Source organism: Cynocephalus volans, chromosome 15 (assembly GCF_027409185.1).
Source record: "Cynocephalus volans isolate mCynVol1 chromosome 15, mCynVol1.pri, whole genome shotgun sequence".
In the NCBI taxonomy this organism is placed as follows: domain Eukaryota; kingdom Metazoa; phylum Chordata; class Mammalia; order Dermoptera; family Cynocephalidae; genus Cynocephalus; species Cynocephalus volans.
The window spans coordinates 69,713,902-70,002,259 of record NC_084474.1 but is presented as its reverse complement, the minus strand read 5'-3'; the positions used below and the strand labels follow the sequence as shown (position 1 = coordinate 70,002,259).

General features: G+C 35.0%; 1 protein-coding gene across 1 annotated transcript; it reads left to right on the top strand.

Moving 5' to 3' along the window:
* The first annotated feature begins 88,843 nt into the window (after positions 1–88,843).
* On the top strand, positions 88,844–287,000 carry TRPS1 (transcriptional repressor GATA binding 1). Its single transcript, XM_063079748.1, has 5 exons — positions 88,844–89,776; positions 103,393–104,522; positions 119,240–119,843; positions 282,296–282,418; positions 285,507–287,000. Exons 1-5 carry the CDS (start codon positions 88,850–88,852, stop codon positions 286,566–286,568), a joined length of 3,846 nt encoding a protein of 1,281 aa, XP_062935818.1. The 5' UTR covers positions 88,844–88,849; the 3' UTR covers positions 286,569–287,000.
* Positions 287,001–288,358: the final 1,358 nt, after the last annotated feature.

Genomic DNA, 288,358 nt, shown 5'->3' with positions numbered 1-288,358 from the left:
GAGATATGTCTCCAAGAGCCAGTCAGGAGGTTGATAGTGCAGGGTCTAATGGCCATGCTGTGATGCTGGGGTTTTATACCAAGAGCAATGGTAAGACATAGAAGGGTGTTAAGCAGAAGTTTCTGAGAAAATCACTGTCAGGGTAAAATATGGAGAACAATTTGAAGGAAGGCAAGAATAGAAGTGAGATGTTATTGGGTTATAGCAGTCGTCCAAGAAATAACTTAGACTGGCTGGGAAGATTGAGAAATGTGGATAGATTCTAGATCATCAGAATGTAGACTCAGTAGGACCTGACTATTAGCTTGGATATCAGTATAGAGATATACTCATAGATTTCTGGCTTGGACAAGTGGGTGAATGATCTTTCTTTGAAGAAGTTAGAGGAAGGCAGATTTGGGGGAAGTCAGATGAGCTCATTTGAACATGTTGCTGTTAAGGTGCCCATGAGACACTCAATTGTTGATAAGTAAGCATTTGAAAACATGGTCTAGGGCTCAGAAAAAAGGTCCGAGCTGGAGATATAAATTCTAAATTTGCTTTTATGGATGATAATTGAAGCCATGTGAGTATATGAGATTGCTTAAGGAGAATGTAGGGAATGAGCAGGAAAGAAGTCACAGGACAGCTCTGAGAAATTCCAGGATCGAAGGATCAGCCAGAAGAAGAGAAGCAAGAAAAAGAGACTGAGAAAGAGTGGTCTGAGTCCTAAAAGGCAAGCCAGGAACAGAACTCACAGAAAAGAGAGTTTGGAGGAGAAAATTAATCAAAAGTGTTGAATTCTGCTGAGAGGTCAATTCAGGTATGTGCTTTGTAGAAGAAATTGCACCAAGTGCCGGGAGGACTACATAGAACTATCTTAGCCTCAAAGAGCTAATGAGTGGAGGATTGGGCATGTGATGAACCTCCAAACAGAGAAGAATGTATAAGTGCTTGTTAGGTTATCTGTAGGTGCTCAAAGAATAAGCAGGAGATTGATGTTTGTGTCTAAATGATTTTGCAAAATTGGCTTTCAGAATATTAGACAAAATTCATGTTTGAATGCATTTTCAAAGTATTCAGATTAACAATAACATTAAGAAAAATCTTATTTTCCTTTATGTATGTGTTGTTTCACTGGTACAGAGCAACTACGTATGACAAAGAAGAAAGGAATTATTTCCTGTTCAGGAATCCGAAAATTTCTGACCCTGGCCCAATAACGCAGCTACACACTAGCCTATTCAGGGAAGAGTTTAAGGATCTGTTTCTTCTGGAGTTGTCTTTGCCCCCATCTCGGCCACTTCATAGAGATCCAGAAATTTGGCCTTAAAGAAAATTGGACCTTAAGGCAAAGAGAGACATTGTTCTTTCCTCTTCAGGGTGACAAAGTGGCCCATCTGTTAAAATGTTCAGCAATAGCTGGGACAAATGTCATAGACACTTAGTAATTCAAAATTGGAGATAATTTGGAGACACTGTAATTCAGTTATTACTCCAATTGTAATTAATTTTTTTAAAGTTGTTTCCAAATATTTACATATTTTACATGTATATTCCTTACGTCAATAAAATCTTACAGTTTCTAATATACTTTCAAAAGAAATAAACCAAGAAGCTCTTTGTAGTAAAGTATTACATTACCAATTTTCTTTAAATAATCATTTCTCCTATGAATTTAACATTTGTTTTCATTGCCAAAATTTCTGATAGGAAGCATGTTTTGTTTATTTATTTGTTTTGCTGATGTTGTTATCATTTTTTAAGGAATACTTTTGCTGGATGAAAGAGGTATTTCTGTCATTTTCTTATTAATACCTTATAATATTGTAGAAAATGTCTCAGCTTAAAAGCAATGATTGCATTTCCTTAAAACTATTTAATTTAGAATATTTACTGACTAAAATTTCTTTTTGTTTTTATGATAAATTGATGAAGTTTTACAGACCGTAATTAAAATCCTCAAATTAATTTAAATACCTTGAGAGACTTTGCCTTGAACATACTTCGATTGTATACTTAATCTAGGAGGCGTAGGCAAAAGGCTTTGGATAACCCTGCTGGTGTTAAGATGCTCTCCTAGTTTATAATCTCTTTCTTAGCTTTCGTAAACTTGTTGCTAAAGAGCTACTATAATAATCTGAAAATATTCAAAGTTTTGAGAAAAACATTAAAAAAATTAGTTTTCTTGGACATAGTGTATTACTTCACATAGACTGTACAAATTTCAAACAAATGGGACAAGTCTTTATATTTATAGATGTGTGTATTGAGTCCAAAGCTGTAGTTCTATACATTTTGATGAGAGTTGACGTGTTAGGTGGCACTCAAGTGTCTTTTGACATGAACAAACCAGGAATTAAAATTTATTTTCTTCCTAATATATTCTGAGAGTATCCTTTTTGTTTCTCTGTGAAATATTTTATTGCCATTTTAGAGTATCTGTCATGAGAGTTTATACTTATCAACCTGCTTAGTGCTTTTAAATTTAATCCCCAGCAATTTTGTCACCAAAAAATATTCATAACAACCCACTTAGGGTTTAATTCACATGCCAGAGATGCAACACATGTGGTTTCCTTTCGGCTCCACTGTTTTTGACTTAATATATAAGGAGTTGAAGGAATGCAGGTGCCAGACATTAAGTTTCATTTACCAAAGAATGCAAGAGGGAGCCGGGAAGGGGGAAGCATCACCAAACAGCATGTATGAGATGACCCAATTTTTGTTTAAAAAAAAAAAAATCTTGTGTTGAAATACACATATGAGTAGGGCAGTGAGATTGGAGGTGATTTTTTTCAACCTTGTCTATATTTTCTACAGTGCTTAAATTATTTTTATAAAAGCGTAATCAGTAAAAAAAAAAAAAAAAAAAACTATTATTTTCATTTTATACTCACTTTTCTTTTTTCCAGAAAAAAGTTCCATTCTATACCAAGTATGAAGACTGAATTATAAAAGACAATTTTGAGCAAAAAACAAGATCTACTATTTTGTTTCTGTTTTTAACCACAGCAAACACAACAATTCCTTGAACTTGTTAAGACAAGTGAATTGCTATGATGTAGGGGACGGGAGGAGGGAGTGGGAGGGGGAAAGAGGAAAGGGTAAAGGGACACGAAAATCAACTATAATGTATATTGAGAAATTAAAATAAAAGAAATTTTGAAATTTTAAAATTTTAAAATTAAAAAAAGTGATTGCTGTAAACTTGCGTTCTGTTGTATGTCTGAGTCTTTAAATAAGAGATAATTCAAATTAAACCTGCATATTGATTTCACGGATTTTAATTTTCAGATTTGTGATTTGAGAATGCGTACTTTTCTCCACAAATTTGGATGAAATTTCTGCAATATTAATTGATGGGTGCAGAACACAGTCTTCCCAACTAAACTTTCCCTTTCGCACACAGACATCTTAGAATATTTCTAAATTAATGTAATTAATTTCTATCACTCTCATAATGCTTCTCCTGTCCTTCTTCCCATTCCTTGTTACCTTTCTCTTCTTCCTGTTGCTGTTGAGTATTCCTAAGGAAACACTTGGATAGAATGGAAAGAAACTCAGGTTAGACAACTTGGACTTGAGTCAGATCTCTGCCACTTGCCAATTGAATGACCTTGAATATCAATTAACCTCTCATGTAATTGTCTCAGCTTCCACATCTGCAAGACAGGAATAATAGCATCTGCCTTATATGTCTCATTGTGTGGTTGTGAGGATTAAATTATAGGATATATGTACACTATAAAGTAGTGTACAAGGAAAAAGTATGACTATGATTATTAATATTATTTTTAGTAGGTTCAGAAAGGCTGAGATCATGTGTCATTTTTGGCTGCCTTTATCTCAGACTAGAAGATAAATCAATGAGAATTTTTGAAATTAAAGTTTTAGGAAAACAGGTAGAAGATCACAACTGTCTGGACAATAAAGTAACAGGAGATTGGAAAGAAATATGAAATATGTAAATATGAATATATTGCATGTGTGTATAGGTAGGAGAAATTGAATTGCACAGTAAATGGATCCATATATATTTCCCCTTGGCTGTGGCAATTGCAGAGACAAGTGTTTTTTTTTTTAATTTAGCTCAAAAGTCCCATGTTACATAACAATTTATTTCTCTGTCTCTTAACTTGTAAAATAAAGTTAGTAATATCTAACTACAGGATAGCCTATGGGTACTACTCTGTGGTAGTAAGGAAGGATGTAATCTTACAACCACTTTAACAGATTCAACCCAACAAATATCAATTGATTGGTGATGATGTACAAGACATTTTATCTGGCTAATACAGAAGGCACTAAAATAAATAAGATGTAATCCCTGGAAAAACATACATTCTGAAAAGTAGATGGTATGAGCATACGAATAAATATGATACAAGGCAAAAAAAAAAAAAAAAGACAAGTACATAAGAGGGTGCAAATAAAATACCATAGAATTCGAAGGAGAGAGGAATCAAATTTGGTTTTGTCAAAGTCCAAAAACATTACACTGGGGCAGAGAGAATGTGAGATATTGATGTGAGTAATTTGTTTGGCTACAGGGTCGGGTTGTCACAGTGGCATTTGACATGAAACTTAAAAGAATTTTGATAAGCAAAAATAAAGGAAGAATTCACTCAAATATTGTGAGCATATTGTTGGCCAGGCATTACACAAGGAGCTGGGGATACAGCGGTGATCAAATCACACATGAGTCGTCTTTAGCGAGCAAGGCCAGAGGGAGGTGAGCAGGAGGCATCGTGTTCAGTTTGGTGGGAGCTGCAGGAGAGAAGATGTATTCAAATGTCCTAGGAGATAATAAAATGGGCACAGAATGACCAGTAGACAATTAAAAGACATTTTTGGACATAGAAGTGAAATATCCAGAATCAGTTTTTGAACGCTTAATCTGACAGCAGAGTTCAGGATGAGTTGAGATGGTTTTAAATGCCGAAGTGCATATTGAAGACTTTATATGAATGCAAAACATTTTATATATGTTCTTTCCTTTAATTCCCTCAACAATTTAGCGGTAGGTGTTATAATTCCAATTTTACAGATGAGGAAACTGAGGTTTAGGCAAGTAAAATGACTTATTTAAAGCTGTTATAGTCATTAACTGGCAGTGCTGGGATTTCAATCCTGGAGTTGATTCCAAAGTCTGTCAGCTTAAACTCTGCCCCATACCAAATCCCAAGGGAAATGGAAGAGAAGCAAGCAAAGAGAACCAAACCTTCATCTTTGACCCTCAGCACTGACCGTGCAGCATCATTTTATCTGTTCACTCATTTTCACAGTGGGAATGTGGCAAGAAACTATGCAATTTATTCATGCATTACTCATTTATTCACTCCTGCAACAAATCTCTATTATGACAAGCACTGTGCTAGGTAATTAGATATGAGATGAATAAGACAGAATCTTTGTCTTCAAGGAGCTTAGAAGTGAGAGAAGGAGAGAGATGGATAAATAGGCTGGTTCAGGGCACTGGGTAAATGCATGCATGGTAGGAGTGAAGGAGAGGATCTATGAGAAGAAGTGGGAGAAGCCCCAGATTCGGTCTTGGGGAGGATCAGGAAAGCATGCTGGAGGAGCAGCTGCAATGTGTAACGGGGAAGATCAGGAGGTACTAGCCAAGGGAAAAGTAGAGAAGGCAAAGGAGATAGACTGGAAGTGAGAGCACGCGGGGTGGTGCCAGGTTTGTGCTTAGTTTGGTGCAGTTGCCTGGAAGCTGGTAATTACCCTCGTGGAAGTGAGAGAGATGAGTTCTAGAGAGATCACCAGGACTGGACCAGGAAGAGCTGCTCGCTCTTTTGGAAAAATGACACCTACATGTTACTAGTGTGAGTGTAAATCTGGCCAGGTCTTTAAATCATATGTTACAAATGCTTTAAAGATGTTCATACCCCTTGGTTCAGATGTGACACTTCTGGAAAATTCCATGAAAGGAAACAATTTGACATGCGGACATAGACTTACACACAGTTATTGATCAAAGCTTTATTTATAATACGTAATTTTATAAACAACCTAAATGCTCAACAATTGTTGATCTAATTCTGATGCCTCAATATGGCTGTTATTATATTGTTAAAACTGTTTACATATTATATATATATTAATTATGTATGTATAAATTTGCTATATTATGTAGAGTTGATCCTCATTATTTATGGATTCTGTATTTACAAATTGGCTTACTTGAAAAAAATTTATTTGTAACACCCAAATCAATACTCATGGCACTCTCAGGATCATTTGCAGACATAGTAGAGCAACCAAAAACTTGAGTCACCTGATGCATACATTCTCAGCTTATGTCAAACAATGGGACATTCTGCCTTGTTTCAGCTCTCATACAGTAAACGTGTCATTTACACTGTATACTTAGTGCCATGTTTTTCACATTTTTGTGCTTTTTGTTGGTGATTTCACTGCTTAAAATGGCCTCAAACTTAGAGCTGAAGAACTAAGCGCAAGAAAGCAGTGATGTGCATAATGGAGAAAATACATGAGTTAGGTAGGATTTGTTCAGGCATGAACTGCAATGCTGTTGACCACGAGTTCAATGTTAATAATGCAACAATATGTATTACATAAGTGTCTTTAACAGAAACACACATAAACAGAAATACACAATGCATAAGGTTATGTACTATCAGTCACTGAAAATGTGACCAGAGGCATGCAGGAACCTAACCCTGTACTTCCCCCAGGAACAATGCTCAGTATTTGCTAATTCAGTGTTCACAACAGCTTTACAGAATATAATTATGATATAATAAGTAAATATATTTGGTCTTTGTCCCTGGGTCCTGGTACAAGAGCTTTCTGAGTAATAGGGTTGAGAGGACCATCTTTTGTTGTTCATAATAAATCCCTTTCATCCATACCTAAGTTTATGCTGATAACATGACCCTTGCTGGGCCCCTAGATAGCTTCAGGATGGGGGCAGTTGCCAGGGAAAACAAGCACGTGATTAGAGGTGGAGGGAAGTAGGGCTGGAGATTGAATTAATCACTGATGGCCAATGATTAAATCAATCATACCTACAATGAAGCTTTCATCAAAACCCTAAAAAATGGGGTTCAGAGAGCTTCCGGGTTGGTGAACACATCACATCATCGTGGCAGGAGGGAGGCATACCTCATCTCCAAGGGGACTGAAGATCCTGTGTTCAGAACTTTTCCAGACCTCACCCTATATACCTTTTTATCTGGCTGTTCATTGATATTTTTTGTAATATCCTTTATAGTAAGCCAGAATAGTAACTAAAGCACTTTCCTGAGTTTTGTGAGCTATTCTAGGAAATTATGGACCCCAAAAAGGAGGTCATGGGAACACTCAATTTATAGCTGGTCTGTGAGAAGTACGGGTGGCCTGGGAGTGTGATTGGGGTCTGAAGTGGGGCAGTCTTGTGGGATTAAACCTTAACCTGTGTGGTGTGATGCTAACTCTGGGTAGTGTCAAAATTGAACTAAACTGTTGGACTCCCAGTTGGTGTCCAGGGAGTTGGAAAATGGGTTGTTGGTGTGGGAAAAAAAGCACAGCTGGTGTCAGAAGTATTCAGTCGATAGAAACAGATCTTAGCAATAATTAGCACAAATAATAACTGTATATACTCACATGTTACCCAAATATTAACTAATTATGTATGCTTTTGTATTAGAGGATAATAATTTTCTAATTATATTTAATAATATTCTATATGCCCTATACTCCTAATTCAGAACAAAACAAAATTGGAAACATTTAAATATGGCATCTGCTTTGTTTTAAAGACATTAATTTCACAATGAAAGAATAATGCAATAGCAGTTAATTTATATTTTAATTCTGCTTTAGATGAAAGGGGTGAGTGTAGCTAAAAGGCTCTTGTTTGATTTTGTGTTTGGAGGAAGACTGGACTCAAGTCAATATTCTCTCACCCTCCTTCTTGTAAAGGCTGAAACACATGGTCCTCTTATGAGGTCTTATTCCTTTGTCCTCACACTCTTCTATAAATTATCCCAGCCTCTGCTGATATCACAAAGAATGAATGAATATCTACAAAGTTGTTTATGTCTCTTGGACAAAGCCAATGTGGGAAAGGTGATTTGTTGAAGAGATAATTTGGAATATTTTAAAGATAACCTAGAGAAAAATCATTTTGACCTTGGGTAATGCAAACCTGTGAGAGAGAGGGTGGAAAATAAAATCAGTTTAGTGGAATAAAGCTGAGAACACAGTTTACGATGGCTGAACATGAAGCCCAAGACTTACCCCATGGTGGTGGGATTAATCAAAGGATTCCTTCAAGGTCCTACCATATGGACAAAAGCAATAGAAATAGATTCAGTGAGTTCTTCTAACCATCTACCTATGACTCTTTATTCTTGCTTATCTAAGCAGCAACATTAGGTGACGGTTATACAGCTAGGATCGGGGTGGCCTGGTTTGGATTAACAAAGAGAATCCGAACAATGAAACCACACAGTTCAGGAGGACCCTGCAGAACATAGCTCATAGGAATAAAACAGACTTTCTTTTTATTCCCCCTGTTGTGGCAGTGTACCAGTTTGGAGTCTATCTTTGGGGAAGCCTGCTCCTGGGGGCAGATACATAAAGGGGATTCCCTCTGTCATTTCTATTAAAAGTATTAGCATAATTCCTCAAGCACAGACTCTCTAAGATACCTTGAATTATTTATTAATATTTAAAGAGGTTATTTGGCATGAAGCATGAAGTATAATTCTTAAAAGGAGCTGACAGCAGAATACATTTGTTAACTAGAAAGACATGTCTAAACTTTGCCAAAAGAAATACTGTGTGCAACAAGCACACTTGGTGGGGAGGGTTGGTTTTTCTGTGTGTGTGTGTGTGTGTGATTTTTAAAATTTGTTTCTCCTCAATTTCCACTTACACACCCTGCCCATTTTTGAATGAAATACTAATGATAAAAGAAGAAAGACTTGTAACGGCCATGAAGATACATCCTCTGTCTGCTCCCGGGACAGTCTCTTCTGCCAGCGTAGAATTACTAGAAGACCACCCCTACTGTCCTCCCATCTACCTTGTGTATACTTTGTTCATTTTCTTCAGTTTAATGAGGTGATGAATAAATGTACTTTACAAGGAAAAGGGGACTGTCGAGGATAGAGACTGGAGTTCTCTGTTCATTCATACCCCAGGTAAGATACAAACAGGTAAAATGCAAATCCATCTGTCAGTAATCAAAAATTTGGCCTGGGGGGGAGAACTGAGCTAAGTGAAGGTAGTTAATGTTTCCTCCTGTTGCTTCCTTCCCTAGCGTCTTCAAAAGAGGAGTTAAAGTGCTAGTTACTGATTTGTTTCTTCCTCCAGACCAGTCTAACACACTTTAACTTGTTTCTCCTGCAAGCTTCTTAACACCAAGGTCTTCAGCATGCTGTGTCAATGTTCAAGTTTGGCCATAGCACATAAATACAAATCAATATTCGATATACTTGTGTGAAAATGCTTGGGGAACTATCAAAGCTATCAAAATTAAATATAGCTTAAACTATAATGTCTAGGGTATCATGCAAGTGTGACAAAACCAGAAAAATAAAAGCAGGGAAGTGATTCCTCTGCAAGTCAGATGGCGGTTACATGTGAAGAGAGCAGCAGGTGTGGTAAGACGAAGCACATGGCAGGGGGTTTGAATGGCTGTTAAAGATCGATTTCTTGACCTGAGATGTGGGTATAAAGTGGGTGTTCACTTTGTAACAATTCACTGAGCTTCGTAAAAAAAAAGCTAAGTAAAATTCAAGGTAGTTGTCACCACTTGCTGGGAGAAGGAACCAGAAGGGAGTGAGAGAGGTACCTCTTGGACACTGGTACTGACCACAGCATTAGAAACACAAGTGTGTTCAGCTTGTAAAACTTCTCCCAGCTGACTATTTATGAGCACTAGTCTACATATGTAAATTACATTTCAGTCAAAGAGCAAAAATTCAGAACTAGATTTCTCAAAACAGAAATGTTTTAAAACACTCATTAAGTTAACGTTTCCCTCAAGTCTGTTTCCACCTCCTATAAATCTCTTAGTGACTAAACAAACAACAAAAAATCCCTCCAATTTTTCTGAGCTTTTCGACAGAAAAGTGTAATGAACTATCAATAATACAAACTTTCCCCATGTAGGAGGATAAGGGTTGGGGGAGGAATTTAGAAGGTGGATTGAGAGAAAAACAGTTTATCTAGGGAATGCCACAAGACTTCCCACGGCTACAACTTTCCATAAATAGAAAACAACATTGAAAACTCAAGGCAGTAGGTCAAAATAAATATATAATAGCCTCTCAATCTTTGACCTTGTATGTGTTAGGATAACCGAGCAGCACACAATGAAAGTGTTTTGATTTGTTTTTCAGTTTGCTGCTAGAATGTTTCTTTCTACTACACTGTAAGCTCCTGTGAGGACTGTAGCCAGCAGAGACATTTTGGTAGCAGAATTAAATTTTTTTTTCAACCATCGAGGATGCTCCACGGTGAAAGGCAGAGTCAATTTGGGATGTAATCTAATCTTTTTAATAGCTGATAAATGGAAACAAATAGCTTCTTGGATGCAATAGAGGTGGAGCCGGTTTGGATAGCTGGCATTACCCTTTCATTGCATGTCCATACAAAGATAAACAGAACTTCTAAAACATGATATTGCCGCAGAATCAAGCAAACAGATTGGAATCCATGTTCTGATTTTTTTCTCCAGTATTTTGCATGATGTTTTACAAAAATAGGTTTGTAAAAAGCATAGGAACTGTTCTGAAAATCCTAATTGAAAGGGAAAGAGTGTGAGAGAATTAGAATGTTCTGCTAAGGTGAAGTGAGCGGACACAAAGACTCTTGCAATAATAACAATAAAGACATAGGAAGACTTTTCCTGGAGTCATGAAAATTAACGTGGGCAGATTGCCTTGAATCATCACCTAAACTAACAAAAAGAAAGGGCAATGATTTCTGAGTGACAAGATGAAGGTGCTCTTTTTCTGAACCAGGATTATCATGTAGTTCTTCAAGAAAAGCCCGGGTGAAGGTAAAGGAAATACAGTTTAGTGTAACATCCCTTAATTATTTACAGATGTTTATGAAACTCTTAGTTGTCTCATCTGTTCAGCAGGGAAAAAAGCATAAATGAAAAAGCAGGGATTGTATCCCTCTGTCTGCTATCAATTAAATCATCAAAACAAAATTATCATTCAAATTACAATGTATCATTTCACTTTTAGAATGTATGGGGGGAAAACCATCTATGCAACAAATCTGTAAACCATCAAAGCAACAAAGCAACATTAAAGTTCAATGAGCAGTTTGTTCATGCATGTTTTAATCTAGTTAAAAAATGGAAACCATGTTCACGTGGTCGAAATAACACTTGCGTCAAAGGAGTCTTTGAGGTTCCATCCACTGAGACAGGCAAACGATTTTTGTGAAACCCCAAAATATTTTCAAGAGAGGAAAGGGCTCCCTAGAGATCTGAATACGGTGGCATTAGTGGAATTTTAACGTGGGAAAGTATCTAGCAAGAAGGCAAGCTTGTTAGAGGAAGAAAATATCAAATGTTCAATTTCTAAATGGGTTCTCTTCGATGATTGTGTAATTGAGAACTGTTTTTTATTTTCTATTAATACTTGCATTTTATTGTTTGCTATCATGCATATGCTAAGCTTGCTTTGTATTAAGTTCTATGTTATTGTGTCTTGCCATGTTAAAGTAATTATCTGTCTCTACAAAAGAGATTTATTACCTTCATGAATCTGACCATACACACATCTTAAATAAATTAATGAACTGACAAACAAAGAGTGCCCCATCATTCTAAGTAGCTGACAACATTTAAAAAGCAGTCACATTGCAGTGGCAAACATTTTAAAGAGATGGGCACTTTTGGAAGAGTAAAGCGAATTATTTTGTAAATAGTCATTTCAGTAAGTATTCCTAACTGGATCTCAAAGTTAATCAAAGATAGATGCTACTACTACATTTTTCTAGAATACTGTTTTGTTAGAGTCCCCTGAAATGCTTCTACCAAAAGACCATGCCACTCTGGTGTTTCTCGAGCAGCAGTTTTCTGGATTGGCTTAGTAACTTTATCCAAAACATACCGACCAGTTTGATTTAGTAATTTGAGACCAGGTATGCTGATTTTATTAGAGATGAAAAAAGAGTATTTATTTATGGAAGTGTGTAAAGTACTGGCAAAGAAAACAAACACTAGATAACCTTTAAGCAAAAAGGGTTTTTCTGATAAAAAGTAAGGAAACTATTGTATTTATTTTTTGAAAAGACTCTATTGTCATATATTTTAATCTGAAATTTAAATGGTGACTAATACTTAGGACTGTCAAATTATTTCTCACTTCCCTAAAGAATGGAATTGAGGTAATTTCTTTTTGTTTATACATATAGTTCTTTTGAGTTTTTAAAAATAATTGCAAGAAGAACATAAAACGGACAATTATTGACTAAAGAATTATTTTGATCTGATAAAAATTTTACCGTAATGGAAATATAGGCAGATATATACAGAAGTTTCTATGAGCCAGATCACTGCTAAGGTATGTTTCCTTCACAGAGCTAGGAAAGGACATTATTTTCTCATTTAATTTTAGGTCAATAAAATGGACACATCAAACATTTGGCAGATCACAGGATCACTATGTCTCTTTTCTGCATTTAAAAATCATCATAGGAAGCAGGAACAGTGCTCACTTCTGGGCCTCACGGATCACAAATTTTAAAAAAATAGTTGAGGCAAGTGTGTTCTGCTAAGTTTTATACCTGAGCAATTTCCAAGCTCTCATTTCTACGGTTTGACTTTTTTTTTTTTTTTTTTAACTCATGAACGTAGCTCTTTGGAAAGATTTAGAAACTGCATTTAAAAAGAATTTCTAAAGAATATGTCACTAAAAACAGTAATTTCTGCAGCACACAAATGCCTTCAATGTTTTATGATTTCCTGAGGATGGTAAAAGTGTTTTTAACATGCCAGATTATTTTTGAAGATTTTAAAACAGATTTTGTCTAACCATTTAATATGTCAGACACACATTTCAGACTTTCTAGTAAACAAAATGCTGATGTCCTCCTAGTGAATATACATAATACTTTTCCCTAAGCCACTTTACACAGTTTTAAAGTTTTTGCTCCAACAGATTGCCAAGGCACTTTTGACTTGTCACTAGTGAATTCAAGCTGTCTGTTGGGTTTCTTTTCTTAAAATTTAAAAGCTAAATACCTAACCATTAACTTAAAAAAAAAAAAAAAAGAAAGAAAGCCAAAGAAGAAAAGGAAAGAAAATTTCTGTAAATTTAATTTAAAAGTAAGATAATTTACCTAAAAACGTTGAAAATATTTATTGCTAGAATTTTTATCTTTTTATTTGTTATGTAAAAGATATAAATATATACAGTTTATTTATATAAAAATAAATACTGTTTGTTTATATAAAAAGATATAGATGTTATATCTTTTTATATGTTCATGACACTAGATCTTACAGACCAAATGTGTAATATTTTCTATGCACTGAAATATAAGTAAATATTGCTTGCAATTAGGATGCACTATAGTGGTTACACCCTGCCCCATGTATATTTGTATTTTATCGTTATTCATTACCACTATCATCATCATCATTACTAAAATTTTCCAAGCACTTGTTGTGTATGCTGCCCTGTCCTAAGAGCCTTGTGTGAATCATTTCATTTCTCTATCTGGCTCTTAATTCCAAGAAAACATCATAAGATCAGCATCTGATCAGCAACATCTTGATATGAAGGTTGCTCTTGATGGGGGAATTTCACCTAACAACATTAGTCAACATAGTTAATGTTGCTGTTTGAATCAATGGACAAAATATCTTAATTTTACTTCCTTGTTCTTTCTAATGCACAGCAAAGAAAGAAATACTTGTGGGATGAGGGGAGTGGGGAGAAGTAGAGCAGAGATAATTGCATTTGAAGAGAGTAGAAGGGTGGTATCTATTTGGAATGGAGGGAATAGGATTATTATTATTTCCACTGTAACTTTCTCCTTCCATGTAGAAGAATGCAATTTATTGTGAATGTTATTTTAAATAAATGTTCAACAATTGTACGACTCCCAATAATTTAAACATATGCAAAACTGGGTTGTCTAGAGCCTGTTCTACAATTACCACATATTTTTCTTCCCCCAAAAAAGTTGTTTCTTTAGAAAGAAAATACTCCAATTTCAATTTTGATTGTTGTGTAATTTTAAGAGAAAGACAGTGCCTGAAAAACATTTACCCTTCATTTTATCTTTCATGTCATTTGACACTATTTCATAATTCTAAGAATTCATCTTTGTCTTTTACGTTCTTCCACAGTTGGAATAATTTTGAGTTGAGTTGGGCTTAATTTTAACACTTCTGCAAAAAAAATTAGTGCCTTTTAAGGCCTCCAACTCCAATTTTTTAAAATGTTGATTTAATATTTCCTAATAAGGTAATTTAAGAGTGACAACTTACAGAAAATTTTATTACTGAGGATAGTTTTTCTGTTACTAAAATTTCCTGATATAAATCTCAGTACAAATAATTTTCTAAGAACCCCCTTTTTCCTTCTTCCCTATTTCATTTTTGTCAACCCTTTTGTCTCATAATGATATTTCATAAATATTCTTGGAAAAAAGGTGCCATGTGATGCAAATATGCACTAATTAAACTCTCCTTTTTCAAAGCGAAGTGGGTGAACATTAATTGGTTCACATGTCAGAGAAGGGGATCATTTCTAGAAGTTGTTTGTGCTGAGAGTGCATGAAAACACTGCACTCTCCCAACCATGTGCCATTTCAACCCTCCACTAAGAACGCTTTCCAATAAGTGCAGCTTTGCCAATGCCCCTTCAATAGATAACTTTATGTTAATGTCTTTCGGACAGAAAGCAGCATTGTTTTCAACTTTCAAAGAGCCCAGAGTAAATATAAATACTCTGTTCAGTGTCCTTCAACAATGTTATAATCCTGTCATGTATCAGATTCTAAACTTCACCTGAACAACTGATTTAAAGAGGCTGTCTTTAAGATGTTTTTCCTTTGTAAAAGTTTAAAGTGGGTCAACCATGCTTATTTGAATTCTAGAAAGCAGTAAGTATCATTCAAAGAAAACATGCCATCTACAGAAGAAAAGGAAAAGGAAAACAAAGCTGTTTCTTTAAGATAGAGAAGATCTTTGGGGGCAGAACTCACCCTTTCAAAAGGTGAGAGAATGAAGGTGTGGAGAATGAAAGACTGTTTCATCTGGGAAATTAGAGGAACTAAATCCTTAAATTGTAAGAGCAAATTATATAATGTATTTTTTCTATTGAAAAAAAAAGCATATGCAAGTCAGAAAGTAATATAAACTACCATTCAATAGCGACTGGCTTGGTTTGTGTTTGTGACACATTTAATAATTCTGTTAAGAGTATTACTTATTTGTTATAACAACTTAAATAAAAGCCCCAAAATGCATTAACTTAGAGAAAATATTGGATATCACAGTTATTTAATAAGGGTCATTTTGTAGAGGTTTTAGGCTATTCGATATATAGGATCATGTCATCTGCAAACAGGGACAGTTTGACTTCATCTTTTCCAATCTGGATGCCCTTTATTTCCTTCTCTAATAAGGGTCATTTTGTCCATAAACCAAATTATTTGGCTTTACATTTTCTCATGTAGAAAAGACTTTAAAATCAACTGAAGCTGTCTGCATGCAAACAGCTTTGAGAATAAAACAGTTTTTTGTTTGTTAGGAAGAAGGACATTCAGTCTGTCTGTAGAGAAGCAAGTGTAGCATATTTTTTCCTTCTTTTAATCTTTTCACAGGTCATCAATCATGAGTTTTCCCCTGTATGTTTCCGAAGTAAGGAGTGAAATGTGCAGCTGCCCACCTACCAACAGGAAGGTGGACAACATATTTGAATAAGTCACCTAAATACAGCCAGAAGGAAACCCTAACTTTGTCTTTTTACCTCATCTGTGATTGTGGCTGACATCAGAGTGTTTGGGCTGAATGCATTATGCATTTCAAATATGGTGTCTGCACATTAAAAATGAGAGAACATAGTTTAAGATTTATACCACTTTTGCAAGAAGCAGTACTATGGAGCACAGTCTCCAGTGTAGTCTGGAGTTTGTTGTATCTTTTTTTTTTTTTTTTTTTTTTGGTAGCTGGCTGGTACAGAGGTCTGAGCCCTTGACTCTCTCCCAGGTGAGCTAACCAGCCACCCTGTTGTATTTTTTATCTTTTTATATTTTTTCCCACATCTCAGTCCTATCAAATTAACTCTGTGGCTTTAATTAGTGTACTTTCCATGTGTCCTTATGTCTTCTCCTCTTTTCATAATATTTGACATTTATAATTATAAATTTGTTCATCAAAGCAGTATTACTGTCAGGTAATGTGATATACTTTTCTATATTTTCAGGTGATAAAAAATGGGGATATTTATCTAAGGTCTATGAGCAAAATGTGCAAAAAAGAGAGCAAGTTCCTAATTAATTTTTTTCTTGGATCATTCTCTGCCACTGTTTCTGAAAGTGGTCCAATGCTTCAAGCTTATTCTGTAATTTTCCACCAAAAATATGACGACATATTCACATTTTTGCCTTCAAGAGGCTGATGCACTTTTAAAAGTGGAAAGTGGAAAATAAACTCCAGTATGTTCAGTTTAACTCAGCAAGCAAATACTGAACATCAACATGGCCAAGACATGGTCCTTCACTTTAAGCAAATTGTGCTGTAGAAACAGAAAATTAACACGTAGAAACAAATATCCAGGAACATGTGAAGAATAAAGAGTGAAGATGCTGCAAATCTGAGAAGGCTTTCTGGAGGAAAGGGCAGCTCAGATGAATCTTGGATTATTGGTGCATTAAAATTGGTGAGATGTTGTATGATGAGTCAGGAGAGGTTGACAAGAGGTAAGTCCTCAGAGGACCCGGGAAGTCACATGAATAAGCATGAGTTTTCTGTGGTGCTTGAAAGAGAAAGACTTTCAGCGGAGAACATGGTCAATTTTGTAGCTCATTCTAGAATCAGTGTAAAGGGAGGCTGCCATAAGAGGGCAAACCTAGAGGCAACAAGGTGAGAGAAGAGATGATTGCAAAGCGTGGTCTGCAGACAGGAGCGTAAGCATAAGCTGGGAGCACAGTCTAAGTTCCTGTCCCCAACCGTACTCAATCAAAATCTGTTTTATCAAAATCCCCTAGTTATTGATGTGCTCGTAAAAGTTCAAGAAGCACTGATCTACACTGGATGGGACCAGGTGATGGGTTAGATTTTGAGAATTAATGAGAAGAAAGAGCCTAGGCCTGAAGGAGTGAGAGGCATTGTAAGGTCTTGCAGGTCTTCCATTAGAGGCTAACACACTAATGAACCATAGGCATAAATGTAAATGATCTAATTTGTATTCCAAGGCTGGAAAATCCTGAGCTGAAACACATTACAAAGCAAAACAGAGTAAGAAACAGATGTCAAGGAAGGAGATGGGGGAGATGATCATTTTAATTTTTGAACAAGCAAAATGTGAGATCATTCTGAGAAATTCAAGAGGAAATATCCATCAGATGTTTGTATTTTCACATCTGTAGGGCCAAGAAAAGGTTGGGATAGAGATAAAGATATGGGAGCCATCAGTCTATTTTTGGTTGTTAAAATAATGACAGGGGATATGATCATATGGAGAGAACATGTTGACTTAGAAAAGCAATGGGATGCAGAATTCCTGAGAACAATAGTGATTGAGACAAAGAAATCAAGAAAGAGCAGTCAAAGATAACAGAGGACATCCAGGACGTCCTGGGGGAAGAGAGTGTTTCAGGAGAGTGTGTTCAACAAATTCCAAGGCAGCAGGGTTCCAGGAAGATTTATGTCCAGTAGACTTGGCAATTGTTATAATTCAAAAGCAAAAATATTCACCGTCTCCTGCTAGATAGCTCATATTACTTTTATAAGTGAAATAGAAATCATTACTGAGTCTGAGTCAAGAATGCAGTATATATTGGTGGTTTTACCCAGCATTTAATTTTTTCTCTAGCATTGAAAATTGTATCAGATTTCAGTAGAATTCCCTGTGATGAGCACCTGAAGAATCCGGGTACAATGTAGCATGGTAGCTGTCAGGTCCCTTGGGGAGTAAGTCACACTCGAAAGGTTAATTTCCTGGCAGATTAGCTGGAAGTGAAGGATTAGTAGTAGGTAGTGTGATCACAGGTATGGGTTTTGGAGTCAGGCAGCTCTGAGATCAAAACACATCTGTATTAATGACTAGCTATGGAATTTTTTTCTCAGTCTCATTTGCTCACCTCTAAAATGGGACTAAGAATGCTTGTGGAGTTATTTAATTGCTTAAGTGAGATTATTCACACACACACATATATATACACACACATATATAATAGAATTAATATATAAAGAGAGAGGTTCTGCCATATGGCAGATTCAACCCATCCCTTGCCACTCCTGTGGGGGTCACACTTGTGACTAAGTTTATAGGAAGTAAGTATAATTTAAAAGTTACTATCTCACCTTAAAATTATTTAGAAAATTAGAGTTTGGGTAATTATCAAGGAGGCAGCATAGTACTTTATAAAAATTACAAATTTTAGGAGTTTAGAGACCTGGAAGGAAATTTCAGCTTCGGAATTAATTGGATGGGCAATGGTCATTTATCTATATAAGCAGCACACCCATTATAGACTAAGTTTTTTGGTAGGAGGGACAGAATATGAATTCTAGGAGGGGAGAAATTTTGTTGATTTAATTCATGGCTATGGCTTAGCATATAGTAAGAATACTCAAATCTGTATATTTACCTGGGTCTTGAAGAGTTTTTAATTCTACCTGTAGATCTGAATTACTGGAGACCTAAATGTTCTCATATATAAAATTGTATTGAGGGTCCTTTTCAGTTCTAGAACTCTGTAATTTTACCATAATGGACAGAACAAAAGAGATGGAAAACAGAATGTATACATCAAAACAGGAACAATGAAATTGCCCATATAATTAACATAATTTTTATTAGGTTGGTGAAACAAGAATGCCATTTGTCATTCATGTAATGATAGATTTTTGCTGACCAATTGACCCATTGAACATTCAGTATATATGTTTGTGCACCTACTACGTGCTAAGCACTGAGGAGGACATAGCAGTGAACAAAGGAGACATGGCTTTTCCTTCACAGGTATACAGTTCATCGTCTCTTCTATTTTCCTTGTGCCCAATGACATTAAATGTGAGATGGCCGAGAAGGAATTAGCCTGCAGTTTGCAACCACAGTACGGAATGAATCAAACTAATCTACACTAGGGTTAGTCCCCTTCCGTCAAATTGTTACCAAAAGACAGCAGTGCATAAAAGGTGAATTAATACCAGAATAATTTCTTCCTGACAACTACAGTTGTCAGAGATAAACAAAATAGATTAAAGTCTACCATTGTAGCATCTGCAACCTGACCAAGTAGGGAAAAAGTATGCAGGCAAGCAGACAAGGAAAAAGAGAAGTAAATAAAACTCTACAGAGGTAGAATCAGAAGGGCGGTGAAGGAGCAAGGGCAACATAAGTCACGTTGACAGCCTACTTGGACAGAGCCTGATCTAGAAGAATGCCTTTGCAAGCAACAGGTTTAAATCTCATGGGCTGTTGGTAACTGTTTCGTTGTATTTCCTGGTGTCTGGTGATAACCCCTTACATCCACTCCAGGAAGATGTTCATCACGATGTGTGTAAGCCTTTCCATAACTTACCAGTCCCCCCTTTATTTTGTAGAACATTTTTCATTGTATGTTTAGGAAACATATAATGCATCTCATAGCTACTCCCACTGGTTGTGCTACTATTTATTTAATTTTGTCTCACTGTGATGATTTTTAACGTGTTCCTGAAAACTTGTGTTTAATTTTGAAATGTGATTTCTTATTTCCATTTATATCCATTTTTAGAGTAATCATTATCAAGTAAATACCATCTCATGTGTATAGATTTTCCCCTTAAAAGATGTTAACAGAAATTCTTTAACATGAGAAACCAGTATTAATATTCCTCTTGTTTTTGATATACTAACATGTTGTGTGTATTTTTAATTTTTCTTTAATAAGTTCAAGTTTTTCAACTGTTTTGTCTGAAAATATACTATTTTGGCAGATGTTTGTATGTAAAAATAAAGTCACATTTCTCTGAAACATTAGCACTTTTATAGTGCAACTCAAAATGTTTTTATATATATGGTTAAGAAAGTGATGTAGTGAAAGTGCCTATTTGTATGCATAGCTGCTAATTAATGTTTCATTTAGATGGAGAGTCATACATAAATGTGTACATATTGACACGTATTTAGTATAGGCAAACCTGTGTAAATAAATCTATTTAACCATATGGTAAGCAATCAATGCATATTGTCTCCTAAATATTAAAAAAGAAAACCCAAAATGTCCTGTAACCTATTTACAAGGTATTTTAAGGACCTCAAAACACTGATTCTGCTTTATTCAGGAATCACTAAACTTGTGGGCCAGATCTCCACCTGTTTTTTCAAGAACGTGTATACATATTATCTTCATAGAACTTCCACTAAGCCATTATAAAATCTGCAAAAATTTAGGAATACAATTTTTCTTATCTTGGGGAATCTTTCTAAAAGGGGCACTTTTAAACATAGAAAGTTTAAATCACAAAAATGAGCATATTTGCTAATAAAGCTTGAAGACTTGATTTTGAATCAAGCATTATTCTTCCACTTGAAAACAAACCTGTCTTCTGATTTTACAGCAACTTACCCAACTTTAGAAGTTAAAGAAAAGAATCCTTAGATATCCTCATATCACTTCAATGGAACAATGTGGAATTTAGATTTCATCATGGATTTGTCTCATATTCTAGCTCTTTCAATGATTTCTACTTTAGGGAGTCTCCAGTTGCCACATATAAGACAGTCTAATTAACACACTAATCAGTATTATTAAGACTTTAATTATTAATGATCAAAATACTAATAATGAAAGTAGGTTTTTGTTGTTCATGTTAATGTTACTATTTGGTTTTAGAACATGAACAAAGAAGGGTTATATTCACTGCTTAGGAAAGAAGTCATAATGTTAACAGACCACAAAAAATGAGCATAAATATTCAACTTTTTTTTCTCAACTTTTCTGTCAAGAAGCATGATCTTCAAACTGGTAAGGTTAGAACAAACATCATTAAGAGGGAATTGAATTCCAGAATAGATGAAGAGATAGTAGAAAGTAGCTAGCACTTCAAATGCGTTCAACTCTCCTTACGAATAACATCCCGTGGTGCTGAAAGAACTTGCAGAAGAGATGATGAAACCACAGTCAGTCATCTTTAAGAAATCATAGACAACAGGAGAGGTGCCAAAAGACTGGAGATGTGAAAATGTCCCATTTCTCTAAAAGGGGAAAAAGCAAATCGCATCAACTGCATGCTAGCAAACTTGTTGTCAACCCCCAACCAAATTCAAGACTGCGTTATCAAGTAGGAGGTATACATATAAAAATGGGGGAAATGCAGTAATTACTGGAAATCTTCATGAGTAAACTAAAAACAGATATTGCCAAACTAACCTCATTTCTTATTATCATTACAAATAACTATTCACCAAAATGGTTCTCAAAGACCACAACATGAACACAAAGCAGTGGTATTTTAGGCAGTAAATCTATTTACTAGTTTAGAATAAGTGCAAATATATATATCAAGAGCCATGGGAAAAAGACTTGAGGTTTTTCATAGCTAATATGCTCAATATTAGCCAATTGTATAACAAGTATGGGAAAATGGTGACAATATTGTGGGATCTATTAATTTCAGGTGAAGGAAAACAATATTACCATTGCACCTACAACTGATCAGAGCTTATTTGAATGCTTGTTTCCAATTTTTGTGACACCGACATTTGGAGGATATTGTCAAATTGGAGCCTGTCCAAAGATGACTCAAGTTGATAAACGATACTTCAGCCCCATCGGCAAACCACTGAGGTACTTAGAGAAAAGAGATTGAAAGAATCGTCTTCAATGAGGCAAGGAGAAGTATATGGTAGGGAATAGATTGTTTTGAGCAGGTCAAGATCCCATAGCCAGAAACAATTGGTGGATGTTGCAGAAAACCAGGGAAGAGGTTTTTTTCAATTAGAAATACCAAAAATGAATCTGCCTATCTTAAGAAGCAATCATCTTCCTGTCACTGGGAGTGTTCAGGCAGAGGCTGAATAAAACAAAGGGATTTCTACATTGCTTGGGCTGTTGGTCAAGTTTTTAAGTTCCTTTCAATTCTATGGTTATTTGATTCTAAGTATTTCTAACAACCACTTAGTATTCTTTGAATACAAAAAAAAAAAAAAAGTAAAAGAAAGAAAAAAAGAACAAAATATCCTGGACAGTCTCTAAATATTTAGAAAAAGTTTATTGAGTATAATAGTTTTCACTGCCATGAAGAAATGCATTCAGATATCATCATACAACATGTCCCAGGAAAAGTTTTATTTTAGCTTTCTTCTTTGGCATAGGCACAATATTTATATAATCATAATGATGAATACATATATTTTGCTATTTTATCTGATGTGTTGTTAGAAAAGAAACAGGTTTAAATTGCATACTTACAGAAGCTCGGTATTGTTTTCTCTTCACGGATTTAGTTAAATATAGATTGGAAGACTCAGAAATGAGCAATTGGTTGATAATTCTCAGAGGTTTTGGTGCTAAAAATGTATTACCGAGATAGTAAGGACTCCCAACCGAAAAAGACTCTTGTACCCATGGCGTCTGACTATATCCATGACTCCTGGTAAACTTAAAATATAACCATGTTTACTCTCAGTTTCTATGAGCTACTCACATTTAGCCTATGAAGCCTATATGGCTTCACAAGTGTCATAGCTATAAAATTTTTGGATTCCAGATTCAGAAAATTTATGTTGGTTAGGATGAAAGCTTTGAAATGTATATTCAAATCAATGAACTATGTGCAAAAAAAGGAACAGTCTCTAAAATGGAGTACTCCCTTGAAAAATGCTAGTACCTCAGTGCATATTTCATAGGGAATGGTGAATTGTAAGATATGGAAAAAAAATTAATTTACCAGTTCAAAAGATGTGAAGGTTTTTCTTCAAAATGAAAGAGAAAGCAGTTCTATTGTGTTTCAAATCTTGCTCACTACACCATAAGTATTTAATAAACTTAACTATGAACTGATAGCATCAAGGAATATTTTGAACATATGCAAAATATAAGAGATTTAGCTAACATGACTTTACATATTCATTATATAAATTTCAATGCTTGCTAAAGTTGTGGGGAGGTAATTTAATCTCCATAATGGAGTGCTCATAGAAGAATTACACTATAGGCAAAACTTGCTATATGTAGTTGAATTTTTTAAAAATAATGAAGTACAGAAAACCTCATGTATAATACATCTCATTACAAGAAGAATTCAGACTTGCCAAAGGGTAAATTTTAGCCCACCCACTCATTCCAAACCCCCTGGCCTGTAAGAACTATGTAAAGAAGAAGAAGAAGAAAAATTAGGTACTCCTTTAGCCTTTATTTTAGATATTATTCTTACATCCCATATCCAACACTGTAAAGGATTTCATGGTATTTCAAAAATGAGAAGAGTTACTGCAGATATAATTCTGTAATTAAAGTAATCAGATGATATGAACAGAAAAATAATCTTGAGATCTAAAGGCTTAGAAAACGGCATAATAACATAAGAGCAAATTAGTTAAAGGAAAAATATAGCATTGCTCAAAAGAAATTCTAAATGATATCAAACACAGGTAATACATTTATTTTTCAGTAAAGCATTAATTTTCCTTTCTAAATAGCACTTGCTGAATTAGTTAACCAGCAAGAAAAATCACATGGAAGAAAAACAAGCTAAAATACAAAGAAAACACTAAGAGACAGTGAATTTTGTTATTTAAAGGTATTTAATGGGGATTATGAGTATATTTTCCTTTAGTTTCTTAAAGACTGGAGAAAGACATCTATATTAATATAGTTTGCAGATGGATGCCAGCATTATATTACATTGTCAACACTAAGAAACCTGTTAAAATGTGAATATGCCTAAAGAACTGGAAGTGGTTACAGAAATAGTGATATAAATCAAGCAAGTAGAAAGTAAGCTATCTGTAGAAAATGATTGAAAATACACTATTCTGTGGTGAACCTGAAAGTTACTTAACAATTGTCATAGATCATTGGTTCCCTTCCTTGGGTCATGACCCAGATTAAGGATGTTGAGGGTCTACAGAAGGGTCAGGAAAGATCCTCAGGGGGAAAATGGATTCCTGACCTCCTGATAAACACAGAATGGTGCAGGGAAGGAGGTGCATTTTGCTCCCCCAGCCCCCCTCCACAGTAAAAAGGAAATAATAGGGAGGAAAAGCAGGGTGTTGAGGACTGTTTCTCTGGGACACAGTAGCAGGGCTGATGGACAGTATTTACATGTCAACCTGTAGAGCTGGCTGGCATCTGGAATCCTCAGAATTTCTCTGGAATCCACTGGGCCACGGAATGTTTTATTGCAGTAATCTTTGTCTTATATTAATTTCAATGAAAGATAGGTGTAACTCTTTTAGTAAATCTTTTATTCTTGCCAGTAAAGACATAAGATAACCTATTTATAGCTTCCTTGAGAGAAAGTTGAGAAGCAGGGTAGCAGATGATAGAAACTGATGGTAAATAGTTGGTTCACAAAGAAAAATACCAAAGTCCAGAGAGAAAACCTGCAAAAATATTAGTGGGCAAGGGGGTCCGGTAACTGGTAAGAACAACACTGTAACTAAACTTAAAAATTTAGCTTGAATGTAGAGAACTATTTCCCAAAGATGAGCATATGCGATTGCTTGCAGGTTTTGTAAATGACTGACATAACATTCATTTCTTCATAAGATGAAGTCTAATGAGATACTTCGACAGTAACTTAGTACTACAATTTCAGAAAAGAATCACTTTATCAGTTTATACTTCTCTAATAGCTAAGGTTCTTATTCTACTTACACTAAAGGAAGAGATAGTTTCAATCTTACTGTTTTCAGCTCTGAAGTTTCATTCTGTGTGCATATTGCCAGCTTCTAGACCCTCTCAGGGGTTTGCACATTGTAATCAGCGTTGCACCACTCAACACCTTTTTCCTAGAACAATAAAAAACCCTCCATGCCTTTTCAACTTGTCACGTTTTCAGTGCATTATAGAATTTAAACAAGCTTTGAAGATGAAAAAGACTGTACACAATGCTTAAGTGTTACTATTATTATGATGATGATGATATGGTCTACAAGATGTACAAGGGCATTTTGGGATGAATGTATAATGAGTCACAAAGTTGCAACCGAAGACAGCTGTTTGATTGCTACTTGAGCGAGTAGGGTTGAACAAGCCTGAATATGGATGATCTCATTTGGCTTTATAAAACTAAACAGAGCACAGGCAGTTAGTTGGATAAAATATCTCCAAGGGAAAGACGAGTTAGTGTAATTCATTTCTCTGTTGTAATATATATCATGCTCTTGCTTATAAACTCCAGATCAGATTTCTGTTCCCAAAAGGTCAAATTATCTTTAGCATGGTGACCTCACTCTTTGGTCACAACATGTAAGCTTGAATTATTATTTTTTTAAACTTTATTTATATTAGTAACTTTCTTTTTTTCTTTGTATGTCTCTTTACTGTATGGTCATCTTGTGTTATTGGCATTTTTCTTTACCATTTTCTCCTCCTGTTGGAATGAACAAAAAATTACTTAGAATATTGTCTTGTATTTATGAGCTGCTATGCTACAGTAGAGCATGGAGAAAAAATGTGAGCTGGAACCCTACAACCCACTTAATGGTTCAAGACACAAAAAACCAAAAAATTAAATAATTATGTAAGATCAAACAGCAAGAAATATCAAGGGTACCATGTGTTTAATTACCAAATGAGTCTCATAGACCAAGGACCATGGATTCAGGCATGGGGTCTATTACAATGCATTGGCTGGACTATAAAGGTTGTAACAAGGAAACGGAACTTTTCCAAAGTTATATTGATAGAAAGCAGCAGGTATGACATTTTAGACTGGGGGAATGCTGTGAGAAAAGTCACAGGGATGGAAAGGACAAGGTATTTTTCTGAACTAGTCTGGTCGAAATAAAGAGCCCAGGAGGAGTTTCTGGAAAACGGGCTGCAAATGTTGCTGGGAAAAGATTTGGGCAGATTTTGAATCTAGGTGAATAATATGAAACTTCATTCTGAACGCCTAAGAGAACAAATATCATGCGTCACATCTGATTTTTTGATTGATTTATAGATTAACAAATAGATTGACTTATAGTGGATGTCCTAAAATTTGTGTTAAAAGTTATGAATTGGCTCTCAGAAAGATTTTCAAGGTAGAGTTGGAAAGAGGATTATGAATGCAGTGGCTGCATAGATGCAGAATTCACACCAGCTATTTGCCATTTTCGAGCTGTTTACCATCTCTGAGAATTACTGAAGATTTTGATACAGAAGAACAATTGGACTAAAGGATTTTAAAAATATTTCTTACGTAAATATATAAATGTGGATCAGAAAAAGAAGACAATGGAGCAAACCTATCAGGCATGAGCTAGGAGGTCTTCAGAAGCAGATTATGCAATAGGGAAGGAAAAATGATGGACATAAATGACATGACAAGGAAAAAAATCAATAAGACTGGATGACTGGTTGCACGTATGGATATGGGCAAGAATGCATTAAAGACTAGCACGTGGTTTTGAGCTTGGATGGCTGGGAGGCTTCATCTTTTACCTTAAAAAATTACTTTTTCATTGAATAGTCTTGTCAGCCTCACAGAATCTGGATTTGTGGAAGCTGAGTCAGTGAGCCAAATGGATAGTCCATCCTGGTAAATAATACCCCAAAATGGATTGGGAGGGAGTTTGAGGAAGGTTTGGCTGGCTGACTTGAAGAGGAGAAAACCATATCCAAGACAGTGTTAAATGATACATTGAAAGTACATGACTGGTGATTTTTTAAAAATCGGATACATGATTTTAAGTGACTTTGCATAAGTAAAGAGTAAGTGTGTGATGCTTTCTAGCCCAAAATGTATTAGAAAGTGTTGGTAATGAAAATCCCTAATAGACAGAGACCACTATGTTTTTGATAACAAACAATATTGAAGTGGAAGATCTGTGGAAATTTCTAAATTAAGGTCTCCACCAAAAGGAAAGTAATCATTTGATTTTTGTACAGAAGTGACCTAATACAGTATGTCAAAATGCAGTCTTGCATTTGTGATGATCGGATCACACAGCTCTTTAAAATGTAGCCTTTAAAGGTCAGTAAGGTTTTTACTAGAGTGTGACACTTTGGGTGGTACTTAAGCGAAGTTGGGCACCAAAATAAAGCATTAGGGGAGACTGTACCAATGTGGAATTTGTCAAAAAACATTCACCAAGCAGAGCACTTAAATTAATCTCTTTCCTCAGAATTTATCATTGGTTGTACCCTATATTCAATATTTGTCTCAAGTAAGAACATCCAGGGTCCAAAAGGCCAAATTTACTATTCATATAATGTTCCTTTCCTTATAGAAATACTTATCAAAGGATAGTCACATGTTCTCATGATATATCTAAATTCATTTGATTTGTAAGAATTTGTTTTAGGAGCAGTTTTCAGGGAAGTTATTTGTGTTAATCCATATTCTGGTTTTAATTTGCCAACTTTTAAAAGATAGCTGCTCAATATTGTGGGTAGAGATATGCTACATGATATATGACCTCAAATTCATATGCCAAAAGAAATAACTTACTTCTCCAAATGCTTAACATATCTGAGAGTGGTTTGAATTGATATGACATAATTTCACGTAGAAATTGGTGAGAAAAATATCATAGCATGGGAGCTGGGATTTGGTTCTGTTACCAATTTTTTTTAACTAACTAGCTGTGTGAACCTGAGAAAGTTACTGAATATTTCTGGATTTCTGTCTCCTGAGCTGAGAAATGAAGAGATTAGACTTGATGCGCTTCTCACATAACTAAATTCTATGAAGATTTATCACATGGAATTTATGTAGGTGACCAAGTAGGCTCAAGAGAAACCCATAAACTTTGGTTTTGAACCTTAACACCACAAGAAAGTCTGGAGCTACTGGCTGACTGCTTTCTTTGTGCTACCACATTCCTCCACCAACTGTGTACGTGGGGAAAAAAGTCTGAGAGGAATAGTAAATGTCAACTTGATTATAGATCCCTGGCAACCCTGGAAGATCAAGGTTAGCTGCCTCAGAAGGTAGGAAATTATATAGCCCTGCCCATTTCCTCCAAGTCTCTTCAAAATAGTTCTGGTTCCCATGGGCACTTTCATGCCATGTTGGTAAAGAGATAGTCAGTTTTTTTTTCTGGAGACAATTTGGGCAATACATATCAGAAGGTAAAATGTATATATCGTGTATCCCAGCAATCCCCCTTCTAAGAATTTGCCCTAAGGAAATAACCACACAGATATGAAAAGCTCTACATTCAAAAATATTCTCAATGTTGTGGTTTAAAGTTGTGAAAAATTGGAAACAATCAGAAATTTAAGAGATGGGCACTCTAAAGGGCCATTAAAAATAATAATGTGGATGGAATGGAAAAATGTCTACAACATGTAATCAATTATTAAAAGAAAATTAGAGATCAGCATGGCTAATACACCATTTATATAAAATTGTATACTTATATCTCTGAGCGTAAAAGCATTGGTAGGATTTCAGGTGGTTGTTAATTCTTTTTTTTAGAACTTTTCTATAGTGATTGGATTTTTTAGAATCAATACATTTCAATAATTTAAATAACTTAAATAAATTTATTATTCTTTAATAATTGTGACTCCTGATAAGCTGGAAGTGAACGTAGAACATCTTGGCAACAGCTATGCTAGTCGTAAACATTCTTTGAATCATGTTTAAATTTTGGAATTTTTGTTTTTTTAGAATATCGTTAGTATCAGGAATTACGATGTTTGTAACTGTGCTCAAGTATTTATTTGTTATGTCTATAACTGATTCTTGAAGCTAACTATCATGTTTTATATGAACTATATGGTAATGCTCTAGCTTTGAATAAATTTTGTTATTAGGGTTTTTTAAGCTAGTATGTTTTGTCCTTACTGGCACATCCATGTGGGATACTTTTTTTTTGCCTGTTCAATGTCTGAAACCAATCCTCACTTAATGAATCCTTACAGGGAATAAAGAAAAACCTCCCCTTACAGAAGCTAATCATTTGAGATATTTTCTTTTCCTGCATCCGTTGAGTTAAGGCACAACCTCCACCATCAGACACTCCGTGGCAGACTCTAATAAAGGGCTATTACTGCAAGAGAAAAGTGAGGAAGAACATTCTCTCTTTCTTGGTGGCAGGAACAGTGGTGATACCTGCATGGACAAATTTCTGGGGGGAAAAAAGGCTAGATGTGCAGATATTACATCTCAAGAACAACAGTGGCAGTGCTGATTTCTTTATTAGTCTAGTTCTGAAGATAGTTTGGGGCATTGTTCCCAGAAGCTAAGCTTTGAATTGGTTTTATGAGCTCTTCCACTCATAAATAGAAATGACAAGCACCTAGGAGTGAGACTAGAGAGGTCACTTACAGGCAAAGATTTCTTCTCAACTAGCAAGGGAGATTAAGAAGAAACAACCAGTGTGAAAAGAAGAAAGCTTTCTGGTTATCTGAGATACTGGCTACACTTTGCTTCCCACCACCAAATGGACACTATACCTGTATCTTCGCCTTTTCTCTGACACTGGGGAGGAAGTGCACCCTCCTCTGTCCAAGGAGGAGGCTGTTCTATGAATACCAATCTGTCACCTACTTAAGGACTTGGCTTCTCACAGTATGCTTTCTTCCATCTGCCTCATCAATCTCTCTCTCCCTTCCACAGGCTCTGTCCCTTCTGCATGCAGACATGCTCATGCATCTTTAAAAAGAATGGCATGCCCTCACCCACACTTTCAAGGAACTCTAAGCCTCTGACTTCTTAATTGCCAAACATCCTATTATCCGTGTACATTGCTCCTGTGTCCCCATCTCTCATTCTCCAATTCTCTCCATTATGTTCTCTGCCCTCATTATTCCACTGGAACATATTATGACTCTTCCAACCCTATGCCATGAAATCTAGCTTATGTAACTCAACCTCTTAGCTTTCCTTCTTTCTTGAAATATTTTTCCTTCCTCTTGGATTGTTTGACCACTTCCTGTTCTGAGTTTCTTCCTTTCACACTGGTTGTTCCTTCTTAATAACCCTTGCTAGTTGAGAAGGAAATTTTGCCTCTAAGTGACTTCTCTAGTCTCATCCCTAGGTGCTTTTCTTTTCTGTAGTCTTTCCATAAATAATGTGGTACATTTCCATGGCTTGAAATGCCATCTGTATACTAATGACATGTGTGTGTGTGTGTGTGTGTGTTTTCCCTTCCCAGATCTCTTCATTGTGTGCTCTAGATCTGTATTTCTAATTGACATCCCTTGAATGTCCCATTTGCCCCACTAGAACCTGTTTCTTTTCTCACCTCTTCCATCCCACTAAATGGCACCACCATCACCCTGTTTCCTCAAGTCAACAAACTGCACGGCATCCCCGAGTCTTCTTTTTATCTTATTTCTCACATCTGATCCATCAGGAATACCTATGAATTCTTCGTGCAAATTATCTCTCAAGTCTCCTCACTTCTCTCCACCTCCCTGGGCTCTATGGTAATCTCTTTCCTATATACTGTAATAGCCCTGTATAACTACTCATGCTTCAGTTCTTGCTTCCAGTGGCTTTTCAGTGTAAAGTTTTAAACTCTATGAGCAAAGGGTTCTCACTGGTCATGACTTTCTTGCTCTTATCCCAGTGTCTTACACATAGTAGGTGCTTAATAAATATTTGTTGAATGAAAAACTCAAATCAATTTATTAGATTCAGCTGGCAGCAAGTTGAGCACTAATTTGTTCTGGAAAGCTGAGGAAAACCCAGCAGATGGTGATATGAATTGGATCGAGATGCTTTATAAATAAAATTAAAATCCCTATTATCAAGGCTGCCAAGAAAAAACTAGAATGGTAAAATCAAATATTCAAAGTAGGTGGACTGAGAGGTATGTTTGTGTTAATGACATTGCAATTGATCTCATTTGCAATGTAAATCACTCTTGCTTAAAATAATTCAATATAAGGAACTACAATTAATTAAATGATTAATTTAACAAACATTTATTGAGGGCCTCTTATATGCCAGGTAGTGTTATGATGCAGGGACTACAGAAGCAAATCAAGCAGAAAAAAACCCTGCATTTGTCAAGCTTATAGTTTAGTTAGGAAGACAGGCAAATCAGATAAATAGGTTAAACTCATTATATATCATATAGTGATGAGCATGGAGGAAAAAGAATCAAGCAGGGAAGAAGGATATAAAATGTAGAGTGGGAGTTAGCATTTTAGGTTGAATGGCCGGAAAGGCCTCACTGAGAAATTGACTCTTAAGTACATACTTGGATGAAGTGAGAAAGAGAGTCATTGAGGATATTTATGGGCTGGGTATTCCAAGAAGAGGGAACAGCATGTGCAAAGGCTATGAGGAGGGGGTGTTTCTATGATGAAAGAATATCAAGGAGGCCAGTAACTGGGATGGAGTAAAAAAAGACTAGAGTAATAGGAATTTAATTGGGAGAAAAAGTGGGGTTGGGAGTGAGATGTTTTTCTTAGTTACAATGAGGGCTTTGGGTTTAATGCAGAATGATGTGGAAAACTACTGGAGATCTTCAAGCTGAGGTGTGTGACATGATCTGGCTCAAGTTTTAAGAGTATCACAAAATGTATTTCACAATTATTAGCTTATAAGGTTTACTTAGGGATTCCAATATAAACCAAGTTCAAAATTATAGAACTGGTACAAATACGTATTACGGTCATGTGCTTTGGACCATGTCAGTTTTATGGCCTCTGATTTTTTGGTCCAAAATACAAAAATTAAGGAAAACCAATAAAAGACAGTGAAATAATAAGATAATGCTCAAGGGCACTTGCAATAATTATATTTCTTTGTTTTAGAAAAGTTACTTTTAAAAATTAAAAAAAAATCACTTGATAAACACATCTTTATACAATTGGCTAATTTTTAGTGAGAGATAAGAAAATTATTTTTAACTTAGTGATAAGCATTACTATTACTAAATATAAAATAAAATAACTTCTGATTGCTTAGGGAAACTCTGGGGCCAGACTGCTTGAATTGAAATCCTAACTCTGCCACTCACAAGCCATGTAATCTTGGACAAGTAACATCTCTCTGTGAAGCATTTTCCTCGTCTCTAAAATGGGAATAATAATAGTGGCTCCCTCAAAGAGTTGTTTTAAGAGTAAAGGAGACAATAATAAACATAAAGCACTTAACATAGTGCTTGACACAGGATAAATGTTCTATAATCAAAATTATTTTTGCTATTATTACTATTTCAGTTGCTAATTTTGTAGTCATTACATTTAAGAGGCAATAGTTGGATGAAGGAATCTTTAAGGAATCTTCTTTAATATTCTATGATTTTTTGGGAATTTACTAAGGCAATGTTACTTTTTGCTTTAGTTTTTTTTATAAGCAACATTCCATGGATAAATTGGAAAATATTAATTAGAACGTTAGAATAACCGAAATATTTTACTAGTTTAATTGATTTTTTTTAGATTTGGCATTGTATCCAGAGTCTAGATCTCCTTTGCTTTAGTGTCTCACTCATTGTTATACAATATCATTTTAATATGTGCTATGTTTATAGGTAAATATAAAATAGATACCACCAGAGCCACATTACATAGAATGTAGTGAGTCATAATGAAGTACATTATTGGTTGGCATTTAATCACTATTAGAATTGATATCAGAAACATCATCTGAGTATATGTCTCCTTAGGTCTTCTTAGCCCAATAATCTTCTTTTAGACCTCAAAGCTCGTTACAAGCATGATACGTTATAATCATCATTTTTCCAGTTCAACAAACACTAAATGTCTTACATTTCTTTCACTGAACAGGTTTTAATCTGGCTTCTCATCATTCGTGAACCCTAATCGCTTCCTATGAAATTTTCATTTCCAATGTGTGGATTTGAATTCCTTGATCATGTTCATGTGGACCCTTTCAAATACCAGAGGTTTATCAATATGTTATGACACATGTTTTTCTCAGTTAGTCTCTTACATCCCTTAGTTCGGTTTGAAGGGTTTGTTAGTCCGTTTTCTGTTGCTTATAATAGAATACCTGAACCTGAGTAATTTAATTAATAAAGAAACAGAATTTATTTCTTACAGTTTTGGAGGCTGGGAAGTCTAAGGTTGAGGGGTGCATCTGGTGAGGGCCTTCTTGGTGGGAACTCTACAGAGTCCCCTGAAGACACAGGGTATCACATAGTGAGAGTGACAGCGCTTTTTGTGTGCGGTCCTTATAAAGCTACCATTCCACACACCCATGATAATCCACTAATCCATTAACCCATTATCAATGATGTGGGGCCAGATTAATGGGTTAATCCATTAATGAGGGCAAGGCCCTCAATATCCAATCATCTCCTAAATGTCCCACCTTCCAACACTGCCACATTGGGGATCAGCCTTCCACATGAGCTTTGGAGGCAGCATTCAACCCACATTAAAGGGTATAAAACACCAGCCTTCTATTAATATAATAATAATAATAATAATAATAATAATAATAATAATAATAATTTTGAAGTCAAGAATATAATGCAATTTAAGATTATTAAATAAAACTGATAATTTAAACAAAAAATATTCTAGGGCTTGAGAGCGCACAAGGTATTCTGAGGGTACTATGCTACTGTTCACGGTAGTTATTTGATTTTGTCTTTGGATATGCTCACTGAATTTCCAAATAGTTTCTAATATCTACATGTTTTTGCAACTTGAGGGTGAATTTGATGTTGAATATTGTCAAAAATTACACAGATCCAAGTCTGGAAAGTAGGATTCGTCATCAATCTGTTCAATGCCATTTGGGGTACAAAAACATGCAAATCTATTTGTTTGAATTGCTTATAATTGGCTTGAAAAGCAATTAAAAAATTTTTAATAATAGTATAGTTCTGCATATCAGTATATATCTAATATTTGATACTAAAGTGTGATATATCCATTTGAATTCTCTTTGATGCTAATTCACACAGGTTTAAGCCATTAGAACAATAAAAAAATGCTGGCTGGCTAGCTCAGTTTGTTTGAGTGTGGTGTCATAACACTAAGGTCAAGGGTTAGGATCCCCATACCAGCCAGCCACCAAAAAAAAAAAAATTAAAACAAAATAAGAATAATATAACCGGAGAATTCAGGGGTTGTGGTTGACTTGGGTTATGGCATTATGCAGGGGTCTGCACAACACTGTAGAAACCAGGTTCTGGCTCTCAATGTCTAAGCTCTGCTTTCTCTTACATTGACTCAAATTTTCTGTGGTGGCAAGATGGTTTCAAGAGCTCTAGCCTTACATTTTTATGGGTCCAAGTATGGTAAAAGAAAATATCTGGGTTTTCTCTCCACTTGGCCCCCAAGGTTTTCTTGCCTCCCACTGTGTCTTGATTCATGATATAATCTCTAATGGACAAGGCCAGAGTCAGATGCTTGCTTTTCTTGCAGTGGGTTATCTGTACAGATGAAGGATAAGAGCTATTCTTCCTCCAGACTGAAACCAGGGGCTATTGCTGAGGGAGAAAGAATGGATATTGGTGACTAAAAATAGCATGTCCACCACAAGCGGATACAAGCAATCACACATACTCATTCATAATTGTATGATTTAGGGTCACATCAAAAGCGTAGGTTCAAGTTCCAATTCTGTCACCCGAATGAAGTAAAGTATAATAAGACTTAGGCCCTTGACCCTGTTAGTTCTGCACCCAACTGGTAGACCTTGGCTATGTCATGGCATATGCCTCAGTTTTCTCATCTATAAAATGGGGATTCTTGTAATATCTATCTCATGGAGTCTTTATTAAGGTTAAATGAATTAATATATGTGAAATACTTAAAACAGAGCTGGGCACATGTAAATATTAGTCATTATTATTACTTAGGTGTGTCCTCGAGCATTGCAGTCATTTACTGTCTAGGCCTCAGTTTCTTTATTTGAAAAATTAGAGGACACATTACATATTACATTGCAGTATAAAGCCAATGTTCCATATTTCTATGCTTTCTTAAGCATGTGGATGATTCTCATCCTTTTAGATGGTCTTGCCTGTGGAGACTTTGAACAAGGAGCCCTGAAGCCCAGCATGAAAAAGCTAAATTTCACCATGACCTCTGTAGAAATTATATAACTTTCCTCTTATGATATTCTCAATGAGAAAAGAAACCACTGCCAAAAATGTGGTTAAGAAATATGTGCCTGTCAGAGTAGCTTGTAGTTGAGTCATAAAAAAATCTTAATAAAGCAGAATGATTCTCAGCTTTTACCTCTACTCTATCAATAGAGTATCATACTGGATATGCGATGAAACACTGAGCAAGCTTCTAATTAAGACATTACAAGTCACAGCATAGTATCCTATTGAACAGCACATACTCCATGGTTGGGCAGACCACAGAGTAGCAACAGGAGCCAACACTTTGATTATCTTTATGATGTATTCAGTATATCAATCTATACAAATCGTTCAGGTGCATCACACAGAATGGGTTGTTTCTAGATGGCCACTTCCTATTCATGTTTCACTCTTGCAGTATAAAGATAGAATTTCCTGCATTCACCTAACATAAGATCAAGATATAAAGTGTCATGTCTTTTTAAATAAAATAAGACTTGGTTTGAAGTACCTTAAATTTGTGCTGGGACTCTGTGAGAGCAATAGGTAACTCATGACATTATTGAAGCGGGAGTTGCATTCTTCATGTGTCCTTGTGATTGTAAGAGATAAGAGATATGTTTCAATTGTGTTTCCTTGTTTAAATGGCTTCAGTATACCTGTGACTATGAATATGGATATATATGCATTGCACAATGACATACTCCTTGTCTAGTTACATAATCGGATGTGAGTAGTCAAAATCTTGCTCAGGACTGCTTTAAAAAAAAAAAGAGTTCAACAACATTGAGAATAAATTAAGTAGTACTATCTAAAAACTAAGTCTAAGACTGTGAATAATAGAAAAAAGGTAATCAATACAATCATTTAATGAAAAGTAAAATTAACTTAAATGATCACATGATGGTCATCTGTGGTCGTTGGCATGCCCCTTATCTGAGAACCTCAGATAACCTTGGGTGGAGTGAATAATATAGTTAGGAGTCTCATATATTACCAGTGGTCTCCATTTCTAATTTGTAAATTTCTAGAGGTTCAAGAAATTCCCCATATTCTCAAGAGTCTTACCTTGTTTTATCTTGCTTACTTAATTAGCTTTGAACTATGAGTGTCCTTGCCTCTCTTTCCAGACAGAGCTATCTCCAAAGTCTAGACTAGAACAAATTGGAACAATTGCCCAGGGCTCTGCTCTGCTGGGGAAACCCAGCATCTGGGGCTGCTGCAGTTGATTTGTGGATGGGGGCTACAGAGGAAGGAGGTGGGGGATGGGAGGTAAATGCAATAGAGCACAATTATTGAAAACAGTTAGCACAGTTTGTAAAGCATCCTCTATCCCCAACTTTTGGTCACCCCATGGAAAGCTAGTAACCCCAGTGTCCTAAGCCTTGTAAACCACTGTTAATGAACTCAGCCTCTGTATCTCAACTACCTTATTCTCAACTTAATTCATGCATTAATTCAACTACACTTATCAAGGTCTTACTTTGTATCTTAACATTTGTAATTCATTATTCAATATCTGTCATGGTCAAAAGATCACTCTCTTTCATACTTTAGTGAACACAAGAATCACATGGTATGTTTACGAACATTGCATTCTCAGGCCCCAGCTCTAGAGATGCACATTCAGTAGGTGAGGCCCATACATTTATACTTTTAAAAGCACCCAAGATAGTTAATGAAGCACTTAATTAGGTCATAGAGTCCATAAGATAGGAGCCATGTCAGCGCATTTACCACTGGGGAACCCAATACCTAATGCAGTGTCTGGCACACAATATTTACTCAAAATATAATTGTTTTACTTTATTAAATTTTATTATAAGGACTACATTAGACTCTAGGTTACAAAGATGATTTTATTACCAGCCCTTCCATATCAGTTAGAGCCCAAGCAGATAACACAAGGTACATTCAAAAGAGTAATTGAAAATAACGGGGGCCGACCCCCGTGGCTCACTTGGGTGAGTGCGGCGCTGGGAGCACAGCAGCGCTCCCGCCGCTGGTTCGGATCCTACATAGGGATGGCCGGTGTGCTTAGCGCGGCGCGGGCGACGCCCAGCCAAGGGTTGCGATCCCCTTACCGGTCACAAAAAAGACCAAAAAAAAAAAAAAGAAAAAGAAAAGAAAGAAAGAAAGAAAGAAAATAATGGGGAGGGGTCTATTACAAAGGCATGCGCAGGGATAAGGGACCCAAAAAGAGATGATGAAACACCCAGGGCCTAGCAACAGTCAGAAAGAGCTGCAACCATAAATCATAAGGAGAGGGACTTACTAGAACCCTGTAAGAGTGTAACCATGGTAGGGGGCTCCCTGACATGACAGGGAGGGAGCCAGGGGGTAAGTAAACTGACAGTCTCTCTTCCCTTTCTCTGATCTAATGATGTATTGACCAAACCCAGCCAGAACTCAGATGGCAACGGAGCCCAGGTGATGTAGTGTTCCTCCTCTCACAGCACAGAGCAGAAAGAGAATGTGGAAAGTGGCTTCCTTCCAGAAGCTGACAATCTACTCTTTTCCAATTAGTGTACAGTTACTGATGACCAAAGTTTAGAGTGAAAATAATTAGTGAACCTTATCATTTGATCATTTAGCCATGTCTTTTTGGCATCAATACAGCAGTCCATTCAAGTTGTCTAGATACAACAAGTCAATTGTGCTAACACCAAGACTGAATATTAACTAAACGGAAGTTTTCACTTGTCAGATAAGCACACACTCCTAGACATGTGCATATGTGTACACACATGAACATGTGTTCACACACATTTCTGTTGGATTAACAAGACATTACGAAATGTGACCCCCGCTGGAACCTAGACACTTGTATACCATTAATTAAATATCAGAGTGGCTTTTGATAATTTAACATCTGCAAAACTTAATGGCTATCGATAGCTTGACTTATGCTAAAATGATTGAATACTTTAATGTTAAACAACATAGGAAAAAAACACTATTAAGGATTAAAGTTATTTTTAAATCTCTACCTCACTTTTATAACTTTCCCAACTCACACTTCTGGCTTCTAAAACTACAAATAATCCCTTCCCATCTAAAAGTTTTCAGCTTTTGGCCTTATTTTCTATACCCCCATATTTGAATGCCTTGGATTTACTTAAAAATCATTTAATTCACTATTTTTAGAGCAACACGGAATTATGAACCAAAACTTAATGATAATGAGGACAATATTTCAGAAGCAGACAAACGTCTCCTCTGACACAGTGCCAAAAAATATGCTGCCGAGATGAAGACCACCCAGAAGCTTCAACTGGCACATGATACATCAGCCCATATGAATTAAAGAAAAAAAAAGAACAGAAAGAAAGAAAGAAAAGGCCACATGTAGCATTTGAAACTTGGACTCAATAGTGTTTCTAAGTAAAATTTATTTATTTATTTATTTTTGTCTTTTTCGTGACGGGCACTCACTGACGGGTACTCAGCCAGTGAGTGCACTGGCCATTCCTATATAGGATCCAAACCCGCGGCGGGAGAGTCGCTGCGCTCCCAGCACTGCACTCTCCCGAGTGCGCCACGGGCTCGGCCCTCTAAGTAAAATTTAAAGAAGTTGGTCCAATCTCCAAATTCAGTTTAGCAGATGTTGTTGAGTATCTATGGTTTGACGGTCTTCTGCCCTCAAGAATCTTACAGTTTAGCAGGGGAGGCAGACAAGTCAGTGAACAGTATCATACAAGTCACTATGATGAATTGCTACCTAGAGATAGAAGCAAGTCCTATAGAAGCTCAGTACCTTCAGTGCTGATTATGCTTTGGAAATGAGGGAAGGCTTCATGCAAAAAGACAGAATTTGAGTTTGATCTCAGAAGAGAAAAGGGAATTTGTGTGAAGAGTTGGCAAGAAAGGCCCTTCAAAGCCTTCCAAGTGAGATGCCTGCATAAATATAAGACAGGACTTTCTGAAATGTCAGCTGTACCTGAGGAATGGCTCGTCAATCAGTGGTCAGGAGAGTGGCCTGCATGAAAGAATGGAGTAAAGAATGAGGCCAGAAAGCCATTTTGGACTAGGTTATGGGAGAACATGAATGCCCTAAGAACTTTAGGGTTATTCTTTTCACAGTGCAGAGTCATGGACTTTTTGTCACGAGGGAGTAGAAAATGCAGAAGGGAGATGATCTGATCATTAGTTCTGTGGGAGAGAGAGAGGGAGGAAAAGCTTAAAGGAAGGTCTTGGGAGAGAAAACTTTTGCATTTGGGAAGGGTCAGTGTGAATGGTAAGAAAGGTGGTTACAAGTACAAAAGCCTTTAAAAAAGGAACAATGGGAGGACTAGGCATGGATTGGATGTGGGGCCTATGGGAGAGGGGATTGCCATACACGTCAAAAGTCTGAGGATCCTGGTTTGGATGACTCTCACCTTCAACAGAGATAGGGTTTGTCTTTTTTCCTTCTTCCTTCCATGTTGTCTCTCTTTATAGCCTCCTCCTCCTCAAGTGTGATATTGGACATGTCAAATTTGAGTTTATAGTGGAATATTTCAGTCTGAAATTTAGGCAAAATCAGGTGTTGAGCTTGGTTACATACAACTGAAAGTTAATTGCATAAAGTTTGAAGTAGTGGATGGGGTAGCCGAAGATAACGCAGCAGAGGGTAGAAATAAGGAGAAAATTGGAAAACATCTACTTTACAGGGTCAGATGGAGAAGAGTTGGATCTGGGTTAATTCTGATGTAAATATCCTCTTTACTTGACAAAAAAAATGTGAGTTCAACTGTTTCACATAGTGGTTTGGTTTAAATATGTAGCACTGAGTGGTCTTTAATTCTACTTTCAATCCAGTGGGTACTGTATGGTTGGACATTCACAAAACTTAAGGAAAAAGCAAGAACTGTTGTTTGTATTCCGGGGCAATTTAGTCTGGATTTTAGTGTGTGTGTATGTGTGTGCATGTGTGTGCTCATGCGTACACGTCTACACCTCAGAATTTGTTTCCCCTTTTAATTAAATAAAGCCCACGTTTGTTGGCTTTTAGGGTGGGCTGCAAGGCCCATCTGTTTAACTAGGCATTTGCTGAATATTGCAAGGGGAGGACTGGCAAGTGTTAAGTGTAAATTTGAATACCAGATCCAGGCTATTTAAAGCTGAATTTATCTTTAATAAATTCACCCAGAGGTGCTCAGCAATAGGTAGTTTGGAAAATGATCATAATTTGTGTGGAAGAGTGTTTCTTTAAAGGTTGAGTGCCGTGTGATGGTGGGAAGAAATAGACTCAGGGAAGTTCATCTCTGATAACGCTTCTGTTCCTTTGGGTCTCACCATGAAGGAGGGCAGAGTGCTTCAATAATTGCTTTTGATATGCTGGCAGGCAAAATGGTCTTCCATTTCGTATGGTGTAGTACTAACTTGAGAGCAAATCATACATAAATATTTTCCTGATAGTACGTGTTGAAGCAGTCAGCATTTAGGACCAAGGGTTGTCAATCTTTGAGGTTTCTAAAAGGAATTGCAATTTATGATGTGTTAGAGTAAACAGTTGGATTACATTTCTGAAATACGTGTTCCATCAGGTAAAATCATTGTTATTTTACAGGTACTGGAACTGTAAGTTATGTGCTAAAAGGTTGAAAATGTAAAACAAGTATGCTTGTGCTTAACTACTAATCCCTCTTTGCATCTCCACTGAATAAACTACAAGAAAAGGGGGAAAAAGAATGTTTAAATAATAAAACAGAAAAAAAATATTTTGTCATTTTGATAAATAATAAGCATTAATAGAGTTCGAGGAAATATTTCATCAGTGGTCCAGTCGTGAGAGAATATTAAAGAATTCAAAGATTATGAAAGATTATAAAGAAGTTGTTTTAGTTGAAAATTTCTCCTTTTATTAGCCTTTTTATTTCTCCTAATTTTGTACTTATTTTCTGATGTGTCATATAAAAGCACAGGTTGTCATTTTAACGTCTCCATTGTTCATGAGTTGAAAATAAAAGCAGAAGAGAATGGTTTTAAGAGCTTTGCATACGTTTGACAGCAGAAGATAATAAATGTAAATAAATCTTTAATATTTCCCCTAATTCAGTTGGTGACATGCAAATGTCAGTACTAGAAAAACAAATCAACAAACATTTGAAGAAAAACAATATACATAACTTATTTTATATATTAAAAACAACTGTCAAACAATTATGACCTCATGTATTAGTTGGTTGTTTTGAAATATTCCTACTAGAATTAAAAAAATGCTATGAGGGCCTTTGAGCTTAAACATATTGTGTCAATCAAGAACATATGTCATATATCAAAAGCATGAGGTAAAAATTTTCTTCATAAATTATTTCATAAATAAATAAGTGATTTGCTTGAAAAAGTTTACAAAAATATTTGTGCTTTTATTAAGTTCTCTGCAGATCTTTTGTGGTTAATGGAAATAGATTGATACAGACAGCATTTTGATCTGTTCGACTCTAAATTGAAACACAAAGAGTAACATGAAGAGATTCTTCATTTCTCAGGAAAACTTCAGCAAAATTGAGTCCGTGAAACTTCATTCATTATACATTTAAGTGACCATGAATTTGTTGGCTTCAGTACCTGGAGTGTAACTTTATCCCTTCAATTAGAGGACATAACTCACCCTTAGACCTTTGGCTTTAGTTTTTCATATAAAACATAATTTTGGGTACACTTAATGGTCAAATTTTGTATTATTACAGGTGGAAAAACACCAGCCATCTCAAGGGTTTTGTGCTTGCAAAAGCATGTAATTTAATTTTTTTGAACCAATTTAATCAATGATTGTTTCATGTGAATAAATTTACACTCCTGACGATGGCCTTAGATTTGAGGGTAACAGGAAGATCACTTCCCCTCTTAAAATGTCATTTAAATCTTGGGGAGCAGAAGGAGATTAAGGGACTAATCCTTGTGATAAATTGTACTGTTAACTTTGCTAAGGTGCTGTATCCTCAGATTTTATCAGTTAAATACCAGCTTCAGCACTTTTGGGTGGTTTTAACCCTTTACATACAAACAGTAAAATACAAATTTATTTGATCTAATATTTTTAGTCAGTCATGACTAAAGAATGTTTCACTCAGATCCTTATTTTTTTTTTTCCTGACTAAAAATGCTTCTCACTGCGCTGTGCGTATTTCTATAAAAGTTGGCAAGTTAATTTATAGCTTGAAAAAGAAAATAAAAGGTCTATATTTAATATATGAATACTTTTTACAGTGGAAATTGGTGGTGGATAGTATTAAATGACTCCAGTGTGGAAATATGCAGGTGGTCATTAGCAGCTGACTATGAGATTTACTGAAGATTTTGATATTAATTTTCCCTGCTTGCAGGACTATATATAAATCAAACCCTGTTCCCAAATTAATTCAAATTGATGATAACATATGAATAACTCCCTGCATATGAGCTTCATTGTCTTCTCTGTCCTTTAGGGAACATATTATTTGCCTCATTGTGAAATTGTATTTTGACTATTCTTTCACCTGACTAATTTCTCTATTGCAAAAGAATTATTGCTTTTCTACTCATAAAGAGTGTATGGGACACACTACTTAATACTTCTGGAATAAAAGTGCTACAAAAAGGAATCACATACCTGCCTGATGAGGTATATTAAGTAGAAAGAAAGACTTTACAGGGTTTAAAAGCACATAGTTCGGCTTTAATATTTTTATATGATTGGTTTTTTCACTTCCGATAATGGTAATGTTTCAAAAATACACTCATCTTTTCTCTAAAAAGATCATTTAGCGAAAAATATTTTGGAGGAAACTATTTAATCTTCAGCTCACAGATTCATGATTGTACCTCTCTAAAATTCTATTTTTCATCATTTTGTAGTTCGAAGAAGGAAGGATGTTTCTCTTTTTAGAACAAAATTAGTTTAAACTGACTTTCAGCAGAGGAAAAACATGCCACTTCAAGTCACCCAAATGAAGAAAATGAAGTCCAAACGCCCAAGAAATGTGTACTTAGTTTTTAACACCTACTATAGTTTGAATCCTGTCATGGTGATGTTTTATACATTGTTGATCTTTAGAAGTTAAAAAACAGAAAACGCTCAATTCAGTGAACTTTATGTTGAGGCAATTTTTCCTAACCATGAGAGTATTTGGAGATGTGAACTAGGAAAAAAAAAAAAAATGCCATGCTTAAGTCAAAGTTCCTTATCTGCTACTAACCCCCCAAAGAGCAACACGGATTAATCTTGCATCCTCTGAACAACGTCTCCATTTTATTTATTTTGTGGTACCCCCTTAAAGCACCCATTGAGCTTCTGGCTTCTCCTTCGCTCAGAAAACCATAGCAACCTCGCTCCACACTCCTGCAGCTCAGGATAGAGTTCAAGTTGTTCTCCTCAACTTCTCTTGCCATCCAAAGCAAGAGAAGCCCTGCCCGCCGACTAGGTGTCCTCAGACCTCTTGCCACAGATAAAGGGCGGGGGAGGGGGCGCACACTCACACCCACAAATGCTGCGTCGTTTAATTGGGAGGGAACCGGGAAAGTAACGACCGAAAAGGTAAAAGCACTTGAGAGTTCTTCTGCCTGTTCAGGAGAGCATCTCCGAGTGTCTGGGGGACATCGGTCTGGCCGCCACGCACTGCCCCCCACGTGCCCCCCTCTCCCCCACCAGGTAGGTGCTCGTCTCTGTCACCTTCTTCCTAAAGCGTTCGCATTTTTCCTCCTTTGGCCGCCCGCACGTTCACACTGGGGGGGTGGGGGAGGAGGAGGGGGAGAGGCGGGGCGGGAAGGTAGCCGGGTCCCTGCACCGCGCCGTCTCATTTGCGGCGCTCCGACTCGGGCGAAGTTCTCGCGCAGCCGGCTCGCCGCGGCCGGGGCCGGTCCCGGCGGGCGGGCGGGCGGCGGTGGTGGCGGCGGCGGCGGCGGGTGCTCGGAGCCGGGCGGGGCGGCGGCGGCGGCGGCGCGGGGACGCGCGCTGTCTCTTTAAGGGAGCTCGGGCTGGGGTGGCGCTTTCCTCCGCGAAGGCTCCTTTGATATTAATAGTGTTGGTGTCTTGAAACTGACGTCATGCGCGGAGACTGAGGTCCTGACAAGCGATAACATTTCTGATAAAGACTCGATCTCACTGCAATCTCAAGCGTCCTCTTTTTTGCTGCTGCTCGTTTCTCCAGACCTCGCGTCCTCTCGATCGTTCTCTCGCCTTCCTATTTTTTTTTTTTTAAACAAAAAACAACACCCCCCTCCCCTCTCCCACCCGGCACCGGGCACATCCTTGCTCTATTTCCTTTCTCTTTCTCTCGCGCTCTCTCTCTCTCTTTTTTTCATAAGGGGGGGTGGGGAGGGAAGGGAAAGGGGGGGAGGCAGGAAAGACCTTTTCTCCCTCCCCCCCTCCCCAATAATCCAAGATCAACTCTGCAAACAACAGAAGACGGTTCATGGCTCTGGCCGCCGCGCCACCATCTTTCGGGCTGCCGAGGGTGTTCTTGACGATTAATCAACAGGTAAGGAGGGGAGGCCCGGGCGGGCCGCGGGGACGGGGGCCGGGGAGGCGCGGGGGGGCGCGGGGGTCCCTCGGCCGGGCCCGGGGACCCGCGACGCGAATGCTGCGCCCGCGCGTGTGTGCGCAAAATGTGGGCGATCGCGAGCGGGGAGCCCTGGGAATTAAAAGTGACTTTCTTTGCAAAAAAAAAAAAAAAAAAAAAAAAAAAAAAAAAGGCCGAGGGAGAGTGTGCAGAAGCCAAGCGCAGGCTTCTCGGGTTTCACATACATTTTCTTTCTTCCTTTTTGCGCGTGTGATTTCTTTCTTTCTTTCTTTCGTCTGCTCCGCTTTTCCCCCCTTCCTCTGCTCCTTTTGGTGGGTCTCAGGCATCTGAGCCTTGGAAACAAGCGACTTCAAACTGCAGTAGCCCCTGGAGTCAGGAGGGTCAAGTTCAGCCGCCGGGGAGGAGGAAAAACAAATCCCCATTTGCCAAAAAAAGAAGTTTCGGGCCGGTGCCCCCTCCCCCTCGCAGCCCCGCTCCCCCTCGCTGTCTCTTTCTGGCTGATTTTAATTCTCTCTTACCGGGCGCAGCGGAGGAGCTGGAGGTGGTTGGACCCGAGGGGCCGCCGCCGCCGCCGCCGCTGCTGCAAGTTTTCTGGGGGTTCCTGACAAGCGGGGAGCAGACTAGGCACCAGCATGCACAGTATAGTAAGTTGGGCGAACTTGGGAGGGTCGGGAGGGTCTCCCAGAGGGGCCTTCGTGTGGTCCCCGAAGTGAGAAAAGAGCACAGGACTGGCGTTGGCTCTGAAGAGTTTGCAAAGCCAGGCTTCAAACTTTTTTCCCTTAAAGGCCCAGCTGGGCTCGAGATGGAGGGTGTCGCATCCCCTGATGCACCCGCCTCTGAGCGGCTTAGGGCAGCTTCGCCAGGGGTCTGTGCCCTGTCCGTGCCATGTGGCAGGGCCTTGCAACCGAGGAGCTTCCGTAGAGGCTGAGGAAGGGACAGACTTCCTCTGCGGTGCGGTTGATGCGCCATGTGTCGCACGGGTCAGGGGACACTGGCCGGTGATTAAATGCCTGACAGCGGTGGGACATCCCGGCGGACAGGCGCTTTGCCTTCTGTCTAGTTCCTGTTTGGGTTCTAGAGAAACGTATCCTGGAAAGGCCAAGGCAAACACCGCTGTCCCTCCTAATAAGTCCAGGATTATAGGACCCTAGGAGTAATTTGGGGGTGAGGCGGAGGTGGGAGCTGTTTGAAGTGCAAAGCTGTTTTGGTGGCTGGGAAAGCTTTTTTGTTAGTACCTGTCTGAGATGCTGGTGTTTCCCCCTTTCCCAAGGGAAGTCAGTAACTGTTTTATGGCCCTAGGACTCTAAAGCAATTTAAGTTAGAGGGCGAGAAGGACTGGTGGGTTTCAGAGGGAATCTTGGACTTATTAAATTTTAGGACCTGCTTGACTTCCCCATATTTTTTTAGGCCTCAGAATTGGTACTTTGAAAATTTTTGAATAAGAGCGATGGATCTTAATGATGAATCAAAATTATGATAGAATGTGCATCCTTATCCTATTTTGGAAAATCACGGCTAGAGTTTAAGCGAGGTAAGTGAAGTGAGAAGCTTAGCGGAGAAGTTAAATCGGAGACAAGTTAGGCCGATTCATTTGAACTTTTGTAGATTCACTGAACTTTTATAAACGCACCAGGTGAACAGGAAAGGGTCTGAGAGAGATAATAAATACAAAGGGAAAATTCAGTAGGACCTGAGACAAAATTACAAAGAAATGATATCTCTAGGCCTGGTTGTTGGCTAAAATTTGATTGCTCAAAGCAAAAAATAAAATAGGAAGCTTCCAACAATTCTTCAAAGTCCTCCAGCTCTGGAGCTAAACCTATGGATCTTGCTGGCATCATGTTACTTTCCTGCTGGTTTTAGGAAAAGTTGATCATTTAGAAAAGGCTGCCAGAGTTAAAAATGTAGAGGACAGCATAGGAAAGTAATGCGGGCAGCCAGTTCTTGACGTGGACAAAATGAGAATAAAAGTTTCTGAGCTCACTCTTGTGAAGTTTCTTACATGCCGCTCATTTGCTTAGCTTTCTCGGATATTTCACCGGTTAATGTAAAAAAGCAAACAAGATATAAAATCGTGTGGGCTTTTTTTTTCTTTCCCCAAGTATGCTAGGGTTGTGAATAAATACAGGGTTTGTATGGGAAGATGAAGCGTTTCCTGTAAGTTGTGATGCTGACAGGACAGTCTGGAAATGATACCAACATTTTGAGGATTTTTTTTTTTTTTTACCTTTAAGTGAAAGTTTATTAAGGATGTGCTTAATCTTAACAAGGCAGACATATCATTCTTAGAGTTTTATCTCTCCTTAGATTTCATAACTTCCTTTTAAAGCTGTACCCTTGGATAAAAACATCTCTAGATTCAGTTAAATATAAAGGGCCACTAACTTGCTAAAGTGTGACGATTATTTCTGGATATTAATAATGTGAAAATAAAACTCCCGATGGGGAAATAGAGTTTAAATGTCAACATTGTGACTTGATTTCTCTAAATGTGAGGCTTCATTGGTACCCTGTTGGCAAAGTATTATTTACCATCGGCGAGCTTATGTTTATGACTTCCTGGGATATCTGTTATATGTTAGGTTATATATGTGTAGAGTACTTTTATACACATAATAACTAAGTCTGACACTCTCCAAATAAATGATGGAACATAGCAATTTCTTAAAAAGTTTGTCACGCCTTTAAATTCTAGATGCTATAAGGGTCTGTGCTGGTATTTAGGTTTTGTTCTTTGTCTCTTAAAGGTAACAAAAGGTAAGGGGAAAAGTGTTGTATAAGCTGTGAAGTCTGAGTAGATGTTAGATCTCAGCATTTTGATTACTAATATTTTAAATCATTTTATAAAATATTCTACATACTTAAAAGAGCTTAGGTTGCAAATTAGTGTGCTAATCATGAGTGAGTTACACATGCCCCTACCATATTTTTGTTATTATTTTTACTTTTCTTTTAAGTCGTTTACGACTCCTGAGTTTATTTTGATTTCTGTGTAGACATCTCTAATACACATAAGGAAATCCTCATTCATAAGGAAAAACTTCAAAACAGGGAAATGAATGCATCTGTGGAAATGCTGCTTTTAAGATGCCAGTATTTCAATGATGTTTCTATTATCATTATCATCATCATCATCATCATCATCATTATTATTAAATGTGTGTGTGTGCGTACAGAGATTGAAAGCACAATTTGCAGTTAATGATCTGCCCATTTTTATTAAGAAAGCAAGCCAAAGGGTGTTAGGTTTTAATAAATTCTTGTCCTACCTTCTTTGTTGAAGTAAATAAACATTACTGAAAGTTTTAAAGGGACTTACAAATTGTCGTTGAACTAGAACTTTATTTCAAATTTGAAATTGGGATAAATATTGATCACTGGCCTTTAAACATTTTTCATAATACATATACTTAAAAATTATTATTTTTTCACCTCAGTAACCCCTTTTCATAACAAACAATAATATAGCAACACTATGCTCTTATGTGTAAAACAAGATAGACTTTAAGAAAGTTATGGGCAGGTGTCTATAATTGATTTAAAGGGAAAACTATTATTTTTGTAACAAGTGATGTACTTAAAATGACTGGCTCACATTAAAACATATTCTTATTAAGATATTTTCTTGTGTGTAAAATGAAGCCATTCATTCAACAGACTGACAACTCTCCACTTGGTATTTGCCTTTGCTTAATTTAGTTTCAGCAGGACAGCTAGTGCGGTAGTCTGCCTCTGTTTTTGGCAGGCATAGAAAACTATAAACTCAGACAGTTCTTTCCCAAATATTTCACCTCACAAGTGAAATCAATTTGATAAAAGCAGGCAGGTTTTATGGGCTTGTTTTCTGTTGTTTATCCTTGGTCAAGCTTTCAGGTAACAGAGGTTTTCTTTTCTCCCTCTTTTGCTGATTATGGCTACTAATATCATCGATAAACTAATTCTGAGTCTTGGTTACTCATTTATCTTCCTTGTTTACTATTTATTGAAATTTGAGGGAAATTAATGCCAGCATATCTAAACTTAGTTTTACTTTGAATTGCTTATCTATGTGATAACCATGTATATCTTTTGATATCATATGGAAAGAAGTGAATTCTTTGTTACTACAATAGTTATGATTTATGAATTTCAGGGTCCCCCTTAGAAATAATATAAAGATGATCTTCTAGCCTTTGTCAAGTAGAAATTTAATCTAATTCTCTAAGGGTACTTGTAATTGTCATGTATAGAAAAGATTAACGCACTTTGCAATTATTTATATTTAAAAAATTGAGCAGAGTTTTTTTTACAATTACCAAAATCATTTGTCTTCTAAAAGCTTTAACCAGCGGATTAAAGTAAATATGCTAAAATACCAAGTGTTGTTTTATACCACTGTTCAGTAGCAAACAGTGCGGCAGAGGGAATAACCACTTTTAAAAATTTATCGTCAAATATAAGTGAGTCTGAAGCCACTTGTTTTTTGTATAGAATATTCTATTAATTATATACGACCTTGATAAATAGCTTCTTTAATGTTACCATTATGGTCACCTTTTGAGTTATCTTATCACTCAATGGTTCTCAAATCCCTGAGAACTGAATTTGTTGGTCTTTGATTTGGTTCTCTCATGGATATAATAATGTAGAACTTGATTTAGGTTAGAAAGAGATCTTTGGGCTTAAGGAAACTCCTTTACTGAATTTGCAGTAAGATCTATGGGCAAAAATTATTTAAATTATTAAGAGTTAGATGAAGAAACCTGACTGGTCGCTGCAGCTATAGTAGCTATTACAGTAGCAATGTCTACTTTTTGTTATTCCACTTTTTTCCCCAAGAGCTCAAATCCAAGTAGCAAAAACAAAGATGAAATTATCTATCTACTTCAAATTCGAAGCATCTTTGGAAATCATTTTCTGATTCAAAGCTATAATTGAAACACAAATAACATTAAAATACCCCGAAGAAGACACTATGTTTGTCGTTCTTAAGTATGTTTCATTAAAAATAATTTTAAAAACTTTTAATTTTTAAAATGTTTCTAGCTCTTTAAAAACCTGCAGTAAATACTTTACAAGTGGCTAGACACCTTCCCTGGTGGTTTAGTTTATACAAGCAGGAAACTTTCTCTCCTACTCTTTCTCTCTCTCTTTCTTGTTTTCTTTAAACCAACTGACGTAATGCCAAACTTTGCTTTAAAAGAACAGACAGAAGTAATTGGTAGCTTTTAACTTTTAATAATGTTCTGGATTGGTTTTAGTGGCCAAAATGCCATTTTTTAAAAAAAAAAAAAAGTTCAAGTAAGAACGGGCTTGTGGCCTGAGGAAGAAAGGCTCTGTTGATGCAGTTATTTTTATTCTTGTTTTTCAATCTGTTATTAAAAATCTTTCCTGCTGAGGACTGCTGGATTTTTCCAATTGCTCTTTGTGATGGCTGGTGCATTTCAGGTTACAGTTACTTAAACAGTTTTTGGGTTTGGGGGAGAGTGGGTATTTGCGTTGCCTTATTTCTTATTTGGAAAAAAATTTTGTTTTTGTTTCAATCAAGATTAATTAATTAAGGTTATCAATAGTGACAGGTCAATGAATATGTTTATATAAAGAATGCTACACCTGTTAGTGAGAGCCTAAAATGTGGAAGTTTAATTGTGACATTAATCATTTTTATGTGCGGAGGAAGGAAAGTAGATGAAACTTTACAAAAATGCATTTTTAGATTGAAAGGTTTAGTTTTAAGGGTCAGTGTGTTAACTACCGGTGGTTCTTTTTTCCCTTACATTTTTAGATGAAATTTTTTTAACCCTATTTATCACACAGTATTTTTAGTTTTTTTTTTTTTTTAAAGTCATTTTCTCTCTTTCTGACCTTGCACAGGCAAACAGAACTTTCTCTAGCTGGGACATTTTGGTGATGTTGATTGACATCAGGGCAACTTTAGAAGTTGGCAAGTAGGAAAATCTTTTCAGGGGGCAAAAAGACTTGTGCCAATATTTCCTTCCTCGAGGGAAGACATTCCACCCAGAAGTGGGGCTCTCTGCCCCACTGTTGGGTCAGAACCGAGTATCGACATTTCTGATGTGAATCGTTTAAATCTTATGGTTACTTTGCTTTTAACCCCAGATTCGTTCCTGATAGTTTTTTTTTTTTTCTTCTCTTCCCAGAGTGTATTTAAGGAATAATACATATTTAAAATTAAGTGTCGTACAGAGAGAGTAACGTCCTTTAAGGCATTTATAATTATCATAAAAAGCATTTCACATATTCGGGGCTGTTGAAGTGTTCTCTGCTTAGACATTTGACAGTTTTACTTTATGTGTTTTCTCAATTTTTCTTGTGAGAGCTATGGACTTTAGTTCAAATCAGAGGTATTTCTTCTTTGCTAACTGCTCCTTTATTTAAGGATTTGTCAGGCAAAACTTTAGAAACTTAAGCTATACGTTGTACACACCAGCATAATGGAAGTTTCTTGGAGTAAGTGTTGATTTTTTTTTTTTTAAACAAAGTTTTCAAACATAAATTTCAAGTTATGGGTATTTATATCAGATTTTTACTTAATGAATGTTGGTTTGTTACTTCAAAATTGAGGGAAAAGTGATGAAGTTTAGCAAGAAGAGAAAAAGGCAAAGGGAGGTGTTTAGAGGTGCAGTCCTTTAATATCAGCAGTTTGTTTACTGTTGAGTGGTGGGGAGGGGTTGGGAGAGGCTTTGTGGAAGATGATACAAAAAAAAAAAAATCCATCAATTGCGCATATGATCCCCTCCCCTTATAAGGTTTACTTAAACAATATGTTTCGGTTTTGCCTCAAACCATTCTGCACCACCTCTGCTCCAAGAGTCCACCACTATCTTGGTTCCTGAGAGATTAAGGATGACACTTTCTGTTGTATAATGAGCAGCAGTATTGTTTGAACAAAGGTAACACATTTTGATTTATATCATTTTGGGGTAGTTAGTAGTAGGATACTTATAAAATTAAAGGAATTCTGGCAGTATAAATGCCTGCAAATGCTTGAAGTATAACTATACTGTGTTTAAATTATTGCTGATATATGTGCATGCTAATGTATGTTTTATGTATGTAATACATGTGGACTGATAATACTTAGATACACCTTGGTGGTGGAATTTAATACGCTAAACCATTAACTATGCTTTAAACATGAATCTTTTCAGAAGCTACATGACCTTCTTTATAAAGTCTAGAAGTTTCAAATGAATATGGAGTTTACACATAATGAATCCATCGTTATCATAATACGTATATCTTCTCCGAATTTAATAAGAAATTTTAAAAAATGAAGAAAGCTATAAATCAAAATGCCACCTTTCATTGTATTTTAGGAACTGCTTCTGAGATCATTTTTAAAAAGTCTCATTTTTGTTGAGAAGAGCAGTTAAGTGATAGTGCTTCTTCTGAATATGTCATTTATGGGCTAGCACTTTATAGTTTAAAATTCTACCATCTCAAAACGTTATGTAGAAATAATATAGAACATGTAAAGACTCCGTACTGTGACCCAATATGTTTTTCCCTTGGGTGATGGATTCTGTGCGTCACCCAAATGTGATGCTATTTGCCAGGCTTGTAATACTGGTTTTGAGGGTTGCTGTATGTCCTATTTCATCAAGCCACACAATGCAACAACTTTGGTATCTAGGTAATTGACACAGTCAAAATAGGCTTTGGAAAATATTCCACACACTTTTGAGTAAGTCCAAAGTTAACTTATACATTCAATTTATTTAACACTTGAATAAACAAATGATTCATTGTCACCAATTTAAGCCTTCTATAGTAGATAATATTAAAAAGAAATGTACAAGTGTCCACAGTTTATTTTCTGTTTCTTTTTTTATTTGAAGGGCATGGTTCTTATTTGCATTAATAACTGCTTTATCTGTTAATTACTTTGTATTCATGATAGTGAGTAGTATAGTATTATAAAGAATAATAAACATTTCAGTTATCTAATGTACATATCCCAAGCTTTAAAAAACCATTAATATTATTATATTATTAGATTGGGTATTATTATAACGAGGAATGAACTCAATACAGGATGATAGATAACACCACGACTACTATTTAAGCACTAAAAATTTCTTAGCTACAGAAAAAGAAAAATGAAAAGGATTTCTCCTCAGAGCTGTTTTTACTTGTAGAATCTGTATAGAATGTATGAAGATTTCAAATCAGTAAACATTTGTAATACGTATAACATGTGTTTCTTGTTTCAATTCTACAATATGGCTTTCCATGAATTCTTGTGAGGCACTATTTCAATTTCTCCATGTGTTATATAGGAGATCAGATACATCTATAAATAGTGTAAATATATATGGCAGAAGTTAGTTTGTGGAATCTAATTTCTCTATTATATGATACTCTTCATGTGTAGAGGATCAAGCATTACTAATCTAGTTTTAGCTTTTTCCTCCTCTCTTAGCTATGCACAAGTGCAGCGTATGATTTTGTAACTTCATATTGACTGAGTGTGTACATGTACGTGCACATGCCTGTATTCTCACTAGTATCGAATGTTTTTGCATTACAGGCACTACATGGAATTTTAACATATTACATATTTCTTGAAATGACTTTAGTCTTTGTAAATGTCCATTTTAATTACTTAATGCATTCCAACACCTATTTGAGGGTTAATTTAATAATAATTTTGGTTCCTAAATGCAAGCAAGATTGGCAAAACCGATTAAAAACCAAATTCTACTTGTGCCTACTCTGTGATGTCATTATCCACACATCATGTTTAGCTTTGCATGTAGTAGAAATAAGTACTCATGCATCAGCCTGTTTTTCCTTCAATACCATTAAGTAGTTCTGAACATATAAAAGTTCCTAAAAGAGAGTTTGGCATTTGTTTTTGCTTTACTTTTTGATGCCACTAAACATTTTTGAAAGAAATTTAGCTCACTTTACTTTGAAGGATACCATTCAATGGACAGAAGTTAAGACTGGTCATATATGTATTAATTTTAATCAAAGCTCGTATTACCAAATTTTGTCAATACATATTAGTCTAAGAGTTGATGATTAATAATTCTTTATCAATTATTTGATATACCCTTGAGATCTTTTAAAATCATATGACTCTTCTATATGTGGCTGCTGAAATTTTATGTTAATAGATTTAAATTCATAAAATACTTATTCATGAATATTTATGTTTAAGACTGTCTTTAAGTTATTGAAAGTGTACCTTTTTTAAAGACTATTGCAAAATTTGCTCATCAGCTCTGCAAATTTAGGAAACTGTTTTAGAAAATAATTTAGGTATAAGTAGCCAGTGTAAACAGTTATACATTCAGGGACTAAAATGTAATATTTTCTGTCATTTATAAGTAAACAGTAAAAGATGTTTCTGCTTTGTATTCAGAATGAGTTTGCATTATATTCTCTGGATGTAAGATGTAGTAAATTATATAAGAAACTCACTGTCATCTAAACCTCAATTGCAATAAAATGTTTATTTTACTCTCTATCCCATCACTGTTTATTCTATATATAAATATCCCATTCTTAAGACAATTTATGCTGTTGAAAGAATGCCCCAATTCATTTACAACACATTTACTTTTTCTTTGTTCTTTGATAAGCTTTAAGTAAAATGACTCACTTAGAAGATTTTAGGCCAGTAGTAGAAAATCATAATGTACACATTTTAGGTGCAAATGGGTGTACATGATCTTGCCTATTCACTTTGTCAAATATTTAACTCTTTAGTGTTACATATATTTGTGTACATTTGTATACCCACCTCATGCACTTTTTTCTCCCAGAACAATTCAATATATCATTCTTAATGTTTCTTAATGAATACATATGAGCCTCACTCCCTGAGTAATTCAGTGTAAACAATGGCAATACTAAAATTTTCAAAATGAGACCATAATGATTAGAAGTGGAGAATCAGGAGTAGATATTGTTGTAAACAGGTTTTTCTCCTTTTGTTTTTCCCATTTTTAGTAGTTCCTTCTAAAAAGATATATATATATATATGTGTGTGTGTATATATATATATATATATATATATATAAAACAGAAGGGGACTATGATACTATGCAATCCATAATAACATAAGGAACTGCTGTATATGGCTTTATTTATTTATATATTTTTGACATAGAAAACTTTGACCTCTTTGCCTGTGGTACTTGGTAATTTTAGATAAACCCCATCGGGGTCACACTCATCAGTTCCAGCTTTGCGTGACAAAAAGCATTGTCCAGCTTCTGGTGTGCTACTGTGCTGTTTTCCTTCAGGAGTGGAAGGTTCTTTAAGTTAATTTGGCATTTTGAAAGTAGAATTCTTTTTTGAAAACCTCTGGATGGTTTTCAGAAGAGTAAGCAGAGATCATGGGCCGCATGATGTCGTAGATTTTAGGATGCTAAAGAAAATTATGCTGAGATCAAGCATGCTTCCTCTGAATTATTCTGCCAGGCTTTATTACCATTTCCAACTCCCACCCCGCCCCCACACTGTTGAGGATCTAATATTTCAGTTTCTGGAAGAGTAAGGATTTACCCTTTCAGTGGAAAAATGTGCCGGCTTTAGGATTTTTACCTGTACTTCTTTATAATATTTATATTTGGGGGCACAAGTGTAAGTAAAGGAAGAAACTCATATTCAGTAAAATAGTAATTTAAATTTATTGCTTGCTTTTGAGCAGTCCTTTGCTATTCATCTCCATGAAGAAATGCATTGAATGAAATGAAATAAAGTTGTGGTATAATTTTGAAACAATTATAAGCACCAACTATAGCATATTTCTGGCAAAAAGATTAAGACAATTTTACTCAGTACTTCCACCAAACTCTGTATGCCAAGTTTATAAATATGAATTTGACCATTTGATCATGGATGATGCTTGAAATGCATATTATCTTGATTTAGGTGAGAAGAGTACTTAAAAGATTCTCAGATTCTCACTCTCCGTATATTTTAGAAGTAAAATGCCAAACATCATGTTATCAACCCTCTGAGGTCCTTAGTAAAGAGTTTTACTTGTTTATGGTAGTTTTTATTCAGTAACAGCAAGCACAGGCTGCTTAATCTATTTGCACATGGAGCTAGTGTAGTTCAATAAATGATTGTGTTTTCATCAAGGTTCGGGAGTAAAGTAGAATATAGGAGCCATCTACTAAGGATAGTTCTCAGGTTTGGAATTTGTAACTGACTTTAAGGGTCCATGGCTTGAATATCATAGTAAGTAGACATGTTCAGAGTGATCACCTTTTATCAAAGTTAGTTCTATCTTTCATGTCTAGGAAAATATAGCAGTGAATGTTTGCTTTTTGTGTGTTTTGTCTCCAAGCAGAGGAAACTGACAGTTTTATGTTTTAAGTGCCGAAAGTTGTTCTTGGCTAAGGAGTCCCAGAGTTAATCACTGGGATGTTAACTTGCATTTGTGTCTTTAAAAAGTTTTGGATTTTTAAAACAAAATATGCTTCCATTATTCCCAGATCGATATCCTGCATTCTGAACTGGTTTTTAGAGAAATGTTTTCCGAATTCTCTTGGATTGCTTGAAGTCCACTGATTTTGAAATATTTAGTTTTGTTTCTTAAAGCTTTTCAGAAAGGAGTGGAAATGTTTCATGTTTTCAGGATTTTCTTATTACAGAACTTCTGTTATTTTCCGATACAAATTAATTTTGTGTTCATTTTTAATTAATTTTTTTCTTTTGTGTTGTCTTTTCAGAAACTCTTTGATGCAGCAGAAATTGAGAATCAGTAATTTCAGTTCTCCTGTCACACATTTCTGTGATGAGATATTTTGGTCATTTCTAAGGAGACACTAGAGAGAAATTCTTTTATGTGTCATTCTCACTTTTATTTTTACTTCACGAAAGAATGGTATTAGAAAAATCATATGCTTATTTATTCTTTATAGTTAACTTAAAATTATGAGTATGTAAACTAACATGACATTTAGTTTCTCATTCGGATCTTATGCATCTTTCCTTGAATGAAGGAAAAAGAAAAAAAACTTTAACCAGCTTTGAAATCAGTTTAATATAGTTCTGCAGAATTCTTCAAAAGTAATAAGAAAATATAAAATATTGTCAATGCATAGGGTTAAAATTAAATATATAGAGAGTGGAGACTTCAACCTGACATATTTTAGTGTAATGACATTTTCGTATAAAGAAAACGTTCTCTGATTTCACCTGCATTTTTTTCCCCCGACTGCTTTGCTTAAGATGGTTGGCATTCTTAAATTAAAATTATTCCTAAAACAAACAAGGCTGCTACAGCTCTGCACATACATCTTAAAGACTATTAAAATATGTTTTTATTTGGAATAAGTGCATTAGGCTCTAAAGAAATTTCAAACTTAGTATCCCTAACACACCCTCACTATCCCTGAAAAGTGGAATTGACTGTGAAAGAGCATGTTATTGCCACTCGTCTTGGAGTGTATTTAGCAGTATTTTGGTGTCCCACTGCTAGCAATGTGGACATTTCAACAAGCCACCTCCTTTTTTGGTTCCTGTGATGTCAGGCAAACATTTAGCCAAAACTTTTGGTCTGATGTAATCACAACAGTTGTGGAATTAGGATAATCTGATGATTTCAAATCACGCTTAATGTGTAATTTTCAAAATATAATTCAAAAATTTTACCAATATAATAGAAGAACCAGAACAGTCTTTTTAGATTTAATTCAAAGCCTCTAGATACAGAAAAAGAATGAAGATGAAAAATTCCGCACATCCTTTTATCTTTTTCTAACGTAGGAGAAAATGGGGGTTTATTTGCATAAACACTTGTAGAAATAATTGGTCAACTTTATTTTGACAAAAGATGATTATATAAAATATTAGTTAGCTAAGTTGAAGAGAATGCACATTTTATTTCGTTATTGTACACCAATAAAACCATGTACAAAAGGAAATAAACAGAAGAATAAATTAAATCACCTATCTGAAGTCAGGTGTCAGGCAAATGGTTTAGCCTCTGAGAGAATTCTCTTAGTTCTGTGATTTCGCTGTAAAATCTGGCCCCTTCCCTGTTATGCTGATGGGCACATTGTGTGTGCATAAGCATATAATGTTCTGCTTCCCACAAAAGGAAAAATATAGGTCTAGGCTTGACATTCTTTTAACAGTCTTTTGTTACAGAGAAGTAGATCCTGGCCAGTGAAACGATTTTTTTCTCCATGGCTGAACTTTCCTCTGCTGGTCAGTGTAAAATCTGCTGTTCAAGTTTGGTTTTATTTCTTTGTTTGTTTTTCTTTAATTCAGGTATATCCAGAGCAACCACAGGGCTATATTTATTTTTGGTCATAGAAGGGACTTGAGCTGCTATCCATTTTATCATTATCATCTTATTTTACAAGTGAGAACATTGAAGATAAAGTTAAGTTGTTTTCCCCTACTTGGATAAAGGACTGAACTAGAACTAGTGTGTGATCACTATCCTAACTTATACATAAAACCCTAGACAATTTAGGTGTTTGTTGAGGAAATCTGCCTAATATTCGAAATTCATTAATCTTTATTTTTTCTTTTGCAGATGCTTATGAGAATAGAGTTAAAAATATCATTTATTAGTATTCAGTGAGAAATCGATGATGAATGAATTAGTTGATATTCATATTATTTCTTTATCTATATCATATGAAGATAGGGGAATCACATGTTTAGTCTAGAAGTTATTACAGAAGTTTAAAGAGTTACTGCAGAAAATCTGGGCATAATGTTTCTTTCAAACACTTTAGCAATAGAAGCCTCTTTGGGTTCACTTATATAAAATCTAGTCGGTGCTGAGAAATTGTTTATAAAATGGTCATTAAAAAGAAGCTATTTGTATTACTCTTCTCCCTTTAGCTTAAAATACCTTCAACATTTATCTAGAGACCAGTTTTTAAAAAAATGATCTATTGGAATTAAAGATTTTTTTAATCTTCCAGGAAACTGGATTTTATTCATAACAGCCATAGGCCCGTTGGCAGGTTGAAAAACTGGAGGCAGCATCTGTGAGATTAGGCCCAAAATGAGCAATTAGTTATCAAAACGTGGTTGAGAAACCATTTATAGAATTTTACATAAACTCCTCAGCATTTATAAAAACAACAAAAGAATAATAAAAGAACCTCATTTATTTTAAATACTTGTCCTTTTAATCCTGTCTTTTGAATGATAAATAGCTTCAAATGTAGTGAAAATGAAGTATTTTAAAATATAAATTTGATGCATTTATTTTTCTTTTAGAATTTCTCAACTTTCCCTTTTTAGCCATGACCCCACTGTATAACCAGTATACAATTAATGTTTCTTTATTGACTATAGTTAATCTAATTTTAATCATTTACCTTGTCACACTGGAAAGATAGGAAGAATTCCTTATCTTCTTAGACTTCTGAGGTATTTTACTTAAAGTCCTTTTTTCATCTTATCTTTCAGTCCTAATAGTTATATTGTATCATCTAAAGGTAAATGCAAACCCCCACCCCATAAGTGAAATTTACAAAATTTACAATGTACAACCCCAGTGCCACTGCTATTTCCATTTCTGGGTTTTAAAGAAATGTGAATGCCATGCGGAAAGGAGTTGGTTGAACCCACTTCATCCTGTATTGCAGGTGAAGAAGATAACATGCTTTCATTTGCATGGGTTTTCCTCTCTGTGCCTTAGCTTCTCTCTCTGTTTTTTTTTTTTTTTTTTTTTTTTTGGTTTGGTTGTTTGGTTTCGTAAATGTTTCTTTCAGGTGAAAAGCCTTTATAAATAGCTTGTAAATAGTTATTCCTTTAAAATGAAGCAGTTTGCTTCTGAAAAATAATCATATCCATTTAATTACAAATAATCAATTAAATCAGAAACTAATGGAATGATCTTTAACATTAAAAAACAATTCCTCTAAAGTTTGACTGTTTCTCTGATTATCTCACATAAAATCTCCTTCCTGGTGTAGTGAGCATATGATATGAAGAAAGGCTGAAAACTCCCATTAATATTACATAACTATCTACTTTTTTCCCTTCTTTTCCTCTATTATGTTGATATAGTTGAATTTATTTTTTATCCTGACTATGAAGTATGATTAACCAACTGATATATACCTTATAGAATTAGAGGAAATGCTAGGAATGTCTACCTCTCCCCAATTTTTCTTAACAATTTTCTTAATGTTGTTTTGGAATTTATTTTTCTACTTGATTCTCCTGCTATGTACCAGGTATCTCTTTTTCTTCTCTGACTTTAGGGGATTGAAACCTTGCCATGTCCTCTTGGCATTGCAGATCAAAATAAGACTAAATGTTTCTGGCGAAAGTACTTTTTTGTTGGCTTTTAAAACAGGTCAGATAAGGTATAAATAAGATGAGTTGTATTTTATTTTTTTTCATTCCTTTTATTAAGTGATTTGCTTTTCTCATACATCAATATACACTTGAATCACAACTATGCTAATGTATTAATCTATTTTTGGTAAAATCCTTTTTAAATATTCTTTAAACTATTTTATACTTGTTCTCATGATACATATTTATGAGCAAAAACTATCCTGGATGTTTTGTAGAGGTAGCTAAATGGTAGTCTTATGCCCATTTGGATTATAATCCAATTGTACTTGTATATTGAACATTCTTGGAATTTAGGAGAAGTCCAAATGCAATTCTGTAGCTAATATATAGCTAATGAAGCTGAGAGATAAGTTAGGGTTTAAACACTAGATGGATTTTAGGTAACAATAATACTGAATATGGCTCCTTTGACAGTTTAGAAAAATAGAAGGTAAAACAAAACATTACTTTTTATTAATTTCCAGATGGATTTCTTCTTGTATATGGCATGGCACAAAGTCAAGATGCTGTACTTTGGGATTTATTAATTAGGATGTTTCTAAGCCAGGTAATGGAATCCATTCTCCTTTTTCAGATAAAAGAGAAAACTACTTGGATATAAAAATAACATCAGAGTGGAGAAAATATTGAATGCCTGAATCTGGGTTGCATTTCATATAAATATCCATTTCTCAACAAAGTGAAATCTGCCAAAGCTCCTCTCTTTGTTGACACTGTCGTACTGAAGTCACCAGTGGCCTCATGGCAGCCAAGCCCCAGTAGTCTTTCCATCTGACTGCATCTCTCAGATGAGTTGGATGATGCCAACCATTCTCTTGAGTATCTCTCCTGGCTTGGCTTCTGGGGCACTGCATCTCTGCCATGCTTATTCCAGTCTGGCCTTGACCTTGGCACTTTTCTTTGAGTATTTTATACTTTCAGCTTTTGATCCGAATGAAATTACTCCAGAGCTTTCTCCTCTGTACTTAACCTGGCCCTGAGTTCCAATGTCAGTGGCTTTTGACCTCCATAGGTACTTGCTTATAAACTTGTTTATTATTATCATTGGCTTGGCATTCAGGACCCTTCGATCTGCTCTCAATTTACCAGTTTTATCTGTACAATACCATGTATTCTATCCTCAGTATAGTGCTTACTAGTTCTAGAACATTCCCAAAGTGACCTTAGTTCATGTTCTTTCCTCTTTATGAAATGCCTTTCATCCAGCCTTAACTGTAGTGATTCTACTGGTTCCTCAAATATTGACTTCTATATTTCTTCCTGCAGCTTTCCACTTCCACGCATTTAGATTTAAACATTCCTGCCTTCTGATCCCTTTGCTTTGCGGCTTCAGTACAGCCCATGCCAGAATCCACGTGCCATTGCCAGCCTGAGGAGAGAGAGAGTATACCCAAATCATTTTTGTTCTCTTTATAAATGCCTTGGATACAGTAGTTTCTCAGAAGTGTTCCATTAAATTGGCACATGGGGGAAGAGAGCTTTGGTCAGCAAGGCATGGGACTTTAAGGTGTTTAGAAAATTGTGAAATTGGTTTGTCAGGTTTCAGGAGAAAAAAGATTAGCTAGTGTTTCAGTAATTAATAGACATTTCTTGAAGTTTGCCCTAATGTATTCTCCTAAAGTGATACTGCTGGTTGCAACTTAACACGTTGTGTTTTGCATTGTGCTTTCAAAGCCTCCTTTTTATTGATTAATGTCTTTTAACTAAGTGGGACAGAGTTGGTGAAACTGAAGCAAAGAGGAGCCAAAGTATATTTTAAAATTGTCTGTAGAAAAATGAAAACCTAGACTGCCTTGTTGTGCTTTACTTATACTATGAAGTTTTCAAAGATGCATGGTGATAAATAATGTGCCCTTTAAACATTAAGGATGACGATGTCAGACTCCAAGGACATGTGTCAGAAATGTGCAGTTTTAATTTCCACGTGTTGAATGTTCTTCAGCGTAAATGTTGTGTTGTGCTGTTTGGGGACAGTGGCTCATGTCCTGGTTTCAGGATGAAGGTTACTTGTAAATGGGTCCAGTACTTGCTGCTAAGGGAGCAAGGGTGATTTAGACCTTCAAAAGGCCTGACAAGGATATTGATGAATGGGGTTTGTCAGGAGCTGAGCAGAACCATGGATAATGCAGCTTTGGGATGCCCAGGTTTATGGCAGTGAAAGGATATTGATCTTCCCTTTGCTCTTTTCAGTATCCATGTTTCCCTGAGAGATGGCTAGTACAGTGACAACTGAATAAAAGCTGCCGAGACATTTTTTCATGTTGGCATGAGAATACCTGAGACTTCTTTGAATATTTGATTTTTTTACTAATCACTTTTAATTTCATCTTAAAAGCTGGGAAACAATTTTGAAGTTTTTTTTTTTTTTAATTTAAAAAATTTTAAGACCGTATCATTGGGCTTCTCTTAAATTTCTTCAGATAAATTTCTTTTATCTGAACATTGGAAAGTCCCTTTGCTTTAATGTATGATTCTGTTAAGCACTTAGATATTATTTTAAACGGCTCTAGAAAATTCTTAAGGCTTGCTGCCATCATGCATTCCCAAATCTGTATGGACATGGAACCATGAAGGAGAAAATCAAGATGAAGATCTATTTAATGAACTTCTGTGATTCTAGAGCAGTTCATTACTTGTAGGAATCACATTTATCTATTTTTTCCTTAAAAACAAAACATTCCAAAGCTTCCTAGAAACCTTAGCTAATTGCATTTTTCAAACATACTTTTCTGATGTCACCTTATGTCTATCAGCAACTTTACAAATCCTTTGAAGAATATAGTTGGATTTTTAAAAGTAATGTCTGCCTAAATTCTGCAGACTATTTAAGTGACAGTAGAGAGAGCTTTACTGAAGAGTACATTCTAGTTAATAAGTAAGGGTTTTAAAATCCTCTGTACTTTTCCACAACTGAAGGGATGCATACTTTTGGTTGAAAGTGAGTAAGCGAAATTTAGCCCTGCTGTTCTGGTAGCCGTAGTAGCTTAGAAATCTCTTTATTGCCATTTCATAATGCCTGACATGACTGTCCAGCTTTCATGTCTGCTAAATGCAGAAATCGAGGAAGGAAATGTATGTTTTGGCTCCATTAAAATGTTCCTTATCAGACTGCAGGTAGGAGTGGGTGCTGTTGAAGATGGCTGTATTTGCCAGCTGCACAGCTTGTGTGCTGCACTAGTTTCCTGTCTGCTTAAGCTGTGTGGTGCCCTTCGATGATGGGAAGGAGGACATTATTAAATGTGTCAGGCTTAGTGTTTTTCACTGGTGAAAATCAGGGAGCAGAGGGCATGCAAACTTTGCCCAACGACTGGACACAGTTTGCATAGCAATAAGCTACGTGTGGTAACAACTGATTTGCTAGATGCGTAGCTAGCACTGATTGCTAAATAAAAGTGAGAACCACCACAAACCGTAGGTGAGCTGGGTTTACAGGGGAAAGGCTGCTCACCAAGAGGTTAGTCATCCACCAGGGGCCACCTTAAAATGCTGTTCGTGGTTCCCACGTGTCCATGTGTTGAGCACTTTGCTAAGTACGTTGTCTCCACCTGAGATAGAATCTTGTCATCTGCATTTTATAGAAAGGAGAGAACTGGGTCTCAGGAAGTTTTATAAATTGCCTAGGCTACAACAGGTAGCAAGTAGCAGAGTTGGCATTTGAACCCAGCCAGTCTGCCCCAAGAGCTGAGGTTCTGTAAACAGTTCTATTTTGTTTCTCATCTGGTGGGTGAGTAAGGTTTGAGTTGCTATATTTTCCAGGGTAGTACAGATAATAGGATCTCAAGAAGTAAGCAACTTTCTCATATAAATACTGTTCTAATTTGCTTTCTTCTTAGGCCTTAATTCATTGTCAGGGAGATAAAACCGGCATCTTTATAAATGACATTAAAAAAAATGTTTTAGTGATAATTCTGGAAACATTCAACTTACGTTCTTTCTGTAGAGATAACTGCAATCTCCTGGAAAAAAAAAAATCTACATTAGTTTAAGTAACTGCCTCTTGTTGGCTCCATTACAGTAAAAAAACTGTGATCAGCAAACCCTTATAAGGGGAAGTTGTTGAATGACATGGGGATATGGTACTGTCCTGTTAATCCTCATGGCTTTGTGTTTCTCAATGTATTTGTACTCCTGGGTAACTACCTCCTCTCCAAATGGGGTCTTGACAGCATGGAATTCTGTGTGGTTTTTGTGTGTTACAAAGACATAAAAAGAAGAAAGCTCGATGTGGGTTAGCCTTAATAAAATAAACTACTTTTATCAGTGATTAGCCGGTTTGTCTCTGTTAGATTTTTTTTTTAAGTCATTTATATTTTATGAAAGAGTTTGAAAGACCCATTGTGCTTTCGTGAGTAGTCCAGTCAGAGAACTAACATCAAGAGTCAAATTTCTTTTTGTTTTGCTTTTTAAGGACAAGTGAAAAATCAGAACCGCAGATCAGTCACAGACATAGAATTGCATTTGCTTGTAACTGATTTGGAGCAGCTACGACCATCGGTCGGAGGGAGTTGGCTGCGACTCGGCAGCAGGCTGCTTGTCTGTGGCCCTGCCTTGGAGGCTGCGGCGGCAGGAGCTTTGTGTGTGTCGCTGGGGTTGGCTGGCACAGGAGCCCCCGGGCCTGCAGCAGCCACCACGCGTGCTCGGCACCGGCTGTGGGCGTGTTATCGCGGGCAGCGCTGCGGAAGCAGTTGTGTCGCTTGCCCCGCGCTCTGGTGGCTGCGGGGCGCTGTGCCTGTGGCTGTCGCTCCTCCTCCTCCTGTCCCCGCGCCTGCCGGCCTGGGTCAGCTGCAGGAGGCCTGGCTGCTGTGCCTTTCCCCTCGCCTCCGCCTCTGCCTGCACCCCCTGCCACCCTGCCCTTCTCCCCACTGCCCAACTTGCTTTCTTCTTCCTCTCTTCCAGCTGCCCCTGGTGGATTTCCTCTTGCCAGATCCCAGGATGGGTTTATCAGCAGTTACTTATCTTTACATCTTATTTTTCACCTGTGATTATTGTGCAGGCTGTAGAGACAGTTGCCAGTTGAGATAAGTAAAGGACTAGTTTTTCATTCATTAAAAAAAAGTAGTATTAGTCTTTACATCAGTCATGTACTTTCTCCTGTAGTTTTCAAGGAGCTGCTTAAAGTATTTCTGATATTTTGAAGGATGTTTACTTACACAAACATTCTTGAGTAGATGGAAGCCTTGTGTCTCATGCATTCTCGATCAAAGCTATGAATAAAATAAACTTAGGAAAGTCATATGTGCTAAATCACAATTTATCTTATGAAATAGTTTTATAAGCACTTAAAGCCTTTTTGGAGTGCTGTGTTTTTGGTGTTCTGGGAATGAAGACCTTTATGCTTTTCTTAAGTTTCCAGTTTTAAGACAATTGCTAGACATGAATCCCTATCAAGTTTTATTCTTCTCTACATTAGCAAGCTTATTTTTAAATCACTTCTTAAGGGCATTTTTTTTATACTGTCTGTATTAATTATTCTTTCTAGAAATCTGTATTAGTAAGGCCATTTCATGAAATATTTGTATTTTTGGTAGAGCTGCTCTGAAATTCTTACTACAAGAGGTATTTGGTAGTGACTGAACTTGATTGATTCATATAATTTATATTCATCAACTTCATTTTTGCTTTGAAGATTCCAGTGTGCCTAACTAACATTACGTAAAGAAAATAGTTGATATATACCTGGATGTGAGGTGGCCATTTTAACTTGTAGATGACAGGATATATATACTGATGCCCTTGTCAATTTTAAAATAAAAAAATAAATAAAGGACAGTAGGGAGAGTTTTTAAGTTGATGTGAATTGACTTCATAAGACATAGTATAAAACCAGTGACGTTTTATTAAAAAAAGTCCCTTGAGTATATGAAATGATTTAGTACAGCAAATCTTTTTAAAGTGATATGTTTAAAAGAAAATCATAACTTTATGATAAAAACATCAACAGTACTAAACCAATTATTAATAAGTACTGTTCCATCCTCAAACTTAACTAAATAATTACCTTATTACAACAAAGGCACTGAAGTCATAGCACAAGAAACCCTAGTTCTAATATGCAGGTAAAGACTTCAGTGTACCACACAATCTTTGCTCTTGGAGAAGCCAGCCATTTTCACAGTATGGGACATATTTATTACTTCAGTGGTCATAAATGTGCATCACAATATTTTTTTATCCTGTTTTGTTTTGTTTTGCTTTGCTTTTTTCTATAGTTTGAGCACTTTGGCCTCTTTCCAAGCTTATTTGTTCTCCAGATATGCACAGTACAAATTAAAACAAAGAAGATTCAGCCATCCCAGTGCCTTTTGGGACGTGAAATTGTCTGGAATAGGCTTATGTCCAGCTAGAAGTCTAATAGATTGTAGTTATGTATTCCTTCCTGAGGTGTGGCTCTGTTGGAATCAAATCAGATTTAAAGTAAGTCTCTAACTTCTCTAGTTTGCAGTCTCCCCACCTGTAGGCTGTGAGTAATACCAGGGTACAGGTTTTGGGGGAAGGACCAATTTAAATAACATACTTAAAACAGGTTTGGTGAATGCCAAAGGCCTGTGTGATTATTTATTATTGTAATAATAATTATAATCAATGTTCTGTTTCTAATCTTTTTAATTTCTATATGTTATTAACTATGGGAGTGCTCATTAGACTGTTTATAATGTTGTTTCTATAGCCTTATTTAGGGTACTTACAGAGTAGAACAAACTGAGAATTGTAGCTGTCAACTATTGTAAAAAGAAGTGGCATTTTATTATTCTAAAAGACTAACTTGGTGTCATTCCGTTGGTAGAATATATGACTTAAATCATTAGCTTATCTTATGTTTGAGTTTCTGTTATTTAAGCTTTGGTGTTCAACAGTGCTGAGTTCAAGGCCACATTGAAATGTAAATATTCTTGAAAGAAATATTTTTGGTTTTTTTTTTTTTTTTTTTTACATTTTTATCTGTGCCTTATTCTTTGGTTCAGTAATGACCTATGCCATCATTTTTATTATTTTTTTGTATTTGTATAAATACTTACTTTTAATACATGACTTAAAAAAATACATGACTTTTTGATAGCCAGAGACTTCCTCTAATAGCTTACTTTTTGTATTAGTTTCATGAAATTTCTTCTTCTTCTCCAAAATGAATCTTACAGAATTCCCCTTCAGAATTAATCACTGTCTTATTTGTCAATAGACTGTGGTAACTTTGCTAGAATACATCAACCTTTTTCCTGATGGGAAGTATCTCAGAGATAGTGTGGTGCTCTCTGGATAGTTTGGAATTTATCTTTTTTTTTTTTCCCCCATATGTGGGATATATGCTACATGATCATAAGCACTTTGTTAATAAAAATAATTGATTTATTATTACAAAGGTCACTCAGTTTTTATGCAGGAGATAATAAATACAAGTAATGTGATTCCATAGCCACTACAGGGTTTCTCTGTGGCAGAATGCTTTTGAGATATCATTTACAACCACGTATCCTAAATTTTTAAACTGTGTGTGTGTGGACATATATACATATATTTTTCTTTTTCCTTTTCAAGAGGTAATCTTGCTTTTAACATCAGAGGTAAACATTAACAAAATATGTCTATTTAAGAAATAGCAAAGTTATTAAACTTAAAGCTTTCTTAAGGTTTGATGGTCAAAGCTCAAAGCATTTTCTTAACAGTGACACAAGACATGTCATTCATATTTTCTAAGGGAAATTACAGTGAGTCATTGGAATTTTTTTATGATAGAAAAGATGTCTCTGAGAGCACTAATTCTAAGTTTTTGTTGGCAGGTACTGCTATTGAATTGTACTTGGATTAAAAAATTCTCAAGTTTTATAACTAGGGCATTGCAGAGTGTATGGATGAAATGACTGGAATTTCTTATTTGGTTATGTAAATTTTCAAATCATGGAGGAAGTTCTAGAAATCATTGATGAATTTTTAAAATGAGAGTTTCATAGGGTCTGAATGATGCTGATTCTCTGAAAACTTCTTTGTCATTTAGACACAATTCTCTGTTTATTTTTTGCTCAGCAGTAAATGAGGCAGTAGGCTCTTATGTATGTTTGTATTTGTATTTATATTTATGATTATTATATATGTATGTAGTGTTTGTTAATAAGTATATGAGGGGTATTCAAAAAGTTCAGGAAAGATATGTTTTAACTTTTAGTTGTATTTTTCCATGGACTTTTTGAAGTACCCTTGTTATGTATATTTTTTAAAAATACTCATATTCCTTAGCCTTTGGAAATTAAGGAAACTGAAGATGGAGCTTTTCATTTTTACATCTCAGTAATTTTTCAATATAGATCTTTAGTGACTAGAAACCATTTCTATATGCTGGTAATTTAATAATCCATTTTGAAATGCATTTGTTGAGCTCATTGTAGTTCCACGTGCCTCTAATGCAAGGCATGGGGTGGTATAGATTGAAAGAATGATCTGTGATTGGTCCCTGCAGAAACGCTGCTACTCCTTTGGGCAATCTTTAACCTGGCACCCACTTGTGTATTTGCTAAAATGGAGTTTTTCAAAATTTAAATGATGTCACATTTGAAAGCAATGCCAAGAAACAATGTAGCAGTTTCTAAATTTTGTGGAACTAAAATCCCTGGTTGCAAGAAAGAGTACATGTCACAGATGAGTAGTTAGTAATGACTTCAGTTTAGCAGCAAAAGAGCAATTCCCATATGCTGATTCTAGTCTCATAACAAAGAATGTTATAGAAAGATTGCACAGTATTTAACAAGCTGTGAGTTAATGTGACAGTGTCAGTGTATCTAGTTCCAGAAGGATAATCTTTTTACCATATTTCTTCAAAAATATTTTAAATTATATTACAAAACAGAAAACTCACTGCAGATGAATCCAGACTGTTCCCCACTGTACCTCTCCATTCCTGAGTTAGGCAGTAATATTGGGTTTAAACAATTCAATTGTTCCAGAATGCCTGCTTCTAAATACCTGGATAAATAAATGTGTTATTGTCAGACTCTGAGCCTCAGAGACTTACCTCCTGCATAAGGGAGAGTGGGTATAAACAAGAGCACTACCTCTCGAATCTTAAGTATCTAAGAATTAGTTTTCAGTATATGAGTTTACCTCTCACTGAGAGCCACTCCCAATTTGCACATAGACTATATCCTTTAATATTTATGGGCACCATAGGAATCAAGAAAATGAAGTGAACTTGTATTGCTTTCAATCCTTCGGAACACGTAGTGGAGACAGACTTTGATACTGTAGGTTTGTTATATATCAACAATTTTTCTCCAAGGCCTTTCCCTGAGACCAGGTCTCCTATTCATGTTCATATTAACACTATGATTTCCATGCTTTTATGAAGTCTAATAAAACTGGTGGATTTAATTTTGAATTGTAGACCTGCCTGTGTCTCTTGAAAATTCAGAACTTGATGCTCAGCATTTTGCTGTTGGAAAGATTCTGATTTCCTTCAGTGATTTACAAAAAAAATGCATATTCTCCATCATGGAAAAAAAGATAAACTTTTTCAAATTTAGAGAATATTGTTGTATCATTCTAGTAACAAGCCTGTCTCTCTTTTTACAATTAACATATATAGTTGTATATAAGGAGAGATTTGACTCAAGTAGAGGGAGGTACATAAAATTAATAATCCATCATGAAGAATTTCTACAAAATTTCCTTTTATAAAGAATATTTTTTTTATTTTAAAGCAGTTATAAAGTTGATAATTGAATTATTTTCCAATTTCCAGTCTTTCCATTGCTTAACACATTCCCTAGAAATAGACTATGGAATTAAGGAGTTCTGATATTGTAAAAGTTTGTGTTATTACTACTGCAACATATTGAATATTTACTGTACTGTAAATGTATACATTAGTACTACTGAGTATTGACTGCTTTAAGAAGTTAAGGGCTCCCAGTTTGTCAAAAAAGACGACGTTCTTATATTGCGTGTTTCCTCATGATGAGGCACAGGCAACAGACATTCCATGGCCACTTTTTGATTTTTTTCTGTATTTTGAGTGTACAAATTGTTTAAGAGCAACATTGACTTAAAGCATAAAAATTGGTGACTTTTTTAAAAGGGAAAATAGGAGAAATCTAATCAAATTTGCATTTCTCTTTCTGCCCCCAAAATGTTTGGCCTCCTTATTTTTTGAATCATATAATGACTGGATTTACCTGTGTGAGAAGTACCTCTTCCTATAGTGATGCTGATGTCATTCTTTTTTTCTTTTTTTTTTTCTTTTTGTCTTTTTCGTGACCGGCACTCAGCCAGTGAGTGCACCGGCCATTCCTATATAGGATCCGAACCTGCGGCAGGAGCGCAGTCTCTGCGCTCGGAGCGCCGCACTCTCCCGAGTGCGCCACGGGCTCGGCCCTGATGTCATTCTTCATTCAACATATATAGAATGGCCCCTCTATGCTGCCCATTAGGAGTTTATGATCTAGTGGGAGAAGGGTGAGAAATACCAAAAATTGTATCATATTGCCTTTTACAGTCTATTCCAGTGTATATTGTCTTATTTAATTTGTACTCTCTTTTCTTTTTATTCCCTGTAGAAATAACCTTATAAAATGGACAAGTATATTATTGTAGGAATTAAGACAATACAGATAAACTGAAAGAAGAGGATAAAAACCTGGCCAAAACCTCTGCTGATTTTGGTTAATATGCTTGCATAATCTTTTGAAACTGTGCACCTCCTGTGCATGCATGTAAGAGTGTATTTTTGTTTACCCTATCCAACCTTGGAAAGGAAGCAGTTTTGCCGGGGTTTGCTTTTGGAAGTACAAGACGATCCCTGCTCACACCTTTTTTGCAAGGCCTAGTACCTCAAACCTGAGAACAATGTCAGATTTTTTGGCCTAAAAGTCAGTGTTGGCTTGTGTCTAAAGGTACCTTCATGACCTTAACACAGATTCACAAGTCGGCATGTTTTGTTTATTGCTCTCATGTCTTCAGGATCTCCTACTACAGTCTTAGAGAAACTGTTTTGGGATGGACACAAAGAGAACTAACCACCTCTGCTTACGAGTAACTGACTTGGGAATGCTCCTGCTTCAGAAACAAATTCCATCTGAATGGGACATAACAGCCAGGAGACTTGAGTAGTTACCAAGCCGTGTTGGTGTAAAATGAAATTTCAGATGAACTTTTACTATCTAAATCTGAGGTCTTCCTAGTCTCCGCCTGTGTAGATCTGACTTGAAATAAAGAGATGTGGTGTTGAGGCCTTCCTGATCACTGTTTAAACTACTGATTTACATGTATCAGAATGTATTAGTGGGATCACCATTGAGCTTTTGATCAAGTTCTCAGTGAACTGACAATGGGACTAGGAAGATCTGGGTTCATTTTGGAAGGCCTTCTTTTATGCTTTTAAGTTATTTTGGAAATAAACTATAAAATGCTACAAGTCTAAGAACTTAAGTTAGAATGGACAGGATTAGGCTAAAACATTAAGTATGATCAGGTAGTCAAGGGGAGCAAATGGGTGGGTATCAAATAGCTAAGGCAGTCAGTTGATTAGCTCTATTTTGCCTTCTCAGTAAGTTTCACTAAGTTTATTCAGTAAACTTCAATAACCTCCATAAAGTTCACTGAACAAGTATTTATTAAGCAGTACCTTCCTGTTTACAGGTACTTGACTAGAGCATGAGAATATCATTATCAATAGCAACAGAAGAGCATGATCCAGGCAGGAATACAAATAGTGAAACAGATAAATAAAACATTGATAGCATAACTCCAATTTTACTACACAAAGATTATAATAACACTTAGATGCCCAAATAATCCAGTATCATTCATGTCTCACAAAGTATGTCATTAACCCCATCTTTTCATCTGAACCTATAAGATATCTGAGTTTTTTTATTCTTTATTTTATGATAGTTGAAAAAAACTTTTTGAAATGCATAACATTTCTTCATTTTTCATCTTTCTGTTTTTCAGTGTATATGTCACCACACCTCTAGTTTAATTTTCTTAATTTATCCTATTTAGAAACTTCATGTGGGTTCCTGTTTTCTACAAGTGGTCCAGCCTTATCAACTAGGATTCAAGATTTTATCTTACTAACCTTTGCAACCACATCTTCCATATGCGTCATTTGTTTTAAATCCAGATTCTTCCCTGTTCCTTTTGTTTTGTTTTTCTGCAGCTGGCCAGTACGGGGATCCAAACCCTTGACCTTGGTGTTATCAGCACCACGCTCTCCCAAGTGAGCTCACCAGCCAGCCTTTCTCTGTTCCTTGACTTATGTTTATATTGGATAGCAGCCTTTTGTTTCTTACTTCTGTTTGCTGGAATGTCCTTTTCTCATCCCTGTAGAATCATTTCCACTCTCATCTCTCTTAAGTGTTCCCATTGCTATTAACCGCATTGCATTATTTTACTATAAATGAAAGAAATAATGGGAATAATAATAATACTCATAAAAAGAATAGCAAACATTTAGTACTTACTGTTTGCCTTCCAGAGAATTCATTGTTTGCATTGCTCATTTTGGTACTAAATCATGTCTCATTCTGTATTGTAACTGAGATGTTTACCGTGAGCCTTGTTTCTTTGACAAAGATAGCCTCTGAGAAAGCAACAATTTTCTCTTAGAATTCAAATATATTATGTGCTTCATAAATACATAGTATGTGAATGAATTAATTGATTGGAAATTTTACAAGTATGAAATGCCCTTGCCCATAAGTAGAATGTATATATGACATTTGATGTTGCTTTGGTACTTTATTTTCCCACCTGATGGGCAAGAGTGGTTTTTTAAAACCATTAATACCTCTGCATCATGGCATAGTAAACAGAAACTTATTGGGAATTAAATGTGTTGTTTTATGCTTCATAGCCTGAATATTAAGCTTTTAGGAAGAGATCAAGTTAAAATAAATTGTGCGTATATATACATATGTACATTAATATATAAATACAGAGACTATAATGATTATATTTTCAGGGTTGTATTTAATTTCTTATAATAAGAAACTAAAGACTATTGGCACTATCTTATTAGACAGTAAAAATATTACATCAAAAGCAGAGACAATATTTTAAATTTAAGTTTTAAACTATTTTTTCATTTTAATAATGCTTTTTCCATGACACGATTATGTAGAAATTCTATCCATAAACCAATAGTAAACACTTCACATGAAGAGTTCATCTAAAGTTTTGTGAACATATATGACAAACAAATTGTCTAATGTTTTCGGGAAAATAGAAATTTTCTACAAAATTTATGTTTTTAATCTTTTATTTTATAGAATTGAAACCAATCACCACTGAAATTCTGATACCACTGAATCTCTCTCAGTTTCTCTAAAAAGCCACATCCTTGTTTGATCTGGATTTTTCCACCTGCTGTTTTTTCCTGCCTGAATCACTCTATCCTCTGCTCATTTGATCAGCTTCTGCTATCTCTGTTTGTAGTCATTAGCCATTTTTTCCCCAGAAGCCCTTCTTGCTCTACCAAATCTGGATCAGGTACCACTTTTTCCTGTTTTCCTTTTCTCTGGCTAGACTGAGAGGGCAAGTTTCATGTCTCCCTTGTTCACAGTTTTCCTCCTCACCCGACTCAATGTCTGACACATAGTTGGCCATCAGAAAAATGTCAAATGAATAAATGTGATGTTAACTTGATTTTGATTATGAGCATTGGTTATTATGGCCCCTGGTCAATTTTGTCATATTTGCACAAAACATAGGATTTAATGTTAAATGGACATTGATATGGCAGATATACTTGTCCTTGGTTTCTGGGAAAAATTCTTGATATTGTTGGGATTATCAAACATCAGCTTGTTTGGGTCGTTTGCAATTTTTTCATGAAAGTGAAATGAAGGATTCACAAAAAAGTATGGGGCATTTTGACATGATTACTTTATTCTAAGTTTAAGTTACTAAATCAAAGACTAAAGCAGTCTTCTCTCATACAGTCAGTATTCCTGGCCATCAGAAAATATTCTTAAATAGTGCTATCCTTTAAGTTGTTAACAATATCCAAAATATTTCAGGTGGTTTTTTCACTGTTCATACATTGAACTACAGGCATTATCTTCCAGGATCCACCTATTTCTTTAGCTCATTTGGATCCTATTGATGATACTGTGGAAAGGGAATTCCATTTTTATTTTAGTAAACCAGGGCAGCAGGATATTTTGAAACCTACAACCTTTTTTCTTTCTTTTTTTTTTTTTTTCTGTTTTTTTCTCAGAAGATCATAAACACTTAATAGGCTACAATTTTCTCTCTTCTGTAATGTCTCACTCTTAGTATAATTCATTCTTTTTCAGCATTTAAACAGGGCATTCTTAATTTTACAGCAAGATTAAAAGCAGTGTATGGTACCCTCATGGTATATTAACTCTTTCATGAAATCATTTCAATAATAGGATTTTATTTTCTGATAGCATCCTGGTTTGTAGGCTCAGTAAACAAGGCACCATTTGCAGGTATGAAGATGATAATATTATCATTATGCTGTGTTTAAATGAAGTGTGTCAGATTCTTCTTTTATCTAAAATGATTGCTGTAAATCTGTGTTATACCGCAGACCAAGGTATTCCATCTCACAAATTTAATACCAATATTGTTTAATATATTTAATACCGGTATTGTTTATTCAGGTTACCTCTATAGTAATCTGCCTTTGAAGTAATTAGGTAAAACTATTATTGTGAAATGTTGTTTTACAAAAAGTTGGAAAGAATCATGGAAGTGGAGAATCTTAAATAATTATAGAGTGCAGCTCTTTTTTAGGCATTGTGTTGCTCCTTTTACAAACGTCTTTTTCCATCCATGCGTAAGTTTGATTCCTGTAGTCAGAAGTAAAATGTATAGAGCATTAATGCTGTGGCTTTTTGAACACATAAAGCATAGTAGATGCAGGATCAGTCAACTAATTCTTAATCTGCTTGAACAAAAGGTTATCAAGCTTGTTTAAGCAACTGTATTCTTGGACTTGATGATTCTCTTTGAGGAACTCCATGGAGTAGTATCAAATTATCACCTACAAACCTGGAGCAAATTCTGTATGATAAAATGTGATTGTATTTTCTGTCTGCTTGTACCTACAAAACAAATACTAAATGCGATATGAAGTACTGTAGTTTTAAGGAATAATATTTTCAAGTTCTCCTGTTGACATTTGCATGCTGCCTATTTCTTTTCCTTACTTTTTTTTTTTTTTTTTTTTTTGTCAGTTACTAGCGCACATTAGAAGCCAAAGTCTTAGGAAACTATTAACCAGGTGGAAAGTTGAATACTGATAGAATTTTACTTATTAACTCATCTTTTTATGCAAAATGAACACATTATTATTAAACACACGTTATTAAATTTGTGAGATGGAATACCTTGACCTGCTGTATAATATAGATTTACAGCAACCATTTTAGATAAAAGAAGAATCTGACACACTTCATTTAAACACGGCATTTATTCAGCCTTGTACAAATATTCAGAATATGTGAGGATTCTCCTAAAAAGCCACAGTATTGTTTTATTGGCTGTTCTTCCTCTATTCCATGTAGTCTTCTAAGGTAAGCAGGTTACTTTTAACAGCTTTTCGGTTCCAGTTTTCTCATTTATAAAATGGACTAATGGATAATTAGCAGGGTTTTGGTGAGGACTAAATGGGAAAATTTTGTGAGTTAATAGGTAAGTGGCTGGGACATAACAGGTACCCAGCAAATAGTAGTTCTCTTCCGCCTTTACGTAGCTTGCCTCTGTGGTATAAGTAATGTAGGTATCCTAATGATTCATCTAATAACTGCAGCTGTGTGTGTGTACTTTGCTCCTTCTGATACCACCACTGCCTCCGACAGAATCAAAGGCAGAACTGACACCACCACCACCAACAGAATCGAAGATGGAGCCTGTGCTCCTGCTCCCTGGCTCTGTCGCTCGCTCGTGCTCTCCTATTTCCTTGTCTCTGATTATCTTCCCTCCTGTTAGGGTGTCATTGCTTTCTGCTCTTGTTTTTGCCTCTCCTCTCTTTTTCAAACTTTTCACCCTTTCAAATCCCTTTTGTCCAGAGCTCTTTATTTTCTTCTCTCTTAATTTCTCTTCTCTTCCTCTTTTACCACCTCATTGCCTGCTCTGGCATACCCTGGCTGGTACCCTGCAACTTGGCCTGCAGAGCAACTGCTGTTTCACTGAAAAATCACACACACACACACACACACACACACACACACACACACACACGCACGCACGCACACACTCTCTCTCTCTCTGTCTCTCTCTTTAGCTGAAAAGTGCACAAATCCTGAGGCTATAGCTCATTAAATTATTACAAAATAAATACATCTGTGTAACTCTTGCTCATGTCAAGAAATACAGTATTGTCAGTGCTCTAGAAGCCCCCCTACCCCCTCCTTTCTTCTCTGTCCTCCTCCCCAGGAATCAATCACTGTTCTGACTGCTAACCCTTTAGCTTTTAGTTTAGCTTGTTTCTGAACTTTATATGCATCAAAGCAGAGCACTTATATGCATTTAAAAATTTACATGTCCCTTGCTCCAATATGCTACTTTATTTCTCTCCAGTAATCACCATAATAATGTCCCACTGCTGATGATAGAAATGTGGTGAAGCTGGGCTTAGAAAAAGCATGAGAATCATTGATGACATTTAGGTATTTGCATACATGAATTATTATATATCAATATTTTGATTGATATGATTATATATATGAATGGATATATATATATATAAATGTTTTGAGTTAACAGTAATAATATTAATGATATTTTCTCATCTAGAGGAAAGCCTAAAACATAAACACGTAATTATAATGTGGTGTGGCACGTACTAAAAGGACGTATAAAGTGGCACATGATAGTGGAGAAGACTAACTTTTGCTTTACAAAACTTAAAACTTTTGCTTATGAAAATTGTAGAGGGCTTTGTAGAAGTGAATATATTTTAGAGACTTGTATTGTTTGGTAATCTTAGTGATGTGCTAGGAATTTTGAGGCAAATCGGATAACGTAATAGTCCTTGAAAATGTTGGGAAGATTTTGTATTCACTTGATATAGCTACAGAGCCAAACAAGTGTATTTGATAGCAATCTTTATAAAATGGTATCTAGTAGATTATATTCTCTTGTAAATGTCTTGAAATCTTACCACTTTTATACCTATGAATGCTTTGCTTAACTGTTGTTCATTAAAAACACTACAGAGTTTATGAGAAATATAATGGGAAACCAGGTGGTCTAGCATGACTTTAGATTCCTTCAGACCCAACTTGTCCATGTGCAGGTCTACGCCTACGCAAGTGATTTAACTTCTTCATGTCTCAGTTACATCATCTTATGTGGATGATAATAGTACTTTACTCAAAGGATTGTTAATCAAAATTAAAATCAAATGAGATAATGCACTCTTGGCATAGTGCCTGACATGGTACATTTTTCTTAATAACTAAAAATTCAGGTAGAATATACATCAACATTGAGGACTGTGGGCCTATAAAAAAAAGTCTAGTTTTGACTTTTGGTTTCTTTCAACATTCAATTAGATTTTGAAGGAACTATTTGTAAAACACCTGAATTTGGAATTATATATGTATTTTCCCCTTACTCTGTTGTGACAGGTGTCCACAACAGGATTGATGAAGGAAAGAAATGACTAATTAGGGTGCAGGTGGTGAAAATCTTTTCTAAACTTGTGTGTCTATGTCTCCGTGTGTGTTTACATAAAGTTTATATTGAACTTGAAAGTGAAGATTGACTACACTACCTGTACAAAATACTTAACAAGTGAGCTAATTTCTGCCCTAATTTCACAGCTTTCCACATATGTATCAAATCACTCTTCTTCCTCTCATATGTGAATGTGTAAGGCCCAGAAGAAACCTGGATGTGTGCTCATCTTCTCAGGCTTGGACCTCACTGTGACCTCACCATCATGTCTGGCTTTGTGTTTACAATTGATTTAACATTAATTTCCTCTTTCAGATTTGCTTCGGCATCTACCTAGCCTATTTTTCTTTTATTCTTATGTCTTCTTTTCTTTCCTTTTCTATTTCTTCCCTCCCTCCCTCCTTCCTTCCTTCTATTTCTTTCATTTTTATTTTAATCCTTGGGGCGTAAGGAGAATGCACTTAACAACTTGACAAAATCCAAAAGCCCATAAAGCTGTGGGATCTGCTTGGGATTTGCAAGGATGAGATAGGGAGTCCATTGTATGTTAACACCATTTCATCTCTCTGCATCACCCAGAAACATGAGGCAAACTAATAGTAAGCTATGCTACAAAGGGATGCAACCATAGGTGGGGTCTATACCAAACAGGTGTTTACTGGCTAGAATCCCAGGCTTTAGTTTTCTGTCTTCTTTATTGTTACAGATTAATCTGGGGTCAGAGACTGAATGAGATTGGGAGGAATGTGATTTATAATAACCAGGAAGGAGCATGTGGTCTAGATATGTTGTCTCAAGTCTATGCAAACATTTGAGAACTACTGATTGGAACTATATGAACCTAGATTCCTCAGTGCAATCCTGGGTCTTTCTCTAACACCATTCCACGTTCCATATTTCATTAAACTCTTTGCCATGTTTTGGTTCCTGGTTTAATTATAGTCAGATAAAATTTAAGTTAGTGTAAAATAATGAGACAAATTTAGTATAAAAGGGTTTTAAATTGATGACTGTAGTGGGACAGCATTAAAAATAATAACTAAAAAAAAGTTAGGGCCTTTTTATGCAGTGATATCTGTATAAACCATTTTGTTCAGAGATGCCATTGGGTATATACCCATATATTTTTATGAATGTATGATATGGACATCTGGGATGTCATTGTACATAGATGTTTTACCTCCTGTTGTTTTTTATTTAGTGTTCTATCTGTAATCTTCTGCCATTACACATTCTTTCAAAATGCTGATTGTAAGTCTTTCATGTTAATACATCCTGATCCTCTTTTAATGTTGATAATTATGCAGGAAAACAAAAACAAAACAAACCATTTAAAATAGTCCACTTCAGAGCAAAACAACTTAGTTTTTTTGCCAAATTAGTGAAGGAATACTATTTTCTTTTAAATATTATACATGCTTTAAAATCTTGGGTATATTTCTTCCTTGAACATTACTGTCTCAGAGTAGCATCTCCCACTGTGTTCAGTGAAACATTAGTTTCATTGTGTAAGTGGCATTATGTGACACAATGCCAAATGAGATTGAGAAATTCCAATCCAAATTGAACAGACTTCACCCTCTCCAATCTCAGGACTTCTTAGAGCTGTAATTGCTAGTGTAAATTGTGAAATGTGTACACCTCTGAAAGAGGTGTAAATTATACACTTTCCACTAAACTTTTTATTTTTATTTTTATTTTTACTTTCCACTAAACTTAATTTGACCAAGGAAGCCCCTTTCATTTCTTTTTTTGAAGCTAAGTCATGGGAAGAATGTAGAGAAAATTCTTAAATTTCTTGTCATCTATGCTTAAACAGTTAACGATATTAAAAGCCTGGACAGAGCTTAGCTAAACTTGGGGTAAACATAGGCAAAATGTTTTGAAATAATGGTTTCTCAAAAATAGTTCGTATAGCTGAAGCTTTCCAAACCTGTTACCCAAATTATGAACAGATTCTGTGTGTACTTTATTTTTTTGTCATACACAAACTCTTCTCATTCTAGAAGACAGGAAAAAGTGTTTTAACCAATTCTACTATCAGAAGTTGCTTTCAAGTATAAATTTTCTTTGGAAAATTTCATTGTGCTTGACAAAAGAAAAAAATTATTTCAGTATGTGTGTGTGTGTATATAATAAATTTTTATCAGAAGAAAAAATGATGCCGAGTAGGTTAAGTTAAGCATTCAGCACTAAATAGGGTGGTTTCTAAACCAAATTTAACATCATTCGTGTGCATTTATTACACAGTGTGAAAGATATCTATCCGTTCTATTTATTAATGTAAGTGGACTTTAAAAAATACATACAGAACAAAGATCTCTGGCCTCGTGGAACTTATGTATATTGACAATCTGAACTTCTTTCTAAATCCCTTTTGTGAATGCATTAGCTGATTCATTGTGATGTTTGTAATTGTTGGATACTCCTATGGTTCTGTCCTTAGATTGCTGGTCTTCACATGGGTGCAGGCCTTTTAAACTGCTTCCTGTGGTATGTTAGGGATGAGCACAGTGATTTCTAAGTTACTTCCTAGTTTCATGAGGAAGAAATGTTGCATATGATGGCGCAAACTTACTTCCCTTCAGTTTGGGTACACACACACACACATACCCAGTGAATTATCAGTGTAAGTTCTCAATATGCCTTCACAACATTTGTTTTAATCTTATATCCAGTTTGGAACTCTTAATGATAATAAAACAAAAAACAAAAAACTAAAAACAAACCCTGCCTCTATGAGGCATGTGCTTGGCTTCCTGTTGCTGTGAAGACAGTGAGTATTATTATTGAAGTATATAATCTTCAAGATATGCATCCATTAGATTCAATATACTGTAGGAGGGTACCTCAAAAAGTTCATGGAAAATAGAATTGGAAGATAATACAAATATTTCCATGAACTTTTTGAAGTACCCTCATATATGTGCATCAGTTTACCGAAATGGATTTGCAGTGTTTGACACAGATTTCTTTTGGGAGAACTGAGACAGCAGTTAGGCAGTTTTATTGGTGGACTGAGTTAATAATTGAGATTTTCTTTTCTATTGAATAACAGATTGGAAAATGGACAAAGCAACATGTGTACATAAAAATTAAACTACCTTTCACATACAAAGATGTTTTTCAGCAAGTGCTGGGAAGAAAGTCAGAAAGTCAAAGGCATTTCTACAAAGCACAACATTCACTATTTTTGCTATCAGTGGAAATCAAATTTATATACAATAAAATGTCAATTCACACCATAATCATCAAGACAAAAATATGCATTTATACTTTTTCTATGAGTTCCTCTTTTTTGAACTTAAGTGCTATGTTTGGTTTTTTTTGTCCAGGGGCCAATTTAAATATTCTCAGTTTAACAAAGAATTGTAGGGGATGAAGTGAAGCCCGACCCATGTGCAAATATAAAGTCAGATTGGCCTCTTTGAATCCACAGTTGCCATTGTAGGTATTTTAATTGTTCTTTTTTTTTTTTTCTTTGAGAGGAAAACAAAAGGAAAAACTACATATGTGCAGGGAAATGAATGATAACATTTCTTAATTTGTTTAGTGAAATCGTGATCTTATTCAAATCAGAGTTTTTAATACATTTGCCTCTTACTGGTTATGAAAGGAAAAATAACCAATTCCCCTTTCCTTCTGATACTCCATGGTATATACTTGCTCTATTTTAGTTACCCTATTTAGTGAAATAGGTGCATGCTTCATTTCTTTCAAATGTATTCTACAGTGTCATTTAAACTTCTAGCATAAAGTCTTTGAAGAAAAAAATGTCTGCAATTTTCTTATAAAAGTAAAATGGTAAATGACATTCACTAGTATGGATATAAGTATATGAAACTCATTTTGGCAGATATGACATTATTAATTGCTTACCACACTATCTCCTTTTACCTAGATTAGTACATTTGAAACAAGATAGTTAAAATATAGAGGACATAGCATGATGAAATAAAAGCCTAATAAAATGTGTTTAGGCCAGCATCAAAACTCTTTGAAATAGGATACCTAAATAGTGTGCATTTTATCTCTGAGAAGCTTGGGTTAGTTCTAGTGTCCAGATGACTATTAATAGGCTTTGTGTTCTGAAGCATATGTTAATAGAAGCGATCATTTTGGATTAATTTGATGTGAATTAATAAGAGATTTATTTGATGGGAGTTTTTGAAGGTGATGACATTTAAATCTCAACAGGATTTGAGATGCCCAAAAATACCTTTAAAGATTCAGGAACAGTCAATTCAGAGAGAGCAAATTAAATAGAAATGGATGGCAAAGAACAGGATCTGACATTGGGTTTGTGAAGTTTGGAGCAGTTTACAAAAAAAGCAATCTACCATTGAAGTTTTGCCCTGGAATCTGAAGAAATAGAAAACATTTAAACTCCTTCAGTAATTCTTGGGTTTGTGAATTGGATAAACAATGTTCTCTTGCATTTTATAGTTCACTTAAGCAATCTGATTTTGATCTGTATATATGGAGTAGACAGCATTCAAGTGTTTTTTTTTTTTCTTTCCCTAAACCAATGAGCAAACACATATGTTCTTTAAAAACTGAACTTTATATGTCGTTCATATGGAAGCTATCTAGTTTGCTATAGGCCCAAGACTTGACCTTCCTTTTATTTTGCTATCACTTGCTTAATTCTTTAAATTCTTTGTGGGAGACTTTGATCAAAAGAAACATTTTCCTCTTCTCTTTTTTTTCTTTTTAATTTTTTTTTTTTTTTATAAAAGCAACATGAAATGTGTAATTAATAACTCAGTACTCCTAAGCTGGTGATACAAGCAAGCATGGAGGAAAACATATGTTTATTAAGGGGAAGACCATCATGACTTTTCTTTTTGTGTTAAGCTTTGATTTTAAACACTTGAAAGTTTTATTATCTGGAAAAACAAAAAGAAAATGTCATCTGGTATTATATATTATGAAAATAAGAGCTGCTACTTATAATAAAAATCATACTCAGAGGATTTGAGACTGAGGTCAAATTACACAATCTTGCCCTCCTAATATTTTACAGTCTTGTTCAGGATACACACACACACATAAAACACACACACATGTGTATATATCTAATTGAAATGATATTTGGAAAGAAACTTAAAAGTTTTAATTTTCTTTGAGGAAGAGGGGTTCCTTAAAATCCTTTTCTTTGCTTTTTAAAAGTATCTTTCCTGTCTCTTAAATTAATGACAAATAATGAAATTAAAATTATTTTGTTTGATGTGTCTGGCACATAGCTGATGCTGGATATACATTTATTGAATGAATGAATGTTGAGGAAAATGAATAACTGAATGAAAGGTAGTCATCAGTGGTATTTAGGCCACCCTTAGTGATTGATGGTTTAATATTTTACAGTCTCTGAACAAAATTGGACAAAGTTTTCTAAGGTAAAACTGAAGTGCCATAACCAGAGCCATTATAGAATGGCTGAGGCAGGAGGAAGTTTAGAAATAATTTATTCTAATTCCCTCCTTATACCGATAAGAACAGAGGCCCAGAGAAGTGAAGGGACTTGCCCTTGATCATATCAGCAGGTGATTTGAATCAGATTCAGAAACTGGACACATCATTTCCATACCATTCTTCCTCCTCGAGCTTTGATTCTTACTTTGTTTAGGATCAAGATATTACAAAGAAAAGAAAATTTACATCTCTTACCTTCAAGAAATTTCTCCTCTATGTAAATAAAGCCTAGTAGTTCTTATATGCATTGGGTGGTTGTGTGATCTCAGCTCTCTTTTTAAATTACGGTGATATTTGATGAGTTCTTTGGTTGAATAATTTATTTGATTATCCATTGCAAGGTTATTTGGAGCAAGAATATTTCATAAATTTATGTGTGTGTATATGTATAAATATATAGTGTATATATTTATATATATGTATATGTATATACTCACACACACACACATATATGATACAGCTAAGTCACTAGTGGTTAATTCACAATATCTAGGATAATAATAGAAAACTCAGATCACTTTTGCTGTGAATGTACCATCCTGAAAACATGATTCAGTCTTCTACAGGAGAAAAATTTTTTCTTATATATTTAAGCATTTTAATCAGTAAGATAAAGTAATTACTAGAATTATAGTTTAAGCTCAAATGCTGATTATTTCCATTGCATAAATCTGTCTAAATGTTACTGTAACATAGAAATAGTGTACACTTCTGTTGCATTTTTTAAATAATAGTAAACTCTTTTGCTAAGAAAGTAAATAAAGCTTTTGGATTTAAGTTTTAATGTAGAAGAAAAGATGGTTAATTAAGAGTAGAAATTTATGATTTTTGAGATGGAATGTCTTATATCTCAGCAATGAAAATTAATATAAATAGAGCATTTTGGGGAAGCTAAATATATTTTTAACCTGTTTAAATATCTTGGCACATTCACGGGAACACCAAAAAGTTAGTGGAAAAATGGAATTAAAATATGGATCTTTATCCAGTCCATCAATGGACACTTAGGTATATATACACAATGGAATACTACTCAGCAATAAAAAAGAGTGAAATTCTGCCATTTGCAGCAACATGGGTGAATCTGGAGAAAATTATTCCAAGTGAAATAAACCAGACAAAGAAACAGAAATACCACATGCTCTCACTCATAACTGGCTGCTAAGAAGGAAGAAAGGGAGGGAGGGGAGAGGGGAAGAAGGAAGGAATAAAAGAAAGAAAGAAAAGACCAGAACACTATGTTGAACTTTCAGAAGGAGAGAACAAACCTAAGGATACTAGAGATGGTGGGGAAGGACGGAGGCGGTTTGGGAAGTGATAGGTTGGGCAAAGGGCCTAAAGAAATATCATGATTTGTAAGAATGAATATGCTAAAAATAAATAAAAGTTAAAAAAAATACGAATCTTTCCAAGAACTTTTTGAAGACCCCTCATAATATGCATTCACATTACATGGGCTGTTTAAGGATCATTTAAGTGTTTGTATAGGAGAAAATGATATAAATGTGGGCACGTCCGCTATTACACCCCAGAGGTCGATTTTTTATCTCACAATTAGAGGACTGAGATTAACAATTTTGAGCCTGTAGTTCTCCTTTAGAGCCTTCAACTCCTCTTTGTCCAATTCACTTTTAGCCCCATTATCTAAAATGTCAGTTTACAGTGGATCTACTTTATCTGGCATTTTGAACTTGTTTTTTGTAGCCTTTATGAAGGATATTGCTATGTAATAGAACAATAACATTTAAAATAGAGTTGCCAGAACTAATGACTCAGGTTCATTGATGTCATTATATATTTTAACTGCTTTAAAGTTTCCTCTATAAAAGCCATTGCTGGTGTTTACAAATTAAGATCTCCCCCCCCCCACACACACCCCAATGTAGGTAAGTATAATAGTCATTAGAGTTGAGGGGGTTTTAGAGGTTAAATACGAGGGTACTTCAAAAAGATCATGGAAAGATTTGTACTATCTTTTAATTCTGCTTTTCCATGGACTTTTTGAAGTATCCTCGTAATTTCACCAACATCATAGTCTGTTATGAAAATGATTTCTTGTCCTGTAATCATTTTTTTTATCATGTTCCTCCCTCTCCTGCCACTTTATTAAAACCCAGGGGAGGGAGAGGATCTTGGTCCTAGTCTGCTCATGCTTTTATCAGATATCTTTCAAGCAGCCCATGGTGCTGGCATATTAATGTATTTTAGGTGTGATATATTAAAGTATGTTTACATCATTTAGGAAGGAAATCTTTTTTTTTTTTGCTTTGTTTTGCAGATGTACAGATCAGCTCTCAAAATGTCTTCTGTGTCTTCTGAACGTCTTCTAAGACAATTGCATTAGCCTCCTGCTAGTTGACTAATAGAATTAATAATTGTAAAAAGCACTCTAAAGCCACATGCCTTATGAAGTCAATGCTGGGTATGATTTTACAAGGATGTGATCTATTTTTTCAAGAGAAAATGTTAACTGGAAAAGTTCTTGGCACACAGTAAAACATCGAGCAATCTGTTATTTGTCTTAGAGATAATAACTTGAGGGTGGCTATGGTCTCACAGTATCTAACTTATGACTTGCTAGGGGAGTTTCTTCCACTTAGAAGTATTGCAAATGTGCTTATATTTACATAATATGTCACTCTGAAAAATTATGATGATATAATGCCAGTAAAAATTTATTTTTTCCATAACTACTTCAAAGTATAGTCAACTAAATTAGCCACGATTTTTTTAAAAAACAGCAACTAAAAAGAACATGCCCCCTGCCCCCACAACAAAAAATAAAACCAGAATGACCTTTCTGATACTTCTTTGAAGTTTTAGTAGTTTAACATTCTTTGCAATGTATATTATTAAGGGCTCTATTCAGCATAAGGAGTCAGTGAGTCATACGCATTCTAAATGTCTATTCTTGGATGGAAGAAGGAACTGAAATTTGGAAAGATGATAATTTAATTAAATCGTTTTTCCTCTTAGGCACTAAAGATGCTGGTTGAATAATTTTTAAACTGTGACCCATTACATCTCTTCAAGATAAGAATAAATTAGCAAGATCTAAAACTTAGTTCTGAAAAATAAGTTAATTTTTTTCAATATTAATGTATTTAGTTCTATACATTTTTAAGTATTTTATCTTAGTTTCTTTGCTATTTAAAATGTTGCCATTTTCCGAATCACCTCCACATTAATACATGAGCACAAATCATTGTCTCTTCATTTTGGTAGAAAGATAACTTCAATGAATTAGATTATTTCTTCCTTGTTTCTTCATAAGTCCTGCCTTTTATATGGGATTTTTATCCTTTTTATGTGACTTCATTCATTTCATTTAGATGAGGCATTGATAAATTTTAGTCATGTTAAGGAGAAAATATTAAAATACAAATAATATAGTTATTCAGTATTTGTCCAATGGAAGATTATATTGTTATAGTTACTGAATATATTATGTGTAATTGAAAAAACAATCAGGAAATTTTAGAGAGAAAGACAAGAGATGCTGTACCAAGCCCTCACATTTTTATGTGTGGGAATGTCTGATACTCTGTAACCTAGAATGTCCTTTTCTGGAGACAAAGTTAAAACAGTGTATATTTTGCTTAACCATATTTTAAATGAAAACTAATTTTTTAAGCTTCTCCTTTCTTTTTTTTTTTTTTTCCTTTTTATTTTTCTTTTTGCTGGCTATCAGTAAAATTGCCCTTCAGCGTTTCATATCTTGTTACAAGTTCCCAAGGCTACTTTAGCCACTTCTGACAGAGGAGTAGAGGTGTCCTAAAACATTGATATCAACAAATAAGACATTGAAATGCAAACATTAAAAAAATTGGTTAATCAGTGTTTCCTTTTTTAATGAAGGTCACCTAAAGCTTGGTTAATTTTAGGGCCTAATGGAATGGCACCTTTGTGAGAAGCACCTTCCCACAGGTGGCCAAGCAGGTTTATATTGCTTCATGATCACTTTCCTTGAAATTTCAATCTTCCTTCCTATAATTTTTCTCTTGTTCCAAGAGGAAGATTCTATAGATATTTGATATATAATATTATTGGTGTATAAAAGAGCAGTATACTTTCTTAAGTACAATTGTACTATTTTTTACATTATTCACTAAAGCTACTTTTTACCTTGTAAACAATTCCTTATACTGTAACTACTGCATTATCCTTGTTCAGTGATTCATATTATAAAAATTTTGCTTGACCAGCTTTTCAGAAGCGAAGGTACACCCATATATCCAAAGCCAAAGTGGTTCCTCAGTAGTTGTGAGAAATTATAGACAAAAACGACTAAACCGTGTTATTAATTTAGATTTTCTCAGCACATTTTGGATAATCGTGGTGTAACTAACTCTGTTAAATCTGTCCTTATGGCAGAGTCGGCTAATAAAGAAGGCTTGTTTTATTAGAAAGTCACAGGTGGAATTTTCCAAGAGACATTTGGGGTGATGACTTATCCAGCACTAGACAGTTTTTCAGCTGAATGATTGAGAAACACAAGCCGTAGAACCCAGTCATTGGCCAGCCTTTGTCAATGCATTCTTTAATTGACGTGACACAAATTGTTTATTTCTTTATATCGTTAGAGTTCTGACTCATTAGACTTCAGGTAGAGGCATTTGTCACAGCATTCTTATTTTAACCTTAGTCACTGATGCCACTAACTTAAAAGGCACACTTGAGCTAGCAGGTAAAGGTGAACCATAGGCAATTACTAGTATTTTGTCATTTTGAGCACAAAATGACAATGTCATATGGTTCAACTTAATGTTTTACTTTAGTTAACTTCAGTGTGCTACTGATGGTGGCACTGGTATTATTTCCCCAGGCTGTGCGTTGAAACCTGGGCTTCAGTTAGGTTCTCCTTCATGTTGGATAGTGCCCTGGTAAAACCTGACCTGACCACTATGATGCTCATACCTTCTGACTTTCAGGCAAGCCCCTAATGGCTTAAAGAAATTTGTTGGTAGTTCGGAGATGAAACATTTGTTATCTTCCATTTCCTGAAGTAATAGGGCAGTTTTGACTCTGTGTATAACATGGCTGTTTCTGTCTTTTTGACTCTGAAGATATTTTAATTGAAACTATATTTATATCCTGGTTGCACAGTGTAACAGTATTGAGTTACAATTTATGTTTATGTATACATATACATATCATATAAATAAACATGTAATATATATTCTATAAACATAAACATGTATATATATCCTATAAACATAACGTGTACATATTATATACAACACGTATAAATATATACACGTGTATATATCATCAATTATATCTAAAGAAAGAAACTAGGCAAAAATATAATTGGCAGGAAAGAATAAGTAATAGGAAGGATAGACTAAGCAATAAAAATGAGTCCTTAATATTCAAAAAACTATTTAAAAATAATAAATGAGCCAAAAATAATAAATGAGCTACTCTTGTGACAAAAATAATTCTAAATGTAAATTGTTTGCTTTGGTCTCAATGTTTTTGTTATTTTTAAAACTGAATTTTTCCTCGAGGAAGTATTTTATTATGTACCTAAAAAAAACTTGAATAAGTAAAATATTCCAGATTCTTTTACATGTCTGTAACTTTCAAATAACCCTGTATCTGCCTTTTCCCTGTATTTTTACAGATATGGTCCGGAAAAAGAACCCCCCTCTGAGAAACGTTGCTAGTGAAGGCGAGGGTCAGACCCTAGAGCCTACAGGCACAGAAAGCAAGGTATCTGCAAAGAACAAAGAATTTTCTGCAGATCAGATGTCAGAAAATACAGATCAGAGTGATGTTGCAGAACTAAATAATAAGGACGAACACAGCTTGCATGTTCAAGATCCATCTTCTAGCAGTAAGAAGGACTTAAAAAGCTCTGTCCTGAGTGAGAAGGCTGGCTTCAATTATGAAAGCCCCAGTAAGGGAGGAAACCTTCCCTCCTTTCCGCATGATGAGGTGACAGACAGAAATATGTTGGCTTTCTCATCTCCAGCTGCTGGGGGAGTCTGTGAGCCCTTGAAGTCTCCTCAAAGAGCAGAGTCAGATGACCCTCAAGATATGGCTTGCACCCTATCAGGGGACTCATTGGAGACAAAGGAAGATCATAAGATGTCACCAAAGGCTACCGAGGAAACAGGGCAAGTGCAGAGTGGTCAAGCCAATTGTCAAGGTTTGAGCCCAGTTTCAGTGGCCTCAAAAAACCCACAAGTGCCTTCAGATGGGGGTGTAAGACTGAATAAATCCAAAACCGACTTACTGGTGAATGACAACCCAGACCCGGCACCTCTGTCTCCAGAGCTTCAGGACTTTAAATGCAATATCTGTGGATATGGTTATTATGGCAACGACCCCACAGATCTGATTAAGCACTTCCGAAAGTATCACTTAGGACTGCATAACCGCACCAGGCAAGATGCTGAACTGGACAGCAAAATCTTGGCCCTTCACAACATGGTGCAGTTCAGCCATTCCAAAGACTTCCAGAAGGTCAACCGTTCTGTGCTTTCTGGTGTGCTGCAGGACATCAATTCTTCAAGGCCTGTTTTACTAAATGGGACCTATGATGTACAGGTTTGTGCTTTGTATTGTGATCTTTTTGTACAGAAAAGGTCAGTAGGAATGAAACGTAAATTCTTATGTGTGTTAAAACCAAGGTCCCGGTTCTGGACAAGTAGCCTGCTAGATCGAGCAAAAGAGGGGATCGCACTCCATAGCTACTTCATCCCAATGTATCTTCAGAGTTGTCTTTAGCCTCTCATTATGGAAAACAGCCCCAACATTTCTATTATGTTGGGAAAAGTCTTTTCACAGAATTAGCTATGCTTCATATTTCTGGACATATTTCATGGCAATTTTATGTTTTCAAAGCCTTCCAAAAATGACACTAATCTTCATGGTTGTACATGATAATAATTCATGCCTTGTTCTAGTATTAGATTATAAGAGTTTTGCTATAATCTTTCCTTCAGTGAAGATCTTTTCTGTGTCTTGGATTAGGATTAGATTTTATAGGCAGCCTGACTAGATTTGAGTCATGTTGATGGTTGCAGAGATATACTCCAGAAAAGGCAAAATAATTACAAACGAAAATTTGGAAATAACATTTTACATCGATTAAAAAGAATTCAATGTTGATTGTAAGTGCTAGGGACACCAAAATGACCTTGGTGCAGGCCGATAAAGCATTCCTTTCTGCATTTAAGGAAAATGGTAGTAATTTACAGAAGCATGTAGTCATGATGATTTATCCTTCTATTAAAACCAGCATACCTTTCTGGTCTACCTTTCTGTCTTTAGTTTATGGCATATGGTAAATGAAAAAAAAACAACAAACCTGTTACTTTTTCAACTAGATTGAAACATGGAACTGAGTCTAAAGAAATGCATTCATTTAATTTTAGTAATTTTAGCCTAGTTGAAACTCTTGGTCAGCTTGAGGAAGTGTATTAGTTTTTCTTATATTCTGTAGATTTTTATTGTATTATTATGCCAGGGGGATTTCAAAACATATTAGATTTATTATTAACCTTCTTTAGGAATGATTAGAAGATGTACCAGAGAACTAATGAAATCACATCACACTATTTGACCTACTAAATCCCTTAAAATATCAGTCATTTTTATCAACTCAGTAGGTCTAGTACATTGCCCTAGATCTCTCTATTGACCTACTGCCAATTAAGAAAGACAGGCAAAGGAGTTATAAATAATAGGTAGTGAACATATTTTGCAATGCTTGTAAGAATCAGAAGAGAAATTTCCAAGTCCTTTAAAGTGTCAGAATGGCAATCTTATCACTTTAAGGGAGGTATAAAGAAGAACTCTTAAGAAGCCAGTTTCGTCTTGGTAATGCTCTTTAAAAATTCCATCTTACTTTGTGAATTTCCACAAATAGAATTATTTCTGTGGAGCAGCAAATGAAGCCGACATAGTTATTATGCATGAAAGCTACATGCTTTGAACTGCTGCCTTATTAAAGATCATTTCACTGTCTTATGTCAGATACACTCTGCTGTCAAACTGTGATTGGAAAGCAAATACGTGTTTTAGATAAAAGAGTTGGAAGTGAATAATGTCAATATGTGAAATGGTGTTTTATAATTAGCAAGTAACATGAAGTTAATACCTGGATTTCCGGCAGGAGTTTCAGTTATTCACTCTGGGGACAGCTTCTGGGGGAAGCTGATCTAGGCTGTCAGGAAAGCTCTAAAACAAAGATTACTAAGGCCTATAGTTTGGAAGAATTTAGATTTTTAAACATACTTCCATTTCCCCCAAACAGTTATTTGTTCAGTTCTTAGTTATTTATAGTAAAGTTTATGTTTGGGTAGAATGAGCTGGACACTTTTCCTGGGCAGTGATTTTAGAAATAAAGCAGATGTGTGTGCTATCTGAGTTTGAACTAATAGAACTAGAAATAAAACAGCTGATCATAGACTATGCTGTCTACTAAATCCTTGCAGCACACAGTAAAGAAGACAAAAAATGGTAGGAAATAGCATGCAGGAAGATAATCTTGTTTAGATCAATTTTTCTCCAAAGAGAAATAATATGGCTAAAAATAGAAAAAAAGCAATCCATGGAAAAAGTGGGTGATTATTTCAAAAAAATGATTGGATTTTGATACAGATCTAAAAAGTTAACTTCCATTTATGAAGAAAACACCAAATATACTTGTAGGCCAAATGGTAATCTCAAATGCTTTGCACATATGGCAGATATTAATGCAGAAACATGTCTGAATATAAGTAACTTATTAATATTTTTATGCTGAAATAAATATTGAACAGCCTCTCTGTGTGCATAAACTGAAGAAAAGCACATCTGAAATTCCCCTTTTTACCCACATGTGTTTGTGTTGCTGAAATGCTGTTTGAGAGGTTCTTTCTTTGGCACTTGAACTGTGTGAAGACTAAAAAGCTGTGGGAGATAAAATGCTGACTAGGGATTTCTCTAATGCAGTTTTGTCAGAAATATATAGTAAGTTAATGACTGGTGTATATTCTGATAAAAAGATGTTGGTAAATATGAGTATTACAGACAAATAATCATTCCATTTCAGGAATTATTTATATGAATCCATAATTTCAGCTAATTGAAGTAATAGATGAACAATTCGTTAATCTTTTTCAATTAAACTGTTTTTTTAAACATTCAGAACAGTTGGTGGTTAATAATATATTTATGACATTTTAGGCCAAAAAAAAAAAGAAAAAAAGGAACAGAAGCCAGAAGTAAAGGACTTAAAAAACGCTGTGGCTTTGATCTGTATTTTGGTTTGACATGGATGGTTTTAAATAATTTGAACTGACTTGAGTGCAAATATGAGATACACAGTTAAGAAAAAGAAGTAATTTAAACAAATTCTAAGATTTCCAGTTCCAAGGGCAGATTATTCTACAAATATTTGTAGGAATAATTGAGATTTAGACATACTTGTACTGATAATATCCGCTTCTGTATAAGTTATATCACAAATAACTGAGTCAAAGAGTTACAGATTTGTAAAAATAATGTCAGACGACAAGGTTTCTTTTTGCTGCATAATAGATAGAACCCCAGCGGGATAATTGAGGTCATTTTAAATAGCCATCATAAAACCAGGACTGTATTTTCTAAGTCTGTTGAATTCCTGAAATTCTCACCAATACATCTTGAGGTAGTATGCCCAGCCCTGAAATCAGTAAAGATTTTGATTCTTTACCAAGAATAACAAGAAGAGATATGGCTAGGTCAGAGCTAATTGATTTGATTAGGATGTTAGTTTCCCAATTTTTCATTTTCCCTGCATACTTTATCAATTGTTATGCTTTAATTTTTAAAAATAATGGATGTGGCATGATTGGTAAGCCCTTCATGTAATTTTTACTATCTGTATTCAACCTTTGAGGCTCACATATAGACCAATAATAAGACAAGAAATTGAGTTCTTAAAAAAGTAATTACAGCTTCTTTCTTTTTAATCTGCTTTATTATGCTTATATTTAAACCATTGCTGAATGGAGGCCTGCATTAACCACGCGGACTTTGCTGTTTCATTAGGGCTTAATGTGCTGTGCATTAGGGCGTTTGCATCATTTTTATGGGGGAGCTTTTAGACCTCAGATCAGGTTATAAAAGTAGGAGTGCTGTCAAGTTGTGCTTCCCACGGGAAAGTGTTCATGCTAGTCCAGGTTTAAAATGTTCGTGATGTATATGTTGTCTTTTCATATAAGTAAACCTTTTTGATTATTCAGGACTCCAAGAAGGTAGCTACTGGATTCCATCTATTAAATTCATTTTAGCCCTTAATGTAGTTCTAAGTTAACAGAAGAATCTCATTATTAACTTACCAGGGACTATCTTGTGTTTGAGCTAAGAGTGCTACATTTCTGTTTTATAAATATTTTTATCAGAGTTGCCCAATATGTCATGTTAGAAGCAGGAAGAACAGATTTTAGAGAAAGAAAGTCATCCTTTGGATTTGTATTTTCAACATATTTAAGTGTATGAGCTTTATGGATCCTTAACATATACCAGTACATTCATTTCAACGGGGGATTACAGTTTGGTCTGAAAAAAAAAAAGTTCAGGGAACATTAATCTCGTTGTGGTTTATTTTGACTTGTCTTGAATTTTACTTCCAAACATTTATTTTTTGCCTTGGAGTTTTCTTTGATCTGGAGTAGGAGGGAAGTTGTAGATCTTAGCAGGTTCTGTTTCTTTGTTTTTCTGAGTTGAGGACAATTACACTTTAGAAAAGCTGGTGAATGAGACTTTAATCAATTCAGACTGTCTATAGAGTTCAGAATGCTTGGCATATGAACGCATACTTATTTTCAGGACTGTGTCTCTTTAACAAATAATAAAGTGTGCAAAATAAAACGTACGCTCACCCCAAGGCCATAAAGCAAAGCATAGTTCTGGCATTTACCAGGTTATTTTCATCAGTGGAGATGGCCGAGCTGGATAACATAGCCACCCGGGTAGAGTAGTTTGACCATCTTAACTAATCCCTTTACCTGGAAGACAGTTAAATCTCCACTTGGCTTTGTTACAAGAGAGTCGGTAGGGTAAATGTCAGTCCCTCTTTGATTTTCGGTTTATTTGTTATCATTTAAAGAACATGTATCATTTTCTTGAATATCAGTATTTCTCTCCAGGCAGAATGTTTAGAAGAAGAAATCATGGTTATCAGTGCACCCAATCAAATTTAGAATTATTCAGCTCTTAATAAAAGTTTTATCTCTGTAATGGCCTGCTCTTCTAGCTGTAGCAAGTCAGCAGATTATTCAGCACTTTTTATTTCTTGGGTCATTGTAATTACAGCATACGTGCAGCTGTTGGAAACACAGATATACAAATAGTGTGCCAGCCCCAGGAAAGTTTGGAGAGAGTAGTTCCCTTTCATTTTCTGATTTCTCTCTTGGAGTCTAGTTCCAAGAATCATCAGACCATAGACCTCTTGAATTCTTTATCATATGATTCCATATTTGAAGAAAGTATTATGCATTTTTAGAGTATCAGACAAATCCTTGTTTAATTTTAATTGAGAGTCAAATGTAAATGTTATTTTTCTGTATTACTTTTAATTTGATACATACTTGTTTCATCTTTTAGTTTACATAATCAAAAATTGCACAGATCCTCTATTATTTTTTTCCAATTTTGTATTCAGGTCTACTGATGGCCAACATTTATTAATCTTATGTGCATATGTGGCTTTAAGTTCTTTATGTGTGTTAATCAACTCATTTTCATAAAAAAAAAAAACCCTTGAAGTAGACACTACTACCCTTATGTCCATTTTAAAAAATGAGGAAGCAGGCATAGAGGGATAAAGTAATCTGGCCAAGATCACAGAGTTACATAAATAGAGAGAATGGGATATAAACCAGGGTAGATGGGCTACAGAAACCTGTCCTCACAACTGCTGTATTTGGCCTTCCCAAATAAGAGTCTGAGTTTACTGCAAAGAGAAAAGCAATGGAAGGCAGGCCAATTGCTTGTAAAGGAGGAAATAGAAGACTGGTAAATCTGGGCTGTTTGATGCGTACTCTGAATCACACTGAATTTGGGGACCTTTGTGATGTCTTTGAGATTATCCCTATTATCTGATCCATGTAGTGTATCTTATTTGAAATTACTAAGTTTATAGTTGAAAGCATTGAAAAGAAAATTAAGTTTGCTAACGTCTTAATTTTTGAATTATGGTGATTCATTTTCACTGGAATAGAATCTACAGAAACTAGTTCTGGTAGAAGGAGTAAAGGGCAAATTCTAATTTAATCAATCAAGGATGCCATGTTTTATCCCTACCTTAAGGGGCATTTCATTCACGTGTCTGATATATTTGCTATTTCCCTCATTTAGAGGACTTTTTTTTAAAGGAATTTATGATTTAATAGATGATCTGAGGGCTGTCTTCCACTCTTCTAGTTACTAGACACAATCTAGGTTGGTTTTTCTATGAAGATCAAATGTTAAGGAGATGCACCCAGCTCCCATTATGTTCTGCAAGGCTGCGTAATTAAGGTTTTACTCCTCTGCCTGCATTAAGTGCGAGGATGGCTGTGGAGGCAGAGAACAAGTCAGAATGCCTTTCCAGCATCTAAACTGAGTGTGCTTCATACCCGAAGCATGCTTGGAGCTGTGTGATTTCACTAGATTCTGAAAGCGTGGGGTACAGTGAGGAGCCTGAAAATTCAAATAGTCTACTTGTCTAGCATTTCTCCTTTCATATTTAGATGGCCTGTTGATGTAAGATTAAAGAACGCGTGAATTCTTTCATGTGTCCAGGAACATATTTGGGAATCTTATAAATGATGGATTGTTCTAAGACCTGTTTTTCCAGCTGATGGGCAGCTCTACCTGGATATTCTCCTGGCACCTCAAAGTCAACATACATAAAAGGAAATTTCCCCCAAACGACTCTTTCTTTTGGCCTCCTTTCTTCCGTGCTTTTATTTTCAAGTCAGGCTGGAAATCTTGGAGTTACCCTGGATATCTTTCTGATATTATCTCCACCCAAACGGTGGAGTAGTTTGTTCCATTTCTTCCCTTCTTTATTCTTTTACTGTCATGACCTTTAAAGTTTATTTAGTAAATTCTTATTGGTTTCTTCTCTTTTTTCCTTCTTTCAATTCCCTTCTCTTCTCACCTATCCCTTCCTCCCTCCTCCTCTTCTACTCCTTTCCTTTTGTTTCTTTTCCTTTCTGTTCTTTTTTCTTCTCCCTTCCTCCTCTATCCTTTCTTTTCTCCTTCCTTCTTTTTCTCCATCCTTCTCCTTCCTGTTTACTTTCCTCCTTTTCTCTTTCTTCTTTCTTTAATATTTAAAAATTCTACATATAAATTAATCTTTCTGCATTTTGTAGGAAGTATAGGTCTACTGCTATCAAAATATATCATCTAATTACACTTGTATAATTAAATGCAGGCTCTTGCATAAGACATTCCTTGCAAACTCTCTCTCAGTATTCTTATTAGAATAGTAAGAGTAAGGTGAGTGCATTTATATTACTCATTACACAGCAGGTGCCATTATGTAGCAGATTCCACTTAAAGACTGGATAATAGCTCGATCCCCTCAATATTTCTGAGAGCAGCTTGCCTTGTTGCATTCTCCTTTATGCTTTCACTCATTTTGTTTCCTCCACCTGAAATGCCTTTCCATGACCTCTGCCTTTGAGGCTTATCTTCAAGTGTCATCTCATCTGTCACAGCTTGGCTGCTACCTCCAGAAGCCTTTGCTGACCTGTCAGTCTGGGTTAGGTGCTCTTGCTCTGTGTTGTCATGGAACGTGTGACATCTCTCAGCAGAAGCATGTATTATTCCACTGGTGTTGTCATCTGTTTACTTGTGAGCTTTTTGTGCTAAACCACAGATGTGGGGGTTTTGGATTATGTCACTTCTTTGTGCGTGGCACTTAGTAGGTGTACAAGAAAGTACCCTTCCCTGGGGGAAGAAAGCCCCACATTTTCAGAGATTAGACTTTATGTGTTCCCACTGGATACATGGAATTCTTATTTATCTCCATTATGAGCTGGCGACCATGGCCACGGTGTGTTGGGTGCAGGAGAGGAGTGCTATGGAGAATGCACTCAGTTACAGAATCCACTTGTGCTGCATTTTCTTTTTTGTAGTTTATTGCATAAAAGGTTGTCTTCCAAATTATTGAGACAGACATTAAGATTTATTATTATTCTGTCATCCCAGATACCAGATAACCATAGGGAAATTAGTTCAGAATTATACTGAGTAAAACAGGAAAACCAGTTTAGGGTAAACTTTATTGCTGTAATCCAAAAAGCCAATTATAATAATGTGCATAATGAAGAATATGCAGTATTTTTTCTTTAAATGTACCCCTTATACCAATTTAAGTTTCGCCTCCCCTCACCCCGCTCCATTGATTGGCTTTTATAAATCCAAATGAGAAGGGTGTTTTCTGGAGTTATTACAGTGAGACCAATAGGAACAGACTGCAGGAATAAGCTATGCACGGCATGAGAGTCAGATGATTGCCGTATAATTAGATTTGTGTTTGAAATTTTTAAGCATTTAGTCTCCACCAAAAGTATATCATTGAAGTACACTCTATATTCTAGAATGTTTCTTTGAAGCACTGTACATGCAGAAACATTCTCTATGTATATTAACAGATTAATTCTGAATATACTGTAGTTATTTTAAGCCAAGATCAGCCCTTACAGATTCAAGTTACTTGAAACTTCAGTATTTGAACAGTGATTTTTTTTAAGCAACTTAGCTTTCTATTTTTAAGATTTTACTTTTTTGACTATCAGCCCGTAACCTCAAGTCCTCTTAAATTAGTACCCTCATAATTGTCTCTGTTGCTATCAATTATAGTACTTGAAAATGAACCACATCTAAGGAAAGGTTTGTGTTTAGTTCAAACATCTCTTTTTTTTTGCTACATTGAAAGTAAGTACATGTGCTAGAGTGTCATTTTAAGAGTTCTGAGGCTTTAAAAATATTTTCCTTTGACATATTCTTTTAGATATTATTATTAGTTTTTGCCTCATAGTATGAGGAAAGAAATAAATTGAGGTTAAAGACCTTGAAAAAAGCCAGTGTTTTTATGTTTGTCACTTTTAAAGAGAAATGTTTTTGTGAAAAGACATATGTAAATAAATTATAAATGACAGCCACTACATGGAAGGAATAGTTTTAAAAATTAGGGTTAAAATAGAATAAAAAGCCATTGTAGTCCTCAGTCAGTGCAAACCAATTTAAAGTCTGTTCTTTTTCATGCCTTACTAGTTGTGTTGTGTTGTGTTGGGTGATTCTATATAATTTTAATGATATAGAATGGCTCCATAGTTATTTGCTTTTGGGTGAAATGCATTTTGCATTTTTTTAAAGAAGCCCGTATATGTCAGCTCAAGTCAGTGATAGTGGTGCTATGACATGCTGTAGCTTCCTTATCCCAGGTAACTGAGGGGCCTCAGGAATTTCTGTCTGTGCTCACCTCTCCCTTAAGGAGTTCATTTATCCATTTAACAAAACTGCATTGAACTCCTGCTTACTTCCAAATATTAATAAGATACTATTCCTGTGCTCTAAGAAAGAATATAAACAGAAGCATTAGTTTAGTGACAGTATGAGAATACTTCAAAAAGTTTGTGGATAAATAGAATTAAAAGATAATAGGAATTTTTCCATGACCTTTTTGAAGACCTCTCATAGAACTGAATCTTTTCATTTACAGCTAAGAAGACTGTTAGTGACAAGTGTGTGAGTTTGTCACTAAATGACTTTGCCACTTTCCATCTATTTAGTCTGTTCATCCCATTGGCAGGAGAAATTTACTTGGATCATTTGTTTCATTAAATCATAATCTCATCCGTTTGGATGTTACTCTAGAGTGCACTAATGTGGTATTCCCTAGCCACATGTGGCTATTTACATTTTTTAATTAAAATTAAATTAATAAAAAATTAAGAAAATACTTTAATTAAAAAATCAGTTCTTCATTGCACTAGCCCTGCTTCAAGTGCTCAATACCCACATGTGGCTAGTGGCTACCATGTTGGATAGGGAAGACTATAGCTCATTCTGTCAGCTCGGGAAGTTCTGTTGGACAGCACAGCTCTAGAGTTTTCATTTGATTCTCCAAATACTCCTATAAATGGCAAGATGTGCAATATTACTTATATCCATAAAGGTGAGGAAACTGAGGTGCCAGGAAGTTAAAAAATGTTTCTTTTCACAGAATTTAAGTTAGAGAACGTCCTCTGAGAGCAAACAAATGCAAGCAAAGGTAAATACAGATGAATAAAAGGTTTTATCTGTAATTTTTGATCTTAAATTGCAAGTATCTGGAAGGCAGAGGTGTGGTCTAGCTTGTTCACTGCTGTTCCTAGTATCTGTCAGAGAATCTGACACAAACTCAACACTCAGTAACTATTAATTGGATGAATGAATACATGTAAATTTTGATCTAAGCAGAACTTACAGTTTAATATAATTTTTAAAACATGGGTATCTATACCAAAAGAACTGCTGGGTGAATGGGTTATAATTAATGTTCTGTTTAGCAAAGAAGAAAGATTGAAAGCTATACTTCTTATTCTGCTTGTATAGTGCTAGCTAGGGAACAAAATTTTTTTTAATCCTTATTCAATTCAACTATTTGAGAAGTTTGCAATAATTCTATGAATGTATAGGCACTCTTTCCTGGCAATAAGTTTCAATAAACTGTTGCTGTGAACACTTATTTTGCATAACTGTTCTTGCTATGTATTTGTTTTTAACCTAGAAAAGAATAGTTTTAAAATAATGCGTGGATCATGAAAATAAAATATATAGTCAGTAGGCATGGATACTTTCTTCTAAAATAATAAATTATGTTTGATTTCAGGATGGTGTTTAAATGATGTACACCAGTTGTATTTCAGTCTGACTTAAGTGTGCATTACTGTAGAAAGTATAAAAATTGCTAAGTGTAGCTTTTAGGTTTTCTTTTTGAAAGAGAAAAGAAATAGAACATTAAGTAATTATGTTTTCCAAAAGTGGCTTTTATAATATGTGATTCTAATATTATATTAGCTTCTAATAATATATAATATTAATTTGATTTATTGATATTAAACAGGAAGGCAAATAGGTAACCTGTATAAGTGTCAGTATAGTTGTTGTTGCCATTAAATGAGACCCATGAGTTTTTGTTTGCTTGCCTGGTGGTTTTTGAAAAAGCGGTGAGTAGTATCAAACTAAAACTTCCTCATAACTAAAATATATAGCCATTAAAGCATTCTACATAATGGCATTGACAGATCTTCCCTGGGTAAAAAACAAAACCAGACAAACAAAAAACCCCAGCTTTTAGATGCAGACACCACCAGCTTAAAAAAACCTAACACACTTTCCATAGCTTATTTAATGCTTAACCAAAACGCTTTACTGCTAATTTTTCACTAAATTGCCTTTTTTTTAGTGGTCTTTTCACCTGATCATAGTCATTCTTAGCCTGGATTTTCTGACTCTTAGGGTTGTTGTCAAATAACAACCATCTGGAAGGGATATTATGATGCTTAGTAATAATTTACTTAGTAAAAATTTTAATTTGCTTCAAAATCATACGTTTAGAGATTTCTTAAGAATACGTGTGCTCTTTGTTCAGCCCTTTCCTTGTGGTCATGGCACATGAGACTTGAAGATTGCAAAATCAGAAATAGTGATGATGTGTGTGGTAGTTATCGGGAATCTCGGTTCTACAAGCAGAAGTTCAAAGCATTTTATATTAGGGAAGTTCAGCAACTCTGAAGCGATGTGTTAGCTGAAAGAAGAAAATTTTCATCTCTAGATTATGTACTCTTTCTTTGCCTGCATTAAAGAAGAATGGGATACTTCTGAATTTGCCTCTTTTGATTCAAATTTAAGTTCCAGATAAAGTGCCTGATTGATGGCATCCCATTTAAATCTTTTCCTTTTTGAAGATAAGGTTTCTCCTCATATCTGGTGAATTGAGAAATATATGTAGATATTTTGCAATATTATGTATTACTTTTTAGTGCAAATTTTAATTGCTTTAGTCACTTAAATGCTAGGGTAGAATGTTCTAGACTGTATTTTCAGGTGTCTGGCTTTGACATCTCTCTCGCAACATAGAATGATTGTCAGGTGGCTTCCTGGAAGGGTGCCCTGCTCTTAGCTTTCTGGTTTGGTGATGTTCTGTTATTGACAGATTAAAATCTGTGTGCTTGGTATGGTGGATTTAGATAATGTCTAAAGTGAAACATTATCCTTTTATTAAAGGCTGTGGGAGACCTTCATAAATTATCTTACTGTTCAGTAAATGTTGAGTAGTCTGTGTTTTAATGCATATTTCCTAGAATTGTAATACTGGACATAAATTTAGAGGTTGCCTCAATTGATGAAGCTGTTGGCCAGAGAGGTTAAGTAACTTAATCAAGGTTATACCTCTCTTTAAACAGCAGAATGAAGACTTCATTTCTTGTTTGGTACAATAGAGGTGCAAACACAAGGAATATTATTTACATTTTAAATAGAGCCTTTAAATGATTTTGAGATGCCTGGGACTTTTCTCATGGAGTGATTTGGATATGAGCAGCGATCACACATGTCATTTTTGAGCAGCTGTTGAAGAAGGCAGAGCATGATTATGCCACTTGCTTAATATATTACATCTGGTGGCTGGAAAAATTCAAAAATTCACTGTTAGTTGGAAGGGAAAATTTCTCCCTGTTTGGAGCATTTCAGCCAAAAACTCTTTTTTAAACTATGAATTTTGGCTACTTAGTGGTGGAGCCTAATTTTTTAAAAAATTTCTTTTATTTACTAAAATATATTTTCAAAACATTTATTTTTAATTGAAACCTAATCGATTGTACATATCTGTGGGATACAGTGTTAAATATCAATACCTGTGTACAATATGTGATCCTCGAATCAGGATAATTACTATATTTATCATTACACAATGTAATCATTTTATGTGGTCCTTTACCAATTTCTTGCCCAACCTCCCTCTCCCTCCCTGTTCCCCTTTTCCACTTCTGGTTACCTCAGTTCCATTCTCTCCTTTTGAAAGTTCACCAAATTATTGTGATTGTCATATCTTTTTTCTTGTTGTTTACTTGTTTCTTTCTTTTCTTTTTTTTTTCAGCTCCCACTTATAAGTGAGGATATGCGGTATTTCTCTTTCTGTGCCAGGCTGATTTCACTTAACATAAGTCTCTCTAAGTTCATCCAAGTTGCTGTGAATGGCAGAATTTCATTCCTTTTAATGGCAGAGTAGTATTCCATTGTGTATGTCCTTATTCAGTTGTCCTGTAGAGGTGCACATTGAGAAGGGAGAAAGGGTTTTATATAAAGTACCCTTTAAAGGCCTTCATAGCCCAGATGCTATGTAACCTCATAATTTGGGAACGAAAGCAGAGCTGTAGTGATTTTTATGGTGGAATTATTTTATTTTGGCATATGAATATCCTCGTGACCCTCTCATAGGAGGAACGTTTGCTGTGATACAGAACCTTAATCAAATAAAGCCCTTGAAGGTTTTCTTTTGTCCTAGACTAGGAAGCATTTGAAACTCTTTACATTGGTCCTCCTTCACTAAGATTTCCTGCCCACTTCATTCATTTTATTTTTAGTTTCATTGTGCATGCCTGGGCTTCAGTTATAAGTGATTTTTTATGTTCATTTTAGCACCATTGTTGTACCCAGAAGATAGACCTCCTCTTGCCTGCAGCGTCATTGCTGTAGGAACTGAACAGTAGATTTCCTTGGAGAACGTCTGCATTGAGTAATCTCTGAGCAACTGCCTCTGGTTTTGACAGTAACCCTTAGCTTTGTGAAAAGAAATCCCATGTGATCTGGATGCTTGCTTCTGCAAGGATATGATTTGAAGGAGACAGTAGCAAAACCTACTCAATTGAAAATTGTTTTCTTAGTTTTTTTAAAAAATCTACACTATTAATTTTTATGAATTACTTATAGTGCTTTTATTACTTACTTTCATCTTTTACTTTGGTCTAAAGTGTTTAGCATAATGAGCCTCTCAAAGAGTAGCTGTTGAGAAATGAGGAGTGAATTTATTTGGCTCTGATTATTCAAGTGATTTCATAATAAGCAGGAGTACTATTGTATTTTTTGATGTGGAATACTGCCAAGTATTGAATTAATGACACGTTAAAGTAACATTTGTCTCTTCTACACTCCAGGTCACTTCAGGTGGAACATTCATTGGCATTGGACGGAAAACACCAGATTGCCAAGGAAACACCAAGTATTTCCGCTGTAAATTCTGCAATTTCACTTATATGGGCAACTCATCAACTGAACTAGAACAACATTTTCTTCAGACTCACCCGAACAAAATTAAAGCTTCTCTCCCCTCCTCTGAGGGTGCAAAACCTTCAGAGAAAAACTCTAACAAATCCATCCCTGCACTTCGACCCAGTGACTCTGGGGACTTGGGGAAGTGGCAGGACAAGATAACAGTCAAGGCGGGAGATGACACTCCTGTTGGCTACTCAGTACCCATCAAGCCCCTCGATTCTTCGAGACAAAATGGTACAGAGGCCACCAGTTACTACTGGTGTAAATTTTGTAGTTTCAGCTGTGAGTCATCGAGCTCACTTAAACTGCTAGAGCATTATGGCAAGCAGCATGGAGCAGTGCAGTCAGGCGGCCTTAATCCGGAATTGAATGATAAGCTTTCCAGGGGCTCTGTCATTAATCAGAATGAGCTAGCCAAAAGCGCAGACGGAGAGCCAGTGACCAAGGCAGAGAAGGGCTTGAGTGGGGCTAAAAAGAAGGACTTCTCCAGCAAGGGAGCAGAGGATAATATGGTAACAAGCTATAACTGTCAGTTCTGTGACTTTAGATATTCCAAAAGCCATGGCCCCGATGTAATTGTAGTGGGGCCACTTCTTCGTCACTATCAGCAGCTGCATCACATTCATAAGTGTACCATTAAACACTGTCCATTCTGTCCCAGAGGCCTTTGCAGCCCAGAAAAGCACCTTGGAGAAATTACTTATCCGTTTGCTTGTAGAAAAAGTAATTGTTCCCACTGTGCACTCTTGCTTTTGCATTTGTCTCCTGGGGCGGCCGGAAGCTCGAGAGTCAAACATCAGTGCCACCAGTGTTCCTTCACCACCCCTGATGTAGATGTGCTCCTTTTTCACTATGAGACTGTGCATGAGTCCCAAGTGTCCGATGTCAAGCAGGAAGCAAACCATCTGCAAGGATCGGATGGACAGCAGGCTGTCAAGGAGAGCAAAGAACACTCATGTACCAAATGTGATTTTATTACCCAGGTGGAAGAAGAGATTTCCCGACACTACAGGTAAGCCATAGAGGGTGGGGGATCCCAAGAAGAAGAGAGAAAGAATCCAGAGGGCTGATCCAGGAATTGTCGGGAGTGATTCTCATGACTTTAGGAAGTTACAGGGCAAGATCACATAAAAGATCATTCATAGCATTGCAGATAGTATACTCATATTTACAGATGTGATAACCACAGATTTTAATTTGGTCACTTGTTTCAGAACACGTACTCATGTTTCATACCTGTCTTATATCATTTACTGCATATAATTTTAAATTTGCTGTGATGCTGATAATGCTTATGAGTTTACTACTTTACCATAATCAATTTATTTGTCCTTGCTAATTGTGACCTTATATCCGATAATTTTTGACAGCAGTTCCCAAATTAAAGGTGCTATTATAATATATTCTGTTCTCTTTTCCAACTGGGAAACAATCAACTTGAGAGCATGTTGCTTATTTTCTTTTAAAATGAGATTGGACATTCTTCTAGCTTTGAAAAATTGGGCAACATCGTTTTTTTGTCATACAAACAGTAATCTTGAAGGTGAGAATTCTATATAATATGTGTGACTTTGGATGTACACCTGCTCCTCCAAGCAGGTAAAGGTTAAGTTCAGACTCATAACTAGGGGCAGGGTATGTTAGTATTTTCCTTCTACTTCCACTCTATTCTCTTTATAAACATTCTTTTTTGCCAGCTAATCTTTAACACTTTCTAGAGATGAATTTGGAATGCGTATCTTTGTTTTATTTACATATTCATTCCTAAATGAATTAATTCCAAAAATACACATTGTGCCAGGCATTGAATATACAGGAGAAAACAAGACAAACATAATCAGTGCCCTCATGGAGCTTATAGTTTAGTGGGGAAGACAAGGCACTTAACAGATCATTATGAGAGTGATGGATGACATAACAGATCAAGTACCAAGCATTGTGTTTGAATATAGTGACAATACATTCTAATGTGGTAGATTAGGACCTGCCTTCCAGAGGAAGGAGCATTTAGACTGAGACTTGGTTATAATTAGGAATTAGTTCGTTAAAGCCCTAGTGGTACAGAGTGTTCAGATACTACTTAGGGCTTACTGAGTGCATTGTTGTTATGCCTCTAGGCATCAAAGGGAAAAGCTTTATTTACTATTGTTAAGTGCTTTTCCATATGTAGATTCAATTTCCTAGCTTACAAATCTAGTTATTTCAGTTTTTTCATCCCAAGATTTTAAAGAGTTCCTTCCATTCCTTTTCAAAGTTCAGTGTTAGTGTCAGTATGTGTATGTTTTTTTAGTCAGCAGTAATGAAGCAGTTCATGTCCAACAATAGGCTTATAATGTTAGATGTTAATTTGAAGGGCATTTTAATGTTCACAGTGAATCAAAATGTTCAGAAAACACTTACTTGAGATTTACACTGTTTAATTTATAAGGTCAGCCCTAGGAAAGACACAGTCCTGCAATCAAATATGTGTTCACACTTACAATGAGGGTTTTTTGGCTCCTCTGATGTTAGCTGCATGTTAATTGATTTCTGGGGCTAGCAGACATCAGCTTCTTTCTAAACTTGACTAGTATGGATATGTGAGTACGTGTGAGTATTTGCATATTGTGTATGTCATTTGTTAAGTGATGTAAAAATTAGATAATCCATTCTTTTTTTGAAGGGGCAGCTATTTTCAAGAAATCCTCATGATTTACTTTTATCATGAGGAAATCAGCCAAAATACACATTCTTATTCACACACACACACACACACACACACACACACACACACACTTCTGATCCATTTACCTACTAGGTCATTTGTACAAGTGGCTTTTCTTGAGGAAGCTGAGGCTATTGCTGGAAACCTATATGGGATAACGGTGTTTCTGCATGCTTCAGGTAAACAAAATAATCTGCCAAGAAATAAAAGTATGAATAAAAATATTACTGAATAATGTCAGGATTTAGTTAATATTCAGTAATGAAAGTAAGCTCCAGAGAGAAGAGACTGTTCTTTTCTGGTTCACCACTGTATCTGAACAATTTAATATAATGCTAGGATGCATTATAGGTTTTCAGTGAATATCTTTATATAAATGAATCCCTGTGTGTTTTTAACTGCACAGTAGTTATGAATAAGTTGAGTCCTCCAAGGTGAGTTACATTTTCATCTTTTACTATTATATGGCCTTGGAACCCTTCTACGGATCTAGAGGTCCACACCAAGTGACAGTTGTCTGTTTATTTGGAATTAAAGTCAACCTCTCAGCATTTTATTAGCTGAAAACTTAAACAGCACTTGTCTCTAGGCACTAAAATATTCTTGCACTTACTTATTTTTAAATCCTGGTGTGGTTTGGCTGATCCAAGATTCTTTAAGGTTCTGAGTAGTTTATCTCTCATCTGTTTATGAGTTCTTGTAGAAATATTTGAAATTTGGAGCCTTAAACAATTTCAGGAGTTACAGCTTGGTAGGAAATATAAAGCATCTCTACTAAAAGTTGAACAACAATGAAGGCCCCAGGAATGTGAAAGAAAATAGTCACATGGATGTTTAAATCTAGATCTGCTGTCAAAGCGTCTTCCCCAAATCTCACATTTTGAGGATAGAATAAGAGGACGCATTTACCTTATCACAGTAGTATCTTTCTAGTTAAAGTTATGTTTATTCCTGTTTCATGTTGGGAAACTTCCACCATAATCCTGTGTTATGGTTGTAGACTATTTAGGCTTTTCAGAGAATTATATGTAAGACTTATAGTGTAGTAAAAATAAGCATAAGCTGCTAACTGTGCAATATGTGAAATCCTTTAGCTATAAAATAACTATAACTGAGAAGCAAGAGAGTTAGTTGGTCTAGAGCTCTGAGTGGAAAAAGTCTCAATATAGATGCCATTGCACGTGCATTTTCCTTTTAAGAACTAGGTTTAATCTGGGTTGAACAGCAAACATTATCTGTTCAGCAACTGGGATTCTCTGGAGGTTTAATATTTACCTATAATACTCCTAACCCACATCATGACTGAATTATTATGTTCCACTCATGAATTTGTTTTTCTGATTTCTTTTGTTATCTATTATTTAAATTTCAGCTGTGTACCCATTCTCTATTGACTGCATTCTCCTTATCAAAGTTTTGGTGTTATAACTTATGCTTCTGGCATAAGGAGGAGGACTATCTCCTTACAAAACAACTGTACTGGATAGAACCTACTTTGTAATGTGTTGCCAGACAAATTAAGGGAAATTTCTGAAGCTTTTGTTCTCCTCTTCACCAAGAGTGAAATAAACCCAGAATAGGGTGAAGCAAACAGTAAGCATAGATTATGAGGTTTCATTGAGGGAAAATGCCAATATTGATGCTGAATTTGATCAGGAAACTAAGCCTGGAGTCACTCATGGAGAGAGGCTGCCGAATATGTGATTTTCACTTTAAGCTGGGACCTTGAAGGTGGGTAAAGTTTTTCCAAATTGGTGCCTCCTTCTGGCTTCTCAGAAGTAAACAAATTTGTCTACAGAAAATGTTCTCCAATCTTCACCTCCAAGATATCCATGGATGAAGATAAACCTTATGTGAGCTCACTATTATAAAAATTCATCGTGTGTACAAATGGAAATAAGACACCATATGTGAAATCAGGAAACACAAATGATAGATTTATATACCCAGAAACTTCAGATACAGGAGTATTCAGTTATAAAATAATGATTATTAGATGGTTAAGCAAATTAAAATTACAATTACAAAATTGATCAAGCATCATGAGACTATAAATTACCAGGAAGATCCAAAAAAGAAACAAATAGCATTGCATTTTTTAAATTAAAAAATATAACTGTTGAAACTTAAAACATATGGATAGGTTAAATGACAAATTAGAAAATGATAGCAAGCAAATGAGTTAATCAGAATGAGACATTAGACAGAATGTGTGAAAGAGGATAGGAGATGGAAATACCAATGGCAGATAGTAAGATATGGAAATACAATGAGCTGTTCTAACACATATCTAACCAGAGTCCCAGAAGAAAAGAATATAGAGAATGGAGAACAGACAATCAGTATTTGAGGAGAAAATTGAAAAAAGATTTTCTAGAATTGATGTAAGACATAAATACCCAAATACAAGGAAGCATAGTATACACTAAGCAGGATAAATGCAAATAAATCTAATCATAGACACCTTGTAGCAAATTTAAAATGCCAAAGCAGAGAGATCCTTAAGAGCAGTTAGAGAAAAACAATAAATCAACTTTTCAGAAAAGATAATTCAGTTGACAGACTTTTTATTAGGAACAATGGAAACCAGAAGAAGGAAGAATGCTATTAAAAGTTTTGAAAGAAAAAAATCGAACCTGGTATTGTCTGCCTGTCAAAACTACTTTCTAAGTTTAAAAGTAAAAGCAGAGACATTTTGAGATAAGTAAAGATCACAGAAGCATCTTGGTCTAAGAAAACATAGCCTGCTTCATTTATGCAGTTTAAAAAGGGACACACTAAGGTATTGGGCAATGCTACTCCATTTTTGAAGGGGAAATGACCAGAATTAAGGTGTTCCAAGGTGTTTCAATTGTTTGGAGTTAGTGAGTTAGGGCTTGCTGCGCATACTTGGAAAAATTTAAAGATAACCAGCGAAAGAATAAGAAATGAGTATGTAACTGCCAGAGCCATGGAGGAAAAAAACAGAATAACAAAATAAAGAACACCCATAAAGTTCAATACAGTTTTTGAAAAATGGCAACAGAGGATAAATGGGAAAAGATGGACAAATAGAATTTCGAAAGTAACATGGTTTAAAAAAACTTCAGGTATCAAAAATCTTAATAAACATATGGGGATTAAACTTTCCACCTAAAAGATATTGTCAGAATATATTTAAAAATAAAATTCATCTCAATGCTGTTTACAGGATACACACTCCAAACATAAGTCTCTGGAAACTTCAAAACACAAGAATAAAAATGAGTTATACCAGTGAATATAAATGAAAAAAAAAATGAGGTACCTTGATTAATCTCATGCAACTTAGACTTTAAGACAAAGAACATATGAAGGAGAGAAAGAATCATTACATAATGATAAGAGCTTTAATTCGTTAGGGAGATACAACAGTTCTAAATACATAAAATATAAATAAATATAAATAGATAAGGCAAAAATTGATAGAGAAACTATAGGGAAAATATGACAGACCACAAACACAGTGGACATTTTTAAGAAGCATCTCTTACTCATTAAAGGTTAAGCAGAAAAAAAAAAAAAATTCAAAACTTAAAAGATATGAACAATGAATTAACAAACTTAATTTAATAAAAATATGTAAATCCCTCATCCAGCAATTACAAGTACATGCTTATCAACCAGATATAGACTAGTTATGAAAATTGACTCATATTAAGCCAAAAAGAAATCAGATTTCAGAAAGAGCATGACATAAAACATATCCTTTGACTCAGTGCAATTTAGTTAAATCTGAATAATAAAAAGATAAGGATAGATGAAGTTATACAAAGCAAATAGTAACCAAACCAAAAATGAGATCATTTTATTAGTTTCAGAAAACATAGACTTTGGGATTTAAAAAAAGGGATTATAAGCGGCAGAAACAGTCAGTGCATGAGTTTGGAAAGTGAATTAGGCAAATTCTGGCAGTATCAGATGTTTATTCTCAATGACTACATAATTTTACTCCTCAGAAGAAAACCTTTTGCGTAGGTGTACTGGGAAACTTGTGTAAAAATGTTCATAATTGTATTTTTTTGAAAGAACAAAACAGTGAAAAGAAAAATTAATCAAAAACAAAACCACAAAAAACCAAACTGTCTATTGTAAGAGAGAAATTAAATAATTTATAGAATTTTCATGCAGCAGAATATTATACAGTAATGAATTTGAATAAATGACAGTTGACTACAACATGGATAAATCTTAAAAGCATAATTTTGGCTGAATAAAAACATGAAGAAGATTGTTTGCAGCTGGATGGCATTTTATGTAAGTCCCAAAAGGAGTAAAACAAAACTATATACATATATAGAATCATATACATGTGTGCTTACATATTCAAATAAATATATTCAACTGTACCATAAATATTATTTTTAATATATAATCTCTATCTATTTCTATCCATTTATAGATCTATCTCTATATAAAGATCTTTAGCTATCTATATAAAATGATATTCTATGATTCTCTCATTAGGTTCTAGTTTTTAATTTGTGAACCTAGATATAAATATGTGTGTGTGTGTGTGTGTGTGTGTGTGTGTGTGTGTGTGTTTGTGTGTTTGTATGGGTATACACATATATATATCTGTGTCATTAATATTACATGGAAAATTTTTTAAATAAAAAATGAGGCATCAGTTTCATCAGTGTACATGTTTAGTAAATACATGAATAAATGCTCAATCTCCCTTATTAAACTACTTAAAAATCAGTAATAAAATTGTCTACCTACAAATATTAAGATGTTCATTCTTGACTGGAATCTGGAAAAACACACTTTTTTGGGTAGCGGATATGACGATAAGCATCTGCTCAGTAGGAGATTTATGAATGCATTATAACATTTTAAAACATTGTACCTTTTAGACATAAAATATGTATAAACTCAGGCTGAAAAAATTAACATTGGGTACAGCAGGTATTCGAGTTAGTGTAGCTACTGCTCAGTCTCTACCTTAAAAGAGCTCTGTGAAAGAACATGGGGTGTGTGCTCTGTTAATACTGAAGAATTAGATTAGATTTTTATGGTAAACATTTAAATATCAACACATCTGAAAATGCCAAGTACAAGGTGCATTAGTAAAGACTTTTAAAAAGGGTAAGGGCCATGATGGGTATATTTAGATTTGTGTATGTCATAGATTGTGTTTTTTAAACAATACCTAATAAATCAGTTGACTGTAATACCTTGAAAAATAGACCTAATAGTTCAATTTGAAAACTCCCATTGTGAGGCAAAAAGTTACGCAGCATACTATAGTCCATTAAGAAAATAACCCAAAAATGGCATTACCTTATTTGTATACATTATTTATTAGAAATTTCAGATTTAATAGTTCCTGAAACTTTGTGCAAGAACAGTTATCAAGTCTTGGAACTAGGCGAACTTTAGCCGTGATTTTTATTTCATATTAGTTTGTATAAATTACTTTGCATTCCTTGTTTACTATCTATTTTATGGAAACGCTTATCTTTCTGTTTTGAACATTTGGTAGGGAATGTTTTCCTTTTGGATAAGCTGGAATTTTTCAGATATGACATGAGTTGTATTTTCTTCTACCACTTAAAGATGAAAGCTTCCCTCCCCTCTTCCCCCAGAAGCCAGTTACTCCAAATGAGTAAATACTAATCAGATTATTTCAGTTTATTAATGCAAGATGAGTGGACTAAATGGACTTTTACTCATTCAGAATTAAAATTTTTTCTTAGATTATTTTCTGTAGTTTCCTTCTCCCCACTTAACTAAGGCTGAATATTATATTTCCAACTTCTAAAGGATTGATCTGATTATCCACCTGTAATTCCATTTTTGTCTATTTCCCTCAAATGCTCTCCTCCTGTTTTCATCTCATCATTCAACAGTAGCAACTATGTCAAGTGCCACTTGGTAGACTTTTATACCAACAAATTATGGGTTACAAACATGATGGACTTTATTAGACGTCAGATCTACTGAACTGTATTTAAATATTTAAATCACCTTTATTTACCCTTGTTCTGTGATAATTTATCTGTAGTTGTTTGATTCTATAAAGATCAAAAAATTCCTTTCATTAGCTAATTAGTATTTATGGATTCTTCATTTACTTTGATGCTACATTTAGTGATTGAAGAAGAAAAACTATTCCAAGTGGTATATAGTTATTCAGTAAAGAACTTTTCACATGATGGCATAAATTTCTGGAATTTCACATTTAACTGAGAAAACCAAAGCATCACTCAGAACTGTTTATTATGAAACTACGAGCGTATGTCAAAAAGTTCATGGAAAGATTCATATTATTTTTCAATTCCATTTTTTCCACGAACTTTTGAAGTACCCTTGTAGGAATATTATTAGAATACAATAAAATGAGTAGCATTCTTTTAGGTGATTTTTTTTCCTAGAAGCATTCCTCTGTCCTTTACAAATTATGGAAACAATTTATAATAATTTCTATTCATGAATAAGATACTACTATTAGGATAAAAAGCCACTTTGCAATGAAATATGGGTGGATCTGAAATAAGTGGGTTTTTTAGTACATGAAAATTCTATAAAATAGGATAAGGAATAAAACATGTCTTCTCACAGAAATTCTAAGTCACTAGAATTAAGAACAATTTGGTCTTTTTATGCAGCTTGGTGTTGTTTTTCCTGGAAACAAGGCATGATTTAGCTCTTTCATCAGAGTTTCTTTGATTCATCTCCTCATTGTCCAATATTGTATGGGACATACTGAGATTTTATATAAGTATGTCTTAAATAGTGCATGGCATATACTTACTATAAACATTATTTGTTTATTGTCTGAAATTCTAATTTCACTGGGTTTCCTGTGTTTTATCTGGCAATCCTAGACTGAGAAGAACTACAGAATGGCATATTTTTTCCTCAGGTAGCATGAGAAAAGAGTTTGCTATCCAGTTGAGTATAGAATTTAAATTAATGCAAAGCATATTATTTGTAGTATCCTTTAAATTAGTTTGGTTTAATGTATCCAGAAGTTCTAAGAGTGTTTAAATAATGAAGAGTTTATTCAGAGGAACACTCAAAATATACCATCTGCAAAATATGTGTGCCTTTTAATATTTCTCTGCCGTTTTATGACTCTATGTATTAAATCGAGAGCCCTGAACACTTCCGGAGCTATAGTTCATCCTTTGGTCATTTAGCAGGTATTTACAGACTATCTAGATGTTCTGAAGCGGGGAGGACACAAAGATGTGTGAACTTTGGCCTTGATCTTAAGGCAATTACAGCATATCTGTAAAGGAAGATATACATAACAGTTTAGTAAAGCCAGTGTGTAAAAAATCCTGAGAGGAAGACAAAGTTTTAGAGCAATTCAGAGGACACTAGATTTATTCTTGGATTGAGTCGTTTGAGAAGTCTTTATGAATGAGGGGTGATTAAGGCAGGTCTTGAGACCTGGTGGAAAAACTACCTGAACCTCTCTGAAGTTTTCATATTAATGCTGATAAAACAAAATGCATTTAGTAGGTTAGAGGGGAGTCCAAACTAAAGTAGTTTCACAGTGACTAAACTTTTTTTATTGAGTAATGTTTCTTATACCAGAGCAATAATCTGTTGTTATTCTTTAGAGATATGTTTAAAGTCTTTCTAGTTATTTTTGAGAGAGTGATACATGCTTTAGAATATGCCCAAATCTTTTAGGAATTAATTCCTGAACAAGCTGGTAACATTGCATTGACTATCAAACAGCATACATCAAATAGTAAACATGAACAAGAGCAAAAATACTGTATCTTTTTATAATAGAAAAAATACATTGGTTTGGTTTGGGATTATTTTTGACGATTTCGTGTTTATTGTCTTAATTTATAAACCTGTTAATATTTCCTCTTAACATTAACTGGTGGGTGATATTGTATGTTCTTTAAGAGGGAAAACAATGTCCATCATTAAAAGGTGATTTGAGAATGTTCTAGAAGTGCTGAGTATATATACTGAGAGGTCATATCAAGCTAACCCATACCTGTCTTGAAGTTATTTCTAACCATGCCTACTCAAGGTACGGTCTAGGGGCCAACTTTGTCAGCAACATCTGGGAGCATGTAAGAAATGCAGAATATTCCAGACTTCCAGAATCAGAATCTGAATTTTAGGAAGATTCCCAGGTGATTCCTGTGCATGTTAGAATTTGAAAAGCACTGCTCTAGATATTATTGGAAAGCTTATATTGCTCCAAACTTTTGAAAGTAATGTCTTCTTAATATGTTTTCTATTACTTATTTAGGACTGATTTTGTAAGGAGAAAGGAGTTGTTCAGAACTCGAGTACTTTGCAGCAAATTGCCTTTTCTGCTTCACCTGGTGGTGTTCAATGGCCTGAAAGACTGAGCAGATTAGCAGTTTACTCCTTAATTGTCAAGCTTTACTCTCTTTTCAGTAATAGTAGCCAGAACCAGAATCTTGAGGCCTTGACTATGTTTGGGTAATTGGGAATGTCTTGTGAGTTTCTTCATGAAGTTGTTTAGAATCATGATATACCTAATAATGTGGTTTATAGACACTGGTCCCTGTTATTGCTGTCACCTAGAGACCTCATTAAAAATTCAGCTTCTCAGGTCGTGCCCAGGACCTTCTGAATCGGAAGATTGAGGCGGCCTTGGAATCTGTATTGCTGAGAAACCCGTCAATTTGCATGGCATTGTTGTAATCAGCCTCTTTTCTATCAGTTAGAAGACCTTGCCCGTCCGCCATGTTTTCATTCCATGTTATCAGTAATTTCATTTGTTTTTGTATAATGTGAAAAACTTAAGTGGCAGAGAATAGGAAAACAGAACATTGATGTGGGAGTTAGAAGCCCTGTATTCTTGACTTGATACAGACTAAATGGGCAAGGCATTATTTCTTCATTTTACTCTCTGTAAAATGAGCCCTGTATTTCCGTGGAATGTGAGATCACATAGGTGTGAGTGCTTTGAACTCTCCAAAGAAAGGATGTGTGAATTGAGCTTGCTATTGCAACCTTATTTTAATATCCTTCCTGTAAAAATGTGCATTCCTTTCCAACGTAGAACGGGGTTCTCCCTGAAAACGTAACCTCTGCAATTTCTGTCTCCTTTTGGCTTTACACCCGTTACCCCCGCTCCTCTCTGCATTCTCACAGTTGTCCAGCCTCTGTATCATGCCTAGCTGTGTCGGATCAAGATCTCCTCTGTGGGGCAGATGAGGCAGTTCTTGCTGAGACCTGTCAGGAGTCAGGGAGTTGTCCCCTGGGACAGGTATTTGAAAAACTAGAAAACCTAGAAGACCCAGACAGCTTGTCCCAGAGTATGATGCTTTGTGATGGACTCATTTTCTGAACAGAGGCTGAGAACCTTGTGTATTTGGGAGGAAATACAAGTCAAATAAGGGGTAAAGGTTGGATGCATTCGTCTTTATTTTGTGAAGGGATGGGGTGGCTCAAGAACATTCTAGATTTCTGAATAAGTAGATATCGAAGCTTTGTAATCTTAACTTTATCTATATTACTAGATATATTGTACTCTAAGCCACTTTAATGAATACACTCACAAGACATCCCCTCCCTCCCAAGACTTTAATAAAACACAGGTTATGTCCTTCCTATCTTTGTTATTCAAAGTCTTACGACTCTGGGTCTGACTACTATCGATGAAAAGAGAGTAAAGCTTGTCAGTTAAGCCATAAACTGCTGAACTGCTCACTCTTTTAGGCCATTGAACACCACTAGGTGAAGCAAAAAAGACGGAATATGTTGTACCTGACAAAGTCCTAAAGCAAAGAATCTTGTAGGAAATAAGCTTGGTTTTAAGAATAATGTTTGTCATGATTGAGGTTCACAGGGGCATGGAAAAGAATGATACCAAAGTAAAAATTTCTAAGTTTAAATGCAGATTGACATCCCACAGAGGGGCTTTATTTAATTTTGGGATTTGTACTGGTTAACCCTTATTTATTTACTTGCAAGTGTTATTTACTTAGTAGTCACAATAACCCTATCAAGAGACACTATTATTCACAATAACCCTATCAAGAGACACTATTATTCACAATAAGCCTATCAAGAGGCACTATTATTTTCATTTTGCAGATGAGAAAACTGAGGTGGGTTCAGTAAATTATTCAAATACAGAGCCAAGATGGAAACTCAGGCATTCTGATCCAAGAGTCTGCACTCTTAAGTGTGCTAAACTGCTTCTCCAGTAAGAACTGAGAGTCTGCTGTTTTTAAAATAATTTTACTGTGTGGTGCTGTAGAATTTTGTATTTCTTCTCTTGTATGTTGATACTTTCTCATTCTTGTTGCCCTACAATTTACAGTCTTTGTTCCTGGAAATTCTTTCAGTATAATCCTTTGGAATTTTTGCACTAGAGCTACCAGTTTTGGTAGGAGTGTCAATGATAATTTACAGTCTTAATTTATAGGTAGGGATCCCATTAGAGATTTGAAGCAGAGATTTCACCTTGTCAGGGAACCACAAACTAGCTTCGAAGGTGGGAAGTGAGTTCATTAGAACTGTCTGGGAGTGGTGTATCGGAGCTTGCTGGTGTGCTTTGGAAGTTGGTTCGCTTCTTTTTAATTTTCATAGCTCAATAGATTATGAAGACTATCTTCAGTAGGGTATTTCCTGGGTATGTTTTGACTTTAACCATTCTGATAAATCTATTTTTGTCTTCACCTCCTGGCTTCATAAACATACAATTTTTTTTTTGTACAATTTTGCATTTATGAGATTATCTCCCATTGGATTATACTAGAATTTGGTTTTGGTGAGAAAGTTCGTTGGATGAGGTTCCCAGAGGTTCTAGGTCCTAAGTTTAAGTCTTGTCTATTGTCCTTTGTGACCTTAATCCTGTCTTTGGATTTTCTGGCCTTGACATTGGTGACAAGATTCTTACTTTTGGGCATAAATATCCTAGACTTTAGGGTTAGGCCATTTCCACTTGAGAAAATTATTTAAATATTGTATTTTTATGGTCAATTTATCATCAAATTATTTGTTATTTGTTGTATTTATATTTACTGCTTAAACAATGAAGAAAAATAAGAGAAAATATAGAAAACAATCTTCTATAATAAGTAAAGTTAAATATCCGTATTTATACATCAAAATGTAAGCTCTTAATTGTGTGCTACATTAAGTACTCTCAACAAATACTTGCTGACATTTTGTTGCATGTCTTATACCTTTGAAATTTGCTTCCTTAAAATAGGAACAAACATTCTATTGTGATTTCAACCATCAGACATGTCTTGTGAGGGAATGGAAGTTATTAATATAGAAACTAATACAGTCCCAAAGTAATTAAAACATGCATTTGACCATGCTACTCCCTGTTGCTTTCTTTTACTTTTGAAGATGTCCTCCGTCCTTACCACAGCCTACAAAGCTCTAGATGACAGTTCCAGCTTGCTGACTGACATTCGTTCTCTCCTTTATTCTTCTAAAGCCACGATGGCCTCTTTTAGTATCTCAGACTTGCTAGAACATGTTCCCTTTCCCCTTGTTCTCCTCCAACAAAAATAGCTCCTTTTTATCCTTTGATTTTATTTATCTCTCTCAGAAAGTCCTTCCTGACAACCCTAAGCAGCCCTCCCACTCCCGTTACCATTCTATCCATTTCAGTCTTAGGCATATCACTCTTTGTACTTATTTATTTATAGTCTTATGTGAAGTTTGCCATTCTTGACTAGACTATAAGCATCAGGTGGGCAAGGACTATGGATCTTTTATTCACCTATGTTTACCCAGGCCTGGCAAAGTAATATTTTGATGATTATCCAAAACTACACATATGAGTACCTGTATTACATTATATAGCTTTAGGTAATCACTCACAGAACTAATCTTATTACTTTAAGTTGGTAACTCATAGCACATTATATCAGGGAAGTAGGAAGTGTTTCTTTCCCATGGTATTTATTTAGAGAGCCATACAAGGCTTTTCTGATTAAAGAAAGTATGCCTTATTCCAAATATTTGTGTATTTTTCTGGTATGCCTTTTACAATGTAGTACCTGTTCTTCTTGGTTAGTCAAACATTTGCCCTAATATAGCAGTTCCTGTTCTTTCTTTAACAACAGAAGATCCTATGGAATTTGACAGTAAGATCTCCTTGTTTTATGCCATTTAAAAACAGAACACACACACACACACACACACACACATGCATACACGAATATACACATGCAAACACCTTTTTAATGAATATATCCTTAGAGCAACTGTCCTGCTGTTTGACACCCAGCAGACAATTTGTTGAATGTCTATATGGCCATGTAGATAGAATTTGTTTAGAAATATCTTGGGTTTTAAATACATTTCATTTTCTGGATTATGTATATAAGTGAACCACATTTCATTGACTAAATGGATTTAAATCCGATGATAGGAAAGAACATTTTCTTCTATTTTAATATAAAAATATTTCTTTTATTTTAATTATTTAATAATTATTTAATTATTTAGATTTTATTTCTTTTACTTAGTTTATTTTAATATATGGAAAAGCTGTACAAAGCACTTCAGCATTAGAAATATAAGTGTATTTACAGTGAAAAAAAAAACAACAAAAAACCCTAAACAAACCCTTCAATTTAGTTTAAGTAAATAGAAAGTGAAAAGTCCATTGATGAAATCAGGTGTAAAAACATATGAATATTGACTTAAATAAACTAGAATTGATGACTATCCACCAAGGTAAAATGAACATAGCAGGTCATTAGATAATAAAGCAAACCAACCTAGTTTTAGTGCTAATCAGCTGGAGTGTGTGCACACAGCCTGTGAGTGTGTGTGTGTGTGTGTGTGTGTGTGTGTGTGTTTGTGCCCGTTACAGCTAATATAATAAAAGGGAACTTAAAATTCTTTATGTAGAATTGAAAATGCTAGGTAATTGCATTCCAGTTTCTGGGTGTTGAGAATACTGTATTTTGTTCTACACACAACATTGCATGAGATAAAATTCAGGTGCTCAAAGACTATTAAAAAGCCAAAACCTTTCAGAATGCTGGATTTGCAGTGACTGTTCTCTTCTTCTGCAGGAGAGCACACAGCTGCTACAAATGCCGTCAGTGCAGTTTTACAGCTGCAGATACTCAGTCACTACTGGAGCACTTCAATACTGTTCACTGCCAGGAACAGGACATCACTACAGCCAACGGCGAAGAGGACGGTCATGCCATATCCACCATCAAGGAGGAGCCCAAAATTGACCTCAAGGTCTACAGTCTGCTAAATCCAGACTCTAAAATGGGAGAGCCAGTTTCTGAGAGTGTGGTGAAGAGAGAGAAGCTAGAAGATAAGGACGGGCTCAAAGAGAAAGTTTGGACTGAGAGTTCCAGTGATGACCTTCGCAGCGTGACTTGGAGAGGGGCAGACATCCTACGGGGCAGTCCGTCCTATACCCAAGCAAGCCTGGGGCTTCTGACGCCTGTGTCTGGCACCCAAGAGCAGACAAAGACTCTAAGGGATAGCCCCAGTGTGGAAGCTGCCCATCTGGCGCGACCTATTTACAGCTTGGCTGTCGAGACCAAGGGATTCCTGCAGGGGGCGCCAGCTGGCGGAGAGAAGCCCGGGGTCCTCACCCAGCAGTATCCTGCATCTGGAGAAAGCAAGTCCAAGGATGAATCCCAGTCCCTGTTACGGGTAGGAAGGTTTAATTTTTAAATAATTCATATATTTTGAAGGGAAAATGGGGAACACACGTGCTCTGTATTCAGTATTATGTTTTATGAAGTGAAACTAAAGGATCTGTACCAATCTGGGGATTTATTCTTATAAGGCCAGAGTGGCAGAAAAATAGCTGGCATGTGCTTGCGTGTGCTGGGCCCACACTTGATACGGTGGTAGGCAGCCACTTGCCTGTCTTTGCTCTTAGCTCACACTGGATGTTAGTTAATCATTCCTGGTGATTGTGCAAAACAAGGCCGCACTTGGAGAAGAGAGGTTTAGAATCCCAGAAGGAAGCACATCAGTTATATTAAAATAACTAAAGGGCTTTTAAATTTTAAGGTGTGCATATAACACAGTATATGATTAATAAGGAAGGTAGCAGAGATTTGAATCACTAGGAATATGAAGCCTTTGTCAGATGTTAATACAGAAATATAGTGGTTTAAAAACCCCACAGTATAGGGCTAGCCGGTTAGCTCAGTTAGAGCACAGCCTGATAACACCGAGGTCATGGGTTCAGATCCCCATACCAGCCAGCTGCAGAAAAAAAAAAAAAAGAAAAGAAAAGAAAAAAAAAAACCCCACGGTATAAATGTGTACGAATGACAATGCTTGTTGCTTAGTTGCCAAGAAGAGCAGAAAAAATGAGGAAAAAACCGAAATGCAAATGGTGCGAAGAGCGTCCATAGAAGACTACTGTGCGTTTTATATTCTCGGGATCTTTTAGGGAAACAGACATAATTTCACGTAGAAATACAAAACAAAACCTCTGAGTAAGAACCTCCATTACTCTCTTCCTGCTATGTAACCTCAGCATTGTCAAGAAATATTTCAGGAAATATTTCTCTCCTTTAGAAAATTCAGGAGCTGTCAATAAGTGTTACTTGGTCTTTGCCTAAGGCACCACCACTTCAACATTTCACCTTAACTCTGAGAAAGTTTTGCGTTTGCTGGATGGTTTGAAAGTTTTGTTCGTGCATAGAAGGTAGGATCAGAAACTAGCTAACCTTTACAAAAGATCTGGCTAGGAAATAGAGTTGTCAGCCCAGTACTTTGACCTGCAGGCCAGAAACCACTGAGGTCTCTCTAGGTGTATCCTGAGAAGAAAAATTGCTCTTCCCAGTGTCTGCTGGGCTGCTCTGTTCTCATTTCCTGCACATTCTCTTAAGCCTAACTGCTTCTCAGGCATTCTCTCGTGGAGTTGAGAAAGGCCCCTGAGAGGTGTACAGTTAATTACAAAAGCTATTACTTTTCCATCTGCAGGCATGCCCTGGAGCTAAGAGAAGGGTGTGAATGCAGAAGAAGGGATGCCCCCTGCACACTGAGAAACAAAAGACTCCTTCCTGCAGGGAAGGAGCCAGTTCATTACACGTAACTTTGGACAGGAAAGAAATAGTTCCTGTGCGCTTGGAGATGAGGTTCAATTCAGGGAGCTTCCTTCAAATAAATATATGTGGAGCTGCATTTTTATAATTGTGGATACTCATTGTTTTCTTAGCATGTCATACTCTTCTGGTCTCAAGTGACTTAAGGATTCTAGTCATAGGCAGGAATGAAATGTCCTACATTTTATTAATTACATGCTGTGTCTTTAGAGTGTGGTGTACTTGGGTTCTTTCATCTGTGACACTAGAGCCCCCCTCCCTTCTTTTTTCCACTTAATTGTTTTCATCTGTGAAATCTTCATTTGATACCAAATTGTTTGACTCTTTTAGATTATTTCCGGAATATTAGCTTTTCTGCCAGGTATATATTTCTGGAATATACCTTTGTATACTTTAAGAATTTGGAATGATAAATAATTGATTAAGCAGTGGAGTCAAAAACCTGAGCATGGTAGTTACGTTTTTTTCCAGCAGGTTGGGGATGATAATACTTTTCTAAAAAATTGTTTTTCTCAATTCCTCCATTTCTTTAATTGCCTGACTTCAAGTTTCTATTGCATCATTTCAATGGTCTGTTTCCTCCATGTTAGCTGCTGAAAGTAGGAAATCTTCAGCAAAAGACTTCTCAGCCATGTTCTATCCTATTTCTAATTATTTCTAATTATAGCCCAATTTCTAACCCTATGATTTATGATCTTTAAAGGCTATCACCTATTAAATTTCAGAGAGCTGATAACATTAAATATATATGTGTGTGTGTACATATATATTTAAAGAGCCTCAAATCATTCTTCTCTGATTTTAGTAAAATTTGACTCTTTAAAATTCACATTTTGTATTTGAGTAGTGCTTTTGGAAATCACCAATTTTATTGGATATTTGAAATTGGAAGGGTAGCCAATTTAGTTTATTGTGCAATATTTAGTTTATTAACTGAATTTAAATTTTTTGAGTGTACGTATCTTAGTTGATGAGCTTTTTAAGACACCTAACAAAGTTAAAAAGCAGAGCCCATTCTGATTGTGAATTTTTGTATGAATATTTGTATAAATATATTTATACATGTAGTTTCTGATACTAAGTATAAAAACTTGGCAATCTTAAAATACTATACAGAGTGATATCACAAATTAAGTATGGAAAATTTTTCCAACAGAAAATGTTGATTTAAAATATTTCAACACCACGCTGGTAGATAGTGAAAACATTTTTAAATAATAGGCCGAATTGTAGTTAGGGTTATTACTTTCAGAATATTAGTCTTTCTGATACATGTTTTTTTTACTGGTTTTAGTAATGACAGTTTGCTTTTCGAAGTGAGGAAGGAAATATAAGAATCACAAGAAGAGCTAAAATTTCCAAATATTCTTTTTGAAATTAGTAGTAGTTTTCTCCTTTTTTTAGTTTTGTGTTTAATATCAAATTATTTATGTGTATTTTTATTTTGTGAATGTCTTTTATATTTTTTCTTGTTATTAGTATGAAATTGATCTTGTTATAAAAGTATTTAAGTTGTGTATGTCACCTGTGATGGCCTTTGAGCTTTGAGTATGACAAAAGGTATGTTAACATAAGCTTTATCTTATTAATTGCTTTATGAAAATTAGGCTTTTTATTGCATCTTAATTACACAATATTTCTATAAAATAATTGGGTATTTTCTGAGTAGGAAGAAATATTAAAGTCTTTAGAATCTTTGCTAGCAATAGTCCAATCTTATATGAGAACTTTATACTCTTCTAAAACTTCTAGAATAGACCTTATAAAACATGAGTAAACTCCTGAAAATGGCCATCAGATTTAATGTTTTGAGAACCCAGTGTTTTCATTTAGATTTAAAATTTGACTCTATGAAAAGGTTTAGATATTTGACATTTGCCTGTGCTAAAAGTAAGCTTTAATTCATTTCATATATTCCAATAAGTATTTCTTTTCTCATTTTAAACTAAATAGTGTAGTCAGGACTCACCTACAGTTGTGTGTCCTTTTCTGTCCTTTTCTAACCAGTTTCTTCCATGATGTATATTTACATAGAGGTATGTGTGCATATTTTTATTTATTTATTTGTTTAAACTCCTGTGCAGATGCAACTGTGTTAGTCTTATTATTTCCTGGATAGGAAGTTCTGGATTATGTTCTTGAAATGGAAGTTTTAGATTGGATTTGATTATGCAGAAAGTTTTGTCTTTTATCTGATAACCACATTAGTAGGGACAAAAAAAAAATCAATCATTAAATTTCACGAAGATTTCTTATTTTTCACTTGTTCATAAATGCATTTAATAAAATAGATTGGCTATTAGACCACTTTTTTCATGCACCTAGGGGAAAAATAAATCTCTTTGAGATAGATTTTAGTTGCCAGTGTAAATTTATGTAGGAAAGTTTGTCAGTTTTAACATCTGCATTTTATGCCGCTTGGTTTCAGCAGAGATGTTCAGCCTGGGCCTGTGGGAGTTGAGTTCCACATTGAGCCCCTGAGTGTCAGAGGAAGGGCCTCCCAGGATCTGCATCTATGTCTGAGAGAGGATCCTACAGCCTGCCTCCTCACAGGAGTGTTGTGCCGCTGGTTAATTAATGTGTGTCAGGCCATTTGAGATCCTCAGGTGCAGAGTGCTAGATAAGTAAAAGTAGTCTGATTATTTGCTCCTTTTGTGAATGTGACACCACGACAGGACAATGCAGGTGTTATTTCCCCTTTTCTTTAGTGGCATTAAATTTATAGTTTAAAGATTGTTGATACCGGACAGTCTTTTGAGATGCAAAAATGTTCTTTTGGGGACAGTCCATTGGCAGCCAAACAGACGTTCAAACAAACGACAGTGCTGAATGCCTTTACAGCCACTGACAGAAGCCTGCAGGGGCTTCTTTAAACTAAAGAGGATCTCAGTGAAAAGCGATATTTATTGTTTTGCTTCATATTTAATTAAAACAAAAGCAGAATTTCAGTTATCGTATAGATAATATTGACTTTACAAAATGTTTACGTACATTACCATTTTTCTGACCCCATTTGAACTTTTTATGTGTGCGTATGTCAAATACCAAAGAGAACAGACTGTATAAGGAAAAATGGGAAGTATTTACCTTTCTAATCGCTAGCTATGAAACAGTGATTTTAGGCCATGTCGATTGGATTTCTCTTTAGGTAGCAGTTGATATTTTATCTGCCTAAGGGAAAAATGAACTATTAAAAATTATTTACTATATCTAGAGATGAACAATCCTTGTACAACTCTGTGCTTTTGTCCTATCTGGATGCATTTCTATTGTCATCTATTAGGAAACTCAAATATATTTGAGTTTTTATTTTAAAAATATAGTTCATGAATTGAATTAGTTATGTGTAATAGTGAATATGACCATTTTTTACTGTTTTTACTAAATAAAATTTAGGAAGCTTTTTTTTCTGTATTGATATTTATCTTTTACATTGATGTACCATTTCTGACAGTAGAAAACAAAGCCAATTTGATACATATGTAAGTATGGTTTTATTGGTTTGACTAATCGGATTTTCTAGTAGTCTAATTTCTTTTTTTTTCTTTTCTTTTCTTTTTCTTTTTTTAGTCAGCTTCATTGGCCCAAGTATTTTGTAAAAGCACTTTAAAAAAAAAAAACAAAAAAAACCTTTTTTGTAATCTACACTGTTTGTGAAGTCTGGCTTAGTTAGTTCTGCTGGCCCAGGTTTCTAAGGCAGGGGAAGCAGACGTATCTTAGTGAATTGGGCTTGTAGTCACTGGGAAATGGTATCCTTTAGTGCAGTATCTGTTAATTATTTCCTGTATAACTATCTTTTGCTCAGTTCCTTTTTTTCACAGAGTGCATGAGTCAGGAGATAACAGGGTCCCCAAAGGAACCCATTGTTGAGTGTTCTTAGATGTTGGAAGTAAAGAGTACACAGAAGATGGCCCACGTTTCAGGAGCACAGGTGCAGAATGATTCAAAAATGTGTCAGCTGTGAGATACATAGTCGTGATGAGAATCTAGTATTTTTCAAGCAGAGCCCAGTCTGGTGGATGGATTTGACAGGTGTGTTTATTACCTAAGATGCCACAAAATTTTTTGTCTTAGATTTTTGTGGGTTTTGTTATTTCTTCCTACCCAAAGAGTAAATATTGTCTCCATTGTCATATTCTTTTATTCTCCCTTCCCTTAGATTCTGAGAACTTTCATTAAATGTTTATAGGCAAGGACATTGATTACTAGACTGGTCTACCAGTTAACTCAAGGAAGCTTAGCAAGCTGGGTACTGCTGCATCTAGTTGTATTAGTTCAAGGAGATGCAGATTGCTTCAGTAAAGTTTGAAGAATCTATTTAAGAGAAGCAACATCATTTATAGATACTTATAATTGACTGTAATTTACAAATAAATGGAACCTGGAATATAACTTTATGTTGGAAAAAAATTCACAATACTTTATCTTTGCTATATTTTGTTTACGTTGTTGTAAGTGGTTTGGAGTGAGGCAGAGGAATCTTAGTTTTGTTTTGTTTTTGTAAGGACCGAACACTTGTGATAAATTGAACGTGTTTGGCATCATAATTCATGTCAGGATGATCAAACATCTGTCAGATGTAATTTTACATGTCACCTTGCCTCTTTAATAACGTAGTTTCTCAATTTTGAAGTTTTAATTTGGAAAAAGATAAGCCATTTCATACTGTGGAAACTTACCTATCTATAACATCATGGTTAAACAGAAAATGCTAAGGACATGAAGATACAAGGGTACTTCAAAAAGTTTATGGAAGGGTAGAATTAAAAGAAAATATGAATCTTTCCATGAACTTTTTGAAGTGTCTGAATATATTTCTGAAAGGCAAAATCCACTTGATAATTTTGCTAACACTTTAAAAAAAAGATGCGTAGTAATTGTGAATTAAACTTTTATGGGAATTTTGGATAAAATGGAAAGACTTAAAATAGATTTTTTAGTAAAAACTGTATTTTGTGTGAAGAAGGTGATAAAATCAATGACAACATGATTTATTGAATTGTATTTGCCTGTTGTGTTATATTTAGTTTAAAATTTTGTATTCAAAACTCAGTCTAGATCATAAAAAAAGTCTTGGTAGACAAAAGGCCCATAAAATAATCTGTTCTCAAGGAATTAGCTTTCTGAGCTTAGCTGGTCGTACATAGGGTAGCACAAGAGTAGCTTGTAGCTATCTAATGTGAGTTCTTGATGAGGGAGACAAAACCTGCTGAAACTACTTTAGAACAATTGCACGGGAGAACATTCAAAAATAGAGTATTTGGTTAAAATAGATGGATACTTATAATTTATTGCCAAATAATTTAACATTTTAATTCTAGGATTAAAAGTTTACTGCCTTTCTTCCTGTTTATTACTGGATTAACTCCTTTCATCCTCACCAAAACTCTTTGTGATTGAAACTATTATTATCCCTTTTATTTAGATGAGGAAACTGAGGCAGAGAGATTAAGGGACTTTCTCAAGATCACAGTGCTTGAATTAGCAGAGATAAAATTGCAGCCTGGGCAGTCTGGCTCCAGAGTCTCTGATAACCATTGCAAGACCTCTTGGGCTCACCATGATTTTCTAATAAATGCTTGGATGACTTTCTACAATTACAAAATTAATTTGTTTCATGTATACATACATGTCTTTATGTGTGTATGTAGCTTTTGAAATGATTCCAGTGATATATCCTTATTGCAAAAGAGGTATATAATACAAAAATCTGTAAAGAAAATGAAAAATGTTCAGAAATTCCAACTCACAAATACTTTTCTGTTCATATTTTAGCATTTAATTTATCCTGTATATATATTCAAATATCTATTTTATTCAAGTATAGGATTATGCACCTCACTGTTTTATAATTTTCTTTTTTTATTTAACAATATTTTGTGGACATCTTTTCCCATTAACAAATACTCATTTTAGTTCCTCGTTATGCCATGGAATAGTTATATAATAATAATAATAATAATAATAATAATAATAATAATAATAATAATAATAATAATAATAATAAGTTTAACACGTCCCCTACTGATGAACATTTAGGTTACTTCTGATTTTTAGTTACAAAGAACACTTTGATGAACCCACTTGTACATATTATCCCATTGCTTTATCATTTGAGAGGATAATTTCTCATAGTACAATTGCAGTTAAGTAAATGAGAAAATACATGACTGAAAGCAAATGGTATTTGATGTCTATGTCACTGTCATCTAAATGGGCAATTTTTAAGATGCAAAATAAATTGGCTTATAAAAAATGCATGGCAAGTAATATCCTAGAAATATTTAAGGATTAACTGCTACAACGTAAATTGACTTATTTAATGATGAATGTGAAGAATTAAGAGAAAAGCAAATGGTAATCTTTAAAAGCTGTTTCTTATCACTTATGTGGAATATTATTCATGCCAGTAGCCAGGTATATGGTGTAATATGAGTACTTTATATTGCATGTGCAGCATAATTTCATTTTTAGAGAAATTGATTTTAAAGCAAACCCATTTTCTTAAGCAGAGTTGAGTCAAGTGTTTTAAGTGAAATGGTTTACTCAGACATGCTTGCCTTTTTGGAGGAGGAATTTCTTTGTCTTTTTCCTTGTTGTCACTTTGCCTCTCTGGATGACTCTTTTGCTACCCTTCACCATTTTTCAACCCGTTTTCAAAGGTTTTACCTTCCTTGGATGTGTGGGTAATGGGGTAGGCTTTGAGGGAGTATAAGAGAGAACAACTTGACTTTTTTTAAAAAACGACATTTACTGATCTTTATTTTTATTTGTTAATATATGTATAGATAGATAGATAGATAGATTCCATTAGACAATAATTTTCTTTCCTAAGATTTCTAGAATGAAATTAGTTGACCTTAAAAAAAATATTCCAGAATGTCAGAATATTGTTTATTATTTCCTAATGAAGTATTGAAAGGACAGAGGTAAGAATATTTTGTTAATTAACATTGTATTTATGCTTGTTATATATATGCTAAAAATAGAGTCTCAGGCCATTCTTAAACATACATTTGTGAAAACATGTATGATGTCATTTATGTATGTTTGAGCCAGGCAAATTAAGCTACACTTATATATGGGAATCCAAAAATGTACAAATATTACATTTGGGAGAACTATTCACTTTACTTAAAAATAATTATTTGCTGTTTTTTTAAAGACTCAGTGTAGGACTTTTGAAATGCACATATTTGGCTTATTTAGTTATTCTTAATGTCAGAAATTTATAACCCAAAAGTTTGATAATTCAGGAAGATCTATCTACTTTGCTCGATTTATATAACTAATTCAAAGAAAGTTGTAGGTTATAAAAATATGAATTGTCTAGACGGATGCTTTGTAGTCTACAAATTAATTATCTAGTTAATATGCCTCTCCAAATTTTTCTATGTGACTGTAGGATAGTTTTTTAAAAATCAGAGCTTGCTTCAAATTCATATGTAATTTAAATATTTCGGAAGACTCCAAATAGTGTCCTAATTATTCTTCAGTAGTATGTACAGCCCTTTGGGGTTACAGTTGGGTTTGGAAGTGGGTGTGCTCTACCTTTAACTGTGGCTGTGGTTCAGCCTTGACTGGATTTTATTTCCTGGTAAATTAGATTTCATGTTTTCTTTTTGCTCTTCCCTTGTGATGTAGTGGAAAGTGCACTGGATTGGAGGGAATGAGACTTTATTAGACTCACTTTGTGACTAACTAGTTGTGTGACCCTGGGTGAGTCACCCAATCCTTATGTACTGTTTCCTGCTTTGGAAAATTATAGAGACTGAAGTACGCAATTGCTCAAATCTCTTTAAAGTCTTAAACTCTAGGGCCAAGTAAATTTTCTGTAAAACCTTAAACATTTAAGGTTAGTGAACTGATACCTAAGGCTACTCTAAGATAAACATCTTATATTTTACACTTAGTGATGCTGGTATCCAAAGAGAGATGATATATTTGAACTACAAGTTCTTAAATATGATTTTCGTCTAATGGCTGAGAATCCAAAAGTTATAAACAACTGTCACATATATGGTCTGAAGTCTTCAAAAATTATATTCTTTGAGCTGATCTTATACAAGAAATCTCATTCTTTGAAAATAACTTTGTTGCAAAGAATGTTATAAAGGGGCTGTTTATGAATGAAGATAAAGGGAAGTATGAACAATGAGAAATAAAATAAATGTGACGTGAATGTGACATGCTTCAAGTCTGTTTCCTCAGTTTCTTGGCATTGAGCGATGATGCCTATTTTGTTCACAGTCAGATGTTCAAATCAGAATTTTGGATGCAGAAACTAATTTTAGTAGGTGGGGTGCAAATTTCTTATGAGTACATGAATAGACTCTAATCCCAGCTGTTTCATTACAATTATAAAAATAAAATTGGCTGTGAATCATTCAAGCTCTGTTTAATGGATGTGAATAATTCAGTTTCATCCCACTGAAATCTTAAAACTATAAACCTACTTAGTTCTTTATGTTCTTTCAGAGTTAATATCTCATTATTCATATGTGAGTTATTTGAAATATGGGTGGTCATAATGCAAGTGACCATATTTCTGCTTAGCTCTTGAGGGTTTTAGGAGAGGAGGTGGCCTCGAGTGAGGCTGGGGATGCAGTGGAGAGTGAGATTGGGAAGAGTAAAGGAAAATAGAAAAGGATATTCAATTAGTATTCTTAGCATTTTATTTCCCATTAAAAATATATGTTTATTATATACCTTTTGGAGAATATAAATAAGCAAACAAAGAAAATGAGTACTCGACACTTTTAATGTATTCTTTTTTGAACACTTACATATACACATACATACACACAAAATCACTCGCACACATAAACATACATATACAAATAAGGATTTATATGTTTATTATTAAATAACCTTCAATTGCACTTTTTAATAAATTATAAACATTTTTCCATATCAATGTATATTCTGTTACATCATATTTATTGATTTCATTGTATTTCATTATATACTGTACTAGTTATCCTAAAAAAAGATGTTTATTGATTCCTTGTTGAACATTAAGTTATTTTCAATTTTTGCTATTATCAGTAGTGCTTCATTCACTATTTTTATAGAAAAATAATTGCATCTTGCTTGCAATTTTAAATTGTTAGAATCAGAGTCACTATAATCAGGTTCCTTTATGGGATGACATAGAAGCAGAGTTTATTGGCAAGTATAGGTCACTTTACCAGGCCATGTATATATACTACTGAAAAATAGGAAAACAATATCATTTTTTTTACCTTCATTAGTTACAATTGCCTCAGGTGATAGCTGAGCAATAAACCCCAACATTTTTTTAAACATCGTAGTGCACAGAGTAATTATCATGGTTTGAATAAGGTTGCTTTTCTGAAGCACCAACAAAGAATCAGTCAGGTATCTATTTCACTGTTTTTTTTTTTTTTTTTGTCTTTTTGTGACCGGCCGCACCGCGCTCAGCCAGTGAGCGCACCGGCCATCCTTATATAGGATCCGAACCCGCGGCCTCAGTGCTCCCAGCGCAGCTACGCTCCCGAGTGAGCCACGGGGTGGCCCCTCCCCTCTATTTCACTTTTATAGTTGAAAGATAGATTCCTTAGTCACCTTGACATTCAAAGAGTAATAGTATAATGTACTGAAGTGAGTCTTATAAGTTTATATATATATACAGGGATTTAGCTGTCCTCAAAGAGTTTCTTAAAGTCAATGTGTAAAGTTTCTTAAACTTAATGTGTTTTAGTGATCACATGAAGTTTGATGCCAACAGTTACTCAGTGAAGTGTTTGGCACACAAACTCTATTTTGAAATATTTGAATTTGTTTAATTTGCTCAAGGTCATTTATGCAGTTTATTGCAAGGTACAAATGAAAATCCTGTGTTCAAGGGAAGTTTAGAAAACCATCTCATCTCTTTTCACTTGCTTTTCCAAGCATCATACTGCTATATGCAAAGTCCTTTCATAAGACTACTGATTACTTATATTTTGTAGTAAATGACATTTCAACAAAATACACTTCTATTTGTGTGATTTGAATGCATATTTGGGTGTGTCTACATTTAAATGTATCAGTATTCACCTGGGTTCAGATTTATTTTCAAAGAACCAACGTGGACTAGACCAAACTAATCTAGACACAGACGTGAAAGAATAAGAAATCCAAAAAAAAGGGTAACTTTGTAGAATTATTTCCTGATATACTGGTCTGTATCTTTTCTTGCTGTCCAATAAATAGTAATTTAGGTTTTAAACCCACCTACTAGGTTTCAGAAACCATGGAAGACTCTATAAAGGGTGTGAGGGTGAGCAAATCAAGGTTCCTGCCCTCAAGTAATATGCAGTCAGGTATAGGTATAGGTATACTGACAGCTACAATACACATACGGCTTCCATAAAAAGGGTGAAGGAAGAGCAGAGCGACTTTGGCTGTTTAAAGAGGAACAGATCACATTCAGTTGAGATGATAAAGTTAGTTGTCATACAGGGTTTTCTGGCCTGGTTTTTTGAAAAACATGACTAGGCTTTTAGCAGGTGAATATGACAGTGTGCAGGGTAAGCCCTACAGAGAAAACAATGTGAGGTCAGTGTGGGGCATTTTCAGGGTACAGATCGTAGAAAAGCTTGATGGAAAGGTACACGTAGTTTAGTTTGGGGATCTAAGACTGATGTTAACTTCTTTAAATGCTTAGGAGAATTTCCTTAAGTGCTTATTTGAAATTTTATGTCAGAAGGAAATAGGGAACCATCTCAGGTTTGGGTGCCAAGGATAACTTGTTCAAACCTTTAATAAGGTTAATGTAGCATTTAAAATAGAATGGTTTGGAAGGGGTGTAGGTGGGCATGGTGGGAATGAGAAAGATTACTTAGTTGGCTAATTCTTTACTCTATGAGTGATAACAAGGAGTCTACACTGGGACAGTGACAGTGGGAAATCATTTCTGTGGATATGCTAGATACAGAATCTTCAAGAGTTAGCAAAGTTTATATATGTGAGTGACCAAAAGGCTTTGAGTTTGGATGCCTGGGAGAGGAGATGAATAACAGCTAATGTTTGATAAATACTGACTATGAGCCAGGCTCTGCTCTTTATTTGTAGTAACTTATTTAATCCTGACAATAACCCTTTGACATAGAAGCTATCTTTAACTCCGTTTTACAGAGAGGAAGTAGAACCTCAGAGATGTGAAGTGACTTGCACAAAATCACCCAGCTAGTAAATAACTGGGCCAAAGTAGATTATGTCCAAGTAGTCTATCTGCAAAATCCATACCCTTTCCTATATTTCTTTTCAACGAATGGTAGCATCGTTAGCAGAACTCTAGAGTCAACTGTTTTGTGAATCTGGTTTTATACGTACCAAGTTTGCAGGGCATTGAGATGAAAATATCTAGTAGGTAGCTGGCAGTGGCATCTGTCATAGAGAATAGTGTTGGAATGACTTCTAAGTTAATTGACATTCATTTAATAATTGAATATAAATTGAAAACCTAGTTTGTTCAAAATATTCTAGGGACAATATCAACAAGGGCAGGCTATGGACACCAGTTCTTTAAATCTTTTGCAAATCAGTAGTGGAGACAATGTTCACTAAAATGATTATAGCACGAGAAAAGGGGTGTCAGGTGCCATGGATTGAAGCAAAGAAAATATTGTAGTATTTTAGTGGAGGAAATGACCCTTCTTAATTCAGCCATCAAGGAAGGTTTTCCAACAGGGGTTGTCAGTTGGTTTTTAAAAAGCGGTGTTTTAAAAGCTTAAGGAACAAAGTGTACAGATCTAAAGAAAATCTAAGTAGAAGATGAGCTTTGTTACTCCTGCTAAAAAAAAAAAAATAATATAGTGGGTAGCCACCTCCTCCCCGACCCAGCAGTGAAAGTGACTATTTTGACGTTTGTCAAATCAAATTTTAAGATCCTCTGTGTATGTCAGAATCTTTACCTAATTGGTAGGCTTCAGAAACACAACAGAAACACGCACGCTTCCAGTGTTTTATCATTGCACACTAAACCAAAAGGAAAGAGTAAATTTTAGAGCAGAAGGTGGGTTTTTCAACCAAAGTTTGAAATAAAAATGTAATAATCTCTTTAAGGTGAATAAGTTTCAGAAAGTTTATTTTCTTTTGACATATATGAAGGTACTTGAAAAGTTCGTGGAAAAATGGAATTAAAAGATAATATGAAAGATTCTTATCTTTTAATTCCATTTTTCCATGAACTTTTTGAAGTACCCTCATATACATATGTATAGGGTGTATATATGTAAATAGCTTTTATTCAAATATTAATTAAAAATAACTCTGTTACTTAGGATCATTACATACTTATGATCAAAGAAAAATACACATGAAAACTTCTTGAATTCCCATTTAGAAATATATACCATATGAACTGTGCCTGTCTGATTGATTCATTATATATATATATAAGAACTATTATATTTTATGTTCTGTTTATGTATTGGTGTTTTGATTTATTCACTATTTGTTTCTCTTAGATTTAATCCGGTTGCTCATTTTCATGTTTTATTTAATATCTTATTTTATCATTGAGAAGAAAGAGAAATGCTTGCCTGTGATATGTCACCTGTTGTTTAATGGCTAAAACTGTTACATATCTTAATACTGTATTACATTAAGTCATTTTAAAAGCATTCTGCTTTCCCTTTTGTTTAAAATTCCTGCAATCCCTGGGATATTGGTAGGGGGTTAATGGAAGTCTTGATTAAAATCTCTCAAGCTTTAAGGCTTTCAGTTCTTGTAAACAATTTGGATCTGAGAGATAGACCTATTTATGTCTTTTTACTAGTCTATTTACCCATTTAATGGTAAGAAAAATTATAAATTTATTTTAGTTTTGTTTTAGTAAGTACAAATTAAAATGCCTTTTAAAAAATTAACCACACACTGTTGTATGATGATCACAGAATTTATTGTAATTCTCCTGAAAATTCTCTGAAGACATGGTATAATCATTTTAAAAGTAAAGGAGCTGCCCTGAGTATACCAATTTTCCATTATTTAAAGTCAGCCTTTTAAGTTTTATATCTAGACTGCTTTTAAGTGGTTCTTTTAAAACTTGCAGGACTATGAAGTCCAATCATAATGTAATCAATCTGCACTTGCTTCATAATAACTAACCAAACTATAGGTAGATAAAAGTCTCTGAAATAGGTAACAACCATAATCCAGTAGGGGCTTACACTTGGACTCACAAACTTAGACACATATGACCCCAAATAGTTCGACCTTTCTATGGCTGGACACGTTGACTGCACAGTATTCAGGTTCAGTCCAAAGTTTTGGTTGTTCTGTGTTTAATGAACCAACATGATGGGTTTCGAACATGGTGGTTTTGGTTTGCATGGGATTGGGTTGGCACCCTTGTAATTTTCAGTCCTTAATGATTTTAGTGTATGAATTTCATTGCAATGCTTGGGTTTGTGTGATGTTCCTTGGGCTTGAAATTGAGGTCTATTGATGTATTTTTTGTGTGTGTTTGTGTATTTGACCTTTTTCCACTGAAAGCAAGGGGTGTTTGGACAAGTTGGGGACACAACAGAGCAAAGATATGAGAAAAAGATCAAACATTAGATCTTATAATTTACCTATTTGTGATTTTTTTCACCTTTAATAGCTTGTGAGCTACTGAGAGGTAAGGGCTGTGCCATTTTTATATTTCTGTTTCTTGTTGGCCCTGCCATAGTGTTCATCTCTTAGGAGGTCTAGAATCAATATATTTTTAATTGTGTATAATTGTATAAGGATATATGTATTTTTTACAAATTTGGAATATCAACATTTTAATTTCTGTATGAGACTGCTCCTGTATAATTTTTCTGCCATTACATTTATAATTATAAATTCATTAATATTTGAATATTCTTTTTAGGACTGAAGGGTTAGTAAATTATTATTTATGTGCCTTTTTTTTTAGTAACATTTAGAGTATAATATTATTTAATGAGTTGCTTACTCTTGAAGAAAAAAATCAATTGTAGCAATTTTGGGTTTATATAAGAATACAACATCATTTGAGCTTTACTGAAACATTTTTAAACTTGAAATTTTTCTAAGTTATCTGAGGAAGCAGAGATTTCTCAGGGTTCACAGAATTTTTTGATACCGGAATCTAGAGACGCAAACTGCCAATGCATTTCTAGGCTCTAAAAAGTTCCAATAAAACCTAAAAGGTTTATTAGTATTTTTTTTTAAATCATGAATTCAAAATCTATTTTTTAATAACTTCTTTTTTTAAAAAAATATTAACTCTACATGCCATTTTGGTTGAACTTAATGAATTTTCTGCACGGCTATGTTATTAGTTTAGAGAGCATAGTGCTGACCACTGTTGAATCTAAAATGTGACGAAAGATTCATCATACTTCTGTACTGCTCCGTTTTAAAGAAGGGAAACATTTTAGAATGTTAGGTTCTGGGCTTAAGATAAGAGGAAATATGCAGTGGGACTGTTTATCCTGATCATTTTGTGACCATATCAGAGAATCAGAGGGTGATAGCTCAGAAAGTGGGATACAAAGAGAAAAATATTGGTAGATATTATTCCTTGAGCTTGTAGCATCTGACTTGCTAGAGACAAACCTGGCAAGCAGATTTTGAAAGCTTTTGTGAACACAGGAATGCATATGATGTTTGTACTATAAACCCAGCCTCATCTTAATCTCTTTGTGTAGAAGAGATGAATAAAAGTACAATTTGTATCTGTGCAATTGAAATCTATAAAGGCAGGGAGCTTGTTCTTCAAGTGGAGTTCTTGTTTCTTTTCTTAACCCTTAAGGAAAATAGTGGAGGGAAAGGAGAGAAAAAGGGTAGAGCTGGGTGGAAGTAAAGCTGGTGAATTATTCTGCTCTTCTTAGCTTTGATGTTGAACGGTGCCTGTGCTACAGTATCCCTCTGGTTCATTGCCGGCCAGGATTGGAATCCTGCAAAGAGGAAGGATCCATGAAGAAATAATCAAAGTTAGGAAAGTCTTTTGCTGTAATCTTGCCTTATACAGTCAGTTATTTTTGTCTAGGTGGTTTACAGGGACATAACTCCTATAATCATTTAAACGTGATGTAGTAAAAGTCATTTGCAGGAAATGAAACCCCATTTTGTTACTTTTTTTCACGTAAAGCCTAATCTGATTAACTTTAAAACATTCATTTATCTTTTTATTCAGTATTTGAACTATGCGTGTGGAAGACATATGGATTTAAATAGTACTTGGCTTGCCATCTGCTGATAAGGGAAAGTGAGACACTAAATCAGAGTGGTAGAAAAGTCTATTTCAGTAGAAGCTGTTTCGATCTGAAATACTGTAGGCAATTTTACAGAGTATTTTAATTGGGATTATATTGATGTGTGTTAGTAAGAGGACTGTATTTGCTGATATGGTTGAAGTTGTATAATCAGTATATTTTTATATCAGTTTAGAGATGTGGGGCTAAGTGAAATTTCAATCTTGTTATAATTACAGTTGTTTTTTTTTTTTTTCTAAAGTAGTCATTTTTGAAAAAAACCTTTCTGGTGCATTTTTTAAGGGCAGTGGTACATTTTATTTCTCATGAAAAAAATAGAACATAAAACGTTGACTTTTCAGATAAATTTACTAGAAATAACCATTTATTCTTTCAGTACAGTAATCATTTGTTGAATATTTCTATGGCAAACTACATTTTGAAAATCTAATTTAATCTTAGGAAGATTAGAAAGAAGAAAAAGAACATCCATTATTATAATGGCAAAATGTGGGCATACAATACTGAGAAATCTAAATTTATGCTAAATTTATGTTTCAACTTAAATTTTTGAGAGTTGAGAGTCATCCAGAATGATACAAACGTACATGTGGTATTGCAGTGAATATTACATTTCCCTCAGCAGGTGTTGAAGCAATGGAATTGTCTTTGTTTCTGGAATCAGTTTTTCTCTTTATTTTCCATCTTATTTCTTTTCATAGAATGATTTGGTGAAATTATAGATACTAATCCATTTTTAGTTACTTATGTGTTGAAAACAATTGATCTCTAACTGAACTTATGCGCAAACTAAACATAGATGATTGTCCCAGACTTATCATAACTTTTGTAGCTGTCTGAAATTTTGACAGTCAGAGGATTGACTTGCCATTACTTAGTGTGGAGTCTTTGTCCATGTTTTGAGGGATGAGTGGCAAAAGTGATGACATTCTGGGTTATTTTTTTGTTGTGTTCTGATTTCTGGAATATTGCCAGTCTTCACATTTCCTCTGGCCTTAAGAATGCCAGCTGGCTATTTTAAAAAAAAGAAAAATGCAAAACCAAAACCCAAACCCCAGAAGTCATGGCTTAGAGAACCTTGGCACTGCCCTTCCCCTAGTGCACATTGGCCAGGTTCTTTGTGCTGTGTAGAAGCTCTGAAGACCCTGTTCACCTGCATTATTTTCTGTTCTCAACTAGCCTTGAGCAATAGGTCAACATGTCTCCTCTGCTCCAGGCTTGGAGGAGCAGATTGCAGCTTCTTTCTACAGTTCTGACCACCTTGCTTTTGGGCAATCTGGTTGGTGAATTTACAGCGTTGTTCTAACCAGACCATCCTCTCTGTGTAATGGTGGTTGTCAGAATTCTCTGTTATATGCAACTTTTCTAATTGTCCACTAAAATCTTAAACAAATGAGCTGTAGGTAGACAGATTCTCCCTCACTTTCTCTCTTTTTCTCTATCTTTGATATACATATTAGTACCAAAGATGATATGGGTAGGTCCATATGTCCATGATTCAATACATATAGTTTGCTTTAAAATAGCATTTGGCCGTGGACTTACCAAAATTTATGCCATGATATGTGTATGACTTATATGAAAATAACACTACAAGATTAGTTAAATAGGGTTGTTCATATGAGAACTTAAATATTTCTTCCCCTTTTAGTTTCAGGTAAATTTGTTGTGATAAGAAATTTTGCCTTTTGGTGAAACCTGAATTATGAAGTACGATGCTTCTCATTTCTTGGTGCTGTTATTTTAACTGCACCAAATATGTACTTTAGTTGGTTGGCATCGTTGCTGAATTACTTCAATTGTGAGTGCAGTTAGTAAAGCTATGATTAAATTATATTGCTTGTGCTAGTTGGTATGATCACTTTCTTAGCTAGTGTACCTTGGAAAGATGACTTCTACATTTTTCCGCCAAATTACAGAAGCTGAGAAAATTGGATGGAATTTTTTCTTTTCATTTCTATTTAAAACGTGGTTACTTTGTAGTACTTTGGTGAGCTCACTAATATATGTATGAAAGCACAGGCTCATCAAATGGAAAATAAAATCAAAACAGGAAACTCTAGTATGTTTAGTAATAAAGAAAACAAAAAAGCATTGTCATTTTTTCCAAAGCAATTAAATAAAAAGAGACTGCTAATATTACATTTATCTAATTAGTGTCTCTGCAACATGATCCATCCTGACGTTCACCCACTTCTTTTGAGAGGTGTGTATGCTGTCAGACTTTACCAACAGAATACATAGTTGGGATTTTGGAAATAATTTTGAATCTTCTTGCAGGCTGGCCTGTAAAAATGGTAGTGGAGAACCACTTGTGAGAACTATCTGAACTTAAAAGAGAAAAAAACACCTGTGGCTGTCAGCGCTGCTTCCAGCAAAAAGAGTTCACGTTGTTATGCATCATTTAACTACTGTCTCTTTGTCAGCAGGAGGCTTTGTTTCACACCTGAGGGTTGTCATGTCAGAAGTCACAATAAAGGCCCAGAGTCTCTAACCTGAATTTCAAGAGTGAATGAAGATGAGGCTCTTTTTAAAATACCATTTCCATGTGTGCCCAGTGGCCTCTTATCCCCATTGAGCAGTAATAACATGTTAAACATTATTTTTCCCCAAGTATTCTCCACCTACTCAACTCTCTCTTAGAAACCCGCATGTTTATTAGAAACCCCTATTTAAGTAGTTTAGAGTATGAAGAAATGTTTGACTATTTTATAACCCTCTTTTCAACATTCAAGTGTATGTGCAATTATTTAGAAACCTATAAAAGCAACATCCAGTGGAGTTAACTTTCTCAAGTGCACCATGGGTATGGACACTGGTCAGAAATATCCTTCCTCAAAAGAAGAACAAAGTTATCTATTGCATATTTTGACCCTTGCTGTAGATAAACATGTTCCCCTCATCCAAGTCTGCTACAGCAATGGACAGAAATCTTGGGGTACCAACATTGTGAGGGAGTTGGTTAAATTCAGCACTTTGGCACCAAAAACTGGAAAGAAATAATTGGTAGTCCATGCAGTATGTGTATTGGACACTGTCAGCTGTTTAAACATACACCAATTATTTTGAAGCTTTCCAAACCCATCTGTCACCATATTGTCCAGTCACATGAAATAGAATTGTCATTTCTCTTTGTATAAACTGATATAGTCCTAACTGATTTTTTCTTCAAACTTTTGTGTAAATGGATCTGTGTCATCAGGCTCTATTGTTTTTTGTTTGTTTGTTTGTTTTTGCTCTTGTTTCCCCTACCAGTAATTTATTGTATAATTTCTTATTTGGAAAACAAAAACAAAAACAGGTACAGCCAGATGGCCACATCCTAAAAACATAAAATTAAGTGTTACAAGCATGTAACGTAGGATTTAAAAAAATACCTTGCAAAAGCTATTGCTCATCTTTTCTTTTCCAATGTGTATAGTTGAGTCAAGCAAAGCATAGTGTTTATTGTAAATCCAAGTAATATACCTCATAAGATCCTATTTAATCACTGATATTTTTCTCTCCTGTTCTTCACTGTGTAATGTGTAATTTGACATAAATTCCTGGCCACTGAATCTTTCCACAATGTTGGCAGACTCAGTTCATAAATGGTGACTGGAACGAGGTTTGAGCACAGCTCTTTGCAAGAACTGAACAATGTTTAGGACACTTACAGTTCTCTTGAGAATTTTGTGGGGCATAAGGTGGAATGTAACTGAATAGGAAAGTACGCATCTTCTTTTTCCATTGGTGGCAAAATCAGGAGATTTCTTGGTAACTGATTCACTGGTTCCTGAGTGTGTTTTACCTCTGGCGATATTAAATAAAGCCCAGATTGCATCGGTTTCCCCTAGGAGGTATATGCTTCAGCAATACCCATTATCATTGCCTGAGTTATCGTAACACCTAATTCCTCAGCTGGAGTTTAAGCATTATGACAGGTAGGGGACTTAAAGTGAGTACAGTAAAGACTTCAGAGGGCCTGTGAATACAAGCTAAAAATCATGTGGTTGGCTCCCATGGAAATTTAAATTGTTAAAGTAAACTTGTACGGTCACTTTGTAGTTTTAGATTTTCCATGTAAATTAATGAACAAAAAGTATATCACTCTCCTTAAATTTCTCTGAGTTTTTCTTTTTTTTTCATATTTGCATAAGAGGAAATGAAACAGTACAGTTTTAATTTCCCTACCAGTTTAGTGATTAGCAGGGCAGATTTTTACATTATGTTTTGAGCTCAGTTCCCTGGCTGCAATTCACTCAGCCTTGACGTAAATCTGAAATAAGTACTTTGTAAGGGGTTAGGCTTTTGTGCAGGGTGTGTGAGAAATCCTGCCGGACCAGGTTGGTTACAGAAACTAGTGTCAAATTGCCTTTGCCCTGAGTGGTGAATAAGAAAATGCAGACAACAGAAAAGTAGGGGGAAGAAATCTGCTGAAGCACACCCTCTCCAACCACTTCCGAAAAGCTCATTGTCTACCTTAAAAGGACACGCAGTTCTTTTTTGGTGATGAGTATTTGTTGGGTGGATTATTTTTCCTTTTTTTTTTCCTTTTTAGAAATTATCCAGTCATTGCTAGAGGGTACAGTATGTCAGTCTAGTAGACAAGTGTTTCATGCACAGAATCCACATTTTGTATGGTGCTTGTTGAGGCTAGTTGCTTCTCATAAGATCTATTTGATCATGCCGTTTGCCTTAGGTGATCAGCAGTCTTTAATGTAAATCATAGCCAATCTAATAAAACTAATGGAAAGAGAGAGAACACACACACACACACACACACACACAAACTCACACACACACACACATGCAGGAACTATAGGCATTCTTTCACTGTTTATGTCCAAATTATCCTAGAGGATAGAAAAATTATATGTTCCCTACCCTTTGATATATCAACTCTTTTTTCCACTTTTTGTTTATGCATGTGCATGATATTATTTGGGAATAGACCAAGTGTGTTTTCTTATTTGTGCAGTGCCCTGTACTTGAAAACTTGAAAAAAATATTCAAAATTGTCTTCAGTCCTGAATACAGTCTATTTCCAGTTAGCCTGAAAGTTGCTTTAGATAAATCATGTTGCTAACATCCAACAAAACAAATTTATTCCCTTTATGTGTACTGCAGTTTAGCATTGTTTAATATATATATATATATATTTTTGGCAGTCACACTGACCAACTAATTTGAATTTTGGTTCTTTTTGGAGAAAGAGAAAAGGAAATAGTTCTTGATAATTCTAATTACAGAAATGTATTAAGTACCAAAACTACAAAGTGGTTTTTTTAAAACAAGAAACTTTTAAAAAACAGTATTCAAAAAAATCCCGGAAAATTGACAAAAGTAAATAATCATTTTGTTAACCATTGGAGCAGTCAGAATAAAGAGAATATTGAGAGCTTGAAAATACAGAATGTGATCTCCCTTTTTCAGATAAATACTTTTAAATGGCTCTACTGAATTAAGATTTTTATTTTTAATATCACTGGGCTATTTAAAAAAATCATAAAGTCTGTTAAGAGCATGAATTATACCTGTCTACAAAATATATATATATATATATTTATATATATATATATATATATATATATATATATATATATATATATATATATAAAACTTTCATACCTAATGTCTTAGGGCCTTTTATTATTGTATCATTTTCTTTCTTTTTTTTTTTTTTTTTGGTCGATATTGCTACAGTCTTGATGTATTATCATTGCTATTACTTATGGGACAGTTACACAAGCACCAGGAATATTCAAATCTCGCTTTGTGATTAGGTTTTGAAAGGTATTTTTAGATTTTTTTGATCACGATCTGCTCATGATTAAGGTACTGTCTTCTCTTTTCCTGGCAAACTCAGTTTAGGTTGGTAACATCCAGGTATTTACTTTTACTAGCAATCAAGGATTTTCTTTTTTTAGATGGGTGTGTATATTTTTTAATACTTCAGATTATGCTTGGAAGTATCATTAAGGGTGGGTAGTTTTCATCTCGTTTTTCTTGCTTGCTTTAGTAGCTGTGCGTGATTTGAGCCAGTAATTTGAAGATGCGCTCTTGAGTGTAGATGGATCTTTAGATTTTATTCAGATTATCCTTCTCCTTGCAGCAGGTTTCCTTTAATCCACTCTTTTCTAAAGGTTGCCAAGGGTAAAATTCTATTTCCATTATTTAATAGTGTTGGGTGTTTTTTGTTGTTTTTACCTGCCTCAAAACTGCGCCCCTTGTTGCTACTGGAGTTCTGAAACAACTGAGAAAAATAAACAAAAAGCAAGATTAAGATGTTGAGAACAAAATCTCACTTTTCTTCTGATACAGTGGATACTGAAGAATGTGGCTGGTCCTGTATTCCAATAGGCTTCCAAAAATTGAACTTCACAGCCTTGTAGAAGTAGCTAGTGCCTGCCCTGTGTGTGCCAGCGGCCATAGATTGTACTACAAACGTGTTTTGAGCCTGTTAGGGAAGATACACCATGCACACAGAGGACCAGAATATAGGTTAATATTTGGTAATATTTGGTAAGTGACAGAAGCAAGAAATAAGCATCTCAAAAATAGTTGTAACATTCACACTTTGTATTATAAAGGTTTTGTTTATAAAATATTTTGAAACATTCAGATCGAAAGGGTTGTGTTGGTACAAAGTGATCGTAGTGCTAATCCATGATTAATGTTGTTACTTTCGTTTTTATGAAAATAAATCTGTGGCTTTTGTACTTTGAGTTTTCGTAAATGTGTTAGAGGTAATGAGGTAGGCGAATGTTAATGTAAAAATGTTAATAAGTAGGGTTAGACCCTTATTCTTTACCTCTTAAAACAAGCTTTCTACATTTAAGCTGAGGTTTTACGTGGTGTTACCAACTCAGCAGGGACTTTTTATGCTAAACTGATGGTGCATAATACTTCAGCAGTCAAAAGGAGAGTGAAAATAGTTATTTGTTTCCTTGCCATGCTGTCTGCCAGGTAGCATTGTAAAAACATAAATGTGCACTGGGTATTACTTCAGACCATTCATCCAGTCTTGTTTCTGAAAGGCCCCTAAGTTTTGCCCAGAGTTGATAAAAGTAAACTTTATAACCTAAGGCGCAGTTTATATCAGTGGACAAATTATTTTACCCACTCACATTTCCTTAAGTTAAAGGTTTCTTTTAACTTTTCTTACAGTATGTTCAATTTTGTATTTGGGTTCCTTAAAATGGATTCAGCAGCCATTCCCTGGAATGTTCAAAATAGTTCAAGGCACAAAGTAACCTAGATATTTAAATGGCCCCTTTACACCTTAGCAACATGGTTGTTATGATTTTATGAAAACAGTCTTTGTTTCTTTTCTCTGCTAACTTCTGGCTTTAGTCAGCAAAGATTTCTCTGCCTCATTAATGTTGTAAGGACTCTAAATAAAATTTTTCCTCGTGGGTTGCTTTTGGGGCTGGCCTGATATTGATCGCTGATTTTTAATGCTGGTATTTCTTGACTCATTTCATAATTTATGGAAATAGCCTTTTTAGATTTTGAATGCCCACAGTAATCCTTTTTCTGTCTTTGGGAAGTGATTTGAACCTTAATGTTAACTTTACTTTTATCCTAGTTTAAAAACAAAACAAAACAAAAACACACAACCAAACAGGTTAGTAGATAGCAACATGAAAGTGAATGGAGCTGAGCAGTGAGTCATCTTTACATTCTCTTAAAGTATAAGTAATTCATTCTTATGCTTTGGGTACCTCAGTTTCCTAGAGTCTTCCAAGACAGTCAGGATGAAGACTCAACATTTACACAATTACTACTCAAGGCACTGTACATGAGTATAAAATGGTACGAAAGGAATCGTATAAAATGACTTATGCCAGTTTATCCATCCACTGGCTGTTATTAAAATCAACAATTTGATGATTCGGTTTCATATTAAGTTTACACACATGAGGAAAATAGTGTATTTCAAATGCAAGTGTAAGATTTTTACAGGAGTTTGAATTTTTTTTAAAGAAAGTGCTTGGAAATTTGATGTCAAATTTTATTTAATTTATAAGCTCGGTATTGCCCTAAAAAATAATGTCCTCATATGGCAACAAATGTGTTGAACCTGGATTTATTCACGCGTGCAATAAATGCTTATCCATGTCTACTAAGAGTAGGACCTTATGCTGGGCACTGGATATTCAGTAGTGAACCAAACAGAAATATCCCTTATGGTAGGTACTTCTTTTTTGTATTTCTGAACATTGTAAGGTAATAAACATAAAATATTTGTGGTGCATGAGACCTAGGAGTAAATCAGAATGAACTCACAACTACTTAGTTCTTATGATGGCCCTAAGATTGACACTTTATGAATTTCATGTTATTCAAATAATGATGCATATCAAAGATGAATATCTATATTTAAAATGCTAAAAGCTTGTTTTACAAGGCCAGTGAATAACATATTCTCATTTTTGTATCAATATTTCAAATGCTGCTGGGTAACATATTGATATGCTGACACCAACCAAGGATGATAATAAATATGACCTTTTTTCATGTTAATAAACTTGATAGAATAAATGGAGAAGACATCTTCATAGGATTTTATAAAGAATTTTGTCATTTATAAATATTAATATACTTTGTAATGTTGATAAATTAGCATTATGGAGTAAGAGATAGCAGGCTTTATCTTGAGATTTGATAGTGTTTAGTAGGTTTTGAAACATGGATACATTTAAAATAAAGCCCAAGCTCTTTTGAGGACAACTGAAGACCAGGGATATTCTGATAGCAACGTTATCCTTGCAAATAACATTTTTTTAGGTAGAATGTCTTTATAAAAACAGTTGGTGTAAATTTCATCTCCCTGTCCTTTTTTAAAAAAAAAAATATAGCACATTAGCATTCCAAGATTCTTTATCATTGCTAGTTACAGCAGTCGTTTTATCATTAGCATAGTGCTTTCAATATATCTAGCAGGTTTGATTCTAGATAATTTGATAACTCTAAAAGCATATACAATCCGTCATAAAACTGTGTTACAGAAATATAATTATAATTATGGATTTGAAAACTCTTAATTGTACAGAACCCCACTGAATAGATGATGAAAAAAAGCAATGATTAAATACAGGCCAATAATGGGAGAATATAAATCCACAAAGTGAATCTTATGCTACTAGGAGTGTTTTTTCATACTTAATTGCTAAAATGCCTTGCAGTCCTGAGAAATATTGAGAAACAAGATTCCTTATGCTACACTTAACCTTGAATTCTGTGTAAGACTAGTGCCAGGACGCCTGAGTGACTCAGGCTCTGATCTGGGCTCTAGTTTTCTCTTTGTGTAGGATAGGTGGGTACCCAGGCTTAAGCATTGATTTGCTATTGTTTCCCCACTTACTCATTTTCTGATTTCCATTTATAATCATCTGAAAATTTAAGAGCTTTCATTGAAGGCCAGTGGGAAATTTTACCTTTATTTCATCGACCTTTCCCGATGTTAACAGTAAGTGACAACTATCTTTATTAATACTATATCAGATTAAATTACTCTAATGTTGTTTAGCATCATGTGTCCATTTATCTCTGGTCATTGATAGTTTACAGAGTATCTCAGAAATTTTAAGAATAAAACTCTTATTTATGTCAGTGTTTGTGAATCGAGTTTAGGATTGCCCACATAATTAGAAATCTGGTTACTTGGGTTCTAAGTTTAGATTTTCTTGGTTTTAAGAAAACATCACCTCTTAATTGTACCACAATTACTAATTTTACATTAGGGTTTAGAAACAGTATTGCTTTTGTGTATCTTAGTGTTAGTGACAAACAAAGACATCCCTAGAAATGTATTTTTCTTCCCCAACTCTGGCATGGAAAACAGACAATAGCTAGGGTGCTTGAAATGTACTGTGATATTGGGATGGGAAGTAGTAAAGCATTTGTTGTTCAAGAGTAATGTTTGCTCATCTTGGATCCAATGCCGGTTTTTACATTTTTTAGGGGGAAAAAAAAAAGAAAGTTTCGCTGTGGTCATGGCTCATCAACTTTTGAATTGGGGACACATGGAGATGAGAAACAGGGCTGTAAGCGACCAGAAAACTCCAGCACTGAATCTGTCCTTTGCATGGGTTGACTTATGAATTACTAGGGTCAAAGATGCCAGGGTTAAGATAACGGGCAATTGGAGATATAGCATATAGGCAGATTTAGCGTCATCAAAAATAGGAAATGCCACTAGACATGATTGAATTTCTGGAGATCTTAGGAGATGTCCCAACTTAATTAGGTTACCAGATTTGCTGAATGGATATTTGTGAGTAAAGAACTGAAAAGTATTAGGAATATATAACAATAGGATGTACTTCGGCTTAAGAAGCATGCAGTCTGTTTGGGAAAGCAGAACACAGGCACATGAACTGGCACAGGAATGTCAGTTGCCATTCCTTTGGACAGATATGGTAGCAGTACAACATATGAATATCAAAAAGACACAGAACAAAGGACATTATTTTTCAAGACCTGTACAGTTGACTCTGAGGGATTTAGAGTTAAGGTCAGTTTCCACTAACTGGATATGGAGGCATTGTAGGTGTGCTAATACACAATTTAAATACACTTTTTGTGTGTCAATAACAAAAAAAAGGTAGGAATTTAGGATATTGTGGTTTTTCAAAACAACCATTTAGAAAAATAGATCCTGCCATCAGTTTCTCTGTTATAAAAAATATTTTGTCATCCTATAGATTTTTTAAAAGGCTTCATTATTTAAAATACAAATCAAAACTTTTGGGGAGAAGCAATCCTTGCCAGTATGAGCCTTGACACCTATAAGTTGCCAACATGCACGGTGTTTTGCCTTTTGAATTTATCTTTTACCGTCTCTATTTGAGATCAACACATAGAGTAGTTAGAATATATTGAAATCACACCTATTCTTTAAAGTTTTATGATAGGTTTAGCATCATCTTAACAGACGGTGCTATTCGTGTACTGCCTACTGGTTTGCACAGTGGAAATACACTGTGCTCCACCCATCTGACAATATGCCGGTGTCCTGTCCTGTCCCCAGCTGAATAGATCAGCAGTAGGAAAAAAGAAGTACTTGCCAAACAAATCTGATTTACAAAATCCACAGAAAAGGTCACCAGGGCTTGACAACATATTGGAAACGTTATGAGTAACTGTTAGTTTTCCTTTCTCATTTTTAATAATTGTAAAGGAACTCTTGATGTTGAAGTGAGAAATGCAAATGTTGAAATAATCTGTTTCATTTACCCTGTATACTCCTACGTTTGGAACATGTAACCTTGTAATAAAGAGTCTGCTTGAAATTCTGCTTGGTATTTTACTGAAAGTAGTAACAGCAACATTAGCAGAGAAAGGGGAAAAAACCCAGGTGCATATTGAACTATATGGGAGTTCAGGAATCATCCATTCAGAAGAGCCTTACCTGTGGAAACTCAGCGATTGTGAAGTGGCTGTTATACTGTGTTTGCCTTTGACAGTTAATAGCTCCTAGGGTTTGGGTGTTTGGGGAATGAGACTCGCACAGATAACTTTGGGAAGAGATAGGAAGGTATCAGTAACTAGGACGAGGAAGGAAAGTCCCTCAGTGTTTGAGGTAGAGCCACTTACTCTCAGCCCCTCGCCCTGTTTCATTCACACTCATTATCACACTGGTCTGTCTCCCTTTCCTCCCCTTTGTCCTTCTCCTCACCTCCCCAGGGCCTCCTGTCTCTCTCCTCGCCTCTCAAAGGACCTCCTCCCCTGCAGAGCTCCACTGACATGCCTCCTTTTCTAATCTCTTTGGAAGACTTATTACTTCTGTTTTGGCCTTAGCTCTGTAATTTATTTCTGCTTCTATCATTACATTGTTAAATCTTACATTTAACCAGACTTTGAGGGATGTGCTGTATTGAACTGATGTGAATCTCGCATCAAAGACTGTGTTGCAATCCTCATTGGTCATAATGTGGGGCTTATTTTGCACATAATAATCTCAACAGGATCTCAGTTTAAAGTTTGATAATGAAGCACATTATCCAGTTTTGTCACCCTGAATCAATCAGTTGATCTTGTGCATCATTTTTTCATATGTTTTTGGAGTAAGATTTATTCTAGGAAAAGGTTGTACCATCGATTTGGGGCTACATGCCCTTCTATTTTTCAGGTGTTTTGGGTTTGGGGTGTGACTCTGGGTGGGGCAGGGAGGTCCTACTGTCCTGTCATTTTGAAAAGCTCCCTTGTAAGACAGGTGGAACTCTACCTTTAGGTCATCTCTGAGGGCTTGAAAGGAAGAAAATATCCTCTCCTATTATTCACTAATGCCTAGGAATGCTGAGGCAGTTTTACAGATTTTTTTTCATTTATTTGCTTTTACATTAACTTTAAGAATGCTTTTGAGGAACTGGTTTAGTGAATGAGTAATAATGCATAAACACTCTCATAGAAATGTTTATTAATATTCCATATGATCAAACATTCCTCACTAGTAAAATTGTTTCTTTAAAATTAAAATGGTTTTTCTAAATGTACTATACAAATGCATTTTGAGGATTTTAGGGGAAAAGAGAAGTGTTTAATAAAGTAAATTTTGAAATCAAGTTTAGCAAATACTTAGCTGTTAAAGCCTGATAATAAGTTCATTAAAGTATTAATTACGTGGGGAGTATCATGAACCCCACATATCCTCCATTTGTAATCAGATTAGAAATTTGGTTTCCACATTTCAGCAATTACTTGGTAAAGGATTCAGTAATTCTAATATGAATTTATTTACTTCTGTGCTGCTGTGAAAATGAGGAAAAGCAATAAAAGTTTCTAAATATCTATCATCATAATATTTTAGCCTAGAAAGCTGTGGAATTGAAAATTATGCTGCTTACTGTAAGTAGTGACATTTACACTCTCCCAACTGTATAGTATATTGTCTGTTTCCTTACTACTATTTACTTAGTGATAAAGTTACCTTTCCTTTGAAGAGAAAAATAGAATATTCCAAAATAACGTATATTAGCACAACCAATAAGCAGCAATAATTAGAGTGAGTTAAACATTAAGGATATGGATAATTCATTTGTTTATTCATTTATTCATTATTTTAAGAAACGTTTTAGAGTATTTAAACGAGTCAGGCACTGATCTGGGCATTGCAATAATAATAAAAATATAATATGATATATAATTATATATAATATATACCTTTGGTATTATTTTAAAACTAAGTTTTTATGTCAAGTTTTTATGTAAAGTTACCACTACCGTAAGGACACATGTCTGCGTTCCCTTAGCAGCAGATGCAGTACATTTGTGAAGATCCATCTTACTCTCTAGGACACCTTATCTCCCTATTAGGTAGAGATGCATTTTTACATTTCAGCATTCTGGGAATGTGTAGTCTGTGACCATTGCACTAGGTCAAATTTAATGAGTCATTTCTTGGATGGCCTTTCCGCTCTGGATATTGCTAGGATTAAAGTTTGAAGGTAAGAGTGCTTTGGGGGAAAAAAATGCTGACAAATAGCGTCTATTCAAGTTGTTGTATAAAAGGGAGATTTAAGTTTTATAAGAGCTGATCGGAATACTCATGACAACCAAATTGTTACAAAAATTTAAAGAGTTATGTTAATGTTAATGGTCAAATTTGGTGCAGTGTGCTGGTGATATTTAGTTAACTTACTAAGGTAGTCCCTGTGCTACAGTTTTGAATTAAAAATACAAATTTATTTCCATACTGTAACAAAGGAATATATTACTGTAAACCGTTGTCATTTGCTGTGTAGTATACTTAGAAATTTCTCTTGAGAAATTATGCTTAAAATTCTTAGTTTAAAATGCATTTAATTTTACATTCATGACAATTAATATTTGTATGAAAGTAGCAGGATTATTGTTTTCTTCTGATGTGAGCTAATGAAGTGGTAGGAACAGACCACGATCAGAATATCCTTCTTTTTTTTTTTAAAGGAAGCTGAGGTGACTCCCTCAACAAATTCCAGCATTTTTAGATTGTAAAGCACATTGTGTAACTTCATTCATGGTGTGGACCTCAGACAGATTAGCACACTTAATCTGCAGATACTCTGTGGCGGGAGGGAAAAAAAAGCATATCCTGTTAGATTTGGTGACATAAAGGTCAAAAGATAAACTGTAAGTGATACCTATGTTTATTTTTTTGACAGTGTTAAATTAGCAACCTCTCAGACCTCTCCTGGAGAAGTACAACCTGAGTAATTGAACATGTCTCTGGGGAGTATGCTTGGTTAAGCTGATTCCTATTATGTTGACTTGTCAGGGGCCAATAATTAAAGCTGAAGAGCGATGCTCATTAGTGTCTGCAAGATGATTCAAAGAATAAGAGGGAGAAGTCCTTGAGGCACACCTGCAAAAGGCAGGCGATGCGTGGAGGTGAGAGCAGACGGACTGGCTTGCTTTTCTGCTGTGTTAGCAATTCACCTCTAAAGGGGATGCACTAAATTAAGTGTTGCAAGTGTATTCTCCCCAACTTAGATTATAAAATGCATTTTACTTCTGCCTTTGAACATCTTTTTTTTTCCATGTAAACATATTCTGCTCAATTATGTTTTTTAATGGTATATAAGATGTTTTAGAAAATAGATACAAGTCTATTCAAAATCACTTTGAAAAATTTTATACTAGTAATCATTTCATTCATTTTCCTGGAAGCATCATAATAATCATGCTCTGCTTCTTTGGACTCTCAATACTCTGCTTGTGAAACATGAGTTACCTAGCTTTGTCTATAAAGACTTTCGTAGCATATGTTTGCCACATTTACTTTGTAGAAATTGAATTTTTAAATGTATTTTTAAGGTGAACTAAACCACGTACAGTACACAACCACTGGCTCTAGAGAAGCCTAGAAGACAAGACTACATAGTAAGTGTAGTATTAATATTTAATCATGACTTGAGCAAAACTGTGGCCTTTTGGGAACAACGCATACTTTTTAGGAATGATACGGGAACTTGATCATAAAGCCCTGAAAAGTTTTTGTTTTTCTTTTGAAACTTGCCTTAGGTAGGTTCAGTTTTTACAAATCCCTCTAGAACCATAGAATATCCAAATATCCTAATATTTTTGGAAAATTAAGACAATTTATTAGATATATATATATTTTTCTATAATCTGGTTTTGAATAAGTGTTTTATAGCAGTGAAGTGACCTTTCTGCTTCCAGTGTTGTGCCTGTTAAATCCATCCTTCACACTTCAGCTGTAGGATGTATGTGCCTTTTATAAGGTTTCGGAGTTAAGGCTGGAGTCTTTAGTTTGGCGTCAAAGGTCCACCATGTACACGTCTTTAGGATTCAGTTTGAGATTATCTCTTTGAGGATTCTCTTCTTGACCCTGAAGTTTGTAGAGCTTGTATCACTGATATTCCCTGTTTGCGTGAAACTGTCTGTTTTCCCGTCTTCCCCAACTGAACGAAGTCCCTTAAGGGCAGGGACTGGTTCTCGTTAATGTTTGCATTCACAGTGTTGGAGCTCAATAAAGGTTGGTTAAACTTAACTTAGTCAAGGTGCAGAAGAGACCTTGAGGGATAGTTACAGATTTCCAAGAATACCAAGGGCTTTTGATGTCAAATAGAGCAACCTCCTACTCAGTGCCAAGAATTCCTTACAAGATGTTCTTTAACAGGTAGTTCCTTTCTTGGCTTTGTAGAAGATTTCCAGTATCAGCAGCTGTTTCTATATTGGGCAACTCCAATTTATAGTAATACCAAATAGTTAGCAGTTAAAATAATCTGTATTTTACATGAATTATCATTTCTTCCTTACAATATGCTTATGATTTAGGCACTAATTATTATTATCTCCATTTCATAGATAAGCGTGCTGAACTTCAGAGAGATTGAGTGACTTACCCAAAGTCCCACAGCTAATTAGTGGCCGAGCTGGCATGAGTCCCCCTGTATGTGCTTGAAGAGCTGCAGTGCTTGGGCTTCTAAGCCCACAGATGCCCGTTCTTTTTTGTTACAGAGCTATTTTTAATCACTTTACTTCAAGACTCCCCTTAATCATTTACCACTAGAACTCATTCTTTTGTTTTTTTGTTTTGTTTTCTGGGTTTTTTTTTTTTTTAGTTTTTGTTTTTTTCGCAAGGACTCTTGCAACATTTGTTATCCATCTAAGAGGCTTAGGAGGACATTGCCCGTCATATATATTGTTGCTTCTTAGCAGTAACATGAAAAGCACTGCCCAAAACAAATGGATTCCTTGAGTCTATCCATTACAACTTTAACTTACATTTAATACTTCCTGTATCTTAAATCTTAACTTTGAAAGGCTATTTTTAACAAGGTATTATAGTCAAGGCTACTTGACCAAGATTCCTAAGTCTTTCTGACTAGCTGTAAAAACTTGGGTGACCATGGAACTCCAGGCCCTTTAAGCTCTCAAAAGGGGTGTGGGAGAAGAATCCCCTTTCCACTAATTTCTAAGGTTGATATTGTAGTAAAATGGGCCATTTATGAGGACGCTCTTACCAGTTTATGTATTGAAACTTTTTACTCTTCCTTAGAAGAGTTCGTGATATCGATGTTATCATCTCATAAAATATGATGCTTTGCTAAGATCTGTCATATCGGAAACATTATCAATATTGACTCTTCTGACAATGATATAATGCTGAGTACATACTCATTTGCATGAAAAGGTTAACAGTGCTTGAATTTAACAGGACCTGTCCTAAGCTATTTTCTTAAAGTTTCCTAGGGGTGTAGGGGGAAGGGAGGAAGGTGTTTAATTAGACATTTTCATTTTGAAATGAATCTATTGATTAAAACTAGAAACAGCTCAGCTTCCACCTTAATTCATACATCTCAAAGATTTTTCTTTGTGATAGAATGAGATAAACCAATTATATATTCTGCCCATAAAGTCTCTCATCTGTTCCTTTAAAAAATGTTAAAGCGCTATTGAACCAATTTTTACGGTACTATTAATCAGTGTAATCAGTATTAATACACTACTTTACCAGCTCAGTGCCACTTGTCAGTAATATGACAGGGTGAATTTTACATCTTCTTCACAAAGGCTTTCATCTATTAGGGGGAAAAAAGGAGATCAGGATTTTAATTGTTAGCAATCAGAAGCCTATGTGATTAAGACTGGCATTCTGAATAAGACACATCAGAGATTATGCTGGGAATATTTTTTATTCCTTACTAATTCTTTTATGAATTTGAATGTAGTCTTATTTACCAATACCTAAACTTTAATTATAGACCCACAGGAGAGTAATATGCCCTTTGGAAATATAAGAGTTTAATGTTATGGTTAAGGGTTTTCAGTGAGGTTCTGGCTGGCTTCCTTCTCTCTTTGCATCTTGGCCTGTAGGTTTCTGAAATCCTCAGGTTTGCTCAGTCCTCCAAATAAATCTTATCAATTTGGTTTCCAAAATGCCATCATTAAGACTTGATTTCCTTAGGGTTAGTATTTTTAAGCATAAAAGTGTTCTGTTAAGATAAAAGTGATTCTTAGAGTTGCCACAGATTTATTTATTTCTAGTGTTTCCACTTCAGCATAGTTTAATTCTCAGGTAGTTAATTAGCTGTTCAAAACAGAGGATGCAAAAGGAAAGCTCAGGTAAGTGCGGTCTAGAAGGAGTGGTGGCGAGATGGCTAATATAAAGGTGACTGCTCTTCTGAAGTAAAGCCTCTCCTGGGATCACAGTAGCTCAAGAGCCTGGGAACTGCAGCAAGATGCTAGAGATTCTCTCCAGCAGGAGCAGGGTGGGAGAAAACAGAGCCCAAAAAGGCGTTCTCATTGTCCTGAAGCTCATTATAGTGATCGCTTCCTATTCAAGGCACTTAACTCTGTGTGATGCTTTTAACAACCAGGGTACCAAATATAACTGGTTTAAGATCTCAGAGCTGGGGACAGGGATTGACACTCAAGGCCCTCTACAGCACAGCCCAGGAGGCTAAACTCCGTGCTTCAGTGGCCCAGCTAAAGTTAAAGACACCTTGGATCTACTCACTGAGAATAGAGAGAGAGAGAATGAAAGGAAGAGAGAAGGGAATCATCCGTTGTCTTCTTCCCTGATTAAAAGAAAAGAAAAAGTTATTCTTAGAATGTCAGTTTAATGAAGTATGGGTAATAAAAACATCTTTTAAGTGTTTGTTATTTGATATGGCATTTTTATGATTTTATCAGGCTTGAATCATACCATTTGATATATTTCTTAATATAATTAAAAAGTAAAATTAAGTAAACTTCCCATAATTTGGATGCTAGATGAAAAACCTTATTTCTAGGAAGATACAAAGTCAGTGATAAACTTCAAATGTAGTTGATATCTATAATGACAGTTTTATTATTTAAACATTTGAACTGGGCTTTGTGGGGAAAGTTAACATAAGATTTGGAAGTTTTTCTCAGTTATGTAATAACTGTCTCTTGTCTGTTCTTGTGAATATCTGCCCTTCTTTTTACCAGCCTTGATCTAGAATGAACCTCTGCTTTGTGTTAAAAAGTAAACGAATTTGAATCGGGGTTGCTTTTTCAGTTCACAGTAATGAGTATTTAGGCAAACTATTTTGCCCAAGTGTACCGGTGTCTGCTTATATTAGATATTTATAATTGTAGATAATTTGAAAGATATTTAAAAAGTAATTTATGGAAATGTTAGCTAAAACACCAAAATCTGGGTGTGTGTGTGACATTTGTATATGCCAGAGTGTTACATTTCTGTGTTTTCCCTACTTTATCTATTGGGCAAATATTGTTTCCTTTTCTTGAAACACCAAGGACTAAAAACATACCATATCAGAGTTATTTATAGAAGCAAATACTATTATGTAATAACTATTATATCTTTGAAATTAAAAACAAATAGCATCCTACCACTTAAATATATTGGAATACTGATTTGAATATTAGAGAAAGTCACCTATTGGTGCAAGGTTTTTGTATTTTTGTTTTGCATTTTTGTAGCTAGCATTAGGATTCTTGTTAGAAACATAATATTAGAAATATTTTTAACATATATATGTATGCATTTGTGTGTATATAGTATATATATACACATTGTATTTCATTCAAATGAAATGATTTAATTTTATATATATTACATAAATATATATTCATAATATATTTACATATTTTTTCATTTGTGGCAGTTTAGTTTTTTGAAAGCTGCTTATTGCCCAATCTTGGTATTTCAAACCTATGTTCTGGTATATAAAGAATACCAGGTCAAGTTCACAATTTGGACAATTTGGAAAGATGCTCTTGTTTTTTCTGAAGGGAAGGGTGATGATAAATTAAAGGCACTCTGATTGCATTGTTGTATACATATTCCTTCAGATTATAAACTGTCTTATGTTGTCTACAAGTTTTATTGTACTCTGTGATATTTTAGATAAAAGAATCAAAATTGGAGAAATGAGTTTCATTATGTGCATTTCACTCAGATAACTTTATAATCATTTTCACTTCTTTGAATCTATTCTTAAAACAGTGGAATCATTTGTTTTAAAACTAACGTTGAATAATTGATTTATAAAGGATAACTAAAAGATAGTACAAAGTTGACTGTTGATATGTGTGTTGGATAGTCAAATCTAAAATATGGATAATGAAATGTCTACCTAGTTTTAATATTATCTTTTTGTAGTAAATACAGTAACTTGTATAGGTCTGTTTAGTTGTTTTTATTTTAGCTTTAGTTTCAAATGGTTTTAAGAGTAGAATAATTGACATCACTGAATGTTTTGTGGTCTTTTAATGACTTTCTGCTCTTTAAGATAGTTAAATAGCAGCAACCAGTAATGTCTAAGGCTCTTAGGTAGAGTGAAGAAAAGATATGAATTGTCTAGATAGGAATTAGAGAGACATACTTAAGAAAACACAGTGACCATCCAGCCAAAAGTGCTACTGAATAGAGGAAGAAAAAGTACGTGTAATTAATTCATGTGGTTTAATTTTGCAGGTTCCACATTGACATCAATAAAAGAAACTTTAATATGGATCCATAAGCAGCAGCATCTTTCTTTATTTCTTTTTTATTTCTTCATTTCTTTATTTCAGCATATTTGGTCACCAGCTTGTTCTTTCTTCTTGTGCTTGGCTGCATTTGATGGTAATTTCTGACAGAGTGAAAGAGTATAAAAGGATTGCTTTCAAACCATGAGCACGCATCCACATTGGAAACTACAATAAGAGCTGCAAATGATAATGAGATTGATAAAGAGGATTTTGTTTGTAAGATATTAAAAATATAGTTGTTAACACACTTCTCTGATTTATGTGTAGGGACAGTCCATTACAGTTTGGATATCATGTATTGTTATCTGCAGTTTTAAATGACTGTATTTGATAGTAGGAACTTTAAACAATATGTGAAAAGAAGGAAACAAGAAAGAGTTACTATCTATTGTTTTCCTCCTAATTCCTCTCCATCTTCTTCCTCTTGTTGTTCTTCTCCAATTAGGATCAATTACTTGTAAAAGCCCATTCACTACAGTATTTCAAAAAAGCAGAACCCAGGAATCCTACAGAAGTTACATCGGAGAATGAAGTAATTAATAAACCGGTACATCTTAACGAATGCAAATATTAAAACATTGGTAGACTTTAGTACCTCTGCACTGGGCAAAAATGGTTGTGCTTCAGTTCATGTTGGTATAAATAAAAACATTAGTATAAATATTACCCATGAAATGGATTTTCTTAGGCTGCTGGATGCCTATTAATTTTATTGAATGAATCAGTGCAATGTAACTTTCTAGTTAAATATTTTCAGGTATAATTAGGAGAATTTCTTACCACACTGGGGTGTTAGCTATAGCCCTAGCTAACATCTCTACAGGTGTCACGGAGGCCTAGTGGAGTTCTGTGGCTTCCTGATGTTTCCACTGCATCCAGTCTGGTATATTATAGGTTATGTTCACAGTGTTCCTCAGGGCCAGGTAGGAAAATATTTTTATATATTAATTTGTTAAATTCTCACGGTAATCCCTCAAGGTACATGCTATGACTTCCATTTCACAGATGAAGAAAACGAGGACTAAGGAAGGATCAAATAGGGCTCCTTTGGTATGGGCTGGAATTTGAATTTGAGATTTGATACTCGTTCCTTTCTCTTAACCACTAGTTTCTTCTCCCTCCTTCCCATTGTCGTATTCACCAAAATGCCACTTCACGTATTTGTGATTATTCTCCTTTGGGCCTGAAATTTCCTTTAAATTCCTTGATATCTTATAATGACTTTATTTCATGTTTAGGTTTATTTTTTGTTCATCTTATCTTGATGAATTATAAGTAGCAATTTGGAAAATCTATCTTAATGTTTCAGATACTTGTGTTTTTATGTTTTCTTACTAAGGGCACTGTCAGAACTATGTTAAACAGACGTGAGCATCTAGAACGTGTTATTAGAGCAGTTTCAGAGAAATCGTTTCTTAAATTACTTTTGTCAGAGAAAAACCTAAGGATTGTATAGATAAAGAAATGATCTGCAAACTGATAAGAGGGAAATTTTACAATCCAGACTAAATTAAGTTAGACTCTTACTTGTCTTGCCGTATCATTTGATTTTGGTTCATTTTAATTGACCTTCTCATGGGGAATAAAAAAAGTAAAGACTTTTGACTTTTGGCTTAAACAAGTTACTAAAACAAATCTTGGATGAAAAAAAAAAAAGGGACATCCGTTTTCAATTTGCTAAAGAGCCTCGATTTTTTTAAACCTTTTGTCTTGGTAAAATAATTTTTTATGTTCACTTGCATAAACTAAAATGAAAGACCCAGTAGTTTACACAAAATAAACATTTGGTTCTTTCAGAAGAAAAAGGAAAAACATCACAGATGGCTAAAAAGTAAAGAAAAAAAAATTAAGAGTCTTTTGAAAGTTAATGACTTAGCAATTCTAATGTCATTTGTAATCTTGAAAGAAACAAAGTAGACAGAAACTTGATATTAGAGGTGGATGTATATAACCCAACAAAAATAGCAACAGAACTCACTTAACCCAAATTCAATTTAATCCTTATCACCTCCGAGTGGTACACTGAGATACTTGAAGCTGTATTTTTTCTATAAGTTCATACCCACTTCCATACAGCAGTGATCATGAAGATAACAGCAGCGATCCAACTTGCTGATTTTCCCCACGTGCATCGAGTGGTGTTGAAAATAATACTGAGCCTTGTATTTTTTCTCTTTCTCCTTTGGGCTTCCACATCCCTTAGGAACACCAGCCTGCTTCAAAACTACCATAATGACTTGATGAAACTGTTTATGTCAAGCTTAAGGGCAGTGTGGATTCTCTGCTTGTGGCAAGTATAAAATAAAAGGCGTTGGTTTTCTTCCTGTTTTTGTTCAGTAGGTGAAAAGGAGAAAGCTAGAGCTTGTGCTTTTCCTCATGGAACTATGATCATTTTGGAGTAGGTTGTATTGTAGGACTTAAAATTGTTTAATTATAGTATTTGACAGTTCTCTCATAATAATAATAGTTAGCATTTATATAGCCTGTTTCATCTTCAAAGCATTTCACAAGCACTAATTAATTCTCACAACATGCCTGTGAGGTGGGTATCATCATCCCCATTTTACAGATGTGGAAATTGATGCAAGTAAGTTAAGAGTCTTGCCATAGGCCATAGTGGGAAGTCAAAAAGCAGGAAGCAGACTCAGGAGTGGCTGGCGCCTACATCCTTTTCCCTAGCCCTAAATTAGGCCACCTCCCTTTTCCTCCCATCTCCCCATTTTTTTTTTTTTTTTTTAAGTCCTGGAAAGGACTCTGTGTGGTGTTTTCCCTTTCTGTCTTTCTCTTTGAGAGTAGTTTTTTTTAACACTGCCTCCAGAAATAAATAAATCATCTTCGTATAACAGCTTTAAAGACCTAATATGTCTAAACAGGACATAAATATTGTGGAAAGTCAGGAAATGAATTAGGTTTGGGTGCAAGAAAAGATTCTAAATTACATTTTGACTAATAAATATTGCATCCGTAAACATTAAAGTAATGATAGTGATTAGTTAACAGTACCAAGTAAAACGTGCATTTAAGATGAACCTGACTAGGCATTTTTGTGTAATACTGACTGATGTGTACACAGTCCATTCTTTGAAAAAATCAAGGAGCTCATCTGAATTGCAAATTGCCAGCATTGTAAATTGTAAATTGCAGTAGTCTTATTGCGCTGTGATGTGATGAATTACAAATGGAATATTGGCTGGGCTTCCATATCTTGCATTTCTCCTCTACTTGCTGCCACTATCACTATGAATCTCTTTTGCAGAAGCTGTATGGTGAACTGTACTGGACATGGAAAGGATGTTAAGTTGAGTTGTTGGCTATTGCAGGGCTCTGTGTGGCTTCTCTGACCTCTGACTTTTCTTATGGATGTAATTCAGTACAGTGCTACTCATTTTGGGTCCTGCTATATGTGGATATATGGGTTCTGGCACAGTTTATGCCTGATAGCTCACTCAATAAATATTGTATTGCTGTATAGAATTGTGGCAAGAATGTGTCAAGTGTATTTTAAAATGGAATGCGGTCCTTTTAAAAACAATTTTATCAGAATCATAAAATGTATCAAGTATGAGTGGGTGCTTAGTCCAGCCTTCCATTTTACAAATGAGGAAACTGGGATTGAATGCTGTTAAGAAAGATTGGTCTGGGGGTATGAGGCAGCCAATGTAACTGTCAGAGCTAAAGAGTTGTAGTGTTTTCAAGTGGAATGCTTGACCTCTGTACCTATTTAATTTTTCCGATTGTTGAGTATTCATCTTAAAACACGAATAAATTATGCATACAACTTTGGCAGTGTATCTACAGATAGAGGTTGCTTTTTTTTTTTTTAAGTGGATAATTTGATAGTGTTCTATTGCCTTGGTATAACCAATGAAAATTGGTTACACTAAAATAAAGATTAGTTATAGTTTTGTGTTCTTAATAGTTCATGGTGAAAGCATTAATGTGTATTGAGTGGAGGGGAGTGTTTAAAATTTTACACTGTGATGATAAAGAAAATGGATATTAAGAAAGTGTGGTAGAAACTCTCTTAACCCATCTCCATTTAACCAGTGCTCTCTGGACCCTCTGTAAAATGCACCATCTGATATCCACAGCCTTCAGATAGAAGGCTCTATTCTGTAAGGTATCCTGCGTACCCTTCTGCTACTATTAGTTGACTTGTGTGTTTACCAAGAGTTGGTGGAGATTGTTCCAAACCTGTTATGGCACTTGAACTGATTATTATATTTACATAAATGAATTATTATTTAAACTTATAAAATCTGGGAATGAAAAGAAAGTTCTTCAATGACTACGAAAGTGAATGCTTCAGAAAAATTTGATAAAAATGCATCACTTGAAGTATCAAATTAAGTGTGGGTGAGAGAATTGTAAAAGATTAGGGTAAAGGTAATAAGCATTTGGAAATTTTAGGGGATCCATTCCATGCATGGGTTTATGTAACAAAGACAACTTGGTACATGATTCAAAGATTGGCCAAAAAATATTTTTATGTGTTTTAACATATAATCAAGATTAAATTAAATTATTAAATAACATAATTAAAGTTAAAACACTAATACTGTTCGTGGCATTTTTTATGATGCCCCACCTCAAATGACTTTTTTTTTTTAGTGACTACTGATCAGTCACTTGGTGAGGTGGGTTCTATGGTGGTAGAAGATCAAGAAATGCTACTCATGGGTCTTTTATACTCTTTCAAGAATCCTTTTTTTTTTTTTTTTTTCTTTCTTTCTTGAGAATAGAAGATTCTAACTAAGTTCTTTGTTGCCAGATTTGTTCATTTTTATTGTGGTTTATTTATATGAGGCACATAGAGCCGCCAGTCATCAATTGGTTGTTTTGAGTTTACTGTCCATTACAATATTATTGATCTTTAATATATTCCTTAATATTTACCAACAGCTTACTACATTTTCTTACTGATTATATTTTCCCACTGGTTTTCTGATTTGACTATAACATTTGTGTATTCTAAAGTACTGATGGTGTTTAGAGTGTTCGTTGTGGTATTTTGCACAAAAACACGTTAGGATTTCTTCCATGATGGAGCTTATAACTGAAGAGAAATAAAACCAGAATATTAATTGTAAATTCTGAGGGATGAGGGAAGATTGGCAGTCTGTGGAATAGAAGAGACACGTTCTGGTCAGGAGGTGGTATGTGGAGTTTGAAGGTTTCTTTTGCCAAACTGTACTCAACTCTCATTCAACAGCAAAATAATCTGCACAGACTTTGAAGGAGAGAAACATGCTTCCTAGGAGTAGGCATTCAGATGCTAGATGATGGATCATTGAGATGACAGGAATTATCCAGCAAGATTAGGAACTGGGGAAAGGGTGAGTCTGGACATAAGGATTTGGATGTGGTGGCAAAAACCGGGTAGTTAAGGTAAAGAGATTGAATTAGAGATCAAAGATTTATTTTAGATTGGAAATTAGAATAAAATTGATCCTGAATTTCTTTTCTTTGTAAACCTTGTTGATACCTTCACCAATGAACCTGTCATGCTGCATTAGTCATCTCTTTGCTGGTAGATCTCCTGCACTGGACCAGGGGAGGGTTCTTTGTTTGTTGTTGCTTATATTTCTAGTATCTGAGACATTATAGGTCTTCAATAAATATTAGCTTAATGCAGTCACAAATTGGGAACTAGAGAATTGTTTTTACAGCCTTACTTTTAGGTTGACTTAGTTTTAACATGATGTGATATTTTTAGATATCTCAAACTTACTGCATGTACATCTGTATTTTTTTTTTTCCCCTTGTGGTTTCCTTCAATGCAGATCTGCATGGTAAGTGAATAATTTACTTTTTTTGATGTTGTGTTGGCAAGGTTATTCAAAAGAGCAAAAGTTTAGATTTAGAAGAACTGAGTTCAAACTGTAGATCTGCTACCTCTTACTAATTCAATGGCCATGAACAGGTTACTTATATTTTCTGAACATCAGATTAATCGTCTATTAAACATGAGGTATTAGTCTTGCCTCTCAGTATTTTTGTTTGAATATTACAAATAGAAAATATCACATTAGATTATTAGAAAGCATATGGTATCCAGCATATAGTATGTAGTCAGTAAATGTTTTCCAATTCTAAATATTGCTCACAGAGAAATGACTGCATCACAGAAGATATATTTAGAAGCTCACTTTTTTTATTTTCTGAAATTGAGAATTTGACACTCACTCTCCACACTCAGGAACTGCTTTCTCATAGACATTTAGGTAATTGCATTTTGTCTTCCTTGTGGCTTTCATATACACATGGCAGAGAATGTCCTAAAATACTGAGAAGTACAAAACAGTGCGAGTAATGCAATGCATGAACATTTTCCAAATTTGCTGGCAAGACAGTAGGTAAAATGTGTCATTTGCACATCTTGTTCATAGAGCAAACAAAATAATACTTAACAATGTAATAATATACAGTATTAAATCCCCCTGGGAAAAGAGTTGGTTTTAAATACTTTGAAAAGAAACTTTCAAGTTAGTGATTTACACAGTTAATTATAAACAACAAGACTTGTAATTAAGTGTTGCCATTTTGGGTGGAATTGGTTTCACCCATCACTAATCCGTCTATCCTTGTCTTTGGCCTTTGAGAGATTACCGGAAAATGCACACGATGAAAAGTTTAACTTGTCAAGTATAAATTTAGATGCAAAGTCCGGAATATCAAACACTGCAAGTGATAATTATCACCACCTGGAAATAATTTGTACCACTGAGTTAAGTAAAGAATTCTCCCTTTCTGCTGATGGGGAGTTTCTAACCTTCTGATCACTGAAGCACTCCCTGCAGTTTACAGTGATGTATCTTGCGGTTCATTCCCAGTAGTCAGCATAGCACCAAGCAATTAGTAGAACAGTAGAGGATAAGTGGTAGCTTTGTACAATGTGGCTAAGATTAAACCAGGAGCAAATCAGAAGCAAGGAGGATTGTCCACTTTTTAAGTTACTCCAAGTCCAGCTCAGTTACCTATTACTTCATGTTTCAACAAAGCCCAGGCCTTTTGTTTAAGAAAATAATGAAGAAATAAAAATTTTTAATGGTTGAATTTTCTGGGTTATATTTTAATATCTTACATATTTTTCCTATGTTAAACATTTGTTTTTTGGACTCTTAGGACCTATTAAATAGGAGACTAATTTGGAGCCCCAAAACATGATCAAAAGATAAGTTTTTATAATAAATAAACATGGAATTTAAATACATTTTGCATAGTTGACCTACATAGACTCAATTAAGGGTTTTGTGGCAGAAGTTGTTTGTATTCTCTGATGGTATTTTATATATGATTGAGTTTCTTAGCTTTATTAAGTTTTTGTGATTGTTAATGAGATTTCTGTACAGCCCTCTGTAGGCAAGAGTTGATTTTGAAATTTTGACTGCTTGTGTTTAACAAGATTTGATTCTCATTTTCAAACATTTACATGTATAATTCTGAGAACACATTTTATTTAACACAATATAGTAAACAGAATGAATCATAACTATGAACGTTTTCCAAAAGCGTTTCTTAGATAAGTTTTATAAAAAGAAAAAACTAAACTACAAGTAAAATACCTAGAGTGTAAGAACATAAATACTTGAAGTGAACTCCATGTTGATTTAAAATTACATCTAGATTTTTTTTTTTGTCGGTGGGGGTGTCATTTAATAGAAAATTTAAAACAACCTTCATTTATTTAATGGGAGGGAGGATAGAGGGAGAAAATCAAATTTGATTGAGTTCCCTCTGTTGCTCAGTAATAACGTTTTATTCATGATATATGATGTGATGTGGAAACTTTTGCTAATGTGTCAAAACAAATTGACTTTTCTCTGAAGGCAATTTATAACTTTGTTTAAATAGAGTATAGAGGAAGAGCTCTCTACATGTGTAATTCCGACCTTCAAATTTGTGTTAATGTTTTTTAAGTGATTAAAATATTAAAAATGCATCTATTTCTCATCAGTAAGTGGGAAAGAAACTTCAGCTATAGGAGTACTTAGGAAGCACTCACCTAAGTCCCAAGCGTTGTAATAGAATGCAAGGTCTAACTGAGGAAAGTATCCATTGAGATGATATTAGTGAGTAGATTGTCAAATTAGCCAATTGAATTTATGCTAACTTTTATATTAATTTAAAATAAGAAAATGAAATATGAACACACAAAAAAGTATTGGTGACGAATAAAGAGTTATTTTGAAATTATGTAAATAGCATTTTACAATGTTTTGAAATGCTATTTTTATGGTAGCTTAGGAGAATTTTTTAAATATTTCGTATAAGTTTAGGATTAAATGAATTGCACTTTGTAAAAATATGTCTTTTCCTGTATCATGTACCTTTATGCATTTGAGTGATTTTGGTAACAGATACCTTAGTGTTCATATTGATTGGTTCAGTAATTTCATATTTAGAAATTAATAAATTTTAATTTTAACAAATTATGTTACATGAACTCATAGAGCTCTTGAGTATATTTTTTTGTGTAGTGGTAGGCAAGGTAATTATCACTAATAAAATGAAATGTGAGACTTTTGAGCCTGAAATGTTACTCAGATTGTAATGTTCTGCAATTTTTTTAATAACAATATTTAAGGAGAGCTGAAGCACTAACTTTAACTAGTATCTATAGCAGGTGGATCCAAAGTCTTGACTCTGATATATCGGGAGTACTTCAGAAAGTTCATGGAAAATAGAATTAGAAGATAATATGAATCTTTCCATGACCTTTTTGAAGTACCCTCATTTGTGAATAATTTGTACTTTAGATGTTTTTTTCACCTTCTAAAACCTAAAACATTCATTTTATGGATGGCAGTAGGGGAAGTTCCTAATGTATTTCTAACTTTAAAAAGAGTATTTATATTTTACCCAAATAATTATTAAACTGGTAGTTGAAAAAAAAAGGAATGAATAATGCAGTTTATTTTACCAGATTTCTCTGTTGCTTGAGACTCATTCAAAATCAGTGTAGCTTTATGTATCATTAACATTTTCTGAAAGATTACTGTTGTTGATTTGATTGATTAACATACTTTGGTCTTCAAAAAGGAAAAAAGGCAAGGAAGAGATTCAGTTCTGGGAAGTAGTCTTTTTTGCTATATATGATACAAAGCATATGTGGAAAATGTTTTCATTTTCAGAAGTCCTTTACCATGTGTTCTGGACTGAATGTTGTTCACATGTTGAAGCCCTTATCTCCAGTGTGGTGGTATTTGGAGATGGGGCTTTAGGGAGGTAGTTCAGGTTAGATGAGTTCGTGAAGGTGGGGCCCTGGTCTGATGGGATTAGTGGCCTTGTAAGAAGAGACATCAGAGAGTTTGCTCTCTCTCTCTCTCCTACACATAGTGGAGGTCATGTGAGCACACAGCGAGAAGGCAGCGGTCTGCAAACCAGGAGAGAACCCTCACTAGAAACCATCCAAAACTGGGATCTTGGTCTTTCAGCCTCCAGAACTGTGAGAAAATGATACCCAGTCTATGATATTTTGCTCTGGCAGCCTGAGCAGAATAAGATACTATATTCAGAGGGAATTTAAAGTGAAAATTGCTTTTAAATTGACAAGAAAATGAACTATTTATGATATTTAAGAAAAAAAAGTTAGATGCATAGTTTGTAGGAAAGTTATTTTTTTTAATATAATTGTGTATGCATCATATTCTCTTGAGAATTTGAACACAAAGTATTTAATTTTAACTCACTGTCTTTTGGACATGTGTTCTCAAGGAAAAAAGACAGGTTAGATGTAGAAAGCAGCACCCTTAAAATTTGGTCCTGTTCAGAATTAAATTGAGAGTTCATATAAATACCACTCCATGTATGATACTGTAGATATATTTCACCATAACTGGCAACATTCCAAATATTGGGGCTAATGCATTTTACTGACCTCTATTCACAAGAGGGTGGGCGGGTATGTGGGAGGACTACTCATATAGACGGTGGACAGCCTCGCAGATAGCCTCATAGCTAAGACTATGAACCTTCTATTTTTGAGCCATTAACAAGCTGCTAACAGTTTGCTCGAGCTAGAATTTACTCGCATAATCCAACACTCGCCAGTGTTACTCCAATATAAAATTTTGGATCATCCAGAAACTAAAGTGCAGAACACTTGGGACTTATCTTTGCTCTTTGTCCTTACTCATGTCACATATCCTGTGAGTCAGTAATTTATCTTCTGTAATTTAACTTCTTTGGTTAGATCCTGTGCTCTTTTCTCAACTGACACAGTAGCCACTGAACTTCTCTTCTTGCCTTTGGGTTTGCTGTCTCCAGTCCATCCTTCCCTCTGCCAACAGTCTAACCTTTACAGAATCTGATAATGGTCCTGTTTGGCTCTTGCTTAAAACCCTTCACTGCCTTTCTTATCTTTAATATGGTGGTATTCAAATCCCTCCCTTTGCTGGCTACTCTAATATCACGCAGCCTCATCTCCTGACATTCTCCTCTCATGTTTTGCAGCCCAGTGATCTGAATTCCCTTACTACTTATTTATGACTTTGAGCACTTTTCACGTGGCCAGGAATACGAAGAAGTTAACACACTGTGCCTGTGTTATGAACGGTCTCAGTATGGATCACATTCGTGCTTCAGAACTCAGCCCGACCCTTCACAACCAAAGGGAAGCCTTCTCTGATTGGTCCTACTATTAAGTAATATCTTAGTGTTATATCTCTTACTGATAGTTCTAAAATTGCATCATATCATAGTTAGTTGTTTACAGCTCAATCTCCCTTCTTGACTCTAAGCTTCTAAGACAGGGACTATGTTTGGTCCAGGTATTCCAAATACCATGGTTAATGCCTGATAGAATTAATCATACCTCAATCAATATTTGTAGAATTTAATTACACTGAAATATGCCTGAAAAGCCTGTCTTCAGGCTGTACATTCTTTGTCTATTCTCATAGTTTTCATCAGTCAAATATTTAGTATATTGTTTCCATGTATTACAAAAATTGCTCTTCGATTTAATCCCTTCTTCTGCCTAGACCAGGTAAACTTGTTTTAGAAATGTTGGGCCAACGGTAGTTATTTTCCAAAGAGAGTCATGCTGCAAACCTGTGTTATCCAGGGTCTGATTATCTAATCTGTGGATTATTTTTGTGTACTTGGTGACTCTTCCAATATCTTTCCCTCAGGATTTCTCAACCTCTTTGGTGTCAATAACCTTTATACTCCTTTCTCTTCAGATAATCAGAGGCATGCAGTACCAACAACTCAGAAACCCCCATCTTTTACCACATCCTCTCATTTTTGGCCTTATCTTTTTCCTCAGTTTTTCCGAAACAACTCCCAGTGTTCACAGCACCAGATGTCTTCATGCTGTTGACCCCCTGCTGGGGCTCTATGCTGGGGAGCAGTCCTTTCACTGGTCTTTATTGGACTGCCGGTGGTAGTCTTCATAAGCAAGGGTCTTTGCTTTTTTCTAGCCTTCTCAGTTATTTCTTCTAAATTCTCTTACTCTTTGTAAATAATCTCTTCTAAATTATTTTACTAAATGGGCTTCTTCTGCTTTATGCCATTCCTAGGAGGGAAAAGGCACTCTGCTTCCTTTCCTAACCTAGCTTCTTTAATCCCCTTCCTCTGTCCTCTTCTGACTTATCAGTCTTCATTTAATTCTGCATAAAATATATTTAATTGTTCCCTACCTTATTAACATTTTCTTCTGAGGCTTCCCCCCCCCCCCCTTCACCTCACAGCCTTTCTCACTTTAAGAGAGCCGTCGAGCTGAAAGGTTCCTGCCAGGTTAGTGTCATAGCTAGTGGGCTGAGCAAAAATCAACACGATATTTGAACTGGCCCGTCAGTCAAGTGGCCCTACTTACAGACCTCTCTGGTTATAAGAACACTTTGTTTAATATTGATAGTAAGTTGAAAAAGAGGCAGTTTAATATCTTCAGGAACCCTTCCCTAATTGTTTCAGTCTACATGATCTTTCCTTCTCGAAATTTCTTAGGCACCTGTATCTTTCACTTTAGCACGTATCTTTTGTTAATTCATAAAATTAAGAAACCAAAAGTTCCTTAGAAACTGTTTTTTAAAACATGAAAATCACTTTACATATTCGTTAGCACAATTGGCATGCCTGACAAAGGGGCTATGTTTCTCCTGTAGTTACTACATTTACCTTGATATTACTCCATGTTTTCGCTTAGGTGTGCACTTAGATCCAAATTCAATAAGCATGGATCTCTCCAGTTCTCTTCCTGAGATACCCACGACTATGCACCTAGCTTGTTTCCTCATATTTGTTAAATGCTCTTTCTATACCAACTCCCTGGGTTATTTGCCTAATTTTCCCCAAGCAGACTGCACATTCCACCATGGCTGGACCTTGTCTTTAACTCCTCTTATGTCCTCTAAAAGACCCTGCTCAGTGCTGAACGTGGGGTCAACACTTTCTGATTCATGATATTTATAAAATATCTAAAATCAGGTAAAATAAATGTTGGTATATTTGTCATGATAGGATATGCTGATGATATTAAAAGCCAGTTTTTCAAAGAATAATGTATGACAGAAAATGGTCAATTTATGAAATTTACTGAGAAGGCCTAAAGAACTAATAATATGAGAGAATTTTTTTTTTTTTTTTTTAAATCATTAAGGTCTCCAGATTGGAAGAAAAATGTAGGAACTAGGTAAGCAGTCTCAGCTTTTGGTTCTTTTGTTTTCACGCCTTTCTCTGATGGATTTGAGTGCTCATTTAATGCATTTCTGCTGCATTAATTGTTTTAAGATCTCCTATACACAGAGCATTTTTGTATTTTCCTGTAAGTTGTTGTTAGATGTCTGTTTTTGTGTGATTGGCATCCTCTGAACGTTGAGGAACTATACTTTCTACACGCTGGTTTACTAGATGCTGTAAACTAGTGTTATCAAGTAAGTACGTGGTGTTGACCTCTTATTTCCTATTGCTATGGTCAACATAATGGATATTGTTTGCACAAGAATAAATACACCAGAGACTTTCTACAGTATAATACCAGTTTTATGTCGTGGGAACACCTTGTAGATGATTCTACTCTCACTCACATGAATGGGGTGCAAAATGGGTATGGAATTTTTCTGCAAAGTAAACTTTCTCTTCTTTTTCAGGAGAGGTAGTCAGAGATGTTTACTGCTTGAAGATGTTAAAATAACCTGTCCAGTAAGATATCCCTTCTTCACCAATTTCCAGATCATGACATTTAATTAGTATAAAAATATGGGGGCAATATTAATAATGCAAGTATATATGCATAATTTTCAGTCTACATCTTGCATATAAAATTGTTTTAAAATTTTACTCAGATCAGTTTATTTCAAGCCATCGTAAAACTTTGCTTAGGATTTTGAAAGTCTACACTTAGTTTTTGCACGTTTGCTCACCTGGCCTCTATAGCAGCGTTCTCTCGTATGTACACATTTCTATACTTTCCCTGCTAGAAACTCCAGTTTTCTTTTTTTCCTTGCTTATTCTTTCCTTATAGCCATTCGGCCACCATGCCTTCTTTCTGCCCGTTTTTCTTCTCCATTTCCTTTTTTAAATTCTCTTTATCACTGCCCCAGCCTAGTTTTTAATCTTCTCCTCTCTGACTCATAGCATAGTTTTCTTAGTGGTTTAACTGGATGTTGCCACTAACACTGTTCTTAATGTCAGTTCTTAACTGTAACCATTCTATATCTTGATTTGTATTCACAATATTTAACTTATCTGTGATATGTGTTTCTATTCTAATTTGCCCACATTCTATTTTGAAATAGTTTCTACAAGGATCAAAAATAGAGGACTCAATATTTCACCTTTATAACTGCATGTTATACCATCTCTACAATTGAGTGACATTATATATAAAGCCATTAGGTAAAATTGTATAAGTTATATAGAAACTATGCATGAGGGTACTTCCGAAAGTTCATGGGAAAATAGAATTAAAAGATAGTACAATTCTTTTAATTCTATTTTTCCATGAACTTTCTGAAGTACCCTCATATAATAAAGTGATTCATAGTTAAAAAAGCCTATCCATTAAGCTAGAACTCAGTTTATCCACTGGGTTAGTTTTGAATTTTGGTATTTTTTTGTTTGTTGGTTTGGTTTGGGTGGTGGAGCTGGCCCATACAGGGATGGAACCCTGGAACTTAGTGTTATCAGTTTTTAAATTATTGTTTGTGCTATACCCACTCCCCACCAAGGATTTCTAGCACCATTCTGAGGATATTGGCTGGACTGATAATGATTATTGAAGCTGAAAATGTTATATGAATGTATCACAGAAATATTGAAGTAAAGGTCAAGAGTGTTTGAATCCTTTATTATCATTTTAAAATGAAAGTCAGTTTTGCCCTCATCTTGTGTAGTTACACTTTCTTGGTTGTAATCCTGACACCCTTGTGAGAGGATTGAGGGCAGTATTGTATACAAAATTCACTTTACTGCTGTGTCTGGTGACACTACGTGCTTCATATGGATTAGTTATTATTGTAACTAATTTCCTATTATAAAGAGATACACATTCGTCTCACAGTTATGTAAAAAAAAAGATAAGTATAACAATTTTTGTCACCTCAGTTGCCCAGCTTACTAATTATTATAAAGTTTAGTAAATAGTTAGCCTCGAGTTTTTCTTTTCCAGAAAAGGCTTGTCTTGTTTGTTGTCTATTTAAGTTACTTATTTACTTTTTTCTGCAATGATTGCTTCCTAATGCTAAAAGCAGAGAGAAAATGAGCAAGGAGGAGAAAAAGACAATTTAAAACTCTCCATTTGGGATTTATCAACAAGTAATTGATTGTGCTTTGATCTTTTCCGGTTTCACCTATCCATTGAAATCTAAGATAGCTGGAAACAAAATCGTCCTTACTTCCTGCTAAAGGAATAGGAAGGTTCTAATTTGGGGTGCCTTACTCAGATTCTGACACTTTGAGAATGGATTACACCAACCATTTGATTTTTATGTGGGGGAACAGTTTATCTTAGCCCTGTTAGCTCAAAGACGGCAATGTCAGCTGAAATAAAATACCAGAATGGCTTCTTTTTATTAATGCTCAACTATCTTGAGCATTCGGGGAGGTAAATATCTCCTCATCTATTAACTACATTTTTTTGAGTTGACTTTTCTCCTCAGGACCATTTTCAAGTGAAGGTATAATTGGCTGGTGAAAGGGATCTTTACCTCACGTACTTTCAGTTTTATTATAAGTCGCCCATTAGTGCATTAGAAACTAAGTAAGGGAATGAATGGAATTATAGCTGCTCTTTTATTCTCTTTGTTCCAATCCTGCTACTGAGTTTTTCTTTCTCTTTTACTTTTTATAAAGGAACTCAGCATGAAAGATGTTGGAGAAATTGAATGTGTTATTGGTTAAATCATCAGAAAGACTATGATCTTTAAATATTCAATTCTCTGATTTCAGTAGTGAACAAAGCCTCACACACATTTGTAGTTAAATTATTTCACCTTGTACATTAAATATAATTTTACATATCTGAAAAATAGGTGGTTTATACATAAATGATGTCATTTATACATAAATGATGTCATTCTTTTAAGGAGAACACATTTCCTTGGGAGATTAGAGCTTAGAGAATAGATTGAATGACTGCTAAAAATTAACAGGAAAGCTGAGTCAGAATGAAAAATCATGGCTGAGGGTTGAAATATTTGTTTATATCACATTTATTCAACACCTTCTTTCCATCATATTCTTGAACCCAGGAGTAATAAAATCTTTATTTTAGTATGAAACCTGATATCCCCTGGAAAACTCGAGTATAGACTGCACAGTCTTCTTATGTTTCCAAAGGGTGCTGGACCCTTGGGGGAAGCACAGTATATGCACGTATTGGAGGGTAGGTAGGTAGCTGGAAAATGTGTAAAAGGAAGCCTCTCACCAGTATATCTCTGCTAGGAATTAAACCGTTTGGATTCTCTTTACTAAAAATTCCTTGGTAGAAGACCAAGTTTGAGTTATTGTTCAAAATTGGGCTACTGGGCAGTGTTTCAAGGGTCAGTTTTGCAATTAATCCTCATGTGACTATCTAATTTACTGCTAGTAGAAACAAATAGTCTGATTCTTTGCCCCATAATTTAAGGCAGGACAATCTGGGGATTCTTTTTCTAATGTACTAGAACTAATGTTTTGTCTTTAGCACATTGTTTATTGCCTTCTACATAAGGTATGAATTTATGAGTTTTAATTGTGATTTCATTATTTTTTAATTTCTGATTTTTAAGTATATTCGTTCTCTCTCTCTCTCTCTCACACACACACACGTTAATTCCCTTTCTAACATTTTTGTCTTTGTCCAAATTATACTAGGAGTAATGTATGTTGGAAAATAGAAGAAAGAGAAAATGGATTTATTAAGGATGTTGAAAGATAGCAATACTGGTGCTTCTTTTTTTGTGTATTACCTACTAGTTCACACATCTTCAGGTTATAGAAAACTAGACTGAAATTTGGTCCATTAAACATTACTAGCATAAACTAAATCACCCAGAACGTTCTTGAGTATTTTGCGCGTTTCTATTTTAGCCTGATTTATCCTGATACTGTGTTCTGCCCTGAGTGCACAGTGTAAAGTCTTTGCAAATAGTTTCTTGCCCTACATTATTTCTCGGTGTGTATCTGCCAGTAATATCATTACCATTTTAGGTTAAAGATTTGCTTAAAGGAACATCTGTTAGTCATACCAAACAAATGAAGTCCTGTTTAGATTTCCACTACTTTAAACACCTCTAAATTTTATTACATTTCAGTTCTATCTGTACTCTTCATTAGAAATTTCTATGATGTTGGAAATTTTCTATAATAGGTGCTGTTTATATATGGTAGACGCAAGTCACGTGTAGTGATTGAGCACTTGAAATGTGGCTAGGGCTGTTGAGGAACTGAATTTTTAATTTTCAATAAATTTAATTTTAAATAGCCACATATGGCTGGTGGCTACCATATTGGAGAGTGCAGCTCTAGATAATTAATCTTTGTTACCACTGTTTCTATTATGTCAGTGCTGTTGAATTGATCAAGTACACTGATCACAAATTAAAACAATATAGTAAGTTTAGAGTCTCAGACTAATGCCTGTTCAATCTTTTAATCATCTTGAGAAACAGAGCCCTTCTGTTGCCCATTAATCTGTGTTAGCTACGTGGGTGATATTTGTATTATAATATAGTTCAAAAATTCAGTTCTTTCCCATTAGGACATTTGTTCTTTCTTTTACTTCCTCCTCAGAGATCTTGCTTCCTTAATTATTTCCTTCTATTACATCTTCATTTTCTCCTTTCTCACTTGATTTACCACTCACCTATAAGCCTAGAACCTCTTCTAATAATCCCTCAGTAGACCATGTTATTCAAAAGAGACTATACACTCCGTGAGTGCAGGGACTGTGTTGGTGTATTATGGCCCCAGGGCTTAGAGTAGTGCCTGGCTCATTGCAGAGGTTAATCCATTTGTGAATGAACTAACAAATGTTAACCCCTCACAATGCTCTTTAACCCAGTGCAGTAAGAAAGACATGGCTTTGAAGAAAACCTCAAAATCAGCTTAAATTTTCTGAATTTTATTCCTCATACATAGAAAGAAAGAAAAATTTCTCTTCATAATGCTGAACTATAGATAACAGATGAAATAAAGAAAAAGTGAGCTAATATATTGTGTTGAACAGTAATAGGCTAAAGAACAAATTGTAAAACATGCAGCAAATAGTGGTTGTCCGATATTTATTAAATGAATGACTTTCACAAATGTTACTCTTTGAATTAATTTGTGAAACTCAAATGAAGTAAAAGACTATTTATAGTGGTCAACTCCTACAATCTCTCTTTTATATATTTATGGAAATAAATTATCATTGGATTTTAAAAATCATTGTCATATTTATTTAATTAAATCATTTTAATCTTGGGCAAGGTGAAGTGATATTGGACATAATAGACCAAAATGCATAAAACATGTGTTTTGCATCAGAATTTTGGAAATAACTGTGAAGACAACGTAAAAGGAGTAATTGTTGCTGTTGCATCATTTTGTGCATTCAAGAAGCTTTGATTCTAACCACTCTCCCACACTTCTGAGGTGTTAACAAAAATGAAAGCTATAATTTTCGGGAATCAATCACATAATCAGACCAAATAGTTATTACCATTATATCTATTAACCTATAAAATATGTTCCTGTGGCTTTTTTTCTGCGACCAGTTTGACCAACACCATTTTTTTTTAGGAAGAAATATCTTCTTTGCTGGCTTAAATGGTCAGCATTTATGAATCTAATCTTCATGCCAATATGTAGAACACTAAAGGAACCTGTTGGAGGTAGACTGTAGATTCTGCTTTTCTGATTTCTTAGTAATATAGACAAATCCTTACTGTATCTTAGTTTAGAAGTCACTTAAAATTGTACTCAAATTCAGTTTCTAGGGCATCTTGTTAATGGCATTTTCTCTCATAGGCCTTTTGTGTTTTACGAGAAAGTTTTACTATACAGCCCCCATGTGTACGTATGGAGAAGAACTGATCTGGTTTCACTAAATCCAGAGTATGCCAAAACATCTAACCAGAAGATTGCTCTTAATACTCAAATTTCTGGTAAAATTGAAAGATTTATTGTTCAGATAAAATGCATCAGATGCTTTCAAAAGAATTTTGAATACATTTTTATTTTTAATAGATCAGATTGTATTTGTTGGGAAAAACAACTTTTAAGGATAGGGTTGTTTGAATGTATGATTTCTTCATTAGCAGCCATTAAAATCTTTATCAAAGTTAGAGAAATTCTAAATTTTGGAATGAGATTATAACTATTATTGTAGGGTTACTTATAGCTATAAGCCACTTTGATCCCTGGCGTTAGCCATTTAAAATTTTATTGACCAGTATAAAGGTAGATATTGGGTGCTAGATAATTTAATTTCATTTATATATCATTTTTTTTATATAAGCATCATTTTAATGCCATTTTTGTATTATTTTAGAACTTTTTATTCATTATTTTACTACACATTTGTATTTGAGAGGGGAAGAGTTGCTATTAATATAAATGGCATGCTCCTTTTCTGATATTAGTCTTAGAAATAGGAAGAAAATGAAATCAAAACAAATGTTAGAATTATGAGAACTTTATGATATGAAGCAATTCTGTAGTCTATCAGCATGTTCCAGTTACTGCTGAAGAATAGTTAATAAAATGATCTGGTTCAGGGCGGCCTCGTGGCTCACTCGGTAGAGTGCGGCGCTGGGAGCGCAGCGGTGCTCCCGCCGTGGGTTCGGATCCTATATAGGGATGGCCGGTGCGCTCACTGGCTGAGCGCGGTGTGGGCGCCACGAAGCCAAGGGTTACGATCCCCTTACCGGTCACAAAAAAAAAAAAAAAAAAAAAAAAAAAAAGACTTGGTTCAAGCTAAAATCCTCTCTCTTAGTGTACGTGTTTGTCATCTATAGGGGCAGGTAAAATGAAATTCTCATCTACTTATCTGATTATTTTGTTAACCTAATCATCGAAATGATTCAATAAATCCAATTATGGATAGTTTTTTAAGAAGAATGAATAAAAAGGAAATTTCTGGACCCTGGAGGGTTTTGTTTGTTTGTTTGTTTGTTTGTTCTGGCAGCTGGCAGGTAGGGGGATCTAAACCCTTGACCCTGGTATTATCAGCACCAGACCCTGGAGTTTTTTGTTTGTAAAAATATCATGAAATAAAGCATCCTGACAGATGCATTATTTTTTATTTATTTATTTTTCATGAAAGGTAAACTATTCTTAAAACTGTTTTAGAAAGAGAATAGTAGATTTTTTTTTTTTATGTATCTTGAGTTTGACAATAACCTTCTTAGCCTTCTGATGGGTCAGCAATTCATTACAATTCACAGTTGATTTGAATAATGATCCTGAGAGTTAATTGATGGGTTGGAAATGAAGCTTCCTTATTTATCACCAAACCTTAACTGGAGAGGTCTACGTATCTTTACATATTATTATTATGATTCTCTTTTAGGTAGCCTTTTTTGTTTTTTTTAGATTGGATTTGCCACATATTAAAGCCCTGACCTCCGGAGAAACATCTGAATATTCAGAACGGAATTGTAGGGATTGTTCAGTGGTCTTTTCACACTTGAGTTTGCATAGAGATTCGAACAGCTTTCTAAGTGGTTTGCACAGACAGTATTAAGGGAATTTCTTTCTGGATACTAAACTTTGACATACATGCTTTCATAACCACTTTAGAAAACAAAGGCATAGCTATGACATATCCCAGATCTTACGTTGGTGCATTTTTTAAGGCTATGACAGTCTCCCGGACCGCAAACAGAAAGGTGAGCCAAACATTGGTTTTCTTGGATGCCTCCTTCCTGTCTTGTCGAAGTACCTTAGACCTTGTAAGCTTCCTGCCTTTCCCTGCCCTTTATATTTCTTAAGTGTTTTTGTTAAGAGTGAAGCCTGCCATTAGCAGTGTATTTTAGGCTATGTTGGGATGCTCTGAGTACAATCTTCCCCCACCCCCCAAACTTAGGATCTGATTTTGGAAAAGCAAAATCAAAAGGGCTTTAACAGGAGATTTGGATGATTAAAATAAGATCAAAGTGCCTAAGAAACAATAGCTTGGCTACGTGTTATTCAAAAGGACAATGCAAATTTCTAAATAAACATAGGAGAAGTAACATAATTGTAAGGAACTGTAGATCTTTCAAACTCAAGGACAAATCAAAGAACACTCAAAGCATAGAAACTTATTGTGGTAAACGAAATTCCTGCTATCTGAATTTATTACAAAGAAAATAAAAAATAACCTTTTATTGACCGTTGCTCAGAAAAGACTAAATGCCCTAAGAACAATTTATCATTTTAACAGAGATTTAAATTATATTTAATTTTGCATTAATATATAGTGGCAAAGGATTTACAAGGTCCTTTTTAAAAAATATTATTTTGTGAATATGTCTATCAGTTTGCCAAAATTTAACGCATTATATTACTTCTTTTCAAGCTCATTATTTGCCGTTATTATTAAACCAAGTCAAATAAAGTTGACTTCCCTCAACCCTTAACATAACCCTTTATCTTTCACGATACTTCTGCATAATATGAGGCAGCCGGACACTTTCCTTTGAAAACTTTCTTTTTTAAAAAAAATTACCCTTGATAAACAAAGAACATATTCCATAACTTGCTTGCACAGTTGAATTTTCCTGCCTCTATTGTTTATGTAAAGTCTTAATCACCCATATTAACTGTAACAGAGAAAGCTAAGAGGTAAATATTTGAGATATGTCTATCATCCACAATAATTTTAGCAGACATGCAATATTCCCAGACATGGAATTCTGGGAATATTAGAATGAAGTGGTTATTAATCTCTCTAAAGCAATCATAACAGAATTCATTTAATGTGAGGCATTATCATATAATTTATGAATGCACTGTGGATATAGTAAAACATTTTAAACGTACAACAGAGATGAAGTGCTTTCTAAATTATATGAATACAGAAACACAGAGAGCTTTAAGCTTTAATTCTTCCACCTCAACCATGGGTCAAGAGTAAACAAACATAAAAACACACTGGTCCTGATCTGAAATTTTTGTTCTATTTTTCATGGGTATGTAATGTGTTCTTGCACAAGCACATCAATACAAGAGACTAACAAAATATAATTTGTGTTGTCTCTCACCCAGCAGAGCATAGAGAATAGCAGAGATCACCAAATAGTCAATGATAGGATTCCCTATCAATGCTGCCATCAATGGAGAATAACTTATTTGCTGTTATAAGAACAAGAACAAACAAGTAGCCCAAGAACCTGAAACAAAAATAAAAACACAATGTTAGGATAACAAAGCGAAACTGAGAACCATTGTAGGTGAAAGTTCTATTGTTTGGGGTTCACTCCTGGGGCCAAACAAGAGAGTACATTGGCTTAAATATTTCTGGCAGGTGAGTTCACTTGAGCATCACAGTGGAACCTCCAAAACTGTCAAAAAATAAAACTTTTTTAATTTTGAGAAGTTTTATATATACATCATGCTTGTACAAATATAGAGTAAACATGTTAAAACATTAACTCGTTAATAAGGGAACCAGTAAGATGGCAAAACTGCTTTAAAGGAAAATTAGAAGATCGTGAGTCACGAAGTCCACCAGGGATGTCATTCTGATTGAAGACAAAACCAATTAATACTGTCCAATAAGGCAACGGAACCTTTGGGGTTACCATTTCTTTTGGACAGAAAATTAACATGTAACTTCACAGAGTCTGAGACTTTAATTAATGGTAAGTAGCAAAGTCAAACACAGGTATATTCCCCCAGACAATTAAATAATCCTTGTGTGAACCTGTTAAAGAATCCCCCAATATATTGAAAGAACATGATGCCTACTTTTTGTCTCATTTACAAGTTTTTGATAATTTTTCACAACGATGCTAATGGAGGAAAATTTTAGATGTTAACTTAAAAAAATTTCATGTTAAAATAAGTTTTTCAAAGTTTTTTTTAAAGGCCTACATAAACAATAAGTTTGATGACTGAATAGATTATACTTATCTAGTTCATTCTCCCTACATGTTAAATTGCTTTACCAAGAATCTATAGTTATGGAAAGAAGATAGAAGAGCTGTGATAATACCCAGTCCTATGTTTTTTCTTCTTCCTCTACTTTTCCTGCTCATTACTCTATTTCTTCCAATCTCATAGAACACAAAATGTATGTGCATGTATATGTACAGAGCATTTCTGGAACTTAGGCCTAAGGATAATTGTCTTGAAACTGCTGACAGGATAAAAACCTCATATAATTAACACTGCCAATCACAATCAGGATATATATTAATGCTGCTTTTTAAAAAATGTTTCTATTTCTTCTGTTGATGAATTAGCAAAATAGTCATGATTACATTGACAGTGAAGGCATATATCAGTGTACAGAATCTAGATGTGTCTTTCCCCTTTGCTGAATTAAGTATTTTAGATGGAATCAAATGGAAACGTGAAATGACATGAGTTACTGCCAAAATACAGTTATGAATTTTATAAAAGTTATTTCTTAAAAAGCACATTCCATGTTATTTTGCTTCATAATATTTTAGAGTTTTGGAAAATATTTTATCCACTAAAATTGACCCCTCTTTTCTTTTAAACCTTCATAGAACCTCACTCCTTAATCTATGTTTTCAATATAGAATTTACATAAAACCCTTTATTTATTTTATTTAGTTTTTAATTCTCTTAGATTGTTTTAAATGTTGTCTGCTCAATGTGGTGGAAAATCTTTTTAAGTTATTATATAGAAAACATGTTTACGTATGCTAGATTTCATGACCAAATAATTTAGTATTTTTTGTTGGCTTTGCATCTATTGTGTATTAAATACATTGAAAAGAACAAAATATGCATATTTTAAAATTGCAACTCTTAAGGTTTTTTTTCCTTAAACTAATGATCTTCTATTGAAATGGACTAAATTAAAGTCACTAAATTGGTTATCTTGAAAGAGAATCTTTTTACTAGATTTTAGTTTATTCCAACCTCTTACATGGAACATGATTTCTAAAGGAAACATATTTCAAATTTACAATGTGGATTTCAAAGTTAATTAAAAATTTAAGTTCAAAGGATTACTGTAATAAGCACTTATGAGGGTAAATCCTCCCTAGTAATATTGTTAAGAAGTTATATTCATCTGAATGATGTGTTTCTACTTATTTTGTACAATGTGTGCCTTTATGACTTATATTTCATTTATTTTTCATGACACAAATTTTTTTTTGTTTTTTTTTTCCTGTCAAATGCACTGCCCATGGAAATACTACTTATAAATTAACAACAACAACAACAACAACAACAAAAAAACAGCAAGCAAAAGAAAGTTCTAAAATACTACCATAAAAATACACCAAAGAAATCTTAATGGAATTTTCATCACAGGATTTTTTTTGTTAGACATATAGTATCATGCGCAGACCCCTATTGGTAGGCAAGGACCACTCGAGACCAAGATGTTGGATGCTCAAATCACACTTTTTATTAGACACACAATCTTAAACACACACACAATATCTATCCTTAACCTACTTTCACTTTAAACTATATGATCCTTTAAGGGTATGCTGCACACAACTCCTATTCTTTATACTGTTAGGAACAGGTCAGGGATCTTACATTTCCAGGGTGAGGTCCTTTCCTGACTCACATCCACCAGGAGCTGGGTGTATCTGATGGAGCACGATTGATGATCCTTGAGAACGTGGCTTGAGAGTGGCGTACACTTGGGTCCCTCCTCAGTGTAGCAGAAGCAGCACTCAAAGGTCCTTACCCTCAGGGGCTAACAGTACCCTGGGCTTCAACAAGACTGGCTTCCACCTCTGTGTGAGAGTAGCCCACACCAAGAAGTGTCAGTTCCAGTCTGTTTCCATCCACTGGACCAAGGATCTGAGTGACTGGCCATCATACCTTCCATAGCTGACAGATCCAGCGAAGATGGTCTGTCATGTACTCCAGTTATACCCTGCTTGGGTGTCTGGCAGGGTTGATAAGGTGATGTCACATGGGTGACCATCTGGAGCTCCTTTGTCCAGACAGTAATATCTTAAAAGGGTGTGATCGGTTAAGGCCCAGGGCGTTCATGTCATATGAGCATGTCCTGCTTAGGCCTGCCAAGTCCATGATGTGACTTCCGTTGACCAAAGTTCCACCATCTTAAATTAGCACAAGGCACTTATTTGGCACTCCCAACATAGAGGTACACACATTGAAGTGGTCCCTGCCCTTTAGGGAAATGCCTAGGAAAGTATAGGCACATAAAGAAGATAACCTTGACAGTTAAAAAAGGCCAGTGGTGTTGATGACCAACATATCTTTCCGTTTTATATGCCTGCATATGAGCTTTTATTTGATTTGTGTCTGTCGATGCTATGTGAAAATAAGTTTAAATTTCTATCTGACTATTTAGTTTGAAGTTGGCAAAAACTACTACAGGGGAAATATCACCATCATCCTTTTAACCTCTTAGTTTTGTTATTTTTTTAAGGTGGTCACAGCTATGCCATATTGTGTTTCTTTAACTTTAATAAGTATATCAACTGTCTCTAATAATTTTCTCCATTTAGATTAGGATATACCAGGATGGATCCAGGTTTTGTGGGGCCTAAAACTTATAAAATTTGGAGATGTCTCTTCAAGAGAAATAACTTAAAAGTATGGATACACCATAGGCTAAAAATTAATATTTGTTTAGAATGAGAAAAGAAATAGTAGCAAATTACAGAACTTAAAAGTTTGGCAAATACCATAACTATCATGAAAATCCAGAAAAATCACATAATATTTATTTGTTAATTATCTTACCACCCTTGTAATGTTTTTCTCTCACATTTTTGTGTGTGCTGTTTGATGACCTCATTCATATAACAAGAATTTTGTAATATTTTTCTGGTGAGAGAATAGTTTTTGCCTTAGCCTGTAATAATCAAAATTTGTATTGTATTATTGATAGCATAGGATGATTTCCTTCAGCTTTACAACTCAGTATTGGTATGTGATGCACATTTTTAGGATTGTCATTTAATTTGGGAATAACTCCGTCAAGTTTCCTTCATAAATGAACGGTAAGTTTTTGATAAACTTTGCACAGGCTAACTTCTAGCTCCGTACATTTCATACTTTGTTTCTCCTCCACTACTAAGTGCTGGGCACTGTTGGAAAGTTTCTTACTGGGACATGACCCTTCATTTTTCTGTCCTCACATCTGCTGGATCAGCACAATGGGTAGTAAAAACACATCTGGAAGCCTTTCCTACACCGTAGTGGCTCAATAAATAATTCTATTGGATGTAGTTTTATTATGGTATCTTATGAGTTATACTAAATAGAGCATAATCAAAATGAATACAAATGCAGTTCTGGATCAAACTCAGTCAAGCAGAAGTGAAAGTGCCATACAGTTTACCAACCAGGAAGGCCATTCTTTGTCATAGTCAAGAGCACAGGGTCTGGAGTCAAACTGACAAAGGTTTGAAACTGATGAAAGATTGTCAGGTGTTGGACTTTCTGTTCACTTCAGAGAAGTCTAGAAATCAGAATTTGGAGTTTAAACTTTAATGAATGGGTAAAGGAGCGTGAAATTCAACTACAATGTATATTGAGAAGTAAAATAAAATTTAAAAAATGAATAAATAAAATAATCTTTAATGTAGTTGGGATACCAGCCATGCTTTAAAGTTTTCTTTCACAGAGAAAGATATACTGTTTAGTATAACCTAATATTAGTTTATACCATTTGTGTAAACTTTTTTTTCACCTGGCTATTTAATCATGGAAGCTTCTTCTCACACCTATTTTTATTGTTTTAATGTTGTCCTGCTCATTAACTCTTAAGATCCCTTGTGACATTCTCGGACATCTTTTATTCTCTCTCTCTTTTTCATACCAACGGCTGTCTGAAAATTCCATGAGAAAAAAGTTCCCAAGCTGAGTACCTTGATCCTTCTTCATATGGTCATAAGAGGAAAGTCTTGTTAAAAGTATCTTCCATGGAAGGTGTGTATTTATGCAAAGCATTTCAGGGGCTCTTTTTTTTTTTTTTTTTGCATGATTTGAATAGAAAAGTAATTAGGATGAATAAGCTATCTATACCGATCTAACCACCATACATTGTACACAATCATTGAAAATCAATGTTGTACCCTACATCTATGTATAATAATTTAAAAATAAATAGATAAATAAATAGGTAAAAATTTTTTTAAAAAAGAAAAGTAACTAGGATATCTGTCTAAATGATAATAAGAACAATGAGTACAGAATACAGCCTGGCAATTCCATTTTGAAGCTTACGGGAAGGTAGAGATTTTATGTTTTAAAACAATTTGTTAGGATTATCAAAGCAGAAGATGTTCCTTGCTTTTGATGACCGAGGTGATTGTTCTAGATTTGGATGAGCAATCGTATATTTTGGTTAAAAAGCACAGAATAGCCCCAGGTTACTTCTTGTATTAGCAGTGTATATACAGGGGTACTTCAAAAAGTTCCTGTAAAAATAGAATTAAAAGATAATACAAATCTTTCCATGAATTTTTTGAAGTACTCTCATGTTAAAGACAATGTTAAAAGAATTTTTTACTACTTCCTTCTACCTGCAAAAATATGAATGAAATAGAACTTTCCACTTCACTTTTTACTTTTTTTATGTTGAATTCTATTAATTTTTCACACATTCTATAAAATATTTTTGAGGTTGTTTCAATTCGGTGATGTAGTGTTATATAGTAAAAAAACAGAACACTGTTTTGGGATTAAGATTAACTTGTGTCTGAGCCTCAAGTAACCTTGTTCATACTATAACTTTTATGAACCTCTATGCCCTGAACTCTAAAATGGGACTAATTATACATACCTTGCTTACTTCTAAGTTTGTTGTGAGGATCAAATGATAAAATGTGTGTGAAAATGACAAGCAACTATGTCAACCATGCAACTACTATTGTTAGTTACAAAGACATTCAGCCATGATTAAGTTTTATATCCTATTTTACGTGTTTTTATCATTGATAGAGTTCTTTCTTCTTAGATTATAACGAAGTTCTCAACAGCAACGTTATTGACATCTTGGGCCAGATAATTCTTTGTTGTGGGGTTATCTTATGTGTTGTAGTTTATTTAGCAGCATCCCTGACCTATACCCACTAGAGGCCTACAGCGCTCCACGCCTCTGTTAGTACAACCAAAAATTTCTCCGGACATTGTCAAATATCCCTTGGGGGGCAAAATTGAGCTCAGCTGAGAGCCACTGGATTACTATACAGTTGAAGGTTTTAATCAGTTGATTATTGAACAGGCAATCAAAAAAAAGAAAACGGGTTAAAGCAGGCAACCATTTGAAAAGTGAATACCCTAAGCATTTTATTGCAACTAAAACATACAGAATATGTGAACATTCATTTCCTGAAGTGGGACCCTTTTTTTTCAGTCAAGTCCCCTGATTTGGAGTCTTTCCATCTCTTTTTCCCTAAAACAATCTTTTAATGTTTCTTCTATAATTTCAGATTCTAGTGTTTGAGTGAAAACAAACAAACAAAAAAACTTATGAAGTAATATCAGGATAGAAGTAATCTAGATTTTATAATGTTTCTCAATCTATTATACATATCATCTGTATCCAAACCAATATTGATTGTGTGGCAACTCATCTTTTTTTAGTGTTTCCAAAGATTTCAACTTGGTTTTTATAAAAATACCATTTTTTTTCCAGTCATATTGTGACATCAGGTTGAAAGGTTACTGACTTAAGTTTCTCAGGAGTATTGACTAGAAGAATATATAAAAGTATACAACTTAGAGACAAGCATAAAAATTTATTTAAGATTTATTAATGAGTATTTTAGATTCAGTTGCTTATTTGAACAAGGGAAGCTCAAATAATTTTAATACCTGTGGCAAGACTCATTTAGTCTATAATCAGATGTTTTTAAAATGCCTACTGCAATAGTTTCCTTCAAGATTGGTCTTGACATAACATTGTTATCACATTGATAATAAAAGGTACTCATTGTGTTTATTTTCTTTTTCCCCCATTTTATATACAATTTTATTAATGACTTCATGAATGTCACCATAAATTCAGAGAGCAGTGGTATATGTGGTAACCTAACAATGGGCTCTAGTATGCTTGGGTTAATTATTACTTTTTTTAGAGGATTATTGTCAAAATGTTCTGCACAGTATCATTGGGAAGACTTTGAAAAGTTTTCAGGAAATCAGAGAAAACTGAGCTAAAGAAGAAAATAGTCTGAGAACCCAAATTGATTTTTATTCTGACATGGATTTTACTGACAAATAATGATCGGTAACTGACAGGGAACCTTTAATGTCTATCTAGTTGAAGTTAGCATTCAATATTTTACATAATAACTAGAATCATTGTGGGTGCAGGTATGTCCAAGTATATATTCTTTTCTTACTTTATAAAGATATTATTAAAACATAATCAAATATGAGGCAGCTGCTCTGTTTTTACCTTTTGTGTCCACAATTATTACAGAACAGACATTTTCTCATATTAATGTTCATGTGAAAGAACAATTCTCTCTTGGCACATGTGACCTTTGACATCTGTTTATTATTCGAAACTAGTTCTTCATTCAAGGAAGAAAATATAAGAGCATTTAGAGCATAGCTTCTGAAAATTACAAAAGACTTTTTTATGCATTATCATTATGAAATGATTATCTATTTAGGAAATTTAAGCTTATTAAGGGATTTACTATATCCTGATTTAGGTCATTTACCTAAAAAAGATCTGTCTGTTTTTAATACAGTATGCCAAACTAATTACATTTAAAGTCATAAGAAAAAAAGATATTTGGCATTTTATTCAACTTCATGGCAAAATGCATAGATTCAACTTCATGGCAAAATGCAGGTTCTTAAATTCTTTCCATGTAAAATAATGAGCTCATTTTAACTTTTTCACTATACTTGTTAAGGTCGCTGCATTAAGTTTCTGAGTCTGTTTGTGTAATGGCTCCCAACGAGGAGTTTAGTCTTTGAGAAAATCAGTTCTTCTTTGCTTCCATAAAAATCTTTGTAACATTAGGCAACATAAGAGTAAGGAAAAGAGTTTGGACAATGAAGATGTGTGTTTATCTTCTAGCTGTGACGCTTTCCCGCTTACTGTCTGACCTTGGAAAAGTCATTTCTCTTGAGTCCCTAACACATTTTCTTTATATACCATCTTAATTATCTGAAGTATGTACTTGGTCATCTCTAAGGGTTCCCTTTTAGTCTTAGGCTGTAATAGTCTTTGTCATACAGGAAACACATAAAAAAACAACCATCAAAATGTATCCTGTTTTTCTTACATTGGAACTGACACATGGACTATAAAGATCTGATGGTAGAGGGCGTGCATTTGAACATGAGAATATTAATGACAGCTTGGAACCACAGTCATTTCCTATCCTACCCTAAGAAGTAATTTTAGTTATTGAACTGTTTTTTTATATGCCTTGTATTTCTTTGAAGGGTTGAAGTGGAATGGATTTGAGATTGTGTTATGTATTAGTTCACTGCAAAATTTAATTTGTTAACGAGAAATCGCATCAGTATGGTAAACTGAAATCATTATACAAAATATCTTTTGCCATGTAAGGTTTAGTTATTCTATTAATAGTTTAAGGGAATTTAAAATAGAAAATAATTTATGATACATTAAAAACTATTAAAAGTCCTAACATTTTGGGAGTAGACCGTGGAATAAGAGCTAAGGAAAGGGGAACTTCACTTTAAATATATGCTCTTATTTAATAAAAACAAATTTTAAACACTCTTATTATACCAACTCTTATTTTCCGTGAAGATCCTTAAAGTGGTAAAGATAACATTTCACTCTGATTTTGTGTTTCATTTTTCCTTCAAAATAATATTTTGGCTTTTGATTTCTATTTAGCATATTTACCTCCTTTCTTTGCCTTGAAGTTTTCCAGACATTGCTCTGACCAGCCAGTTTAATTCTTTACAGCATTTATTTTTTGCCAGTTTCTAGTATAAGTAGGAGATAAGTGGCAGTTACAAACTAATCAGGATTGCAATTCTAAAGTCAAATTATTAAGGTTTGAGTCGTGCATTTCTGTGGACACTCTAGGGCTTGGATAACTGGAGCAAGATCAAGCCATCTAGCCAGGCCAGGGGTCTGGAGCTGAAGACAAGCCTGCTGTAGTCCAGACTATGAAGTGTGGTTTCCAAACTGTGGAGTGGCACATGCTAAGTCCATTAAAGAGAGAAGTGATTAGAGAAGTCAAATGTGGCACATTAGACTACAGGCTTTGCAAAAGTCCCAAAGGCAGAAATGACATCTCCTAAAAGGAAGGAGGATGCATTCTGGAAAGAGCAAGGGAGAGCCCTGCAAGTTGACGTGGTTCAGAAGGAAGAGCACAATGGACATGAAGGCAAGTTTTGGGGGTGATGAAAGTGTTGTAAACCAGATTGGGATGATAAGCTTGTATAACTATGTAAATGTTCTAAACTTGAGAATTATATGCTTAAAGTAAGTAAATTTTATGTATCCAAATCACATCTCAGTAAAGTATTAAGAAAAAAGATGAGCACAGGCTTTGTGGAAAAGAACAGGATACCAAAGAAATATGAATATATAGCACTTAAAATTGCCATGCACTGCTCTGATTATTTACTGATTTAATTCTCAAACAACACTCTGAGATAGGTATAGTATATTACTCCCATTTTCCAGATTAAGAAATGGAGACGTAAGTGATTACGAAACTTACCTAACATTACACAGCTGGTAATAACAGAGCCAGGATTCAACTCAGTCTAGCTCAGGAACCCCTTCACTACTGTGCTACAATGACACTCAAATAAAACTGGGTTTGGGGAAGAAGCATAGAGAGGTGTTGTAGGCTGATATGATAATCAGTTTCCAGACATACAGTTGTGTCCGTTAATTCTTTCTGTCCATAGTGAATATTGTTCTTAGAAATGAAGGAAGATTGTGTGATAGAGAAGTGAGTCAATAATCTCAGTTTTGGGGAGAAGAATGGACTCAAATGTCCAACAAGAATTGTTGGATAAAATGTCCCAGGATGTCTATTACGCTTGATCTAAAATGATGCAATGACATTCTTCAACTTACACACTATGTGAATATTTCTTACATTCACCAAGAGAACCACTAGGCTTTTGTTACCTAGGTCATTACACAGAGGCTTCTATGAGGCATAATCTGACTTCTCCAGCTACAGTTACCTGTTCACTTTTATTTCTATCACACAGCTCTTTATATATGCAAATATATGTGTCTATCATAGGGCACTGTCATCATAAGGCATCTATAATATAGGAATGTGCCCAAAAAGAGGAGCAGGAGACTCAGAGTTCTGATTTAGAAGGGAAACTCAGAAAAACCAGTAGTTCTCTAGCCCAGGGGTCCACAAACATTCTGTAGTAAATATTTTAATCATTGAGGATTACATGGTTTCTCTCAACTCAGCTCTGCCATTGTAGTGTGAAAGCAGCCATAGACAGTTAGTAAATAAATGGGCATTGCTGCTTTCCTATAAACCTTTATTTACAAAGCTAGACATTGGCTGGATTTGACCGTAATTTACCAAAGCCTCCTCTAATTGTTAAAGAAAAACCTTTAAATGGATAGAAATAAGACAGACCTAGTGCGCACAAAGAAGTACTTCTTTTCATCTACTTCTTTTCTTCACAAGAAGCCTAAGATATGTGCCCCTGATTTCAAAATACACCAGGTGCATAGATGAGATCATGATGTAAACAAAGATGGTGTCTGAAATAAAGATGGTACCCAAAACGATAGATTTTGGAGAAGATGGCCCACAAAGAAACACCAGTCGTTCTCCTGTGTAATTTATGTAAATAGCCACAGTTGGGGATTTTGTTGACAGTGGTATTTCATGTTTATTACATGAGTCTAAAGCAACTGAGTTCATGTTAGTTACATGGTCTTTCCAAAAGTTTAGTTCAATTTTTATTCAGACACTTACGGTATAAATACCTGCTTACATTTCAAATACTCCCAAAAGTATGGAAGAAAGAGAATAGGCCAACTGAAACCATCCTTTCTGAAAATATTTTCATAGTGGGGTTTCTATAAGAAGGTGTGGATACAAGTGTTTACGTCTTGAGTGTCTAGATCCACCACTAGATCATGGGCATTTTAAGAACAGGAATCATGCCTCATTTGTTTTTTTGTGTCGTTTCTATTCCCCATAATAATATTTGGGACAGAGTAATTAAATACTTTTGGAGATGAATTAGTAATTAAAGTTCTCATGTATATTGAGATGTGTTTGCTGCTGTAGTATACCAATCTTATTAGGATATATATTTAAGACATATATTTTTGTAAGCAAGGGTACAGTAACCTTGCTTTACAGTGTATTTATGGAATTTAGCATATGCACACATAAACTTTAAGGGAACTAAGTTTCGACCAAAATCTGAGGCTATGATAGATAATTCCAAATCACTAAAAATGTTCATATATATAGAAGTTTTAAATAGAATATATCGTATACTGTGATAGAAAATATTATAGTGGTTCATTGGAAAGTTTTTCACTCATGAATATGGCTTTTTTAGCTCAGAAAAAAAAGTGGTACATAATTTTCTATCTTTCATATCTATATTGGGGGGAAGGATGAAGTAGTTATTTCTGAAAACAGTCTTCTGAGAACAATGAATGTCTTCCCTTCATGATAGCGTCCATTTTAGAGTATGTTAATTTATATCTAATTCATGAAAAAATGGGCCAAATTTTGAATTTATAGTCTGCAAATTTTCATTTTTAAAACAAACTAGTTCCTGAGGAATGCACATTTTTTAAAAAGGCAACTAAAACCTCAAAAATTCTCTCCTTTTTTGTCCTCTTATTGCTTAAAAAAGTACATGAACATACTGTTTTTAAATTTAGGCTTTTAAAAAAATGTCCTCATGCTGAGTTCTTGTTTGCCAAGTTTCAGCTTGGAGAGAATTTTTATAGCTTTTGTAAACCCCTGAAAATAGAAAATTTTAAATGGAAATCCTTACACACCCTTAGTGAGGGCCACAAGTCTTGCCACTTTTTGAGAGTGAGGGTAAACTTTTCATTAGTTGGGGTTAGCGGCAACGACTTGATATGGTAGTTTTCTGAAGGACAGAATTCTGTTAGTTGTATGTTAGATATGTTACATTGGTTTAGCATGTTAAGATTTAGCTGTATGTTGACATATTTTGTTTGTGATGTAGCATTTTTGAATTTTGAAGTGCATTTGTCCTCAACCAAGTGTATTATATATGTTGAAGCCTTTGTTTTATTCATCTTCATGATGTGTCATATATCATTTAACTTGACTTGTGATTTAACTGCTAAGTATGGTTTTAGATTCACTCTGGAAGTTAGATTTATTGTAATCAGATTGATCTTAGCTGAATATCTTTCAAAGTACTGTATAAATGATCAAAAGCTGTTGTCCTCTCACTTTTATCATGTAAACCAAAGGGTCAGTTGTCCTTTGGGAAAACCCAGAATATATCAGATCTTTGTCAGGTCTCAATGGATCTATGTCAGATCCCAACTCTGTTGTAAGGGATTCACTTCCAAAATTGATAACTTGTGGTACTTACTGTAACCAGGGGTCAATTTTACATTGGAGAACAGAAGGAAAGAGGAGATAATTGAAGGTTTGGGCACAGAATAAAGCACAACACTGGGAAGAGAATGAATGAGGTAGACTCCCTTCAGGGAGAGTTGGTCATTTTTGCATGGACCAAAACAAAATTTTGCTGAACAAAGGCCAAAAAATGCATGCAACCATTTTGGTTTGGTTGTCTTCTGAGAAGAAAAGATTTTCAAGCAGCAATATTGTGGCGCTGCTGCTAAGGCTGATGCTAATGTCTGGAATCCTGTCGACATCGCCAGTTGTAGCGCTCTTATCCTGTTTGTGATGCCAGTTGTCTAGCTACATGACCACGCTAGTTGTTGGGCTCTTTTGCCTGCTGGTCATCCTGCCGACTGGGCCAATTGTTGCACTAGGGCTGGGTCTGGAGCTCACAGACCCCTCAAGCCCATTCACAGACTGGGTCACAAACCCTTCACATGCCAGGTTGGGTCCCCAGACCCCACACATGCCAGGGTGGGTCATCAGACCCATTACATGCAGGTCTATGAGCTAAGTAACTGGCCAAAAGGTCCTTGGAGCCATAGGTTGGAAAGCATGGCTGCGCTGGGCAGATGCCTGAGGCCAACGCCCACCCACTTCACCAAATCTCTCTCTCTCTCTCTCTCTCTCTCTCTCTCTCTCTCTCTCTCGCTTGCCTGCCCTCTCCCCCTCTCCCCCTCAGAAGAACACAAGAATAGCAAAACTAAAAAGATACACTGGCGCGCATGTGCACTAACTACACACACACAGTTTGCTTGCAATGGATGTTGTACCACACCGAATGGGACCTAAGGTGAGGGCCCTGACCAAACTATTCTATTTTCCCAACAAATATGTATTTATTTGTAACAAAATCTGATAGAACAGCATTTTATTAATGTAGAAAATGTATAGACATATACCAAATTTTATTCTAACATTAAAAGAGACAAATGTCCTTTTATTTCCTGGATCCTGTCTCTGGCTCCTTTTCTCCACCAGAAAGACAATAATTTCAGATTTGGCAGAAGATATGCTTTTTTTTTTTACATGTATACACTATAGCATAAGTGCCCTAAAAGGAAGACCAAACAGTTTGATGAAAGGCAAATGTAAAGGAAAAAAAAAAGTAAAACAAACTACTATAAGACTAATAGTCCTTGAGCTAGGTGCATGAATTAGTGATGAAATATGCTTGACTACATCCTAAAAATCCTTTGTATTTATTTCTTCAATTGAATGAGGCTTTCTAACATCTGTGTCTGGAACTAATTCTGATAACCTTGACATTCAACACAGAGATAAAGGATAGATAGCTTTCCTCAAAATGCTTCAATATGGCAAAAGGAATTATCTAATATTGATAAATAAAGCAATGTGACATCTGTGTTGAATTCCAAATTGACTTGTTGAGCTGTGTAAGAAGGTAAAAGAAGGGGCTTGTTTTCATGATGTGAAATGCACTGGGAAAAGCCAAGGTCAAAGTCAAAGCATGACTTGATGCAAATGATTTTCAATCTTAATGAAAATCTCTTTCAATAAGAAATTGACAGTTGAAAAACAGGGTCCTTGTTAGAAGTTTAACGTTCTTTTGGGGTCCTAAGAGACAAAGTTCCAGAGAACTGAGTTGTACTAATAGCTAGCTTAAAATTTATAGCTTAGGAAGAACAAATTAATAGTTTTTAGAGTAAAGCCTGAATTATAGAGGGATGACCTGAGCTCTGCCATGAGTGATCAATGAGTTCATATCTGTGACTGCACAGTTTTCAGGACTCTTAAAAGGTTCCTCTTTGGCCACTGAAAATGCATCACAGAGGATAAGTCCATGACAAGCCAAGAGTGGTGTATGTGTTTATATGGCTATGTAGGTCCACTGTTTGTTTAAAGAAGAGAAGCAGAAGGTGATGCACAGTAAGGCTGGTGTATTGTTACTTAGGATATGTATGAGGACTAAGCAACGTAGATGCACTGGCTGCAGTGTGGATGCTAGAGGAGGGTGCACGGTGTCTAGCTTGGATCTAGATCTTTCTCTTGAGGAAACAGAGTGGAAGACAGAGTGGTAGAAACCTTGCATATCAGGCTAAGAAACTGAATTTTACTAGTTAGTCAGAGTGCAGCCATTGATGTTTCCAAATGAGAGAAATGTCTCCTACACAGTATCAGCAGGGGAGGTGGTTGGGCCAAGATCCCTGGAAACCTGTTGAACAGCAAGTACGACTAGGATAAAGCAGCAGCAGGCAGGGCAGCAGAATGGTGGCCACGGCATTGGAGAGGCAGAGATGCGACATGGATGGAAGAGTTCACAAGGCTCCACGAGGCACTGGATATTGAGTAAGAGGAATGCAAAGAATGAAGAATCCCTCATGTTGAGACCGATGTGCTAGGACATCAACAGGTTCCTTATTTGTTTTGTGTAACTCATTTCTTCTCAAAATGGATCAACTTTCAAACTTCCCTAGTGAAAATTCTCTTTTGGTTAGTTTTTCTTCTTCTCTGTAAAATAACAAGAAATTTATTTAGCCTTGGAGGAACTATTTACTGTATTGTAGATGACAGAAAATTGACAATACTAACAAAAATTGAATTGAGTTTTTTAGGTTTAATATTTGGCCTAAATGAATATGCTTCATCTGTGATATGCCATGTACACGGTATTTATTGATCCCTTCTTCATGCTAGACAACAAGGTCCTTGATAACAGTATTTATGTCTTATCTGTCTCTATATCCTCAGCCCTTATTTTCATGCCTGGCACCTAACAGGTGCTCCCTAAATGGTGATGAAATGAATAAATGGAAGCCTGTTATGATTTTCAGCATTGACTGGTTTTTCATAAGCTTCCTTACTGGAACAGGTCCCAATGTTAGAAACTCTTCCACCTCTTTAGAGGTGAAAAAATGAGTTTAGCTTTAGGGAAAACATCCCATAGATTGATTTATCATTACTTTTCTAGGTTGTTGTCATACAGAGAAAAAAATGACTGAAACATTTATTAGTAGTCCTTACACACTAACTTAGTGTAAGAAGTCACTGAGAGGGATTTTAGGTTATAAGGTAGAGTATCTGATAGGCCAATATTTTTAATTCAGGAGAAGGAAAGTCCCAAATGCTGTACAAACATGAACTTACAATTCAAAACTTTTTAGAAATTATCTGTGAACTTTATATAGTGTGCAATCTTTCCAGGGTATGCTGAAAGAGGCATCAGTCTTAAGTACCCCCAGGAAAGTAGATCAAGGGTTGAAGAGCTTTTAGACTCACTTCCAAATGGATTTGGCTTCAGAGTTTTGCAGTAGGGAGCAAAAATTGTAGAAAGATCTAGGTTCAGAAACCATAGCAGAGTTACAAGAAAAGGTTTTCTAGCTTCTGTTTCTTATGTCGTTCAACAAGATTTAGAAGGAAATGCAGCCAAATTTAATGGTCATTACCTGATGAAAAACAGACATCCTTTGCATTATGCTCACGCAGGTCTGATGAGCCCTAAATGCAATTAGAAGACTCCACTAAGAACATGATGGTTGAGGAAAACAAATGGATACAAAATATGAGCTCGCCATGTTAAATAACCCAGGTATTTTCTAAGTGGCATTATGGCAAAAGCATTAGAGAAATTTACCATATCACGAAGTGAACGTTAGATTCATCAGCTGAGGATAGTACTAAGACAGTATTTGACAGGAGTTGTGGAGAATTTTTATTTCAGTCAGTTCTAATGGAGCTGTTCTCTATAATTAAGAAGATCTTTAAGCTGTGTATTATGAGTCTCTATTAATATTCTACCATGTTTAATCTCTATAATGACATTTTTTTCTATAAAGGAAGTTCATGTCATCTACATTGATTCCATTATATTTGTTCTATATGATACTTCTTACTTTGGAATCAAAATGAAACATTCTTTGTATATCTTTATAGTGAACTCAGGTCTAGTTCTCATTTTGGACCATGTTCTAATTTCTGCATAAAATGAAATACTGAGCATATTGGGTTTTTTAAAAAAATAAATTTGTTGGGCCGGCCCGTGGCTCACTTGGGAGAGTGACGTGCTGATAACACCAAGGCCACGGGTTCGGATCCCATATAGGGATGGCCGGTTAGCTCACTGGGTGAGCGTGGTGCTGACCACACCAAGACAAGGGTTAAGATCCCCTTACCAGTCATCTTTTTAAAAAGCTAATAAATAAATAAATAAATTTGTTAAGGAGGTCATTATTACTATTCAAGAGAAACTAATGTTTTGCTTTTTTATTTCAAAAGGCAAATTATTAGTTTTTTTTCAAGGAACAAAGTACACAATGATTGTGATAAGAATTTGTTTCTGAAAAGCTATATAAGTTCTTCAGTGCACACCAATAGTGGAATGATTACAATTTAGTGGCTTAAATCGTACATTAGGATTCCCAGCCTAGGCAGAAGCTTCACCCTCAGGCCAGACCTATAATAGTTGTAAGAAAATGATTTATGTGTTGTAATAAATGTTACTTCTCAATCTGTTTGCTTGTTCAGTGGTTGAGGTCCCAAAAGAAAAGGTCTATCTCAAATTAGGACTGGCATGTATTATCTGTCAACTTTATATAGTACTGTAAAAGCCATTCAGCTGACAGTAATATTAGCAGAATGTTTTATAGATTTTGTGCTGTGTGAAGTTTTGTATGGGTGAGGAGAGACTATGGGTCTGTGGTGCTCTGTGGGCCGGGATAAAGTTGCGTGTAGATGAGTCGTTTCTGTGCTTCTCTGTAAATGAACATCTGGCTCACATATTGATTCCATGTGTGAAAATGAGATCAGCTCATATAATGACCAGAATCAATCAGGCTTCAGCCAAGGAGTAACATACACTGGTCTTGATTTGTTAGACAACCAGAATTGGCAGCACCTTGCATAATTTGGCACCAATTGACAAAGATTAGGCTGTTTGGGGGCCCTGGATAGTTATTAATTTGAAACCCCCCTTAAATATTTTGCAGAGTAAAATCAGCTGTAACTTATTTGCCCCAGCCTCCTTCTTTTCATACTAGCCCTAATTGTTTTAGACAAACGAGTGAGCTTGTGGCCTGTTCACTTTACACAGGAAGACATGAATTCTTTGATCCATACAATATTCTTTAGCTCAACCTTGGAGCTATTTACTGAGGAGATTTATTTGCAGACAGACAGTAGAACAGTTCTTTGTGAATAAAAATGAGTACAGCTTCTATGGGTTTTCAGCTCAAGTTTCTGCTACTTATTGCAAGGGAGATAAAACTAAGCTACCTTTATGTTTAACCCAAATAATTCTTTTTTTACTATATTTTTGAACACTGAAAATGAATTAGACTCTACTTTTCTGCTTTCTCCTCATACTTTGCATTTATTAGATCAGAGGCCGAACTCAGAGAATGACCCAAATACCTTTTATTTTTGTGCTTTGCATAATCATGAAAAAAACTTGGGAGATTTTAAAACAGGACAGATGTCAATATGTAAACATTTTACAAATGCGTCTTACTCCTTAATTTCTAGGTACAAATAAAACTACCTGTGCTGTATGAACAGTGGGTATTTGAAGAAAAACAATATCTATCGTTATCAAAATGTATTTTAAAAATGGATTATTGCTGCCAAAGAGTTTTAAATATACAGAATCATTTACTTTGAATTTAGGTAATTGTATTTAAGTAAGTATCTAAACCAATATTTAATTTTTCCTCCAATTAAATAAGAGTTATTTGAGCAGTCTCTCCAAATGCTTTTATATGTAATGGACCAGACAATGTAATAGTAGCACTAACAAGACAATTCCATAAATACGTCTTTATATAATGCTGTAAGATATGAATTTCATTAAGACTATTTGATTTTTACATACCACCAAAGAGAAAAAAAATGAGGTTAATTCACAAAACCAGTTCTAGAAATCATTCTCAATTCTAAATTATGTCTGACAATGAATTACTCAACTATATTCATCTTAGAGCTTAATTTGTTGGGCCTCTTGATAACCAGTATATGAAATGTCATCCCCGTCCTGTTTTTTTAATACTTGTTTTTTTTTTTTCCTCTACATGTTTTTTTGCCCCATATTTGTTCTCCTACAAATTTGTAAATTATAATTAAAAATGTGGCTTTGGGGGGAAAGTCTTTTAGGATATTCTGATTTTACTCCTTAATTACTTAGGTCATTAATGTTATTTATGGATTTTTCCTATGTATTTGTTTTGAACAATTTTACCAAAGACTTTTAGGAAGCTGTGAGTGGCATCATATATGCCTTTGTGGTTCATTAACATTATAAACTGCTTTCACTGAAAAAAAAAAAAAAAAAAATACTATTTTGGCTCCCAGAGAAATCATGGTTAGTTAAATGTTTTATTTTCTAAAATACATTTTTAAGTTGTAGATTAATGTTGACAGATTTTCAGATGCATTATAGTTTTGAAGTTTTTCACCCTTCCGAACAACTTTCCAAATTAAAAAATGTAACTTTTGGAGGAAAGCATTTTCAAACTCTTAAACCCATACATTTATTTTATTTATTTATTTTTAATCAGGAAGCTTTTAAATCTAAACAAGCATTCGGTCTGTAAGTCCTCCTTTTTCAAAATCTTTCAAATTGCCTCCAGAAGGCTTAAGACCTAACTTTGGTAAACAAAGTTCGTGAGTTTTTGTGAAACACTATACAAGATCACTTTGCAGGAATTGTGACTGCAGACATTGAAACCAAACGCATACCTCTGGTAGGTAGGTTATTTGTTATTTACAAAAATAAAATTAGAGAAAGAATACTAATTATATAGGTAGAAATGGGTATGCCAAAAGGCTTTATAGTTTCATACATTAAATGACACAGTCACTCATAGCACCTATTACAGAAGATCCACGATCAAGGTGTCACATGCAATTGTTATTTTAGAAAATGGTTGTCTCACACATTAAAACAATTTCAACACACATGGATTTTCCTGTCTCCTATAACTAGCCTCAGGTAAGAATTCCTGCATATTAAAAATATTACCACCATGATTTCAAAGTGAGGCCAAGTCCTGTTACTGGAATGTGTGATAATTTACTGTCCTGTCTACACCATAAGTGAAACCATGTTAACAGCAATCATATTTAAACATGGTTTTTGTTATATTTCAAACACAGTGTGGACAGCTTTATATTTCATAAGACATTCTTTGTCTCTTTTGTGTAATGGTTAATTTGGTATAATTCTGTCACTGAAATTTTTCATTAATGCTGATTTATAATGACAGTAACATTCAGAGCACTCTACAGATGCCCTGAAAAGGACTGTCTTTTATTTAATTCTTACTTCTATAACAGCGTTTGTTTCTTTGATATGGTAAGACATATTTTGCCACAATGACAGATGATATGGCTCTCTACATAGATATGAAGACATGTATCCTGTTCCTTATAAAAATGCCAGCCAAAGCCTCTCACATGGCTGCTGTGTACTAAAATAAAGCATTATCCTGTGGTGGTATAACAGTCAAAGATTTTCGTACACCTGAATAAAAGTTCTCATTTTTAGTTTACTTCAATTTTATTTTACTTGAGATGTAATTTTAATGTATTTTAACTAGCTAGTTGTAGAATGAATTCCTATTACAGGAAGTCATGTGTTTTCAAAAGCAACAATCTTTGGGGATTGCAGAGCAAGTATGCCTAAGTGATTATAGTTTCATGGAAAATGACTCGATGCTCTCAGTATAACTAATAATCACATGGCCTGACCTATGTTAAGAAAAGTATCTCCCTTAACAAGATTATTAAACTTACCTGTTCTACCACTTTAAAAACAAAAACAAAAACAAGAACAAAAAATACACGTGTTTAAAGGTGAGAAAAGGGCCAGTTCTGAGTTGGGTGCATTGTGTTGTGTACACGAGAGCAGTGAATGGTGTTAATAATAAATTGTTCAAGTTCTAATTTCTGCGCATTTCTGTGAATACACAGAAATAATCTGAACTTTATTTTTTATGCAGTAAGAATCAGAGCTTCTTGTTCCACTCATTTATCTATAGATGATTAATAAAAAAAAAAAAAAAAAAAAGGATTAGTGCAGTTGGTTAGAACATGGTGTTTTAAAACACCAGGGTCAATGATTGGGATCCCAATACCAGACAGCCATTAAAAAAAAAAAAAAAAAAAAGAATTGTGGACAATGGTTGTTTTTATAGTAAGTTGTCCCTCAAACACTTCCGAGTTTCTGAGAGCCATTTGTGCCTCGTTCTCATTCCCCATGTCTTTGGATAACTGGGCCCTGTAATTCTTCTTCCCTCAAGACAGGCTAAAAACAGACTAAATATATGTATTTTTAAATAGCCTAGGTAAGACATAATATGGTTCTGAAATTGTAACAGTATAGTGGAGTTGGATCCACAGGGCATGGTGACCAACTGAATACCAGCAAAAAGTGAGAAGGGTTGGGCAATGACAGAAAGGACATAAGGAAGTTATCCTGCCTGAGGTAGGAAACACGGGACTCTAAGCAAGTTGGATGGGAAGTATGTAAATTTCATTTGGACAGTCTAATGAAACACACATTCGGAGAATCTAAACTTGCCCTTGGAAAAGTGTGTAAGTTGTTGTCTATAATAATAGGAGTGCATAATTTTTATTTTTGCTTACAGTGATACCAAATAAGGGAATACAATGATTTTCAATGCAGTAATAAGTTAATGGTACAAATTACATCATTACCATATCAAGAAAGGAATGTTCATTCTTTTCTATTGGTCCAGAAATAAGTCTAGAATCAATCAAGATGATAACAAAATGAATATTGTGTGTAGGTCTGCATCTTTGTTAATAAATGAATACTTTTTGCCTCTTTCAAAGTTATTTTTAAGCTCTTCATTTTGTCAACAAAATGTTAATTGTAATTTTTCCAGGCTGAGGGAACTTTCAGAAATTTAGCCCAGCCATCTAATTTTTAAATAAGTCAGAAATTTGGCATATATTTTAGTTTGGAGGCTTATGCTCTAGGGTACCCTATTTTTGCTCTATTTCAGGATATTTAATTTTATTCCATTGTGGTGTATATTTTCTTCTATTTTGATAATTCTTGCATTTTAAATAATTCTTAAACCTGTAGAAAACAAATCAAGAGAGCCTTCTCCAAGTACATGATTAATCTTAAACTTTTCCTTTTGATTGTTGGGGTTTTTGCTTTCCTTGATGATGACAGTTTTTTTGACAGCTAGCACTGAACAGTGGTTGAATTTTCTAGTAATTTACTTAATTGTGTGTTATCTTTAAATGTCATTCTCAGAATATTTCACATATATAGAGAGAATTGCCATCAGGTAGAGTTTATCATTAGGCTGTATAGCAAAGAAGTCAAATTCTTTCTGGGTATTTATACTGAAGTTTTATTATGAAAATAGATTACCTGAAAAATCTTCACTGTGACTAATAATGAATGTTCCTCTTATTAAAATGTTAAATAAAGGAAATGCCCTTTCAGAAATTTATGTACATGTACGTGTGTGTGTGTGTGTGTGTGTGTGTGTGTAAATATTCCAAGTATGGGTTATTGACCTGCCATTTTTAACAGTTTCACTTCTGCTTCTTGAGTGTCCCTAGTCAACTATTTTACACTCACACAATTGACACGGCCAGTGTTTGTCGAGCACCTGCTATGAGCCAAATACTATGCTTGTTTCTAGGTATTTTATTTATGCTATGGATTTTGGTATTTGCATGGATACCATATAAGCCGTGGTATCAGATAGACTTCAGGTGTGTGGACACCTACAGCCTTGTCAGTGTCCACATTTCTGTGCTTGGAGCTTTTCTTTTCATATCTTTTGTGTTTCCCTGGATCCTGCATCAAAGAGATAAGGGGAAGGGAATTGATAATTGGAGGTAATACATCTTTCATTATTATGGTTTTTGAAGTTAAGGCTTATTAGTGCCCGAGCCTCCAAGGTTTTCTCATCTGTTTTAAGCCTCTGGATTCTGTTCTTTACTGGCTTTCTCCATCTTTGATCCCTATGCTAAAGAAAACCAAAACCGTAACTCAGAGGAGATGTCATGACAACTAATCTTGCCCTGATCTTCTGACTGTATTTTGTTCTATTCAGGGAAAAAAGGGTTCAAATCTTCAGTCTATCATAAGGGTGTGCCTTTATTTGTACAGATGATTCCATTCTTAACTCACTTTTAAACCATATTGGAGGATGTGTTTCCCAGATAGTTAAGTTTGCATTGACTCTGTAATGCCAAGGTAGATTTGCTAACCTTTGATTGATGGTGAATCACAGAAAATTTCAAGCAGAGGAAGGAGAAGATCAAATGTACGTTTTAGAAAGCTTATTCTGCTGGCAGTGAGGACTATGGACTGGAATACACAGGAACTTGTGTCCACATATGAGGATACTGTTAGAAATTAATTGAAGACCTGAATTAAGGCCAGAGGGTATATGTAGAGAAGGTGGGGGAGGGTAGGATTTCAGAGACATTTAGTAAATTAAGTTACCTAGAGTTGATGAAGATTAGACATGGCATGTGAGATTAAAGGAAAATGACTTTCTTGTTTGGTTCTGGCTAACAGTATGAAAAGTTGTATCATTTACAAAGATAGAGAAATAAGAAGTAACAGACAATTTTTTTTTTTTTGGTTGGTTGTTTTTGTTGGCATTGGTGAGGCTCAGATTGGTGATTATGATTTGTTTTAAATGAACACTTCGAATTTCACGTGTTTGGGGTTTAGGCTTTAATGCCATAAGCAGGTGAGAATATGGCTCCAGGAGATATTTTTGTATTAGTTATAAAGGTCTGGATATCAGGATTTTTTAAGTATTAGTTGAAAACTGGGCTTCGATGAGATTTCTCAGGGTTCAAAGCTCCCACTGTAATTCGTGGATACCTAGGTTAGAGCAATTATATGATACCATCTTTTTTATTTGCATGTCTATCTTCCTACTAGCTGGTATAAACCTTGAGGACTGAATTGTCTCTCTTCCTTTCAGGTTCTCTTCCATCTGACACAGCATCTGGAACATGGGCTTAGTGCCTACACTGTGATCAGTGAATGAATAAGTAAACAAATATATGAGTAAACTAAAGAAGCATGCAAAATTGAAAGGAGGGAACTCCAGGGAAAATATGATTTGGGATTCTAGTACTGTTTCTCAAGAGTAGTCAGACAACTTTGATTAGAACCAGAAGAGTGTGGTGAGTACTGCTGAAGCCAGAGAGTTACAGAATTAGGAGTTACTAGTCATGAGGCTCATTTAGCTCTCCCCACATTCAATCCACAACTCTGAAAAAGAGCAATGAAAGAAATTACCCTATACCAAGATCCACACACATGGGGAGAATATTAGGTTCATCTGCTTGAAATTTGGGATTTCTTACCATTGTCAAGAATCTATGCCATGACTGGACTAGATTGTCCTTAAAACCAAATTCATCATTTGGTTATGTTCAACCCAGATGAATAACTGACAACCTCTTCCATGTTCTTTCACACATCAAGTGATAAACTGGCAGTAATGTTTTTAAGAATGCTATTTCTGTGCCTTCAAAACTTATTCGAAGGTACAGTTGTTCAGCATGAAGATTTTTGCAGCATTCAGTGAGGATGTATTATAGTGTGCCGAGCATTAAGTTAATTCCTGTTACAATAATGGAGGTGGACAAGTGAGACAAGGATGACATTGAACTTTTCAGGTAACTTAAGGAATAAATCCAGCGTTTTCCCACACATCATCATGTCATAGTCCAGTATCACAAATAACTTCACATTACAGCCTAGCTCCCCATATTCCTTCCAACCATATGAGAATATCTTTATTATGTCTAAGCATTTATATTGCTCAGACACAGTGAACAAATTCAACAATATTTCCTAACCTGTGTTAAATAATTTTTGTAAACCTACAAGAAGAGTGAGGCAGTATTTCCTCTGCCCCTAAGAAATAGTATAAAAACCACTTCAGGAAGACTGACTTCATTACTAAAGAAAACTGTGTGTTTCAGAACCACCTAACTTGTGGTTCTGATTAGGGCTTCTTATATTCTTGTAGATTTTAACTTTTTTTATGTTATTTAGAAGTAAAACCTGTTGTGTAAAAGATACCAATTTGAAAATCTTAGTTTTTAAAATATTGAAATTTTTCCCTTTAACAGCTAAACCAAGTATCCTCTTAATGTTCACAAGAAAGAAAAAGGAAGGAAAGAGAAACCTGGTATTAACACACAAGAAAGATATTGACCATGGGCAACTGTATTTTTGTGTATCATTATGAAAATAACCAAAAATTGTTTTGTTTGCTAAAAGCAGCATAGCATATTGACTTATCAATAGTACATGCATATTGTTAACATAGTAACTTATACTTCCTGGGAATTTTTGCTCATGAATCTTAAAACTCTTTATAAATAAGCAAGAAGAATTTTAATGGTAGATAAATTGTAATAAATTTGAATCAATTCCTCTTTGTCATTTATCAACATGATTATGGTTTTGGAAATAACCAAGAAGTCTATGTTCTCTGAACCTACACAATTTTTGTGTTAGAGTAGGTCTTCATTTATTCCTTAGTTTACTCTTCCATTAAGTAAAAATGGGGATAACAGTTATATCATAAGTTCAGATTGAGTCATAAGAATATTACTAAATGCCAAAAAATGTTACATGATTTCTGAGAACTTTTGTGGTGATTTTGGATTTAATGGTATATTATATCATTTTTCAAAAGACTTTGTTTTTCAAAAGATTTAACTTAATATCACAATAAGTACATTAAAAGGGTGAATGAACATTTCCAGTTTAGGAAATCTATTTTGAATTCTACCACACTCTGTGATAGAAAAAGGTTGCTTTACTACAACTTCAGTAGACAACCACGATTAGCTCATTTCCGTCCAGGGTTATATTTGTTTTCTTTTAGTGACAAGAAGTGTACTGTGATGGATCATGGTTGCATCGACCTGGGCATTTCTTCAAAGTAGTACATGGCATGAAGTTCCTTTGGTGTTTTCAGGCAAAGTTTGATTTTCTTTACTCTGTGTAATATGAACGTTTCATTGCAAATACATCAAATTCCATATCTATGAAGTGCAAGTATATATTCTTGGCTTCTACTACATTATATCATGTTTTTCTGGCTTATCGGGTTCCATATAAGTAAATTTTCCAAATTCTGAAATTATTCCCCAAGCTTAAAACTGAAAACAAACAAAAAAACCTTTTTTTTTGTTGTTGTTGTTGGAAATGTTCCTAAGTACTAAGTCTATGCCTAGTTGAAGTCAGGGAATCAACTGTAATTTCTTCTTTGACTCCACTGAACCCTGGTATCATAAGGCAGTGGTGCCCATTGCTCTGCCTACGTGGTACCTGCTCATTATATTTTTTAGTTCTTTTCTCTGTCTCACAGTTTTCTCATCTCCTTCCTTCATATCTGGTTAATGTTTCTCCATTCCTGGTACTGTTAAATGACCTTCCCTACTCCTCTCCTGTGCCCTTCTTTTTTGATGACTCTAGTCTGCTGAGGACTTTAAAACTGCAAAGTAAGAGAAAATAGAATCTGAGTGAGGACGTGCTTGGTTGTATTATTAATAAAGTGCATAGTCTTTAGTGCATAGGTTTCCTTCCATCCATTTTGACTGATAAGCTTTATATTATCCCTTTGACATTTATCTTAATTTGGGAAAGAGGAATTTATCCTTATCCTTGATTTAGAACTTCAGGATTATTCCTACAAGAGAATAGGACTACAGAGCTAAAATAACTTTGAATCATAGATTAATTCTCAGTCTCAGCTTTCAAGAGAGCAAACAATCATCAGATAGTGCACATTCCCTTACCAGTTTTCATAATAATCTACCAACATTGTCCGTAGTTCTTAAACACTGGTTTCAAAATATCTTTTTATAACTTAGACTCAGGGAATGGAAATATGCCTTGGGTTCATGAATTCTTAATTCCACTTTTGGATATCTAACGAACTCATTCATTACAGTCTGACATTGTTCTGGATAGACACTGGGAATACAATGAATAAAAACTCATAAATTTTATGGAGCTCTTTTACATGTTGAGATATCACCAATAATGTAATGTCTTTCCTTTGAATTTTTTTGTTCCTGCTCAAATCCAGATCATAAAATTAACTGGAAAAGACAAAACAACAATAAACACTACTCTTGATGAAGTATTTTCTCTTTTCTCATCTATACTCTAAGACCATTTGCATCTCTCTTAATGCACTTAGCAAACTCTGATATTTATTGTAAAATAATAGTAACCTTCTACTTCCTAGATTCTAAGTCCTTGTAGGAAGGTCCCATCTTTTAAACATTCCACATTTTCTATAGGGTTTTGTGAAATAAACTCAGATGTTGATTGAGCTCATTCAGGCTCATAGTTCCTTGACAGCTTTGAGAGTCTCCTTTTGGTGCCTCTAGTACTTACAGACACTCAATAAGTATTGATTTAATTTGCATTTAAATAATATTTAAATAACACAAGAACACACCTTCTTGCTATATGCCCACAATCGCAACCTAAGCTCTCCATAGATGCCCTTTACAAGGGTTTAATGATGTAACATAATTTTAACCTCTGATATCTTTGTGTTGAATATAATGTCAAAAATTGAGCAAGCAAGATGGTCTCTTCTTCTCTGAAACTGAGCAACATGGAACAGAGGAAGAGCTGCTCAGGCCACACGCTTATTCCATAAATGGAACTGGTGGATTTATCTCCTCCCCTTTAATCACTTTCTTGATTTTGCTTCTGAGTAATTTCCTCTGTTTTTCAGAAGAATTAGGAATTGAGGACACTGGAGCCTATTTCTGGACTTGATATAAGCTGCAAATGGATGTTTGCTGTGGCACATATGAGAACTGAACTAGGGTACTGCATTCATGCAGAGCAATACTCCCAAGAGCAAAGCGAACATGATATTTGATGCTCATACTCTTATTTTCTAGTATTATATTATCGGTTTTTTCCTTTTGCTTAGGACATATGAAAGCATTACTTGAGATAAAAAAGGTATTTTTGAGATTGAAATTTGATGATTTTTAGCATCAGAACTTTAAGCAGCAAAACTTGGGGTAGCAAGTGTGTGTAAGAGTAAAACTATATTGTAAATATACACATAAAATATATATTAAAAGGCTTGACCTAAAATTTAGGTCTGAATGTAGGAAACTGCCAACTGTTGTAACAAATGCTCACTGAGACTTCACTGTATATACTACTAGTCACTTTGAAAAAGTAGGAATTCAGTGGGTTATGCTTTTTTGTTGGTGGAAAATTGGCATTATCCTCTCTTCACAATGTTTAGAAATTTACCCTACCTTACATTTTTATAAGAATTGAAATAACCAGTAAAAGTGCTGACAGCAAAGTTTAATTTACTAGAATTTTTTTCTCCCCTGGCTTCCTTATAGTAAATGATAGCCATTATGTTTCAGAATGAATAAACGAGATGCTCACATCTTTTTTTAAATAGACAACCTTGTTATAGGATTATACTCATATTTAAAGACTTTACCTTCCTTCTTTCTGCCTAGAATGATTTATCTTTCTATCTTTTGATATATATATATATATATATATATATATATATATAGGTGGCTGGTGGGCAGGGAGATCGGAACCCTTGACCTTGGTGTTATGACACTGTGCTTTAACTAACTGAGCTAAAAGACAGTCCTGTCTTTTGATATTGATATAGCCAAATGATTACCTGTTTGCAAAGGAAAGAAAGTTTATCCAGATGTAGGCTGGTCTTTGTGAATTTGACAAATCCTTGTTACATTTAAAGAATTTATTACTTATTATCATAGTACAAGAACTAGAAAATGGTCATTATTTTGAAAAACAACCCTTGGTTTGAAAAGAACTTAGGCTTTGAAGACCAAAGAGGTGGGTTCAAATTGTGGTTCTGCCGGTTAGTACTTAGGTCCTAGTGATAGTTTCTTAGGCTTTCTAAGTTGTCATTTTATTTTCAATCAAATATAAGTAGCACCTATTATTGCATCATTATTGTAAGGATTAGAGGTAAAGGATTTCCTGAAACAGCGCATGATTCGACATATTGTAGTTAGTTGCCCAACAGATGTAGCTATTAATTTATTTTATAAGCCGTGAGAAACAATGGTTGGAATTGAAGGGGTGCTGGTGGTAGGAAGAAGACTCTCAAATCATTGACTTTACTATAAAGTGACAATTGGAAGTGATCATCCAGGAAGAGACTCCAAATACTCCCTTTTTGAAGATATCTAATAATTCAAGAAACATCATGCTCGGTTCAACTAAAAATTTGTACTCCGAAGAGTTTTGTGTGATTAGCTCAGTATAAGTCATTACTTGGGTTTAACCCGGTCCTCTGGGTCATTCCATGTGTTTTCCCATAACCCTTTAGTTCTGCAAAAGAATGGGCTTGTAAAGACTCATTTCAGAGTTGCACAGGTGATGGTGAAAGATATTTAGTAACTGGAGAGGTAAAGCAATTTTATTTTGCAGGAGCAGTCACCCTGTAGTGAAAAGAAGTTGTTTCCATTCTTCAAATGGAAAACATTCCAATTTCAAATTCTTCAGGAATAGCAAAAAAAAAGGTCCCATTCAGTAAATGACTAATTTAGACACATTTTTTCTCCTCCTGTTTCCACCATAATTTGACTTTTCTTCTTTTGACATAAGATCTATGAGACTATAGTACAGGTTTTATCACAGAAGTAAATAACAGCATGTTTCCTTGGGAGCAATTGAACAACAGAATAAAACAGAGCTTACTGTTTTTTGAAAGTTGTGTCAAATTGCCATGGAAATACAGAGTTGCATCATGTTGTCATAGTAACCAGAATTATAAAACGAATTTAAAGAGGATAAAGAGATACCCTTTGGTGTTGCATTTCCTTTAACTTTAAAGATTTTGTTCCTCGTCTGCTTCTGCTTATTTTATTTTGCTTCGTTTTTATAAAATGTGGAAGAGGAGCATGGCTGGAGGGAATAATGGAAGTCCATACTTCTTTCCAAATGAAGAGCTGCAGAACAAAGGTTTCAGGCATCCCATTCTCTTTGAGCCAGGTAGAAATTCAGGGTCTGAATCACGGGATCAGATACATTGCTGTGTCAAGCCATCCCAGCTCTGAGCAGGAGGAAGTTCCACTCTGAGTGGGTTGAAAAGGTATTTCATCTTTTCTTTATAATTATTCATGGCTTTTCTTTCAAGCAAAAACATCCTAATCTTCCCCTGAATAAAAAGCTTTGGGAGCTGATTCATCAAACTTTATCAGGCTTTGGGGAAGATTGCTTCTTCTCTGTAATTAGAATGATTTAGGTCATTTTAGTTGTTCAAGAGGGTAAACTTTGACCCTTAAGGTGAAAAACTAATTTCAATGCTTAACTATTTCCATTATTCCACAATGTGAAGGATAAAAAAAAAGCTTTATGAGGCTGTTGAGACTTTTGTTGCTGGAGTATATCCAATGACGAATTTTACAAATAGTAAAAACTAAAGAAAAATAAATTGGCTAACTTTGAAGGTTTGCTAAAAATCAATCGTTTTAAATAGGCCTTCTGTTAACTCAGCTCTTACCCTCTTGGCATAAGCAATTTGCTTTCATTCTCTTTGTTGCTACATTGCCTCCTCTCGAATTGCTTTTTAACAAACTCTTTAAGAGCCATGCAAGTTGCAGCTAGTTTCAGGCATTAATAGCGGCCAGGTAGTATAATACTATTTTTAAAGAATGTCTGTTTTCTATTCTTTACTGTGCTTTCTTTGGAAAGACGCCCACGAAACAAAGTATTAAGAAAACACACTGCTGCCCTGGAATGTGTGTATTAGCTGCAGATTATTTCCTATTAGCAGATTAGCTGCAAGGCTATTGGCTCAGAAAGGTCTTTGAGAGTATTTTGTTTTGTAACTGATTCAAGCCATGGGAGAGAATTGCCACCATGATTGGAAAGAAGAATTAGCTACTGTTGCCATGGACACTGAAGTTCACAGTCCCATTGTTAAATCCAGTGCTTCAGAATGAGATGCCACAGCATGAGTTCAAGCTTTGTTAATGAAATGATCGAATATATTTTTTCAGAGCTGTGACAGAACCCTGTGAAATACATTTTTGCTATAGAATTTGGAGTTTTCTTTATAAATCAGTGTTTTCCCCTACAATAAAGTAATCCTATGCTGTGTGGCCCTCTGTGAAAACTAATACATATATCTACATAAATATTTAATTACCTTGGTATTATATTTCTATGTATAGCATATCTTTTAAAATTTAGATTTTGTTTAAATGAAAAAATAAAATTTTAAAAGTTCAAATGAAATTGTTATAAGCTTTGCAACAGTCTAAACTGATGACAGTATCATATGTTGGGCGTACCTTTGTAAAAATGCTTTATAGAATAATGTAGATTAAAGCTGCCAGTAACTTTTAAAGGTAGGCTATTCTCTGTGTGACATATAGTAGACTTTTCAAAACTGGAAAGAATTGGTGGAAGTTAAAGAATAGTGGTTTATTATGGTGGTAGGGGTGAAAACCTGTGAAGTTCAAAGGGAAAGTGACAAAGTGTTATCACTACCAGACTTCTGCTAATAGTCCAGTCAACAGATATTTAAGTGCAGGCTAGAAGCCAAGCCTAATGTTCTGTACTTCAAAGAGAACTTGTAGTCTTGACCAGGCTTTCTTTTCTTTATATCTTACCCTTCCTATTCATCAACACCCTTTTGTTCCGTTATCCTACTAACAGTACTGTTTTGTTCATTGATTTTTCAGAGAGAACAAGATTCAAATCGTGTTTCTGCCATTAACTGATCCTGTGACTTTGGGCTATTTAATTACTTTGGCTAAATCTCATTTTATTTTTCATCTCTAAAATAGGAAGACAATAGCACCCACCTCATACAGTTGTTTTTTTGGATTGAATTAAACAGTAATCGTGCACGCGTGTGTGTGTGTGCACGTGTGTATAGTGCTTTGCACCCAATAAACACAACTGTTAATATTCAAAAACTTTCAGTGACTCCTTATTTCTGACAAAACGTTTAAATATTCTGACACTGCAACCCGAGCTGTTATTGCAAAATTATCTGCCTTTCCAACTAACTCCTGAAAATGTATCGAGTTATTGCCCTGGACACACCCCAAACATATTTCATGAACATTCTCACCTCTGAGCCTTTGCTTAGCAAAGTCTTCAACCAAGAACACCCTTGTCCCTCATTTTCTGTCTAAAGTCAATATTTTTTTTAAAAACCCACAATGTTTGAAGTTTTCCTGACTAATCCAAACTCCCTTTACCAAATTTTTTCATTTCTCATCTAAGTAGGTTTTTTTGTTTGTTTGTTTAGTTTTTAAAAATATATTAGAAGCCAAGTGAGAACTTGTTTGAAATTAAAAGACCCTTAGCCCTTCATAATCATCAAGCCCTCCTGTGTGTATTTCATTTGTGAAAGTGTTACCACAAAAAATAACCATATCCCAAAGATATCCACTTTCTACAAATTTCATTTATCCTAAAAATTTGAATTAACCAGTTTGTATTTGATTTACTCTTAGTTGCTAGACCTGTAATAGGTTTGGATGTCTTGTCATCTTGATTCTTAGCATTATATAATGATTCCAGTGGCCTCTTTGCTACCAGGTTCTCGCCAGCTTGGGGGACAGCATAGCATCATCCAGCTTCTCATGGTTCCTTTCCCCGAGAACTATGGTGGGAAGGACTAGCATGTTCAAGCCACAGCTAAAAGTACAAAAGCAAGCCAACCGTACTTCGAGATGAAACGATGTGGTGTGCCACTAGTCTGAACATGCTGCGCTTTTCTTTCCAGTGAATATCTTGGAATTTAAATCCCTTGTAAAAAATGCAAATAATTTCCTTATTTTGAGATAAAATCTGGCAACATCAACTACCTGTGACATTTTGAAAGAGGAGAAAGAGGCAAAGGTCTCATCAAAGAAAACAGGGAGTAACTAATCTGCACAAGAGGGAAATTGGAACCCTCTTTGGCAAAGTCTAATTGTTACACAGCAGAGGTTCAGATGTCTAATGTGCTCATCGCCCAGTTAGCACCTTCCAAGTGGAGAAGAGAATTGTTACTGTAAACTGGCATCTTGAGTAGAGAATTGAAGAATTTTCTGAAAAATCAGAATTCAGAAATGTATGTTTCAGTATTGCTGTTGTTCCTTTATGCTGTGTGTTTAGATAATGGCAGAATTATATTACTATAAATGCAAAAGATCTCTCCGCTTTTGTATTCAAAGAGCTGTAATCTATCCTGGATTTAATCTGAATATAGAGGAGCAATTGCTTTCCAGTTTAGGAAATAATAAACCAACCCCCAAAATTCTGGAAAAGCATTTTTCTAGTCCATGATATTAATTTAAAGGAAAGATTCTTAAGAAGATAATCACAGTTTCAAATTCCATGAGATTAATTCTGTGGTCTGAGACAGTGGGATCATTTGGGCAGCTCAACCTGAGGATGTTGGCAACAGCAGTCACAGACAAAGGAATAACAGCAGAAGGGTAGTCATTTGACTAAGAGGGGAAAAAAAGATTGAAACATCCTGGTGGTTGTGCTAAATTCACAGCTTCTTCAAGTGGAAGTATAAGTTTATACTCTGCAATTCCAAATTGTTGGAATATTATTCCCTTAGCCCTATTACATACAAGTGTGTATATAGTAGGTTTTGTGTGGATTTTAAAGTGTGCATTATAATTTGAAAATAATTTTAATGCATATAATGGCATAAAGTCACGATACCTCCTTCCTTATCCTTTTATAATAAAGGTATTTTAAATTATCCTCACTTTAAGGAAAAATTGGGATGCAAAGTGTTATTTTACAGTCTTAACTATCTTGCTTATTATAACTTCTGAATTTTATGAGAATGTAAACATTTTAAAATTCCCTGTAAAACTTGGTATTGCCCCAGTAAAATACTCTTGTCTTGGTAAGATAAAAAGTTTATTTGCCAGAACCTCTGTGTGTGCCTTTCACTACTATCTACATAAAAATACAATTGTAAAACAAAAAGGGATGAAATATACAGATAACCATCAGCCAAATTCCATAGATGTTATTTCATTCTTGTTTTCTATTCTTACATTTGGGTGAAAAAAGGGAAAATGAAGGATCGATAACTTTTTTTTGTTCATTAGCAAAGGATAGAAAAACAAATAGCACACATTTGGATGTGTGACATACCAAATGGTCTATTAAAAAATTAATTTTAAAGTGGATAAAGAAACATATTTGAATATTGCCAGAGATATAAAAGAATAGTAAAATATTATACTCTTGTTCTTTGAAATGTTTTAAATGATTTGAATGTGTTTCAGAAAGTCATAAGTTTAAAGGAGCTTTTTTAAAAGCCAAATTCATGCAGATAGGGACCCTAATAAAGTATATTTCTGATAACATTTGCCATCCTCTCCAAAATGTCATTGGCACATTGTTTCATCCTGCCTAAAGCCACTCTTTGCTTTGAAATTAGAACGTGGCCTCAGAGTGTCATAATTGGTGATCTTTTGATATAAATAAATGAAAACAAAATGTATGTTCTTTAATTAATGTTTACAAATCCAACTCTTTATTAGTAAACCGAGAAATATGTGATTGCTGAACCAAATTCTGTCAGACGATGGTATGCTATAAAACTTTTTAATTGGATAAGACTGTATGCTGCAGGAAGAATTTTGCGTCTATTCTATAAAGCTGAGTAAAAGAAAAAAAAGAGAGAGAGAACTTTTATTTGTTTTCCCTCAACATCTTGCTGCTTTTTAAGACTAGGATTCAATCAGTTTTAGGTTTGGTTTTGTGTAATGGGAGTAACTGGGCAATGTGGCTACACAAAAAAGAAAATATTTCCCACACATGATGATGAAAGATGCTAACGTTTTATTAGTATCCCATGTATTGCATCTGTTTCTAAATGAAAATGTATGTACCATGAGATCAGGTATGTATCCGAATTTGGACCAGAATGAGGGCAGGATATGGAAGATGGGAAGGCCAAACCAAGTCATATAGATTGTTTTCCAGTGGGCGAAGGATGTCATTATGATGGGGTGGGAGCAAAAAAATCACCAGAGCTGCACTTTTAGAAGACAGAATGTTGTCATTATGGGAGAAAAAAAAGAAATAGAAGTAGTTGTGACCTACTAAAAAGAGTTTGCTTTTTTATGAGACCATTTTTAAAGTATTGAAATATATATAACCTAACCTAAGTTGTCATAAGCCTCAACTAGTTATGAACTGATTATTTTAATTCTAAATTATCCAAGTATCTACTCTATTTTTATGTATCTGTTTTCTGCCTGTCAGTGTGAATTCTCCAAAGTCATCTGGAATGAGAAGGAAAAATGAAGTCTCTGAATTATTCTGGAGGAGGTCTTTTAAAAATGGCTGGTTTGCTGGTTGTCTTATTTATATTATACTACAACTAAACATGATTGATTGATCACTATGACTCCTAAAACACAACGGCAATAAAAAGAACAATAACAATTTCTTTTTAAAAAGCTGAGAAAACCGTGTTCTGTAATCCTCTGTATGAATGGCTGAGCGAATTACTTTGGCTCTGTGCCTTGTTCCTAGTACTGGAACTGGGAAAGCTCCTAGGGCTACTAGCTACATGTTAACTTTTAGATATGGCTTTAGGTTTTCTGGTGACACTTCTGTTCTCTATTACTATCAGATATAGTCCTTTCATTTGTTTAAATTGTGCTTCTTCAGTTACATATCGAATCATGGCAGCCTTTACAACTTTTGTTATTTTTTATGAGAAAAAAATGACATTAATTGATAGTCACTTGGCCTGTCTCAGGGGCATCATTTCATAGGCTGAGATTTATGTTGCGTTGCTGCCAGGAGTATATTAAGCCATAACTTAGGGTGTCCTGAAAGGGTTAAAACATGTCTTTTGTTGCTAATATTACTAGGCACTGAAATTAGACATTAGGAATAGTCTCCTTGATTATATACATCATTTTCACCACTTATTTTTTGAGCAAATTGACAGTGGTGAACCAGATTTTCTGAGTGTGTGAGTAATTAGGTGGTTGTGGAAACTGACGCCTGGAGCACAAGTTTTCATTAATACTAAAACTGAGCCGTACATTTGCAAATTTCACCTTACACAAGCTGTTTATTCTTTATTGGGCTTACCCTACAGAAATGATTTTCAGACTCTTTTTTTATGCTGTGCTCTGATTACAAAGGTTTTTCAGTAAGTAGTAGGGCAATATTTCTCTCTTTTCTAGTCTCTGCCCTTTTTGATAAATATGAAGACCGTCACCTGCTCCATCAGTTAACTTGCCGTACATGTTCCAGTTGAGAACCACGATTGCTGAAGTTATACCTTCTAATAGATATTAGAAAATATACAGTTCAGTATGAATTTTGAAAAATAATCTAAATATCTTTACTTTAGACTTGAAACATTAACATCTCCCAACCTGCTGACTCTGATGAATTATGAATAAGAGACATCCATTTGTAAGAAAATTGATTGGCGCTCTTATACTGCCCATGCTCCAGACATTGCACCAGGCCGTGGGGCTACAGCAGTGAGAGGGAGTCTGAGTCCTGGCTTTCAGTAACTTGTGGTCTATCTTGGAAAATTAAACACGCAATGACAATAAAGTGCAAGTAAGGACTGTGATAAGGGGCTATGCTTCCCACAATAGTTTTGTATCTAATTGTGTCTCTAAAATGTTTGTTGAGAGAATGATGAATGAAATCATTATCATCTCTAGGTGGTACAGAGGCATATAAATGGTTAAAATAATTGTGCCATAATTAGTAATTTCCAAACTGTAATGTGGCTCATGGTTTATATTCTTCTAGTAGAAAAGTTTTCACAGATGGTGAGTTGAGCACAATAAATAACGAGAAAGACTAATAAGTTAGAACATATATCTTTCTTATATATGCATATAACTTTTTAAGTAGGTGTGTGTGAATGAATTATCGGAATTAATTCCAGCTTTCTTTAGTGGGCATATGAAATAATCTTGTTATATTTATTGTGTACCCTTATCAATGATTGAGGAAGTGATATGGATAGTAATCATTAATAAATGTTTAAAAAGAGCACTTAGTAATAGTAGCTTATGCTTACCTAGTGATTACTATGTGCTATGCTCCATTCTAAGCACTGTACATACACTATTTATTTCTAGCAGCCCTATGAGGCAGTTATTATTATGCTCATTATATCGATGAGGAAACAGAAGCACAGAAGAGTTTGTTTCTAGTTTATTTTCAAGTTCCCTGTTGCTTTTAGTGGCATTACCTTTCTGCCAATCTCTCTTGCACAAAATTTCAGAAATTTGCTTGACTTCTCTTTCTTTTTCCTTCTCCCACATCTCTCCTCAGTCATCTTTCCTATTTATTCATTCCACACTGCTAGGCTTGGAGGATACAGAGACAAATAATACACACTTACTACTTTCTGGAATTACATTATTTGTCTACTTTTTAAAAAATTTTCTGCTTTCCCCTACCCAGAAGAGAAGCCCCTTGGAGGCATGGCATTTTCCTTGTTCTCTGCTGTATCTCTACCACCTGCAGTAGTGCCTAGCCCAGAGGCATGAAGGCATTGCAAAGATTCCACTACCTCCTAAGGTAGAAATGAACATATTTTGACCGTGTGAGGAAGAGGATCATTTTAACTCATCTTCCTTCCAAAATGTCATGCCTCATTCTTTTGTTTTCATTCCCAGTGCTCAGCAGGAGCCTCTTGCCTTCTCTCCTGATTTATTACCCCTAGTCTACTACCTGGTCTTCCTGTTCTCGGAATTTCCTTTCCTCTCCATCCTGCAGTTTCTGCTAGGATAAACTTCCAAAATCATCTCATGTCCTAGTTCAAAAATGGCTGATGACTCATGCTGTAACTTGCATTTTTATTGACCTGTTTCCTATGTCTGTGTCTTGTTCCTTTAATTCCTCAGTAAACTCTGGCAGAGATTGTGGCAATGTTCTTTACCATTCTCCTATGAAGTGGCTATATATAGTATTGACCATATATATCAGCAATAAATAGTGAATACATTGACTATATATAGTATGATTCAGGAAGCATGGGACACATTGAAAAACTAAAGATATGATCTACTGCTATGTAACAAATTACCATGAATTTAGCAGCTTAAACTACCGTAGATTTATTATCTTAACAGTCTATGTAGGTCAGGAGACTAGATGAGACAACATGACAAGATACTCTGCTTCGAGGTCTCACTGGGCTGAAGTTGAGGTGTCAGCTGGGGCTGTGGTTCTCATCTGGGTTCAGAACCCTCTGCCAAGCTTACTGCTTGTTGGCAGGATTCACTTTTTTGCAGCTATGGGACTAAGGTCCCCATTTTCCTTCTAACTGTTGGCCTGGGACCAGTTTCAGCTCCTGTGGGCAGTTCCTTGCCACGTGGCCCATAGATGTTTGTTTTCTTTTAGGCCAAGTGAGGCACATCTCTGTGAATTCCTCTTCTGAGACCAGCCAGAGAAAACTCTCAATTTTTAAAGGGCTCATGTGATCAGGTCACACCCACCTGAATAATCTCCTGTTGTAAAGTTAACTGATTTGGGGCCTTAATTCCACCTGCAAAATCCCTTCACCTCAGTTCCTAGATTAATGTTCTTAAATAACCAAGATAAGGTGTATGTACACCTGGGACTAGGAATCTCAGAGGGCAGTCTTAGAATTCTGTCTGCAAGTATTTCCAGATTCTATAATCTCAAAAGGAAATACAGTTCTAGAGGAGATGTCTCAGGACAACTGATTCTTCAAGATTGGTGGTAGAATTCTGTATTCTTTATTCAAGCAGTACTTCTGAAAGATCTCTTGACAGGCATCATGCACTATTTTAGAAGTTTTTACATTTTTATCGATGAGATAAAAGTGGAAAATTAATATAGCATCTTCTCTCAAGTGCCACATTTTTAAGATGGCATTGTAGGATCTCACATTAACTGCTGTTCCTTCCAGGGAGAAGTAATTTGTAAAGTTGTTTTAGTGGAAGCTGACCTTCTCAAAAAGAATACTTTTATAATACATTACCAAACAGATGACTAAAGCCCAAACATGGAAGCAATAAACTAAAGAAACTGGAAGGAAACAGGGCAAAGAACAACTGACTTCTTGGCTTTATTTGCTTCTTGCCAGGCAGTTTTCAACAAGTCCTTAACATCTCAGTATTACAGAGACTTCTATCACGGAGACATACTTGACTTGACTCTCTCAGACTAAAATTTGCAAATCTATATGAAGTATTGAATATTTAAACTTTTTGAACTTTTAAATATTGAATATTAGATATTTAAAATGAATATAGGGTGGTCATATTATGATACCGTGTTCACCTGTATTTTCTTTCCAGAACTTTATTTTAGGCTTCAACTAATGAAAATTTATGGCATTATTAATAGTGTTGAAGATGGGAGGAATGCTTCAGTTTTCTAGTTTGGGGGTTGTCTGCCTTGTTTTGTGATACACTGAGGTTGATTTATTCTAATGAAAAAAGGGGCTTTCACTGTTCTAAAATATTTGACTTATGATGATCTCATCCCATTCTATAGCAAGAATAAGACTGTTATATTTTTTTCCAGAATTAGGGTATTACAGTGACTAAGGGGGGAAAACATATTTCATAAAGTAACTATGAGTCAAACACACACTTTTCCATGAAAGCATGTTTGGAACCTGGAACTCTCTTCTCTTGTTCTCCGTAGTACCCTATCTGGAGGAAATCCAGTTTGTGTTATTTATATGCCTTTCAAATAATCACTCATTTTTAGAAGGTACCGTGAGCTGATTGTAGTGTGATTTCTTTGCTGTGTTCAGTTATATGGATCAAATTTGCAACCTGATGTATATCTCTCCCTCTAGCTGGCTTACAATTTTAGGAAAGAAGTAGATCATGGCTTTTGACTTATGCCTGCAGGGTCTATCTACAAAACTTTGGGAATCGGGCAGACCAAAATTTGAATATTGACCTTCCTACTTACTAGCTATGTGAGCTTGGGCAAGTTACTTAACCTCTCTGAGCTTAAATCTCATCTGTAAAATGGAAATAATTATTTGTTTTTATCATGGGATATGTACAATTAAATTTAAAAGGCATAAGTAAAATATCTAACATGATGTCTAGGACATTCTAATCACCAATAATTATACTTTTCTATCTCCTCTCTCACTTTATCCATTCAGTATACAGTTACTGAGTGTTGATTCTGCACTAGGATCTGTGTCAGATGCTGGAAATATAAGGATGATCTGCCCCCCCAAAAGGCAAGACCATTTGGGGAGCAGACCAAAGCATATTTTTGGAATATGTTGGAATAACAACATATATGCAATTACAGTGAAAGACAGTTAAATAGTACTCATATGTAAATGGCAAATTGCTACTGCTTATTACAGAAGATAGTAAGTTATATAACCAGTTATATTGATCACATGGAAATAATTATGTTAATCTTCCTGGGTTTTCCCATGGCTTTCTTTGCATTTCAGTTTTGGTTAAGGTGGGGTTCTTTTATCTGAAACACCCACAGGATATGAATCCTGGCTGTTGAAGTTATATTCTTGTTTCCTTTGCTGCCATAACCATGTTGATGGTCAACTGAAGCTGTTTTCCTACTCTCTTTAGATTTGATCTTTGATGAAAGGAGCCAAAAAGAATGTAAAGGAGTTACCTTGCCTTAGGGACTTCCTTATATTAAATTGATGTATCCCAACTTTGTTGGGGTTTAAGGAACACTAAAAGTCCCATGTTTATTCAGTTTTGTCTTAAAAGTAAGGGGGTGGGGCTGTGCTCTTCTATTACTGCGATGTTTGCGAGAGAAGATGTAGCCATTGCTCTTGATTTTAATGCATAGTTTTCTTGCTTTAAATATGTTAGATATTCTTAACAATTGAAGCAAGGAAAATAGCTTTGTAAAATGCAACAATTAATTCGTTTATTTATAACCATAAGATTTTACAAAATCAAAATGGACCTGCATGTTCGGTTATGATTCAGTGGAATTAGTTTCCATATGTAGGTTAGGTCTCATACATTACCAAAATGTGGCAAACTAGGACTTAATTGTCTAAACATACACATATTTACCCTCATGTGAAATCATTTGGCTTTGCCCTCATTGAAGATTAGTTGTTATTAAAAGCTGTTATTCAAAGCTAAAGACCTGATTTGGGGAATGGCACAGGGACATATATCATTTTGGGGTCCTGACTGAGTCCATTATTTATACTCAATCTGGTGTCAGCTTTCCCAACATCCGCTTTACTTCGTGGATTCTTTTCCTGCTCTGCATTTACAAGAGACAAGGGAAAGCTATATCCTATCCTGCCCTGTATTCTGTTTATTTATACCATTATACTCTCTTCCTAGTCATACCGAAACTTCCCAAGAACTGTCTTTCATCTCAGTATTCTTCACAGTGCCTTTTGCAGCACCTTATCTCATGTGGTACTCAGCAGAATTTTTCTTAATTGAGGCTTTAAGCCAAAAGTTTGATTTCTGAGGTATACTGAAACAGTTTAGAAAAACTCAGAGGGGGAAGAAAAAAAAAGATCACTTTCTCAGCAGATATACTTATCCAGGTTTCCACTGTGTTCCTGAAAGCAGTTCTAAACATAGTTGATCTCTGTTCTGCAAATAGTTATCCTCTTTATTTGAGATGAGCAGACAGGAGCTTCTTCAAACAGTAAAAGTAGTTGCTCATATTTTGGAGTGAATAGAGTTCTCATAACAGTTTCAATGCCCTAGTTTTTTGATGATCTGGTACAGTTAAATGAGGCTCTCTAGTGTTGGAATTATGAAACAATATCAGTTCACATCCAGCAGATTTTAAATTCTTATGATTTTTAAGGACAAGTGAATAATATAATTGTAGTGTTGGAATCGTCACAGGAGAATGGAGAGGTTAAGATCAAAGGACTGTTTGGGGTAAAATGAGGGATTGGTAAACCACGTTATAATCTCCATTTGATAGCACCACAACAGTTTTGAGACAAATTGAAATTTAAACTCCATATGTTTGATGAATAGTACTTGGCTAGGTCACACTTTGCTACTTAGTTTTGTTAATTCTTGCTGACAACCAGCCTTGTGAAGAGCTAATTATAAAGCTGAAATTTCTGATCTAAAAATGGGCAAACAAGTCAAATCTGTATATATCTTATTTGCCAAATCATTACCTTTTTATCACTTGGTACTTGAAAAAAGGGGTTGGTACTTGGAAAAAGATCAACAGCATATTTACAGGAAAGAAAATGCAATTATCAGCAAATTGCAAATGATATATCTAACCTAATACTTTCTGTAATGGTAAAAAGGAGAGCAGCATTTAATATTTTCATCTAAATTATATTTAAATATTTTGTAGTAAACCTTTTTCTAACCAATGCTAATTCTGACAACTTATTTTAATGGCTGACATGCAAGTAAATTTAGTGTTCATATTGAATCAAATCGTTAGCATGAAAATTTACACAACAAGTCCTGTTAACTGTGTTAATGATGCTAGATTAACATTTCAGAAGAGGTTCATCACATTCAAATATTATCATTTACAGAAAGGAATCTTTTAAAAGAAGTCTTCTATTTTAATACTTGTTAATGAAAGGGATTAAAAAATAGAGATGTATGCATGTAAGAAATTGTTCCTGAGTATAACATACGCATCCTTTACATACATGCATCTTCCAGTGAGAGGTTATACAATTTGATTTGGTCTTCCAGATAGATTTCTGATCTGTGATAGCATTAAGTAGAATAAAGAAAAAAATAAAACAAAAATAGGAAAATAAAATCGATCTCTCCCCAGGTAAAAACTCAGCATACCTAAGAAGGCATAAAATTTCCCATGCCTTATTAATATTGATCCTTCATAATGTAATTAGCCTTTCTCATTGCATAATCTATAAACTGACATCCTACCCCTAAACTCCGTAAAAGAATATAGACACTCTAATAGTCAGCCATTTTAATGTTGATTTTCTTTACTCATGTTTAATAATATTAATAATAGTAGCTACCACATATTGAGTGCTTCCTTTATGCTAGGCACTCTGCTAAGTGTTTTGCATAGTGTTTCATTTAATCTCCGCTTTAAAAGCTATAGATTAGGCAGAGAAGCTCAGAGAGTTAAAGTGAGTTTTCTAAGATCACATGCTACTAAATGGAATTGGGATTTGTGTTCGGTGGTCTCTCTGACTTCCACAGTCATCTTCAGTCTGAACAAAAGAAAATCTCTGAACACGTTTAAACTGCATCATGTGTATAGCAAATTCAAGCCAACACTATGCAATCTGAGTATATAAATATGAATATAACTATATTCCTATGATCCCTGCTCTATTCTACCTCTCTCAAATGTGCCCAGCCTCTGCTTCATTGCACAGTGAAAAATCATCATGCTATCTGGAAACTGCAAACAATACCAAGGACTCTCTGATACTGTTATCAAATGCTTTTGAAAGAATCTTCTAAGAATTATATTTGGGGTTTATGTCATGTTGTCATTGCTCATTTTTCTGGCTTCCATTATTTATTAAAAGCAAAATCTGTGGCACGTTTACTACTTTGTATACAAGAGCTTTTCTTTTTTTTTTTATTTTTTATTTTTTATTTTTTATTTTTTATTTTTTTAATTTTATTTTGTCGATATACATTGTAGCTGATTAATGCTCCCCATCACCAAAACCTCCCTCCCTTCTCCCTCCCCCCCCCTCCCCCCCAACAATGTCCTTTCTGTTTGCTTGTTGTATCAACTTCAAGTAATTGTGGTTGTTATATCTTCTTCCCTCCCCCCCCCCCGATTTGTGTGTGTGTGTGTGTATGTGTGTGTGTGAATTTATATATTAATGTTTAGCTCCCTCCAATAAGTGAGAACATGTGGTATTTCTCTTTCTGTGCCTGACTTGTTTCACTTAATATAATTCTCTCAAGGTCCATCCATGTTGTTGCAAATGGCAGTATTTCATTCGTTTTTATAGCTGAGTAGTATTCCATTGTGTAGATGTACCACATTTTCCGTATCCACTCATCTGATGATGGGCATTTGGGCTGGTTCCAACTCTTGGCTATTGTAAAGAGTGCTGCGATGAACATTGGGGAACAGGTATACCTTCGACTTGATGATTTCCATTCCTCTGGGTATATTCCCAACAGTGGGATGGCTGGGTCGTATGGTAGATCTATTTGCAATTGTTTAAGGAACCTCCATACCATTTTCCATAGAGGCTGCACCATTTTGCAGTCCCACCAACAATGTATGAGAGTTCCTTTTTCTCCGCAGCCTCGCCAGCATTTATCGTTCATAGTCTTTTGGATTTTAGCCATCCTAACTGGGGTTAGATGGTATCTCAATGTGGTTTTGATTTGCATTTCCCGGATGCTGAGTGATGTTGAGCATTTTTTCATATGTCTGTTGGCCATTTGTATATCTTCCTTAGAGAAATGCCTACTTAGCTCTTTTGCCCATTTTTTAATTGGGTTGCTTGTTTTCTTCTTGTAAAGTTGTTTGAGTTCCTTATATATTCTGGATATTAATCCTTTGTCAGATGTATATTTTGCAAATATTTTCTCCCACTCTGTTGGTTGTCTTTTAACTCTGTTAATTGTTTCTTTTGCTGTGCAGAAGCTTTTTAGTTTGATATAATCCCATTTGTTTATTTTTCCTTTGGTTGCCCGTGCTTTTGGGGTCGTATTCATGAAGTCTGTGCCCAGTCCTATTTCCTGAAGTGTTTCCCCTATGTTTTCTTTAAGAAGTTTTATTGTCTCAGGGTGTATATTTAAATCCTTAATCCATTTTGAGTTGATTTTAGTATACGGTGAGAGGTATGGATCTAGTTTCATTCTCCTGCATATCGATATCCAGTTATCCCAACACCACTTGCTGAAGAGGCAGTCCCTTCCCCAGTGAATAGGCTTGGTGCCTTTGTCAAAGATCAGATGGCAGTAAGTGTGTGGGTTGATTTCTGGATTCTCTATTCTATTCCATTGGTCAGTGTGTCTGTTTTTATGCCAGTACCATACTGTTTTGGTTATTATAGCTTTGTAGTATAGCTTAAAGTCAGGTAGTGTTATGCCTCCAGCTTTATTTTTTTTGCTGAGCATTGCTTTGGCTATTCGTGGTCTTTTATTGTTCCATATAAATGTCTGAATAGTTTTTTCCATTTCTGAGAAAAATGTCTTTGGAATTTTGATGGGGATTGCATTGAATTTGTATATCTCTGGAAACTATGCAAACACATGGAAATTAAACAGCATTCTACTTAATGACATATGGGTCCAAGAAGAAATCAAGCAGGAAATCAAAAAGTTTATTGAAACTAATGAAAACAATGATACATCATACCAAAACCTGTGGGATACTGCAAAAGCAGTATTGAGGGGAAAATTTATTGCATTAAATGCTCACTTCAGAAGAATGGAAAGATGGCAAGTGAACAACCTAACACTTCACCTTAAAGAACTAGAAAAACAAGAACAATCCAATCCTAAAGTTAGCAGACGGAAAGAAATCATTAAGATCAGAGCAGAACTGAATGAAATTGAAAACCAAAAAACAATTCAAAAGATCAACGAATCAAAAAGTTGGTTTTTTGAAAAGATAAATAAAATTGACAAACCATTAGCATGGCTAACAAAAAAAAGAAGAGAGAAGACTCAAATAACAAAAATTAGAAATGAAAAAGGCGATATTACAACTGATTCATCTGAAATACAAGGAATCATTCGAGACTACTATAAACAACTATACGCCAACAAATTTGAAAATCTGGAGGAAATGGATAAATTTCTGGACACACACAAGCTCCCAAAACTGAACCGTGAAGACGTAGAAAATTTGAACAGACCAATAACAATAAAGGAGATTGAAGCTGTTATCAGAAGGCTCCCAACAAAGAAAAGCCCAGGACCAGATGGATTCACAGCAGAATTTTACCAAACATTCAAAGAGGAATTGACACCGATTCTTTACAAACTATTCCAAAAGATTGAAACGGACGCAAATCTCCCAAACTCATTCTATGAAGCAAACATCATCCTGATACCAAAACCAGGTAAAGATATAACCAAAAAAGAAAACTACAGGCCGATATCCTTGATGAATATAGATGCAAAAATCCTCACTAAAATACTAGCAAACAGAATACAGCAACACATACGAAAAATTATTCATCATGATCAAGTGGGATTCATCCCAGGGATGCAAGGTTGGTTCAACATACGCAAATCAATAAATGTGATACACCATATTAATAAACTCAAACACCAGGACCATATGATCATCTCTATAGATGCTGAAAAAGCATTTGATAAAGTTCAGCACTCATTCATGACAAAGACCCTCTATAAGTTAGGTATAGAGGGAAAGTATCTCAACATAATTAAAGCCATATATGACAAACCCACTGCCAATATCATCCTGAATGGGGAAAAGCTGAAAGCTTTTCCTTTAAGAACAGGCACTAGACAAGGATGCCCACTCTCACCACTCCTATTCAACATAGTGTTGGAAGTACTAGCCAGAGCAATCAGAGAAGAGAAGGAAATAAAGGGCATCCAGATTGGAAAAGATGAAGTCAAACTGTCCCTGTTTGCAGATGACATGATCCTATATATCGAACAGCCTAAAACCTCTACAAAAAAACTGTTGGAATTGATAAATGATTTCAGCACAGTAGCAGGATACAAAATCAACACACAAAAATCAGTAGCATTTCTTTTCTCCAATAGTGAACATGCAGAAGGAGAAATCAAGAAAGCCTGCCCATTTACAATAGCCACCAAAAAAATAAAATACTTAGGAATTGAGTTAACCAAGGAGGTGAAAAATCTCTATAATGAGAACTACAAACCACTGCTGAGAGAAATTAGAGAGGATACAAGAAGATGGAAAGATATTCCATGCTCTTGGATTGGAAGAATCAACATAGTGAAAATGTCCATGCTACAAGAGCTTTTCTTTGCTACCTATTTATCCCATTAATGTATATTGATATCCTTGTTGTCAGTGACTTGTGATGTCATTACGTATAGAGATATGCATATGAAAAGGGGCATATTTAGGTACAAGATTTTATAAAAGACCAAAGTCTTTGAGAAATTGGCAGACAGAAGTCTCTGTTTTTTGTGCTTTTGAGGGGTAGGGGTTGTTTTTTTGTTTTCTTTTGTTTACTGATCAGCCTCGGATGATAGGAAACAGATTTTTTTTTTTTTTTAAATTTGATTTTTTCACTATACAGACCACTATGTATTGCTTGTACCAGTCAGCTCTAGGTCAGATACCATTTCCTGTACAGAACCTTTTCAACTCAAAGTAACCTTTAACTCAATATTTTCTCACTTGAATTATAGTTATATCTGCCCTGTTGTGCCTCCTGTACTAGACTACAGGTTACAAAAGGGCAGCATTAAATCAATGTTTAATTCAACCATAGTCCTGAATATGTGCTCAATTAATATTTGTTGTATTTATTATTTTAATAATTTATTGACTGTGTGATGTGTTGTACTTAATTTTTTGAAAATGCTTTTTTAGATATCTTGAAAAGATAAAGCCAAGTCAGGAAATCATGCCTGATTTATTATTTTATTCTCCCAAAACACTAGTTATGCCTCACACATAGTATATGTTCAAAACCTATTTCTTGACAGTTAACTGAATGACATTTTTATAAAGTAGAATTTCTTAACACATCCTTTGTGCTCATGTTGAAAATCTAATTGCTCCACCTACAAGCATATGGAAAGCAAACAATGCAAAAAGGCTAGTAATATTTATAGTCTTTATGATTCAATTTACAATGTGTTTAAAACATCTTTCTGAAAAATGGAGATACGGCACTAAAACGGAGTCAAGAAAATTCAAAACAGAAGAAATACAGATGGCCAATAAGCGTATTGAGTTCCAACCTCATTATTGATAAAAGGAATATAAATTTGAATAAAAATGAAATTCTATTTTTCTATCGTATTGCATAGGTAGGGACTAGTATTTTCATGTAAATTGGTATTTTTTGGAGGTTTACTTGACAATATAAAGCAGAATTTTAAATCAGCATATTTTGCTAGAAATATAGCAGGTCAACTTCTAGTAATTTAGTCAAAGGAAATATCAGACATGTGGATGTTCATCATGGTATTGTTTATATTAGAGAAAGGAAAGGACATAGGGAGGGAGGAATGTTGAAAACAATTGAAACATATGATATCATGGGTCTTGTTGAGTATACTATGTTATACCATAGCAGGGATAACTGTGCAAACGAGAAAAGGACATCGTAGATTGATCTATCTTTATTGATATGAGATGATGTTAAATGAGAAAAAGAACATAGATTGAGAAACAGTCTGTATAGTAAGAGCCTATTGCCTTTTTGAGTATCTGCTATAGGATGTAGAGACCTAAGGATACAGATTTGAAAACAAGAGACCGTGTTTTAATGGAACTTACAACTGTCTAACTCTGAGCCTGAGGAGCTGGAAGTGCTTTTTCTTACACCCAAAAGACATGACTTGGTTCCAAGATTATAGGTCTAAGCTAGAGAAGCATGATTGTATTTACCATGCTAAACAGTGTTGGAGGTTGGAAACTCAACTCCGTGATTCCAGTTAAGTCTTCTGTTGGAATTTCTAATCACCTCTGAAGAAGTAGTGGGATAATAGTTAAGAGACTCTTACAAAACCTTTTCCTGGAATGTAAAGATACAGGGTTAGTTCTAGACACTCACAGGCCTATGCAACGTGTAAAGAAACCCAGAGCTAGTGGTGCATGTGTCATCCAAATGTTACAATAGGATAGTGGTACCCTCTGGCACATCTCTTAATTATTTTATGCTCAGAAAATACTCATACATTCCTCACTGCTCTTGTCACTTTCTGTCTATGACATATTCGATTATTATAAATGTATTATTCTTTCACATTTTATGCTCTCTCACACATTAGTTACTTTTTTTCCCTAATTCCATCTCCAGAAGTGATAAATAGTACACTGGTATTTCTGGGTTGCATTTCTTTCTTAATTCTTTCAAGTGTTTTTTCACTTTTTAACCAGTGACAGAATATGGATACTGAGGATGCTGTCCTAAATAACCTCATGTTATTACTGTGTTTCTGTAATAGAGACTATAAAATTTAAGTTTGATTTATGATATGATTTTTTGATAATGGCCATATTGTTGTGTTTTGGAGAAATGCAGACATGTGAAGGAATTATTGTATTTACATATTTGCTTATTAGCTAGACAATAAGTAAGCATATAAGAGTGTTAAGTGTTTTTTGAATTTTATTTCAAGGGCATATTCAGAAATGGAGGGTAATATTCCGTATTACTTACTAATAAGCCTTTGGATGGAAATCAAGGGCATTGTTATATCAGTTGTGGCTCCCAATATTTTTATAGTTCTGTCTTTTGCTTGATCATGTTGGTCCTTTTGAAACTCACACATTTATAAGAATTAATAATTTTGTGCAAATATTGAGGACCTAAAATTGCAAAGTCTACATAAACCAAGAGCTGCTTGCTGGTTAGGCAGAAACTAAATTTCTGCCTAGCTCTTCCTTGCATTTTAAATTAGAATTACTTGTTTGTCACAATATGATTTTCTTCAAAAATAGATGCTCTGAGGCAAAAGAGAAGCCACAGGCTATATGTTGAATAGGAGGTTGATTAGTTGGCCAAACTTCAGGAGTGGGAGCCTGCCATGCTTCCTAGGGAACTAATTTCTTCTCTGATATTTTATTGTGCTAATTACTGGTCCCAATTTGAGTTCAGTATTGCCAACAATTGTTTTGTAGTTACTTATGAATCAGGTTCAACATTTTATGCCTATTTTCTTTGCACCTAAACAAATAAAAATTATATTTTCTAAACACCCTGTTGCAATAAAGCATGTTTTATATTTAAAAGTATACAACTATGTTGTGCTGTTTTATTTTCTTCTTTGTTTTGTTTCTTACTCTCTTTGCTTCAGGCTTATTGTGCAAGAGCATATTTAAATGGTAAATGTAGGAAAAGTGATGGATGTAAAACTCCTACCATGTAGGAGTAAAACATGTGACTGCTTTTGAACAGTAATTGATAATATGAAGCATTACATGGAGTATATATTCAATATGCATTCTTTATAAGGTGCATTCCCGGTATTAAGTTATAGTTGTCGAGGCTGGCCAGTTAGGTCAGTTGGTTAGAGCAAAGCCTTGTGACACCAGGGTCAAGGGTTTGGTTCCCAGTACCAGGCAGCTGCCAAAAAGAAAAGAAAAAACAAAAAATATATAATTCTGAGATACCACTGCTGAAGTGTATGATTGTGGCTTAATGTATAATTTTGTTATTTGCAGTTTAGTAATAGGAAGATTATTAAGCTGAGAATAACAGAATCCTGGGGCTATGTTTCCTTTTTTTAAAAGTTACTTTTTCACCATATAACCATGCATTTATTGAGACAGAACTGCTCCTTTCAGTTTTCCTGAATCTTAACAGGCTTCTGTATTTTGTGCAGTAAATTACAGGAGCTTATCCAATTATAATAGTTTCCAAGAAGAATTTCAAGTTGGTATCAACTAATTGCAAAAGCAAAGTAATCCAGGTTTTCCAAGGAAGGAAAATGTGAAGGGTGTGCGTGGGTGCATGTGTGAGTACATGTGTATAATTCTGTTCCTTATAAGAAATATATATTACTATAATTCAAAAATAAGTAGTAAAATTACCTTCCATCATTCCTAGAATTTATTCACCTTCATGCTAACTTTATAACCAGTACATGACTAAATTTGTGTTTTATGACAAGAAAAGTTTATAAACTAATGCTTTTTTGTGATAGCACTCTTTTAAATACCATTTATGCATTTTTATGAACCTGGTTTTTCACTTAATCCTATGCACTTAGAGTTTAAAAAGTTCTGCAGTTAAAGTTACTGTCTTTAGCTTTCCATATTTTAGTTCAGGGAGAAAGACAGTTTATTCTACACTTAATTTTAATTTCCTTTTGATTCTGGGCAGCCATTCCCCCCCCCCCTTTTTTCTTAGTAACCAGAGAAGCCTGAGTCATCATGGTCTGCTGATGTTATAACTTATGGACAAACAGAATATAGTCTTTTAGGTAGAGTACTAAATCCACATGCGTGGCTTTTAAAATACCCCTACTTGCACTCCCCCCCCCCACCCAGTTTTTACTTCTTTAAATTTACTTAGAATTGAAATTTTATAACAGAAATACTTTCTTAATATTCTAATAAGTAATTTAGATTTTGATTAGTTTGCAATACCACTCTATGTTGTATTATTCACTTATGCTGGCTAATAAACCACTTTTAAATACAGATACTTTCAACAGCTCTAATAGGACAGTAAACTGCTCTGTCTTTTCATTGATAATAGGACAAGAGAAAAATTTAAACTGTGGTATAGTATAGGAATAAAGTGCTCAAGCCAGCTCTATAATTGTATCATTTGATAGAAAGAGCTTTTTCAGAGAAGTGTGAACTTTTCTTCTCTCGAAATTATTTCCCTTTATCCTTTCCTGCCATGTGTCCATCCATCCCAGAGTATGTTTTCATGATCTCAGTGCATTTATTTATGATCCTAAACTAAGTCAATTAACAGACCTTCTGAGGTTCTATCATGATTATACAGTGAGTGAAATAAACTGTAGGCTCTGAAAGGATTTTTTAAGTACACTTTGTGAATTACTTCTGAGAAATTTCAGTGATTTAAAGTTTTTTCATTGATTCTTTTTCTTTTTTCTGTCTTATTTTGGGAGGAAGAGGATTATATTTACTTCCCCAAAGCTACTAGAATTTTTTAATAGTGATTTTAGTAAAATCTTGTAACACTAAATTTTGGCAATCCAGAGTGAACTATTGTCGGTAAATATTATAGAAAACCCTGTTATAACACAGCACTCCACATGACCAAATTGTTACAATAATTCTAAATTATTTATTTAAATGCTACCAGTGAAATAAATGACTCTCAGTTCTCTTCATCACTCACAAATATAATAAAAGGGAATGTCCCCTGCATTCTATGTTTATAAAATTTATGCAGCAGAGTATTTCATCTAACCTTTATTGTTTGGATTTACCACTCATGAGTGATTTCAAACTTCTCATAGCAGAAAATTGTACTTCCTTGTTTTATTCAAAAAGACATGTTTCTAGTGCTGAAAATGAACTAGCTCCTTCTGGCATAAAATCAAAACACGCAGCTTATTCCAGACCACTCCTCTAAATGTTAATGCAACTGACATGAATCATACATAACATATACTGCCCCTTTGTGCTGGGAAATGCCATGCTTTTTACGGCTGTTGCTGTATAGCTAGGATAATAGGAATCAAAGTCATAAAACAGTAATTAATATATTTCAGAAGTGAGCTGTTTTATTGGGTAGATGCTAATTAAGAATGATAGATGACAGTGATTGAGATAAGCATAAACCATTTGGTCAACACAAGTGAAAGGTCAGTTATCATCTTGTATCCTTTAATGAAGGGTGGTTTGCTTTTTGCTGTTTCTTCCCTACTCTTCTAAATACATGAAGAAACACAGAAGAAAAGATCCACAGTAACTACAAGGAAAGCGGAATGTAGTGCATGCCCTAGCATCTAGGACGAGGTAGATATGTACTGAAGAATTTGATGGACCTGATTCCTATGAAGTTGCATCATGCTCTGCAAACAAGTGCACTAATGCTTTCTGAGTCCCTAGATCCTGGTTCAAATCAGCCACATCCTTATGTGATATTTGCATTAATCACAGGAGCAAACCGTTACGTGTGGAGACAACTGCTGCCCACAGTTATGCCTAGAAATAAACTTGGAAAAGTTAGAAACTGGGCTAAAGATCAACTTCATCTAAAGGAATGCTTAATATCTCTGAAATCATCTAAATTACAACCTTAAAGGAGCTTCCCCAGAAGACAGTAATAAAACCTATTACATTTTCATGTCGTGGGGTGTAGAAAATATGAGCCACAGATATGTTAGTTGTTAACTTTAATTTGGCAGCTGCCTGTTTCCCATTTGGTTACATTTGTTTACCTTTTGTTTTTCTTAAATGATATATACTGCTATCATTCTATTTAATAGAAAGATTCTTCAATTTCAGTGGCTAATATTAAAATATGTTAAATGGCTGGCCTTTGGTAAAACTATATTGACCAGTCAAAACAAAGGGACTTATTTTTTAAACCAAACTAATATTTGATTATAATAACACATAGGTACTTACTATTCCATTCATATTATGTACATAACACCCACAGCTAAAGCAACAATAAGATAAGATAGGCAACAGCCTTTTATGAAATTGCATGCCAACAATTATAATTATATTCTTAATATGTAAAAATATGCATTAAGATGTTTAAGTAAATGGAACACAGGTAAACAAAATACTATATTTTCAAATTTGGATAGCTGTCAGATTTTACATACAATTATTTTGATTGGGCATTGTGTTATTTCTCATTTCAACATCAGTGAAACCTGGAAAGGGCATTGAGTTTAAAGCAAGTATGATTTAAGGTCACTGATCCATGGATTGTTCCACTCTGAAAGTAGAAATGCTAATAATACTGCTAGAAAAATAAAAAGAAGAATGTATCAATGAAAGTCCTTAGAAAGTTCTTGAAGTTAGTATTTCTTGTGGTTAGAGAAGCAAAGAGTAAAGAGGCATTGGCTTTTAAAACCCTGTCCTTGTTGCCCAATCATAGAGATAGTGGAACTGTCAAGGACCATAGCATAGCAGAGCTGTACATGGAAATGTTGAATCTGGTTTCAGTAATGGACTTTTTTTGAAATTAATTGACAGATGTATATTTCCAGAAGCTTTCAAAGGAACTGGAAAAAAGCTATAGTTGATGGGTAGCATTGATGTGGTATAGTGGTTGATTTTAAAATAAAAAACAAACTTGAGTATAACCCATTGATATTCTTTGGAAGAGAAGTGATAATATGATTGCGGCTATATTCATTTGGACATTGTGGGCAAAGCCATAGCTAGAAAAAAATTTTTTCCTCATTTAGCCAATTTACTGAAAACAACTCCAGGCACTGTCTTCTTAACACCAGTTAATGACGTTCTAGTTAATTTGTAACTTGCACAATATCTGTTCATGCCATTACTGCCAAGCATATTGCAGATCAAGGAGCCTGTTATGCAACTGTGAATAAGAATCTTGGGCCACTTCACACTTTCGTCTTGTCAATTGGGAATTCTGTTTAGTTCAGCGTGTGTGTGTGTGTGTGTGTGTGTGTGTGTGTGTGTGTGTGTGTGTGTGTGTGTGTGTGTGTGTGTGTGTGTGTGTGTGTGTGTGTGTGTGTGTTTTAACTAAAGTTTGTTGACTTTTAAGCAGACAAGCAATGGACTATGTATATTCCTTTTTTAAATGTACCCTGAGTCCTGTAGTTTCTAATTGCTCCCTGTGTGCATGTATGCTTTTGGGGGGGAAAAATCATCAGTATACCATGCACTTGACTTCTGCTTCTCAAAATGATGCGTTGCTAAGTTTATCTACTCCAGTCTTTTTGTGTATGTGCTGTTGAGAAATATAAAACTTTTTTCAAAATTAGTTATATTTGACTTTGGCAAGGGTTTTTGTTGTTCATTGGAGAGTATCTCTAACCTGAAAATTCTCCGTAACAGACACAGTAATCACACAGTTAATGTGTGACACAAAAGGCTGAAAACTGCCTACTTTTTCCACTCTGTCCCTCTAATCAGTTTTATCCCTACTTCCACTTTATATTCTGAGAGTTCATTTTTGTCAATGTTCATGTGGAAGTACTATTCGTTGTTCCTACATGCAAGAGAAATTTTTCTTATTCCTAAAGCATTTCTCCCTCCTAAAATCCTGGATTAGATTAAACAAATATCCCATTTATGTAAATAAACTGTTTAATTAAGCAAAGTCAGTAACGATGTCAGAAACAATAAAACGGATGATTTGTCAGAAATAAACTGTAGGGCATCTGATCCTTTGAAGATAATTGAAAGTTGACTATTTAAAAACATAAATAGAACAAAATATATATGTGGATCTTGATGAGTTACATACATTACCATGCCATTAGTATTTTGGAAATTTAAACTCAGAAACAAAAACAGTGCTCTAGTTTGTCACTTCTCATCAGTGAAGCGTTCTGTATAGCAAGGAATAGTGGGTGATTTCTGTAGGCACAAAACCTCTAGAAAACATCAGCTATAGAGGATTTCTCCGTCATTCTCGTTTATGTTGTACAGCGGGGCTACACTTGGATAATGTGTCTGTTGTGCCCAAGGTTACAGAGATTTTCTTGTAGTCAGTGGAAGAAGCTCAGTTATGATCAGCCTGGAGAAAAAATGATTATACTCCTGGCTTAGATAGCAGAGAAGTTTTAGGTGTGTGCTAGAAGCGTGGGGTTATTTACACTGTGAGGTAAGAGTAGTGATGGAAATTTTATGTTTAAGGCTGGTTTCTTCTGCTGTTGAATGTTAGTGTCATTTCCTTTAGTGACTTTATAGCTTGCCAGCTATCACATTCCATTTTTATCCCCTTTAATATCTGTTAACATCATTTCCAATGCAATACTTCTTCTAGCCTATCCTTTATTTTATTTTACTTTTTTATTTTAATGTCTCCTACTCTCTGTTGTGGCTCTCGGACACTCATATGTCAATATATGAAAGCCTGATAGGTGGAAATTCAGATCACTGGAAAGTTCAGAATAAATGGCCTCTATCTGTGCACAAAAGGCAAATTAGAGATACTGAATTTTGTTGTTGTTTTTTACAAAAGGTCAAATGCCTTCCTTTAAAGAGCTTCCTCAGCTCACACCTCTCTACCAGTAATTTCCTTCCCATGCAGCCATCTTGGAGCAGTTTTTGTCTTAGAGTGTGTTTTACCATAACTGTTGTGTTTACCCCTTTGCTTTCCATATGCCAGAGCTGAAAGAAAAAGGGACACTGATGCTCTTTATGAGGGAATCAAATAACTTTGAATGTGATTCTTTTTTCGTTTCATAACTCTCCTAAATTTTAAATAAATCAGTTCTGCTCATTTCCTTGATGTAAATGATTTTTGTGAGAAATAAGAACCTCTTCTGTGAATATCACTCAAAATTTCTTTAAGAAAATCCAAACCTGGCTTCGAATACAGGTCTATGGTGAGATCTTGCTAACCATTACAGGATAAGATTACAATGAGAAAATTATTTTTATTCAATTCTGAAGGGATGTCTATTAAAGTAGTGCATGATTTCAGAGTGGTTCTCTAGAGATTAACTTTTTCATGGCAAAGTGAAGCATTGTAACATAATCCAAATCACACAACCATTACAAAAAGGAAATTAAAGTTGGAAGAATCTGTCAAAATATTTTGAAAGTTGAAGAATTAAAATGTATTACTTTATTTTGAGGATTTGCAAAGATGTTCTGCTGCAGAAATGCCTCTGGGCATTTGTAAAAGGGAAGGAAGGGAAAAGAGCAGGCACTTCTAAAATGCCCCTCTGCCCCTCCTCTTCCCTCCCATCCTGCTTCCTCCTCACCCTATTTTATTGGTAGCGATTCTAGATCCATAGCCAGTGTGTGTCTCAGAGGGTTGTGATTTCAGATGTTTCCTAGGACGTAAGCTCTTCAGCATACTAATTGTTTTCATGTTGAAACTACATTGTGTTTCACTCTTAAGCCCTTCATGACTGTATTGAAGACTTTGAGTGGAGGTTTCAGAAATATTCTCTAACTCTCTAAACATTTAGGGAAAGGAAATAAAGCACTTGCCTATATTACGTTTCTCAACAATTTCCTTTTCCAAATATACTATGACAGAGATTATAATATTACATAATTATGTTTTCCCTGTAAACTCTCAATCAAATATTGACAACATTTTATTTTAAAAAGCAATAAAATCAGTGCTATTATCTAGTGTTTTATGTTTGCTTTGCCTATGGAGTCACAGAAGTATGAATCAATTTATTAAAAAGCTGTTTAGGTCAAACTGAAGTTAGTTCTTTTAGCCACCACTTTTCCTCTGTCCCATGTTGATTACTGAAGCCAGATTATACTTTATAGATTAAACCTAAAATATTGAGAAGGTAGTATAGAGGGAGTTTATGTTTTCAGCAGTTTGAGAGTTCTGGATTGAATTTGAGTGCATAAGCAGAGTTTGTGCTACTGTGGTTTTAACTACCTTTTTGTGTAGAAAGCCTTTGCCATCTAGAGTCACAAGTAATGAGTCTCCACTCTTGAGTGCAGTAAACTTTATTAATAGTTTTGGTTTTAAAATACATATTTAATTGTAAACTTCACTATAGATATCAGAGACTCCAACTAATTTTATCAGTTGTTACTGTTTCATAACAAGACCATAAAATTGTGATTACTTATAATGTAAAATAAACTGAGCCCTCATATTTAAGTTGATTTTGTAAGTAAGAGACCCACATTTCTATATCCCATTCAGTTCTTGCATGTGCAAAGATCATACCTTTGCAGAGATATTAGATCTGCTCTAGAATAAAGTTGCAGTGACTCACTTCATTTTCAGCTGTTCAGACTTTCCATGCTGCCCTAGGGTAATATATGTATATTTTCAATGGATAGATCACTGGGTGTATTTAAGAGGATATTAAAAATCAGTGGACGTACGTAAGAGAATACAACAGAGACTTACTTGTTTTTGTATAAATTTAAAGGTTGAGAACTTTAGGTGCTTAGAACTCAAAACTCTGTCCTATTTCCCTAGTGCTTCAGAATTGCTTTTTACTAGCTAAAATGCCACTTTAGATGGTTTCTGTGGGCCAAGGCAGAGAAGCCAAATGTATTACAAAGCTTTATATTGAAAATTTTCAATAATGTGTTTAAGCCCACATTTTTGATGCTGGGAGTATGTTGAACTGATTTCCAAAAGCATTTGGAATTTTTTTTAAAACCCTAGAGAAATGCCTTTTGAAATATTACCCTGATTTACCAACAAAACATAGCAATTATAATAGGACACATCGTAAAGATTTTTAATTTTCCATTTGTGCTCTTGTATTCTTTGGTGGTTAAGTATTTAAAATCCCAGCTCTAAAGTGAAATTGAAAAGTTCTTAAGAAAAGAAATCCGTTGTTACAAAGTCTAGGGTGGGAGAGAATAATTACACATAGCTTTTTGATAAACAGTCTAAATTGTGCTTCAAAGGACAGATGTGGCTTTAATAATCTGAAACACTTGAATTTTCAGATTAAACTTCGCTTGATTGCATTGTACTTGATATGTATACTTAAATCTATATGTTAAATGTTATACTTTGATATAGCACATCTTGTTTGACTTTGTTCCTATGATCTGACAAGCTTCATTATATAATAAACTAGTTTAAATAAATCTTAAAGACATAAAAGTGTTCCTGACAGTAAGAAAAAATTTAAAGCACACAAATGATATATCGGTTAGATGTTCCAGAGAGAGTCAAAGTTTTTTTCATTCAAATCTTTGAACATGTGTTTTGAATAAAGCTGTAAGGCATTTTCCAGTAACCAGTGTTGTATTACAAAAATGAGTAAAGGAAAACAAAAGGAAAACATGTTTCAACATTTTATTCAGTATTGTCACATATTGTTGCACATTTCCTTCTGGAAGTCAATGTGACATTTGTAATGCTAATTTTTCAAGCCTAACCTTTTATATTAAATAGAAAATTACTTAGAATAGTGTGCCCTTGTGAGGCAAGCACCTATAATGAACCACTCTATCAGGCAGGGTTCAAATGGGTTCCTAATAGTTTTAATTCATTTATACTGCAGCTCAGATGTAAATCTATCATTATAGTTTTTGGATTTTTCTACTGAGTTCTGTTCAGGAATAACCAATGATTAGCAGGTTACAGAACACGTGATCCAATAGGCTAGCATTTTATTTTATATTAAGTCAAAACTAGGAAATAATATCGCTGTAGTCATATTGATTGCCAAGGTGGACGAAGCAGTTGGATAAAATAATATGCTGATGTAATGAAAAACAAGAAGTTTACTTAAAAATAGGAAAATCCATGCTCTATTATTAGGCTTTTCCTATTTTATTAAATGGAAATTAATGAATTAGTTGACTCTGAAGTACAAAAAATGTATCAGGAGAGCTATTTGGTTATTTTGCTTTTTATAATAAACAGCTGCCAGATACTAACTACACAGAAGGAATCTTTGAGCATATGCGAGCAATTTGAATATTTAAAGTGCCAAACTGGGGAAAGGGTTACTTAACATTATGCTATAAACTAGTTTATAGGAAGATGGATATAATTTATTTCAGTGTTATATTATATTATATATTTTATTAAAATACTAGCTTTGAAACAAAATTGAAAACATGTACTTTATAAGTTATCATTAATGCTACATTTCTACAAAGGGAAGATACTTTCTCTGAAATAAAGAAAACTGAGATTTAATATTCAAGCTGGGAACATTCTCTTTTACTTTATTAAATTGTTTTAGATTTTAAAATTGTTTTTAAATTAAAAATTTTTGAAAAATTAAGAGCCCGAAATCAATGAAACACTTTGAGTAACCTGCTCCTTTAGCAAAGCGGATATTTCTTATAATGAGGGTTTCCATGTTGACCAGCTGGGAGATGGATATTTGGTTTCATGCACTGCCTGAGTGTGGTGAGCAGCTGGCCACACTCCCTTGCAACACTCCATGAGGTCCCCAAATCTGACCTCTAAGGTTAGGAGTGTTTACATGAATTTTGTCATTGTTGTGTCTAGGAATGTAGACAGAATTTATGAGAAGAGTGGCAAAAAGACATTGCATTTCATTTCACTGTTCTCCTGAAGATAAAATAGTTAAATTTCTCAGGAAGGAATAAACATTTCTTTCCTTCAGTGTTCAAATTTGTTATACGAAATTTAATTTTTATAGATAGGCTTGTTTTTAGGAGCATTGAATGAATGAACAAAGACTAAAAAAGAGGGTAGCCTGGCCTTAGTCTTTTAACACCCACGCTGTAGGACTACTGCAGCTCGGCTAGCTGGTTAGCTCAGTTGGTTGCACTAAGGTCACACAGGTTTGGATGTCTGTCCTGGCCAGCAGCCAAAAAAACCCAAAAACCAAAAAACAAAAAAAAAAGGGGGGGTTGGCTACCACAAAACACAGAACCCTAGTAATGAGAAGACTCCAAAAGTGTACTTTTTTTTTCCAGACACATGCCTCTGATAGATTCTGGAGATGATGAAAAATAAATAAATGACTCTTCCTTTTGTAAAATTTTGTTTGTGGACCTAGAATTGAATAAAAGCTAACATTTATCGTGCACTCACTATGTGCCAGATACTCTTCGAGCATCCCACAGGCATGAATTCACTGCCTCTGCACAGCTCTGTTAGGTAGACACCGTTGTCATCTCCGTTTTATAGTTTAGAAGACTGATGTATGGGGGAGGTTAACTAACTTGCCCAAGGTCACAAAACAGCAACAATGGGTCTAAGCCCCAGCTACTAACTCCTGCATTATACTGCCCTTTGCTGCACTATAAATTCTCAGTCTGTTGGTTTAAGTCATCCTATGAAGAGGCGATGACTGGTCACAGTAATTTTTATGCCCCAGTGACTGACAGATTGTCTGCAAAGATCTCGTCTCCATCCTCTGTCGGCACTGGAGTTGCCTGGGGACTGTCTTGTTCCTTGGGAGTCCGTTGTTATCACCAAGGGCATTATTGAGACTTTGAGAGTGAAATCATATGTCCTCAGAATACCCTCATTATGAATTTCCTTCACTTCTGGTCATTGGCTTTGCTCTTTGGGCACAGAAAAGACATTAAATTTTGGATAGTACTTACTTCTTGGAAAGGAGAGAGAAGAAAGCTGCTAGAGACAGGTAAACACAAAGCTTCCACTTCACTGGTAATGGGTTTGGTTTGTTTGTACTTGTGTTGTTTGTTTGTTTTAAGGTTAGAATTTGTGAGAGTTTGCTTTTATTGTGTTATTTTTATGTTTGTGTATTGAAAATAATTTCCAATTAAGAAATTTAAGAAAAATAAAATAGATCTGGACCTATAAGCAGTCAATAAGCATTTTGTGACCCTGGAACTGATAGGTTCAAGAATAAAGGATGTGCGGGCAGCTTTTAATCAGAGCCTGAAACAACTGTATTCTGATTTTTGCCTCTTTAACTGGGGTTTGTAGAAATCAATTACTCAATATGGAACTGAGAGGGAAAATTTCATAATATTTTTTAGCTCAAAAGGCCCTTAGAGACCAACTAGATTGAAAAAATCTGAGTTATAAAAATATTAATTGACTTGAGAGATGCCACAAAGATAGTTGGTTCAGGTGTTCATTAGTTCAAGAAACCTTTATGGAATGCCTGCCATGGGGAGGGAGCCTTGAGTTGTTGCTGGGGACACATAGATGAATAGACAGTGTCGGCAAGGGACTCATGGTCTTTAGAGGGAAGGCACCAGGGTAAACAAATAATTATAATACAAACTATCAATTGCCTTAACAAAAGATGTAATTGATGGTCAGTCTGTCTGTGTATGTATATATCTCTCTATCTATTTTTATCTATTGTCTGCAATCTATCTGTCCTTAATACATATAAAGTATTTAGCACAGTTCCTAGTGCATAAGAGAGTTCTTAATATTCGTGTGATAACTATTACTACTTATAATTCTCAGATTTTTCATTGTATTTTATAGTATGCTGAGAAGATTCTGCCAGGACTGCTTGTTCAACCTTATCTGTCTTATGTTTGTGAGACTGTGAAACCTTCCTTGAAGCTCTCAGGCAAAACCATTAACTATGCTATTGTGAGGCCTTGTAAATACTTCTGTAGCTATAGCTTTTTGGCTGCAGTTTAATTATTTGTTAGATAATTTTGCTTCTACCATGCGATAAACTTGTTTTTATCAGGCACTGCTTCTTGCTCATATGTGTGTGCCCAGGGCTTAGAACGTAGTAGGTGATCAATAAAACGGTTGGCTGTTGCTTGAATGAATGTACCCTATAATGATTTTGGCAGGGAGGGATTAGTTATCCAAACTGCTTCATAGACCTTTCTTGAATAAAAGCAATTATGAGGCTTGCAAAAATTGAAAGTCTTGAACTTGGTTATAAGGCTTAACTTGATCATAAGATTTAACTCTAAGAAAGAAAAAAAAACCCTAAGTTTCTAGATTATGTGAGTAGCTGCTTTTATGATTCCTCTTCAGATGTGATGTTGCTATAGCTTAGTATCAGAATTCTACTCTAAAATAATTTTATTGCTATGAGAAATATAATTTCTAATACATTTGTTATATGAAAATAAAGAAAAAATTTATTATTCAGGGGCTTTATAAACTCTAGGATCATACAGAAAACAACAACAACAACAAAAAAAACCCTGAGTTTTGGTTTTAACCGCAGAGAAATTTTATGTTTGGGTCCAAATATCAACCTTAATCTGAAATGTGGACTTCTCACTGAACTTTCAATAAGCTGTCATGTTTTGAATTTGCTATGGTTGTGTGTGTGTGTGTGTGTGTGTGTGTGTGTGTGTGTGTGGTGTGTGTGTGTGTGTGTGTGTGTGTGTCTTATGTACTGGCAAACTAAGATAGAAACATTTAAGAAAAGGAGAACTAATTTTTTAATCTGCAATCTGGTTGATCATAAATTTAACTGAGCAGGTGGTTATATTTCAAGATGAGTTATTTGCAATTCATTCATTCATTTATCAAATAATTATTGAACACCAACAATGTGTCATTCACTGTTTTAGGCACTACAGATATATCAGTAAACAAAAGAGACAGAGGTCCCTCCCTACTCAATATCTTTCTGGTAATTTAATATTAAACATGAAAAAATTCAATCATTAATTGATAGTGTTGTTCTTGGTAAGAACCCACTAGTATGTTATTGAAGTACATTATTACATATGTATTACATACATAATTTCATATTACATATGTATCATTTTAAAAGATGTCTGTGTGTGATTGGCCACCTCTATAGACAATTTTCATTTTCTTCACTGGTTTGCAGAGAAGACATAGATATCCATTTGTATAACTCAATATGCTGACAAAATCCTAGCTTTAGAGACATGTGGATAGCGTCAGTGGTCTGATTTGATTATGCTGTACATAGGGGAAACAATAAAAGTAGTGTAGAGGGATTTCATAGTGTAACTACATTAAAATCAATGAAAACTCTGCACAGCTAAACACCTGTTCACAATTTAAAAATTCAGGCAGGAAGTTCCATTTAAAAGATCACTAAATCAGCAGTCTAATAGTCTTTGGGGATCACAGTTTTATTATCTCACTAACTTTCTTATTTAACTTCATCATTCTACAAACCCATTGTTATAGATAAGAAAATTACACAATTCTTTCAGCCTTGTGTGATTCTGGAGTTATCACTCCTGTCAGAAGAGTAGCTGAAAACTTAAGTAAATGGGGAGCTATCTTACAAAAATAGCACCAAGTGGAACTTTGGAAGATATAAGATAGTGCACTACAAGCTGTCTTCACATATGAATTAGTTTAAAACGGAAAGGTAACTTATAAAACCCCCAAGACATGTGAAAAAAATTCATTTTTTAGTTATGAATCAGTACCTTTAATGAGTAAGTACTTATTTTGACCAATAGTGTGATAGTGACTTCAAATCCATTTTGAAGAACACTGTCAACAAATTACTTACAGGTTGAACATCCTCAATTTGAAAATCTGAAATGTCCCCAAATCCAAAACGTTTTGACCTTCAGCATGATGCCACAAGTGGGAAATTCTACACCCGACCTCCTATGACAGGTCATAGTCAAAATACAGTCGAAATTTTATTTTATGCACTAAATTATTTAAAATATTGTATAAAATTACCTTTGGTCTATGTGTATAAGGTGTGTATGAAACATAAATGAATTTTATGTTTATATATCTCATCATGTGTATGTAAATCTTCCCGAGTCCCCAAAATCTGAAATTCAAAATGCTTCTGTTTCCAAGCATTTCAAATAAGGGATATTCAACCTGTAAGTTTTTTACTCACAGTGACATTTTAAGGCTCTTACTATCCTGGAGTTAAAGTTTTAGGCCAGGAAAAAGAGAAACAAGTTATACTGAAGCTACACATTTGCAAAGCTTTGGGGCTTCATTTTTCCTTTCTTTATGAAGTTTTAAAAGAGAACAAACTGCATAGAGAACAAATTCTGTTCATCAAAAATTGACCTAAGTTTTTCATACAAAAAAAAAATCACTATATGAATAAAGAGTGCTGCATTCGAGGTACTCCTCATTTTTCTACTTTATTGTGCAATTTCTCTCTCCCTTTCTTACAGTTTTAAAAATGACGTAATATAAAATACTGAAACTTTGAGCTAGTGAACTGTTGTGTGTGTGATTACCATAAAAATAGTAAACTTACTCTTTTGAGTTCTGTTGACAGGATTTTAAGTATTTTTTAATACAGTGTAAAGGTCTGTATATATTCATGCTGTATTTTAGCTGTCATCTCTTTTTGTGATTGTAAATTCTTACATCTCTGAAAATTAGAAAAGTTTTCATGGAATACATTTAACTCTTCTTATAGTGTTTTAATTTATTTTACCTTTTCAGGATTCAGATATCCTGGCATCTTACATTGCTCTAAAGTTTTACTTTTTAGGATGACAAAAGGAATTTAAGTAAGGTAATATAAACAAGTCAATGTATGGATATTTAAGAAGGTTCTAGGATCTTAGCCTATTAAGCTATAAATTACACAGTAATCTAATCTTCTCTCATTAATGCTTGATCTTATTTTTTGAACAGTTACCTTGAATTAGTGAATGCATTGTAAAACTACAAACCTGCATTAACAATTAGTATTTAAAATAGTTGTTAAAGGATTTATTTTCTTTTATATGGCTGATCGTTTTCAATTCTCCATAAATGGCTTTGAATTTAAAATAGAATTATAAATGTCTGCCATAATTAATTATACTCTGCTCTTTTAAAACAACTTCTCTAAAGTTTTATCTTTGCTATCTGACATTTAGTCTTTGGGTATTTCTGTTTTTTTAAAAAGTGATGATTCTGAAAAACACATTATTCCATATTTAAAAGTAGTCTGAACTTAAGGGTGGGGAGAATTACTTTTTAAAAAAATGTTAGTGCTTTATTTTATTTTATTTATTTTTATTTTTGGCCACAAGACAAGCCTTGATATATTTAAAAAGACTAAGATCATAGAAAATAATAGAAAATATGTTCTCCGACCACAATAACAGAAGGAAATTTAGAAAATTCACAAATGTGTGGAAATTAAACAACACTCTCCTAAATAAACAATGGATAAAAAGAAAAATCACAGAGAAATTAGAGAGTACTTTGAGATAAAAACCAAAGCACAATATATCAAAATTGATAGGACCCAGGGCTCATGCAGGGCTTAGAGGAAAATTTACACTTGTAAACACATATATTAAAAATAAGAAAAATCTGAAATTAGTAAACTTCTACCTGAAGAAAATAGAAAAAAAAAGAGCAAACTAAGTCAAAAGCAAATATAAGTAGGAAATAACAAAGACTGCAACAGAAATTTATGAAATAGGGAATTAAAAAACAATAGAGAAAAAAAATTGATTCTTTAAAAAGATCAACAAAAATTACAAACCTTTATCCAGACTGACCAAGAAAAAAAAGAGAGATGACTGAAATTACCAAAATCAGGAATAAAGCAGGGGCATTGTTACATTGTCATTATGATTTTTTGTGGTAGTAAGATTTACTTTCTTTCTCTTGCTTGTTTGTATTTTTGTTCTACCAGCGAGTTTTGTTCTTTCTTGCGTATTTGTTGTAGTGATTATGATTTTTCAGATTTCAGATGCAGGACTTCCTTGAGGATTTCTTGTAGAGCTGGTTGTGTGCTTGTGAACTCCAGCATTTTATGTCTGTCTAGAAAATACGTATTTTTCCGTTATTTCTGAAGGATAGCCTTGCTGGGTATAGTATTGTTGGCTGGCATTTTTTGCCTTTTATTGTTTTGAATAAATCATCCCATTTTCTTGTGGCCTGTAGAGTTTCTGTTGAAAAGTCTGCTGTTAGTCTAATAGGGGTTCCCTTATAGATGACACTTTTCTCTTCCTTCTTCTAAGTTTCTCTCTTTGTCTTTGAGCTTTGCCAGTTTGACTGTAATGTGTCTTGGAGAGGATCCTTTTGGGTTGAATCTATTTGGGGATCTTTGAGCTTCCTGGATCTGAATGTCCATATCTCTCCCTATACCTGGGAAGTTTTCCATTATTATTTCATTGAATAGGTTTTCCATGCCTTTTCCTTTCTGGAACACCCATGATTCTAATGTTTGTGCACTGTTTGTCTTCTAGCTCTCTTAGAGTTTTTTTCATTTTTTGAAATTCTTTTTTCCTTTTTTTTTTGTCTGACTGGGTTATTTCAAAAAGACTGTTTCAGGATCAAAAATTCTTTCTTCTGCTTGTTCTAGCCTGTTGCTTAAGCTATCAGTTGTGCTTTTTACTTCATTGAGTGAATCTTTCAGTTCCATGAGTTCTGCTACATTCTTTTTCAAAAAGGTATTAATCTCTTTGTAAATTTCCTCCTTCAAATCTTGGATTTTTTGTTGTTGTTGTTGTGTTGTCTAACTGAGTCTTCTCATATCTCAGTGAGTTTCCCTAAGATTATTACTCAGAATTCCTTTTCAGTCATTTCAAGTGTTTCCTGTTTTATAGGGTATGGTATTTCAGAATTACTGTATTTTTTTGGTGGTGTCATATTTTCTTGGGTTTTCATATTTCTAGTATCTTTACATTGATGTCTGGTCATTGGTAGAGCCTTTGCCTCTTCTACCACCCTGGAGTGGTCTGTGAGGAGAGAGACATCCTCTTCTTTTTCAGTCTCCACTGGTGACTCTCCTTGTGTCAGTGTAGTTGAGTGTCTGGCAGGCCAGTTGCACAGTAGCTGTGGCTACTGTTGTGGCATTGAGCTGCTTTTGCAGCAGCCATGGCTGTGGCAGAATCTCTGGTGGGCCACCCATGCAAAAGTGGTGTTTTTGGCTTGCTCTCTTGCCTGCTTTTGGGCAGAGGGGGCTGCCCTTGGCTCCTGCCTAGGACCCCAGCCATTACTCTTTTGCCTGCTTCTGGGTGGAAGCAAGAATTACTATTTTCCTTCTTTATACAAAGATTGATTTAGCCTCTCATTTTTATTCATCTCACGGTTGAAATGTTATAATTGTTTTAAGAAAGCTTATAAGAAAGTCCTATAGTCATCAATATCATGAAATAATGCAAGGCTTACAGAAGGTTGATAATAAAAATTTAACATATAGCATTAGATGCTAGTATTTTATAGTCAAGGTGTATTCTCATTTCCAGAATGCCGTCTTAGAAATGGACTAAAGACACCTAGTGTCTTTAAAAGTTACTTTAAAAGTTACTGTGGATAGCTATTGTGGAAAGACACAACACCCTTTAATCACAGATAACAGTGGACAATTTTTTTTGAGGGATTGGTTTTAAGAATTTCAAAATATACTGCAGAATATTAACTTGGATCCAAAGTACTGAAATTTAATTATGACAAGTATTTCCAGTTTTGTTTTCCTGTTGAAACAGAAAGACAAATATTGCATGTATAATATTCCCCATGAAAACTGTATGCCACGATCGTTCGTGGAGTACAGTAGCCTGCCATGCTGGTTCTAAGTTCTGTGTTCTAATATTTCTTTGGTGCTAGATGCCATAGCAGGTGCTGCCTTATATGCTCTGTATATAAATAATTACTGTTTTCAGTCACATCTGATTGATTTTGTACAAGTGTATTGTTAAAATTTGAATTAAAGTATAGAAAAATTATTCACTAGAATCATACCCTATTGGGAATATAAGGGCCATCATAGGATGCACCCAACTCTATCTTGCACTGGATGACCAACAGCAACTACTCACTATGCTTGGACGTTGACCATTTGGTTCAGCTGGTCACTTCAAATTGTCATTAAGGGTATGATTTGGTATATTTATGTAAATTAAGAAGAACGTACTGATGGCACTTTCTTTAAATTCGGCTAAGTACTCATTTAAGAGAGCTCTAGATTCAAATATACCATACATTTATAAACAGTTTTTCTGAGCAACTCAACAGCGCTTCTATTTTTGGAACCCTGTAAACAATCTAAGAGCACAAGCTCCTGTGAGTCATTCTGTTATCTACCATATCACATCCCATCCCCCAGGAATCCCATCTTTGCCTCCCTTCCATTTCCTCACATGCAGTCATTGGACATCAGGGTTGAAAAGGAACTTAAAAGTCATCTGACTTCATCTAGTGCCAAAACTTCTCTTAAATTTAACCCCTCCTTTCTGCCATCTCCTTGTCACTGCTTAGTCATCAGAAACTCACAGACTTCTGAAAGGGAATGCAGTGTTTACTTCTCCAATTCTTATTCCTCACTTCCCACAGATGTCTATGCCTAACACACAAACGTGATGTCCAACTCAGAACCCCTTAATTGTTCTCCTTGCTTAAAGCAATCAACTCCAGCTCTTTCACTGTGCAGTTCAGCACACTTCCTGCCTTCCCCCATCAGTGCCAATCTGTTGTCCTTTCAGCTCTGGCAGTCACTAAGCCCTTCTTCTGTTGGGCAGTCTAAAACACCACTCACCATTCCCATCTGTATAAATGTTGAATTTGAGCTGGCCTCAGTGGTCTTTTAATTTTTTTGATTTTGTTTTTGTTTTTTTAATCATTAAAATAAAGCTATCTTTTTTTTTATTATTTTTTATTATGAAATACATATAACATAAAATTTACCATTTTAACTATTTTGAAGAGTACAGTTCAGTGGTATTAGATACATTTATAATACTGTGTAACCATCCATCTCCATAATTCTTTTCATCTTGTAAAACTAAAATGCTTTACCCATTAAACAATAACTCCCCATTTTTTCCTCCCCTCAGTCCCTGGAAATCACCGTTCTCCTCTCTGCCTCTGTGATTTTTGACCACTCTAACTACTTCATATAAGTAGAATTGTACAGGATTTGTCTTTTGTGAGTGGCTTATCTCACTTAGCATAATGTCCTCAAGGTATATCTATGTTGTAGCATATATCAGAATTTTCTTTCTTTTTAAGGCTGTAAACTATTCAATTGTGTATATATACCATATTTTGCTTATCCATTCATCTGTGGATGGACAAAGCTCCCTATTCTTTGTCTAGTTACTCTAAATTAACCACTTCCCCTTCTTTGCATCAATACTCTTTTTGGTACACATGACACTTTCTATCCTTGCAGCTCTTTTAGGGCAAAGGTGTTTTATGCCTTTTGTTTTCTCCACAGCATTTGAATGGTGTGGTGCATCTTCTCCCTCACTACAATGTAAACAAAAATTTTTTCTAATTTATTCCCTGCTGTGTCCCTAGCTCATAGGACTGCTCATAAACCCTCAGTAAACTCTTGTTAAATGAGCAAATGTTCATTAGTGGATGCTGGGTTGTATTGATTTGAATAGAACAATTCTTGAAAATATACATTTACATGTATTTTATAATTAAGATTTTGCTAAGTCATTCTCTTAGCAAATTTCTAAATAAACTTAGACCTGAATGGTGTAAAATGGTAAGGATTTTATTATATCAAAGAAAAAAGGAGTGTTCCCATGCATGTTCTTTTGAGTTTGGGGGTGGGGGGTATAAAATACAGGAAACATATATTTTCTTCTTAATTTTTATGTATTTCTTCATGATTTCGTGTACCTAAATATACTGAAATGTTCCAATTTTTCCAATGTCTAAATCTTAAGATGACCTTTGCCAAAGTGAGTAGTTTGGACAAGATGTTAAATTCACTTCATTTCTAACATTTTGATTCTCTTACTTAATTCCCAGCTATCACTGATTTGAATCCCATAGAGTATTATGTGCAAAACATATCTTAAAAGTTAACAATAGCTTATAGATTAAGTTTTTAGAAAACAATTTAAGTTCCACATCAAAGTAAGAATTTGGCAACAAAAAGCAATATCAAGTCTGAATCATCAAGAAAGAAAGGGGCTAAAACCTCCAAAGTATAGAGGGATACCGAAGAAGTTAAAACATTTAATTCAAGCGTAGCTTGATAGAATAGTATATATACAGTGATTCATCATAGGTTGCCTAATTTTTAATCTAGCAAAATTTGCAATTATTTATTAAAAAATACATTATTGATGCATTATAAATTGTATAAAAAAGTATTTTATTCTTTTTGAAAGAGGCTATGTGGCACAGAAAGAAAAAATTCTGGCTTTGGAGGAAAAAGAAAGAAAGACCCAGATTTGAAGCTGGCAATGGCCTCTTACTATGTGTATTATCTAGTCTCTCAGCTGTTTCAAAATCTGGAAAATGAGTTTAGTATCACCTGTTTAAGTTTTTGAATGATACATTGGTGTTCAATCTGTATTCCCCCAAACTGTCTTAATTATGTCAGTCCAGTGGAACCCTGAGAATTTCATCAGACCTTTGCCCCAGCAGTTTCATTTATACTTAATTATAAATATTGGGCATCCATGCAAGGTATGGAAAAATGATCTTGCTGATATAAAAAGTTTGAGAATCACAGAAATAATGTAGATAAACTGAAAATTAGCATGCAATCATAAATTGTATCTTCCATTATTAGGTGATACATGCTAAACCTTGAAAATATTAAAAGCATGAGCCTTCTGTTACTTACGAGCAATTTCAACAAAATGTCTCACAGAGGTGCTCTTCTCCTGTAGAATTAAGCCTGAAGGCAGACAGTGCTACTACCTGAGATTTTATAGTTATTTAAATTCTTTTACCTTTGTGGCATTATATGCCTGTTAAATTAGGTTATTGAAGAACTGGACAATGAGAACACTATAAAGAATATTATATGCTTTAAAGTACAAGAAAATAATGTGACAATATCAACAGACATTTTGCCTCATTTAAGTTAGGAATGAACTGTCAAGCCCTTTGGAAACACAAAGGAATTTGGGCAGCAAGTGATCAAGATATTATAGTTCTTAAAATGACAAAGTCCACACAGTATCTGGAAGCCTAAAGCTTACAGACACCTGACTTACATCTCTACCAACAATTTAGTAATAAATTATTGTGAAAACTTTGGGGAATGGGAATACATTTTTAAAGTATAGAGAGTTTTAATATGAAATGTTTATATTGTAAAAGATTTACATTTCATGTAACAATTTTTGGAAAGCAGAATCTTTTAATGTTCTTATAATCTGTTATATAGAACTCTTTGTTGAAAGGATCTTATATTTCAGGATAGTTCTATGAATTTCATGAAAATGGCATAATAAAATTTAACTCAGAAAGCTTCCAGCCAATAGAGTTAACGAGAAGTATTATAGGATTTACAGGTAATTCAATCTTTCAAAATACAGTGATAATAATATCACTGTTGACTACATCGTATTGAGATTAATCAAGCATCAGTGTCTTGGGCTCTGAGAAAAAATATTAAGTAATAGAGCATTCTATCGTTGCAGTTGTGTGAATGCTGATGAAAGAACTAGTGGTTCAAATTCTCTTGTGGAATTAAATATGTCAAAACAACTTATACACAGTGGAGCTTATTTTGCATAAAAGCCAAAAAACTTGAAAAACTTAAAATATAAAGTCATAGCATGGAAGTACAGTAGTACAAGTGGAATAATTTAAAACATTGCTTGAAAACTATTTGAACTTTCTTAGGCCAGCCAATTTGAATGGCTTTATCCAGGGGGATATTCAAAATATTGAATAGCCAGCATAGCAGACAGTGACCAGACCCAACAAGACATGCTGTGAGGTATATCTCAGGCCAGCCTAAGTGCACACACACACACTGCAAAATTGAGGGGTGTGGGAGGTTAAAAAGTAGGTAAGTAGGCCCCAATACCCTGTAGATTCCAAGATATCATCATAGAACTCCTGACCTAGGGATTAAGCCCAGGCATTTATTTACTTTTTAAAAGCAACCATGCTGATGTGAATAAACAGAAGTGGAGAAACCACTGGATTAGACACCTTATTTCAGCTTAACTCAAGTTGAATGGCCAAGTGAATATATTCCCTTTCCAGTAAAGATTTCTCTCATCCAAAGGCTTGACAAGGCCAAATGTATATACCATAATAAAAATTATCCTTGTGTAAAAAGCAATTTGTAGGTATTATCTAGTCAAATTCATTCAAATCAATTGCCTATTTATAGTCTGGGTTCTTTAGAAATTGGTAGTCTTTTATCACTGACACTGCAGTAGATACATGACTCATTGCAGGTGGTTTGAAAATGGTGTTCATTTTAGTGTCTCTAGTAGTTATTGTTGATAGAGTTAATGTGGCTTTCCCAGGATGCCACGCCAATAGTGTATTTCACATTTTGAACTAGCTTTATTCTTATCTAAGACATGATGAATTGTGAATGTAGATGCAGAACAGGTGCGGTGAGATATCTACACATACGCACGCAAATATGCACATGCACACACATACACACTCACAAGCAAATGCAGACGTTTCTACTAGCAAAATTGAGAAATGGTTCAAAATTGTAGAGGGAATTTTTGTAGGCTTCATTGTGTGTGTGTGTGTGTTATCTGATAACACTGAACTAAAGTGACTAGGAATTGGGAGTGGAGGAAAGTAATTATGTTATTTCTAATACTATTTTCCAAATACCCACTGAGCTTTTTTGGTTTTGCTTTGTTTTATGTTAGCCTAGGTTTGTCAAAAATCTATTTCCATCCTGAAATATCTAAAACATTATTAATGGTGATACGACATTTTATATGTCAGGGCTCTTGAAATGATTTAGGTAAAAGAGACATTAGTTTCTTCAGTTTCAACTAAAATGATAAATTCTTAACATTATATCTGTGCTCAAGGAAACACCACTAATGTCATCTCATTTATATAAATACTTGTCAGGTGACTGCCTGATTTTATAGGCATCTGAGTCTTATCCAAGCATCCCAAGGCTGTGGTACTTGCAAGTTCCTTTGTGTTTCACTCTGTGGCATCAAACAGGGCTTTTTCCCCCTCTACCAAAAAAAAAAAAAAAAAAAAGAAGTTTGAACGTTATCACATCAAAGGGAAGAATGCCATTGTCTGCAGACTGTCTTAGGTCTGCCAGAATAAATCAATTACAGGACAGAATTAATTTGACATACCATTTCTTCCAAACAAGAGACCCTCCACCCCATTTCCTTCTCAGAAATGTAAATATATAATATATAATATATATTTTTTTGTTTGGTGCATAGATACCAGTAAAATGATAACATCTGGCCGGAGCAAGCACTGCCAGCTAAGGAATGGTTTCCTCTCTGCGGGTCTGACCAGAGTCTGATGTTGTGCAGATGTGCAGCCAGGCCTGACTGTAAAAGTTATAAACATTGTCATAACATTGTTCGACTTCTCTAGTATTTCCTGTCTTCTGCTTAGCACTTTATTACTAAGTCTGGCCAGCCGCCAAGTGAAATGCAGGGAGTTAGGGCCTCTGGCTTGAAATTTAAAACAAGTCCAGAATTCATTGGGTTTAATTTGATATGCGAACTCTGATAACTCACACTTGTTAAAATAAAGCCGCTTACCATTCAAGTTAGATTTACGCAGCTTTGAGAGAACATGGGAGAAGAAGGGGAAAACACATTTTTCAAAACTTTAATATTGGCTTTTAGCGCTTGGGTTTTAGAGGTGGGGGCGGGGGAGGGAGAAGGATTCTGAGCAGGGAACAGCTGATTCAGAAGCTGGACAGCTTACAGCAAACTTGTGTTCATTTCCTGTATTAGATGCAGTTCCCTGGGCAGAGAATGGGCCTTTCTTTCAACACTTCTGAGCACGTTCTTTCTCTTGGCTCATTTTCAGATTAGGAAGGCCACATGAGGCTCGTTGCCTATACATCATAACAAAATGGTGAGGTGAAAACAAACGAACGATACAGCACCAGGCTGATTTTCTGCAAAGGGTATCTTGTGCCAGGGTTGAACAGAACGTCATTGAGGCACCAGCACGAAGACATGTTAACCCAATTTTTCCTGTAATGTATACATGATTGATTGGCAATTTTGGGACCACAGGCTGTGGTTAAGATTACATCAATCAGGAAGCAGTAACTCTTGAGGGACTTCCCTTTAATGATCTAGTGTTTATTGGCGAAAGTGGTTGCATTTTTTGCTGTCTGTTTCTTTCATGTGCTCTTCAGTTCCATTCCTGTTTGAGATGTGGTATCAGTGCATGAGATAGGTCACTTTTCTTCCTTTTATCCCCTTCAGTCATTTAAAGTGCAAGATGATGCATCTGGCACAATGTCTGGTACGTAGAATGCACTGATTAAAAAAATTGGATGAATATTGAATGAATGAGAAATGAGTAGTGAATGAGAGTGCAGTTAAGTGTGCATGTAACCGAATTTGGATTTTATGCTATTCAGAAATGGTAGCATCACCTTTTTTTGCTTGAAAGCATGCCACACATTTATCTATAGAACATCATTTGCCTAAGTAGAGCACCGAATATATCAATCAACATCAATCTACAGATTTTTAACCTCCTTACATAATTATATTACATCACGTCTCCCTTGTAAATAAAATTAAAAGTAAAGATGCAAAAAAGAATAGGCAGGGGAGGAATTTGCTGAATGCTGAGAGTCATCAATTTTTCACTCAAACCATCAGAATTCTGATTGTTATCTTTGTTGGTTTGTGGGTTTTCAGAATGGTCTCAAACATATATAATTGTTATGTTCCCAAAAGGATATGTTATGGATCTATGAAATTTTTGTAAGGTGTGAACACTAAAAAGCTGTCCCAAGGCTCTGCTGTTAATTTGTTTTTATTGCAAGGGAGGCAAGAATGAGGCACATGTGTTGCAACCACTTTTCACGGCTCTTTTTTCATGTGTATTTGGTGTTCAGGGATGCAGGGGTGACACATGAGTTACAGTTCATAACTCTGGAGCAGAAAGAAGTTCCTGACACAGATCTTCCCAGGCTGCACAATTCTAAACTTGTAAAATGGAGAGGTAGAAAAGACAAACGTGTGTACTGTTACTTCCAGTTAAGGGCTAAACATTATCTTTTAAAAGAGGCAGAGCATTAGCTAGTGATTTTGTTGAAGTGGTCCTCACAAGATCATTGGCGCTTAATTGTATTATCTAATTTTTAGAAATGGAATGTAAGGCATTTGAAAGTTAAATAGCGTGAAGAATGAAAAGCATGTTCAAAGCATTTAAGATGGTCGGCGAGGCCTGTAGCATTCAGAGCAGCTCCTGCAGATGCAGGAGGATTCTGAATACTGATCATCCAATCTCACTGGGTTTGGAATTCACTTTCTGGCTCTACATCGAGATCAGAACATATGTTTCCCAGGCTACATAGGTGGATGCAAGAAATAGATTTCGGAAATAACTCACTACCTTTTATAAACAGATTTTGTCAGAAAACTTTGGAATTGTACTTCTGAGAATTCTCCATTACACCCAGCGTAGTGGCTCTGCGCAGGATAGAACCGTGTATAGTTGTATCACGTTCCTATACACTCTCATTTTTATTGCACAAGAAATGCCCTCACTTTTTTCCTCTTCAAAGTATTTGTGTGTGTGTATCTATGTGTGTGTGTTTTCTTTAAATCACATATTACTTTGGCATCTCCCAGGCAAGGCAACATGCATTTTAAAGTGTTATGTGTGAAGCTCAAAGTATTTCCTGTTATTTGGAAATGCTGCTTTGACCATTATTTTTCTTCCAGCAGTCTGATGGGAACCCGGCATTAATTATGTATGCCTTTATTGGACTGATCTAGTTAAACAGCTAGTTGGTGTTTACCAGTCTCGTTTGAATACTAAACAGGCAGATAAAAAACCTCACCTTAATATTGTGCTCCTCATCTCTGGTAGATTGTTACAACAGGAATATGTAGCAAAGAATACAGAGAAGAAATCATGCAATCTTGGTGTGAGGCCAGCAGACCTCTAGCTAGCTGCTGGATTAGTGAGAAAGCAGCTTTCTGCTGTCAAAATCAACATTACTCAGACAGTTGCAGAAGCTCTGAAGCCTTTGGATTTGTTTGCAATGAGAGATTTGTTGTGGATTTTTAACAAGGCTCCTGTGTGTGTGCCATGCTTAGTAAATATTGGCCTTTGGGGTATTTTTCAGTCACGCTGAATGGACTGTTAGTTTCCCCAAACTGCAAAGTGCAGAAAAGCCATTTCCCTGATTTTGTTGCCATTAAGATTGCATCATAGGTTTTGCAGTGCAAAAGCAAAATAAAAATCTAGTAAAAATCTTCTTTAGAGAACTGGAAAAGTGATCAGGAAAAAGAAAGATACCTGTGATTGTATAAACAAATGGGCCTAGAAAGTACCTATAGAAGTACTTAATAGCTAAATTGTTTAAACTAAAGTAACTGAAACATTTTGCTTTCTTTGGAATGAGGGGAATTAATCATATCTTAATAATGGTAACTAACATAATAATTACCTTTTTCATATTATAATTAGTTGAATAGACCTTTTAAATTGTGTCAACATTTATTTTCAAAAAGTAAATTATTCAGAAAGTACAGTATATATGGTGAGACTTTCAGAAATTTGAAAAGAATCTCAGGCTGTCACCAGATGTTTTCTTCTTTTTCTATGTCCCATAGTGTTTTTCCTACAGTAAACAAGTCTGTATTGACAGTTATGTTGTAATAAAGAATTACTTAACATTTTTCAAAATTTATATTTGAATCTCACTTTCAAAGGGTGATCAGTGAAGTCCTTATATCTGGCCTCTCAAAAGGAGTTTCACAAGACATCAGGATTATGTCAAGAACAAACTAATAATAGTGTATCCAAGAGGCAGAGTTTTGCTAACAGTTATTTAATGGTAAAGAGGACCAAAGAATAGTTGTCTAGCAGAGTGAGTATGCGTAGACTTTTTAGGTTTTTTTAGAAAATGGTCCAAATTCCTATAGAAAACACTTGAAATGCGTGACCTAAAACTCTCAAAGTTGTGGTGGGGGTGGGGGAGAAACATTTCAAGTCCGTTGTTCTATCCTTGATTTAGAGACACCTATTTGAGCATGGAGTTTAAGAAACTTTCTCTGGCCTGTGTTTTCTACCAAAGGCCCAGAGAATGGAAGAATAGCCGGAAAGAGAGTACTTTTCCATGTGTTGTCCATTTGGCTGTCAGCACTCATTCTGACAGAAAAGAACAGGGTCTTGAGTGACTGTTGGTCTGTCTTAAAGTATGGTAGTGAGGTTAATTAGGAGAGATGAGAGCTGAACTACATTTGTGAATACAGTTATCCATATAGCTTTTGTGCCATGCTGTATTTTTCTCAGATTCCTCTTCTCTAATTTTGTCATTTCTCAAACTTCACAAGAATAATGAAAATGTCTCAAGTAATATGAGCAATGTGGTTGATAGAAAAGAATAAAATATACTAATGCACTTCTGTGAACCTGCTTTCTGTTTGAATTCATCCTAGACAAAGATTTGGAGCACGGCTAAGATAGTTCATACTGGTATTGTTGTTGTTGTTTAGTTTACATAAATGAAAATTAGGTGTGCTTTATTATATTAAGTCTATGTATCTTCTTTGGTAAGTGAACAGTATTTTGCTTGGTCCTTTTATGTTAGTATGGCAAGTCAGTAATTTAGTCTACTTGAAAGGAAAAGACATCAGAGGCTTGCAAAGCAAGCATAAAATGCACGCTCCTTTATGTGATTTAGGAGGTTGAAACATCTTAGTTTCTATTTTCAAAGTTTTAATACATTTTAACTTTGGCAACAAATTATAAAAGTAAACAGGTTGACTCAGATCTCTATACAGTGACTTCATAGCAGGTGACCTTGAACATAAGTTTCATCTTTTCTAAATATTCATCACAGAAGTTAACGGCTAAAATGCTTGTATATTTAAAAAAAAAAAAAAACCTGTTAAATTATTTTTGAATGGTACAACTGACATTTTTCTGATATATATACAAATATGACATTCTAAGAACATCAAACTATTTCTGAAGTGTAATTGCAATTTTATCCCCTAAAAAGAAACCTGGAATTATTTATGATTAAAATAAAATTAAGCTAAGCTGGTTTAATCCAATGGGAACCTCAGCTGGGTTTGATTGATAACTGTTTGTACTCACTTTTACACCTGGGCATAATGTTTATTGCTTTTAGCATATTTTATTATAATTTTCATTTCTTCTGTCTTTCACTCAAAAGTTCATTAGCCTATGAGCTGCTTGTTTGTTTGTTTGTTTTTATTCTTGTTGTGTAGGATTAATGAAAAAAATCAAACAAACCACATAACATTAGGTGGAAAATAGGTCTGAATTGATAAATGGTGTTTTTACATATTAAATTTCATTACTTTCATGTAATTCAGTAGCTGATTACAGAAACTTCATTTTGTCTCATGTTTCTATCACAGGACTAAGATTCTTGGGAGCAAGGGATGAGGCAAAGGTGTAGTTTGGTAAAGAACTTGTAGCAGAACCCAGAATGTCCTAGTTCAACCAGAGCTAAAAGACTGGAAATGACTCTCAAACTTGAGCATACCTGAGAATCACAGTAGGGGACTTTGATAAAAAATACAGATTCCCGGAACTCACAACTAGTGATTCTGATTCAGTAGGTCTTAGGGTGGGGCAAAAGAAATCACATTTTTAAACAAGTACTCCTGGGTGATTCCGATGAGGGTGATATGTGGATCACACTTTGAGCAACACTACTGTAGATCAAAAGATTTGCCAGCCCAAATATAATATCAGAGGAAGGCCAAGCATTGAAAGCAGGTAGGAAAACTGAACTTGAAGCATAAAAAGACATCAGAGTAGAGACGAAAGGAAGTCTGAACTGGCAACCTTAGAAACTGGATTTCATTAGGTTGAACTATATGAAATGTACCTACAGAGTGACAATCTATTACAGCCCAATCTACAATTCTCTTTGTCAGAATGAGATTTTGTAATCCCCATAACTTTTCTGCATTCATGATCATCATCTATAAATGCTTTAGTTCTAACATTCGAGGATTCTAGAATAGCCATGGATAGAGAGAAAATGCGTGGCAGGACCAAGTTGGGAAGATGCAGATATCAGGGACTGAAAAGTACAAGAGATCAGAAATCATGCCAAGAGTGAGGAACCAAGAATTTCAGAGGAAAAACAAGCAGGAAACTAAATTGATGCAAGATTCTTGCTCCTAACTGCAACAGCCTTCTGCCTCAGGCCCAGGTCACTTTTGTGGTTGTTTTTGAAACAGGAACCAATCTTGATACAACTAGACGAGGTCCTGCAGGTGGAAGCAGGTAATTGAAAGCAGCTGGTGCAGGTGAAAAGCGTGAGATGGGGGAAGCAGTCGGTTTTTTATCTAATAGGAAAGAAAATCTTTTCTTGCAGGAGAAGCAAAGGGCAATAAACATATAGGAGTAATTTGTACACAGCACATTCCTTTTTATGTAAATGATGTTTCTAAAATAGCTTGAATGGGTGTTTCAAACATTCCCACTAAACACATCCTTACATTTCAAATGAATTCTACAAAGAAGCACCTTACAAAGTCAAAACAAACTGCAGCCCGTATACCCACACCTACTTACTACAAAATCCAAATGTTTGCAAGCCAGAATGGTGCATCTCACAGTACTTTTATCCAAACACAGGCCTAAAAAGTGATCAGTGTTTGAAAGGGGGAAAAAATAAGTTCCTCAGGAAAGAATTAAATTTACTTACTGGAAAAACCTTCATGATAAATATATTCATCATATATTTATCCATCTTTATAAATGTAATATTGTCCCTGTGTGATATTGTGGCTGATGATATGTTGCATCTTACATTAAAACCCTTATGCACTGATGTTTATAGGTAAGTTTCTTATATTTGTAGTAACAATGCAGCAATAAGATATTATTTTAGTAATTTTCCTTTGGCTATTCTCTCACCTTACACCATTTTAGCCTCTTATTAAAACAGTGTTTTCAAAGAAAATTATGTTTAAGTTAAACTAGTGTGCCTCCTTTTCTTAAGTTTGTAACTTGACACATTTAATTCTTCTCACTTTTTTAATGAACAAAGTTTTGCTGAGCAATTGAATGTCATAGTTTCCTGCCTCTTGGAATTCACAATCTCGTATAGTATCAAACACTTATTTTTCCTCATTGGCTCTTTTTGTTTCCTCAAGTGAAGGAGGAATTTTGGTGTAACTTAGTTCTAGACCAACATCTCTGGACCAACTTAAAGAGGAATATAATTCAAGATGTATGGTAAGAGTACAGGGAGTAGTTCAATGAGACCCACTAAAGGAGGCTTGTGGGATGTTGCAGAAAAAGATAATGAGGAAGAGAGAATAAAATGTTTATTTAGCTGAATGAGGTAGACTTGGACAGCGTGATATAAATAAAGCAAGTTAACTGGAGCTTCCTTAGAAGAAGCCCTGGAAATCAAATTTTAGCATTTAAAGTTTCATAAAGTCTGTTCTCAGAGCTGGGCTCTGAAGATTACACAGTGTTCTGATAGTTGAGAGAAGGGCAGAGGACAGTACATGAAGTGCACCGAGCTGGGGGTGTACAAGAGCTGTTTGAGGGAACTTGGAGTAAAATAGTTTTATTGGAGAGTTCAGGGAAGTTTGATGGAAACTAATTGAGGAATCTAGGTTGTGAAGAGATTTATGGACAGAGGATTTTGGAATTTATCCACTGGTTTGTGAAAAGATCAAAGTTATGAACAAGGAAGTGATATAATTAAGGTTGATTAACCCAGAAATGGTGTTCTTGGTAGACTGGAAAACAAAGAAGCACGTGCATGGAACTATATCTAGTGGAAGGAAAACATTGATTGATACTAGGAAGAACCAAGAGGACTTACTGACTGATTGAATATAGTAGAGGAAGTCATTAAAGTTGGTGCCAATTTCAGGACAGTGGAGTCACACTAAATAATGAAAAAGGGAAGAAACCAGTTTTGGATAAAAGATCGTTTTCTTTAAATAATTATTGAGTTTTGAGATGATGAAGTGTCATACAATTGAATAATTGAGCACTGATGATTTTCAAGGCATTTTGGAAAATGACCAAAAGAAGATTGTGTTTTCTGCCCTCTAGAAACTTAACAGTTTAGTGGGAGAGAGCCATGTTCACAAACACTGTAGAAAAAGGTATACTATGAAAATGTTAAAACTAACAATAAAATGAAATGAGAGAATGTAAGAGAGACAAAGATATCTTGGAAGAAGAGACACAAGAACTGATTTGAGCCAGACTTAAAAAGTTGGATAGGAAGAACGTTCATCAGTTGGATTCATGCATTCAACATAAATTTATTGAGCACCTTCTCTGTGGCACGTAATGTGTTGGGCACTGGACATGGTGGTAAGAAATTGTATCCTCATGAGATAACATAAAAACTGGCAGTCCAGAGTCTATGCAGATAGCATGTCGGTGACTCCTTGTGGGTGCAGCAAAGGGGTGAGGATGAAGGGACTTGGTGGAAGATAAGATGGTAATGACAAACTAGACCAAATGGGGAAGAAAGGAGCACACTAGGTCATCTTGTTCTCTAAATAATGGGGAACTTCAAACATTTAGGAAGAAGGGAGTTCTATATTTTAGATCTATATTGAAGATATTGTAAATCAATAAGGGTATTTCAAAAAGTTCATGGAAGGATTCATATTATCTTTTGATTCCATTCTTCCATGAGCTTTTTGAAGTATCCTTGTATACTTTAGAAAGGTAACAGAATATACAAGTTGAAATATTCATTTACAGATTTATTAGGCATGGAGATACATTTTAGATATTTATCCAAATGGTGGTACCAGCCAGTGACAGGAGGTGTAGGATTGCTGAGCTGGAGTATGAGGAAAGACGGAGGTCTGAAATTGCAACTATAATTAGTATTTATTGAGCACTTAACATTATTGAAGCACTGAATTAACTCCTTTACTCTTCACACTAACCTGTCAGGTAGGTACCATTATTATTCCCTTTTTACAGATGAAAAAGTCTGATGGAGAAGAGTTTAGGCAGCTTGTCCAAGGTGACAGCTAGTTAGTGTCAGAGGCAGGATTTGAACTCACGTATGCAGGCTTCAGTACCTCCAGTTCACCAAGGCAGTGTGGACAGAAAAGACCTAGAAATATCAGTATCAAAGGACTTGAAAGTTATCATGACAAAATTAAATGCTCGTAGGAGCCAAGCAGTTGGTATGAATGTCAAGGCTAAGAGGTCTGAGGTGAAGTGGCCAGTAGGACTTTTAAAAGGGACAGTCACAACTACCTCGGCTATGACTTGCCATGATGGAAAACAAATTTAGTAATAACTAGATTTTACAACTGTCAGTAAAACCTAGAAAAGGCATGGATTTTTATCACCCCATTTTTAAATGTCGACAAGTAATTTAGCTTTTCTTTTTGCACTACATTGTGTGACTCCCCTCCGTCCCTTCCCCAAACACACACACACACACACGCACACGCACACGCACACGCGCACACACACACACACACACACCCCTGCTGCCCAGGTATAAACCCTACTTCTACCAGGAAGATTATTCTCATTTATAATAAGGAAAAAATCCTTATATACATCACATATATGTTAGTGAAGCCCCTATTTCTTGCCATAGACAAAATTAGAGAATTTTCAAATGTATTACAAATCTCACTACAGTTTCAAATTTTAGGTGAAAATTTGTACTTACTTTTCTCCCACACTTCTGCAAGCAAAAATAGAAAATTAGATGTATTTTTTTCTTCACAAAATCAGCGGGTAAAAATGTTGCCACCTACACCATGTCATCTACTCAGGGAATTTGACTGTTTATGTAATATCAGCGAGTCTAAATATGACATCTGAAGTTAGTCGTCCAAGTGCTTCAGATATTCACATGCACGACATCACGTAGACTAAATAATGAACTTCACTACAATCATTTTTACCCAGTTTTATCCAGAAGAGTTAAAATATTAGTGATCCTGTGGGTCCATGCTTAGGCTTTGTGAACCATGGTGAAAAACCTCTGTATTTGTAAAGAAGTTTTATAATAATAAAAAACTATAAAGTTGTGCCAGTGCTTCAAAGGGAATAACATCAAAAACTTGTGGAGAAAAGCCACAGGCTACCATCCACCTCAAACACACACACACACATGCACACGCACACGCACGCGCACGCGCACGCGCACGCGCACACACACACACACACACACACACACACACACACATACTTGGTTGGGAGACCTATCTTGGTAGAGTAAAGCCTGGTTTACCAAAGAAGCGGGATAATGAGGCCATTTTTCATTATTTTCCCAGAGGATTTTAAAATAGTTACCTCATAAAATAAATAGCTTAAGTTTCCACATTACTTTTTGCCTTTAATCTGTGCCTGTGATTCAAATAAATGAGTGGAGATTTTTATGCTCCCAAAGGTTTATGTAGAGGCAAATATATTAAAAAACGAACACCCAAGGTAAATGTAATTTTTTACTACAACACCATCTCACAGAATGCTATGATTGCTGGAGGGAAGATGCTTTATTTTTAAAAAGGAATCTACTAGTAGATGTATTTTTATAGCCTTTGTTCAAGTGTATGCTACTCTACCCAACCTCCTTCCCAGTGATAGGTGTCGCTAACTTGGACATAGTCTAAGTGGAAAACGATCAGAACTGAACTGGGACTGGCCAAGCATAGAAATACGTGTTTTCGAATGTGTGCTCCTAAGGAAAGGCTGGACCAAAACTGCTTTTGATATGAGCACCTACGAGAAAAGTAAGGTGTTAAAGAGCAACTAGAAGCTTTTATAAAATTAAAAACCCATGTGCTAAAATTAGAAATAGTTTATTGTTCTTGTTTAAGAGGCAACTGAATTAACCTAGCTATCTAGCTAATAAACAGAAATAGTCCACCTTGGCGAAGCTCTAATTAAAGCCTCTGAACCTTTCAGTAAGTTTACAGCTTAAAACATCTGAGTGATTCTGCCTTTTGAAAGCTATGTGAAGTTAGAAAGGCGGCCTAATTAAAGCAAATCTTGGATAAACCACTTCACGGAGATAGAAGTTTGATGGTTGGATATATCAAAAATTGTTACCAGATGTTGTTCAGAGGCCTTAACAGTTTAAAGATCATGAGGGTTCTTTTTTTTTTAACAAAGCAAAAATATTCTAATTGAAGTTGTCAGCAGGAGTGAGACTAATATGCCTGTATTTGATTAAATAGTAGTTTATTTAACATTCAGTGTGGCCCAAAATTGGCCAAGACAAAAGTCAGAAAACATTTTAGCCAGAAGACTTAAGAAGAAAAATACAATAGGCTGACAGTATTATCTAGGCAATTCTCAGGCACTGTGGTTTGATAAAGTCAATTTTTATCCTATTATCCATTCCTTCATACGTCTTACCATATGAATACTGTATACTCTGCAGGAATGCCTTAGAATCTTTATTCTTTAATGTGTTTTATATTTTCCAAAAAAGAAAGGATAGCAGTACGAACTTATTGTAAGACTTACTGGTGAAACCTTGGAGAGCAAACACCATGTCATTTTTCATTATAAAAATGTAAACATCTATATTTTTAGGAGTTATGTATTTTTTGTAGGCTGCTGTTCTCAGTGGGATATGAGGATTTTAGCTGTATAAAATGGAAAAATGTAAGACTCACATGATCCTGTTACGACTTGCAGGCACCTTTTCCTGATTACATGATAGAAGAACATAGCTACTTCCTTCCTCTTCCATATACAGCTGTGTGCAGCTCTCAGATGAAATGCAGGAATTCCTTTTGAAGAACAGGGAGGCTGGCCTCTTGCAAGTCAGTCTTCCTACTGACATGAGCCTCTCTCTCCTTGCGTTTTCTGCTTCTCAGGCACACACTTAGCCCTGCACCAACAAACAGTGTGGCAGTACCTTGAGTTTTCCAGAATAAAAGTTTTTAGAATTTTTCATTTGATTTAACGGTACATACAATTTTTTTTTTAATTTCCCACAAAAATTACTGAAAATGACTTCATTTTAAAAAATGGATTTTTAACATAGTGGGCAATTCCCGAGCCATCACATGCTCTCCATAAGACACAGAGGTCTTGATTTTTCAAGTAAATTGCAGCTTACTCTGTGGCAATAATGAGAAGACAACTGCACTGAGGGTCATTAATCATTTAAACATTCAAATAAAACTGAATGTTGCTTTTTAGATCTAAAGTGCAGCCCATAACACAATTGAAATAACATTAATAGGAGAAGGGAATGAAAAGACGGAAAACAGCTGTTGCTGGCCCTGCAAGTGTGCCGTGGGGCTCTAATCAGAGAGTGAGATACTGTATACAGTACGAGAGAGGGCTCTTGTTGATTCAGTTCGTTTTCTACCGTCCTGAGCTTTCTCAGTTTAAAGGAAGTTAGGGTGATGTTCTTACATGTCATAACACTGCATTTCTGGACATTCAGCAGAAGGAACAAACGGCTAGAAGGTTTAGTTTTACAGCTGTTGCAGACTAGTATTTAAAAGTTGCTTGTTAGCTGCGAAGTGCTAATAATAACGTAAACAGGGTACAAAATGTCCCCTGTGGCTAATGAGGAAAAAACGTGCTCTTTAAATATAATTTCTTTGCTATTAAAATAAATTGCAGTTTTACCAGTGATTTAATTTAAAAACAAACTTTGTAAAAACTTGAAGACCATTACATAGTTAACCAAATTTGTCCTACAGGATAGTACGGAAAATAACTTACAGGCCAATTGAAAAACTAATGACTCCATCACGGCTTTGCTCTATTTGTCTTTGCCATTTTACCTAGTTCAGTTTCTGTCCATTTAATCCTCTTTAAAATCCCTTGACTTTGCAACATGATTTTTACTTTCACGTTTATTTCACAAGTTCTAATTTATGTTATTCTTTTATCATCACTGTAAATGGCAGTGCAGAGATCATACATCCTCTTTTCTAAAGAAGGTTTAAAAAGTGAAAGAGAAGAATAAATTCGCTTATTTCACTCAAAAGAGTCCCAGCTAGCACCATGCTAGAATGGGGGTGTCCTGACTCCCAGCCTCCTGCACTTACCACTGTGCTATGCCAGGAGATGGACATCACACCACTATCCTGCAAGAATCACTGTCCCTCCCGCATGTCCCAGGGATATAATAGGTGAGGAGCCCCATTCCTAGTTTATAGAAAAACACATGGCTGATGTCAGTAAAGTATGCCTCATCTACACTTCTACTCAGGTGCTTTGTTGACTGTGTAAGCTTAGGAAAAAAAAGAAAAAATCTAATGCTGTCCCCATATGCAATTGAAACCATTTGACTTCTCTCTCAAACAAAAGGCAAACAGAGAGATGTGCATTATACTACATACTCAATATATAATTTTTAAAAAGAGTGAAATTCACAATTCACATTAGTCCAACTGTCCCTTCGTCTATTAATATTAAATTGGATGAGTCCCTGGTCATTGTGTATTTGGATCACGTTTTAGCAACTCTGCTCATATAAGAAGGGCATCTTGGAGTGATTGCTTTGTTATAAAAATATTTACAGATTTTTTTTTCTTTTTTAGAATTTTCAGTATATAATGACTGGGACTTGCATAGTCTGTAAACAATAAATAGAAAAACGAATGACACAAAAAAGAAAGGAGGGATGGAGGGAGGGAGAGAGAGAAAAAGAGAGAGAGAGAAAAAGAGAGAGAGAGAGAGAGAGAGAAGGATGGCAAGTGGTGAGGGAAAGGAAGGGAGAAAATGTGAGTTTCAAAGCCAATGAGGTTACTCCAGACCATCGAGAAAAAGAGGAATGAACTATTCTTGGTATCCTAGAGCTGGAAAAGACCTTGGAAATCATTTGTTGTTTATACTCTCTGTCCCTACCCACTTAGAGAATTATATAAAGAGAGTAGGAGGAAACTAAGTTATTGAACACCTACTATGTGACTGGCAGAGTTGAAGGCATTTTATGTGCATCGTATTTATGACCCTGGAAAACAACTGGCCACTTGATCTTTTTTTTTCTTCCCTTAATTAGCTAAAGTAGAACCTAGTAAATGGCTTTACTAGAGTATTTATCGGGTCTTTGCTGATGTGACTTCCCTGATAGCTGCTGAGCAACTTGAGACCTAGAGTCATGTTTTTCATAGCTACGTGTCCAGCTATGTCTTTTACAGCTATAGCATGCAGCGTGGCACTGGGCATAGGGCAGATACTCAATGAATGGTATTAAAAATGAATAAATACATGGAAAGAAGTCTCATGTTCTCTTTGATGCTGACCTATAACCCAGATAAACTGCACACATGGCCAGTGATGCAGAATTCAAACAAAAGAGTATACTAACTCCTCATGGATGTGAAGAGAGGAAAAGGTAAAACCGATAGTAGCTAATCTAATTTATTTTTTGGCAGCTGGCCAGTACAGGGTTCGAACCCCGGACCTTGGTGTAATCAGCACCACACTCTAACCAACCAAGCTAACTGGCAAGCCCTAATCTAATTTTTAAGGTATAAATATGAGCTAGGGCTAAGCATGGTTCTGGAAAAGGTACATTTTTATACCCAATCCTATTTAGATACTTCCTATGAAAGAAGGGAAGCCTTCCTTCTGGTCTGTGTAGGTATTCAGCCTTTCTGGAAGATAAGGGTGATACTTTTATCAATTATTTATTTTTCTGACATACATGCCAAAGGGAACAATTGCTGTCCCATTAAATACTTTTTGAACTTTGATACAGGATAGTGAAGACATGAGTTCAGAAAAAAAAAAATCTAATGCTACCTTTGTTGTTATTGTGACAACTGTGAAAAGCCCTATTGGCCTTTCAAGTACAGATAAACCTTCAGGAGAGTTCTCATGTGAGCTGGTCACAAGGGCTTTTATTGTGAACCTTTTGAATGCATCCTGTATGTTCATTGTGAACTGAGGAAATGGCACTGATTGAATCTCATATAGTTGACCATGGCACCTGTCACAGGGGTATCCCTGCTTTTTGTGCCAAAAACATTTTGCCAAGTTCCTCTAAACAGACTCTTCATCAGTATAGTGACCATTATACTACTTTCCCATAGTGTGGCTTTTGTAGAAAAAAAGAAAATTGCTTGGATCAATTTTGTCAAAACAGTTACCTGAGAAGTGTAGATAATGATGGACTCTTTCAAGGATTATTCAAACCAAAGAAAATACTCGGTGGCATGGGAGGACTACTCAAATGTGATCAGCAGTACTATTAGATGCCCAGCTCACTAAAACACTCCTCTTTTGGATGGACACCATGCAGAAGATTGAAACTGTGTGTGTGTGTGTGTGTGTGTGCGTGTGTGTGTACACATGTATGAAATGCGTTGATTTTATTTTGTTTCATTTTTTAATGCTTTACTTCTGACAACACTTCATTTTCTCTTGAGAATCCATACCTCCCTTACTTTTATCTCACTAAGTTAAAATGAAGCTGATTTTGCCCTAGATTAAGGGCCAAAGTGTGTGCCTTGCATCTTTGTTATTCAAACTGGAAGCTTGTTAGAAATGCCAAATCTCAGATCTCATCCCATACCTACTAAATAAAAATCTGCATTTTGACAAGATCCCCAGGCAATTTGTAAACACCTTAAAGTTTGAGAAACTGCTATGGACCCAAGCCAATCTGGGCACTCCATCTGCCTGACCATAGTGGGACAGGGACACGACCCAAGTTTGGCCAGCAAGGCCCTATTTGAGGACATTGGATTGCGCTATCAGGAAATGGACTCGGTGTATCTTCCCCCTGTCTTGTTAGTAGAGTATATGGCTCTAGATGTGCAGCAGCCGTTTTGCTGTCAAAGTGTCTGTGTTAGTGAGACTGGTGTCTGCATAGAGGAAGCATATTCTATAGGGACAGAAACTGTGATCTCAGGATATCATGTGAATCCTGGTTAAACAATGCCTAAAGTCAGAGTTTTTCTCAGATTTCCAATTGCGTGAGTCAGAATCCTTTACATTAATCCATTTGGGGTTGTATTTTCTGCCACAAGCAACTGAAAGAAACTAAAAGATGCAGTGATGAGTCATGATTAAGAGCTTATTCAAGTCTCACCACGTACTAGCATGGGCCCCTTAGCTGAATGTGCATGTGTGTGAATGTGTGTGTGTGTGTGTGTGTGTGTGTGTGTGTGTGTGTGTGTATGTTTCCCATTTCCCATTTGTTGTAGCATTTAGAAGTATAAGAATCATAAAAATCCTACGATTGATAGCATTTAGAAGTATAACAATCATAAAAATCCTACAATCCTTTCTTGCATCGTTCTCTTAATTGCTTCATGTATATTTACCTTACCTCCCCTCAAAATTATAAACACTTCAGAGGCACCGGACTTTTCTTACATGAGGCGATAATTTAAAGTAATAAGACATTTATAAATAAACATACCAGAACTTATACGAAACGAGTGTGGACTTTCAAAACCACCACTTGAGGAAGCTGCCAAATTATTCAGGTTTTGCTGACTTTGTAGAGGACATTGTTGTAACTCTTTAGAATTAATAATCAGCACCAGCTCTTGAGCCATGAAATCACACCAGGGCTTTGTTAGTTATATCTGATTTTTACTAAAAGTGACACTACTGGGAATAATACCCCAGTCAGAACACTTCGATTCCAGTTGGCTCGTCTCCACCCTGAGTCCCCTAAGGGTCTTTGATGCCCCCGGTTCCCCAGCTCCTCCCTGAGGACTCTCTGGGAACTACTGCCATCCAGCAATGAAAGGGTATGACCTAACAGGGTTTCTAGAATTCTGTTCCTACAGCCATCACTGGTTCTGCTTTTGATCAGTCGGTGCCCGTGCCATACTGGTGGTTGTATATTTTAATATCTCCCTTGGGTAAGACCAATGTTGTTCTGCCACCTTATTCATCAACTTTATTCTGAATAAATTTTGCCTCTTTCCAGAAATGAGATTGGCTGTCCAGAAAGGTAGATTTTCTATCACTGAGAGAATCGACATAATGAATATAATGACTGTTTTGAATATACGCCCCTGAGAAACTTCAGAAGTAGAAGTATGAGTTTAAACTCAGAGGCCTTGTCATCTTTGTATAATAGAAACTGATTAGCAATTGTATTTAAAGATAATAGATAAATAATTTATAATAAATAAGTAAATGAGAGCGTGTCTCTTATGCTCTTTAATGTGTTGTAGTGACTCCCGGTTTTTGATTTTGTAGGAAGCAGAGTGTTTCTTTTCCTAAAAGAGGAGAGGAGGCAGCATTTATAGGGCAGTGGCTTTGTAAAGGAGAAAATCCTTTGCTTATTGATTAAATATCAGGCATTTAGGTTGTAAGTTTATTCCTTTCCTGTCTGCTACTTCTGCAAGCCAAGAAGATTTCAACAGGTAATAAACATTCAGTGAAATAAAGGGGTGGAGAAGGCGATGCATTGGTTGCTAAGGAAAATCTAAATCAAGATAGAAAGCAGCTAAAGGAAACCAATGTTTATGGGTAGGGCCAAAATGCATTTTAATTGTAGTTCTAAAGGAAAATTACACCAGTATTGCCAAGTTAAAAATCACATATTTATCTAATAAGAAAAACAAGTCCTATCATTTAACCTATGAACTGAAAAATATATTTTCAAAATATTGATTTTAGTTTATTTTATGGACCTTAACTAAGTGATAAACAGAGTTTTTTCAAAACAAGGATTTTGCCAGTGTTACAATAGTTTAGTGTAAATTATTTTGTTAGTCTATTAAAGCAAAACCTCTCTGCTAATATTCAGGGATTATATTTCAATAGCATATTGAATAGTAAAATAAAGTAAAAGAATGGATCAGTCACCAGAAATCTCTCTGTTTTAAGTGAATATTGTTTTCAGAATTTGTTTTGAAATTTGAATTTCAGATCTATAAAGCCAAATATTTTAAAGCCAAATATTTTAATAATTGTTATTGTATCTCAGAATACCAATATTAAATTCTCCATAAAAGATTTGTCTAAATCTTTTTCTTAAACCATTTAAAATCACCCATGTAAAACACGAGGGTACTTCAAAAAGCTTATGGAAAGGGGGGAGGGAGAAGGGAGGGAGGTTTTGGTGATGGGGAGCAATAATCAGCCACAATGTATATCGACAAAATAAAATTTAAATAAATAAATAAATAAATAAATAAAATTAAAAAAAAAAAAAAAAAAAGCTTATGGAAAGATTTTAATTTCATTTTTCCGTGACCTTTTTGAGTTCCCCTGTGTATGTTTATGTGTATACATACACACAAAGGTGAGTCTGAATGCATGCCCCTGGGTTAATTATTGTGCTATGTATGGACATTGTGCATACTCAATTATTGATAGCAGTAGAAGGCTTAGAGTGATAGAATAATCATTTTCAAATAATTCTAAATCTACTTCAGGTTGAAAAGATTCTGACAGCAGGAACTTTAAACAGCTGCCCTGAGCAAAATAGACCCTGCTTTCTTTTAAAGTTGAAAAGGAGAAAGGTAACAATTATGCCCGAGACACTAGAAACGGAGTTGTCTGATTTTTTTTTTTTTTTTCCTTTTCCCCAAATACCTCCACGTCTTGTAAAAAGAATAGTGCGCTTGGGTCTTTGAACAATGGCGGACCTATCAGAAGCAGTGATCAGATAAACAGATAATTAATGTATTAAATGTGTAATTGAAATTAAGAATACCATTCATATGTGCTTTTAGTACTGTACTACAATCTATTAGTTATCTAAAGTACTTTCTTGCATTATAAGTCAAGAAGCTTTGTGGAGCCAAGGTAGAAAAAAATAACACTTAAATGTAACTACCTCTACAAGATTAAACTTAATACTGAATTGAGTAGGGTTAAAAACCATGACTGTTAAACATTTTTTCTCCCTTCACACTCCATCTATAAATCCCATGTTGCTTTTTTACCATTAAGAGAATTCTGAGTAAAACCTGAATTTAGATTAAATCAAACTACTTATAATTTAGTTGCTACATTAAATATTATCTATCTAGAGGTATTTTTAGGTTACACTGGAGAATGTTAAAGAAGCTTAGAGAATGTTGTCCCCTAAAATTGTCTAACTTAATCCTGATGTATATTGAGTTTTCAAAAGTAAAAACCCGGGGAAAGACTTACTAACCAGACTAAACAGACTGCGATTTGCAATGGGCATTTAACAGCATTCATTCAGTGGTTAGCAGTTTGCAGATCAGAACATTAAAATGTATTGCTTCCACATTTTAATAATTATACCTGTTTCTATTAATGAACTCAATTCATGGTGATATTTATAAATATAGCTTATTTATAAGCTATATCATTTCTTTAACTGGCCATAAATGTTTGTAATACTTCAGTGTCTTCTCTGAGTTTTAAAATGACTTGCCCAGATAGGAACTCGCATTAGTTTTTCCATTTCTGATCCTTCCCTTCCCCCACTGTTACCAAAGAATACACATGCTTTAGTAAATCCAGTCTATTTTCACCCTTATAAAAAAAAAAAAAAGTCAAGTTCAGGGAAGAATAGCACAGCTGTTCACAATGTCATATCTTATAAAACAAATCTATTAGGAAGGTCAAATCCTGGAAGGGGTCAAGTTAATGATATAAGTGGAATAATTTGGTCATTTTCTGAAATTTGTAAACCTACACACATAAAAGCCCTGCATTAGATCAACTAATTAGCTAAACCTCAGCTAATGGTGATTTTCTTCTTTTTTTAAAGTTATAACTTTTATGTTTAAGGCGTACTTTTCTTTACCTAAATTCTTTCTAATGTGAATTGCTTTGAATTTCACCAATCTAGTACCAGCCAGTCTATTCTGTTTATTTTTGAATTTCTGACTTCATTTGGGATGAATTTAAAGGAAGATGGCTATTTCCATTTTTATTTGCCAAAGAAATATACTCATGGGCACACTAATGTATAGTGTATATATATGTGTCTATATATGCAATTTAATTCAATGAAATCTTAGACAATAGCTAGAAAAAGAAGTATGACTTAAGTCAGATCTAGCCACTTAACTTAGGAAAGAAGTATAACTTTTCATTTTTTAAAAAAAAGTTGACATTTTAAAATATAAGATCATCAGCCCCTGAGTTTATTCAGTGTATTAAACTAGTGAACCTTGAAGCCGGTTTTTTTGAGATGGAAATGTGTATATATGCATGTACATATTTCAAATGTATGTTTGTGTGCATGTATGTGTATTTACGTATATATACATGCATATATATTTATAAAATACAATGTCAAACTCCTAATGGAATATAATTTATGTATATATATTTGCAGCTAGCACCCCAAATTAATTCTTGTGCAAAGGTTGGTAAGTCTGGATCTATATAAATCTAAGCCAATCAACTTTATGTGTAATTTATGAATTACCTATTCATTGTTACATTTTATGTATGTAATCTATAAGGGGACATGATTTACAAAGCATTCCTTTATGTTCTAGAAAATTCCAAAGGGTACTGATTCCTTCTTCAAATTTCCACTTAGCTTTTGAGTGAGAAATATGTATCTTTTATAGACTCATGAATTTCACGAAAGTGAATAAGTCACCACTAAACTGATTTATGTAATGAAATCTTTTGGAACACAGTCAAAAAGAGAAAATAGGAGCGAGATCAAGAGAGAGAAGAGAGGAAACAGGTATTCATAGAGGAGGGTACTTGAAAAGGATGGAAATAGTCGTATTATCTTTTGGTTCCATTTTTCCACCTACTTTTTGAAGTATCCTCATCTATATGTTTATGTGTGTTTATACACACACATATACATACACAAATACACTACACCAACAACAAGTTCTGCAAATGGCTCGGAAGCTGAAGCAAACAAGGCCTGTTTCTTTTCTCTCCTCTCATAGAATAAAAATGTAGTCCAGAATTTATTAATTTTCTTTTGCATTTCACAAAAGTGAAACTATTTTCAATCTAAGTTCTATTTTCTGTGATGATGACTGCCATTTATATTTTATGAATAAAGTTATTCTTGAAGTATAATCCTTCAGTTACAGCATGTTTGTATGTGTACACAAACATATGCACATATATTTTAAAGTAATGACTGTTTACTGAAATTAGCAGTATTTGCTCTTCTGATAGAGGTCAGTTCAATTAAGCTCTCATTAATTACATGCCTACTATGTCCAACACACTGATAATATTAAAGATTAAAAGAAAACTAGGTCCTTCCTTCAGTAGCCTCCAGTGCCCCAGAGTGACTTGCATATGTAAATAATTGGATGCCAGCGCTGTGTTTCCTATGTCTAAATGCTGAGAAAGTAGGGCCATTTGGTGATTTAACACAATTCAGTAACTGAAAAGCTGAGGCAAAACTGGCATTCTAATGTTCCAAAAGCTAAGCTTACACACTAACAACAAAGTACCTCTTTGGTGAAGAGTTTTGATATATTTGGGTAAATTTGTAAATATGGAATAGCACAGGATTTCGTAACTAAGCCATTTTTTGTTTGTCTTTTTATTTCTTTTATGTGTTTTAAATTCAGCTTCTCTATGAATCTCTTTTTCAAGTATTTTTATTTTAAGAGCTTGGTGATTGTTTTTTCTTTTCTTTTTTATAGTCTGTATTCACAATCAGGAGAAACGTGTTGTTTCTTTAAGGCAGATCACTTCAAAATATTAATCATGTTTAATTTCTTATATAGTGTTTTTAATTTCTTATATAATGTTTTTACATCTTCCACAGAGATTGCGAACGATTTAATAATGTTTGCTAGGGAAAACATAATACCAACAGAAAAAAGAATATAAACATGAGACAGGGGAAAATAAAGTTTTTGAAAAGTTACTCTGTTATACTTTCAGAGCCCCTCTTGTGAAATAAAATTCCACTCACCAGGAGTTTTGTGTCTCAAGTTGTGCTTCTAGGTCTCAGTATTGGTTTCCTGATACTCTGCTCGATGCACAAAATGTCACAGTACGAAATTATTTTTAACTGTTCCTTTTGGTACAGATGACTGAGGGTAGTCTTGAGAGTGCCTGATGTGATGGGGGAGTTACTGCTTTGGTATGTGATACGGTGTGATGAATAAACTCCAGATCACTGAGAGAACCGGGTGCAAGTAAGACTATGGAGCACAGTTCCCTACCCAAGACAATGTATGATCTTGAGCTAATATGTAAGGCCGAAGGGGGAATAAATGTATAAAACAAAGACAATCACTGCTTTCTTCTTGAGCAGCTGCAGCCAGTCCCACTAATGGACGTGCAAAAGCAAAACTGGCAGCATAAGGTATGCGTTCGTTTTTACAGATGGTACTGCAGACAGGTTGGTAATTGAAAAGGAAGTCGTGTACGTGAGCTATTTGACGGTGAAGGGGAGCCTATTACAGGACTTTCCTGTGTAATTGACTGGCTGAGTTATTGAAGAAGCAGTTTTCCTGTGAAAGATTTCAGTGGTTACAAAATTACATCATTACTGTTAAGGAAATTCCTAATTTCAAGTTGTCTTTTAAAAATCATGTTATTGAAACATTAAAAATCAGCTTAGATTTTTCTCTCTGCACAGTACTTCTGTAGTGAATCTGCTCATGTCCTGTTTTACCTATAGCCGTCACTGAGCTCTCATTTAAAGGCACATCTTCCATTTGAACGACATAACAGACTAGGTGTTTTAGGTGTTTATTTTAGCCATTAGAAAGGTGTCTTTAAATAACCTACCATCGTATGTGTACCAAGAAAATACAAAATTGAATAAAGATGAGATAATATTGAAAAATAATTTATAGATCCAAAAGTTAAATGAAATCCCTGTTTATATTCCTTACTTGTTGTTTTTTCTTTCTCCATGTGTATTTAAAAGTCATAGATAATGAACTGGTACCAGAAGTACTCTCAGTGTAGTGTGTCATGTATCTAGTCCAAATTGCCTACTTGGTATCAGGGTTTCTTTGTTGTTGACACATTTGCATTTATAAATATAGTTTTTAATTGTTTTGAACCTCTGCCTATATAACTCTTGTATTTCTGTAAGTTTTTGTTGTTGTTTAGGTGGAAATAAGCAGTAGTTAACATCTCATTTGTACCCTGTCCTCTCGACTTGATAGCTTGTAAAAAGTGTTTAGAGTTCAGAATATTTTTGTCTTCGCTGTTCTGTGATGAAATGGAAACAGTATCACACATGAAAAGTTTGAGCATACTTCAAAAAGTTCATGGAAAGATTTGTATTATCTTTCAATTCTGTTTTTCCACAAACCTTTTGAAGTACCCTCCACAGGTAGATGAAGAGCATATTCTTTTATATATAATAATGGGAGAATGTTTAAGGAGAAATAATTATAAATATTTTCATATTATCTGAATCTTAAGGAATTTGGTAAACTAACTTCATCTTTCAGAATTAGCAGTATTTTATCTCGAATAACAGTGATACCAAACATTGAAAAAGGCATTTGCCTGTGAATATACAAATCTGTAAAGTAAATCTAGTAAATTGTTACCTGAACTTGTGTGTTTACAGAACATTTCAAAACCCCAGCACCATCTTTCCTGCTACATTTCTAGCAAGAACAAACTGAGATCCTACTTCCCCTCTGACTCTCAGGTATTATGAAGAACTCTGTCAATGGTGTCACCAACTTCCGCTTTTAAGCAGAGGCTGATTTCACTCCCCACCACTGACTCCATCAGCCAAATGCTCTGTTCCTCTGGCTGTGACTGTTATCTGTCAACCTCAAAACAGCTCATTGCCATATCTGATCAAAGATGAGTCATTTCTTTCTGGTACCTAAAAACTTGCATAATTTCAGTCAGCTGTTATAGGGTGGTTTGAAGAGATAAGGGTTCTTCAAAGCCAGACTGTGATGAAATATTTTTGGTAAAAATTCCCCAATCGTCTCTTTAGTAATAAGTCCTGAAGCATGGTTAAGGACTATGGTTCTGAATTGAGGGAGACCTATCTTAGGGTTTGTTTCTTAGCTTACTATTTAGCAATTGGAAAATATTTCTAAACCTCAGTTTTCTCATCTGTAAAGTGGAGGGAATAGTAAATATAATACTTGCCTCTTAGGATCATTTTGAAGATGCCAGATGATAAGATTAAGCCGATAATAAATTATCTTGCACATATTAGATGTACAATGGTGATTATTAAAGAAGGGGGGACAAAAAAAATGGTCAAACAAGAGGATTATGCTAGATAATTGATTCAAAAAATGCATTTTAGGATATGATCCTGACTTTGCCAGTACTTGAGACCAAGATGTATTTTTTAATGCTAGATAAGTCAAAGAATGATTCTCAGTTTTTTACCTTATCAGTAAAAGGAGAATAATAATACCTAATGATTCACTTTAAATCTAAACTGAAATAATATGTCAGGAGTTCTCAACCTTGGGATCCATGGGCACTCAGATTCATACTAAATCTTTGGATACATTTGTGATCCTGATGTTACTGTAAAATATTTTACACATTTATTTTTTCTGGGGAGAGTGACAAATTTTATCAAAAAAGTTCACAACTCCCAAGAATGTTAGGAACCATCGAGGAATATAACTGCCTTGAAGATAGTGGTTTCACTTCATAGACTAAATATTACCTATTAGCTGATATATAAAGAATTATTGACTATTATTGTTTATTTTCTGGGAGGGTTTTCCCAAAATAACCATCATCATCATTATATATTATAAAGCAGCCCTACATGGATAATACATAAAATAGCCACATTTGCCTTTCTATTTAAATGTTCAAAGGCTGAGAACTTTGGACTTTATGCTTTTTCTGGAATAAGTCTACATCACTGAATTTTTTATTTTTTATAATGTGAGTTATTCCCATAATAAATGTGTTTACTAACTATATTGTGTAAATAAAATATGCAATGGATTTATTGAAAGAATCAATTATTGAATTCTCAAGCTGAAGTTTGCTTAGGAGGTGCTAGAATTGTTTATCAGAACCTCCAAAAAGCCTTTTTTTTTTTTTTCCTTTTCGTGTCAGATTTTGGCCCTGACCTAGAAGAAAGCACCCTGTATGTAGAGCATGTTTCCAATCATTGGTGTACTTGAAGGAAAGGTGAAAACAGATACATGGTGGCAGAAATAGAAACAGTGAGCATTGAGGAGTTCTTTTGACAATAATGACTTTCATGTGGAATGAAAAAGACAGTGCGGACATAAATTTTCAACCATATTTTTAGCTGTCCAAATGCATACTTGCTGTAAAGGCAGAAAGTTATTACAGAAACAGCGTGGGTTAGAACTCCAAAGATCTGGATTTTTCCAGTCCTGATTCTGTTAGGTAATTTGTGTATGACATTGGGTGTTTTGTCCATTTACCAAGCATGGCGTAAGTCAAAGAAGAGAGATCAGTCTTCAGACCGGTGTAATGGGTTTTATACCTGTGTAATAAATTTCTAAAATCTAAAGTTTTGAAGAATCTGTATGAATAAATTAAAGTGAGGGATGTACACTGGGAAATCTTGATTTTCGGCTATCCCACTCCAAGAATCCCGAGCTCCATCTCAGAAGAGATGGAGCTAATGTGTTTAGCACACTAGCATTACCTGATATATTGGGAAATTCCCTGTGCGGTGACTTGCCAGTGGGATAAGTCGTAGGTGCATTAGTACCCAGGTACAATGTATGATTACTAGAGTATGTGTTGCCTCATGTCCTGGAATAGAAGTTGTTCCATTGCTCCTAGCCAGGGATGTCAATTTAGTTTACACTGGTCTCCATTATCATTGCTGATGCGTTGAGGAAGTGAATTTAATAAGCAGGGTAAACAGGTTTTGTTTCCAAGCTCTGAGATAGGTGATTATAAGATGGGTGCTTGGCTGAACCTTGTAGAGTCTCTTCAGTTTTCTGGCAAGAAATCTGAGGGCAAAGAGGGCTGATTTAAAGCAGGCATAGACTTGCCTTACAGCACATTTCAACTGATTCTTCGCAATTGTATTTGGAACCAAAGTCAGCCAGGATATTGGTAACTGTTGCATTCTGTTGGCAGAGTTCTTCCCCTTGCTCTTGCTAAACTATTGGCCAGCCTGTGCTTCTGGTGAAATTCTGGCTATTTATCTAAAGGTGTTCATTGCAAGCCACTGTCTATTTTTCAGTTCTTTTAGCTGCTGCATCCTCGTATTCTGTGGGGTCTACTGATGTGTAATCAATAGCCGGTTAATTCTGTTTTGGGGGAAAGTGTAGAACGATGTGGCTTCTGTGTCTCTTAGTGATGAATAGTATTGATGAGACTAAAATAATATTCATCATTTATTCAACAATGATGGAATGTCTACTATATGTCTGACAGTCAAACACGTTATTTAACTCTTTTGGTGGTTAATAAAGCAATGTTATTGACAGGACGTTATTACTAATGGGATAATAAACAAGTGTTAACCTGTTTCTGAAATGAATGGACTGTACGCATTTTTATAAAGAAGTGCAGAGGGTAAGCCCTCTGATTAGGTAACTTTCAGCCTTTAAATGAGATGTATTTATGGGAAATGCTTTGCTTTCTTCAGAAAAGTTTCCATATAATTTACATTTCTTAAACTGTCAATGTTCATGAACAATCTCCATTTATGTCACCTTAATTCACACTTAGTATGTTCTTAGCAGATTCTACTGGAAGCTCGGCAGGATTATAGACCATGTTTGTCTTATGCATTAGTGTAACCCCCGGCTTCTAGCACAGTGCCAGGCACATACATGGTAGACACTCAATAGTTATTCCCAGAACTGAATTGTATTAAATTTATCACTGAGATCTTGTTACTGCAAAATTGTACCAGAAGGTTCTAATATAGCCATCTGCGCATTTCTCTGAAATGAAGTTTGCAAACGATTCTTAATATAATCAAATAAACACACAAAATATTGAAAGAGTTAAAAATGTTTGAGGTACATCAGACTAATAGCACATATATCAAATTTCAGATTGATTCGATTTAAAGTGGCTAAGATACAAAACCATAAAAAATGTGAGTAAATACTGTGCCTATCAAGGCTTGTTATATAATTACATGGTTTCAGTATGGTTCTTATTCATCGAAAACTATTATAAATGATCATTGCTGCACAAAATCCTTCAACAATGGAGAGTTTTAATATCTTAGAGATGAATATCTATGTCTCTAAATGTTAAGCCACTTGAATAAATAATTCAATCAAATTTACCTTCTTTTAATCAGATGAAATCAGTTCTTTGTTAATAATGAAATTTGAAAACCTTAAAATTTTTGTTTTTGGCTGATCTTCAAATAAAAAAAATAAAATAAGCAATAAAGACAGTTGAGTTAGACATTTCTTTTCATTTTTTTCTTAAGTTACATCTGTGTCAAGATTCAGCCCAGAGTGATGCATAACTAAGAATTTAGCCCTTTAAAGCAAAACTTGGATCAGAACCTTTGAGGAAAAATTTAACTATGGTGACACTCATGCAGTGATTAGCTATGAACCTAAAGACTAAAGATATTTTGTTTTCTTTTATTTTAAATAGTTATTTTGTCACTATACTTCTTAGTAAACTCCAAAGCAGAAAAAAAAAATGTTGAATTTAAAGGGTATTCATTCTTTTATTAAAAGATAGGTGCATCATTTTCTATTTCAAATCCTGGCATGGATGATTGTCCAGATTCTTCACCTACATTACTGTTGTAAAAATCAGTATTGTGGTTATACAAATAATACTTCTGAAATATGGAAAGGAAACAGGTGATCTGAACCTGTCTCAGTCATTATCATTGAAAAGCTCTTAATGGGCCCAATCACTGGCGTCAAAATTCCTTGCAGTTAACTGTTCCTACCATCATCCTTCCTTTTTCACATAGGAAATTACCAGCCAACAGAAATAGTATGCCAGCTACACAAATACAACTTAAACTTGGTAGTCCAACTATTAAAACGTGAAATTTTTTTGAAAAAAGACATTTCATTGAATTGTCACTTTCAGAATTTTTTTTTTTCTGTAGAAATTTCAGTTGAGCTGACTTTTATGTAGACTCCCTTTTCTTCACAAGGTCACAGAGGTACAAATCTCTTAAAAACAGCTTGTAGGTAAAGTAGAACCTTATTATTTAAACATACATATACACATAAAGAACCATCAGCAATGTTTGAGTACAATGATATAGACAAGGGGAACTGGAGTTCTATCTGACCTAGTAACCCCAGCACCTAGCAAATACCTGGCATCAGCTGTTTCTCAAAAATAAGTGTGGAATATAGGATTGGACAATTTTCTTGATTTTATGTTCTATGACATCATCAGCAATCTCTGCCTAACTCCAGATAAATTTGTCAACCTGAATGGAAGACATTTAGAAGGGATTTTAAAAAATAAAAAAATTAAAAAAAACACTTTTTTTTCAAAAATAGGAGTGAATACTAGTGGTAAAAATCATAATAGTGGGCAAGATTATTTTTAACTTAATGTTTAGCCTCTTAAGACAGAGCACTAGGTGCTTATTAAAATATTCTAAGACCGTTAGGAGACATGATTTCTGTCTTTAACAAGCATAGCATAAAGGCGAATGACAAAATATTTTAAAACTCCATCATGCATGATAAACTGTCAATGAAATAAGGCTTTTAATGCTTTTCTTTAAGTTAAAGCCAAGCTTGTTTTTTAAAAATGTGGCAGGGGAGGCTTCTACTCTGTCTTCCTTTGGTAACAGATTGCTTCTCTGCACTTGATTGGTCTGAGGATGTTGAAAACTTCAAAGGAAATGTGTTAGCGTGGCTAGCCAATTTACATTGTACTACACAGTGTGACCAGGCCAGAGCGCTCATCTGTGCTGTAGTTAGAGAGATGTGGTTCTGTGATCACACAGCTAGGGACACTGTCCACTTCTCCCACATTCTCTGCTGCTTCCAGAATTTCAAGTGTGTCAAGTATAAGCTTCTACAAGGCTGACCAAAGTGCTAAATTTGTTTAGATGGGAGGTAACTTCATGTGTGAAATATTTCTCACTTACCTCCCACTCTCCACCCCCAAGCAAGCATTCGCCTATTAAATTCTAGGTGTGAACACCTAGATATTTCACTCTGACTCAACTTTCCATTCTCATATTTGATAAGATTGGTACAAGTGAAATACATTTGAGAATATCCAACTATATGTTTAAGCACATCTCAAATGTTCAATAATGAGATTAAGTGGATGAAAACAAAACTAAAGAAAAGTTTTTCTCATACAAAAGAGATCATTACTGAATCCCCTTGACAAATAGCTAACTTACTGAGCATTTACTACATCCCTGGCACTGTTTAAATTGCATCTGTTAATTTACATAATATTCACAGTAGCACACACTGTAAAGATGGGGGTAATTTAAGCATTGAGAGGTTAGATAACTTGCCCAAAGTTGCACCTAGCAAATGGCAGAGACAGGTTTTAAACACAAGTAGTCTGAATCCTCAATCCAATTACTAACCTCCACACTATATTGATTCTAGGTAAGTGAATTCAAAGTACTCCTGATGTATTTAAGATAAGGTATGGTTTTCCTAAAATACAGCAACCTGTATGGGAGTGTAAGCGCTACTTAAGCAAGATACACCTGTGGGAACCAGTGCTGTAATTTCAGGATTTTCCCTCTAACTAATGAAGGGCATTTTCTCTGCAAAAGAATTAAGCACCAAGTTGTGCAAGGGTTGAAAAGCTCACTGAAATCAGCATGACACCCACTTTAGCATGTTGTGTCAAGCACCCAGGGCATAAGGAAAGAAAAGCAGGCTGGAGTGAATGGTTGCACATTCAAATTTGAGTCTCAGCCATATATGTGGGTTAGATTACAAATGGACATTTACATTGCCTTTACGTGGACCAAGTTGGTGTTTATTTGCCAAACTTGTTATTTAGATCTAGGAGAATGACAGGATGGCCCCAGGAAAGTTTCACAATTATAACTTACCTGTGCTCTCCAGCATACTTTGGACAAATGAGGCCCTAGAATGTTTGGTAAACACAACCTCTAATGGTTTATTGATTTTCAGAAGGAAGCAGTCTACTTTTGCAGTAGGTCCCAGCTGGGACTTGTGGACTGACCCCCAACATTTGACATTGCTGTTATTGAGATTTAGAAACTTGAGATGCATTCCTGGTTCTGACTTGGGGGGTGGGGGAGAAAAAGGGGAGCCAGAGATTATCTTTGTGAAAAACTAGCTTTTTATTACATCACCTAAAGTAGCACAACCTGCTACACTAATGAAATCGTGTTCTTGGTTTAAAAGGGCAATTGTCAGACTGACTTTGTGCTCACTAAAAACATTCCCTCAATCTTGTTAAGTTATTGCTCTCATTTCAGATTTTTATGGCTGTGCAGCTTACCAGCCCTCATTTCTTTACGTTTCATTCATTTTCCTTGTATTGATGATTAATGGAGGATGTCGAATGTTAGAGTGAGCAGGCATCAGCAATTGCAAGATCATAATTAGTTTAGCTGACGAGGGCCTCTGATAGCACTTGCATCTGGATGGAAAAATTACCCTATAGGGAACTGGCTGCTCACCAGGTCTTTTTAGTGATACATTGTGAAACACCCGATGAATCAAATGCCCTTTCAATGCCAAGAAAGTGTTCCAGTCTTGAAGCCAAAATTATGTCTGCAGAAAGCTTTCCATTTGAAATGTATCAGAGTACAATTATAACCATTGTATTTTCTTGGCAAGGATACCACTCTTCTACAGTATGGACTCGAGTTAAATAAATTGCCTAAATTTTATGAATCCCTGAAATTTTGACTTATAGCATTTGTAATATTTAATTTATAATAAAATTGGGTTCCAGCAAGACTTTTTCCACTCCTTATCTACCATGCATATTTTATCATTAAAAGCTTTGCTTCCTAGAGAATGGAGAGCTGAGCTGCAATTCAGGCTGTCTTTTTATGCAGCAAGAGAGTTCCATTTCCTGCCTGTTAGTATTTGTGCCTGCAAACACAGCCTGACTTTTGTTTAAATGAGAAGTTTAATGGAATCATTACTTGATAGCAAGAATGGAACACAAGCAATACCAATTATCTACTTTTAAATATTCTTAGATTATTTTCGAATCTGGTGATTACAGAATTCAGGCCACTAAAATCAATTTGTATTCGGAAACGATTGTGATTTCCAAGTCTGAGTCAAATAAAATAAATAAATAGCCATTGATGGGACTACGGTGTCTGGCTTAAGCAGGCAACTCATAAGGGTTCTCATTAGACTGTACTTCTCATTGGCAGAAGTTTCTATTGATTGTCTCAGCCTTAGGGAGTGAAGATTGGGAAATCGAAGTTACTCTTTCATATTTTACAATTGCAAACGAAAGACCAGAATTGAGTGTCGTATGTTCTCTTAATACTTACATGAATAACGTACAAAAAGACACAAATCAGGTTTAATGTTGAATGGTTTACATGCTGCATTTATTTCAAGCTTGATTATATATTAAAGCTCAGGTAGCATGTCCTCCTTTTCCAAAGTATATTAAACATATTGCTGTGTTCTGTCTTTTTGACTTTTGTTTTGACACTTTTAAAAGGTATATTTTAGGGTTCAGCATTTAGGAGCCATCATTAAAGGCACAAAATGCAAAGTTCAAAAAGTTAAAGCTGTTTCTGTGAAAAGCCTTTGGTGTTCCACACACCTCATCCATCACTGTAGGGTTAATTATAATGAAAATCAGTGGTGCCTATTAAACACAATTGAACCTGACCTCATTATGAGCAGTGTGGTTTTATACTGTCATTGTTGCAAGTCTAAAGACAAAACTCCTGGGTTGATTTGGTCTAACTCCACTGATCATGTGACTCACCTCTGACCTTGGTTTTTTTTTCGGTTTCAGAGGCGCAGAGGCTCGGGTGTTTTTTGTGCCAATTGCCTGACCACAAAGACCTCTCTCTGGCGAAAGAATGCAAATGGCGGATATGTATGCAACGCGTGTGGCCTCTACCAGAAGCTTCACTCGGTAAGAACTCATTCCACCGTTTCAGGAAAATCTTTATAGAGCAGCGCTGCCTCCTCCCTGGCTTGCAGTGCCTGCCCCCGCAGGGTTGGTGAATACAGTCACTTTGCGTGCACATGTGATTTATGGTGAAACAGGCTTAGATGTTATGGGGAGATACGTTTGAGATCATTAGTAATGCATTATGCTTCTTTTGATGTAAAAGAGGAAAATGATTGATCTCTGGGAACTTCACTTAACAGATAGTCGAACTAATGATTATCAGAATTTGATGGAATTTATTTAGGTAGAAGGGAGAAACCTTCCAAAAAGTTTTAAACATACACAAAAAGTTAAAAAAAAAAAAAGGCGGGGGGGGGGGATGCACTTACATGCAGTATAAAATAGAGGGCAAGGAAAGAATGCTTATTTTCCAGTTTACCTTTGGAATTTGCAAGTACTATCATCTTGGCTGCTTTGGGGGCTGGAGGAGCCCGGGCATTCAGAAGCACAGTTCTGAACTAGACCAAGAACGTCACGTGAATTTCTGGGGTGTTTCCAATAACTATCTGGGCGAGACATTTGAGGTCCTGAATTGCACACACATCAGGGTAAAGTGCAAAGGTGCTTTGTGTTTTAAAATCTCCAGCTGGCTCTGACTCACTCAGGTCCTTTGAATTACTTTTCCCCAGATTTTAGATAAAATTCTGTAATAAAATTTAAACTCACAAATCCTCTATCTGAATATGCATTTGACTTCCTGAGGACTTTTTTTTTTTTTTTTTTTTTTAAGATTAGAAAGTTTATGTGCTGACAAGAACTGACTTTAAAATAGGAATACTCCATTTAGTAAACAGAAATCTAAAATTTCCCGGTGCCTTTTTCATTTTGTTTGGCATTTTACCATAGCTCTTAGCACAAGCCAGTGAATAGATTACAGCTACAGGGAGTACAATTTTAGACAAAACATCCTCATAAATGGACCATTAGAAGTACTCTTTTAAAAAACAATGCATGCTGCCAACAATACTAATTGGTAGTAAACTATAAAAACCCTAGTTATTAGCATGTAGCTAGTAGAAAGATCCCCCACCACTACCACATACCACCGTACTTTTTTTTTTTTAACTTTCACTACTTAAGCACAGCAATAAGCTTCCATTTAATGAATACTGACATTAATGATTTTAGTTGAACTTTGGCCAATCATAGGCCAAGAACTAATTAAACTACTGCTCTGCCAGGTTAGGATAATTTAATCATTGTGATATAAACTAAACTATTTTCTAAAAATTATTTTAGTATTCATGTCTCTGGAGGCAAGATGTTTTCAGTTTTGAGATTTTTAAAACTATAAATTGGAATACATAAAGGTTGTTCTCATATTTTATTTCAAAAACTGCCAAAAACTTTATGACAGTCATTAATGCAAATTTTAAGTTTCTTTATAGTATACAGATTAAATACTAAATATTTTTACAATATTAATAGGAACGTTTTGTAAACCTGAACATTCTAAACAAAATAAATGCACATGGCCTATCCAAGCTATGTGGTATTTTCAGTCCAAAACTAGTACTTGAATTGTCAGTAACAAATGTATTATTTTTCTTTCCTTCAAAATACCTTTGTGACAACAGAAATGTTCCAAACAGGATTTATATTTGTATTTTGTTTAATATATAGAAGGTGCATTAAGGTGCATCCTTTCTAGAAATTCACAAATTACGTATTGTTATATTCCTTTTTTATGTAGAAATTATTTCCTGATTTTAATACGCTTAGAAAAATCAGACTTTAGCTCATTTAAAGATTCTTCTAATTTTTTAATCTGTAAATATGCATTAATTTATTAAACTTATTCTTTTGATTTTATAAATCAAAGTTAGAGCTCTTACTGCAAGTAAAGTTTTTATTACAGTCATATCTATGTGTTTTATTCATATGACATAAACACCTGCTGAATATATGCATAAATATCAATCATGTAATGTTTAAGCTGAATAAAATACTTAAGCTGAATGAAAGTCAGCATTCAAGAGAGTAGAGTGACAGATTGGATATTTGAACCAAGGCTACAAATGAGTTTAGATTTTTCAACACAAAATTAATGCTTTCCCTATTAAGTAAAATCTTCTGTAGTGAATATAAAATGTTACTAAAGGAAGAGAAATAAAAGGAAAAGGAAAAAATCCTTCTGATATGGCTTTGGTTACCTGATATCTTTCCTCACAATCTTGTGTTTGTCTTTGATTATTTATGCTCTGATATTAATATTTCGTATTTATATGTACAGTTATTTGGAAGGATACATGTATTCGTTGGCTGAGGCTGCTGTAACAAAACGCTATAGACTGGGTGACTTAACACAACAGAAATTTATTTTCTCACAGTTCTGGAGGCTGGAAGTCCGAGATTAGGGTGCCAGCATGGTTGGGTTCTGGTGAGGGCTCTCTTTCTTAGACAGCTGCCTTCTCACTGTGTCCTCACATGGTAGGGAGAAATCTCTCTCTTTTCCTCTTCCTATAAGGCCACAGTCCTATTAGACTAGGGCCCCACACTTATGAACTCATTTACCCTTAATTACCTCCTACAGACAGACCATATCTCCAGATTCAGTTACACCGGGGTTATAGCTTCACCATATGAATTTGGAAGCAGTACCATTCAGTCCATAGCAATGCATAATTTTTCCACTGTTGTCATCAATTCATACCTTGCATGTTACTATGTTGACACTTTAGTGCACAACTCAAACATTGAAAAGATTTCAGAAAAATCACATTTCTTCAAGTCACTTTCTACACAGTTTTATCACTAAGGGATGCGATCACAAAATCGGTTGAGTTTTGAAAGGCTGTTTTCAAGTAGATTAAAGTTTTCAGTCCACCCTGCAAAGATAGACATGATTTCATTAGGTTGAAATACAATGCACTTTGGTTACTTCCTCTGATCCTGCTTAGGGCAAGAGGAGAAGATTTAGTAAATCTATAGCATAAAGCCTATCCTTGCTTTGAACTTAAGCGTGGTTTATATTTGTGAGGAATGTTTAATGCATTTTAATGTATTTTTTAATGTTTTTCCTTTTATATATCATGTGTGTTCTCTGCAGACTCCCAGGCCTTTAAACATCATTAAACAAAACAACGGTGAGCAGATTATTAGGAGAAGAACAAGAAAGCGCCTTAACCCAGAGGCACTGCAGGCTGAGCAGCTCAACAAACAGCAGAGGGGTAGCAGTGAGGAGCAGGTCAATGGAAGCCCATTAGAGAGGAGGTCGGAAGATCATTTAACTGAAAGTCACCAGAGAGAAATTCCACTCCCGAGCCTAAGTAAATACGAAGCCCAGGGTTCATTGACTAAAAGCCATTCTGCTCAGCAGCCAGTCCTGGTCAGCCAAACTCTGGATATTCACAAAAGGATGCAACCTTTGCACATTCAGATAAAAAGTCCTCAGGAAAGTACTGGAGATCCAGGAAATAGTTCATCCGTATCTGAAGGGAAAGGAAGTTCTGAGAGAGGCAGTCCCATAGAAAAGTACATGAGACCCACCAAACACCCAAATTATTCACCCCCAGGCAGCCCCATTGAAAAGTACCAGTACCCACTTTTTGGACTTCCCTTTGTACATAATGACTTCCAGAGTGAAGCTGATTGGCTGCGGTTCTGGAGTAAATATAAGCTCTCTGTTCCTGGGAATCCGCACTACTTGAGTCATGTGCCTGGCCTACCAAATCCTTGCCAAAACTATGTGCCTTATCCCACCTTCAATCTGCCTCCTCATTTTTCAGCTGTTGGATCAGACAATGACATTCCTCTAGATTTGGCGATCAAGCATTCCAGACCTGGGCCAACTGCAAATGGTGCCTCCAAGGAGAAAACCAAGGCACCACCAAATGTAAAAAATGAAGGTCCCTTGAATGTAGTAAAAACAGAGAAAGTTGATAGAAGTACTCAAGATGAACTTTCAACAAAATGTGTGCACTGTGGCATTGTCTTTCTGGATGAAGTGATGTATGCTTTGCATATGAGTTGCCACGGTGACAGTGGACCTTTCCAGTGCAGCATATGCCAGCATCTTTGCACGGACAAATATGACTTCACAACACATATCCAGAGGGGCCTGCATAGGAACAATGCACAAGCGGAAAAAAATGGAAAACCTAAAGAGTAAAACCTTAGCACTTAGCACAATTAAATAGAAATAGGTTTTCTTGATGGGAATTCAATAGCTTGTAATGTCTTATGAAGACCTATTAAAAAAAATACTTCATAGAGCCTGCCTTATCCAACATGAAATTCCCTTCTTTTATTATTCTTCCTTTTGATGAGTAGGTTACCAAGATTAATAAGTGAGACAAATGGTCAATGAGAAAGAATGGAAGATGGTAAACAACCATTTTTTAAAACCTAGTAAGTCAAAACCTTCTTGGCTAATGTGTCCTGGGGAAACGATCCATAAGAAATACCACCAGACTATAATTACTGTCTTTGTAAAGAAAGAGATAAAAACTGTCTAGAATTTGAAAGGGTTTACATATTATACTTAACAGTATTGGGCTGGCCATTGGCCCATTTGTTGAAAAACCTATAAATTGTTGCCTAAATTTTGCAGTATCACGAAATCCTAAGCAGACGAGGAGAAAGGAAATCTCCAGGGCAATAGAAGGAAAATGGTGCCCTCTCCAATCGGTCTCCTCTTGTTGACCATGTTTCAGATTTCAACCTAGAAATGCGAGCTGTGGTGAGAGAGCAGCAAGAAACATGACAGATGGTGGCACAATGTTTTTGGCCAGCCCTGCCTGTACATACACATGCACACCCTCTCTGATATTTTTGTCCTTTAGATGTTCAAATACTCAATAGTCCTTTTGTTTGCAGTTTAGGTTCATTTTGCCCAAATATAAATATCCATTTTAAAAAAACAATGTCCTCGATGCTTTCGTAGTAATTTTATTGTAGCCAGCTATTTCTTTCTTGTATGCGATGAACCAGTTTGGATTTGTTTTTTAAGCCTCCTGTTGGTCACTAATCTCTTGGTACATTATGATTAAAGGAATCCCCCCCGTTTAAAAAACTAGATGGATACAATTGTCAAATCATGGGTTTAATTTGTTTAGAACACATATTTCTCCACAAGGTAACCTGCTGTATTTATTTATTTTCTTTTGGTTAAATATAATTTCCAAACTTTGTGGTCAGGCAGCGTCTAAGGTTACGTTACCACAGACTGACAGTTGGTATATGTACCAGTCAATCCCTTCATTAGATTTATACAGGTTTAGTTAAGTAGCATTAAATAGGATTCTTAGAAGATTGTCTTCATAGTACTTTTAATACTTAAGGCTTTGTAAAAAACTATCCATGAAGGGAAAGCTCCTCAGCATAACTGCTCAGGGAAATAGGGCTAAATAACTGAACATTAAATAATTGGTTAAAGGTGCTGTTAGTCGAGCCTCAATGCTTGCTACAAGGATGTATGTACAAGGACTGACTTTAATAATTTGCATTATATTGTCCCAACCAGTAGTTTATTTTTTGCCACGGAGATGTAGAAGATATTACAAGCTACTGGATGCACTGTCAGATTAACTTATTTCATTAAAGAAGTTGGGAGAACAAATAGGAAAAAAAAAAACTTATTTTTCTAGTAAATATTAATGTATTACATTTCAAATAATGGTGCCTGACATATTGAATAATTATTTTCTACAGTGTACGTATGCAACAAAGATATTCCATCATGCATTGGAGTCAGTTCTGGCTCTGCCTAGCTGTTTACATTTGCAAATGTAGCAAACAAGGTAATGAAGCAACTATTTCTATTGCAGTAGATATCTTTGTGTGTGTGTGTGTGTGTGTGTGCACGCGCGTGTGTGTGTGTGTGCATTCAAGTTGTAAACGGTAACATGAAACAAATGAAAGTTCTTGATATAATGGTATGGAAAACAAGAAGGAAATGAA

What these genes read in the sequence shown, in the direction of transcription:
- TRPS1 (XM_063079748.1), top strand. Translation starts at nt 88,850, where the DNA reads ATGGTCCGGAAAAAGAACCCCCCTCTGAGAAACGTTGCTAGTGAAGGC. An exon ending in ATGGGACCTATGATGTACAG is followed by an intron (nt 89,777 to 103,392) that starts GTTTGTGCTTTG and finishes TCTACACTCCAG; the next exon opens with GTCACTTCAGGTGGAACATT. An exon ending in GAGATTTCCCGACACTACAG is followed by an intron (nt 104,523 to 119,239) that starts GTAAGCCATAGA and finishes CTTCTTCTGCAG; the next exon opens with GAGAGCACACAGCTGCTACA.